The 288,358-nt window shown below is 40.5% G+C and overlaps 4 protein-coding genes across 5 annotated transcripts; 2 read left to right on the top strand and 2 right to left on the bottom strand.

Moving 5' to 3' along the window:
* Positions 1-14,828: 14,828 nt before the first annotated feature.
* LOC128743000 (protein rolling stone) lies at positions 14,829-76,289 on the top strand. Its single transcript, XM_053839500.1, has 6 exons — positions 14,829-14,915; positions 41,428-41,671; positions 42,156-42,278; positions 51,939-52,119; positions 75,980-76,144; positions 76,175-76,289. The coding sequence occupies exons 1-6, from the start codon at positions 14,829-14,831 to the stop codon at positions 76,287-76,289; spliced, it is 915 nt and encodes a 304-aa protein (XP_053695475.1).
* Positions 76,290-87,711: 11,422 nt separating this feature from the next.
* On the bottom strand, positions 87,712-90,276 carry LOC128742602 (protein adenylyltransferase Fic). The gene is made up of 3 exons (XM_053839014.1): positions 89,207-90,276; positions 88,543-89,142; positions 87,712-88,487 (listed from the first exon to the last, which is right to left on the bottom strand). Coding segments are annotated over exons 1-3 (1,512 nt in total). The 5' UTR covers positions 90,118-90,276; the 3' UTR covers positions 87,712-88,486.
* A 6,499-nt stretch (positions 90,277-96,775) lies between these two features.
* Positions 96,776-245,693, top strand: LOC128741538 (uncharacterized). Of its 2 annotated transcripts, none has more exons than XM_053837425.1 (11): positions 96,776-97,059; positions 97,484-97,601; positions 160,022-160,950; positions 222,561-222,708; positions 222,773-222,936; positions 222,991-223,190; positions 223,262-223,554; positions 223,618-223,700; positions 227,115-228,575; positions 238,586-238,800; positions 244,363-245,693. In XM_053837425.1, the coding sequence occupies exons 3-11, from the start codon at positions 160,775-160,777 to the stop codon at positions 244,482-244,484; spliced, it is 2,862 nt and encodes a 953-aa protein (XP_053693400.1). In that variant the 5' UTR covers positions 96,776-97,059; positions 97,484-97,601; positions 160,022-160,774; the 3' UTR covers positions 244,485-245,693. The 2 variants fall into 2 exon arrangements, with proteins under 2 accessions (XP_053693400.1, XP_053693399.1); XM_053837424.1 differs by having other exon boundaries at positions 97,394-97,601.
* A 2,563-nt stretch (positions 245,694-248,256) lies between these two features.
* On the bottom strand, positions 248,257-273,803 carry LOC128740324 (collagen alpha-1(XI) chain-like). The gene is given in 16 exon segments (XM_053835862.1): positions 248,257-248,622; positions 248,683-248,867; positions 248,929-249,625; positions 249,679-250,542; positions 250,603-250,926; positions 250,994-251,245; positions 251,314-251,565; positions 251,623-251,973; positions 252,032-252,363; positions 252,430-252,673; positions 252,729-253,085; positions 253,146-253,730; positions 253,788-254,338; positions 268,282-268,396; positions 273,395-273,721; positions 273,768-273,803. Coding segments are annotated over 16 exon segments (5,838 nt in total).
* Positions 273,804-288,358: the final 14,555 nt, after the last annotated feature.

Here is a 288,358-nt window from a genome sequence, read left to right as displayed (position 1 = left end):
CAGACGAGGGATTTGCGGTTGCCAAAGTGGGTGGAGTGTTCTACTGCAGTTGTTATGCTCCGCCGAGTTGGTCTATCGAGCAGTTTACGCGGATGGTAGACCGAGTATCAGTTGTGCTGACTGGTTTAAGGCCGGTGGTTGTGGCGGGCGACTTTAACGCTTGGGCGGTAGAGTGGGGAAGTCGTCGCATGAACCATAGGGGTCGGATTCTGCTTGAAGCTCTGGCAAAGCTTAACGTAGATCTGGCCAACGTCGGCAACACAAGTACCTTCAGTAGGAACGGTGCGGAGTCTATCATCGACGTGACATTCGGCAGTCCTGGTCTGATAGGAAACTGGAGGGTAGACAATGGCTACACTCACAGTGACCATCAGGCGGTCCGCTATGGTGTCGGGCAGATAACGAGGCGGCAGGCGGCGAGTAGGGCCAACACTCCAACCACCCGTGGATGGAAGACATCATACTTCGATCCCGAAGTATTTGTGGAAGCGTTCCGGAGAGAGTGCGGTGATCGCGGTATGCCCGATCCGAACGCTGATCATTTGGTAGAGGTACTGTCGCGATCGTGTGACGCTACCATGCCTAGGAAAAGTCGACCTAGGTATGGCAGGTCACCGGCTTACTGGTGAACAGATGAAATTGCGGAACTCCGCGGAGCTCGTTCGGATGAAGGCAGGGCTGAATGTCGAGTAGCACTTGTTGCTGCACGCGCAGCGCTTAAGAGCGGGATAAAAGCTAGTAAACGAGACTGCTTTGAAAGGTTATGTGCGAACCCGTGGGGTGATGCCTACAGAGTCGTAATGGCAAAGACCAAGGGTGTGATGGCGACCGCTGAGAATAGCCAGAGATGCTGGAGCGGATCATCGAGGGCCTCTTTCCGCGCCACGAGCCAAGGCCCTGGCCCCAGGCCGCTGAGTCGTCCCACGGCCGACGTTCCAGTATCTCAGACCATAGCGTAGGATGGTCGGCCTCCCAGCCGAACATCCAAAGTAACGTGGGCGACGGCGGTTTGGAGGTCGGGGAGGAAGGGACGGTTACGAACGAGGAACTCATTGATATCGCTAAATCCCTAAAGGTGAGCAAGGCACCGGGGCCAGACGGTATCCCGAATATGGCCATTAAAGCGGCTATTCTAGAGGCTCCCGAATTATTCGGGGCAGTAATGAATAGATGCCTGGAAGCTTGCCACTTCCCGGACAGATGGAAGCGACAGAACCTGGTCCTATTGCCGAAGCCGGGAAAATCTCCGGGTGTCCCCTCGTCATATAGGCCGATCTGTCTGCTCGATACTGCCGGCAAGGTGCTGGAGAGGGTTATCCTTAACAGACTCGTACAGTACACGGAGGGTATAAACGGTCTGTCAAGGAACCAATTCGGCTTCCGAAAAGGCAAATCTACGGTGGATGCCATCTTGTCTGTCACTAAGACAGCCGAGGTGGCAATCCAGCCCAAGAGGACAGGTATTCGTTATTGCGCAGTTGTCACGCTCGACGTGAGAAATGCGTTTAATAGCGCTAGCTGGGACTCCATAGCCAGCTCACTTCGGAACGTCCAAGTGCAGGTGCCGCTGTACAGAATTCTGGAAAATTATTTCCAGAATCGTGTGCTATGCTACAACACGGAGGAGGGTCAGAAATGCGTTCCAATCACCTCAGGGGTTCCGCAAGGTTTCATACTGGGCCCGGTGTTGTGGAACGTCATGTATGACGAGGTGTTGAAGCTAAAGTTCCCGGTAGGGGTGGTGATTGTCGGCTTTGCGGACGATATCACCTTGGAAGTCTACGGTGAATCTATCAGAGAGGTTGAGTTGACGGCTGCCCACTCTATAAGCATTGTTGAAGATTGGATGCGATCCAGGAAACTGGACCTAGCGCATCATAAAACGGAGGTTATCGTGGTGAACAACCGCAAGTCGGTGCAGCAAGCAAATATCAGCGTCGGGGACTGCACTATTTCGTCAACGCGGTCCTTAAAACTCCTTGGAGTCATGGTCGACGACAAGCTCAAGTTCGGGAGCCACGTCGACTATGCCTGCAAGAAGGCTTCCACAGCTATTTCGGCATTGTCTCGTATGATGTCTAATAGCTCTGCGGTATATGGCAGCAAGCGAAGGCTTTTGGCCAACGTGGACCAGTCCATACTCAGGTATGGCGGGCCGGTGTGGTCATCGGCGTTAGGTACCAAAAGCTATCTAGCCAAGCCGGAAAGCACCTATCGTCTCATGTGCTTAAGAGTGGCGAGTGCGTACCGCACAGTTTCACATGACGCAATCTGCGTCTTTGCGGGTATGATGCCTATTGGTATCATCATCGGCGAGGACGTAGAGTGCTTCAACTAACGTGGAACTAGAGGCATACGGAGTACCACAAGATCGGCCTCGATGATCACATGGCAGCGGGCATGGTCTGATTCCACAAAAGGCCGGTGGACACATAGACTTATCCCGGAATTATCCCGGAATTAACGCCTAGGTCGAGAATAGAGTTAACACGTTCCAGACAATCCGGTCCCATGCTGTATTGATGAAGAAAAACGGTGTTACGGCGACTGTATGATATTACTTTACACTTATTGCTGTTAATACGCATGCCGTTGTCACTGCACCAGACTAGCAGACGATTAATATCCTCCTGTAATGCGACACAATCGGCAGGGGCACCAATCACCCGAAAGATTTTTAAATCGTCGGCAAACGATAATTTCGATGATGACAGCAGCTCGACCAGGTCATTAATATAAATTATAAAGATGAGCGGGCCAAGCACACTGCCTTGAGGGACACCAGACGATATGTCAAATGTTCTGGAGCGCACGGAGTTTACTGTAACGAATGCTTTGCGATCGGATAAGTATGAGTATAGCCATTCGGTAAACCATGAGGGAAATCCAATGTAGTTCAGTTTTTCAATAATGAGATTGTGTGGTACAGTATCAAAAGCTTTCTCAAAATCAAAATAGATCGTACTTGCCGCTTAGCTTCTAGCTCACGGGATATCGCTGTGACGTAGCACATAAGATTTGATGTTGTCGAACGATGCTTCATAAATCCATGCTGGCTGTTAGAGATGATCGGTGCAACTGATCAGAATTTGAAAATCAAACTGATTCTCTCCTACCTTTGCTTCACTCAAGTAGCGACTTGTTTCATTTGTTGAACAAAATCTTTCAAGCAAGTTTCAATTGAAACTGGTAATTGTTCCAGCTGACGGCGCTTGAAAGTCAGGCACTTGTCAATGTTAGCTAGATAGACCACGCGTTACATTGAAGGATATATGTAAATCAATTTCAGTTCATTTGCAATCAAAGTTTCTAGCTTTTTACTAAATATTTGATAAAAAAGTACAATGAACTCTAAAAACTATCGTCACGATGTATTGAAACCTGCTTTACCGACGCAGATTGTAGCTTGTTTTGAAGCGGAGCGGTGCTACTTTAACTGACATCAATGCCTCAATTTTTCATTGATTTGTGACGATTTGCAATTGATGTTTGTTAGAGCCCTTGTTCGCAGTTCATAAATCGTACCCTTAAAAATATTTTAACTAATAAAATTGCATACAAGCAAATCAGCAATTCGATAAAAAAAATCTGTAAAAAAAACAGCAAAAATCTACTCGCCGGGTAGAGAAAGTTAACAAAACAAATGTGGAATCTTTTTATAATTTCGTTTAAAAGATAACTATGATCATTTTATCTGGAAAAATCTCGAAATTTAAATTTCTGTTTCTCGTGAAAATACGCGACTGTTATTTTATATGTATTTGTAATCATATTTTAACTCTTAAAAGGTTAAGGTTCATTTTCATTTTGGGTTTATGTGACATCCAAAGGGGGGGGGGGGGGAGGTTGGGTTTTGCGACACAATCGGAATCACTCGTCAGCAAGTAAACAAGCAATGCGGTTAGTGACATGCCTTGTTGGGGTGCATGGAAAGCTTCGAGGTAGCAAAGATATATATTTTTGGATAGAACTTAGTGTAAACTCAATTATCTGAACAATTTTAGACGAAATTAAAGCAAAATTGTAATTGTGTGGTACATATATATTGTACCGGGATGTTGAATCTAAAACTACTGTCGATAATTGTAAGCGATAGGCACCATACAATTGTCCTTGCGCTATCGAAACATCAGTATTCAATCTAGATTTGAACCCTTTTGAACATTTTTTTAGATTATTTCATTTCTATAATGAAGAATCATTCGATTTCATATTAAAATGACTTAAACTGAGCTCTTGTAAAAAAAATGCAATTCACAGAGGGATAGGAGTGTAAAATTTTTCAACTAGGAACAAACACACCCAATTTGAACGAAATCGGAGCACTTTTACAGTTGCTCCATTTCCTATCAATACATTCTTAGATTTCAGTAAAAGTTGTAGGGTAAAATAAGGTAAAACATTCCCTTACACGACATTTTCATGAAAAACTTGATTGTTGTTCGATCTTCTGACTTTTTCAATCTCCCTAACAGGCATGCCTTCTTGAAAATCTCTGGTAAAAGTATCGAATTGGCATTTTGCCTGTAGTTCAAAAACCTTGAGTAAAATGGGGCAAAACAGACTTCTAGATTATGTTGTAATAAAATAAAATTATTCATATACCTTTTTCCTAACATTCCTCTTCTTTTCTTGCCATAGAATCTCAAACTAGAGAGACTAGTTTGTTTTTTTTTTTTTTCAAAACTATCATAAAATAGGGGTGAATGGGTCAAAACAGGCTACTTCTCATCATTTCCGCGCGTTGAGACCATCACCAATCGATTTCTCGTGATTTTTACATAAGAAAAGTTACTTTTTACCTCTTAAAAACCGCGGCAACAAAAAGTTCCGTTTTTTCGGTCGATTTTGCCCACTGTGCAACGTTTGCTATTCTCAAATGTTAGATATAGAACAGTGTTTGGTCAAAATCAACCGCTGGAGAAGTGTTCTAGTATGTAAAATTATTAAGATGTGTTTAACTTTCATGTTAGTAGACATCGTTTTAAAAGTAGAGTAAGACAATTGGTTTAGATATATATTTCAGTCTGTACAGTATTAACTGAAGACGCAGTAAATAAAATAAAATAAAGAATAAAATAAATTACAGACCAGTATCCTAGCTTTGGCTGGAGATATACTAAAATTGGAATGAAATGCACGTTAAAAACAGGGTAACAGGAATGCGATTCTATTCCAATTATACCATCTCACCTCATCCTTCATCCTTAAATGGAAAAGTTCATACCCCATAGAGATTTCCAGGGAACGATGATAACACTACGGCCTTGCACTTGAAGCGTAGCGATACTTGAAAAGCACTCTGGTTCAACGTTAAACGAATAAGAACTCAAATGAATTAATTGAACAATAAAAGTTCAGTTCTTATAGCGATCATAAATTAAAATAAATGAAAAAAAATAAAGGCTAATCGTGAACTACTTTTGGCCCTGCTAGAATCAGTTGAAGTCTCTTAGAAATACGAAATATTTTTGTCAAGACAGTTGCATAAAGAAAAACTGATTGTACTGGTTGGGACTTTGGCACCGTAATACCCCGGGCATACACGACAACTTAAATAAATTCCAATTTTAAAAAAGCTGTTATTCTCTGCTAAACTAACACAAGGGAATAAGCTTTCGCACAGTCCGTTTTCATTTGCTTACGGTACACTTGCCGAGCTTCGTTTTAGATTGTATCGAGCAGACGTTTCCATTTTTCACGTTTTCTTTTTTTCGCGAAACATTGCCAATTTTCTAGGCATTCCGATGTTTGCCAGCTATCTTCCGTCTGTCTGTCTGATCCAACAACCACTTTGATTCTTTCTCTACTGCTGCGATGGTGCCAAAAGGACATGGCACGTACCCGCACAAGGTGTTGCCATGTTGCGTGACGACGACGCAGAGCTATCTTGCGACATCGAGCGAAGGCTGCAGTTTGTTTGCAATTTGGCCAGTCTTCCGGGAATTATTAAGTTTGTGCAAAAAGTGACAAGAAATAGTTAAATAGTTTCTATAAATGTAGCACTTTTGTGTACCTGTACCATTTTCAAATCTACTTCACTGTTTCAAACAATTTTTTTAATAATAATAATTCACATATTCACACTATATAATTGTCTAACTGAAAGAATATCTGAGCACCTTTTCCGCTAATAGAATAAACCATCAACACTTTTAAAGTAACTTATATAAGATATATCACTAAGAGTCATCCATGTGTAGTCCAACTTATAGACATAATCTCGTACTTCCCTGATTTAATGTGGTCGTTATCCAAAAAAAAATAAATAAAAACGACTCCTCAGACTCGTTCCTGTCAATACCCGCTACTAACACCAAGTGAAATATGGGTATTAAATCAGTCGGTCGTAATCCCATTATGGCAAAATTTGTGGTTTTCCTTCTCAGATCGTAGAATCGATGCTGCTCGCTAGAGCAAGACCGACCAGCAGCGTTTCAAAACTCTGCCATCGGTATTCGACCATGACGATATTGTCTCCGGAGCACTTACGGAAAAATAACCCACTTCCAGAGTGCAGTACGTCAGTTGCGGAAAAGGAAAAATGCAATCAAACCAATATATATAAAAAATCATCTCCGTTCCCAGCAGAAAGGTCCGAAAGATGAATGGAGCTTCGGCTACGAACAATAAATTTCATCCTTCACACAACACATGTCATAGATAATGTCCTTCCAATCGTCGAACCAACCACAGTTGCAACCGCCACAATTATTCAAAGGTCCGTCCGTGTGTACGTACCGGAGTGTCTGCAACTGATGGGAACTATGGATTACTGCCGGGTCCGAGCTACCATTTTGCATGATGCAACCGATGCAACGGATGTTGCGACGTTTCACTGGCAATATATTTCCTCGTAATTCGGTCAGTGAAGGAGGGGATGAATTCCGCTGTGGAAATGAAATGTTGTGAATGCTCCGTAGCTCAGTGCGAGTATATCTTCTAGAAAAATTGAACTATTTTTAATCAATATATTTTCGTTTTATTGCCGATAGTTTAATTTACGGGCAGTAAATTTAGTAAATTTTCCAGTCTGTAAAAATTGAATCATCCTTGTAATGTGGATCACAGCAGCGCTTTTATGACCCACTTTATGACGGTGGACGTCGGCTGACCTATTTTAAATATTTCTCCTAATTTTAGGTAGGTTACATGTTTGCGTTTGTTTTGGCTGTGAATGAACATGCATTGAGCCATGCCACGCATAACCGGTCAGCCGTCGTGCCGACCCTGCTCGAATCTAATGAAGCTTTGTATATATGCTGGCCAACGTCCAAAACTGCATTTTTATATTATCAATTTTGTTTTCAGCACAGTTACGGGTATTCAGTTTATAATACCATAACCTATGGCTTGGTATGCTCTTTTCACTTCGATTTTGCTCTATTGATTACTGCACCTCAGCCAAGAAGAATTCGAAAACCAAGGTGTGTATGGAGCCTTTGTCTAGTAAGTAATTATCTACAATATTGCTGAGGAAAGTAAAGTTTTACGCCGTTTAAGGGAATGTCGTCGTAGGCTGTCTTTTGGTTCATGAATTCCATTTTAAAAGGAGTTTTGGAAATTTAACAAAGGTCTAAATACGAACTATTAATAAGACCTTTGTTAAATTTCCAAAGTTTCGTTTAAAATGACATTTGTGGACCAAAAGATGGCCCAACCACGACGACATTTCCCTACGTTTTTCGTATTTATGCCGCACTAGGGTCGCAACGCCGTGGAAAAAAGCGAGGTAGCAGCCTTATCTACACCTATAAATAAGGATTTCTGTCTGTCTGTCCGTCTGTTTGTCTGTCTGTCTGTCTGTCTGTCTGTCTGTCTGTCCGTATGTTCCTTATAGAATCGAAAACTACTGAACCAATCGGCATGAAAATATGCATGTAGAGGTTTTTTGGGGCCAGGAAAGGTTTTAGTGATGGTTAGAAACCCCTCCCCCCATTAAGAGGGGGGCTCCCATACAAATGAAACACAAATTTCTCCATAACTCGACAACTAATCAAGCACATAGAACAAAATTTGGCATGCGGGTGTTTTCGGTGACAAGAATTTATTCTATGGTAAATTGAGACCCCTCGCCTCTTTATAAGGGGAATTATAACTCCTCTCCTCTTTAAAAGGGGGGCTTCCATACAAATTTCCTCACAACTCGAGAACTAATCACGCAAATGGAACCAAATTTGGCATGTGCAGGTTTTCGAGGGCAAGAATATTTTCTATAGTAAATTAGGACCTGTCCCCACTTTAAGAGGGGGGGCTCCTGTACCAAAGAAACACAGTTTTCCTCATAACTCGAGAAGTAATTAGGCAAATGGAACCAAATTTGGCATGTGGGTGTTTTTGGAGACAAAAATTTTTTCTATGATGAACTGGGACCCCTCCTCACTTTAGGCGGGGGGGCTCCTATACAAATGAAATACAAATTTCCTCATAACTCGAGAACTAATCAAGCAAATGGGACCAAATTTGGCATGTGGGTGTTTTTGGAGACAAAAGTTTTTTCTATGATGAATTGGGACCCCTCCCCACTTTAGGAAGGGGGGCTCCTATACAAACGAAATACAAATTTCCTTATAACTCGAGAACTAATCAAACAAATGGAACAAAATTTGGCACGTGGGTGTTTTTGAAGACAAAAATTTTTTCTATGATGAATTGGGACCCCTCCCCACTTTAGGAAGGGGGGCTCCTATACAAATGAAATGCAAATTTCCTCATAACTCGAGAATTAATTAAGCAAATGGAACCAAATTTGGCATGTGAAAGTTTTCTAGGGCAAGAATATATTCTATGGTGAATTAGAACCCCTCCCCACTTTAAGAGGGGGGGGCTCCTATTCCAACGAAATACAAATTTCCTCATAACTCGAGAACCAATCAAGCAAATGGAACCAAATTTGGCACGTGGGTGTTTTTGGAGACAAATATTTTTTCTATGATGAACTGGGACCCCTCCTCACTTTAGGAGGGGGGCTCCTATACAAATGAAATACAAATTTCCTCATAACTCGAGAACTAATCAAGCAAATGGAACCAAATTTGGCATGTGAAAGTTTTCGAGGGCAAGAATATTTTCTATGGTGAATTAGGACCACTCCCAACTTTAAGAGGGGGGGCTCCTATACAAACGAAATACAAATTTCCTCATAACTCGAGAACTAATCAAGCAAATGGAACCAAATTTGGCACGTGGGTGTTTTTGGAGACAAAATTTTTTTCTATGATGAATTGGGACCCCTACCCACTTTAGGAGGGGGGCTCCTATACAAATGAAATTCAAATTTCCTCATAACTCGAGAACTAATCAAGCAAATAGAACCAAATTTGGCATATGGAGGTTTTTGGAGGCAAAAATATTTTCTATGGTGTATTAGGACCCCTCCCAACTTTAAGAGGGAGTGCTTCTACACAAATGAAATACAAATTTCCTCATAATTCGAGAACTAATCAAACAAATGGAACAATATTTGGCATGTGGGTGTTTTTGGAGGCAACCATTTTTTCTATGATGAATTAGGACCCCTTACCTTTTTAAGAGGGGGGCTCTCATACAAACGAAATACAAATTTCCTCATAACTCTAGAACTAATCAAGCAAATGGAACCAAATTTATCATGTGGGTGTTTTTGTAGGCAAGAATATTTTCTATGGTATATTTTCTCTGGATTTCCCCGCTTTAAGAGGGGGGGGCTCCTATACAATTGAAAAACAAATTTCCTCATAACTCGAGAACTAATCAAGCAAATGGAACCAAATTTGACATGTAAGTGGTTTTGGACGCAAGATTTTTTTCTATGGTGAATTGAGGCCCCTCTCTTCTTTAGAAAGCGAGTTATGGCCCATCTCCCCTTTAAGAGGGTGGGTTTCCATACAAATGAAATGCAAATTTCCTCTTATCTCGAGAACTAATCAATCAAATGGAACCAAATTTGGCATGTGGGAGTTTTAGATGGCAGAAATTTTTTCTATGGTGAATTACGACCCCTTCCCCTTTTAAGAGGGGAGCTCCCATACAAATGAAATTCAAATTTCCTTATAACTTGAGAACTAATCAAGCAAATGAAACCAAATTTGGCATGTGGGAGATTTTGGAGTCTTGAATTTATTTTACGATAGTTAGAGACCTCTCACCCCTGTGGTAGGGGGATATGGACTCTCATACAAATAAAACAGAAATTTTTGCGAAACTCAAAAACTAATCGAACTCGAGAAATTCGAGACTCTTCCATAAAACATTAGTCAATACAAGACCACAAAAACTATCTATAGTAACACTAGGTCATTCAGGACGAGACGGTCGTAAGTGTTGCCGGCGACCCGCCGTCGGAAGCGCCGCCCACTGGGGGGCTTGCAAAACTCGAGATTGTGACAAAGATCATCCGAGATTCATGATTTATGTACAACACAGGTTAATTTGTGGCAATACGAAGTTTGTCGGGTCAGTTAGTAGCGCTATAAATACAAAAGGCATACCAAAACCTACTTCAGCAATATTGTAGATAATAGCTAATTCAACAAATGCCCCATACATCACTTTTTCAATTTCTGCTTGGCTGAGGTGCAGTAATCAAAAGAGCAAAAAAAGAGCTTGCCAAACCTGAATAACCTATGATCTACTAGTTCGATTAAAATGTGTTTTTCCACAAAACTATTGGAAATTGCAACAGAAATTAACAAGCTATATACTTTTATCAAAACTTATTTGAAAATCAATTTAAAATCTAAAGCTGACTGAAAGTCTCTGTAATAAAGAATCTGATACAATCTAATCTTACTTATTTACTTTACTTACATAATTACTCACTTACTTACTTACTTCCTCACTTACTTACTTACTTACTTACTTACTTACTCACTTACTTACTTACTTACTTACTTACTTACTTACTTACTTACTTACTTACTTACTTACTTACTTACTTACTTACTTACTTACTTACTTACTTACTTACTTACTTACTTACTTACTTACTTACTTACTTACTTACTTACTTACTTACTTACTTACTTACTTACTTACTTACTTACTTACTTACTTACTTACTTACTTACTTACTTACTTACTTACTTACTTACTTACTTACTTACTTACTTACTTACTTACTTACTTACTTACTTACTTACTTACTTACTTACTTACTTACTTACTTACTTACTTACTTACTTACTTACTTACTTACTTACTTACTTACTTACTTACTTACTTACTTACTTACTTACTTACTTACTTACTTACTTACTTACTTACTTACTTACTTACTTACTTACTTACTTACTTACTTACTTACTTACTTACTTACTTATTTACTTACTTTAACCATTTTCTGAATACTGGGTTTGCCGTAGACACGCGCGAGCACGTGGTTCATTCTTCGCCACCATACACCGTTTTCTTGCACTCCGCCAAAGATGGTTCTTAGCACCCGTCGTTCAAAAACTCCGAGTGTTCGTAGGTCCTCTTCTAGCAGTGTCCACGTGTCGTGCCCGTAAAGGTCAACCGGTCTAGTTAGCGTTTTGTACAGTGTGCACTTTGTACGGGCGCTCAGATTGTTCGACCGCAAGTGTTTGTAGAGTTAGTAGGCCCGACTTCCGCTGATAATACGCCTTTTAATCTTACGGCTGGAATTGTTGTCCTCTGTTGCCAGTGAGCCAAGGTATACGAACTCGTCGATTACCTTGTGCTCATCCCCGTCGATTACAACGGTACTGGCCAAGCGGGCCCTGTCGCACTCGGTCCCGCCCGCCAGCATGTACTTCGTTTTAGACGTATTTATCTTCAATCCAATCTTCTCTGCGTCCCGTTTTAGTCCGTGTGTACTGATCTTCCACCGCCTCAAATGTTCTGCCAACAGCATCCACGTCGTTAACAAAGCAGATAAATTGACTGGATTTTTTGAAAACCGTGCCCCACATTTCGATCGCAGCTCGTCTTATCATACCTTCAAGCACAATGTTGAATAGCAGGCAGGAAAGACCATCTCCTTGTCGAAGTCCCATGCGAGATTCGAATGGGTCCGACAATCCACCCAAGATTCTCACACAACACTGGATCCCATCGATTGTAGCCATAATATGACTAGTAAACTTACCCGGAAAGCCGTTTTCGTCCAAAATTTTCCATAGCTCGTGTCGGTTTACGCTATCATATACGGCTTTGAAATCGATGAATAGGTGATGCGTGGGGACTCGGAATTCGCGGCACTTCTGGAGGATCTGCCACAGGGTGAAGATTTGGTCCGTTGTAGACCGGCCTGGTAACTTCCCACAAAACTATTGGCTATTGGCGATAGTCGATGGAATATGACTTGGAACAGCACTTTGTAGGCGGCATTCAGAATTGTGATCGCTCGGTAGTGTTGTGGTAACCGTGTTGTGGTAACCGAAATAGGACTAATTTCAGTTGTAATTCGGTTGCATCAACTAAATGGACCTATAGCGTGCTACTTGGAAATCCAGCTAATCGCCTTTCTTGTAGATAGGGCAGATTACCCCGTCTTTTCACTCCTCCGGTAGTCGTTCCGTATCCCAAATCTTGACAATCAGTTGATGCAAATAGCCGGCCAACTTGTCCGGGCCCATTTTAATAAGTTCCGCTCCAAGGCCATCCTTTCCCAGCTGCTTTGTTGTTCTCCAGCCGCTGGATAGCCTCTTTAACTTCTCTTATCGCTGGGGGTGGTACATCTTCGTTGCTTACTACATCAATGTAGTCACTTCCTCCGCTATCAAGGTCTTCCGCCTGCACGCCATTCAGGTGTTCATCGTAGTGCTGTTTCCACCTTTCGATCACAGCACGGTCGTCAGTCAAAACACCTCCATCTTTATCTCTGCACATTCCGGCCCGCGGCACAAAGCCTTTGCGAGATTCGTTGAGGCTCTGATAGAACCTGCGTGTGTCGTGAAAGCGGTACAGCTGTTCGAGTTCTTCGCACTCCTTCTCCTCTTGGTGGCGCTTCTTCTCCATGAAGAGTTGGGTTTGCTGTCTCCGCTTCTGTTTGTATCGCTCCACATTCTGACGGGTGGCTCTACGCAACATTTGTACCCGCGCTGCGTTCTTCTCAGCCAATATCTACTGGCATTCCTCGTCAAACCATTCGTTACGTCGTATCGGTGCAACACAGCCTTCCAACAGTCCTTAAGAGGGGCTTCATCCAGCTCCACCTCTTTCGGCAGCGCGATTTCGAGAGATAACGCGTAGTTTTCGGCGACATCCGGTTGCTTCAGTCGCACTAATTATACCGTGGCGGGCGCGGGTATCGTAAGTTGTTCACAACAGGTAGTTTTTTACGTATCCTTACCATCACTAGGTAGTGATCCGAGTCGACGTTAGCACCCGAATAGGTTCTGACGTCGATAATGTCTTAAAAGTGCCGACCATCTATCAGAACGTGGTTGATTTGTGATTCTGTCTGGTTGGGTGATCTTCAGGTGTACCGATGGTAGAGGTTATGCACGAAGAAGGTACTATATATGGCCATGTTCTTGGAGGCGGCGAAGTCGACAAGTCTTAGGCCGAAGGTTGTTTTCGTTCGTTTGCGGGTGAGCGCTGAACTGTCCAATCACCGGTTTGAATTCCTCCTCCTGACCAACCTGAGCATTACAGTCCCCGATGATAATTTTGACATCATGTCTTGGGCAGCGGTCGTATTCACGCTCCAACTGCGCGTAAAATTCGTCTTTATCATCATCGGTACTTCCGAGATGAGGGCTGTGCACGTTAATTATGCTAATATTAATCTGCACATTTGAGGGTTGATCGGCCACCACCCGATTACCCGCTACTGCATCTCGCCCGTCACTATAAAAGCTGTGCCCGGCTCGTGTGTATTACCGTACCGTAGATGGTATGACCATTTCTATACGTACGTACCATCGTTCCTTTCCAGTATACCTTCTGCAGTGCTACGATGTCGAACTTTCGGCTCTCCCTTCTTTAGAAAACACGTGGGTACTTCCGAGGAAATTTAGAGACCGACAGTTTCATGTTCCTAATTTCCAATCGTTAATCCGTTTTCGTCGCCTGGGTCTTTGCCGATTGTTCCAATTAGAATTATTATTACTTACGGAATCCATTGCTTTGATTTTTTAGAGATTCAGGCTTGCAAAGCCCGCAATCAACCCCACAGTATCGCCGGAGGACCAACGTAGCTCGCAGGACTTCTTCTCCCCTGTCAGCATACGACCTTGGTTTCCACCAGGGTTGGTTAGCCGATCTCCACCGAGGTTGCTCGTATCCCGGCTGGTACCACGAGGAGGTAGTGGTAGGAGTTGCTGGTTAAGAGGCTGTGGACCACTGTGGGGTCTATTTTATGCCCAGTGCGCAAAGCACCGATGGTACGCATTATCCAGCCGTTTACGAGCCACAATCTAATCTTATATGTTCGTAAAAAAAATTATCGACTGTACTGGTCAAGTTATATTTGTATTCGTACGGGAACAGTAAAGGCATTTTAGTGAAGAACGAAAAGAATGATTTGGGTTCAACTCCCACCTGTCCAGTTAATTATTTTTCACAGTTTGCCTATCTCTCGCTAGAACATAAAAATTTTCATGAAAAAATATTTATTTTACGACGCTAGGTTCAAGACTTATGAACGCCCTCTTCCTATTTTTTCTCGATTTGTATTCAACAGGTAACAGATAACATATAATACACAATTGTATTCCGCTCATCAAGTATCAACTTTCACCAATAAATTATGCTTTGCTAGAAGCGGTTTATTTAATCAAGCACAGAACTTAGTACGCCAAGTGCTAAAACCTAATCTCAACCCACAGCCACCCCGTTGCTGATTACTGATTGCTGCTTGTGTTTGCTTTCTACTTTCCAGAATCATGCTAACCAAACTATGGCGAAGCTGCTTCCCAAGTTCGACCAACTCCCCGCATCACGTCGAGCGGCATCACTTCTACCTGTGTCAGGTGAGTAATGAATGGCTTTTCAGGAACGTTTAATGAATTCCTGCTGTTTGAATTCAAGCTTCGGGCTTAAAACAATTTACCTACCATGCTTCACAGTTCATTCTTCCGATTCATAGTTTACGAGTAGTGCTAATATATGAACAGAACTGCAACACTTTCTGTGATAACTTACTGACACAACAACATCAATAATATGTAGCTACCGGAGTAAAATTGCAACGTTTTATCATTACTGGCTGGCAGGTCACATTCGAGTTTTATAGGATTTTTTTTACGTAGCAGCACTATTGCGCAGCAAACTGTAAATTTTTCGAAATAGTTTCCGGTTTTACGATCCCCACGTTTCGCAGAGGGTATTTGGAAAACCCCGAATGGTGTTCATGTCATGAGCCATAACCTTTGATTAAGTATCAAACGGCGCTGCTACATATCTATATATGAACGTAAACAGAGACGAGAAAATACCGATGATTCATTGACATATATGGAGAGAAATTAATACTGGTAGACCAGGCACCCTGAAGTATTAAATCTTTTGAATTAGTATGCAGAATACACATTAATAACTCCTCTGAGTTCTAAAATTTTATCGAAATGGGCACATTCGTCGCGCGAGCTGATACGGAGTGTAAAAGGAAATGCTGTGTCTTCCACAAAAAAAATTACAAATTAAAATTGGAAAGTGTTTTGATTTTGTTCAAATTTTGTATACTGATTCCTTGCCACAAAATTTTATACCGGGATCGTACAATATTCTGCACAGTTAAGACATTTGTATGATTCTTCCGCTTTTCTAAGTATTCTAGATTTAAATTAACAACGTGGATAGCAGCAACGTGTAGTGCGACGGTCTATAATATCTGGTAAAAAATATGGGAATTATAATTCAACCAACAATTGAGTATATTTTTCGTTTTGTAAACTTATCCACGGTGCCCAATTCTGCGCACTTTCTTGCCCATGTTCCTAATTCTGTGCATGTTTGCTCCTAATTCTGCGCACCCAAAAAATTAAAATAAATACTCCTGCCATGCTGTTTATGTCTTTATACGCTGAAAGCACACCAAAAAATCCGACATTAGCCATTACCATAATTAAATCCATGATCCGACCTTCTTGTGCTGTCCGGGTAGCAAAGGAATATTGTTATCATTTTGATTGCTTCAGTTTAAATATTTTATTCTCGATAACGTGAAGGGCGAATTGATTCGGGTTTTCTGCATACTGAACATTGCACTTTAGACTAATACCAAAAATTTTGCATTCATGTAGAAACCACTGCCCCACTGTCTGACAGCCCCTTGAGGTTGGACATTTAAAAAAATAGAAGACATGGTTTCATGAATTGGCGCTCGTGGGTTCGGACCCCGAGACACAGCACAGGATTCCAATCAATGGAAGTTGAAGATTCTACTTGAATTTTCATGCCTCCATACCTCAGCCATTTGGGTGAGGTTGCGTATTCTTTCGCGCTTTCTTCGTAGGATACATTACTGCGCAGAATTTGGAACATGAATAAAAAATCTGTGCCTAAATCTGCGCATTATTGCATCGCATTTTTCTAAGGAAAGCAATGCATGCAATCACTCTTTTTGTCTAAAACATGACTAAAACTAATTATTCTTTCTAATTATGTTGGGTAATTTGATCATTGCAAAGAATTTCGATCATAAATCATAATTTTCTAGCAGGACAATCTTAGCGTTGCACAGTGGTTTAAAAAGCGAAAAACGCGAACCTGACGTTTTTAAGAGAAAAAACCCGATTTAATCCACCTAGTGGTGAAAGGAACCTTTGTTATACGGTCTTACTTGCTATTTGAGATAGAAACCGACACGTCTTCGGAGTATAATCCCTCTATTGGTTAACGTTGCGTAGTGCGTTGGTTTACATAAAATTTTTGAAAATTGAATACGTTTACAAAATTTGAACAAAATATTACCACTTATAAATTTTGATAGATCCCTTTTTCATGAAATTGCTGAATAAGGATAAGTAAGTTGTTAATAATTTGATTAAGTGCAAGTAAAAGTAGGTTGTAAGAGCAAATATTATTCTTTAATATATACATTGCGTAGTAAAGGTCTAGTTTATAGATTTTTGAACTATGCATAATTTCCTGTAATGCCTATTTGATTCACACCAATAAAGTTTTCTAAAATAAATTTCATCAATTTTTATTAACCTTCGGTTACTCACGCTGTTGTATTTTGTATAACACGTGTAGGTTTTTGAACGCCATATTGTTATAAAGTTACAAATCGTTGTGTAACTAACGTATATTCTTCAATAAACTTGTAATGAGCAAAATGTCATAATTATTCAATGCATTAATACTTTAAATTGTTGGGAAAATTGATCAGCATAAACTGACATCACAGAAATGAAGCAATCAGCATATGAGGTGTACCGGAATTGGCCTGGAATTTTCTCTCGTTTCTTCATATGGAAAAATGGTGTCTGTATGCATCAAAACAATCAGCAATAATGTAAAATGTTTAAAATGTATCCGTCTGTAGTCGTAGTCGAGTAATTCGGGGTCAAAATTAGGGTATTTTTTATAATCAAGGCTCTACAGTTCCTAAACAAGCAAACATAGAGGTATACTATATTCAGCAAAGTTGTGTATTTTTACTATTTGTGCAACTTTGTAATACCTACATGAAAAAGTCATACAACAATTACGAAAAGAGCTAAAATAAAAAACTGATTTCACTAATTCATATACAATAAATAATATTTTTCTAGCTTCGCTGAAGAGATAGGGGGTTACTGTCTTCAGCAAAATTTCTTGTAATAATATACTCTAAAACTTTGCAGAATACATCAATGTGTTATATTGAAACTGAAGAAAAATAATTTTTTTATTCCACTTTTAGGGGGATTAATCAAAATTTAAATTGCACCAGACGATAGAACTTTCAATTTCAAGAAATTCTTCCAAAGGTTCCATAAACCTAAAATCAAGTTTTCCCAGTCAAAACTCTAGTGCGCATGTCTTTTTGGCATTGGGCCATTGTGCGCGCGAATAACCGTATTACAAAAGTTGGCGCGAGTGTTGGAGGGTTAATATCTTTTGATCGGCAAAACCAATTCTACTGAAATTTTGCAGATATATTTGCAGCATTAAAATCTCTAATCTGATGTCAAAATAATTCAAACTAGATAAATCATCTTAGATGAAATGGTTATAAATTATTATAAATTTTAATGTGTTGTATTCAATTGCTCGTAACTTTCAAATTGAACGTCCAATCAAAAAACAAATCAATAGTGATCTATTAGGCTATGTTACCTTTCAAATGAGACTAATAGCGCCTAAGTCGGTTTAGCCATCTCTAAGAAACAGGCGATAATTATTACCTTGTCAAAACAGGTTTTTTAGGATAACTTTTAAACTACTTGTTTGTTTTCAATAAAGTTTACTCGAAAAATTTATCGTTAACAAGAGCTTTCATTCGATACCAAGATCGTTGAAATCGGTTACTTGGTTCCGGAGAAAATCGTGTCACGTAATTTTCACGTTGTTACTTATAACTTTTAAACGAAATGTCGGACTTCGAACTAATTCAATAGTGATATACTAGGCAATAATACCTTTCAAACAAAAGTAGAAGCGAACAAATCGGTTCAGCCATCTCCGAGAAACAGGCGATAGAAAAGTTGCGCCCCGCACATACATACACACATACACACACACACACACAGACATTGCTCAGTTCGTCGAACCCTGTCGATTGGTATATGTGACTCGGCCCTCCGGGCCTCGGATCAATTTCATGTTTTTCGACCAATTCCTAAACCTTTGTTATAGTATAACAAAGGTAAAACGTAAATAAAATGCTATACTATCTATAGCAAAGTTGTTGTATGTCATCAAAAGCAACTTTTGGTATGAATGAATTTTTGATTAATCCACCTAAAAAGGAGATAAAAATTTTATTTTTTCAGCGATTCGATAAAACAATATAGTTTCTTCGGCAAACTTGTAGAAAATAAAATTTGAAAAATCTTTGTCGAAGACACTTTGGCTCTATCTCTTCAAATAAACGATCTACAACATTTTCTGCATGAACAACATCCAAAAACTAAAAAATCCATTTAACTTTTTTGAAGGGATTTTGAAGGCCCACTATGTTCTAGAGACTTGTGTATATTTTCAAAACACATCGTTTTGTCATAATATCATAACAATATCTTGATGCTTCTGTTAGTTTAATTACTTTTTTAGCGAAAAATATTAATTTTTCGTGCCACAATTTCTCCGAAAGTGGCCAATGCCCAATTTTGTATTTCATTACTTTTATGAACGAACGAGAAACATGATTGTCCACAATGTAAGAAATGTGTCATCTATCTAAACGATAACTGACTGTCCAAGATAATGCCGAGATCCTTCGCTTGGTCGACACGTTGGGTTTCAATACCAACGATATTGTAGTTGAAAATCACTGCTTGACGGATTCAGGCGACAGAAATAATGGAGCATTTTTCAGGATTCACGAGCATGCAGTTCAAGTTACACCTATCCATAAAGGTATCAAGCTCTCGTTGAAGACGGATTGCATCGAACTTGGAGCGAATCCTCAAGTAAATCTTCAGATCATCGGCGTACGATAAACGAGGGCCTTCGAGAACGTGGTTTACATCATTGAAGTATAGCAGGAAGATTACCGGTCCCAAATGACTGCCTTGTGGGATTCCAGACGAGGCCGAAAACGCATTAGATTGAAAACCTTCAACCATCACAATCAGTTTACGAACTACGAGATAGGAATTAAACCAACGCAGCACACTGTAGCCTGCAGAAGTACGACCAACTCAGTCCGCGATCCGTTCCCCAGAATCTCTAGGCAAGTGACTTAAGCGCCACCTCGTTAGAGGGCCACTTGCCAAGTGAAGGCTTGCCCGGCCAGAAACTCCGCCTCAGGGCGGGTCAGTTCAACAACTAAGGGGACAAAAAGGCGGACGCATGCAACCAAAGGTGCTCACTCTACGCGTTTTCAAGAAGCCTAACCACAGAAACTCGCTATCCGAAATCCTCAATCCACACACCGACTCGTACCTTTTTCCTCACTGGCCCAACTCTGAACAACCAGATTACTGGCCAATGTAGGAAATCGGAGTGCGGGGACTGTATTACCAAGCAGTCCACTTGGAGTACCAAACACAACTCTAAAATTTACGCGATTCGTGAGACACCTTCGGAATACCTCAATTACACCAAATGACACTCCATAAAGACTTTAATTTAGGGAAACGCAAACTGGATTGAACATTTTATTCTAAATTTTTACAAACATTTAACTACACCTAGGTTTTGAGCCATTCTACTCTTTTCTATTGCGTGGGTGGAATCTGCCCTAAAGCTTCTTTCGGGTTTGGGAATTGGCTAAGGTTTCGTTTATATCACCTGCGCAGGGTTTAGAACTTTACTTACGGCGGCCGTTCACAATTTACTCCATCCAACGACGTTACCAAGCAGCAAAATGTTGCGCGATGGACATCAAGCGCATAAACTCTGGTTTGGCAGCTGCAAATTGGCGTATCACAAAATGGCGTCCTAAACGCTCAGCAGCATAAGCCGACCAGGCTGATCAGCGGGCTTTCCCCGGCGGCGTGATCCGAAATCCGGCGGCTGGAAGCGGTGCTATAACCAGCCGTTCGTGAAGTGTGCGGTAGGAGGGTGGATGTGCTTTGCTGGCGGTGTGGTCCGAAGCTTTCGCCGAGCGCTTGAATGAAATTTCAAATGGAACACAAAAAGCCGTCGAACGGCTGTTCGACGGTATTAGCCAAATTCCCTAAAAGCAAACTATTCACTTTACCTTTTGTTTCCACCACACTGGCTAGCAAAGACTCCACGCAAGAACTTCTCCTAACTGCGCTATCTATTCCCTATTAATGAAATAACACTTAGTAAATTTAACTAATCCTAAGTGTCTCACTCTAAGACACAAACCTTTTCTAACACGAAACAGCACAAGACACACACTCCGATTTCGTTCACTGATCAGTTTAAAATGAACGAAGCGAAATTGGGAAACTCCTCAGAACAAACGAGATTTGGTTGGAAAACGAATATTCTATAGCGAATTTCTGCGATCATACAAATCCGATCAAACATCTCTTTTTATCTTTAGTTGCATGCATCTAACTATTTCATCCCTAGAGTTTATTGAACTCTTCTAGAAGAAGAATCTGCCGGCGACCTTCGTGCTTAGAGATTCCATCTAGCGAATCGCGAATGAGAGGCTCTAAGAAAGAGTAAAATTGGAAAACTCGGCTAACTTGTATGCAAGGAACCAATACATACGCGTAACCAACTAACCATAATTTCTAGTATACCATGCTTTATTTGCTAACTTAACGAAGATACAGCAAAGGGCCAATCTAATCAACCTGATTGCTACAACACTTCTGCTGATACCGAGTCTTTCCAATTTGGCAATTGCAATAGCATGATTGATTTTGTCGAACGCCGCAGATGAATCAGTATAGATGACGTCCGTTTGAGCACTATCCGCTAAGCTTTCCGCAATATATGATGTGAGACACATGAGATTTGTAGTGGTTGATCTGCTGGCGATGAATCCATGTTGATCATCATTTTGGTATTGTTTGCAGTGTGACAGCAGCGGAGTCATGATTACAAGCTCGAATAACTTCGAAATGGCACATAATGATGAGATTCCTCGGTAGTTATTGATGTATTTCCGATCCCTTTTCTTATGAACAGGAAACATATGGGCAGTTTTCCATACGGACGGAAAACCCCCACTTGAGACGGACAGGCTAAACACCAGCTGAAGGGAGATAAGTAGGTCAGCGATGTGCTTTTTTAAAAACCCATACGGTATACCATCTGGACCGGCTTTAGTCGAAGATTTTAACGTTGAGGCGGCTCTAGAGATCATTGTTTCGTCGATGTTAAGAGCGTATTCGCAGTCATTAGCGCAACATTGTTGGCAGCCTGAGTAACTTGGTCGTCTGGGATCACTTCATCGCAAAACGTTCGCCCGAATTTATCAGCAAATAGATGACTGATATATTGAGGATCCGAAGCAACCTCTCCATTCAGGGTCATGGTTGAGGGAAGGCCCGATTCTTTACGCTGATCGCTAACATACTTCCAGAAAGTTTTCGGTTTCAACTTCAGATTACGCCGTCTTCAGAATACGAAGCTCGTGGGTCAACCAAGGTTTACTGTTTGGCGAATGTACTATATTAGGTACATGACAATCGATTGCGTGCCCAATTATGTGCGAAAGAGTCAATGCTGCGTTCTCGGTATCGTTTCCGTCGAGAACACCAATATAATCGATAATTGCAAAGAATTCGGCCATGCTTTGGTAATCAGCTTCCGAAAGTCGTACGAAACAGGCGGGATGATTTTCATTTGATCAGAATGATGGTCGTGGTGGGCTAGGATGAGTGGAGGGTGGTGTCTTACTAGCTTAACCAAAGGCGACGGAGCGAGCGAAATCACTGGGGCAACATCCTGTACGCTGACGAAGCAGAGATCCAGACTGCGATTGTTCTCGTTGGTCATGTGGTTGATTTGTCGCAACCGTAAAGCTGTAAAGCTCCGAGGTGTACAGTGGAGTGATCGGGATCCGGATGGAGAAAACCATTGCTGGATGGTTGCCACAGAAGTCCTGGAAGGTTGAAATCCCCGATAACAATTAGCTCGTCGATTACGGTAGCCAAATCGATTACTGATATAACCGACCGGGAGTAAACATCGATTAGAGCATCATCGCGTACTCGATCAGGCGGAATGTAAATTCCACACACAAAAAGTTTGCTGTTTGTGAGTTCGATACACACCCACACCTGCTCCATTCATCATTTTCAATCACTTTTGAGTTCAGTTTCTTGTTCATCGCAACAAGCACACCGCCGCCCGTTGACTTTCGACTGTTTCCGGGCCCACGATCACAACGGAATGCTTCAAATTCGGGACCGAACACCTGACAACAGAAAGTTCGCGGATCAACCCAGGTTTCAGTTAACACGATAATATCGTAGCATTCATCGGATGCAGCCAACTGTGTACTCAACTGTGAGTCGGCAGCTTCCAGCACAAGTTTGGTGTTCCGGAGAACATAAGGAAGCAGAAACTTTCAAAGTTTGCCAAGAAATACATGATTTGGCAAGCGATATGCTCATGTGGCAAACGGGGTGAGCCGTTCGTAACAACCGGGACTGTAATCGGGCAGATCTACAGTTACGTTAGGAGTTCATTTATATTAATAAAAAAATAAACTTTTATTCACCATCACTTAATCTAATACAGAGTTTACACGTTTTCACTACCTTGAGGTCTAACAAGAACTGACTACTGCTACCGCTAAAGTCTACTTCTGAACCTAAGCTGCTGGCACATTCTGCGTTGTCAGGATTTTCGTGTCCGAACATGCTCCAGGTGTATCCAGGTTGCATCGAAGGCTGCATTCTGCTGTGTCAGGAATCCGGGCGTGCGAAAGTTCTGGGCGAACTCCAGCACGCTGATGTCAATCGATATTGGTGCCGGATGTCTGATGTTGAGGTCGGCAATATTTGTGTTAAGCGTGGCGTGCCGGATGTCTGATGTTGAAGTCGGCAATATTCGCTGCTAAGCGTGTGTTGGCGTCTTTGTCGGCTGTTCCATGTTGAAACAGGGAAGAGCCCACGTGTTGTTGATGTTGGTGCCGCTAATGTCCATAACTTCCCCCACGTTAAATTGAACCGTCCCGGTTCAACTTACTGCGTTGAATTGGGTTGTTGAATTCGTATGAATTTCCTGATGAAACAAATTTCTTTGATGAGGTACGCGAAGAGGATGGTCGCGAATAAGGCGATTATGATAATGCCTCCAATATTCACTAGGACGTTTTTTCGGTTAGTGATTTCTAGGTGATCTATCCTGTGGCGGTTGTTGGTTTGCAAGTCCTGTAGCATCTCAATAGGCTCCATTATCACCTCTGTTTCGTTAACGGTCACAAAGTGTAGTGGGAGAATGGCGGGTTTGTTATCAAATCGAAATGTCTTGCTGTTGAAATGGGTGTTTCCAATGTTAATCGAACAGTTGTTAAATGTTATGAAAAACGTTCCAGTAAGATTCTTTGGTCCATAATCACAAGTATTGTTAAGATGTATGGGGGTGAACGCATTCTTTACCAGGATGCCTTTGTTCTCGATAACTTTAATTTCAGGAGAACTTGTGTCGCTGACGAACACACATCTACTTGGTTTACCTCGTAGAAGTTTGTGGTAACAGTCATTGCGTGTTACGTTGATCAGGTTTTCAATATTGCACAAGGAAGTGCTCTCGATTTGGTTGCATTTTTCATTTGTTAGAAATGATTCTTCCTTGCTAGTAATAGCGAATTTGCTATTAATTTTAATTAACTTTCGATTAACTGGTATTGGTTCGATGCGTAGTAATTGATAACTCCCTCTTCTCAGGCTTGGTATTTTGACTATGAAAATGATAGAGGAGTCATTATGGATTGCTGTCATTTCCAAATATTCATACGTTTGGTCGTAGCTTACGACTTCGATTTCCTGTGATTTCAAAAGGGGGGTTGCCAGTTCTAGTTCTGAAGGGTATAACAAAGCTGTTGAAATTACGTTAAGTCGGGAAAGTTGGACAGCTTCAAATATGGTGTCTAACTGGTGATGAATGGTATCCAGGTTGAAAATGATGTTGTGCATGTGCAGCATGTGTTGCCAATCGACTGACCTATCTAAATTCATGCCTGCTTGTCTAATAAACCTACTGATCTCTACTGATTGTCTGTAAGCTTCTTTTGTTAAATTGTTAATTCTTTTTTCAAAAATATCATTAATTTTTATCTGTTCATTATTTTCTGTAATCAACATATTATTGGAAATTTTCAACAAGTTAATTTGGTTATTTAGATTTACGAGATCTTCGTTGTCGAGGTTACCAGTAATTGATTTAACAACAGTTCCCAGAATATTAATACTTCTTTGCTGTCTGCGTTTTGGTGTCAAATTTTGTAAAGTAATGCTAGCTTGATTATGCTTTTGTTTAAGAATTTTGGTTATTTCCCCTAGTTGTGAATTTTGTTCTAAATCTGCAATGATAGTTTCGTATTGTCTCAAGATAGAATGAAATGGATGAAGTTTGAATTCATGAATTAATTTATGGTAACCTTGTTTTATAAAAACTCTTCCTGATTTAATGGCAAATATGCCGGGGTTATTACTTAGATCGGTTATCTCTAGATGAGATAATGGACTGGGTGTTGATATGATGATAAGGGATAAGGTAACAAGGATTGCGTTTATCATATGTGTCATGTTGTTGCTGAAATGGTAAAGAAAAAGAAACAGAAAAAATTAATATTGGTTACAGTTAAGTCTTCCTTTTGCGTTTCAGTTTAGTTTTATGAATTTTCCTTCCGTTTTCGTCGATGATGTTAGTACGCATGTTATCAACTACTGTTATTTCTCGGTATCTTTCTTGGTGTTTCAGATTATTTCTTTTCCTCTCAAAGACTTTGTCATTTGGTAGAAATTCTTCAGGTTCTTCTCTGGGCCTGTTGATTTTGTCTAGGTCTTTTATCTTCATTCTTTCGTGCCTTGTAGAAAAGTTCCTGTAGAATTCTTCTTTTTGCTTGATTCTTTCATCAAGGTTTGTGGGGACAGAGTCTTCGTTACGGAATCCGAAAAATAATTCTTTTGGGGTCAGCATGGTTTTTGAGTGTATAGAGTCGTTGTAAATAGACACTGCTAGATTTATTTTTGCTTTGTCTGATAAGTCTTTGGTTGACTCTTTGTTCGTTAGAATGTTGTGCAATTCTCTCAATGTTCTATGGACGATTTCTACGGTTCCATTTGAGGAGGATTGCCCAACACATGTGAAATGATATTCTATGTCGTGTTCTTCGAGAAATTCTTTTATAGTTGTGGATGTAAAAGAAGCTTCTTGGTCCATGACGAGAAGGGAAGGTTTACCAACATTTGCCAAATAGTGTGTTATTGCTTTTAGTATATGTATAGTGTTACGGGTTCTTATGGGAATAGCCATGGTTAGTCGCGAAAATCTATCGCAAAGCGTTAGGAAGTTATTATTATTAATGATGAAGATATCCATATGAACAATTTGCAACGGCTTCGTGGGTGTTGCTGTTAATTCATATTTTTGTTTATATGGACGTCTTTCGTACTTAGCCTTTTGACAGGATTTACAGATGTTAATGAACTTCGTGATTTTACTTTTCATGCCTGGAAAGAAATATTTTCGAGAAATATGGGCTTTTGTTTCATTGATGCCCCTATGGTTAGCATTGTGTTGTCTTTGAATGACTAGGTCTTGTTCGAGTTCGTCTGTGACGTCTTCGAGCATTTTTTCGGTCCAAAAGATTTTAAATGTTTTTGCTCTAGAAAAATAATTTTTGTATATTGTTTGTAAATTCAGAAGTGTGCGTTTATCGCAGAGCAAGCCGTTAATACAATTTGGTGAAGCGTAGTCTTTCAAAATGTTAATGAGGATAGCTGGGCTAAACACTGGCTTCCTTATTGTTACTCTATGATAATTTCCAAAGGCACTGGTGGCTTCGATATTATCCGCGTCGGAAATTTCTAAGACTATTTGATTCCTAAATTCATTCAGTGGTCTCTCTGTAGAAGGAATAAAATCACCATCATCACTATCAGCTGAGTGCTGGGTCATAGTGGAAGTATTTGAATTTATTTCAGTTTGAACTCTGGATAGAGCATCTGCGTTTCCATTTAGTGTTCCTTTCTTATACTTGATTTCGAATTCAAGTTCTTCAAGGGCTAATTTCCAGTGGAGAAGTCTCCTGTTTAAATCATTTTTTTGCCTAAGCCAGATAAGGGGTTTGTGATCAGTCCGAATCTCGAAATGTGTGCCGTAAACATAGGGTCTGAAATGTTTAGTCGCCCACACTATTGCTAATAGTTCTTTTTCGGTGGCTGAGTAGTTGCATTCTGTGTCGTTTAATGTTCTAGAGGCGTACGCTATTGGGTGTTCTTTGCCATTTTCGAATTTTTGGGATAGAACTGCGCCGAGTGCGTAGTCGCTTGCATCTGTTTCAAGAATAAATTTTTTATTAAAGTCAGGGTACTTTAAAATAGGATCCGTGGTCAATAAATGTTTACACTCGGTAAAGCACCTAATAAATTCTTCATCGTGGACAATTTTTGTATCTTTTTTCAAACATTTCGTCAGTGGTTTTGTAAATTTTGCAAAATCTCGTATAAATTTTCTGTAATAGCCTAATAGTCCTAGGAAACCTTTAATTTGTGTGGTTGTTTTAGGGATTGGCCAGTTGAGAATTTTCTCTATTTTATCCGGGTTGGGTTTAATACCATCTTGTGTTATTATATGACCTAAAAATTCACATTGTTTTTGTAAAAATTCACATTTGTCAAATTGGATTTTTAGATTGGCTTGAGCAAGTCGTTGAAGTACTTTGTTTAGGTTATCAAGGTGTTGTTGCAAAGAATTCCCAAAAATGATGATATCGTCTAAATACACTAAGCAACGGGTGCCAATAAGGTTCCCTAGAATGTTATTCATAACGCGTTGGAATGTTGCCGGTGCGTCCATTGACCAAATGGCATGCGAATAAATTCAAAGAGTCCCTTATCAGTACTAAATGCTGTCTTAGCTCTGTCTTTAGGGTGTACCTGGATCTGGTGAAATCCGGATTTTAAATCTAATGTAGTAAAGTAGATACTACGGCCAAGTTTATCTAGAATTTCTTCAATGAGAGGAATGGGGAATTTATCGTCCACCGTCTTCTCATTTAGCTTACGGTAGTCTACGACTACGCGCCATTTCTGTTTCCCGCTGGCATCGGCCTTTTTTGGCACGATCCAGATGGGCGAGGTCCAGGGTGAAATCGAGTGCTGTATTATTCCATCAGCAAGCATTTCATTGATTTGTTTTTCGACCTCTTGCTTATGAACGTGGGGATACCGATATGTTTTTGTATGGATGGGTATGTCGTCAACCGTTTTTATTTGATGTTGTATGGATGAAGTGCACGATAATTTAAAATTTTCGTCGTGTATAATATTTGAATGTTTCGAAAGTACATTAAGTAAAGCATGTTTTTCTTCTATGTTCAGGTGCGAAATTCTAATGAGTTTCGCGACATCCTGACAGCTTAGCTTTTCGTGTTCTGAAGTTTGGTTTAAATTAATTTCGACTTTTGAGAGAATTCCGTGTACTTGTGCAGGTTTTGTCCATTTGAATGTGATTTGTTCGCCATAATTCATGCTTAGAGCTTTAATAAATCCATTTTGAGATTTGTAGAGTCCGGCAGGAACTTCTGCGTCTCCTATCCTGATTGGTCTTTTTAGTAGAACGTCACAACTTTTTTCTGTTACTGGTATTTCCAAAACTGTAGCAGTGTGAGCATTAAGTTTAATTTCCGGTGATCCAAGATTTCGTATGTTCAGCTTGACCGTTTGTTTTGGTAAAACGAGTCTGTGGTTTGCAATATCCAAAATTGCTTCAAGTTCTGAAAGAGTTTCATATCCCAAAATACCATCAAAAAATGAATGGAATCTGAGAAGGTAAAAATTAGCTTTTTCGCCAGTAGCAAACAATTTAATGGCTACCTTTTCACTGCTTTTGTGACTACCCAAGCTATTTGAAATTTTAATTGTTTTGCATGGAATCCGTACGTTTTTTGGAACCAAATGTGGAGATATGAAATTTTTATTTGCACCACTGTCTATAAGGATTTTTGCCTGTTTGCCAAAAATGTTAAATGTGATAAATGGTAGGCCGTTAGTAGCATTTATTTCATAATGTCCTTGTAAGAGCCTATCTGAAAATTTGACTCTTCTTCCGCTTCTGAAGCTTCACTATCTGTTTCAATTTCTTCGTCCTTCTCGGCAGTATGGTTAAAAAGCCTATTTCGTTGATTAGATCTAAGGGATGGGTCGATATCCATGGGCGTAATTCTGTTTCTGTCCGATGATGGTCCAGGTTTTGGATTGGAATAATTTTTCTCTTGATTGAATGGTTTGTAGTTCTTTTCTTGGTTAAATGGCTTGTAAACTTTGCTATGGTGAGGTTGCTCGTGTGCAGGTTGTGTTTGAGATTTCGTTTTTTCTGCGTTTTGGAAGCGACATAAGAATGCGTATGCCGTTTCTAAATCGCTTGGCTGAGCAGTTTGGGCATACCCAAAATATGGTTTACTCAGTCCATTGATAAAAGCTGCTAGAACTTCTTGTTCTAAGAAATGATTTATTGCAACCCAGTGTTGGTTGTAAGTATCGTTTCGTTTGGCTAGAGATTTCATGTTTATCATGATCTCTTTCGTACGTTTGTAGTACGTGTGCAAGGAATCTTGCATTTTTGTTGACCATAGTTGTGTCTGGTATGTAGCAATATTGTTACGATCACCATAAACACTTTCTAGGACTGTTGCCACCTCTTCGAACGTCGAAGGGTTTCCATTAACACAGATCGTATCACGGGCTTTGCCGTCGATCTTGTTTATTATAGCCTGTTCGTAAACAGCGAGTAATTCGGCTGTTACGAGTGGCCTGAATAAATTTAAAGTTCTTCTAGCTGATGTCAGCCATGAACTTAATTGTTTCTTATTCCCACCAAAAGAGGGAATCGTTCTAATAGGATCAGGAATCCTATAGAAATCAATTCGCCGGTCCTCCACAACGGGGGCCTGCTGCTGTCGTTGCAACTGTTGCTGTTGCTGATTTTGTTGTTGTCGGAGATTTTCATTTTCCAACTGGAGAGCGCCGATTCGCTGCTCCATATTTTGAATCGAGTCAAACAGGTGTTGGAAGTTTGGCTCCATTTTTCTAGTATATTTTAATGCGTTAACTCTAGGAACGGGGTTAAATCTTTTCATAAAAAGGGAGAGGAAATAAGTTACTCACGGTTCTTTACCCTTGAAGGATGAAAATCCACCAACTTAGTTGTTTCCGGTCCGAGCACCACAAATCGCCTGCGGGTTGAGGGATGGCCGTCGTCTTCTCGATGAACACTGTAGCCGGGTTCTCGTAGTCAATGGTTTGACACTAGCACTTTGTCCGAAACAGTTTTTGATTGTGCACTATTTTCTATGCCACGGGTTGGGCCTTTTCACTAATAGATTAATTTGGCTTGCTAGTCCGAGTTTTCACTAAGTCGTAGGGTAAGCCGTACGACTGCGCCAGTTACGTTAGGAGTTCATTTATATTAATAAAAAAATAAACTTTTATTCACCATCACTTAATCTAATACAGAGTTTACACGTTTTCACTACCTTGAGGTCTAACAAGAACTGACTACTGCTACCGCTAAAGTCTACTTCTGAACCTAAGCTGCTGGCACATTCTGCGTTGTCAGGATTTTCGTGTCCGAACATGCTCCAGGTGTATCCAGGTTGCATCGAAGGCTGCATTCTGCTGTGTCAGGAATCCGGGCGTGCGAAAGTTCTGGGCGAACTCCAGCACGCTGATGTCAATCGATATTGGTGCCGGATGTCTGATGTTGAGGTCGGCAATATTTGTGTTAAGCGTGGCGTGCCGGATGTCTGATGTTGAAGTCGGCAATATTCGCTGCTAAGCGTGTGTTGGCGTCTTTGTCGGCTGTTCCATGTTGAAACAGGGAAGAGCCCACGTGTTGTTGATGTTGGTGCCGCTAATGTCCATAACTCTACCTAAAGGAAGCGTCTGCTTGAAGCAACACGAAGGCCCTACGAACTTCTGGTCGAATCTAGCTTCGTGCCACTATTCAAAGGATGTCCTGGAGTGGTACGAAGCTAACGGGGTTACTTTCGTACCCAAGGACATGTACCCCCCCCCCCCTCCCCCCCAACGCACCGGAACTAAGGTCTATCGAAAAATACTGAACTACTATGAAGCAAGCACTACGGAAGCATCCCAAAGAAGTAAAATCGAAGGAATACATGAAGAAAAAGTTGGTTTCCGTACATAAGAAGCTGCATCCAAATGTTGTACAGAACCTTATGAGTGGAGTTAAGTGTAAGGTGCGAGCACACGGTTATGGTATTGAAGTTGAATGAAATAAATATGCCAAAAGCTTACTAATGAGTTATATTTTATTGTCTACAAGTTTGAAATGGATCGGTCAATATTAATTTTCTATAGCGTTTCTTCCGTGATGCAATTTGATGTGGGACACTCTTCAACACAAACTTAAAAACTTTTTTTGAATACCAAAGCACACTCAGATATTTAGCAAATGTTAACAATCAAATTTACATGAAAAACTTGTAATGACTAAATGTATTTTTATCACAATTTGTGAATCAGTTCGGCGCGTAATAGGCTGAAAATAGGTTTTCTGGCATTTTAAATGTTTAAAGTATTTCTCTTGAAAACAACGGCGATCGTAAAAAAACTGTTTTCAAGTGCTCGGTGCTCATGAATGTGCTGTTTGATAGTGATTTGTGCCATCATTCAATCGAACGAGAAAAATTATTTGTTATCTGTCTGTACGGTTGACTGCCGACTGTCGCTGCCGCTGAACGCAAACCGGCGCTGCCGTGTGTGCAACGGTGTTTGTGCATCACCAGTCGAATGCGGTAATAACATTTATTTTATTCCGCAAATTACTGCCTCTATAGCGCTATAAATGCAACCAAATCATTTAGTTTTTATGTTTATCGTCATGAAGTTGAAAAGTAAGGCTATATTCATTCAGTAGTAAAGTGCAGAGTCCACTCAGTAGGAAAAAATTAGTATAGTATTCAATTCAAACAGAGGAAGCTCTAACTCAAAAGTCTGCCGAATTAAAAATTTGTTAAATTTATTAAAACGTACCCAATTGAACTCTTAAATTAGTGACCGTCCGGTTTTATAATGGTCAAAAGGAAAATTTTCTTATGATTATTACGTACTAAATTATAGATAAAATCCAATTAGATTAGTTTGGATGAGTCTCAAACATATTAAATAAATCATGCGAAAATACTTGCCAGTGTCTGTTCCCCTGTCGGGAGAGTCCCTTGGTGTAGATGCTTTAATTTACGTGTCTCGGACACAAAAACAAAGATGGCAGCCTCATCACGAGACTCGGTAGGAAAACCTTAGTTGGGTGAAGAATGATCTAACAAGGGTATAGGAAATATGGAGCTTTGGAAAGATAATTTCTTTGATACATTAATCTAGCAAATATCATCAAAGTTTCGCAAAAATGTAGATAAACATAAGAATGACCTAAAACTTAGTCAAAACTAATTTAAAAAACTGTAAAACGTCGTTTTACGGGATTGTTACTTGGAATGCGAAATATAAGCGAAGAACTCTGTCTACTTTTTCTATTCTAACCAGAAACCATTCATCTGAAGCCAACGTCCGATTCGTTCACAGTAGAATAACGAGCTTTGAATAGACACCATTCGTAAATTATGCATATATTCGTTTGAGACCAAATCTCTGAAGCACTACACATACTCGTAACATTACAACCAGACACACATTGATCTGCTTCCATTTGCACCACTTTTGTCAAGGGGAATAAGCTCCAGAGATTCTAACTATGCATTCGCTAAGAAGAATAATAGGTACAGGAATCCCCCGAATGTGGCGATGAGCTGTGCGCCCACCGTTTTTTCCATCAACCAATAAAGCTAATTTTAGGAGTATCGTTAAAACCACAAATCAGTTATGTTGGATAATGTACAGCCAAGAAATCGTTTTGGACGTACAGCAGTACCCTTACCCTATTCGGGGGATGCCTGTAGTTTGGTACTAACCGACAAGTATGAATTTACGTGTCAACCTTTTCCCTATGCATGGAGAAATTGAAATGAAAATCTGTCATTATGTTTCGACAACTGAAATATCACAAACCACCAATATACAGAAAAGCATTCTCAAACCGGAAATTAATTGTATCTTGTACAGATACGAATCCAACTTCGCAGATAATTATGCTAGCTGACCTTCCATATAGCTAACAGGCAATTAAATCCGTTCTTTTTGGCAAAACTTTTCGCCAATCAAACGATGTGGGCAAGTTTTCCGATGGCACATGCCATTTTAATTCACTAAATGTTGTCAATAGAACGCTCACAGCTCACACATGGGGAACTATCATCGTGCAAAGCTATCCAATATCCATATTGGTGGTCTTCGAAGAGGAAGAATTTCCATGCGAGCAAACTAAAAACCTCCGGGCATCACATATCGATCCTCGCCTAGCCACGGTGTCGCTTGCCTTGTGCAGTCCCAATGGGACATCATGCGGGTTCCGGTTCGATGTAGCATAGGAAGAACGTCAACAAGAATCGAATGTCAAATGTATTCCTAAGTTTCGCTGAGCAGCGTGTTTTTTTATTCTTTTCTACCACCCTTTCATCGGATGCTGCTGCAGCAGCGATGTTATGTATGTAACAGTGGGATGCGAATAGATAAAGGGCATGTTTTCATATTTAGGCGACATTATGCTATAAAAATTTGCAATTCAAATCCTTCGAGTACGAGCAGAACTCGGTTGAAAAATCAATTTGGGGGTGTTTCAATTCAAAACTGTAATTATAAGACGATGTGGGATTACGTCTTTCTCTAAACGAATAGCTTATCCAATCATGTGTTAGTTGGTTTAAAAAATTAATTTTTTTTAATTCATAAAAAGAATAAAATGACGTGACGTTCATTGAATTCTTCTAGTAAAAGGCATTTACTTCCTTTATAAAATCCAGCATTGTCTTTGATTCCTAACTAATTTCCTATCGAACTGTTATCAAGTTTTATGCCCCAATTATGCACTTTGGTAAGAAAACAATATGTAAAATAGAAAATCCTATTATCATAAGTAATCTTAACAAAATCTGTGCCGAAACCAAACATGATAGAGCACTGATGTTGAAAATCTGCAAGCAAAATTTGCACTTGTAACGCCACAGAAGGGCCCTCCTTGAGCTGCTTCCGGATAACCTCTTCTCTTTCGCAATATTCCTATCGCCCTCTCAAATTAGCATATTGTTTTAGAATGATGGGATACTTACCAAGCACAGCAATTACCGCTGCTAACCTACTATTATCTGTCAAGTGGCACCCTCTCTATGGGATAGAGGCAATAAAAATAAACCGAACATCAAGCGCATCGGATCTAATTATAGCGACACAAAGTGTTCAACGAATTAAGCACAGTTTAGGGTAGTGGCAAGCAAGCGCTGAACAATAGTGTGGATATGCAGTTTGAGCGATTCAAAACTAAGCGACATTGACAAATCATGATTGCAGCAAAACGAAATTGTTAATGATTGATTGCGGGAGCTGGATTGTTTTGTTATTGCACATCATGAACGAGACCCATTATTTCAATAAATAAATTTTGATGAATTTTGATCACTCAAAATCTGCTCCGAATTTAGATAACCCACAAAAAAATCCAATAAATGAAATTAAATATTTTGAATGGCATAAAATGAAGCAATTTGATGGTAATGGAGGACTGTATAGAACGCACAAGTGAGGTAGAATAGCGCATACCAATTAATTGTTTTAAAAACGCAGAAACTGTTTTATAGAATTTTGAATACTCTTTTGATTTCGGTGTAAAAATCACTAATTCATGATTTTATAGCATTCATATGCAACAATCATAAACAATCATGGTTTTCTCATAAGGTTTTGGCACTAGTCAGTATGCAAATTTTAAAATAAATATGTCTCTACCACATCTTGCTCTTGCTCTTGATCTTGCACTTAAGGGGATATAATCGACAATATTTTTGAAAAAGTCACAATTCTTTTATTTCATTGCTTGCCGGTGGAGTTCTTGAAGAGAACGGATTTCACTGCACAGTCGTACGGCATCCTTGCGACGTGGCCGGCCTACCGTAGTTTAACAAAACTTTCGCCAGGTGTACGATGGGAATATCTCCAAGTAGTGCCTGCAACTCGTGGTTCATGCGCCTACGCCACTCTCCGCTATCCGTTTGTACTCCGCCAAAAATAGTTCACAACGCCTTTCGTTCAAAGACGGCAAGTGTATGTATGCCTTCCGTGAGCACAGTTACTGTCTCAAGCCCGAAGACGACTGCTGGTCTGGTTAGCGTTTTGTACATCGTCAGCTTTGAGCGACGCATGCTGCTTGATTGAGGCGTCTTGCGGAGAAAAAAAAGTTGGCTCGATATCCAGCTTGAAAGCGTCGTTGAAACTCCTTACTTGTATTATTGTCGGCGATGACCAGATATCCCAAATATACGAACTCATCAACCACTTCCAGTTCATCGCCGTCAATAGCCACTGTCCGTGGGAGGCAAACGTTGTTTTGTCTGGAGCCCCTTCCTACCACATATTTGGTTTTCGACGAATTGATTTGTAACCCAATCTTCCTAACCTCCGTTTTTAGTCAGGTGTAGATTTCCTCCACCGTCCCAGGGTTTCTAGTGATGATGTCGAAGTCATCTGAGAAGGCCAGGAGTTGTTGGTTACTCTTGCTGAAGATCGTTCCTCTCGTTTAGATGCTCGCTCGCTGAATCACACATTCAATAGCTGAATTCAATAGCAGAATAGTTGAATGCATCTCCTTGCCGCAACCCTCTGCCTAATTAGAAAAGACTTGAGAGTGTCCCCAAAAAGCGCACGTAGCATATACCTCGCTAAAGGGTATCTTTGATCAGTCGCGTCATTTTGTCCGGAAAACCGTTCTCGTGCATTACCTGTCATAGCTGTTTGCGTTCAACTGTATCGTATGTTGCCTTAAAATCCACGAAAATATGATATGTGGGCACGTTGTACTACCGACGTTTCTGGAGGATTTGTCGGAGAATAAAAATTTGATCCGTAATAGCACGGGCCCCCATAAAGCTCGCCTGATACTGCCCTACGAATTGTCTTGCTTTTGGAGAAAGACGACGTAACAAAATCTTAGAGAGCACCTTGTAGGCGGCGTTGACACGCCTTATGTAGATGGGACCAACCACACCTTCCATCCACTCCTCCGATAGTTTCTGTTCCTGCGGGGATTCCCGGCCCGGGAGCCGATCCTTTCAGGCGGCTCTGTTATTCTTCAATTGAACGATTTCTCGCCGGATCTCTTCGAGATACCCTACTAGCACTGTTGTTACAAATCGGTTGTGACAACCGATTTATAACCAATTTAAGTCATAAATAAGTTTCTGCAACCATAAGGGCGATAAGTGTGCTACTTGGGTAGGCACGCTGTTATCGTTTGGAGGTACTCCGAGGTTAACGATCGAAGAACTGATTCTACCTGTCGACCATCTCGCGCTCGTTTGTGATTAGATTCCCTCCCTCGTCCATATAAGGTATAGGTACCTGTCAGATTTAAGTGTGTAACCCTTACGAGCTTGGTTCACCTTCTCGTGAACCTTGCGCGTGTCTCTGTTCTCCTTCTGGCGCTTTTTCCGCCTCCGAATCGTGGTCAACGCCAAATTCTCCCTCGTGGTAATACTTAGATAGATTTTTCAAGCTGTTTTTCCCCTCCCCATCGCTTGCTGGTATTCCCCGTTCAACCAACCATTTCGAGCGCTCGAGGCTCACCTGTTTAGCACCGCGGTTGAGACCTTATTGACGGCCGTGCGTATCCTACTCCATTCGTCTTCGAGGGTCGAAGCATCTAGCTCCACAGGGGAAAGCAGAGCTTCATCCAGTAAGGCGCGTAGTTCTCGGCTCTCGCGCCTTACTCGCGGGTTATCTAATTGCCGAATGTTTAACTGAGGAGGGCGACTTTTTCGCGAGGTAAAAACCGTCCATTGTTTTAAACGCACATGTACTTTTAATGATCCGAGTCGATATCCGCACCCCGTACCGAGCATATGTTGGTGATGTTCGAAAAAAAAACCAGCCATCGATGAGAATATGATCGATTTGATTCAATGTTCGTTGATCAGGTGATCTCCAGGTGGCTTTGTGGATATCTTTGCGGAAATAGAAAATACCTCTAAACACCAGGCCTCGTAAAGTAGCTGTGACGTTGGTAAGATGGTCGTTGACCGTTTTAGTTCATTTAGGATGTAGTAGATCATTTTCGTCGTCGGGTCTACCTTCGTGTGGGCAATGTAAGTTTATGATGGTGTTGTTGGAGAGACGGCCTTTTATCCTCAGCATTCACATCCTCTCGTTGATTGCTTTCCAGTGTATTACGCAATCCTGCACCCTACCCATCATTACAAAGTTCGTTGGTTGCTCCACCGCTCTGGTAAAATTGGGCTTTGCGACAACGGATCCTTTACACTTTCTCGCCTTTGCTACAGATCTCCTGCAGTGCAGCCGCACACTGGCGCCGCCCACCCTCCAATAGGAATTCTCTCCGAGTGTTGTACATGGCCTCCGCGGACGGCTGTTCTTCCTCTGCTCCAAGTTCGGTACAGTATTTGGGAAAAGCACTACCTTCTCTGCCCATCTTCCAGAGGTCATATTCTTTTTCTTCTGCTTGCGACGGTACACTGACCTACGAGTGATCACTCTTTTGTAAGTCCTTAGCAATCCCGCTATGGGGTTAGTTCTGCCGAGTGACTACACAAATCTCGAAAACTCCGGTTTGACTGCGGGTGAAAATTCCCTGACTTTGTCACTGCCGAACACTCACCCTTTGCTACTGCGGTGAACACAAAAACTGTTTTGCTACGATTGTTCACTTTAAGAAAATCACTGGTAATCCGACCTCGATGACCCTTCCTCCTCTGCCATGTGGTTGCACAATTGTGGTCGTTTCCAACCAGGTACGGGCCGACACTTCAAATCTAGATATTGCGGTGTCCGCACTTTCCTGCAGTGACGGCCACGAAAGTCCGCTTGCCTGTGGAAGCAGCTAGAGCGAGATAAAACACGCGTGAGCCACCGAAGCCCTTTTTTTCTTTGACGAGCCACGCCGAATTTCTATCTAACCTTGCGATTTTTGGAAATGGATTTTTGGACTGTTCGAAAACAGTCACTAAGCAAGCCGGCAAGTCGTAGGCTTTCGCCTACGCGGGGTGCAGCCTTTTAACCGGACCGGACCGGACCGGAACCCGGACTTCAATTTTCGTTCCGATGTCGAACACTATTTTTAACCACTCCCGGAACGGTGCGCGTGTAAATTTGAAGGATTTCTCGCGTAACTTTTCAAAAGGATCTATGTAACAATGCGAGATTCTTTTTGAGTCTGTTCTCTCACTAGCTAATCGTTGGGAAAACTTTAGTTGAAATGCATTTATGTCCCCACAATAATCGGAAGAGAGCGACACCAAAGAGAGTCTCTCAATGTTACTTAGGTTACTTATCCTTTTGAAAAGTTATGCAAGATTTGTTCGTAACTCGTTTTCAGTCACTTTTTGCGCAATCGCAAGCACGTTCGATCGCTAACATGGTAATTGCGAAGAAATACCGCATTATTCAACTGACGGTACCGTTATTTTCTGCCCTTCTTTTCAACGCGTCCGAACACTATCGTTATCCAAGCCAGAGAGAGCAAACCACGTTTTAATATGACATTTTATCGCATCTTCGCCCGAATTTTTCTTTGCGCGATAGTGGCAGCACTGTATTTTTAACCTCTCTGACAATTTATGCACTGAACGCAATAGTTTGTTTCACTTTTGTAGAAAATTAATTTTCTTCGCTACAGTAGTCATTAGAAATTTTATTGACACAGTAGATCAACTCGTATAACTTATGAAAAGTGCATACCTATTCAAAATGAAAAAATGAAACACCCATTGTTCCAATAAAGTCTGACTAAAAGTAGACCTGGTCGCCCCTCGGGCGTCACCGGCACGTCTCTTTTGGCAGGAACTGGAACCATTTGACATAACTTTATTTACATAGAGAACAACCGGTGCAAGTTTCTTCAAAATATTCCACCTCGTTGCGCAGCAGGAACTCACACGTCGTAAAAAAATCTTGCACAAACATTTCGAAAATTCAAAGTGATTGGCCACAATGCTAAAAATGCCAAAATCAACAGTACCGTCATCCGGGGATACTGGCAACACTTTTGAACTTTAACTTGGTATAACTTTCGAAGTGTACCGTTTAAATCCAAGTGTAAGTAGTCAAAACTTGTGTAGTGGTCAGTACTTTTGATTTATCATTATGAGAAAAAATATCAACTAAATGAGCCTGTAGAATGAACCGAAAATAGGGATGTTGCAAGTTACCCAGTAAACGGGGTTACTTGCAACACTTTTCCGATTTTGCGTTTCTTATGATTTTAAATTTGATTTCAAACCGCGAATGAGCATTTTAAGATATTTTGAGTATATTTCTAGTAAAACAAGTGATACTGGAGGCATGTTTTGTTTCCGAATTTTGTCTATCGCTTTTTTAAAGATATTCGGAGAAAATTCAACATGTCGGCGAACTTCAAATTGCCGTTTCAAGGCACGTGGAATTTTTCACAATTTTAATTTATCTGGAGGTGGCAGTAGACAAAATAACATCGTACAGATGCAAACATACTGTTTACATACTGTCTATTACTCTAATTATCTATTTTACAAGTGCTGCAAGCCGTGCCATATTGGAAGTAACATCACGAATTTATCGTCACTTCCCCAAGTTCAAAATATAAATAAAGATCAAAGTTGCTGTTTGTTATCTTATATGATGTACTAATTGTGTACAGGAACCAAACGATAAAAAATAATTTCATGTCAATGCACTGACGCAACTTTGCGCATCTATTTTTTCTACTCTGAAAATGAAATTACTTTCCAGTCGTACAAAAACAAGCAAATCAATTATATAATGGATTAAACTTAACTAAACAATAGGTAAACGTCCCTTCTATAAAACCCCATTGACTACAAATGGTTATGTTAACCAACAAATGCGTTAGAGCTGTCAAAAGCGCGATGCGCAAAAGTGTTGCAAGTAACCCCGGTGTTGCAAGTATCCCCGGATGACGGTATGCAATGTTCTGAAGATTTATAAGGAGAACCTAGGCAGGGATGGGACAATCACTTTGACTCAATTCACATTCATTTGGCAGTACCGTCTCAGTCATACAGAATTTGAAAAAGTTATATATGGGAAGATTAAAGACTAAGTGAACGTTCATTTAGTCATTAACGAGTTACTAGCATTATAGCGCCGTAACTACAAAAGATACAACAAAACTTCGTTCAGCAAAATTGTAGATAATAACTAATTCTACAAATGTCCCATATGAAACTTTGTCAAATCTTGCTTGGCTGAGACGGTACTGTCAAATGAATGTGAATTGAGTCAAAGTGATCGTGCCTTCCCTGAACCTAGGTGTGGAAAGGCGGTAAAGAACTTTCAAGAAAACGGGAACCAGGAACCGAGAGCGGCAGAAGAAGATAATGAGGTGCGTTAAGTCCAATTTTGCCATTTCCATCCGGGACTTGGCTGGAAGGTACGATGCTAACTATTAAATCAAGCGGAATATCCCCGGTCGAGAAAGCTATAAATCTTACGATGCCAGTAAACATCCGAATCGGCACTTGTAGCAGAATTTGGTAGCCAAGAAGCATGCGCTTGTACAAACATGTTTCAATAGATGTATTTTGAGCAAATATCAAACAACGACTTCGACAGTCAACAGTGCTAAAGAAATGCGTTAAAAGTAGAAGAAAAATACTGATTCAGTCACAGGGTGCACGCCAATAATTTTTTAACGAGCCAGTGAGGAAAATGTTCTATTTAATTCTATTGCACCAAATGTTACATTTATATTTTACAGAGACATATATTTCGATCTCTGTTATCCGTTACCCAGTAAACAATTTGGTTTGTATATTTCGGTTGCAACTGAGAGATACGAAATCATATCCGCACGAAAAAGTTATATTTCACACCACATAAGAACATATAAGTACCAAAGTGGAGGCAATATACGTGCACAAATTTTGATAATTCTATCTTGCATTCTATACAACAATTTTTGGAACACGCAACTTAATAATCCTCAATATACGATTAAGATATAACTAAATGTTACAGTCATCTATACTGCTTTACAATTCACAGCAATAAGTTGTATATGACGACACGCACGACCGCAAAACAACTTATTGTACACTTCGCCTTGACATACTCTAATCATTATGCAATTCCAATGTAAAATTGACTTGCATACGACTTAATGTGCACTTTCTATTACGATCTTGTGTTATCTGGGTATCGTTCGCGAGTCTGATAAACAACATCATATTACATGTTTTATCCAAGTAATTTATTACAGCTACACTACTACAAATATAAAATTACGATGAGAATGAAACAGTTGTTTTAAAAATTTTGAAAACGACAAAGATTATAAATGAATGCGATGCTGGAGTAAATGAATCTACCGATATATCATGCTACAGCCGACGGTTTTAATGTAATGTTCCTACTGTACCTTGGTCAAAAACAGCGAACCACAAACATGCTGCCTTTGCCATTCCAGCTCACAGTCATGAATAAATCAACCACCTGTACATTGCATTGTCCTACATGTCCCCACGAACAAGACGTTCTGTGTCACTCTTTACAACTGGTCTACATCATGCACTGCCAGCCAACATCAGCAACACCGCACTCACCGGGGAACACAAATTTTATCTTACTTCTTGTTTTGGTCTCATTACAGTGGCAAAGTAACACCCAGGTCGGAATATGCTACCTAATGTATCGGCTCATCGTGGCCATACTCTTCCTGGCCGTACTAGCTTGTTCGCTGCTGGACATTGGCCGATCGGAACCGATGCTGGAGCACCACTACGCCAAATGGTGGATCTATCTGACGCATTGGGCACTGCTGGCCTGTGCGTTTCAGGCCTGGCTGGCGGCCCTCATCGTTACCAAGGGACTGATGATCGACCGGAACGAGTTCGGTAGGTTTCTTCCGCATTGCTTTCGGGACCCGTGTCCACGATTCGCATCTGTTTATATATATAATCTTTCCTCTGACTTTCCACGGAAACGACTCTTCGCAATAGCCTCGTTCGTCGATGCCATCTGCAGCACGCCAATTGCACGGTGTTCCTAATATCTCAATAGGAACCATGTTAATTAAATTTCAGCATGCTAGTTTTATGATTCCATAAACCAAACCAGAATTGATATTGAAGACTCTCAACATGTAAAACGGTTTTACTTTAGGAAAAATAGTTTTAGACAACATCGAAAACATCAATAAATTCGCGACATTAGGGCACCCTACCAGAACTCCATTACCGATAGCGTTTAACGGTGAGAAACGGCTAAGATGGGAACTCTTGTGAACGTTTCCGTCGGATGTCGTGCTATAAATTGTGGCCATGCGGTTCCACTCACAGCAATGGTATTGTTTTCTTATTTTCTTCTTCCTCCCTCTAGAATGGAACATTCACGTGGCCCGGGAAAGCCGACTGCATGCCATCTACTGGGTGGTGTACACTATCGCCACGGTCTACTCGTTTATCGTTACCATAGTCTACTGGACGTTCGTCTACGATCCTGGTAAGTACGTCGGCGCGTAATAAACAGACCTCTCATAATGTTAAAAGCAATCTGGGGACACGTTGCTTGAACTAGCCAACATAGCTAGCTACTCGCACCGAGAACGATTTGATTCCGGTTGAGCTTCTTGTTCCACCACTGATTTTGAGCCAATTAGTATTCTGGGTTTATTGGATTCAATTTGCAATCCGTTCGAATCTCATAATTCTACAGAAACCAAATTGTATCCCATTGTCATAAAGTTCGTGAGGAAATATCGTTTGATGCCTGCGCTAGTGCCGCTGTTCGCTGATTTGCTAGTACTCAGTCAGAACGCACGAGTTCAATTATCATGTTAAACATGAATGTAAGCTCAAAAGGAAGAATCAGCCGGGATAAATCTGTTATTCTCTTTTTTCCGTTCCAGGGGCCTATTTTGTTTCAACCAGCAACAAAACAAGGCAATAGCTTAATTAGGCTTATACAAATTTGAAAAAAAGTTTATGTCCTGGTCTCAAAATATTGTTGAAGGGGGGGGCAAGAAAAAAATAATAACATTAAACCTTCAATAACCAAACAAAAGAGAAGAAACCAGCGTTTATTTTTCCATATTATTAAAATTTTATTACAAATATTTTGTACAGTACTTAAATTTTAGTTCAACCCTTTCAAACTTCAAAATTTTTCGACCCAAGCACATAAAGTAAGCATCCTGGTAGAGATGAACCAGTTTGATAATAGTGGAGTGCCACAGGATCACCTTAGAGAGCCACAAACGTATAACTTGACCCTCATTTGAATTTTGTTTTGAACCTCCGTGTCACTCGGTTAGTTACCTTGCTTTTTTAATAATCGAAATCCGTGTCACTTACTAGTTCAGAACTAGGTAACCACGACATAGTATCGTAATCTAACCATAGTGTGAAAATGGCAGTTTAGGTCCCTGCCACTTTATTACTTGGAACACTTATGCTGTGCTATCGACATGTTTTAAGAAAACAAATCTCTGAAGCTATTCACGTTTCTTGGTCAACCTTTTAGTCATGAATATCAGACCTCTCCTTTGTATATTAAAGATGCACACCGTTTAGAAAATTTCAAGTTTCGAACAGTTCAGTGACATCCTGCATGCTGCATGCATCCAATGAATGGTAAAAACTGTATCGTTGAGTTTTACGTCCCCTACCTCCAAAATTAGGGTAGTTACTTGTACATTACGGAGTAAAACGACCAATTTTGATCCCCGAAAACCCGAAAAATTGTGTTTCTATTTTTATCTTATCTAGTACTTTGAGGGAAAAAATAATCCCACTGCAATTCAAAAATCGGAATATCTCCGTCATAAGCGGTACCAAATTTCACTAAAATATTGTTTAATTGATTATTGCCTCCATCTAATTCTTTTAAAACAAGGTAAATTAAAATGGAATCAAGCCAAAAGTCTGACTGCAAGCACCCCAATTTTCGACGTCCGGAACTTAAAGATTAAGCACAATAGTTGCCTGTGACTTGCAGCAGAATCAGAAAGCTTGGTTGGTGAAAGAAAGTTGATCGAGACTAACGAGATAACTATAACTTTGCACTTATTGGATAATTTAGAGATGTAAACTCATTGAACTGTGAAAAAATCCGCTTGTCACTAAAAATGCAACATACTAATATGACACTTTATTTTTTTGCCCCTTCACATTTCGAAAATTTTCAAAGGGGGGGGTGACATAAACTTTTTTTCAAATTTGTATAAGCCTTATATGTTTTTACAAAACTTGATAAAATTTCTTTTTCTATGCATTTATGTAGCCATGAAAGACGAAAGAGAGGAAACGCTAAGAGAATCTCTCATTGTCAGTTAGGTCTATTTGAAAATTTACCCGAGAAATGATTATTTGGCAGTATTATCCTTAAAAAAATATTTGGAGTACAATTCTAAGATTAAAAATTTATTTCATAATGAAGCTCAGTGTAATAAAGCAAATTCATCTTGTATTTGATTCAGATCTTCATCGAGTAATGCCTTCAATTCTTCATCTTCACACTTTCCTGGTGTCCAAAGGCGGATTCGATTTTCCAGTAGAAGCATTGTCATCATAAAGTCAAGCATTCAATTAAAGCAGAAAATTAAAACTTCTCGTCAATGCCGCTTAGTTACCATAAAATCCAACAGTAAACAACGAGGTTTATCCATAAAACAAAGAGCGACTAAACTAAAAATGTTATGACTGATTTTTAACCACTCTGAGCGACAACGTGACAGGAATATATGGTTCTAGGTGATTGTTGAAGGACTAAAAATACACGTTTTTGCGAAAGATTGCAAATCTCTAGGATCTTTCTTTACAAAGTTATCGCTCTTGGCTCGTGAAGTTAAGGAAAAATAAAGCTTAAATAAGCGATAACTTTGTAAGGACAGGTCCTAGAGATTCGCAACCTTCTGCCAAAACATGTGTTTTAAGTCGTTCAATAATCGTCTAGAACCATATACTCTTGTAAAATGGAACCAACATACGCTAAACAAGAAAAAACTTATTTTTAAAGAACTTCCAAAGAAAATGCTGTATAACTCTGCACTCGATAGGGATAGAAATGTCATTTTTTAGTAAAACTGTTTACCTTTATACTTTCTATAACTTTGCCGAAGAAACCATGTATCTACCTAAGAATACAAAATAAATGGACGTGTATCGAGCCTTTAGTGAACGCGAAACACATGAAACGTATGTTTGCCGTTCTCCCATTAGGGTGGTTAGGGACAAGCGGAACCCATACAAGTTTATAGTACTCAACTTAAGCTTTAATATGAAGCGCTGATTTCATAAATCAGCTTGCCCCATTTTACCCCAGGAGCTCGTGAAGCAATGGAAATTTAAAGCTTGCATATGCGCTAACTCATCAAGTAAAAGTCCCAGAGATATGCGGTCTTCTGTAAAAACGTATATTTTGAGGACTTTTGAGACTTCTAGATTAAGGCGGATATTCATACAACAGTGCTGAAGACCATAAATGCAAAAATGGAAACAAAAGACCCTTTTGTTTGTGTTTTGTTTGAAAAGTTCCACTTTTCGCCCTTTTGGACTACTGTGCACCGCCCAGCCAGCACCAACTCGTATATCTTCTTCTTCATCTCCTTCTCCATCTTCTTCTTCTTCAGCAGCAGCATAGAGCCATCCCGGGCTCGTGTTGTTTCAAGCACTCGTCTCCATTCAACTCGGTCTTGGGCCACCTGTCGCCAATTTCCTAGTCGTCTCAGAAGTCGCAAATCGCTTTCGACCTGGTCGAGCCATCGTGCACGTTGGGCCCCCTATTCCTGCCCAAGTAACAATTTTTATTACACTTTTATGATAGCATTTAAGACCAAAATTGGTCATGAAAACCGCCATAAGAGTACAATAAAACTCACATTGTTGCTTGGGTGGTACCGGTGGGATTGTTGAAGAGGACTATTTTCGTCGCACTGTCGTCCGGCATCCTTACGACGTGTCCGGCCCACCGTAGCCTGCTAACTTTCGCTAGATGCACGATGGGAGTCTCCCCACGCAGTACCTGTAGCTCGTGATTCATATGCCTCCGCCACTCTCCGCTTTCAGTTTGTACTCCGCCAAATATCGTCCGCAGCACTTTCCGCTCGAACACGGCGAGGGCGCGTGTGTCCTCCGTAAGCAGCATCACAGCTTCAAGTCCATAAAGAACTACTGGTCTGATAATGGATTAGTAAATAGTAAGCGTCGTGCGGCGGCGTATGCTCCCTGATCATAGCGTTCTACGAAGGGCAAAGTAGGCCCGATTTTCCGCTTGGATGCGCCGCTGAATCTCCTTACTAGTGTTGTTGTCCGCGGTCACCAGCGATCCCAAATACACGAACTCCTCTACCACTTCTAGTTCGTCGCCGTCAACGGTTACCGTTCGTGGGAGGCGCGCGTTTGTTTCCTTTGAGCCTCTTCCTTTCATGTATTTGGTCTTCGACGCATTTATTTTTAGCCCAATTCTCCTAGACTCCGCTTTCAGTCTGGCGTAGATTGCCTCCGCCGTCGCAAAGTTCCTGGCAATGATATCGAAGTCATCTGCAAAGCCTAGAAGTTGGCTACCCTTGGTAAAAATCGTGCCTCTCGTTTCGATGCCCGCTCGTCGGATCACCCCCTCAAGAGCGATGTTGAACAGCATGCAGGATAAACCGTCAACTTGTCTCAACCCTCGCCGCGTCTCGAAAGGACTCGAGAGTGTCCCAGAGATGCATACGAAACACATCACTCGATCTAATGTAGCTCTGATCAGTCGCGTCAGTTTGTCCAGAAAACCGTGCTTGTGCATTATCTGCCATAGCTTGCCTCGATCGAGTGTATCGTATGCTGCTTTGAAATCAATAAAGATGTGATGCGTGAGCACGTTGTACTTCCAACATTTCTGCAAGATCTGTCGGATAGTAAAAATTTGGTCCGTAGTTGCGCGAGCTCCCATGAAACCCGCCTGATAATTCCCTACGAAACCTTGTGCTATCGGTGACAGTCGGCGTAACAGGATCTGGGAGAATACCTTGTAGGCGGCGTTTACCAGCGTTATACCACGATAGTTGCAGCAGTCTAGCCGATCAGCCTTTTGTAGATGGGACAAACCACTCCTTCCATCCATTCCTCCGGTAGCTTTTCCTCCTCCCAAATCCTCGAAATAACCCAGTGTAGAGCCTTTGGTAGCATTTCTCCGTCATGTTTATAAAGCTCTGCCGGTAGGCTGTCCTTCCCAGCGGCTTTATTGGTCTTCAGCAGACCGATTTCTCGTTTGACTTCTTGGAGATCAGGTGCTAGGACATTACTATCTTCTATGGGCGCTCCTAGGTTAATTTCCGTTCTGCCTCCTTCTGCGACTTCGCCATTGAGGTGTTCATCGAAGAACTGCTTCCATCTGTCGACCACCTCGCGCTCGTTTGTAATTAGATTCCCTCCCTCGTCCCTACACATATCAGGTTTCGGTGTGTAGCCCTTTCGAGTTTGGTTCACCTGCTCATTAAACTTACGCGTGTCATTAGCTCGAAATAGTTGCTCTAATTCTTCACGATCTCTGTCCTCCTTCTGGTGCTTTTTCCTCCTCAGGATCGTGGTCAACTGGTTCCTAGCTCGTCGGTATTTGGCCAGGTTCTCTCTAGTGGCAATACTTAGATAATTTTTCCAAGCAGTTTTTCCCCTACACCGCTTGTTGGCATTCCCCATCAAACGAATCATTTTGTGTACTCCGAGTCTCAATACCTAGTGCCTCTCCGATGGCCGACTTCGAGGTTTGAAGCACCTAACTCCTCGGAAGAAGGCAGTGCCTCATTCAGTACTCGCGTGTAGTTCTCGGCAGCTTGTGGGTTATCTAGCTGCCTGATGTTTAGCCGAGGAGGGCGGTATTGATGTGTCCGGTATACGGTGGACAGCTTTGAGCGCACATGTACTGCTACTAGGTAATGGTCAGAATCAATATCCGCACCCCGACGGGAGCGTACGTTCGTGATGTCAGAGAAAAACCGGCTCTCTATGAGAACGTGGTCAATTTGGTTCATTGTACGTGGGTCAGGTGATCTCCAGGTGGCTTTGTCCTTGCGCGGGAAAAAGGTGCTTCGGATCACCAGGCCTCGGGGAGCTGCGAAGTTTATACATTGTTAGCCGTTATCGTTCGTGTGAGTGAGCAGGCTATGGGGTCCTACCACCGGTCTATACATCTCTTCCCTACCGACCTGGGTGTTCATATCCCCGATGACGATCTTGATGTCCCGTGACGAGCAGTTGTCGTACGTTGCATCCAGACTCGCGTAGAACGCTCTTTTCTCATCGTCGGGTCTACCTTCGTGCAGACAGTGCACGTTAATGATGCTATAATTGAAGAAACGGCCCTTTATCCTCAATACACACATTCTCTCGTTTCGTTGATCGCCTTCCAATCTTTCACGCGATCCTGCATTCCGCCCAACACCACAAAGCTCGTTCCCAGTTTGTTGGCACTGCCACCACTCTGGTAAAACTAGGCCTTTCCGCCACGGATCTTCCATACCACCTCTCCTTTGCGACAGATTTCCTGCAGAGCTACGATGGCGAGTTTGTGGGGTTCAAGCTGTTCAATCAGCACCCGCTCGCAACCTACGAAATTTAGCGATCTGCAGTACCAAGTACCGAGTCTCCATTCGTCGTCCTTGTTCCGTCGCCTAGGTCGATGCCGAATATTCCGAATATCCGAATATTTAATTTAGGTGTGTAGCCGTACTGGGGCAACACTACCGAGTCTCGCGATGGAGCTGCCATCTTATAGTGCCGAGACTCACTATGCCTCCTTCCCGGTTAGTATAAGACCTTAGTTTCCATCGGGGTTGGTAACCCGATCTCCGCTAAGGTTGCTCGTATTCCGGCTAGTACCACGAGGAGGTCGGGATCGGAGTTGCTGGATAAGAGCCTAACGACCACTATGGGGTCTATATTCCGCATTATCAGCCGTTTACCAACCGATTTTACCAACTCGTATATCAATATCAATTATCGTAAATATTTCTTAACAAATTCGGATTCGTAAGTAAAGCCTAATAAAGCGCGCAAAACTTGATATTCTATCGTTTATAATGCTAGTAGCTGACAAACATACGATTTTCAGCACAAAGTTGTATAGCTGCATGTAGCTGATCGCGCTTATACGGATCTTATCGTATTGAAATACCTATATAAATGTATCGCTCAAAATTATTCCACAGTGCGTATATCGCCTCCAAAATGGTACGGATAAGCGGCTTTTGCGCGTTGAATACGATTTTGATGGACGTCCACGTCACCGGCCCACCATAGTCTTCCAACTTTCACCAGGTGTACGATGGGAATCTCTCCAAGTAGCGCCTGCAACTTGTGGTTCATACGCCTACGCCACTTTCCGCTATCCATTTGTACTCCGCCAAAACTAGTCCGCAACACCTTTCATTCAAATACCGCAAACACGTACATCTTACGTGATCAAAGTTACTGTCTCAAGTCCGTAGAAGACTATCAACCTAATTAACGTTTTGTACATCGGCAGCTTTGTGCAGCAGCGTATGCTCGTTGATGGAAGCGTCTTGCGGAAGGAAAAGTAGGCTCAACTTCTAATTTAATTGCGTCGTCGAATCTCCTTACTCGCATTATTGTCGGCGGCGACCAGTGATCCCAAATATATAAGCTCATCAACCACTTTCAGTTCATCGCCGCCACTGGTCACTGTCCGTTGGAGCCAAACGCTGTTTTCTCTGCAGCTTCTTCGAACCATATATTTGGTTTTCGACGCATTGATTTGTACTTCAATTCTACTAGCCTTCGTTTTTAGTTTGGCGTAGATTGCCTCCGCAGTACCAAGGCTTCCAGTAATGATGTCGAGGTCGTCTGCGAAGACTAGGAGTTCGCTAATTTTACTGAAGATTGTTCCTCTCGTTTCGTTGCCCACTCGCCGGTTCACACCTCCAACAGCGAAGTTGAATAACATACAGTACAGTCCATCCCCTTGTAACAAACTTCTGCTCCAGTATCACTCGCTCCAGTTTAGCTTTGATCAGCCGCATTAATTTGTCCGGAAAACTGCTCTCGTGATTACCTGCCGTAGCTATTCGCGCTCAACTATATCGTATGCAGCTCTAAAATCTACGAAAATATGATGCGTGGGTATTTTGCACTCTCGACCTTTTTGGAGGATTTGTCGGATGTTTGATCCGTACTAGCACGGGTCCCCATAAAGCCCGCCTGATATTGATCTACGAATTCTCTTGCTATTAAGAATGACGACGACGTAACAACATCTGAGCGCGGACCTTGTAGACGGCCTTGCTGCCGTAATACCGCGGTAATTACAGCAAATGAACCGATTGCCCTTTTTATAGATGGGACAAACCACACCTTCCATCCACTCCTCCGGTAGTTTTTTCTTCTCCCAAATCCATGAAATTATCCAGTGAAGTGCTGTTACTCTTACTAGTGGTTCTTTGCGATTTCCGTAGAGTTCTGCCGGGAGGCGGTCCTTTCAGGCGGTTTTATTATTCTTTAGTTGATCGATTTCTCGCCGGATCTCTTCTAGTCTTCTTTTGTTAGGTAGCCATTGAGATGCCCATCGATGAACTACTTCCATCTGCCGACCATCTAACGCTCGTTCGTGACCAGGTTTCTCACCTCGTTCTTATCACATATCAAAATTTGGTGTGTATCCTTTACGAGATTGGTTCACGTTCTCATATAACTTGCGCATCTCATTATCCCGGAATAGTTGTTCTAACACTTTATAATCTCCAATATCCTCCTACTGGCGCTTTTCATCCTCAGGATCGTGATCAACTCATTCCTTGTCGATACTTGACCGAATTCTCCCTCGTGGTAATGCCTAGTTAGTGTTTCCATGAGCTTGGATGCGTCCACCTTAGTATCCGGACCAGGTACTAAATGATTGCCACCTGTTTTTGTTTGTGGCAAATGATTTTACTCGTGTGCATTACATTGTTTATACAAGAGAGATATAAACAAAATCCATGCAAAGCGACTCTCGAGGTCCCGAACAAAATGGTTCATGCGTGCGGAGTCGAATCTTTCTAGCTAGAGTAAATTAACCATTAGTGAACCCTTTAGCGATTGAATGGTTTTCTTCTACCAATTATTTTAAACTGATAATGTCTAAAGGTACTTATTTAACTTTCATGCACCTTAGATTTTTCTTCACAGGATGTTAGTATTGGTCAAAACAATTAATTTGCAAAAGGTCTTAAAATATTCCCTCTCAAGTTATCATATCCGTTGTTGACCCCCTCCGATTTCATCCAAATTTTATATAATTTCTTCAATTTCCTAAAGTTTTGTACGGATTGATCAATCTCCCTTGCAGTGACGCTTCTCTATTTTTCTTAGATTTTCACGGAATTTGACTGTTTTCTGAATTTTCTGGAGGTTTGTCTTAATTGGGCGACTTGCACGTTGTTGCACTACATACCAATCCTAATCTAGGAAATGAAATCATCAGTCACACAATCAAACTTGGTCAACAATGCTATATACCTACAACTTACGTGCTCTTGGTTTATCATTTCACTTCGCTATCACTGTAACCTTGTTTGCTGATAGTCCGGTTCGATTCGAGGCGCTTGGCACGGTTGTATGTGATATTCCTAATTCGTTTCCGACTTCATTGATGGAAAAGTTTAGATGAAGTTAGACTACGTAGGGTTTGACAACTGAGAACTGAGACAACAAGAGAACTGCTGCTCTTGCTTTGACGTCATTTTGGCAACTGAATAGAAAATGGGAAAACAAAATAGAGGAACACATGCATAATGAGGGATGTTAAAGTTTCTACAACGCACAATTTAAAAAAACCCACGAAGTTTGATTCGACCAATTTTTATTCTTAATTTATATCATTTTTCTTGTTTACCTTTGACTATTTATAATATTTCGAAATTTAAAGAAATTGAATTTACTGTGTCGTGCGTTACGGCACTATAGAACGTATTAAATTACGTTTCAATTTCTTCTACTGCACCGAACACATTTCAATAATGGCAACGTCCGACAATGACATCTGCCAAGAAAGATACATCAGCAGAATGAGAGCCAATGTCACTATAAATAGCCAGTGTCATGTTCGACTGTCAATTGTTTCCAGCGTGCATCAAACACCTCGGGGCACTGCTCATAATGATACCCGCTTTCCATTTTCCATTTTCAGAAATCCACCGAGTGGACGCCGTCAACCTGATGGTGCACGTACTCAATTCAGTCATAATGCTAATCGATTTGACCATCGTAGGACATCCGATTCGGCTCAACCATGCCTATTGGACGACCGGAATTGGCGTGCTGTATGCGCTTTTCTCCGTCATCTACTATCTGGCCGGCGGCACCGACAGGTAATGTAATAACTTTTTTTTTTCATTGCTGCGAATATCGCAGGCAAAATTCGCGCGAATAGTACATGGTAGCCATTGCATTGGCGCCCGCGGATTGCCAAAAACCGTACTTACCGCCAGACCGGTATCGTATGCAAAACTGCAAATTTACCAATTAGTAAACGCTTCCTCCTGCCAACTGCCGGTGGTCAAATATTCATGACCCAAATTAATATTCGGATCCATTAAATCAGTGCTCTAGTATTGGTGCAAATATCGGAGAGGTGGGCACTTAGCTAACGGCAGCTTTGAATCGCAAATCAGGGAAAAACTTTCGATTGCTATATATCTTTCGAATTGCTCCTGAGCTTAAACTGGCTAGCAGATAAATTATATGTTCGTTCAAGTAGCTAACAGCATATAAATTTTCATTACCACGAGCATTTGCATTTAATTAAGCCGACCGACGTAGAGACTTTCAAAAATATGTTCCATTATTTTTTCGACACAATCAATATAAAATAAATTGGGCTTTTGATTATTGATTGAACTAGGTGAACATATCAATTGCTACCAGTGCACAGTGGTTTGAAAACTCGAAATCCGCGCAATTTTCAATCTATAAGAGTACAAAAAATGTCATTTTTTCTACTAAATCTATCAATCGGTCTGAGTCTCGGTCTGATTAGCAGGTACAGGCTCGTGATCTTCTGCTAAATTGTGAATTTTAATTTTTACGATATTCAAATGTCTGTAGAACATTGTTGTTATCTGAAAACTTGTCTTCGATAAATATTTTTATAATAAAATTATCTACTTTTCCGAGAAAAACATACCTCTATATCATAAAACAAAAAATAAGTTGATTGTGCGTTGCAACCTGTGGTTGAATTCCGAACTAAACCTAATGATCAGCCATTGCGTACGTTGCGACACCATACTAATAAAATCAGCACTAAAAAAGTTCACGATTTCGAGCTCTCAAACCACTATGCATCAGCGTGTGCTAACTGGATATGCAATTTAAGTTTATCAGGGCGTCAAAATGAACATTCATACATTCTACGACGTCCCATTTGGCGACAGAGAACATTCATTACCCTGCTGACCATCGTAGAACGAGTAAAACCACACCGAAAGGTATGTAGATAGACAAATGAACGAATGTTGACACAACCAAAACCACAGGAACAAACACAGAAGACTTAGCCCACAGGAAGCTATAAATGCATTCTCTCGGTCTGGTGGCACTGAAATACTTAAACAACATTATGCTATCAAAATTGCAACGTGGAAATTCTCTGTATGCATGAGTTGCGAAATATTCGACCAACGATTGTACATACAGGATACATTTCCCAAACAATAAAGCTTTGCGTCTGTTAAACTAGAAGTTCTGGCGAATGCTGCATGTGTGCGGTATGCTGAGAAGTTTACAGAATATAGTTGCATTTGAGCATCATCATTTCGAAGCATTAAATAGTCTTTATTAAGACATTAATTTTGCAGAAATGATAATCCAATCGCAAAATGTGTAACCGAAGGCTCCTTCAGGAACCAAACAACAAGTAAGGAACTGTCTTTTTCAATCGCTAAACTTCTAGTACTCAAAACGAACCCCGTTTGCGAGTTTCGATTCTGTTTGTTCGTTTGCAACTATTCTTTTTGCATAATTGATGTTTATATTGTTGCTATATGCCAGTGGCAATTTTTTCCCGCAGTTTTGTGTTGTTTCCACATTGGTCCAGACAGAATAAGCGGAACAAAGCATCACGGTCCCGCTCTACTGAATAATACATAGCTAACGTGTGAGCACAGAGTTTGAGCAAAACCAAAACCAATTGCCGGCAGGTTGGCGTTAGAATTTCAACATAGAATAAAAATTTAAATTTTCACAATTGAAAGTTTTGCTGCGCAACAACTGTAGCAGTCAAGCCAAGATCCTCGAAACTATACGATTCAACGAATTATATGTATTCCTAGCAGGGCTTCAATTAATGAAACGCAACACACTGCTTTGTTTTGTTAAGTTCATCAACATTGACTTAAAATAATTTTCTACAAAGTTCCTACTATTTTTCTCTAACGAAAATGATCGTCAAAAAAAGCAAAGCCTTGGGCTTAAACGTCTTTCTAAGACTTGACCCTTCTTTATCGACAGCCTTCACAGCCGGCTGTTGTGTAGAACAGTTACTAGTGCAAAAATCCTACTGGACTCTATCTAGCAGCACCGCCTAGCCGAGATTAGAACATACGACAACTGGCTTGTGATCTTCAAAGTTCGCTTAATTAACACGAATCTACAGCAGTTTTGTTGATTTTGTCTCCGTCAAAATGAGCACGCTGCTCAAGTTGATTTCATTTTTAGAAATCTCAAAGCTGCTTTTTGACCATCAAATTCTGCTTCGAAATCAAAATCACTTTTCGACTTAATGTGCAAGATTTATACGTACCTAATGAATCGACAGCTCACAATAAATTCGACAACTCTGCTGAATCGTACAGTTTACAATTAAATCGATTCTAGGCTACCAATTCCCTGAGCACTGCTAACTAATGACCAAGGCTCAAACTACCAGGTCTAACCAGCGTACTCGCTAGCCTACTCGCTATACCGACTTTCAAACATGTCCATGCCCTGACAAAATCTGTGTCAGGTGGAAGTTTACTTCGCCGTGGCGCCTGTCGACCCACCCGGATGCGTCCGGGATAAGTCGATGTGTCCACCGGCCCTTTGTGGAATCAGACCATGCCCGCTACCATGTGGTCATCGAGGCCGATCTTGTAGTACTCCGTATGCCACTAGTTCCACGTTGGTTGAAGCACTGTACGTCTTCGTTGATGATGATGCCAATAGGCGTTGGCGTTGATGATGATGCCAATAGATAGCATCCACTGTAGATTTGTCCTTTCGGAAGCCAAATTGATTCCTTGACAGGCCGTTTGTACTCTCAGTGTACTGTACGAGTCTGTTAAGGATAACCCTCTCCAGCACCTTACGGCTTACCGGCAGTATCGAGCAAGCAGATCGGCCTATATGACGGGGGGGACTACCGGAGGTTTTTCTGGCTTCGGCAATAGGACAAAGTTCTGAGGCTTCCATCTGTCCGGGAAGTGGCCTTCTTCCAGGCATCTGCTCATTACTGCCCCGAATAGTTCAGGAGCCTCCAAAATAGCCGCGTTAATGGCCAAATTCGGAATTCCGTCTGATCCCGGTGCCTTGCTCACCTCTAGGGATTTAGCGATCTCAATGAGTACCTCGTTCGTAGCCGTCGCTTTCTCCCCGCCCTCTAAACCGCCGTCGCCCATGTTACTTTGGATGTTCGGCATGGAGGCCGACCATCTTACGCTATGGTCTGAGATACTGGAACGTCAACCGTGGGACGACTCATCTCTGGTGATCGCTCTGCGGGCGCCATCATGCCCTTGGTCTTTGCCATTACGACTCTGTAGGCGTCACCCCATCGGTTCGCATTGGCATTAGCGCATATCCAATAACACAGCCGCCAGTTTACCGAAGTTGAAACCTCACTGACATCGGCCCCAATGGGTCCCAACAGACCACTCAGACACCTGATAGACCAGAAGTTTAAGGTCTAGGTGTCCCTCTCTCCCTGTCTGTTTACAACCACGGGTCCAACCAGAGGGGAGTTTCTGGTTTTACCCGGGACTTGGTTGTATTACCAGCTGGCACCACGAGGAGGTAGGGATAAGACTTGCTATAACTGAAAGTGGTCAGATTACACTGTTATAGCCATTCACCAGCCAGTCTATTCGACCGCATTTGCTTATGAAACCCATAGCGAGCCCAACCTGCGTTATTAATACTTCTCCAAATGCAATGGCAGGTGTCATTGTTTCCTATCAGCAGTAAACCAATGTAAACAAATTCGTCGACTATCTCATCGCCGTCGATCGTTACATTACTGTTCAAATGGCGTCAGTCGGTCTCCATTCTGACGGCCAGCATTTACTCTGTGTTGGACGTATTCATCTTTAGCCCAATCTTCCCAGCTTCACGTTTTACTCTGGTGTACTGTTCAAGTACCATCACATTTGGTCTGCCGTCAATGTCAAAATCATCGGTAAAGCAGACGAATTGACAATTCAAATCTTTCTCCCTTTGCATTAATTGCCAGTCGCAATCGTTGTTGAAAAGCGTTACAGCACGCACGATGTCCTGAGACATTTTATCCCAAATTCAAACGGTACTTGAAAGCATCTAAAGTCAACCCTTTGATGCTTACTAGTATGCCTAGCATGCAACTCCATGCATAGAAGTCGAGAAGATTTAAATCAGGCGAAATGGAGGCCACCCTTTCGAAGAAATAAAATCCGTCCTCACACCAAGCCTGTTAGCTTTCGCCTGGTGAGACGGTGCAGAATTTTTTGTTGGAAGCGATAGGGTGCATTTTTGTGCGTTTTTTGACGATGGGAAGTCAATGGCTCTTCAAAACATTATCGATGTAATAACGGGTGACAACTAAAATTTTAGAATTTTTTTCTCAAGCTGTCAAAAAAAGACAAAGATACATGAAGAAGATCTGATTTACCGAAATGAAAGATTCGTTATCCATTTTTGAACAAAAAAGTAGTTTACATTTGAAAACGGTCCGTAATCGACTGTTCAGCGAAGCTTTCGTTTGACGTCGAAACAGGAGCATTGTACGGCCGTCAGGTCAACTTTGCGAATGCATCTCTTGGTTATACCAATCAACTGTTTGCAATTCGTGGCTCTCCAGTTATTTTTGTACACCAAGGAACTCAAAACCCCGAAGAAATCCTCGATTGGGCGCACAGAGACAGATTTTACGGGTCGTGGTCTTCGGGTAAAAATGGGATTGAATGGGTATTTAGGAACGACTGTGTTTTTTGGCATAATGCGATGATGCTCTATCCGGCCAAAACACGTGTTGTCCATCTGCATGATGTTTTTGTAGAAACAAGATGTAGATGTAGAAACAAAATTTTCTCCAAACATTCGTTTGGTGCATCTTAATTGATAGCCAAACCAGAAAGCTTGTTGTTGAAAAAACGAGAAAGAGAACGATGTCCTTTTGCGTCCATAATTTTGGCTGGTCTTCCACTACCTTCCTTGCGAAAAGTTTTTGGGCATCTTAGGATATGGTAAACAGTCGAAGGCGCAACATATTCGCTTTTTAAAGGTTGTTCCGTAAACTTTTCCCCGAGATTTCTGTGGAAATTCGTAGAAGTGTACAACGCTCTCGCGGAATGCTTCTTGTTTTGACGCCATTTCTAAAAAAAACTTGGCAAGCATAAACAAAACAAAAAATACTGACAAAAAGAGAAGAGAAAGAGCTAACACATACACACTCTCATTTCTCACTGAGCTCGTTTGTGGTTTAGTATAGGGGCCTCGAAAACGTTCCAAAATTTTATTTGTCACCCGTTATTTAATGTTGATTTTAACGCCAGGATCAATGAACAGCATTTTTTGGAGATACATCCCCATGCCATCACCCTGGAAACTTTCTGGAACTTTTGAACAGCCATTTTTTTCCGAGAAATATTAGAAAGATGTGCTGCATATATCCGAGCATTTTGTTGGTTGTGGTGATCCTGTGCTAGTAACATTTTTTGCCCGATGCTAGAATGTCACAATTACCTCTTGAGCAGCTGCCGACATCGACTGCCAGATCCACTCTTGTAATCTTCTGCTATTCAGTCAAACCGTGGAAAAGGAATCAATCGAAGATCATCTTTCGAATATTCTGCTATTCAGTCAAACCGTGGAAAAGGAATCAATCGAAGATCATCTTTCGAATATTCTTCCTGGTTCACTGCAAAATTCAATATCTTACGTCCAGACTGATCTGGTTTCCACCCTATGCTTGTATTATTATTTTTTTTTACTTTTTCGGTGTAGATTCGATATTGACTTAGTACCTATGCCTTCAATTTTTTTCTATTTTTGCGCAAGTGCCTGTCAAGTTCTAACATAATCATTTATTCGTTCTTCCTATAAAAAGCAAGTTTCCAGACATTAAAAGAAAAACGATAGACAGATCTCTTACTTTAATAAAACTGTACTTAAGATATGGACAAAAGATGACTTGATAATTCTTAATAACAAACTTTGAATGGAAGGTGCGGCACGCGTCTCACTACATGTTTGATTTAAAGATTTTGTTAATACAACACTTCCACCCCTACTGTTTGTTGATGAAATCCTTGGAAAAAGTTAGGCTTATATTTACAAACATTTTTGCATTTTCAAACCTTCGGGTTATCCATTTACAAAAATCACCGGAGCGAAGCAGATTCATTTCAGCAAGAAAACTTATTTATCCATTTTATCAACATCAACATTTATCCAACCCGAACCCTATTTTCTTAGACACTGCTTTCATATCAATATTTGTTAAGCTAAGGATCAAGCATGATAACTTTGCAGCATTTCACTAATAGAAATTTGGTAATTTACTCTGAAGTAAGCCTCGATAAAAGGTGCTACCATCATGTAGACATTAAATTTAAAATATTATAAAAAAGTTTGTAAATAATTTGCAGTTGCATATTAGTAGATGTTAATAAACTTTTGGGCAACTGAAATAATTATTCAAAGAGCGATTTTTGGCTTTGCAGTCTCCTCCACTATAATTGAAAACGAGTATTGCACATTGGCCAACGTTTTGGTCATTTTCAAGGGCGTTTCCTCGTTAAAATGTCTATTGCCGACGGTGGAAAGTTGTTTTTCAACAACTACGCTTTCATTGGTCTATTTGCTTAATCACCCACTCGACACACAAGTGAACCACCTTTTAGCGCAAACTGAGAAGCACGAAAATGTTCCTCGAAATTGAAATGTGAGTGCTAATTTTGCTACTATTAATAACATCATCTGTATAAAATCTATATTTTGCGCAATATAAATTTTGCGGGTGTAGCGAATATTCAAAAATAACTATGCTATGGCAGTCAAAATCTTTACTTACTGCAGGCACTAAACATATTCATCCGATTGTGTGAATCCCTATGCTTGTATGTAGGCTGAATGATTTCATCAAAAGCAGAATTTTTCTCCTTTTTCACTAACCAACGAAACTGAAAATATTTTCGTTGCTGAGCGCAAACCGAGAAGAATTCATATCTAATCATAAAGGACCCTTCCTCAGCTCAAGCAACCCGAACGAGCACGGTTGTAAAAATTAAGTACTATCCCGCTGTCATGATGTTGAGACCACTATGAAAAGATATCCAGCTATAAGCAATGTGTGTCCCTATATTGTTTCCAGCCGCATGATTATATAGCTGTAGTAGGCAAGCTTCTGTCTGCTCCAAACTCGGGACGATCATTCCGTTATGCTTCTCCAAAATTGTTTTTGGGAGCCTATTCATATGTTGTACGACAATTACTAAATTGTGTCAAAGAACCACTGGCCATTTTATGTAATAATTTCAAGTATAAATACCATAACTACAAAGTGCTTTTGAATATAACCTCATAATTAATTATAAATTCATAGCCATACGTGATGAAGAATTAATGTTGAACCATTCTATAGATATACTGTGTGATTAATTAGTGGGGAGAAGAGAGTAAAATCATCTGTTTAGTTTGAACATTCCTTTATTGAACCACAAAAATAAATGTTGTTGTTTATGATTTTATGTCTGTTACGCATAATTAGGATCAATACTAAAAAGATTTCTTCAAAAACAAGGCCAAAAAGATGAATTTCACCATTCCAAGTTCAAGTGCTTTGCAAGCTGAAGAAGAACTTTCCCGTTCATCATTTCCGATTATTATTTTGTGATCTTAATCCAGCCTCCCCTTGCTCTACTCCACTGACTAGCGTAAGAAAACGGAGCTCGTAGCTAAACTCGAGCGGAATCTTACTCTTAAATAAATACATACATCCTTGCGGCTACAACAACTATAGATATAATGAAAGGAAAGGAAAGAGGAATCATCCCGCTACAAATAGAGTGTGCTGATAAAAAAGATCCGAAAATTTTCTCCTCTCGTTGCTTGGCATCTCATTACTAGCGGAAATGGAAGATTTGTGAAAAAAAACATAATAACTAGATTTCGAGATTGTTTGCCAGCATGATATATCTTTGCGTGGGAATCTCTAACGAGGAATGAAGCTTTTTAGCTCGGTTTTTGGCACTCCGGATCTTAAAGATTAGTTCGCATAATGGAATGACTAGGGACCGACTCTTGAAAAGCGTTTATCGTAACACCAGATCTCAAGTGGCTTTCCGATTGAAACTTTTGAGAACAAAACTTAAATAATAAAGAAAGAGACGAGAATAAATTACGTTATAAGTAGGTAAACCTTAACGTAAAGGGTGTCACGATCAAAATTTGATCAAATGCGTGAAAATTTATTAAATATGTATTAAAAATATCAAATTATTTTCTTTTTACGTTCAAATATTCAGCTAAACTTCCGATTGACCGAATTCGAAATGCCGGGCTTCCGCTATCAAATCAGGCTGAAAAGAATAACCGCCTCGTCCACGTAAAACTCGTAGAACTCGCCGCTGTAGAAGGCCAGTTTGCTTTAAACTGCAAAAGGTCTTGTGTAGGTTCCATCCCGAGTGACGGAGGTCTAATATTTTTCGATTGGGCGCAGCTCTGGGAGGGTTCTTGTCGTTGGACACAACCTGCACGTTGTTGGCAACATACTACTTCATCGCCCTTTCCATAACGACAGGATATAAAATCTGGCCAAAACATCACGGATCCGTCGTGTTGCTTCAGGAAAAGCAGCAGACGTTTTTCCAGACATCACTTGTTCACGTAAATTTTCTGGTTGACGGTCTTGGTTGCAATGAAGATATCGCATTTCAACAGTGAACTTCAACAGTTTCATATGTTTGAAAATGTTCGCGGCTTGTCCCCATCCGATTGCAGTACAAAACTCCTGCTCGAAAAGGTGTTTGAAGTCTGGATTAACGTAGGTTTCGTCGTTCAATAAGCACCTGCCGGGATGGTGTTCTTTTGGTCATTAGTAACGATTTCACTAAGTCAACATGCAAGTAACGGGTGGCAACTAAAATTTTGGAATTTTTTCGCAGCCCTTATGCTCAACAACAAACGAGCTCAGAGAGAAATGAGAGTAGGTATGTGTTAGTTCTCTCTCTCTTCTTTTTGTTAATATTTTTTGTTTTGTTTATGCTTACCCAGTTTCGCTAAAAATGGCGTCGAAACAAGAAGATTTTCAGGAGCGCGTTGTACACTTCTACGAACTGCAACAGAAATCTCGGCAAAAAGTATACGCCACAACATTTAAAAAGCAAACATGTTGCGGCTTCGACTGTTTATTATATCCTAAGATGCCCAACAACTATTCGCAAGCAAGGTAGTGAAAGACCAGCCAAAATTACGGACGTAGAAGGACATCGTTCTCTTTCTCGTTTCTTTAACAACAAGCTGTCTGGTTTGGCTATCAATTAAGATGCACCAGAAGAATGTTTGAAGAAAATTTTGATCCCGTTTCTATAATAACATCATGCAGATAGACAATACGTGTTTTGGCCGGATTGAGCATTATGCCAAAAAAAACACAATCGTTCCTGAATACCCATTCGCTCCTATTTTTACCCAAAAACCACGACCCGAAAAATCTGTCTCAGTGCAACCAATCGAAGATTTCTTCGGGATTTTGAGTTCCTTGGTGTACAAAAATAACTGGAAAGTCACGAATGGCAAACAGTTGATTGGTAGAATCAAGAGATGCATTCGAAAAGTTGACATGACGGCCGTACAACGCTCCTGTTTCGACGTCAAACGAAAGTTTCGCCGAACCGCCGATTACGGACCGTTTTTGAATGTACACTTATTTTTATTCAACAATGTATCTTTAACAATAATGTATCTTTAATTTTGGTAAATCAGATCTTCTTCATGTATCTTTGTCTTTTTTTGACAGCTTGAGAAAAAAAGTCCAAAATTTTAGTTGCCACCCGTTAGTTGGCATTTTTGTGATGAAAAAGCAAAGTTTTAACGTGTTGCTGCTGTTGCCATTGGAAGACATTTTGATAAAGCCAAATTTAAAATAAAAATAGAGCAATTATTCACGCACGCACCTATAGGATAGGGATAGTCCGGTTTATTTAATGCACAATTTAAAGAATTACGTTCAAGTTAAGTCGACCAAATTTTTATCGTAATACCCTTTAAGTCAATCTAACAATCGAACTTGTTTCATTCTATATACCTCCAACTTAGTACAAGCATGAATAATGTGTTAATATATGTTAATCATACTAATAGATGATACAATAATTAGAATTGAGATTCAGATCAGATTTTGTCAATTTTTGTACAGTAATAAATATTGCACAATACCACTAATTAAGTCTTTGACGTCAATTGTCACTAATTATATAAGTGGGTTTGACAAGGTTTTTACGATCATTAATTTTGGGAACACAGTTCGATTGAGTAGTCCTGTTGACAGTTGTAAGAATTTTGTTAAATTTAAAATATAGGTCATGCATAACAAAGATTTAGATTTGGCAATGAAAATCAATGTGACACAGCAACGTGATTATATTAATTAAAACATTCTTTGAAGCGCAACGCTTTACCTTCTGCTTTATCACATTCATTAAATATTTGTTAGAATTGTTCGCTATTATTTGCATCACCGAAAATTCGCAAATTTTAAACCAAAACTATGCAACTATGTTATGGCAATCAAGGCACGTGACATTGGCGCCATCCATGTATGAACGCCAAACTAATTATTGTATCAGACTTAAAAATATCAGTGATGGCTTATTTAAGATGTCAGTGGCCATTTCGTTCGTGGCGATATATTCAACTTGAATTGTTCCATTTCGGTATAGATTTTTAATAAAATTTTATCGGGTATTCACATGTTTTGAACGTTGTTGGACAGAAACTTGCTGCAGCTGCTTGGTACAACTTTGGTTGTCTCCTGCAATTATAACCGGAAACTTTACCTCCTCGTCAGATGATATCAATAGTTTTAATATCCAGAGCAGCTTCTGACCACTTTCCGCAAGAGATATTTTTTCAGCTTCTGTGCTTGAAAGCGCTAACCAGGACTGCTTTTGTGCAGCCAACGCAGTTGGTGCTCCACCAAGTTGAAACAGGAAACCGGTATGTTCGATTTCCTATCGTTTGAGTTTCCAGTGCAATCTGCATCCGCGAAACCAGTCCGCTAATCATCTCCGGCATCCGCATTCTAATTGTAGTTTTAGCTTGCATGTTGTGTTTAAGTACCGTAGTGTTCGTTTTGCTGTTACGTTAGAGTTCTGAATTGAGAGACTGGCGAGCTCGCGAGCTACTGAGTTGCCGTGGCCACAATCTCTCAATTCAGAACTTTAGTTACGACTATTGGACCACTCACATTTCTTTCAAGAATTAAAGCGGAAATGGCTATGTCCGGTCGAGTATTGACCGCACTAAGAATAAAACATGATTTATTGTACGAACCGCTTATTTTATGAATTCTTTTGTTGTTTTCTACCATGAAGTAGATTCGTAAAATCAATACTGAATGTTTCGTACATGTAATCGAGGATGGATTTGTACGAGTCATTGTATTCTAAAAACTGCTTCGCACATTATATTTGAGACTATTATACGAATATAACTTTCTTACGAGCTGTTAGAGAGGAAGTGTTAGATATAATACCGTGCTCTTACAGGATCAGTCATGAGTTGGCACAGTGGCATGTTTCAAATGAGAAACCAATATCTGGTCATGATATATATCCAATATCTGGCTTTAGATATGTATTTTGATCATTTGGGTGTCTCCTTGAACGCTGCAGCAATTCGCAATCCGAGATTTTCCGACAGGGAACTCTTTGAGGAGGAACTGGCGACGAAATTTCAAGGATTCGAATCGACGATTGAGTCATCGATAGATTTGGATGTCGCTGTAAATGTCACAACATCTTTAATTGCGGAAGCTTTTGAAGTAGCTCGCCCGCTAAAAACTATTACTGGAATATACGTCGTAGGGATGGCGTGCAGCCTTTCAAGCTGGCCCGGAGAGCCTATGCAAAGGCTGTGCGATCTTCACCACTCACGAGCTGGCACAGGTTCTGTAGCAACGTTTCCACTTTCGGCGAGGCAAGTCGACTTAATAAAATACTGTCAAAATCGAAAGATTATCAGGTTAATAACATTCGAAGTTTGAACGGCGAATACTGTTCGAATGACAATGAAATCCTGGAATGTCTCTTTTATAGTCACTTTCCAGGCTGTGTGGAACCTGAAGTTCGAAACGATCCAGAAATCGTTTAGGTAGCTTAGACGCATGGGCTTTCGCTCGGAGACTTGTCACAACTGAAGCGATTAAGTGGGCCGTTAACAGCTTCTCTCCATACAAATCTCCTGGAACAGATTGAATATACCCTATTCTACTGCAAAAAGGATTCAAATACTTCAAACTCTTTCTGAAAAGGATTTTTATGTGTAGTATTGCTATTGGGTACATCCCAACTCAATGGCGTGAAATAACCATTAAGTTTATTCCTAAAGGTGGACGCGCGACATACGAGCAAGCAAAAAGTTTTAGACCAATCAGTCTAACGTCTTTCTTGCTTAAATCACTTGAGTTGTTTTTTCACAAAAGGAATCTAGCTTAGGAACTTTTTTGGATAATGAAGGCGCGTTTGATAACGTATCTTTCGCTTCCATTTTGGAGGCTGCTCGTTATCATAATATGCAGTGGTTGGAGAATTCGCGAAAAAGTGATCGTTTGAATCGATGAACATCCCTCATGAACACGCACTATTCGCCTGTCTCGCCGATAATGCACGCATCAGCTTTGAATTTTATCACGAACAGAACCTCAATGTGAATATCAGAATTCGGTCAAAAATTGAATATTGAACATTGAGTGTGTTCGATTTATCGGATATAGAATGCCCGGGGACGCCGGAAAGTATTCAAAATAATATTACCACGAAAAGGGAATAGTTTAAAGTAGTGTTAGTGGCTTTACAAGCAGCAGAAAGCAGTAATTTGCACGCGTTTGCGTTACTCACGATATTTGTATATTCAGCGATGCTATGAAGCGTGAGTGTATGTTGCTCATTGTTATAAGCGAATTGAACCACTCGCGTAGCTGTTTTATCATGATAAAAACCGTTTGCCGATGCTCGGCGCATCTATTCATTTTGCGAGTTTTCCAACCTCTGATAATATGCCTTCAATAATCATAAAATAGATAGAATAAATGCTTAGTAACCGATTGCTTTTTTCGTCCTTACGGCAAGCAAGCATTTGGAAGTTTTTGTGGATGTCCACAAGGTGGCGTTCTCTCGCCTCTTTTATGGAACCTTGTGGCGGATGGCCTACTGAAGAAACTCAATGGCCTAGGCTATCCGTCCTATGGTTTTGCGGATGACTATCTCATCCTAGTAGTTGGAAAGTGCATAAGCACATTATTGGACTTAATGCAGCAGGCACTACGCGTCGTGGAAACGTGGTGCCGAGAAACTGCACTTTCGGTAAATCCGAGCAAAACATCTATCGTCTTATTTTCAAGACGTTGAAACCAATGGAGCTCGTGCTCTCCGCTTTTACGATTTGAATGTTGATATTGTGGATGAGGTGAAGTACGTGGGGTTGATTCTTAACTCCAAGCTTGACTGGTCCACAAATATTGATTTTCGAATTAAAAAAGCGTGCATGGCCTGTGGGCAATGTAGACGAGCAATTGGCAACTCTTGGGGGCTTGAACCCAATTACATACACTGGTTGTACACGGTCCTCATCAGACCAATACTGGCGTATGGTTGTCTTGTATGGTGGCAGAGAGGGGAAGTTGTGACTGTCCAGACAAAGCTAAACCATCTTCAAAGGATGTGTTTAATGGCAATGTCTGGTGCAATTACTACAACTGCTACTGCCGCCCTAGAAGTTATTTTCAATATTAAACCTCTACACTTCCACCCGAAGCAAGAGTCACTAATATGTGCTTATAGACTAGACGCGATTAGCCTTTGGCAGTCTGTGAACGGTTCCACTGGTCATACTCGATTGTGGTCTAGGAATCACTCGGAAAACCGGAAAATGAAAGAAGGTCCTGCGGGCCGAATGTCTTCATGGTAACTTTTCTCAGAGGTTCCACAGTGTTCCGCCCTAAGTTGTACATGGTGGGATACAGCATAAATTGATTCACAAAAAATAAGTGAGATTAGCTACTCATAGCTGCTCTCCCCCGAGTTACACCCCTTTAAAAATTACATGTAAAAATTAAAAAACAAGTGATAGCTGCTAAAGGGATAAAGATAGAGCACTACTGTCTTCGACGAAACTGTGCAATTTGATGTGACTAATAATTTCTTAGAACATTTGAATAGCATACGAAGCGTTATTAAAGAGCTAGATCGAAAAAACTGTTTTGAAGGGTGTCCCTAAGAGTTTGGCTCTATAACTTCTTTCATGTAAGAGATAGAATTCTTCAGTATTCAACAAAGTTTCTTGAAAATAGTTTAGCTACAACTTTTTTGTAGGTAGCAATCACTTCTGACTTAAAATAGAGAAAATATTTTTTGTATCTGATTAGGGACACCCTAATGCCCAAATATTTTTTAACCACTAGAAAGTACTTTTTTAATGAAGAAACTTTTCCGAAGCAACTATTATGCTATGTCTTAAGGTTTCGATGCTATAACTTATGTCTCACTATTTTTAGAGCCGTCCCACTTACAGAGGCGCCGAGACACTCAAAATCCGCTAAATTTTGAAACAAAACGGAGAGTACCATCATAAATAAAGATAACTCTCCGCTTTCGTTCATAATTTACCGGTTTTTGAGTGCCTCGGCGCCTCTGTAATCTATAGTCTCTGTAGTCCCACTGTGCGCCATATACAAAAATCCAGTTGGTTCAAATCAGGAGAACTGGGAGGTCATTCCTTTTTTGATATGAAATCCGTCGGATTGGCTTTGCACCACGTCTTCACAAGATTTGCAGTTTGGGCTGGAGCTCCATCCTGTTGAAAGTGGTAATCTTCTTCACCATACATTCCCCGAACGTAAGGTATCAAATTTTGTTTCAAGACCATTTCTATATAGTACTAGCACAGAGAACAGATTAACAGGCTCGAAGGAAGTAATCGATTTTTTGTGTGTAAAATCTGTCGGTAGCGCCCTCCAGAAATAGTTTGCCAAACGCATAGAAAAATATCCATGTACCTTTATCAATATTTCTTTGTGCTGGAGTTACATAGCAGCGATGGCAGCGACATCAAGATTTAGTTTGCCACTTACTGCTCGAGGGGTACTCTATTGAAGGATTGCTCGTAGATTACATGAAAACCTTTTACACACATTTTGTCAATTACCTGTTAGTCTGTTCTCTGTGGTACTAGCTGACCCGACAAACTTCGTATTGCCACAAATTAAACTGTGTTGTACATAAATCGTGAATCTCGGATGACCTTTGTCACAATCTTGAGTTTTGCAAGTTTTTGGGGAGTTCATGGGTGTTTTAATATACAAATTTTCCTCACAGTAAAGTAGAAAACAATTCCCCCCTTTGCTTAGCCTGATAATATAAAGCGGATGGTATTTAAATATTTGCCATCATTACAAACTGTTGGGTCAACTGGCAACCCTAAACAGATTCGCCAGTAGGGCTCTCCAGCGACAGTTCCGTCTGTCACTCGGTTGATGTCACTGTGACAGCGTTAGAAGTGATCATTATTATTCCATTCGACACAGTTAATGTAAGAACACCAAGGGGTCGGTCACTCGGCACAGCCGTTTTTATGTTAGGCGACTTGAAACGAACCGAACTGTGCCGGTGCTGTACCGAAAGTGCCGAACTGCAAGATTTGTTAAATTCGTTAAAATCTGATAGATCTGGCAACCGTGCGAGATGATTTTGACAACTGGCAGTGCTCCCATTTCATATGTAAAATTGAACCGGAGGTGTATAAAGCCCTATAAATGTTATTTTTATAAGGCTTTAGAGGTGTGCCGTTTAATATCTCTGTAGTGCCGGGGCACTATGTGCTGAGTGTCCGACCCCTTGAAGAACACGTTTTTTATCTGAAGTAATTATATTTTATTTGTAACCGTCAAGTACATGAGTTTTTACTCAATATTTATCACCTCGTCCACGGTTACAAAAGTGGCGACGATTTCGCGAGTGATTTCGTTAATTTCGCGAGTTTACGAATGTTTTTCGTGCGATTAACGCGATCTGAATAACCACACCGTACCGCACAATGGAACCTAACCTGCATCAGCAGCAAAATGGTCACCACCGGACACAGCAGCAGCAGCAGATTTCTCCTGGAGTGCAACAGCAACAGCCTATGCAAATGAGCCCTCCACATCAGGCTCGCACGGATGTCATCATCATGCAAATTATGCAACAACTCCAACAGCAGCAGGTCGTCACCAACCAGCTCCTCCAGCAGCATCGTGAATCTGCACAACAGCAGCAAGAACACGTGTTCCGGAATGCAATGTCAGTAATTCAAGTTAAAAAATCCGGAAGTGGTTTTGGACTCGTTGGCTGGGAATATCAGAGAGTTCCAGGACGACCCGGAAAATCAAATCACATTCGCTGCGTGGTATGCCAGATACGAAGATCTTTTTGCGAAAGATGCTGAAAGGATCGACGACGAAGCAAAAGTGAGGTTACTTCTTCGGCGGTTGGGTACAAACGAGCACTACAGGTATGTCAGCTATATTTTACCCAGTGCTCCGAAGGACCTTCCAAGATACGGTGTCGAAGTTGAAGGGACTTTTGGGCACGAAGGAGTCCACCGTCAAGAAACGTTACAGCACCCTCACCGTCAGCAAGGCAGCGACAGAGGATTATGTTTCTTTTGCCTATCGTGTCAATAAAATGTGCGTGGAGTTTGAGCTATCCAAGCTCTCAGAACAACATTTTAATGTTTAATGTTCGTGTGCGGTATGAAATCAGAGTGTGATGCGGAGGTACGCACCAGGTTGCTTACAAAAATAGAAGACAACAACGACGTCACCCTTGAAGCTCTGATGGAGGAATGCCAGAGAATGATGAACTTAAAAAGCGACACAGCGATGATCGAAAAGCCCGTCGGTCAGGTTCAAGCTATCAAAGGAAATCCGCAGCTCCGTAAGCCGTTTAGGAAGCGGCCCAGAGAACCACAGAAGCCATCTACACCAGAGGGAGAAAGGAAAACTCCAAATACTCCTTGCTGGAACTGTGGTGCGATGCACTTTTCAAAGTACTGCAGTTTCAAGAGTCACAGGTGTGCCAACTGCAACCAGTTTGGTCACAAGGAAGGATATTATTCGAGTGCAAAGCGATCCAGTAAGCCATCAAAACAACCACGTCGTTTCTCTACCAAGACCGTCACTGCATCGGTCAGCAGCGTCGAGTGCCAGCGTTGATACGTACAAATCAAAATCAATGACACCCTAGTACGTTTGCTGCTTGACACAGCATCGGATATAACCATCGTGTCCGACCGAGTGTGGAAAAGAATCGGTCAGCCAGCAGGTGTACCAGCGAGCCAAACGGCCAAGTCAACGTCGGGACAGCAGTTGGATTTACAGTGCGAGTTTGTTACCGATGTTGAAATCAACGATACGACACACAGCGGTCGAATTTTCATTTCAAGGCATCCAATAAATGTTCTTGGTATCGATCTCTTCGACAAGTTTCAGCTTTGGTCATTGCCGATGAATAAATTTTGTAATTTCGTCGGTGGTACTAGCGTCGATGTTGCTTTTCTGCAGAAGACGTACCCGAAACTATTCAGCAGCACACTGGGGCTCTGCTCCAAATCCAAAATTCATCTTTCGCTGAAAGAAGCTTGTTCGTCTGTTTTCCGCCCGAAACGGCCTGTCTCGTATGCTATGTTGCCAACGGTAGAGGAAGAGCTCAATCGTCTGGAACGTCTACAGATCATTTCGCCTGTGGAGTATTCCGAGTGGGCAGCTCCAATCGTCGTAGTGCGGAAGGCCAACGGGAACGTCCGCATTTGTGGCGACTATTCGACTGGGTTAAACGATCGTCTTCAATCACACCAGTACCCTCTTCCATTACCACAAGACATTATCTCGAAATTGTCTAATTGCACTGTATTTAGTCAGATTGACTTATCAGTACAACAGGCTACCCCCTGGAGTTAAAACTGCGCCAGGCGCTTTCCAGCAGTTGATGAATACAATGTTGGCAGGTTTTCCATGTACCGCAGGCTACATCGACGACGTCATCGTGGGTGGCAAAAACGCTGCCGAACATAAGCGCAATCTTCTAGCAGTGCTACAGTGAATCGAAGAGTTCGGATTCACAATACGTCCGGAAAAATGCACTTTCGGTCAACAGCAAATCCGGTATTTGGGTCATCTGTTAGATCGTCATGGCCTCAGGCCAGATCCAACAAAGATTAAAACAATCGAGGACATGCCACCACCGAAAGACATCACAGGAGCTCCTAGGAGCCATCAATTACTACGGAAAATTCGTTCCGAATATGCGACCCCTGAGGTTCCCGCTAGACCAGCTCCTCAAATCCATCGGCATCGGGGCAACAATCAGCCACAAGTACCCTGATGGCCATGTGAAGGTGATTCAGCATGCTTCTCGGACACTCACACCGGTGGAGCAGCGCTATTCTCAAATCGATCGGGAAGGACTGGCAATAATCTACGCAGTTTCGAAATTCCATAAATTCATTTTCGGGAGACGGTTTCGGCTTCAAACCGACCATGCGCCACTGCTGAGGATTTTCGGGTCCAAAAAGGGGATTCCGATCCACACTGCAAATCGCCTCCAGCGGTGGGCTTTATCACTCCTCTCGTACGACTTCTCGATTGATCACGTCTCGACCAATAAATTCGGCAATGCTGACGTGTTGTCGCGGCTCAACGATCAGCACACCAAACCAGATGAAGATGTCATCGTTGCCTGTACCACCTTAGAGGAAGAGTTGAGGTCAGTAGCTGTAGATAGTACTAATCAACTACCCTCAGTTTCATTATGATTGAAAAAACTACGGCACCCGTTGCTTCGGAAAGTTCACCGTTTCATTCGTGATGGCTGGCCCAAATCTAAATCCGAAATCAGCGATCCGGAGATGCTTCGGTTCTTCAACCGTCAGGAGGCCCTGTTGGTAGTTCAAGGCAGTGTGATGTTCAGCGACAGACTGGTAATACCGACCACTTTCCGCAGGCGGTGTCTCAACCAGCTACACAAGGGCCACCCTGGCATACAGCGAATGAAGGCCATCGCACGAAGCTTCGTGTACTGGCCAGGAATGGACGACGAGATCGTGAGTTTCGTCAAGGGTTGTCTGTGCGGCTGCAGCACGGTCTCCACCGAAGGCAGAACCGGAGAGATGGTATCCCACAACGGCTCCTTGGCAGCGAGTTCATGCCGATTTTGCGGGCCCCTTGGGCGGAGAATATTACCTTCTCATCATCGATGCGCACACCAAGTGGCCGGAAGTTTTGCTACAATCAACCTCATGCGCACGCTGTTCGCCAACAAGGGGATGCCTGAGCTTCTCGTGACAGACAACGGTACGCAATTCAAAAGTGCGGAATTCAGCGAGTTCTGCTGCGAAAACGGCATTCGTCATATGACAACGGCTCCTTTTCATCCACAATCGAACGGTAAAGCCGAACGATTTATGGACACCTTCAAAAGGGCAGTTAAGAAAATTCAGGAGGGAAAAGGTTCGGTCAAGCTTGCGCTAAACATTTTCCTACTGACTTACCATTCCACACCAAATCCCAACGTTCCAGGTGGGAAGTCACCAGCAGAGGCGATGTACAATCGACCGCTAAGAACATCGTTAGATCTTCTACGACCACCGTCAATTCCTGAACCGCAACTAAACCGCCAGAGTTCTTCCAAAGCACGGTCGTTCAGTCCAAAGGATTCCGTGTATGCTAAAATTTATGCCAACAATAAGTGGTCGTGGCTCCCTGGAACGGTACTAGAGAGGATCGGCACAGTAATGTACAACATCTGGATGGACAATGGGAAGCTGGTCAGATCTCATCTCAATCAGCTCAGACAACGAGATGCTCCTAGAACAACAACGAAGGCGCAGGCGAAACAACGTCTTCCACTCAGCATCTTGCTCGACGACTGGAAACTATCTATGCCAGCATTAGTAATACCCCAGGCAACCCGATTGTCAGAAACGGAAGTCCTGGAGCAATCACGGTCCACAATAGTTCCAGCATCACCCGCTACACCTGCAAGTGGGCTTTCAACATCAGCGTCTTCACCATCGACGGCCTACGAGTCTGCGGCTGATAGCTCGCCGGCAGTACAACCAGCTCGGCACTCTTCTCGAACCAGAAGACCACCGCGACGGTTCCAGCCGTACCTTCGGTACTAGGAGGGAGATGTTGGGTCAACTGGCAACCCTAAACAGATTCGCCACCAGGGCTCTCCAGCGACAGTTCCGTCTGTCACTTGGTTGATGTCACTATGACAGCGTTAGAAGTGATCATTATTATTCCATTCGACACAGTTAATGTAAAAACACGTTTTTTATCTGAAGTAATTATATTTTATTTGTAACCGTCAAGTACATGAGTTTTTACTCAATATTTATCACCTCGTCCACGGTTACAAAACAAACCCGTTGAATACCATTTTGCGGAACACCAATTCTCGGTTGACCATAACGCGGAATATAGAGTTTCGCGAAAAACTTTACGCGGGATGTACCATTTCACGGAAAATCTTTTCGTAGAAAGTGCCATTTCGCAGGGGTGACCCAACTGAAGGAAAGTAATAGACGTCAGTAGATCTAGGAAAATAAATAAACCTAGATAGAGATGATCTCTACGGGGGGCTGCCCCCCGCAGTGGCCGGCGCTTCCGACGGCAGGTCGCCGGCAACACTGGCGGCCTGTGGCTGTCTCGCGCTAAATTATCTAATGTTACTATTGATAGTTTTTGGTGGTCTTGTTATTGATTAATGTTTTATGAAAGAGTCTAAAATTTCTCGAGTTCGATTAGTTTTTGAGTAACGCAAAAATTTCTGTTTTATTTGCATGAGAGTCCTTATCCCCCTACCACAGGGTTCAGGGGTCTCAAACCATCATTGAAAAAATTCCTACCTCCAAAACCACCCACATGCCAAATTTGGTTCCATTTGCTTGATTACTTCTCGAGTTATGAGGAAATTTGTAGTTCATTTGTATGGGAGCCCCCCCCCCTCCTAAAAAGAGAGAGGGGTCCTAATTAACCATAGAAACAATTTATGCCTCCAAAAACACCCACATGCCAAATATGGTTCCATTTGATTAATTAGTTCTCGAGTTATGAGGAAATTCGTATTTCATTTGTATAGGAGCCCCCATCCTGAAGCAGGGAGAGGTTTCAATTCACCATAGAAAATATTCTTGTCTCCAAAAACACCCACATGTAAAATTTTGTTCCATTTGCTTGATTAGTTCTCGAGTTATGCAGAAATTTGTGTTTCGTTTGTATGGGAGCCCACCCTCTTAGTGGGGGGAGGGATCTCTAACCATCATGAGAACCTTTCCTGGCACCAAAAACCCTTACACGCAAATTTTCACGCCGATCGGTTCAGTAGTTTTTGATTCTATAAGGAACATAGAGCAGACAGAAATCCATTTTTATAGGCATAGATTTGTATGGGAGCCCCTCCCCCTATTAGTGGGGGGACGGGTCTTTTGCCATCGAGAGAACCTTCCCTAGCCCCAAAAACCTCTACATGCACATTTTCACGCCGATCGGTTCAGTAGTTTTCGATTCTCTAAGGAACATACGGACAGACAGACAGGCAGACAGACAGACAGAAATCCATTTTATAGGTATAGATTTTGCAATAACTTTCACACCCTTGTCAATAAATAATAAAGGCAGTTTCCCTTTCTTTGAAATGCCTCCCCATACCATGACCATTGATGAATTCTGGTATCGCGGTATATTCCGTTTGTGCTTTGGAACGTCCATAATCGAAACCGACCAAAACCGATCATTTTGAGCATGATGCGGAGTAAAGAACAAACAATTTCTCATCAGAAAAGATCACTTCGGAATCACCGTGCCGAAGGAGCAGCAGTTTGCATCTTTCCTGCCGTTTTTGTTGTGTTGCTTCCGCTAATCCATGGATTTTACGTATTTCGAATGTTCTGAAATCTCGATATGAACAGATCCATTTTCAAAATTCGACGAACAGTTTTCCTTTTGATATCCAGCTGAACTGCCATTTTTCGCGCGGACCCTTCTCAACTGCGACGAATTCGTTCTCGAACAACCTTTTTGACCTCTGCAGTTCTAACACTTCGTTTTCTTCCGGTTTTTGTTGCGATTTTCGACTGATCCCATCTCGACCAATCTTTTTGGTGTATAGTATACAAACCCCGTTTTACGCCATGATGTTTGAGGTCACGAAAAATAGTGCCGCATGTAGCACCGTTTAACAAATTATTTATTATCAACGACCGTAACTCAAACTCTGGTACGCGCACACCGAACGAGACATATTGCCCCTTTTATGACTATTTAGACTACTGTGATAATCATTTAATGCAACATACCGCATTTTGCACTGTTAATCTGACACTAAAGTGGCTTTTAGTTTAATCAACTTATGCGTTTGACTTCTTTTTCCTTCTTGCCCTTCTTTTTTACTTCATTTTCTTTGAGCGAAATCGTGAGCGAGATTCGACTGTGATAATCATGTAAATCGGGGTAGTCTAAATAGGGGCAAATGTCGCAATATTTTTGTTCGCATATATTGTCAATTGCAAGGAAAATTGTCCAATCAATAAGTGCGCAATCGCTCATAAGAATGCTATTTTAGCTTAAATCGTTTCGGTCTCTTCGGCGCACTTATTGCTGGGAAGATAACGAAAAAGTGCGCCGAAGATACCGAAACGATTTAATGCTAAATAACACTTTTATGGGCGATATCGCACTTTGGATGGTACAATTTTCCTTGCAATTGACAATATATATCCAGCTTTTTACGCGCTATAATGTAGGACGCTATAAATTGTGTTCGTAATACGCGAACAATCTTTTTGACAACTCTGCATACATCAAAACTGGGCACTCTTCTCCTGTACGGCAGTGTTGCTCTTTCTTTCGTTCATACGCAAAAGAATGAGAGCAATAGTTTTGTTTACATTTCGCACATTTTTGCTCTCCTTCTTTGGCGTAAACGAAAGAAAGAGTACGGTAGTGTTGCAAGAGAAGAGTGCCAGATTTGATGTATGCAGAGTTGTCAAAAAGATTGTTCGCATATCACGAACACAATTTATAGCGGCCACCATTATAGCGCGTAAAAAGCTGGATATGTGTCACACTGTAAACAAATTTACTTTTCTACGTATCATTCAAGTCTGCAAAAATTATCTTGTGTGTTCACATGTTTGTTTCTATAAATCACGTAAATATTATAAAAAATAAGGTGTTGATAATGTAAATTAAATGACGCTTACAAATATTCACGCTAAGGTGCGTGGTGTAGAAAGAAAATATAATTATTTCACGCAGTACGTTCTTGTGAATTTTACTGTTAAATAAGGATTAAGGAGAAATAAGGAACTGATATTTAATAATATAGTCAACTTAATTGAAGATGTTTCTGAGAAATTTAAAAGTAATTATAGTTGCAGTAGAAAGACTGGATCACACCGCTAAGTGGATTAATTCAGGGTTTTGATATTGATTTGCGATAATAACAATTATTATGCATATTATTATGCATATGCATGAAAGGAAACAAACAATGGAGCAACGTACCTAGCTACAGAAGAAAACAATAAAAGATATCATTCCGTGGAAATAATTAAAAAAAATGTTTTTCATGTTCATTCCATGGCAACAAACACATTTGCTCTGTATCCCATTACTGCAAATCCATCCCCCTGATGGTTAACTTTTCGTTTCACTCTCTCTCTCTCTCTCCCTTGCAGGCATAATGAGTCCAGCATTTACAAAATGCTCGACTGGCAGAAGCCGGGCAAATCGATTGTTATCTGCGCGCTGGGCATCTTCTTCGTTTTCGTGGTCCACTTCATCTGCTACTGTCTGTACTGCCTGCGGGTGTGGCTGTACGCGCGAGTGTGCCTCCCGGAACCGTCCGACAGTTCCGTTCTGAGCGGCAGCAGCACCCGAAAGACCAGCCGGGAGAAGGTAAGCTCGATCACACGGACGCTGTCGTCGATGGAGGAATCCCAGCGGGAGCAGTTCCTCAACCCGTCGACCGTCATCGATCTGAAGTGATTGACCGACGACGGGCAGCAACCGTGCGGGTCACGGGCAGCCTCGGCCGCAAACCGACCACCGTCAGCCGCGCCGGGTGGCTGGCATGGTCCGTAATCAGCAGCCCCATTCTAAACCATTCCAAGCACACTATAAACGAAAGGCACTGCAGCACCGGCCGACGGTTGCCTGAAGCTCAAGTAATTCACTGGATAGTCATTGTTTAAACACTAACTAGACTTCTCAAATAGCGGATTCAGGCGAATAGCAGCGTTCGCTCGATGTTTAACTGAAGATGTAGAGATTACACAAAGAATAAAAAGTGCAACAGCGTTGTTTGGTGAAATAATAAATTGTGTAAATTGGTAGTAGAATTTTACGTAGACCGTTAGCAGCAGATGAGTTCTTTGTATGCAAGTTTGAAATTTAGCAAAGACACGGGCAAGATTGTTGTCAACCGTTAGGGATGCGTGGTAATAGGAGTGACAAAGAGATAGATTTATATTTCGAGCAATATGGAAAGAGAGGCATAATATGTAGTGAAGTCAATTGAAACTTTGATTTGGGTGGTGGACAGGTGGATATGCCAGTCAAGGTCAGTGAAGCAAACAAAAAACTTTATCAGATTGTTCATAGTTCTAAAACAATGTCAAATCTCAAATGTGATTAACGCAACAAATCCGTTAACAGAAAGATTTTCAATTGAAAGCGAGGCGAGAGTAGAACGTTGTTTCTATGAAAAATAAAATACAAACTAGTGTGATTAATGATGCATTTCTAATTTCAGAACACAATAATGGCACGGAAAAACTATTTGCTCACAGCTAATACAATTCAAATCTTTAGTTAAAACATTTGCATCGTGAGGAATTATCTAAAAAAAATGAATATTTTCTTCTTATTAGTCAAATGTTGTCACTCTTGGATCATTCTAGCCGCTCTCTAGTATTTTTTTATGGCGGTAGTGTTTTCCGATAGATGAAGAGAACGGTAGAAGAAAATAATGAAACAAAGGACGAAGCAAGAAGTAAAGAGGAGAGAGCGGATACTTAGTTAGGAGAGTGTCATTGAAGCAACGCTTATTAAGTTTGTACAACGTTCCTTCCTCTTTAGCCAAGCTGAGGGTTCTGCGATTTATAAACGGAATCGAACCCAAATTTTCGCAGATCTACAAATCCTCTCTTACCTAATTTTCCGCTCTTTCCCTAACGATACTACAAGACCTTTGTTTGTGTCATTACTTGGAAAACACTACCGTAATAAAAAAATCAATGTCTGACCTCAATAGGTCAAGGCAACAAAACATAAGGTTGGCGATTTCTAGTAGTTTTATCGATAATTATTCAAACCTTAATTTATTTGATTTTATATAATGTAAAACTCGCTCTTCAAGCCTATGACCAGGCTAGTTTCGCTCCATGATATCGAATGAGAAAGCTGTATCGTAATAGCAGCGTAAAATGCAGTAAGAGCTAATTCAACAGAATGCAGTTAACTTTTGCAAAGCTTTCTTGAGCGATACAGTCGAATGAGCATAAAATCGTAATTGAATGGAGCCAACTTGCTTGTCGGTATAGTTTTCAGTAGCAAATTTGTTTTCTTATATATACAGCTCTCTGATCGCTAAATAAATAAGTAATTTCAGAAGCAATTACCATAAAAAATCTTCTTAAAACTTCGCAATTATGAAAGTTACGATATCTTGACAATAATAACACTTAGCTACGTTGCACGAGAAAAATCAAGACCGGCTACAAAATAAGATGAAAGTAATAAAATGTACCAAGGTCTCAACTGAAATGCAAAACTCCAGATGTATCGATTCAAATGTTTGGAAATCTTCCAAAGAATTCTGCACGGTTTGACCTATTTCTCCCATTTGAAGACTCGAATGCTCGTTAACATTGGGAGTTATGACCTATCCATATCTTTATGCAAAACCGGCTTTCGCATAGTTATAAAAAATATCATCCGGTTAATTTTGTTTCTTTACGTTCGTTATCAACTTACTTCAACAATTATTATCTTATACATAGCATCAGGCACTGCGCCAAAAACTTAACCTCAGATTTCAACCTGCTTAGAGTCTGAAATTAGTTGAAGCATCAAAAGAAAATGGTAGTTCCTAGCAATTTGCATTTCATTTTGCCGCATGCTGACTAAACGTAGAAACTGATTTATAAAACCCAATATTTTTGATTAATAAAATTTGAATCGTTGTTCTCTCCAGAGAAACGGACAAATAACGAGAAAGATTTGATATAGTGTCCCAAATGAATGCAAGCACTAGAATTTGCTCCTCCTATCCATATCGAGTAAACAACAAGGCAGAATAGACAAGTAGCTGTTGCAGTATAACAATGAATATCATTTCCATTTGAAGAAGCAAACAAACAGAATGTATATCTTCGCATAGCGACATTACCCATTAAAGCATAATTCTAATTCAACCCTATATAACCTGTGTAGATCAATTACCAAATTTAGCTGATATTGCGATATATTGAAAAACTCATTCAAAAAAAGCAAACTCATATTACCACTATATAGTGCATAACACAGCATGAATTGCTCTTCGATGACATTTTGTGGGCAGAAGTATTATTATTATTACAGTTTTTTGCTTTAGAAGCACAGCATTTCCAGAACAGAGAATAGTTTAACTTGCTTCTCGCGATAGTATTTAAGTTGGCATGCACATTAAAGTGAGCCCACTAGCCGTGTGTTCATTTTTATTTGCACCTAGATCATTGTATTTGCTCAGAGGTATCTTCAATTTACCGGTATTACAATCAATTAATTACATCGAGGATGACAATTTATCAACAATTCAGTAATGTTTACAACAGAAACGTAAGGCACAACATAATTTTGGTCTACTATTTAAAAAAATTATTAAAAAATATATCAACTCCCGATCTCTACGAAAATCAAACAATGTTCAAATCCTCGTCCTAAATGCCCTCAATCTAATATTGTTTCGTGCTAGTAAAGGTCACGAAAAAGTTTAAAAATATTAATATTTAAAAAATAAAAAACTATAATTACTTGTGTTCTCACTAAGCTATCTCATCTCCAACTGGATTTAAAGCTTTTAGAAATGTAAAAATTTATTGTTTCGTAGTAATAAACCACCTCTTATAACAGGACTTTTGGAAGGATTCTAAAGTTTAACTAAAATCACGAAACACTAGCAAAGAAAAAAACAACTCAATTCAATTGGCCAACCGAAACGGAATCAACCTTTACACGTGGAATGCAGAAGAAGGTTGCCAAAAGTACAATACACAAACTCGTATAAATGAAATAGTTAACTATAGAGTACCTATGAAAAAAAAAGAAAACCATTGTTTCTCACCTATAGTAAATAGTTCGCAACCTCAACTAGAGTCCAAGCACAGATTTTGAACCTAAATAACGCGACACACAATTGCTGAGTGCATTAAAGCAGTCGTGACATAATTACACTCCACAATTTTTGCGTACATTCCTGCACAGAAAACTCTATCGTTTCTCTTATCGATTGCGGTTAGTCTTAGGCTTATATCTGCACCTGAGGATAACATTCAGTGAACCAGGGTTTGTTTGGAGGCCAGAGTTGTGTTAGTTTAGCCATTTTTTTCTTTCATTCGGCAGGTATAATTACAAATCGAAACCGATGGAAAAATAAACCCGTCAACTACAAACTGTCAATAAGTTTGGTGTTAGCCAAAGCAAGCAGAAATTAAAATGGAAAGACTTTTAAGCCGATGTTTGAGATAAATGAAAATCAGTAAACGTTTGATCAGAAAAAACGCGTTTTCTTATTCATCAAAGGAAAGATATCAAATCCTCTGATGCCAATTGATGGTATCCTTCACCGAAAATAAACAACCAGGTTAACATTGATTGATGCGAACTAACAATTGAAATTTCCGAAAGAAAATTGTTCGAACTCCACCGCTGTTTACACTGGGCATCGCTGAATTAAGAAGGAGAAAGATTCGCCCTTTCTTTTTAATTCTACTCTACTTGGTGGTGGTACTTGATTCAAATAAGGAGTCCACTGAATTCCTTTTGCAACTTTATTTTCGCACGTTAGCTCCCTAAGAAATCTTTTATCTACATGAACAATATATCCGATCTAGTTTGTCATTATGACAGATCACTGAATACAACGTCAACGCTAAGCGTCTAGATCTGTTGCGTAGGCTGCCCAGCCGTAACATCCTTCCCCCATAACACTGGTCATCGAATCCAGTTTTACTACCTATCTCCGCCTCCAACACACCTTCCCTTTAATGACCTTTTGTACTCGACCACGCATCCAACCGTTGCGTCGCATCTCATCTACAGTAAGTACTAAGTTTCCTACAGCTTTACTTTAGAGTTTTAATTCGCCCAACCATTTCTACCGTTCCATCAATATTGGTAAGCACCCCGGATCCAACGCCTCTTGAAAATATCCAATTGAACTTGAATTGGGTTCCAAGCGTTTCTCGTAGCCGATGGGGGATTGATGAGCATTAAAACTGGCTGTCTCAAGGCACTGGAGGCTCCTAAGAGGAAGTGGTTCGAAATAAGAGCTCCTCCTTCCTCAAATCCTTGGGGCAGATATGTAACGGGCCTTGAACTTACGATCCCCTCGACTTCAAGCACTAGTATCTCCAACTCATCATCATACAGTTGTCGATTATTATTGTATGCGGTTTGCATTGAATGTGACTAAGTCACAACAAATAACAAACAAGTCTTGTTTGTTAAACATTTCTCGGGATTTTTCAACAGCGAACCTGCTTCTTCTTCTTCTTCAGCATAGAGCCGGGGTGGCTCGTGCTGTTTCTAGCGCTCGTCTCCATTCAACTCGGTTTTGGGCCGCTCGTCGCCAATTTCCTAGTCGTCTCAGAAGTCGCAAATCGCTTTCGACCTGGTCGAGCCATCGTGCACGTTGGGCCCCCCTGTTCCTGGTGCCGGTGGGGTTGTTGAAAAGGACTATTTTCGTCGCACTGTCATCCGGCATCCTTACGACGTGTCCGGCCCACCGTAGCCTGCTAACTTTCGCTAGATGTACGATGGGAGTCTCCCCAAGCAGTGCCTGTAGCTCGTGATTCATACGCCTCCGCCACTCTCCGCTTTCAGTTTGTACTCCGCCAAATATCGTCCGCAGCATGTTCCGCTCAAACACGGCAAGGGCGCGTATGTCCTCCGTGAGCAGCGTCACAGCTTCTAGTCCATATAGAACTACCGGTTTAGTAAGGTGATTAGATTCCCTCACTTGTCCATACATATACCAGGTTTCGATGTGTAGCCTTTCCGAGATTTACCTTCTCATAAAACTTGCGCGTGTCATTAACTCGGAATAGTTGCTCTAATTCTTCACGATCTCTGTTCTCCTTTGGTGCTTTTTCCTCCTCAGGATCGTGGTCAACTGGTTCTTAGCTCGTCAGTATTTGGCCATGTTCTCTCTAGTGGCAATACTTAGATAATTTTTCCAAGCAGTTTTCCCCCTCTACCACTTGTTAGCATTCCCCATCAAACCAATTATTTTGTATACTCCGAGGCTCAATACCTAGTGCCTCGGTAGTGGTCTCTCCGATGGCCGAGCGTATTCTGCCCCAACCATCTTCGAGGTTTGAAGCACCTAACTCCTCGGAAGAAGCCAGTGCCTCATTCAGTACTCGCGCGTAGTTCTCGGCAGCTTGTGGGTTATCTAGCTGCGTGATGTTCAGCCGAGGAGGGCGAATTTGACGTGTCCGGTGGACAGCTTTGAGCGCACATGTACTGCTACTAGGTAATGGTCAGAAACGGCCCTTTATCCTCAATACATCCATTCTTCCGTTGATCGCCTTCCAATCTATCACGCGATCCTGCATTCCGCCCAACACTACAAAGCACGTTCCCGGTTTGTTGGTAGTGCCACCACTCTGATAAAACTGGTCCTTTCCGCCACAGATCTTCCATACCTTCTCTCCTTTGCGACAGATTTCCTGCAGAGCTGCAATGCCCAGTTGGCGGGGTTCAAGCTGTTCAATCAGCACCCGCTCACAACCTGCGAAATTTAGCGATCTGCAGTTATAAGTACCGAGTCTCCATTCGTCGTCCTTGTTCCGTCGCTTGAGTCGATGCCGCATATTCCGCTCTGAATTTGCTTGAAGTTTGTAAGTGCGATTTAATTTCGGTGTGTAGCCGTACTGGGGCAACACTACCGAGTCTCGCGATGGGGCTGCCATCTTATAGTGCCGAGACTCACTATACCTCGTTCCCGGTTAGCATACGGCCTTAGTTTCCACCGGGGTTGATTGCCCGATATCCGCTAAGATTGCTCGTTTTCCGCCTGATAGCACGAGGAGGTCTGTATCGGAGTTGCTGGATAAAAGGCTAACGACCACTATTGGGTCTATATTCCGCATTATTCAGCCATTTACCCTACATGGGTACCAGCGAGGATGTTGTGGGTTCGAATTCGATTATAATCTCAGATTATAGCTTGGTTCGACCAATGCATCTTCCAGCATTGGACAAAAGGTAGGAGTCACAACGAGTACTTGTTAAGCGTAGCACCAATAACCCCCCCCCCTCATTTGTCCGTTCTTTCCCCTCCATTCCAAAAAATTTTCATTACTTTCCGTACCGTCCCTTCGTCAATTGTAGAACCACCGTTTCAAAAAATATTAATAAATATTACAATACAAGTGGAAATTTTCGCGTATGAAATGGGGAAGGCAAACAAGAAAGCGACCAATTTAGCTTTTGCCATCTCAAGCCCCTACCTCGCGCTTCACGCGACCATACCCGCTAATGTTCTATTGAGTAGCTAATCTAGGAGGTGCGATGCTGCGTGGTTCCCGGCTGCCTGATTCCAAAGCTGCAATTTTGGGCAGACGGCTGAGTCACACGGCCCGGTAAGTCTCATATGTTATTCTTATGATTTGTTTGTTTTAGCTCATCAGGCAGCGCCTACTGTCCAGTGGAAACTTTAACAGTGATAAGTTTAAATAACGGACAGGATAGCAGAAGGAAAAATTAAATTAATTATTGGATATTAGATGCACTAATGCAAGCTCATACGACGCAATTTTATTCCATTCGATGGATTGCTGGTGAGATTGTTCTATTTTTGCCCATTTATGCTCCATTTCAATTTATTTTTACGCTTATATATTTATATATTTATACTAGCTGACCCGACAAACTTCGTATTGCCACAAATTAAACTGTGTTGTTCATAAATCGTGAATCTCGGATGACCTTTGTCACAATATCGAGTTTTGCAAGTTTCTGGGGAGTTCATGGGTGTTTTAATATACAAATTTTCCTCACAGTAAAGTAGAAAACAACTCCCCCCATTGCTTAGCGTGATAAAATAAAGCGGATAGCATTTAAATATTCGCCATCATTACAAACCATTTCGCCGAATACCATTTTGCGGAGCACCAATTCTCGGTTGACCATAACGCGGAATATAGAGTTTCGCGGAATACCATTTCGTGAAAAACCTTACGCGGGATGTACCATTTCATGGAAAATCTTTTCGTAGAAAGTACCATTTCGCAGGGGTGACCCAACTGAAGGAAAGTAATAGAGGTGAGTAGATCTAGGAAAATAAATAAACCTAGATAGAGGTGATTTCTACGGGGGGCTGCCCCCCGCAGGTCTGTGGTCGTCTCGCGCTGAATTATCTAATGTTACTATTGATAATTTTTTGTGGTCTTGTTATTGATTAATGTTTTATGAAAGAGTCTAAAATTTCTCGAGTTCGATTAGTTTTTGAGTTCCGCAAAAATTTCTGTTTTATTTGTATGAGAGTCCTTATCCCCCTACTACAGGGGTAAGGGGTCTCAAACCATCATTAAAAAAAATTCCTGCCTCCAAAACCCCCCGCATGCCAAATTTGGTTCCATTTACTTGATTACTACTCGAGTTATGAGGTAATTTGTATTTCATTTGTATGGGAGCTCTCCTCCTAAAAAGAGAGAGGGGTCCTAATTCATCATAGAAAAAATTCATGCCTCCAAAAACACCCACATGTCAAATTTTGTTCCATTTGCTTTATCAGTTCTCGAGTTATGAGGAAATTTGTATTTCATTTGTATGGTAGCCCCCCCTCCTAAAAACTACAAGGTATACAGCCCTAAGGGTTGTACGAAAGGGTGACGTAGGACTATATCAGATCATTAGATCAAAGACTAATGTAAACTGTATTTCTGGCATATGTATGTTTATAAGAATCTGTGAGCGCCATTAAGAGAAAAAGTAAAATATTCAGATTCAATTCTTTATTGAATGCAATGGTGGCTTTGAAAATACGAGGACGGGGGTTTATAAGTACAACGCCTGCAACCATTGAGATATTGAGATTTCTTTTAAAAATCAAAAACAATTTCATGCTTCCAAACACCCCCACATGCCAAATTTGGTTCCTTTTGCTTGATTAATTCTCGAGTTATGAGGAAATTTGTATAAGAGCCCCCCCTTCTATAGAGGGGAGGGGTCATAATCCACCATAGAAAAAATTTTTGCCTTCTGAAACCTCCACATGCCAAATTTGGTTCCTTTTGCTTGATAAGTTCTAGAGTTATGAGGAAATTTGCATTTCATTTGTATGGGAGCCCCCCCTCTTAGAAGGGGAAGGGGTCTCAGTACACCATAGAAAAAAATCCTGCCTTATGAAACCCCCACATGCCAAAGTTGGTTCCATTTGCTTGATTAGTTCTCGAGTTTTGAGGAAATTTGTGTTTCATTTGTGTAGGAGCCCCCCCCCTCTTACGCCCTCCTTAAAATTGCTCTCTAACCTACCCATAAAATTGCTGGTCATTTTATCTATCCAACGACACATAAATTGTTCAGTTTCATTCAGTAGTTCAGTAGTTATTGGCATTTGAAATCTTTCATTCAAACGTTACACTTCTATTTTTGTTTTCACAAAGTGCTACCCAGTCCCAGTATAGTAAACAAAGACGTAGTCCTACGTCAAAAGATAAGGGGCCCTAATTCGTCATAGAAAAAATTCAAGCCTCCAAAAACACCCACATGCCAAATATGGTTCCATTTGATTAATTAGTTCTTGAGTTATGCAGAAATTTGTGTTTCATTTGTTTCTAACCATCATAAGAACCTTCCCTGGCACCAGAAACCCCTACATGCAAATTTTCACTCCGATCGGTTCAGTAGTTTTCGATTCTATAAGGAACATAGGGTAGGGACAGACAGACAGAAATACATTCTTATAGGTATAGATTACACATATTCATATCGTATATTACTGGATACATGAACACCTATGAAGATTGCGTGAGTTTTTCCGCATCCTCTTAAAGTAGGTGTTCAACTATCGTACCCGTTTCTACAATCGACATGGCCAGGTGTATGGCGTACTTACGGGTACCCCATATCAGCCACCCATGGTGTGCACGGTTGACTATGCTATGTTATGCTATCACAAAATAAGTGGAAATTTCCCTCAATATTTCTAAGATTATTGAAGTTTTTGTCAGCTGAACAGTGTTATAGAGCGACTTAAGTGAACTTTTTGTGAACTTTCTAGTTCTATTAGAAGTTGCATTGCATTTCTTTCGATGTGTAATAATCAAATACGAACTTTCCACTTTTATCGGAACTTTTTTTTTGTAGGGGCTTATCACTTTGACCACAACATTATTGATCTATTGTAATGTTGCCCGGGTGTATGCTATATTCTGCACTGCATTTCTGTGCTTTATCGTTATTGAGTAAACGATAAGCTTATATTTTTTTATGCGTGCTTATGTGTTGAGGGTTTTACCCATGCTTCGATGCATGTCCTGCTATACCAAACCTGTTTCGCCTCGTTATAGTTAGCACTGGTGAGTCCTCCTGAGGTTCAAAACCATTACCTCATTAGGTCCTCATACCAGTATACTAACCATAAGAAGCGTCTTCGGGATAATGTAGAACTCAGCATGAAGGAAGGGTGATGAGGGGCCAGAGAATAAACCCATGCTAAAGTCACTTTGACATCGAATGGCCTGATTCTACTAAGATTCGAACCCACGACCATTCGCTTGTCAAAGCAGACTCGGTAACCTTGCGGCTACAGAGCCCCCCAACTTTTTGTTACTTGGATAATTCTCCATATGAGTCCACTGTTTGATCCAAAAAGTAGCACCGAGGAATTCGTAGGTCACCGATTTTTCGATACTTGGCCTGATCCAAGACTTAAAGACCTCATCCGATACCTTTTCTTCCCACTGCATCCGTAGTCTATCACTGGCTTTGCTGAATTTCTTCCTTTAAGTTGATCTGATGGAAAAATGGAGTTTGTCGCTTACTGTCAGCCACTGCATTTCCAGCATACGGTCACTGTTTTCGAAAGGATTTAGGGAGCATCACGTGGCGTTCTGTAACTTTTCTTCGTTCAATCCGTAAAGCACCGCCATACTGTTCGGCAACCAATTCCTAAGCTGGAAGGATCCCTTTTGGTGGATAAATCGGGTTTCACTGGAAACGCACACTGCTTCTTATTCAGAAAGTCGTCCACGTTGTGGTTTTTCAAGATTACTTGCCAAGTAACATTGTTGTTGTACAATAGCTTATCAAGCACTTGTTCCACGGGAATCGGCTGCACAATAGTTTAATAAGCTATTATACAACAAAAATGTTACTTGAGACTTAACTGTTCGCGGAAAACGGTCGACAAACGCCGAAGCGGGCGAACATGTGGAACCAAATGTTGCAACACCCATCCAAAATGTCTCGAAAGTTTCCGCTGGATCATTTCTACACAAGAATCGCTAAGAATGATCCGGTTCTCGTATCGGGGGGTTCTTTGTACTGTCGGCATACAGATAACACGGCAGGTAATGACGCAAGTTGATCCGGTCCTTTAAGCAGTATGGTATTCAAGAAAATTCCATCTACTTTTGCTGCAGCATCCCCAATTACACGAAGACTAGACCATATGGTAACTTTGCTTTTATTACTTGCCAGTTCATTCACCTCTTTAATTTCCTCTGCTAACAGGTTTTGTGTTTCGATTTGGTGACGTTTTTCGAAAGCATGTTTCTCTTCCAGTAACTGAAGTTTTGGATTATCGGCGTTCGTTACTAGATGTACGTGATTTGACTACCGAGACATCTGGAAAACTAGCTACTCTTGGCCCGAGAGCGAGTTGAATGGACACGACCGCTTGAAGCTGCATTAGCCACCTCAACTCTATGCTGACGACGATGCAGAGTGTTATTTGTAACATTGTGCTCTTAAAGGGAAGCTTATTGAGCCTACCCCATACCCCTGTCAAACCAGCGGACTATCGCGCACATCTCTCACATGTTTATGGCTTGTTAGGTCAGGGTCGTACCTCGAAGCCAATTGAAAGGGCATGCTAGGTATACAATGCACAAAAATTAACCAATAATCTGACAAATAGGAAGATTTCTTTCTAAGAGCATACTTTAGAAAACGTTCGATTTAACGATGTTAGGTGGCATGCATAGTATCTTCTCAAGCCCATCCAATAATAAGATTTTTATTCGTTCCGCTTTATTTTCTTTTATAAAAGGACTTCTAAAATCACAGACGCAAAACTAATTTACAAATTACTAGTGACGCTCGATAAATAATAACGGTAAATAAACTTAACAAGGGGACACAACGCTTTCGCAAATTTTATTTCGTCCTGCAAAGACGGAGCTAATTAGATACTGGAGTAAACATGTAGTAAGTATAAAACAAACATAAAAATTAACTTTGGTTACCCTGTTAAAGCATTACCTTAACGAACTACTGAACTGTATACCTAATTTGATCTGGAATTCATATGTTGTGCGCAATAGTAATTTCAGTAATAACGTTAATCTATAGACTGGTATTTAAACAAGTAATATATTTACAGTAGCTATGCAAAATCCTAATATTTGAAAAAAATTCTACTTTTTACACATTCTTTACCTGTAAGTTAAATATTTACAATTAGAATATCGTTTTTTCAATTCACACAGACAAAATGAGGCATTAATCAATCTCTATGGCTGGTGGGAAATTTAATTAAAAAGCTAAAATCTTCTTTTGAAACATCAACAAAGCCAATTGTTTAACTACTGACTAACTTTTTCCAACTGTTGTGTTTGCATTTGGGCGTATGTTTTCTAAACTAATGAAAGGAACATCCGATTCTAGACTGCTATCAGCATCACGACTGGGTGCGGTTTCCGGCGCGATAGTAATACCACGAGGGCAATAATGAGCACCGAGGCAAGCAAATATCTGCAATACGATTTTTTTTAGTTCAGGTGAACCATCAACGGATTTCAAAACTTACCAAATAGTGCCTATCCGAATGGCATCACCCGTTACACTGGTTTCCGTAGTTGGATTAACATTTTCTTCGAACCCGTCGATTAACGGTATTCCTTTGGCCATACTCTCCTGTGCCAGCAGTGGAATAGGATTGGAAAGGTCACTTGTTGCCCACAGATACAGGTCTAGTGTCCGCTCGGTACAGTCTGCGATAAACCGCACAAATGGCCGTATATCACCGTCATTGGCAATTTGCAAGTAATCGTAATATTTATGTCGATGCTGCTTTTGAATAATAACCGGTGGATAACCGGCTCGCATTAGCAAAGTATTCATCAGCAAACGAGACGTTCGACCGTTCCCGTCACTGAACGGATGAATGTGCACCAACTTATAGTGGGCCATGGCGGCATACCTAACCGGATGCAGCAAATATGATTGCTCCGAATTTAGCCAATCTTCAAAACGATTCATCAGAATCGCCAAATCGCCTGGGCCAGGGGGGATATGTCCCCCAACATAAACCTGCGTACGACGAAATTCTCCACCTTCGATTGGATCAACATGGCCCAGAACGCGCCGATGTATCTCCAGAATATCATTCATTGTAATGAAATCATTCCTATCGCATAGACGAAATAATTACTATAAAGTCGAAATCGATTTATTGCATAACTATTACTCACTTATTGACTAACGTTGCGTTTATATACTTCATAGCAGCATCTAGTCCCAGAATCTCATTGTGCTCGTCAATGCTCTTACCGTCAACAGCCATCCTCGTCTCCACAATCGATCGAGTTTGAGCCAAACTCATTGTGTTCCCCTCAATACCTACCGAATGATAGATGTGCTGGATGTAGGCTTCCTTTTCCGCCCGCTTTAAAGCGGCATTCGTAGCGATAATCGATGAAAGCGCATTTCGTTTCTGATCCAATCGTTCAAACCGTTTCTCATCCAAATGTTCCACTATTCTCGCCGTTCTTTGTCGGTTTTCCAATGCATCAGAATATGCTGGATTTACTGTGAGCGCTTGATAGTAGTAATGATCTGCAGTAACCACATCCTGCTGGGAATGCTCTAGAAATTCACCATACTTTGTCAAAACCTCCGGATGTTTGGGCGATAATGCTAATGCATGTTCAAACAATCGGAGCGCTTTATCATCTTTTCCCATCAATTTCATTTCCGCGGCCATCTTCAGTGAACTTAGTGCTTCTTGTTCATTTGTATCGTGTTGGTCATTCCGACCAGTCGGTATAGCATCAATTTCTACAGCAGCCTTATCGGCAATCTTAACTGCGGACATATACGGTTCTATAACTGGCACTTCATCCACTAGCTGAAGAAAGCGTCCATCCGGTAGATAGCGGGGTGCAACACGAGGGGGAAGAGACCGATAGTGTGGAGCATAGTTTAGAAGAGCAAACATCAATACAGAAACGAGTGAACCGCAAACAAAAATGACAAAATAGTGAAAGCCATTTATTCGACCACGCCATTTTCTTGCATTGGCTTCTGTGCGAGCTGTAGTTGGATGAGATCGCCTCCGGATTCCCGCTAGATCGGGTGATGCCTCTTCGTATACACAACACATTTTGTAAAAATTTATGTTTTATTCACAAGACGATAAGCACATCGCGTTACACTAAGGTACAATAGTTTTTTTTCCTTCAACCCTTTTAACTAAAAGCTAACTCAGCTGATGAATAATTCGACGGATTGGATGGATCCTATTCGTGTATTTGTCTGACGAACGAAACTTTTGTTATTGACGTGGTCCACCAGGATTGTTTTGCTTTCACTACAGCGATGATGACGGCTAATGACTATCTCTTTGTTTTGATGATGATTGCACGATGCAGTATTCTTACTACAGAACGGATAAATTTTTACTCCATTCGAACAAACACGGAGAATAAAAATGTAGTTTCAACCATATTTATGGTTGTTTTACGCACAAACAAAAACTTCGTTTTGTTTCAAACTGAAATGTATGATTGAAATGAAAATATTTATTGCTATATCAATGTTAACTTCAAATTTAAAAATACTTTACATTTAATTCAAAACTGTTATTTCCTTGATTCAAACAGAATCTCGTTTTGAAACAACAATATTTTCAGGTTGTTATAAAAATATTTTATTGAGGCTTAAAGCAACAATCATTTTGTTTGAAGCAAACTGGAGCTTTTTCGCTCCGTGAAAGACAGAAACAACCCCATAAAAAGTTTGACAGATGGCATTTTACGCGTCTACCAACGAAATAGGGTGCCTAATAGGGGCATAAGACATAAGACATCAACCTGCTAATCAACCTACATAGTCGGGTTGCGTAGGTAGGTTCATTTCGTCACCCGACTTACTGGAGAATTTAATCTGTTTTCGTAGGATATCAATTAAATCGGTCAAAGAGTCGGTACAGGTTGCAAGGATTAGTTTGCCAATTAAGTACATCGATCAATCATCAAACGGGATCGGGTTTCGTCACCCGACGCCGTCACCCGATTTATTAGCAAATTTAATCTGTTATCGTAGGGTACCGATTAAATCGGTCAAAGAGTCGATTTAGGCTGCAAGGATTAGTTTGCCAATTAAGTGTACCGATCAATCATCAAACGGAATCGGTTTTGGTCACCCGACCCGTCACCCGATTTATTGGCGAATTTAATCTGTGATCGTAGGGTCTCTATTAAATCAATCAAAAAATAGAATGATTCTGTATAGACCTTTCCATTCTTATGTGTGTTGGTGCTTGAAAATGAGGCAAACAAGCATCTGCCCTTTGCCAAAATGAGGCAAATATCATGTATATACACGCGTTTTTCGTGCTTGCTGTGTGGGTGGTTGAGCTGTTAGAAAGCTCTATATAAATACCTGTATATAACTGTTGACAAATCTGAGTATCGAGAAAATGGCCCTACGGGATGATGTTCGTGGAGTTTGCGTTAATAGTTGGTAAGTTTACTATTTTCGAGTGTAATCATTTAGTCCACAATTTTAATAATGTGTTTTCATGTTTCTTAACAAGTGTTTTTTCTGCCTCAAACGAAATAGGTTGTATAAGTTCTCCAATTTCGGCTGAATAAGTATTGTAGAATTGTTTTCATAAATTTTATTCGAAGCATATTCAGCTATGGCTGAATAATAATGGCTGCTAAAATATTTAATCAGCGCATAAGTGCTTCGTGGGAGAGCTGTTTATTAAGATGACAAATCGTTTATTCAGCAAGTATAGCACAATTATTGAGAATATTGACGGGTTGTGGAGAGGTTGAAGATGCGCCTAATCTGCTTGTGACACTATTATCACAGAGATTATCACGAATCACGAAAGTTCACTATTATCACGAAAGAATTCAGGAACAATTTTTTCGGGAATTCTTGGATAAAATTTCGAATTAAAATCACCTAATACGCTAGCGTCACCACCACTATAGTTTCCCAACTAAATGATTCTTTTGATTTGCACACTGACAACCTTTGGCTCCTCTGGCACTAATATATATGGACTGTAACCGTTATGCTAGCGCCAGAAGCTAGCTGTTGTGAGTTTAGTGTAGAATTTTATGCGCCTTTAGTGACATCATCACTATAGTTTCCCAACTAATTTGACATAAGTTTTATCCAAGTGGGGACCTTTCGCTTGGATGTCTGTTCTCTGTGCTATTATGTGAAGCAGCTGTTTTACAGCGCATTCGTTGGCTGCTTAATCACTTATAGAATACAGAGGCCTTTACTACAAATTGTTCAGCGTCTACCACCTGTATTCAGAGCTAAATCAGTTGTGACCAAATCAGTCCCAAGGAACAAAACGGCAGCACCTAAACAAGAGGTGTGGAATAAGAGTTGTGTGGTAGCATTCGGTGCTGAATAAGCGAATTTGCTGAATTGTCTGCTATTTAAACGTCATATCCTATATTTTTTCTAGCTTCTAATCAACATCTATACGTTGTTATATAAGTGCGGAATAAAAGTCGAATAAACGTTATGCAAACGTATCGGCAGTACGGCTAAGAGCAGGTGTGGAATAATGGTCGCTCAAAAGCTACCATGAACATGCATGTCGAATAGACGTTGTAAAAACGTGTCAGTCAAGTGCAATTGTGGAATAAAAGTGGAATAAGAGTGGAATGCGCATTGCGCAAACGTATCAGCAGCATTACGGAGATCAAGTGTGGAATAAGTCTGGAATGAGCGTTGCGCAAACGTATCAGCAGCATTGCTGAGCAGCAAGTGCAGAATAGAAGTGGAATAACAGTAGAATAAATGTTGTACAAACGAATTTGCAGCATTGTTGGGAGCAAGTGTGGAATAAGTGTGGAATGAGCGTTGCGCAAGCGTATCAGCAGCATTGCTGAGAGCGAGTGTGGAATAAGAGTGGAATGAAAGTTGCCCAAACGCATCAGCTGCATTGCTAAGAGTAATTGTGGAATATGTGTCGAATGATCGTTGTACAAACGTATCAGTAGCACCACCAACAGCAGGTGTGGAATAAAAGGTGCTTGATGGCAAGCAATAACACCAATAACTTGAATGACACTTTATACTTTACACTTTATAATTTATGCTTTAAATTTATATTAGGTACACTTTATTTTTATTTTATTTGTTTGATACATTAAGAATAGAAAACATTTCTAGAACCACTTTTAGCCGCCGCAAATCTTTGCTGATCGTGGAAATCCTTTTATGTGTTGTTGCCTGTACGGTGTGTATCTTTTCCCTCGGCGTGTCGTTATCCCTCGTCGTACCGATAAATTTAACAAACGTATATTCAAAGACAGCTGACTGCTTGACGCTTTGCGAGTTACTCACAATGGATTTGCTCAGCGAGATGGATTCCGTCGGGCTAAAGCCGTCAGAATTGTTATGATCGGGTGGCAGAGTGACGATACCACCGCTGCTGGTAGCGCCGTAATCGTGTGACCAGCTCCTGCTGCCGGTGCGCGAAAACACCACTGCTTCTCGTGCCATCCGCTGCTCTTTTTTGTTTTTTGGATGAAAAAACTAAATCAAAGCCGATGACAAATAGATGTGCACAGACAGCGAGCGACTTAAAGCAACAATAAGCTCAGGACTATCTGCGTAAACTAATAACGGGGTGACAAAAGTACTCCTCCTCTGCGGTACTAGCACGAATCACTCCTGCTGTTAACTAATCACTGCTGCTGCTAATCACATCACTAAATGAACAATCGCTGGCCGAACATTCTGGATTTCTAGTTTCCAGTGAATTTTATTCAGTACACTCAAAATATTCTGCACATAACTAATGGTAAATTTCCATATGAAATCCCAGATGATTATCATGTGCCGCATATAAGCACAATTTGCCTAGAAATACACATAAAAATTATACGGATATAAATAGTATGTGCAATTATACACATAAAAAATATACGCATATGAATAGTATGTGCAAAAGTTTCGCGTACCCATAAATTATAACTGTTTGGCATATAAAGTTCATTGACTGGGCACATTGCAAAAATCTATGTGTGGTACACATAGAAACTATACGAAAAGTTTTCTCAGTGTAGCACCGCTCACGGTTGTCAATATTCAAAAGAAAAAAGTCCTCTGCGTAATGACTGTGTTATGTTGCTGGTGGTACAAGTGAAATGCTTTATTTTAGTACAAATAGTTTATTAAATGTTTAACATGTGCGGAATAAGTACTTCTAAAGTAATCTTGTACAGCAGATGCCAAACATGATTTAAGAAACTACTCTTCAGCGCTTAAATGTATTTTATTCTATTTTTGTTCCACGCTTGACAAACTTAACCTGGTAAATCTACATCGGCTAAAAACTCGGTGCCTGTCATATGTCAGATTATCTCAGATGTGTTCGTTGACGGCTTCCGACCGACAGGATGTAAGTTCGAATCCGGGTGAATGAAAAAAAGTATTGGTGGCAGGCTTGATGAATTTTGAGTCAACCAATGATTTCCTACTAAGTCCTCTTATTAAATTATAATATATGCATACAAAAATGGCCATGAAAATAACGAAACCCATAAAATAAAATAAAAATACTTCCTGCATATTTTTTTCTTTTTGCTTGTCTAAATGTTGAACTGCTGTGGAATAAACGTAGCTTCAGTGTCATCAGCAGAGGTTTAATAAACATATTAATACGTACTGCATAAACATTTTACTATACGTTGCATATTGTGCATTTACTTGATCGATGGATTCCGAGGGGAGTTCAGATATTGTTTCAAACGTTCCAAAGGTAAAAAATGACTAAATTGGCAACACAGTTCGTAATGTTTTATCGCCATAACTGGCAACACAGGCTCATTGCGTTTCTGTCGCAACCTTAATCGTGACTTCGTGTTAATCATACAAAAGCATTAAACAAATTGTTTTCGAATACGAACGTTATTGCTTTGTTATTACTTGTTTGGATAATGAAGGATAAACTACGCTTTATTCACTATGAAATTTCGGCAAACCGGCGTTGAAAATACAAATTCATTTCATGCTGAATTTCATTCCGTTTCTTCTGATAGAACGGTAATTCCTAGGTTTATTTACTTTGCTCGATTGGTTCCAATAATGAAACAGCGATGATGACACAATTTGACATTTTATCTGTCAAAAGCTAAAAACGACCCTTTTTACGACCGTTCAGAAACACGACTGTTTCAACCGTCGTGTCCAGTAAGGGAATGCGCGCACAATAACTGTCATGCAAACGCATCTTCCACGCCCATATTCAGCACTGTGCTGTTTAAATTCTCCAAAACCAACTGTATAAGCATTGAACAGAGGTGTTTAGACATACTTGAAAAGCAGCTATACAGCATGTGCTGAATAAAAGCTATCGGTTAAACGTTTAATAAGCAAAAATTGTTCCTTGGGGTAGCATTTTAATTCACCTTCGGTGTTTGTTGAGTCGCTCCCCTCTCACTCCTACGCAAACGAGCCACAGCTAATGTCATTTTCGTTAGTGACAAAACCGCAAATTACTTCATAACAGTATGTGGCAAGATTTGTTATGATGAGGTGGACACATTTAAAATAGTAAATATATTTATCACATATTGAATATTTATGCAGGAAGTGATTTACCCCGTGGTCTAGACAAATTTTCGAAAAATTAAGTATTCAAAGTTGTTTATTTACATGAACTCTTTACACTCATTAAATTCTGAGAGGGTCATGCCAACCTCTGATCGAGTGGCGTGAAATCCATCATAAGCGGTTGCTCGCTTGTAAGTAAGTGGTCGTTTGCATGCAAGATCTTGTGAGTCAAAAATGAAACGCCCGTGTCACGTCAGTTCGTCACTGAGCAAGTAGCCAAAATTGGACGAATTTTCAACCAAAATTTGAGATAATACACTTTAAGGGCATTTTGAGTAGTTTCTACCTAGCTTTAGAGCTAAATTCGACCTATTTACGGGTAGAATTATTTAGGTAGGTTAAAAAACAAAAAGAACAGGTTAAAAAACAAAAAGAAACAAAAGTTTTCTCATAACGTTTTTTTTTTTATTTTTAACGTGGGTTAGTTCCAACAGGACCACTGAATAAAAAACATTTTTGGGAGAATAAACAAACGTTTTCGGGTTGTCAGTGTATTGAAACTATGAAAATACCCAATGCAAACCCGTCGTCTGAAAAGTACAATCCAGAGCGAAACTAGATTCAACCTGGAGTGAAAAACAAACGTTTTAACAGCCGTTCAATTGGAAGCAAAACGAATCTAGGTTGGACCTAACCAAAAACAAAAACGGTATCAGTGTAACAAATCGCACGTGTAAAATTAACTGAAATAGAAACAATCATAATTAAGGGTGCAAATGTTATGGACAAAAAAATAATTACCAGCTTTTTTGTTTTCAAGAATAATATTATAGAGCTGTCGATATTCATTCCTGTGAGATCCGTGTTATATGAAAAGGTGTGCACATACCCGACTTCAATTCAGAATAAAGTATTTTGCGCAATATTGTGTTCATTATTGGTCCTCAGCTTCAGGGAATAATACATATAATTTTGTAAATTAACAAAAGTTGAATAAATTATGCTACTATTCAGATTTATTGCATATTTTGACTTATTTTGTAAATCATGGTCGAAGTGATTTTTCGAGCTTTGCTTGTGCAATATTAATGTTTCCATCGATGTTTCCACCTTTGAATCTCTTGTTGCAAATTATTCAAACTGTCATCACTGACGCAAAAACTTCTGACTGAAAGACACTGAAACCTGAAACTTCATTCGTCGTTCGCTTCGTTCGAGAAACGGTCAGCCAGCGTTTTTCAGTAGTGTGAGGTGGTGAACGAAGAAAAACTTTTGTTTCACGATTTTCCTCAATCACTGATAGATCTTCTTTGGTTGTGCGTGCGCGAATCCGTGATATCACTTCCAGTTGAATATTGGGAAAAATTGAGTGCTTAGTCAATATTGTTTCTACCACATCGGCCGTGAAACCTTGTGTATTGTCTATACATTGAAAATTTTAACTCAAGAGGTGACGACTGAATCGGAAAAAATTGGTCGAATTGGTCAATGCGAGAGAAAAATTCTGGTACGTTGAAGATTGACGATGCAATTTGGTAAAATTCACTTGAAATTTAACAGTTAACGGTGAAAGAATAAATACCTAGATGTTTTGAATTGAGTTGGCTCGAGAAGCCAATAAGAAAAATTTATGCAGTCCGCTACCTGGTGATGTGATCTCAAAGCGACTCAACGGTGCACTTGTTTTTGGTTTTACTCCCATCGGTGGAATGGTTATGCTATGCCATCTATTCAGTCGGGTGGCATAACAAAACCCAGATAAGAGTTTAGTGGCAAAGTGTTCCCATTTGGGGACTAGCTTATAATAGTGCTTCGTGCTTTGTGATTTATTTCTACGAAAGAATTTCCAATTGCTGCTGAAAGAACGTAGTGCGAACAGAAAGAGCGAAGCAATACTAAGTGGAATTAATATTCTGGTTCCATTCGAATAGCGGGCGCAGAACAGAGCGGAAATTAATTTAATTGTGTAGGATACATGCTTAGTAGTTCTGAACGGGACGGCACTGACTATCTGTGACTTGGACGAGCTGGACAAGAGCAATCAATTAGGTATGTAAAATAGAATTCGAGAATACCTTTAACAAGCTTTAAATACTGAACAGAAACGTGATTAGCAATTTATTTTCACATTCTAGGCAAAAGTATTTAAAATTTTGTTTTTCGGTTTATTGTTTGTGAGAACAAGGAAATTCTGACAAACCATTTCGGTCGGAAATTTTTGCACCATCCTATGTTATGCATAATGGTTCCTCATACGAAATTTTGTGTACTTTAATAAAGTTCTTTCTATCGGGCGGGAAGCGAAAAGGAGAGAACATAATTTTATCTCCAAGTTTATCGAATGGAGTATTATATGTAAGAATCTATGTGTAGATATATACTATTGAAAATGCAGTAAAAGCATTGTAAACCAGTTATTTTTGCAGTTTATAGAGTCAAAATAAAACATAAACTTTTTCAGACCCATTTATATTCAATCTAGAAATCTGAGACACATCATTCATATTTACAAATCTAAACGACGTTTAGCTATCACCTGAAATCACTCTGCTGTACGTTGGTTTGTTTTACGCTGGAATACTGCTCACCACTGCAGGGCTTTTACTTACCAGAATGGAAACACCCGAATTGAGACGGTGCAGTGGAAGTTCATTCGCTTTGTTCTCTATAAGAGAAAGCGATAAGGAAACTGTTAGTCAAAGATTGCGAGGAAACACCGACGGTGTGAAGAGGTTCTTATCAGATCTGTGGAAATCGACTTCAATTTATGTAGAACAGTAGCACACTTCGCAATTAACACGAATCAGCCCGATAATGCCTTTCAGCAATTAACAATATTTTATATTTTTCCTGTAAAAAGAATCCAAAGTGCCATTTCCACCATCTGGTAATACTATTTCAAAAGTCAAAAGACACAGTTTGATAAGAAATATCACGTTAAGTGTTTGAGCTTTATGCGTTGATGCAATAGTATCTTAAAGGTAAAAATTTCACTTGTTTTGCGGGATAATTCTGGATTGTTTTGGGATGAAAACAACACAACCTCTGGATTGTCTAACGTACTGAAATCAAGGCCATCAGGGAAGATACGGTGAAGCATCGAGCGGTTATCAGCTAAAGCAGTCGCTGCAAAGAACTCACAGAAAGTTGATGAGCAGATCAATGTGCAAAGTGTAGAAAATGTGAACGAACGAATAGGAGGTTTATTTGCGGCACGACCAGCACCAAAGGGCGAAAACTATTGGCCCTAAATGCGTCAACCGTGAGCGTTCACGAGGTGGCTGTAGCTGAGGTAGCACATCAGAGCAGTTAGAAATGCTGCAACTGCTGGAAAAAGAGTTCATCACCAGATCAAATGTCAGCAGCAGTGGTTAATCCCGGTGTGTTGGTGTTAGCATTTACGCCTCTCACACCGAGGACCCGAGTTCAAATCCCAATCCAGCAGAAGTCACAAATGACCCAAGCTGTTAAAGTGACTTTAATCAAACAAAAAAAAAAAACATTTGTCAATAGCAGCACTGGGAACGAGTTGTTGTGGAGATGAAGAATTACTTCTAAATGATCAACCTTATTAGAAAACGAATTGTGCCAAAGCTTTCATTACTTATATGTAACGACGGGGAACTTGATTACCGAAAAATTACAAATGAACGGATGTTGCAAACAAGATTTCTAGCTTTTGAACGATGAAGCAAATTGAGGCGTTGATAGCAACAGGACTGACATTGATAAATGACAGTTATGCTGTGAATTTTACAGTTTTTGAGGAGATGAAGGAGCGAAAAGGTTGATGATTTGCAAGGCAACTGGGAAAAATAGTCTAGTCATTATGCTATCCGTCGGGTTATCCTGAGCGTAGGAAGCAATTGTTGATAAATCCCAATACGGTTTTCGGGGGACACGCACGATAGCAAGTTGATAAACTTGGTGGATTGAAGTCGTAGACGCACCATCTGTTAATAAAGTTTAAGGCAGCGTATGATTTAGTCTAACAAAAACGATGGCAAATTTCAGCTAACCGTTTTTTTTGTTTATAGGAGACTAGACTACTGCGACCAGCATTTAGATTTGTTGTGTTCAGGTAACCATGGTTTCCCATCAGATTTTTTAGACTGATGCGTGTCTTTATGTGCCTTCGGCTCAGCGGTAATTGCTGTGAACAGTGGCTTCTACGGATCGCGTAGTAAGCGAAAGTTCTATCTACGCAAGACTCGCACTCTACAAGACATCAGCTCTCTCGGTGGCACTCTACAATCATCGAACCAGGCTAACCGGCAAGCTCTTAATGTTTCTGAGCATATCATTTCGCGATCAGGTCTGGGTGGAAGAACTGGAAGATGATGGGGAAGGATGAACTACGTAGGCTGACGTCGAAGTCGAAACGTCGAACGGAAACGGTTAAAATGGCGTTGTAGACCAGTGATGAGGTTACTAATGCAGTTAATTCGTCAATGCGGCACCTTCAGAATGGGGCTATTGGGCAAGGTACAAGTTCGGACATGTAGGTCAAGGCTTTCCAGTGTAGACGGAGAATTCGCTCGCGAAGTCAACAATTCGGTGACAACTATCGCTCTATTCAATGATTCTAAAGCGTTGTTCCTAACTTGGTAGTTGGTAGGAGTTATTCCACAAAAGTTTCCGAAGAGCACAACGATTGAATCTCCGTTGCACTGACTCGTTTTGGCTGACTCCATTTTGATCGAAGGGACTCCAACCTGGAGTGTAATATTGTAAATTGGAGTGGACTAATGCACAATAACTGCTGAATTGCAGTGGACTAATGCACAATAACGTGCTAACGATAAACGGAAGCTATACGAGAAGTTAAACCGTTCGCGGCTATGTGCCGCAGACCGATATGTACGGGACTCAGACGGTAATCTTCTCACGAACGAACGTGAGGTGATCAAGAGGTGGAAGCAGTATTATGACGAGCACCTTAAAAGCGATTTTGCTGAACATGAAGGTGACGATATGGCAATAGATCTTGGAGCACGTGCAGAAGATGACAGAATACCAGCCCCCGACCTCCAGGAGGTAGCAGAAGAGATCGGTCGGCTGAAGAACAATAAAGCGGCTGGGGCTGATCAGCTACCCAGCGAGCTGCTGAAATACAATGGTGACGCACTGTCTAGAGCGCTGCACTGGGTCATTGTCAAAATTTGGGAGGAGGAACTATTACAGGAGGAGTGGACGGAAGGCATCGTGTGTCCGATCTACAAAAACGACAAGTCGGATTGTCGTAATTACCGCGCAATCCTACTGTTGAACGCCGCTTACAAGGTACTCTCCCAATTTTTATGTTGTCGATTATCAACATTTGCAAAGGAGTTTGTGGGGCAATATCAAGCGGGATTCATGGATGCCCGTGCCACCACGGATCAGATTTTCGTACTTCGGCAGAAATGTCGCGAATACAACATGCCCACGCATCATTTATTCATCGAACTCAAATCAGCGGTATGACATGATCGATCGAGATCAGCTATGGCAGATTTTACACTACTACGGATTTCGGGATAAACTAACGCGATTGGTCAAGGCGACGATGGATCGAGTAATGTGTGTTGTTCCAATATCAGGGGCAGTCTCGAGTCCATTTGAATCTCGAAGAGGGTTACGGTAAGGTGATGGGCTTTCATGGTTGCTTTTTAACATCGCTTTGGAGGGTTCGATTAGAAGAGCGGGGATAGACTCGAGTGGTACAATATTCACGAAGTCCGTCCAGTTTCTTGGTTTCGCTGACGACGTTGACATCATTACACGTACCTTTGAGAGGATGACGGAAACGTACATCGAACTGAAAGCTGCAGCCAAACGGATCGGACTTGCCATTAATGTATCGAAAACAAAATACATGAAAGGAAGAAGTTCTAGAGAAGTGAATGCTGACTTACCTGCCTGGATTCATTTAGACGGTGATGAAATCGAGGTGGTAGAAGAGTTCGTGTATCTGGGCTCACTGGTTACCGCAGCCAACGACACCAGCAGAGAAATACAAAGACGCATTATGGAAGGAAATCGTGCCTACTTACGACTTACGATTCCGTAGGACGCTGCGATCGAACAAAATTCGCCACCGCACGAAGTTAACAATCTACAAGACGCTGATTAGACCGGTAGTCCTTTACGGCCATGAGGCATGGACTATTCTTGGGGAGGACCAACGCGCCCTTGGTGTTTTCGAACAGAAGGTGTTGCGCACCACCTGCGGTGGAGTGCAGATGGAAGACGGAACGTGGAGGAGGCGAACGAACCATGAATTGCATCAGCTGCTTAGGGAACCACCCATCGCTCACACCGCAAAAATCGGTCGCCTGCGATGGGCTGGGCACGTCATGAGGATGTCGGACGACAGCCCGGTTAAAAAAGTTCTTAATAACGATCCGACTGGAACGAGACGTCGGGCAAGATGGATCGATCAAGTGGAAGGCGACCTGCGGACCCTACGCAGACTACGTGATTGGCGAATTCCGGCCATGGACCGAGCGGAATGGAGACGACTTCTTCGTACAGCAGAGAAAACCACGGATTGAAGCTGATTAAGTAAGTGTGTAAGTAAGTAATGCACAATAGAGAGCTTTCAAGCAGTAAACATAAGTAAAGTTCTTGGGGATGCGAAGGTTTCTGCAGGCCTTGTCGACAATAATCGCGATATACTGCTTAAAATTATCTTTACAGTCGATCAGTACATTCAGATCCTTGACACAGCTCGCGCAACGTCATGGCATATTTGACGGCCTGCAGGCGAATGAGTTCAACTTTCTAGAAAATGTAATGGTTTCGCACTCGGAATTTAGCAGCATGCGGATGTCGACACCCTGTTTCGCAAAGTGCGATAATTCCTTCTGAAGGACAGCGGCGTTAGACAGATTCTCAACTTTTGGGTACAACTTAAGGTCGCCTACAAACACCCTACGATAAAACTGAACCTTGTCGTGGTGTAGGGCTTTTTAACTAATCAGTAAATGAACAGCGGTCACGTTTACTTCTCAATGTGGGTATATATCAAAATACTTTTGTGATTTCAAGTGGGACTCGGGGTAAAAATTTACCAAATGTGATTGTTGCGTTGTTCAGAAAGTGCTTTTATTCCGTTTAAGAATAAGGCCAGTATGGGGATCTCTGACAATAGATGAAGTTTTCTGGGATTCATCCCTATTTATAGCAACTGTCATAAATATCTCCGAAAAATGTCGGATTGATTCAGTTGGTCGGGGGCTTAGGGTTAGTAAGGGGATGTAAGCGGGATACCAGATCCGATTGGATGCCGAGGGACGACTCTGTAATGATTACGGGTAATAGCACTTCTTAGGTAGCAGATGGGAAAATTAGGTCAATTCGTGTCGCGTGTTCAAGTTTCGGCTAGGCGGTGCTGCTAGATAGAGTAGGATTTTTGCACTGGCCCCGTGGCTGTCCTGAGCTCTGATGGCTGCCCGCGGGCTCTGTCTATGGGAAGGGGTCGAGTCTTAAAGAGACGTTTAAGCCCAGAGCTTTACAGCACTTTGGTCTCGGCGGGCGAGTCTCTATATTTTGAAGCTTCTGTCGACTACCGCGAACGTCCAGCTTGTGCTGCGCTCAATTTACTTTGTATCGTGGGAATGCATTGTGAAGGGGATGAAAGATTAAATTTGCCCTGATAAGTTGATCCGAGTTGCTCCGAAATTTGTCTTATCTATTGGCTCATTTGTGGTTGTTTGTGTTGGAAAACTAAAAGCGGGCGCGCGGGAAGACCAGTGTCAGGCGGGGCTGACGAATTCTCCACTTCTTCACTATACCGCGTATTGCAACTCGAGTGGTACGAAAAGTCCAAAGCACATTTACAAATTCGATCTATTATTTTTCTTCTCATCATCATCATTATCATCATCATCGTCATCATCATCATTATCATCATCATCGTCATCATCATCATTATCATCATCATCGTCATCATCATCATTATCATCATCATCGTCATCATCATCATTATCATCATCATCGTCATCATCATCATTATATTTAAAATATGACATTCCGGCCTTTGGCAGAGAGATCTTAGAGTCAGTTCGTGGAGTCCGCGCAGGGCCGAAACGCCTCCGCCTGCGGGTATAGGGGTGACGGCTATGCTTGGGGCTCTACCTGTGTTTTAGTGGGCGCCAGTGCCTGTCTCGTCAGGTAGAACTGATGTTTGAGGTCTCCCTGACACTTTGTTGACAACACAAAAGGGCCCAGCGCAGAGTTTTATACGCTATTAAGCGACCAGTTGGATAACCCGAAAAAAAGGAAAAAAGGAACTTAAGGTCGCCTACAAACAAGAATCGTGAACCTTTAGGCAGGAAGTTGGCGTCATTGAAGTAGATAAGGAATATTAAAGAACCGAGATGGCTGCCTTGTAGGATTCTTAAATAAGCAGTGAACTATCCTGCGAGACGCCCATCGATATTTACCTTTGGGTGGCAATCGGATATGTATGAGCAGAACCAATGCAGCAATGAAACACCTATGCCAAGCTTATCCAGTTTGACAATGGTAATTCGATGGTTGAATTTATCGAAAGCTGCGGACTTAGGATTTCGTTTGTATCTTCGCTCGATATTTCTTCTTAGCTAGCTTCGAAAGCAAGAACAAGTCAGGCGCTTGTGTCTTTTGCTGATCGACAGATACTGGTTGCGGAGGGGTAGAGTCCTCCATCTCGAAAATTTCCTCAAAGCAGCTTTCGTTTCGGATTTGAGACGTCGTCGTAGCATTTTTGTTTATTTATAGTAGACTAGACCACTGTGACCAGCATTTAGATGGTATGCTCCATCCCCAATACCGTCACAGCATAGTATTTGGCCAGGGTATCTGGTGTCGAGTGAGAGCAATTCTTTTAGGAACGTGTCGAACGATAACGTAGTTCAAAATATTAGAGAAGGTCGTAGCGGCTTGTATTTGTATCTTTATTATCCAAAACTGTACAATAATTCATGCTATTTAAAACATTTTGAATAACACGTAGAGATCACATCTGTCTAGGTCTATTCGTTTTTCTAGATCTACTGACCTCTAGTTAGTTTTCCCTAGTCCTCCCATCGATTTAAGTGTTGTTGAACACAAAGCGGCGAAGCCGCTTTTCGCGGCTTTCAATCTGAATAAGCGGTGGTTCTCCGCCAAATAGTACTTTCACCGGAAATGTTTTCCGCAAAATAGTACTTTCGGCAAAAATATTTTCCGTGAAATGGTACTTTCCGCGAAAATGTTTTCCGCGAAACAGTATATTCCGCGTTATGGTCATCCGCGAATTGGTTTTCCGCGAAATACCATTCGACGAAATGTTATACAATCGCTGCAGAGTACTCTCGGAAAACTGATAAGCGGGGCGATAAACAATTTGGAGAGAACCTGAACGAGACGTGGAAGTACATCCATGATGCGATCAGTACTACAGCGCGAGAAGTGTTGGGTACTTTTGCTGCAGCCATTTCCAGGGAGTGGTTTGACGTAGTATGCCAACGAGGGACTGATGAGCAGATTTTCCTACTCGTAAAAAAGGGACTGATGAGAAGAATCGAACTAGAACTCACATATTGGTTGCAACTGTGACTCGCCAGAGAAAAGTGAACTACCGAGAGGCTAGTGCTGCCGAAAAGAGACTTCACGATCCGCGCTCGCGTTTTTGCGGAGGCGAAGAATTGTTTCGAGACATCGAAAGGCACGAAACAAGAAGCTTTTTTCAGACGATAAACGGAATCGAGAACCGGGTCATCCTACACGGAAAGAAATCTGATTCCGATACCATGAATAAAGTCATGAAATCATGAAACTTGAATTGCTGTTAAATCATGACTGAACTGCCATATCAGGCAGCTCAAAATCATGAATAATAGTTCATGATTTTGCGTTGTGTTGTACTGTAAGAAATTCGTGATATCATGATTGATATTCATGGTGTATTTTCATAAAACATAAGCTAGAAACTTGAAATCATTAGTCATTTTGCTCATTTTAGAGAATAAATTTCTATCCGTGTATTATGTGCAATGACAAGGAGGGAGCGCTTATTACCGAAATGATTGATTGGTAAAGACGCAGCTATCAACAGAAACAGGATAACGATTGAGGATGATGGACATGTTGTGGATCGACTAACGTTGGCAGAGGTTGAAAAAGCAGCTAGGCAGCTCAAAGACGACAAAGCAGTTGAAAAGGACAGCATCCCCGCCGCACTTTTGAAAGTCGGGAGTGAACGACTGTGTTGGGCATTCTATCAGGTTATGCTAAATGTACGGACTGAGGAGGAGCTATTTAGTAGGACTAGGACTAGTAGGCTAGTAGGACTTATGTGCCTTCTTTACACATCGACTTGAAAGCAGCAATTATCGAGGCATTACCCTCCTCAATTCTGCATATAAAGTTCTCTCCCTCATCCTGTTTCTCAGACTGAGGCCATTGCAGGTCACCTATGTTGGCGAATACCAGTGCGGTTTTCGACAGGAAAGCTCCACGACAGACCAAATGTTCGCCTTGCGACAAATCCTGGATAAAATCCGGGAATTAAACTTGCAAACTCATCATTTGTTTATAGACTTCCAGGCGGCGTATGATTCAGTTAAACGAAATAAGCTGTTGCGGATTACGCTTGAACAAGGTTTTCCAACAAAACTGATTAGGGTGATGCACGCTACCCTTGATGGTTCATATTTATATCTGTACTGCCTCGCGCACATTTATCCTCATATCTAGTTGGCGAATGTTAGTGTATGGCTGATAGGTAAAAAACAAACTCAATTAGTTTATTCTTAGTAAAAAAGAAATGAACACTGAGAGTGCTGTACAAATTGTACAGTCAGCTAATAATATTTACACTAAATGAGTATATAGAAAATATAGAAACGTGAAATCATCAATCTTTTTAAACAGGTAATACAAGCAATTACGCAATACGTTGCAGTTAATCACTCTGTGACTACCTACGCAATTATAGAAAAATCTCATTGCAAATGAGCTCCTCAATCAGCCTGCCACTCGTGTTCGGGCGAATGCTTTCAGAGTTAGCAGCTCAGCAAACGCAAAGCCTGTTGATTCTCATCGCATCGCTGCAATTTTTCTATCCTGCGACCATCATCTATTCAATGACCGACCGGTTGGAATACTCATTATTTATTCGCCAAACTCTGCTGGCCTGACAGAAACAACAACCACCACCGTGCACCGTCGCGTCGCGTCAGTCAGTCAAATTGCCGCGGGAGAAAAACGAAGAACACACTAAGCCATAATTCGCTTTCAATTTCGTCCCATTACTGTTACCATCTGTGACTGGAAATTACGCCCGTCTTGAAAGCCGGCCGGCAACAGTAAAAAGACCGAATTGTTCACCTTCACATACAGAGATGGCACAAACTGGAAAGAAAAATTGTTTGAACAGAAGGAGATGACAAAAAATCTTAAATTACTGAGCACAAAATCAACCCTTTTTATATCGAAACAAGTTTTGGTAGCGCATATGGTGCAGTCCTAGGCAGACATTCAGAATGCCTCCGCTCGGTTGTTCGGCGTTGCACATCTCCAAAACTAATTTTGGCGATGCGATATGGGTCGCCTTACTGGTGTCCTTCAAAATGTTGATCTTTTCGTTGAGTTTGCTTTGCGCTTTCCCGTTTTTGGGAACGAGATCGCGAATGCCACACACAAGCTCGTTTGAAGTGGTAATATTAAACCTCTGTAGAAAACTGGAACATTTGGTTTAAGCTGTCGTTCGTTGGAAACGACAAGCAGTCGACTCGACGATTAGAATGACGCGTTCGTTATATCTTCTTCAAACACGCTTTGCAACGATGGGCCGCAGATAACTGCGAGCGAGTATGCTGTATGACAACGATATGACATGTACGTACATGTATCATTCTATCGAGTCAAAGTCGATGTAAACGAGCGCGGAGAACGTTGCGAATTGCGATGATGATGGCGAGAAATTGAACCGGTCTGTTGGTGACGATAATTATAACGGATGACATCACGAACCAAACCGGTATGTACCTGCGAGAATTGGCCTTTCGTTGAGCATCATTTCGCTGTATTGCGTTCGCAGTTTGTCAGTTAGTTATCCTATCGCATCGGGGAGCAACGTATGTTCTGTAGTTCAGTCACTCATTAACAGTAACAGGGTGACCTAAACGTTCCTCTGATTGACTGTGACTTTGGTGATGTTATTTCAGCTATTTTCGTTTTCATCTGAGAAAATCCAATAAGGTTTGGTTCATTTGCTCTCACCGATCGGTTTTCGTCTTTCTGTTGAATGAAAGGATTTTATTTGTTTACAATCGATTAAACAAAGTTTTAGTTTCTGTTTTAAGTTTGTTTTATTTTTATATTATGGTCTATCTTAGTGATGATTATGCTTCATTTGTTAATTTTTGGAAAACTAACAACAAAAACACAGCCCTCTTCGAGACCAGAAGGGAACTACACCAAGTTTTGATACATTGAAATGAAGATAGAGAGAAAAAAGAGCTCGGAAAAACTATCTAAGCATATCCACGAGAGAATTTGGCCAAGTATTGACTAGCGCGAAATGAGTTGACCACGATCCTGAGGAGAAAAAAGCACCAGAAGGAGGACAGAGATCGTGCGGAGCTGGAACAACTATTCCAGGCTAACGATACGCGCAAGTTTTACGAGAAGTTGAACCAAACTCGTAAGGGCTACACACCTAAACCTGACATGTGTAGGGAGGAGGGAGGGGATCTAATCACAAATGAGCGTGAGGTGGTCGACAGGTGGAAGCAGTTCTTCGATTAGCAACTCAACGGCGATATAACAGAAGGAGACGCAACAGAAGTTAATCTAGGAGTGCCTACAAACGACAACAGTGCGTCCGCCCCAGAACTCGAAGTGATCCGGGGAGAAATCGGTCAGCTGAAGATATAATAGAGCCGCCTGAAAGCACCGACGCCCGACAGAACTCTACATAAATAGCCAAGAACCACTAACAACGGCACTTCACTGGATAATTTCAAGGATTTGGGAGTAGGAAAAACTACTGAAAGAGTGGGTGGAAGGTGTAGTCTGTCCCATCTACAAAAAGGGCGATCGGCTAGATTGCTGTAATAACCCCGGATTACGCTGGTCAACGCCGCCTACCTGGTGCTCTCCAAGATTCTTTTGCGTCATTCATCCCCAATAGGAAGAAAATTCGTAGGGCAGTATCGGGCGGGCTTTATAGGGATCCGCGTTACTACGGATCAAATTTTTACTCCGACAAATCCTTCAGAAATGTCGAGAGCACAACGTTTTCACGCATCATATTTTTGTGGATTTTAAAGCAGTATACGATACAGTTGAACGTGAACAGCTATGGCACCCAAGTAACAACGGTAGCTGAATTGCAAGAGCAATTACTGTTTACTGGCTGCTTTAATGAGATCAAAGCTGCATAAAGTAAGCACCTAAATGGGGGTTGAACAAGCGATGTTTAAACTACTTTAAGTTCTTCAAACCAGCTCTCTCTCAAAAACTGATAAACAGGCTTAATAGTGAATTTTTCTGTTAAACAATCCGCTTTTTAACAGCCATAAACATCAAACCGTTTTACGGCGGTTTAAAGGTGTTAAAGTGTTGATTAGAGATTTCCATTGGGTTCACAGTTTTCAAACTACTTTAAGGCTGCTCAAAGGTGTTTACAAACTACTATCAAGTTCTCATTCGGCTCACAGCACACATTCTGTCAGATCATAAAATTTCGCAACTCGGTTGACAGCAAAAGTTTATCAGTTATCGACTGATTTCAGGTGTAAAGATATTTTCACTGTCTATTGCAGATGCAGATGGGGCGGATCATACGGTGAGTGCTTAATGACCAGAAGATGCCGGGTTCAATTCCCGAAAAAAAACATGCATCTTTAATTAGCTTACTTATACGAATTAAAGTTATCCGAAATTAAAAATGTCGCGTTCCATTTTTTTTTAAATTTAAAAATAGATTTTTTTTGGCTGCATAACTGTTGATGAGGGATGAGGCGTTGATTAAGCGACTGGAAAAGCATATTGCAAAACTATTTCTCGTTCTAAAAATAGAATTGACAGCATTGTGCAAACTGGCGGTTTAAAAGTGCTCAAAAGCCTCTATTAAGCTTCATTGCAGCTTCGAAAGCAGCTATTAACAAGCTCGAAGCTTGATAAAATCACCAAATTTAGATGTTTAAGAGCTGATAAAAGGTTGCCACAGCCACAGGTTGAATAAAATCAGCTATAAAAGCGTTTGATCAGCCTGAAACTGTTACTTGGGCAGATAATACACGAGTACGGTTTTCTGGACAAACTGGCTGATCAAAGCTACCCTGCAGCGAGTGATGTGCTACGTGCGCATTTCGGGGGTATCCCCGTATCGTGCAGAGGGTTGCGGCAGGGGGATGGACTGTTCTGTATGTTATTCAATATCTCTATTGAAGGTGTGAAACGAGAGGAGTGATCTTCAGCAAGAGTAGCCAACTCCTAGCCTTCGTAGACGATTTCGACATCATTACTAGAAACCTTGGGAGGAAATCGAGCCTACTTTTCCCTCCGCAAGGGGCGGGCTTCGATCAAGGAGCATTAGCTGCCACACAAAAGTGAAGATGTACAAAACGCAAATCAGACCGGTAGTCCTTTTCAGACTTGAGACACCAAATATGTTTACGGAGGACATGCGTGAACGGGAAGAAAGAAGGTGTTGCGAACTATTTTTGGCGGAATACAAATGAACAGCGGAGAGTGGCGTAGGTGTATGAAGCACGAGTTGCAGGCGCTACTTGGAGAGATTCGTATCGCGAAAGTTGGGAGACTACGATGGGCCGGCCACGACGCAAGGATTCCGGACGACTGTGCAGTGAAATCCGTTCTCTTCGAGAACCCCACCGGCACCAGGAATAGAGGGGCCCAACGTGCCAGATGGCTCGCCCACGTTGAAGCCGACTTGCGTGTGTCGAGATGCGCAACGAATTGGCGATGAGTAACCCAGTAACCCCGAGTATAATGGAGAGGAATTCTTGATACGGCAAGGGCCACCCCGGTTCTCTTCTGGTAAAGTAAGTAAGTAAGTAAGTAAGTAGACTGCCTTCGCCGTCCCAATGTTTCTAGTAAGGTCGTCTCTGTCAAGGTCGTCTGCGAGTGCTAAGTGTTGGCTACTTTTGCCGAAGATCGTCTAAAAATTTGTAGTGATTGTAATATGCTGATCAAGTAAATAAATCGTGTTTGTTATCAATGTCACTTTCTGTGCAGTGGAATCTAAAGAACTTTCGAGTCTGCAGCCGTCCTCTATCATCTGGTCGTTTCTGCCCCATAGCCACAAACTCGTACTTTTCTTTGGCAAACCCAGAATCGGGAGAATCCAGATAATGACTATAGCTGGGCTAATACGTTGGGCAGGACATGTTGCTAGAATGCCGGACTACTATTCTGCAAAAATAATTTTCGTATCGACCTCGATTGGACCAAAAAATTGTTCCCTATAAGTCATGCAATTAAAATGCAGTTCTGGTGCAAAAACCGCCATTCTGTTTACTTTAACGATCTTTTTCTAATAAACTAAATTACTAGCATTTTGTCGCTTGGGTATCGCGGAGGTATCGTCAGATGTTTTTGCTTTGAAAAATGCGAAAGGAGACAGCAATGCAAATTGAACAAAAATAGGCTTAAGTTAGTTATTTCGAACCTTCTTTTATTATTTGCGTCAAATAATTTTAAATCTACATTATTTTGTCGATGCGAAAATAGAGGAAAATTAACTTACTTAACTTAACTTGTTAGAAAAAGATAGTAAAAGTAAACCGAATGGCATTTATTGCGTCAGAACTGTATTTCAATTGTACGCAGTTCTTTAAAAATACTGCATATAGGCTGTCTGTTCCGGCACCTTTCGTTCAGTCGAGATTTTCAGGGGCTTCCCGAACTTCTGCACTAGTGGTAGACTAATATTATGGAGTGGTTTCTCCTCGAAATAAATCTGGGGCTGGACGGGTGATGCTTTACCAAATACGCTATCGCAAACGTAGCGATATGAGATTGGCTGCTTCTGAACTCGAGTAAGAAGTTATTCTTGTTTTCGTTCGAATGATATTCGTTCAAAAGTTAAGCTGATCCGTATTCTTGTTTTCGTTCGAATCAATTCGAACGTTCGAACGCTCCTTCCTTTTGTTCATTCGAATATGAGAATAGTGCTTCCCGATTCGTTCGAAACAAACTATTCGTACGAATGCAAGATATGGCCGTAAACAAGAATAAAGGTGATTCCCTCGATGTTGACCGACGAAGAAACTTTGCTACCAGCTTTGCGTTTCTTAACAAAATTCCAGAAACACCAAGGGTCCCGTTTAATGGATGACTGAATCTTCTGCAAATAGTTGTCATATATAGCAGTAAGAGCCGCTCTGTTACGAAGGATCCACCATGGTTGCTTGACACTGGAAACCAACAATTTGTCTTTTTAGGTACCTGATTAGGCTTCATTTTGCTCATCTTACGCATACAGAGATAGAGCAATCTGCTTCTCACAACGACCAAGGGTTTTCGTGTATCGTTCAACCAATTGCTCTTCCTTCGAGTGATGCCTGAATTCTGTTTCACTTATAACCACTCATCTTGCACAGAATGAGAAACAACTAATCTTTTCTTCGCACACTGGAGTCAAAAGACTATTTGCCTCAAAGAGAACATCGAACAGGAAATTACATGGAGTGAAACGATATGCTCTATGACCTTGACAGCATGCATTCGGTTGTGCTTCGGCAGAAAAAGAAAAATCGATTCGTCTTCTGCGCTTTGTCAGTAAAACGCCGAGAATTGAGATTTTCTTCAAAGCACGGCAGAAGCCTGATTGGAACCAATAGAAAACTAGGAGACCAGAACAACCATATCAAAATCCTACACACTTAAATTCGAAATATCATCTCGGCAAAACGAAATTCCGAACTACATGAAAACATGTCTATTTTCCCGTGATAGGGTGTTGGATGGGCTCGTCCACGGCGGGTCTTCGTCTACTTTCCAGACATATAGACAAGAAACCAGCATTATAATCAATTTGGATGCGTATTACACTCAAACTAATCTGGATTGATATTTATGGATTTTCTCTTCGCTATCGAGGAAAAGAATATGTTAGAAAATAACTATTTATCATTATTTGTTCAAAAAATAGAAGTCCTCTTGGTTTTTCTACCAGTTTTGAGTATGACAAAGAGAATCTGCTGATCGCTCGGAGTAACTACTTGAAATTTTGAGCTGTGATTCAAACTATGCTCTTGCACACGGCTCAAAGAATGCATGCATAGATTTTTGTAAATAATTGCTATCTGTCCATGACAAACGAAAGAAATCCTGCTTATGACGAAGTGAATTTTCGTATGACGAACTCCCGCTAGAGTATGAAAAATTGTTCCAATGAGAAATGTAAGTTCCGAAAAATATTTTCGGGCTAATTGGGTATACAAATACAGACTGTCTAATTTATCTGCTGTAAAAAAACTTGAGTACTTGCGGATTAATTCCTATAAAAACTCGCAATAAATTATGGTTCGTGTTTACGTATGACGAACAGGGTCCGTAACCCTATCAGTAAAAATTTCTCGTTTACCGTAATTTTGGAAATAAATACTGAGATATCGAAAAAGAAACGTAGGGCACGGGAGGGTATTTTCAGGCCATCAAGCGATGGCATCTATTCGGCCTATGGCCTAGTTCTAGTGAAAGAAGCGGCACAGAGACCTGTGGAACAGGTGGTTTTGACGTTCTTTGAATAAAAAATAGTAGATTTTTTACAGTCTTGAGAAAATAGTTCTAACATATTAAAATTGTATGTCGGCAAAGTATTTTTTATTGGCGAAAGAAAAGGTAAATAGGCTGAATTTAGCAACCTGTTGAAAATACCCTCCCGTAACCCTATTTACCGAGATACTGCAAACTACTTTACCGAATAAATCTGTAAAACAAGAAATCCCCGAAGTCAGTATAATAGAGAGTCGAATCTTGGTTCTTTAATATATTCTATTTCCGACATTCTGGAAAACATAACTGTCAAAAATAACTCGTGCGCGGCTCGTATGTGCTCTCGTTTCAAGTGTTAAAAGTGGAAAAGATTTTAAAAATTAAAGGCGAATTTCAAAATCCCTAATTGCGACATATTTGGAGATGGTAACTTTTCGCAAATCCAAAGATATTTATAATTCAAAACACTTTCTTGCAGATTCCCGAGCTTTGTTTATTATGCCCAAACTAAAACCATGCGGAAAAACTTAATCGCACCCAAGATGAAACCGCAGCAAGAAGTAGTAATAGATAAATAGATGTGTCCTATAGGTAAATTTGAAATATTTTTTCAAGGTTTATAATAAAATTACTGTATTACTGTGTTTCACTTTATTCTTTTTCCGAAGTTCTCGATAAAAATTTAATTGATTTTCGAGAATCTCGGCTACAAAATACCGAGATTCTCGGTAAGGTTTGACAGTTGCTTTTTGGATTTTGGATTTACGAGATCTCGGTGATTTAATACTTTACCGAGATCTCAGCTGTTGGGATCTCGAAAATTTATTTTACCGTACTCGGTGATTAAATTTAAGTGTGTATTAAATTTAAGGGTGATAACAAGCTGTGAATCTGCGGATAGAATGCGGAACTTTTAATGTTGCATACAACCGAAAACCCCTTTATTTTCAATACTGGTACCGTAAAACGGGGTAATACTGATCATTGGGGGTAACATTGATCAGTTCAGGAAAGTTGGCAGAAGTTGTTTATTTCACTTATTTATGCGAATGGTCCATTTGATCAATGTAATCACGGTGACCAATGTTACCCAACGTTTTACGATATCTCTGTTATTTTTCCATATAAACGTCAGCGGCGCTTCTTTTAGCGAAGGTGGTAAATTTTGCATGAGTGCTAGTAAGTTAAATTTTGCATTGGTGTTTGTTCGACTATGTTGGCATGGCGGTCAGTGTTGCGAAACCCACACTCGTGTGGTTTAATTTTCTCACACACGCGTACTCATCCTAACGAACGCCCCGGCGTAAGCGTCCCTTTCGGACTCTCGCTCGTACTTATTTATGCACTAGCTGAGTGCCCGATCTTACTCGGGGAGCCTTTGTCTCACAGCCACTTGTACATCGGTTATTGTAACCGACATGCTCATAATGCAAAAATACAACGCTTGTTTCTCTTTCGGATGTTCCTCCCCATTTGTCAGCTCCCCCTCTTTTGTCTACCCGGCCACCTGCACACCTGTTTTCTTTACGAAAATCCCTATAAAGAAAGAAATACAAAGCCATTTTTCCTATTTGCACCTTCCGCTTTTAACAATGGCCACCCCACCCATAGGAAATGAATAGTTTTGTTATTGTACTTTTCTAAACACAGCTTTTTATTTATTTATTAGTTTAGTATTACATGCTATCCTAATAAAAAAAAGTAGAAGGTGCAACAGTGTTTCTTCCATGGATACAACAAACATGTCATTCCTTTCTCACTTCAAGACAAAACTTATTTGTAAACAATGTTGGAAAAACATGGTGTTCTCAGATGAACTCCACGCTGTTTGAATGATTGCCCCTGGGACTCAAAAAGAGTCGGCCAACAACAATTAGCACTATATTTCGAACACTTTTTATACAGGTCACTTTGATTCGGTGCATAATTACACTTGACAAATCTACAGCTGCGTATACCCCAATAGATCAAAATAATGATCGCAGTGGTCAAATCTTCCGACAAAAAAAATCTACAGCTGCGTGCATTGCAGTTTAGTGTTTTGTATTTTGATTTTTTCTGTTGCACGGATGAATTGCTACAGTCATGTGGGCGTTACTCCCCTCTTCTCGTCAGCAACCTCCGGTCATCAACTCCTCCTTTTGTCCTGTCCTTATGGGAGAACCGTCTAAACATTTCGGTCCCCCTGTTGTCAACCCCTTCAGTGCTGATTCTCTTATGTCAAGGAACATGTGTGCCAAGTTTGATGAAAAACAGTGAAGGCGTTTCGCAGTTAAGGGCTCCCCTCCTGTTATGAACCCCCCTCTTTTGTCAACCCCCCAGTGCTGATTCTCTTATATAAAGGAACATATGTGCCAAGTTTGGTGGAGATCGGTCAAGGCGTTCTGGAGTTATGGTGGAACATACAAACAAACATACAAACATACTCACGCTCACTTTTATATATATAGATTACGAGGGGTTTTTGCGAGTGTGTATTTAGCTAACAGTAGCTCTCATTCTTCGTTGCTGCCCGAGCTGCTGTTATTACCGAAGATTGAGAAGTAAAGAAAAAGTAATGCAAAACCTGTATACCAGTGCGCCTCTATGCATCACGGGCAGCTGATTGCACAGGAGTTATTCGACTCGGGAATAAGCTATGCAGGAAGACGATGTGAGGATGTGCGTGCGCGAGTATGTAGGTAGCAGAATGTCTGCATACAGCAACGGTGGCTGTTTGTTTCATGCTTGCGTATGCGGTGCAAGCGTTGAATGCTGTGTTTCTCATACTCACTCGCGTGTGAGCAGGCAACGTTGACTTCTCGCTCGATTGTCAACATTGATGGTGGCATGAATATTAGCACTAACTCACACAGATGCATCCAGAGATCATCTTGGTCGACAGGGCGAGCTACCAATAGTGTCTCCCGAATATTGGCAGAGTTGCCTGTCTTCTTGTTATAGGGGTCTTTGGTATCAACGATCTAGTCCTGAAACCCCATCAGAGTAATTACAGCAAGCCAGTTGGGTGGAACGAAAATCGACCTACTGGTGAAAGGTGAAAAAATATTTTGTGAATGTGACGTTAATAGTAAAAGAATGTAAGAATTTTGTGATTTTATTTTTTGTGCCGTATGAAAATTGTAATTCGCGAATATTGATAATATTGATTGTCAACAAATACCTATAATATATAGTATAATATAATGGTAATAAATATTTACAGGCGTCAAACGATAGCTGAAGAGTAGTAGGCAGAAACGTTACCCAATAAATTTAACAGTTTCTTTGATTCACCGAAAAATTTCATCCAAGCCTGAAGACCAACTAAGAATTGTTACATAATTTTTTGATAATGGAGCATATAATTGTACTTAAGGTAGCCGACGCCATTGTTTTGCTCACCTAACACTGAACCACTGGAAACGGCGTTGGTTTAATGGTAGTCGCTTTACAATTTTTAAACTATACATAATATGCACGATTTATATCAGACCCATGCATATTTATAAAGAAATCGCATGTTTCTGTGTTAATGATTTATGTTTACATCTCCAACTCTAAGTAACCACCGGTGCCGATTTGACTGACTTACGGGTGAATACTCAAGCACTATTTTTAGTTTACATAGTTTATCTCGTTTTGTGCATTAATGGGTGTTTTGACGTGATAAATATGTTTTTGAAAAGCTTTATACATGCAGCACGCGCCAGTATTCAACAAGAATTTTTATTCAAAACCTACAATTTATTATTCCGCCCAGAACTAGACTATCCGCTCTGCGTAGTCATTACGATAGCACCTCAAATATAAACCCCGTTTTCTAAAGATGCGAAATGCGAAAATGTTTCCACTTGTCGTAGCACTAAACTATGAACAACCAAAAGCAATTGACCTGAATTGTGCCGGCCGATTTTATGGAGCGCGAACGTTCCCACAAGAACATTTTTCCAGTCTCCGAGAATCTATTGTATCATCTAAAAGCACAAATAAGAAGTAAAAAAATCATCCGCGTGCCGAGCAGAAAAACCCGCAATTTCGTTTTATAAGCGTAACATATAGGTTCATTCCGTGCGAACTGAGTAGCGAATGCGGTGGTGGAGTGCCTGCCTGCTGGCTGCTAGAGGCAAGCAAGTCCATCTAACTGTTTTCCTCAGCCAAAACAATCGGAAAAAGCAAAACAAAGCAAAAATGTGGAGCTCCTGCACACTTGAGATTCTTCGAAGAGAAACCGATTTCGTCGAACATGATGGCAGCCGCCATTGATTAGCGGCGGCAGTGAGCAGGAAAATCAAGTGCGAAGAAAAGAAAGAAGCAAAACCGAACGACTCTCCGCCGAAAACGGCGGCCCCAAAGTGTTTGGGAAACTTTAGCACAGCGGGACAGGGCGAACGGGATGGAATTGAAAAACGGCAAATGCTCTGCTGCGGCAGCACCTGAAAGACAGACAATAACCTTTTAAATGCGAGCGAACCGATCAAGTGGGAGCTCTGCCTGCAGCCGTTGCTGTTTGGGGCGATTGCATAAACAAGATGCGCTCAGCTGTTGCTGTTGCTGCCGTCGGAGCTTTATGTTTAAGTGCCATTATTTTTGCACCTTCTGTGTGCGTTTGAAGAAAAAGAAATGCTACACAACTGCTACTCAATGCAACGCAAATGCATTTTCGGATGGTGAACAACCTTCCAAGTGATTTTGAGACTAATGGTGTTGCTATAAGTATAAGTATTATTTACAGAGTAATCTTTGGCATTAATCATCACATTGGTCACAGATTCAAGTGTGTATCCCTGAAGTGTGCTTGCTGGCTTAACTTTAGCGCATTAGAAGAAATTAATTGATCCGTGCTCCAAGGACATTTCCAATACAAATATCATAAGTTATGTTTGAATGTCTTGCCATCCCATTTTCTTCTACCATCAACATACTCAAGATCGTAAAATCGCGTAATGTAAAATCTACCTCATACTACCACGGGATTTGGGTCGTTCTGTTTGTTTAACGTTGCTAAATCTTTTTGAAAAAACAATTTTGTTACTAAGCTCACCCGACGAGTTCGTAAGGTTACCATCACTGCCCCTGCCGGTCATACTTCACGAAGCAAGTCGCATAGTCCAATTCAAGTATCAGAAACCGCGCACGTACATTTCAATCTTTAGTCACGCTTGCTCTCGGCATACATACATTGCAACCAACGTCATTCCGCCCACCCGGGCAAACATTGATAACATAGAACATTACATTGTGTCACAACTGCACAGCACATAGCAGTAATCTCCAGTTATTCACTGCGACGGTCACAGGACAAAACAAGTGCTAACTCTCGGCAAATACGCAATCAATGGATTTCATCAGTAGATTGAAAATATGGATTTTATGGTGGGCCATCAATGGCAGCACACAAAAGAAGAAAAAAAACGTTCGCGCTCTGTATTCTTTTATCTTGCTCGATTCGAATGGGTGACATCACTCGATATCGAAGGTAAAAAAGGATATATTGAGCTGCCATTCTGGGTCGATAAAAACCATTTCATTCTGGCCAAGGCTCGATGCTGGTCATGACCTGAATCGCAATCCAATGCACCACCGCACCGGGCAGAGTGCATTTCCGATAGAATGTACTTTCAATGAAATCAATTTCATGAAACTGCAGTGAGCGGATGCATACCGAGTTGACATTAGAGGGTCTCCAACTGTTATCAAAGGAACATGCTTTTTTCAGCCATTAGATCTAATATGTTTGATTATATTCGTTGTGTTGTTTACAGTTTGATGTAGTAAGTGGTAAAATGCCATTCCACAGAGCAAAGTCATAAATTGCTCGCTATAGTTATAGACAAACAAAACAAGCAAGACGAGTCGTTTCACTCGTTTCAAACATAACTCGAAAATTGAACCTAAAATGACCCACACGAATCTACAATATTTGCTCCGAAAATTAGATCAACAATTACAAACTTTAGTAGATAAAATTATATTGCTTTCAACGAATTTAACACATTTGTCCCAGTCTAGCACATTCAGATCATCCGACATTTAATCGGATAGCATACACATATTCCGATTGGAAGACCCGCAATATATCTCATACGAAAAGTTTCCGTTCGACCTTTTTTATCGCCGTGGAAACTAATCATAAAATCAATACAAACTGCAATAAAACTAAACGCTTTCACGTGGTTAGACCATTTGTAAAAAAACTACAAGGTATATAGCCCTAAGGGTTGTACGAAAGGATGACGTAGACCTATATCAGATCATTAGATCAAAGACTAATGTAAACTGCATTTCTGACATCAACGAAAACTTGTACCTGCCAGAAATCTCCTCCAACTGCAACCTGAGCGTAATTGTAAATGTCTAATAGCAAAGCGCTATATATGTCAGTTTTTTCGCAACTGCGACGTGAAAGGCTATTTGAAAAATCTAAAATTTATCTGTAATTTTTTTAACAGAGATTTGGTCCCACCATCGGTAGTGCCGGATTTACCGGGAATTTCAATAACCGCTGAGGTTATCAATTACCCTTCTAAACACGCTATCAGTCGCTCGAACATTGACTTGTCGTACTGTCATCGTTTCCCTCAAACACTTGAATAACTATTCCTCGATACTCGAGTCTATTACTTTCGATGATTACCATCCAAGATGAAAATTAATTCTCCTATCTATATCTGCTTCTGAGGGGCTCTGTAGCCGCAAGGTTACCGAGTCTGCTTTGACAAGCGAATGGTCATGGGTTCGAATCTTAGTAGAATCAGGCCATTCGATGTCAAAGTGACTTTAGCATGGGTTTATTCTCAGGCCCCTCATCGCCCTTCCTTCATGCTGAGTTCTATATTATCCCGATATGGCCTATTGACAGTGCAAAAATGAGACCCTTATAGTAAAAATGCACTGGTTTGCTACGCCAGGGATAACTATAATTGGGGACTGTGCGCTGTCATGTGGAACGAGGTGGGTAAAGTAGAGTAAAGTATTGAAAGAAGGGTACCCAATTACACACAAGCACGCATAAAAAAAAAAAATTCAATAAGCATATCGCTCACTCAATAGCGACTATAGCCAAAATAAATGCAGTGCGGGTTATACAACAAACACCCGGGCGATATCACAATAGATCTAACCATAATGGTCGCAGTGATGAGTCCATACAGGAAAAAAAAAAAATATCTGCTTCTGATTTTCGATCTATTTTGATCTCCTATTCAGGGTAGGTTAAAATTCTTTGACCCAACATGTCCAACATGTTTTGGTTAGCCTGCAAACCATTTGTAAGCATCCGGCAAAGCATCTGCATAGCAAACAGAAACGTCCATCATCATTTCCATATCCTTTACAGTACCACAGGTGTAATCGCCTTATTTTCTGGTGACTCTTGTAGGCGATATACCGACGGGCGCGAATAAATCATATCCTTTATTGCTTCGGATAGCACCATGAGAAAAATTTCATCCATCAGCCTTCGACCGTCACATAACGCCTGTACAATTTGTTTTACCAAATACACCAGTTTACAGTGGGATTCGTAAATGTTTTTGCTACTGCATTATTATTTCGCTTTAGTATCTCCAATTCATGGCTTCCGATAAAATTTAATCTGGAATTGCGAATTGCCATCAGGCATCAAGCAGATGAAAAGTGCCACTCACCTTATACCCCATCATTGTCTTACATGAACTTCTTTTGATCCTAAGTAGTCTACACTCATGCACATGTCGATCTGAATAGACTGAATTTCTCGTGATAGAACACTATCACCCTGGCAGTAACCGTATGCTCCTTAGTCCTTAGGGAGGATGATCAGAAGCAAAATCTACCTCCCGTAGTCTGCTCCAACAAGCATAACACCTTCAGCGTCCAGTATAAGACATATTTTATATGTATGGCTGGACCTTTCGATTAACAGCGGGTTTTCTTTGCTATTCCTGGTTCAGGTTTCTTTGCAGGGTCTTCACCTCTATAAATTAGCAATCATGCTGATAATGCCTTCATAAAATAGCTTTAGTCACTCGCAACTCATTCTAAAAAGGTCGCTGGATTGATGCGGCCTTAGAACCAAGTATTTTATATTGTTTTAGGGTTTATTTAAGCACTACTATTCGTTGACTAAATGCTTTTCAAGCTGCTCAAAAAGATGAAATTTTGAATTATTGTGATAATCCCCTGTTCTATCTTACGCATAAAGCTTGCATACCGAAGCACTCAAAAATTCCCTAGAATGGATCTGGGCGAATAAATGGAGAACTAGAACCATATCCAGCAGGTTGGACTTCATTTCCTTCTCTGTGTAAATTTTATAACTGAAAAACGAAAAAAAAAAATTCGTCGAGAAAAAGTCAAATACTATCGGGAAAAATCGGGAATTTTTTTCAAAGGGGTTTTGTGACCACCCGATATGTATGTTTATAAGAATCTGTGAGTGCCATTGTTTAAGTGAATGTTTAAAAGAGAAGAGCGAAATATTCAGATTCAATTCTTCATTGAATGCAATGGTGGCTTTGAAAATGTGTGGACATGGGTTTATAAGCACAACGTTCGCAACCATTGAGACATAGAGATTTCTTTTAAAAATCACTTGTGTGCATTATAAAGGTTGAAATAGTAATGAATGACCAGCCCACAGATTATTGTATTCTATTAAATATGATTATGCGTTACTTAATATGTTTCAATAATCTTACTTTAACTCGCTTATGGCCTCTTAAAAAGGGCCATTGGTTACAAATGACATTAAAACCAAAGCACGTTCATGGCAAATACCATGCTGCATCAATATCCGGACACTTAAGCAGGTCATACGTTTAATATGCTCCATAAACAATAATTTCGCAACATTCTAGTGATTACTTTGTACTGTAATCAAATATAAAGCTTAAATTTGCAATAACACGTCAATTATATAATGAAAACTCATTAAAATACATTAAAATAAGAGAAATAAACAGGCTTGTCTTGTTCATAAATCCGGACTCCTCACATCTCAGTGAATCAATATCCGGACACTTTTGAATCGTTTTCCGGACAGGCAAAACTTTCACGTATTTTGTCTAAGAAATGTATGCCTATAAGTAAACAACTTATCACTTGTAAAATGCAGTATTAATTAAATAATCATCTCTCTATACATTTTTTACTTTTAATACCACTTTGTCGTCATTAACGGTACGATTTTAGTTAAGTGCTACACTGATTCACTTACCTACCAGAGAACGAAAGTGATTAAATATTTCTACATTAAATGCCTAAAAGTATTTTGGATTTCCAAATATTTTGACGGTTCCATAGATCGAGACTCCTTTTCTTACCTCACATTCTGCCTGGTTCAACGTGTCATTTCGCATTTCCTAAGAAAAACATTAGGTAATTACCATCAATAGTCAAACCTGTCCGGATGTAAAAACGCGGTTTTGAATCCGGACTGCGTAATTATTTATAGAAATATACTTTATTTCAACACATTAATGAATGACACCGTCTCAATTAATTAAAACTAACCTTCTTTGTTGATACTAAGCCTAAGTTCCAAAAATCTTAAATCGCGAAAGCACTACTTAAGGGGGCATAGTACTTTTTACACCATATTTTTGGCCTTATTTCAAATATTTTTTTCTTGATAATGCGAAAGGCGAATCGATTCGGGTTTTTTGCCTTGTAAACATTGTATTTTGTGCTAATATTTACAATTTTGTTTACATATGGGAACCTCTTCCCCCCTCCCCTACGACTCCTTGAACATGCTCATTCGAAAAAAATATGAATTGCGGTACCATGGATTGGCGCTCGAGGGCTTATCCGAAATGTAAAATTCCAAAACGACATGAAAGTATATTCAATTATCTCGTGTTTGACCCATCCTTTTTTTGAAATTCGAACGCATAACAAAATGGCGGATATTCAAACATAAAAGTAAGAGTTTCAGTCGAAAAAATTGACTTTAAACCATTATAAAAAATACAAAAATTACAATATCAAAAAAAGGATGGGTCAAACACTAGATAATTTGATTGGCTTTGAAACAAAAAAAAAAAGAATCATGAGAATTGCTTGAGCCGTTCTTGAGATATTTATGGTACCGACTTTCAAAACCTGGTTTCGAGAAAAACGGCGTTGAAGTTTTTATTCGCTGTGTAATCGCTCCAGACATGCGCAGTACAAATAGCTGTAACTTTGTCAATTTTTGGAATTCATCCAAACGGCTTCAAACATATATGCTAAAAATGTTAATCTTTTGATATAAATCATAAAAAAAATTCGATTTTTCAAAATTGAAAAAGTACTATGCCCCCTTAATAGTAATCTGAAAAAACTCGCAGAAAAAGGACACTATTTGACACCAACGTTACGCTTGGTTTTATTTAAGTTATTTCGCGCAGCCTACTTAACCACCGATTATGTTTAAACGATCTTAGATATATTTGCAAAGTAATCCACATAGCTACACCTCATAAATTGCATTTATTATTACTTAATAAGGATAAATTAGTGAAGGTGTCCGGATATCGGTACCGTCCGGAAACGACTTCGTCGTAATCAAAAGTTCTTTTTGCAAAACAAGAAGCATCGAGCAGATTTAGAGGGCGAAAGCTGTATAATATGATGCTTACTGGGAATTTGAAGTGCCTAATAATGGCTGAGGAAAATTACATGAAATTCGCAGGATTATACGCTTTTGCGTACCAGATGTAGGTTATTGTTCACCTTGTTTTGATATACTCTAATCATTATGCAATTCCAATGTAAATGTCAATGCATACGATTTAATGTGAATTTTTTGTTACGATCTTGTGTTACTTGAGTAGCGATTGGCAATTTGCTAATTTGAGTTTATCGATTAACGTTTGGCGATTAGCGAGCTAACTTTTTCGATAAGCGCTGCCCACCACAGCTAATTAGTCTGGAGTTCCCCAAGCAATTTGGGACCACTGTTATTCTTACTGTTCTTTAACGACATTGCGTTACTGTTGGGTACTAGAGGTAGGTTACTGTACGCTGTACGCCGATGATCCGAAACTATTCGCCACGATAAGAAACATAAACGATTACCGACGCCTACACTGCCCATGGATGCATAGTCGACGTAACGACCAGTACCATGATTGGCGAGAAAACGCATTTTTATCGTGAAAAACGTTTAAAGCCACATAATCTTTGCTATAAACTTTTTCAATCTAATAATCTGTCAATTTAGTAGAGTTTATTAATCAAAACAGGACTGATGGGGTTTTATGATTCATTCCTCATTTATTGTGTTTAAAAAATGCGAACGTCAGTTTATGCGAATAAACAGACTGTTATTTGAACGATTATTCCCATAACTTGGCCTAAAGCTACAAAAACAAATAGGTTACTATTCTGATTGATTATGCAGGGAATTACGTCAACCATTAGCATTACGTGAAACCAATAGCAGAGAAGCTCAATTTTAGTAAATTTCTCGAATATTTTCGAACAAACATATGTTGTTTGAGTATTGGGCATGTGAACAACATAGTTAAGAGTGCGTAGGACCAAAAAAGAACATTTTGGTCATTGTGATTTTTACGTCAATTATGCATCCATGTGCAGTGCAGGGTTTGCTTGTTTTGTTTAAGAGCTGTTGCAAACGGAACTGCCTCATTGAGAGCGTTGCCAAATACGAAGTTATGAGTTTTCACCGTACTAAAACCGGATTCTCTTTGGTTACATTGTCGATGCTAATGAGCTACGCAGAGTGGGCCGATTTAATGGCCTTGCAGTCTTAAAGGGCACAAAAATGACGTCACAAAAATATCTCCAAGGCATCACGGCAGCTCGGATTCATATTTAAGATTGCTCGGAACTTTAAGGATGCCTACTGTCTTAAATCGTTGTATTGGCGCCTAGTTCGTCCGCTATTGAAGAATCGCAGTCTGGGTTGGTTCCCAAAACAGCTAATTTGAAACCTGTGCATTGAACATGTGCAACGGAGATTTGTCCGATTAGCATTACGACACCCTCTTTGGCGACATTATGAAGACTTGCCTCCTTACGTAGATAGATGCCGCGTAGTCGACTTAGACACATTGAAACACACACGCGAAGTGCAACAGGCGTGATTTGTGGTTAGAGTTACAAATGGCGAAATTAACGGCCCAAACTTGCTATCCAAGATTTATTTTCGTGCATTGCAATGACCATTGCGCTCGACGGGATTGGTGCTAACCCCATTCCACCGGGCTGCGTTTGGATATGTCGAACTAATTACTGAATGCTTTGGTGAACCGTCTTGTTTGCGATTTTATTTATGTAGACAGATCAGATGAAATGTCCTTAATAAATAAATAATCGATAGATAGCGGAAATTGAGAATACTGTTGTTTTGAATTTACTAAAAACTGGGTGTGTTCATGTGTGTGTTCTGGGGCAGTTGGGTAGTTGTTATGGGTAGTTGGGTATGAAATGGGGAGAATTACCTGGAAGGAGTGTCTAATATATATTTGGCTCTCTCAAGCCCCTACCCTCCTAAGCCGCCTTCTCATAGATCTAATCTAAGCCAGAAGGCAGGAACACAGGAAAAAATAAAAAAGAAATTATGAATGGAGGAACCTTCATGGAGCGGTTGAAAAAACTGCTAGAGAGGTGGTATGCACTACGCGTAGAAGACAGCTTAACAGCTGGTTTGATGTCGAATGTCAGAATGCTAGAGCTTCGGTAAGAAGAACTTACCATCCAAGAAAACACAAGTACAAGGAACACGTACTCGTCGACGCAGAGGAGCGAATCATCCACAACGTTACACAGAGTTTCTACAAAACGCGAAGTAGCAAAAATTTTGCCATGGCTGTGATGTGCAATGATAGTGCTGGCAACCTGTTTACTGCCAAACGGAGGTAGCCGCCAGGTGGAAGGAGTACTTCAAGACGCTGTTGAATGGAAAGATAAAAACGGAGATCAACAGGAACAGAATAAGAATTGTGAGTGATGGCCAAGCTATGGGGTCACCAACCAGCGAGGAAGTTAATAAGGCAATTAGTGAGTTGAAAACGGTAAGTCTACTGGGAAGAACGGTATACCGGCTAAATTTCTAAAAGCGGGGTACGAGCGGTTGAACGAAGGAATCTACCGGATCATTGTAGTGGTGGTTGCATGATCTGATTTGCCCTATTTTCAAAAAAGGCCACTGATTTGAGTGTAGAAACTATCGACGAATAATAGTGAACAATTCTGCTTATAAGTTGCTCTACCGTATCCTGTTCTGTTGACTGTGACCGTTAGTGGAGTGGTTCGTCGGCGAGTACCAAGCTGGCTTTCGTGAAGGTCGCTTCACGATGGATCGGTTATTTACCCAGCGTCAGTTACTAGACAACTGTACTTCGGTAGTACAACCTGTAGACTCATCATCTGTTTGTGGACTTTGAGGCGGCGTTCGATGCAACCAAACTAAATAAGCTGTGGCAGATAATACTAGATCACGGTTTTCCGACGAAACTAGAAACTAGATTTGTGCGACGCTGAATAGGTCAAAATCATACGTCAGTATAGCGAATGACACCTCAGCCGCTTTTCTGACGTTGCATTGACTGAAGCAAGGGGAGGAATTCTCTAACTTTCTATTCACACTACTTCGGATGGTGCAAAATGTTGCTTCTTGTTTTGCAAATAGCGCCGATATCATCGGAATCAACCGTATAGCAGAGATCTTGAGCCGCTTGAGGTCTTTACGTTGGAAGCAGCGAGATTGAGGACTACCATTAATATCACCAAAACAAAATACATGCCTGCCGGCAGGAAACATAGGAGTCCAAATGCTGATATAGTGAAGATTGTACAATATGGCAGGTTGCAGTGGGTTAGGCACGTGGCCAGAATGCCCAATGAAAGAGTAGCCGAACCTATTTTTTGCAGAGAAACAGGAAGAGGCCGTAGACTCCGGGGCACCAGATGGATGAGTGCTGCTGAGAACTAGCGCTAGTGTTTGAGGGGATTGGAGAACGGCGGCCCAGCAGCAATAGTACTGGAGAACCATAGTTCGTTCTGTGCAGGATTCATATAGGACCGTTGCCACTGAAGTAAAGTAAAGTAAAGTAAATATAGTTGCCACAGTCTTGAAATAGAATGGTGTAGTGTTGAGCCGCGAGCCGCGAATTTTGCCAAATAAATTTACACCGAAATTTGATTTTTATATTTTCCATTCCTCGAATCGTAAAATGTATACAAACCGAGTGAGGGTTATTTTCTGCTGGACTAGCATAAAGAAAGAAGCCCTCACTCGGACAGTGTCCAATAAAACCCAGATTCTAGAATCAAGAAGGCGAAGTCCAGTCACTACACTCCGATGGAGATTGGCCTTTTGATGTTTTGTTCCACCGACAGACTCCACAGCCAACCGCAAGAATACAGGACAACTGCGGGGCTAGTACTACGACCATAACACCCTCTACCAGTCGAGTTTCGAGCATATGACGCCCGGCTTGTTAGATCAGTGTGTCATACCTCGCACACAAGGGGAGCATAAGGGTTTTAATTGACCCAATAAAAAGTTACCACTTTTAGGAAGTCACATTCTTTTCAATATCGTCAGAATTTTCAAAGGGGGGTTAATGTACCCTGCTAATTAATTAAAAACCGTGTGACATAATTTGATAAAATATGAATTTTCTGGAAATAAAATGCACGGAACAAATCACATACACAAAGCCAAATTCACTGCAGTGAAGTAAGCTACCATCACTAATGTAAGATTTTCTTTTCGCATTCAAAGAGCTGGTTTACCAGCCATCATCCCGAGTTTCCGAGCTGCAATCTCGCATCAAACGCTAAAGGAAGATTTCTTTATTCCAATTTTTCCCGTCATCATCCAGCGACAGCGCACGAATTTATTATCTCCATCTGCAGCAGCGTCTTATGATGGTATGAAACGGCAGCAGCGGGGTCTCACTTGACTCGTTATGCTTTCCTTCCAGTTCACTTTCCTCCAGCCATCATTAAAACCAAATCTTCAATTTTTTCTTTACTGGTATCTTAATATGCTTCTTCTGTCGTTGTCGTTTATATTTTCGTTTCTCGGTTTTCCCATTTGTTCAATAGTGGATATATCTCGTGCTGCTTCGTATCTTGTTTTTCTTCCTCTTAATTTTGTTAAATAACAAAGTGCAAAGTTGCCGAAATCTGGTACGGGATTATCTAGATATGGCGGCCAAATGGTGTCTGCCGAATGGTGTCATAACGTTGTTCTGTAGAGCTCTGTGTGCATGTTTTTGTGATCGGTAGTTTAGCTCTAAATCTTTTCGATAATGACTATTGCAGAAGCAACGTAACAGAAATAATGATGATGGGTAGCCATCGCAGTGCATTGACACTGAACTGGTTGTGAGAAGGTAACTGGTTTCACTTTCTGTTTGGATTGAATTGATCATGCATTATTACCTATTCAATGTCATATCTATTGTGCAACGCCAAAATATTTATTGAAATAAAAATTGAATGCTTAAAATAGGTACGAGGTGGTCCTTTCCGTACTCTTTGTCCAATACAGAGATGGTAATATTCCTCACACGCATATGTGAACCTAAATATACTGTTCTATTTAGCATTCATTAGTTGCGTATGGTAAATATATTTCGTCTTTGTTGAGTGACAAGCTGAATTTGTGACATTTGTGCAGCAGACCTATTTCACTCAAATATGCAGCATGGAAAGCAGGGAAACAGTGCTTGCTATACATCGCTGGTATTTAGAATTGATTGCAAAAACTTTTTTGCTGCTTGAATATTTGTTTTAAGCAGTTAAGAGTTTGTTTGAGTATGTTCATAACATGTTTTATGTACTAAATAACGTACTCTTTATTCTAAACGAGTTCCTCCTGATGTTCCCCTCAACCTAGACATGCTTCTTTTTGGGCCACGGTTAACTAATTGTACAGTTTTCCTGTTTTTCCTGCTCATTACCAGCCGCGGTTAGGCACGAAACAGCCATTCATACGTTTTGCCTTTCTACTATATAAATATATAGTATAAAGGTATAGAAATCACTTGGAAAACCGGAAATGGAAAGAAGGTCCTGCGGGCCGAATGTTATATACCATTCGACTCAGTTTCGAAAACTGAGCATTTTCTGTGTGTGTGTATGTATGTGTGTGTGTGTGTGTGTGTGTGTGTGTGTGTGTGTGTGTGTGTGTGTGTGTGTGTGTGTGTGTGTGTGTGTGTGTGTGTGTGTGTGTGTGTGTGTGTGTGTGTGTGTGTGTGTGTGTGTGTGTATGTGACGCTTTTAATCTCACTCACTTTTCTCGGAGATGGCTGGACCGATTTTGATGTTCTTAGTGTCAAATGAAAGGTCTAGGTGTCCCATTGGTCGCTATTGAATTTCATACTGATCGGACTTTTAGTTCAAAAGTTATGTATAAAAATACGAAAAATATGGGACTTCATTATCTCATAGGTCTCTTAACCGATTTGAACAAAATTGATTGCATATGAAAGAGGAGCCTTGCAAACCCTTAACTTCCAAATTTCATGACGATTGGACTTGTAGTTTGAAAGTTACGTAAAGAAATGTGAAAAAATATTATTTAAAACATATTTATGTAACATATAAGCATTAATTTAATGAAAAACATCACACATTTTATGATTATTTGAAAATTACTGCTGAGATCTATCAAACGAAACCGAGTTATTTAAAATCGGACGCTTCATTCAAAAGTTATTTAAACTTTAACACTTAAGCACCGTATATTAAACCGTTAAAACGTGTGAAATCAAAACATATCAATTAAATGTTGATTGTATTCAATGTGTGCGATGTATGTATGTATGTATGTATGTATGTATGTATGTATGTATGTATGTATGTATGTATGTATGTATGTATGTATGTATGTATGTATGTATGTATGTATGTATGTATGTATGTATGTGTGTATGTGTGTATGTATGTATGTATGTATGTATGTATGTATGTATGTATGTATGTATGTATGTATGTATGTATGTATGTATGTATGTATGTATGTATGCATGTATGTTTGTATGTATGTATGTTTGTATGTATGTATGTATGTATGTATGCATGTATGTGTGTGTGTATGTGATGACAATTTGCAATTTTTAAATTTGCATTGTTGAAATTCAAGAGAAGTGAGAAACATACCAATTAACTGAAGTTTTTGAAGCTTCTTAGTGGAATACGACCTCTGAATTCAAGGAAAAGATAAAACTTTTACCGACTAAATTCCATTATTTAATATTTATTCGCGACAGATACGTATACGCTTTGAAATAAGACACTGATAAAGCCTGCACGTCGTAGGTGAACTACGTATCTGTTGGCTGTTGCAAATAAATATTAAATAGTGGGATTCAATCGAAAAGTTTTTTCTTTTCTTTGATTTCAGATTTCAATTGTCATTTTCTTCACTTGCTGTTACTCACAATTGTACAAGAAAAGCAAAAAGCGAAGAAAAGCAGTTTATTTAAGCATGTAGGTATAGTGGTGTACAGAATCAAAAATACTAGTGAGTTGATTTTTCCAAATAAATTTGTACAAATTCCAAACAAATTCTGCGCGTCAATAGATGCTCTTTTCAATCAATAGATACTAGAGCTTAGAAATGTTATATGAAAAATAGGAAGTAAACGTTGCACGGTAGTAACTTTGTAAGATTTGTTTTCGTTAGTGATTATTTTTCTATAAATATTATAAAACTAAATAAGGTGTTCATCAAGTAACATAAATGTCGCTTACATGTATTTACGCACCCAAGGAAAGAAAATATAATTATTCTACACAATACGTTGAAATTTACTGGCAAATAAGGATTTTGAGGAATACGGAACGGATATTTAAAAATATAGTCTAATATAACATCTATACATCTACAATTAAGTTCTTGAGGAATTAAATAATGATTATTGTGGCAGTAGAAAGGCTAGGTCACGCCGCTAGGTGGATTAATTCGGGTTTTTCATCCCTCATTTTACGGAGCGACCAGCGACATACTTTGAAGAAGTTTTTTAATTAACTAAATGGAGCACTTTTGACAAACGGCGTTTCTTTGTCATCGGCAAACCGGGCATTACGTCAGCAGACAATTGCCGTGCCATACCGTGCTCTTCAAAGTGATAGATGTTTCCATTCGTGGACGGCATGGCGTCGGAAACAGAGAGCAGATAATTTTCTTTTGATAGAGGAGATAAATGTTTATGTTAATAATTTTAATTTTGTTATCTCCAAATGACGAGTGTTCACCAACTAATTGTTGGAATTGATAACAAACCATTAGTTTTCATACCTACTAACATTACAATCCATAATTAATTTGGAAACCCCCTAGTTGACCAACCTCGCAGCTGAAAAAAGGCACAATGCTGGCCGAACAAGCACGTTTTTGGAATGGTTCACGTTCGTATGAGAGAAAATAGTCGATTTTGGAATTGTTGGTTCTGCATTTTATAACTCAGGTTAAAATCGAGTGAGCCGAAGTTTTTAGAGAGTGATATTTTCAACCAAAGACATATGACTCGGGTGAAAGCTTCGATAAAAATTTGAACTTTTAGGTTTTTGGACCAGTCTTGCCATAATTAGGTGTGGCTGCTAGTCTACATCTTAGCTAGGGGAAAGTTGAAATTAGCAGACTTGTTGTAGCGCTGGCTTTAGAACTATTTTATATGCATACTTACAGTTAGCTGCAAAGTTTCTATCCAAAAGATTTTCAAGTAATTGTAAAACTTCAATTCAAATAGAAACCAATTTGTTTTTTTTTTCAGGATATAAAATGTACGGCTCTTGCAAAGAGTATGCGATTCACGCACATGTTTATTTAGCATTTATGGGACTCTCTTGAGATTGCTCTATAGGCGGCAATTTGCCTGTAAATTGTCCAAAAATGTATGAAAATTAATATTATTTTGTTCTCCTATCCTATCCTAGCTTATCCGAATGTTTGGCTGTATTTGACAGATAGAATTTCCTTTTTGATCATTCACGCTATGAGAGCTTTGCTGGTAACACAGCAAATATTAAGTATTTTATAATCATGCTATACATATTCATGACGCACGCTTCGGGTTAGAAATAACAAAATTTGTGGATGTTTCATAACGATTATCACATCCGAGAACTATTAAAATTATTCATTTATTCATTATGTTTTGACTAATGTCTTAATATTTTTTTTCTTTTTTCAGGTGTGTACTCTCATGATAAATGGAATGTGAATGTGAATGGAAATTATCCTGAAGTTATGAGTATTTGTTTTCGAGGAATAGGTTTCCAATGAACTAAGAAAACCATTCTACATTTATCATGTACCACATGTAAACATCTTATTTAATTGCCTATCTGTGATGCTGGTATTGACAAGGCCCATTCTGACACTTGCTACTACAGGTGTTCCTTCAGAAGTTGATGTAAGCTGGTAGCTAGAGAGAGACTCGATGAAGACGATGATTTGATCGCACGAAATGACTCTGGAACTGCTCACCTGATCACAAAAAATACATTCAAATGGTTTGGTACAGGCTACTTTTAATGTTTACTTGGTTCATCCTGTAAAGCTCGTATTGCTGATAAATCACGGAATGCATTCGCGGGCAATCATAACAAGTGACCGATAAATTATAAAAATTCTACACAGGACTGAAACGCTGGCATTATTTTACTACATTAACGCAAAAATGTTCACCATAAATTCAGATTCAAGAATAAAAACCGAATGATTGGTAGCAAAGCTAAACAACACACAACGATAAAATAACGTTTGCTATACAGTACAGTACATATAAAGTGGTAGTAAAGCATAATATTTCACTTTTAGTTTGAAAAGTTGAACATTTATTAACCTGCTGTATAGATACCATTTCCATTTCAAAATGTACAACTATCTGACGTTGAAAGATAGCGTCTCAAGGCACAAGTGTATATGACAATTCATCTGTCACGTTTTTACGTCATGAGATCCACTACAGCATTATTTATTATTTGCTGGTCGTAAAGTTACAAACAATGCAAAGCTTTACCCGACAGCTTAGAGATTGCCGTAAGGTATTTGGTGACACTTCCACATCCACTTCCAGGCCAAAACCTCTTTGATCCAGCGTAGCTCTCTGCTAATTTCGTTATTGTCGCAGTGTTTACACCAGCCAGCGAGCGGTATTGATTTAATACTCATTCGCCATAATTTGCCATTTTCGGCTACCGCATGTCTACATGGGTTTCCTTTGCTGAAAAATGCTTTCTAACACGTAGTTCCTCCGTATGTCGTTCGTACGAAAGGCCACGACTGCGGCATTATGGATAAAATATTGCGTTTGTTTTGTTTGGGGACATTAAACAGCAGTGCATATCCTTTTCGGTTGTTTTATTGAAGGAATATAATCGAATATGGGTTTCTGGGGAATGTTACAGGCACAGGGCAATTCATATTCCGTACGTTAAATATCCTTTAAAGGATTTTTTCTTTTAGAAATGAGTTACGAAATGTTCTCTAAAAATTAATTTAAGGATTGTCATTTCAACGTGACACGTCACGTAACGTTCGCTTCCACTGAACCCAAGTCAAATTGACGTCTTGAAAGTAAAACGAGTTGAAAATGTGTACCATCTAAATCAGGATATATTCAAAGCTGAAGACTTGCACGAAAACAGAAATTAGAAAATTGCACCATTCAAAATTAAATAATTTTAGTAGTCTGCTGTAGTTTGGAACTAGTTGCAGACTGAGAGAAATCGATCATTTTTAAACTAGGGTGAATATCTATCTGATCACATTCTAGATAAGTTGTAAGCAAAATGTCTATTTGTCGTGAATAACATTTATAGGGTAATTTAATCATTAAAAAGTTTTTCTGTCGTTTCTTTTTTTTTCAATTGGCGGACCTGCCAGTCCTCTTGGTTTTATAAAATGAGTTTTGTTTTCATTATTGTAAAGAATAATTTGTCAACCTTCCCGCAACTTTTTTTCGCGAATTTTTATGGCATTCACAGAAAAGAATCTTATTTGAACATAAGATAATTTGAAATGCTACTCGAAGTCGAGAATGATCATAATTTCTTTATTTTTCTTAAATCAAATATTTTACGACTTTCCAGTGTTGCAACACGCCTAGTTTAAACATTTTCATGAATCGCAAACAAAATTTGTCTCAACCTGCAGCAGGCTCCCCTATAGAATGATGAAATCGATTTTTTAGGGTTTGCCGCCATATGTTTGGCAGTTGTTTAATTTTATCGAATGAATAGAAAACCACATTTATAATTCCTGATTTTTTTTGCCGGTTTTAATTCGTAATCAAGAAAAGTTCTGCCTTTGTCTTGTTTATGAAAATGCAAATTATTCTCGGCTGGGGTCAGGTTGCGAGTTGGCTTTCAAAGCCGATTTTAAATTTTCTACCTCATATTTAAAAGTCACCATCACGCCACTGTCGTTCGATGCCCGGTCGTGTCTTAATGTCACCATAATCACGAAAAAATGCTCGTCAAAATTCGATTTTCTTTCGCAACGTTCTGCATTCCACTCTTGTGCTACATTTCCGACGTAGCTACAGGATTTGTGAGCACCTGATTGCCATGTTAGGCTCGCGTGCAAGGCAACCCACTCCACATTTTGGTTAACCGTCGTCGTCGTCGTCGTCGGTAAGGGTCACGGCGATAAATTCGTTTTTGGGGCTCACGAATGCATCGGACAAGGCCAAATTTTGTTTGTTGTTGCTATCGAATAAGGGACGTGCATGGAGATCCTGAGAGGCATTTGAACGAATTTCCCTCGAAGAGGGGTGTTGTTCTACACCGAAGCAAACATCCTTGCCCATTTCCGCTCATTCTTCAGCATGTGCTCGGGCCGTCCGTCGGTCGCGTCGTTGCCATGTGTAAGTGCAGAACAGAACAGAGGAAACTTTTCCGGGTTTCCTTATTCATTCAAGCCATGGCGCCCCAAGCCTTACTGCACAGTTGCGATCAGCGCCACATACTGCTGGGGACGGCAGAGCGCATGTGCGATATTTTGATTGAAAAAAATCGCTGAGTTTGGCTTCGTACTTTGAGCTTTTATGTAATGTACCCGTCACCAGACTAGACCAACCAATTCGGTACGCGTCTGCGAGGCCGATATCCGAAGCTCAGTCTGCAAGTTCTAGCGTTCCACTGCGGTTGTGAAGTGTGCGTTTGTTATCCGCACGCTAGCAGAACTAGGTCGCCTTGTTGCGCTAAGGGAGATTATGAATGAACGCGACTGGAAGGAAACTCCTGTTAGGGAAGGACGTCGTGCGTGTGTGTGTCTTATTAAACTACGAAACAAACGGTGCGGGATTGCTTCCTTTGGTTACGTAAGCGCAAGGTGTTTTCCGCTTTAGTTGATGCATATAGAAAACAGGAAAAAGGAACTCCGAGATTAACGCCCAGGCCATCAGTCTCCTTCGCATACGTGCGCTTGAACTTATCAACTGTTCTTGTGATTTGTGTGAGGACTGCTTGGAAAGACGCTGAAGCTAATACTTCCGTGGGTTTGATTTATTGTAAACAATGTTGTGCGGCACCCTCTCTAGTCACGGTATCGCGCATTATCATAGGAAGTTATCGTAAATCGTGAGTAAGCAATTTTTCACTCCTTCACTTCTTACCTTACAGTGGAATTTAGTTGTGTACCATGTTTTCTTGCGAAATCAGAACTGTTTGCTTAGTAAAATTTTAGCCGGATATCTAGGAAAATTCCGTGAAAAATAATCCGGAATACATATCCGTTTTTCGTTGCTCTGGGTTTAGGAGTATTTCCTTGCCCATTTCCCTGATAATGCACGTTTTAATACGAGGATCATGATGTGTTACGATCAAATAGTATAGTAATAGTAATAATTAAATCAAATTTTGATTGGATGATAATTAAAATATTGCTTTCAATTTCAATTTATGACGGAGCTATAAACATAACATCACTGTCCTTGTTATGTGAGATATTTTATTGCTCGTATCTCGTACATATGTCAATAGACTAAATATTATTCAACTCAACTCAAACTCAATATTCCAAATAGGTACTAACTGCTCTAATTGTGATTGTTCGGGTACTTTTATGTGCCCATGCAATGATTGTCAATTAATTTTAAATGAAAGAATGGCTTTTGGAGACACAGTTCCATTAAAAATGATGCCATTTATTGTTTTCTATAGGCATTGCGTTGATGGTTTTACATCAGTAGAGTTTTCCTGTTAATTGAGCATTCCCCAAACAGCATGGCTTTAGCAAGAAGCCAGGGAGCGATTTAAAAAAACTCAAATTTTAATGTTTGAAATTTTAAGAGAAGCAGAAAATGTGTAAATTGGTAAATGAATATAAGCAGCTACAAGAAGCCACAGCATTTTTCTAAAATAAAATATTCTCGGAAGTAGTCCGGCGCGGTTGTCTTTTTTAGCCAATATATTTCTATATCAAACAAACGAAATGTTTCATGAAATCGAATGGGAATGACTGAAAACTTTTCTACTGCCGTAAACTTTATAAACTTCCCTTTATTCGCTTCCCACAAAGAAATACCCGTAACTGAAACATACCGTACGTTATGTGACGTCTATTGACTGCACGCAATTAGTGGTAAAGTTACTTCATGAGGAAAAACGAACATGGGATCTATACATGACCACGAGCAAATCGCGTTCGGCTTTGAACAACATCAAGGTCGGAAACAAAATGTCCGGGGTTTGGATCAATTGTTACTAGTGGGACATAGCTTAATGTGTTTTCCTTCTTCACGGTTCTCCTTTAGTGCTGCACTATTGCATGCTATGTCCACAGGGCCATATTATTGTTGTCCATTATTTACCTCGTTCCATACAACTTTTTTCGATGACTGTGGTCAGCCGTGTCAATATGCTTGATGGCGTTTAATCGACTATGTTATTAAGCGTAATTTTTCATCGAGCAAGGGCACGGGAATAGAAATATTTATTGTTGGTCTGGTGATGTTTTGAAAGTTTTTACAGGTTGCTGGATAGAGGTGAATCACATTTATCGTAGGGCAACAATTATCTTTCTATATAAAACTAAAACATGAAATCCAAAGAAGTGCATCTCTGAACTTGGTGTACAGCGTAGATACCTACTGATCCTTTCTTGATGCGATAAATTAAATTAAAATCTGGCACAACATGAATAATGTCAACACATTTAAAATAAAAACATTGTACTTTGTATATTGGAAAGTATTTTTTTATGTTAATGCCTATATTTCCTTATTTACCAAACCTGCTACCGGCTGTTGTTGCTGTACCATGTACCTTCACATGTTAAAGCTTTTCACGGAATTCGTAAATCGATCCGAATGAGCCTTCTTTAATTTAGTCTTCAGTGAGCCATTTTGAATCACAATTGATTTTAAAAAATAATGTGTGCTGAACTGAAAATCGAGCTTCCGGACACTAATATGCATCGATCTTCTGTTATTTTTTCTCGTAGTTGTAGCATCTGTGTTTATCACCGAAGTAAGGGTTATATTATTTTCGTTTCAACATTAAGAAAGAAGCAAAATTTAATCAAGTATTCTTTATATATAAGTTTATGTTTGTTATCTTTGTTGCGTCATTATTTCTTCGTCTTTCATCTTTTATGCATCGTCTGTTTTTTTAGTCTTTTGTCTTCAATTTTGCGTCTATTTTATTTATGAGTGTTGTGTCGTCTTTTGCTGTCGTCTTCTTGGCGTTTTTTGTTGTTGTCTTTTGACGAACTACGTCTTACGGCAAGTTTTGGGATAGGGTATAATTCCAAAAAATTGAAAAATTGCTGTTCATTTTCTCTATCCAACGACATATAAATTGTACAGTTTCGTTCAGTAGTTTAGTAGTTATTAGCATTTGAAATCTTTCATTCAAACGTTACATTTTTATTTTCGTTTTCACAAAGTGCTACCCAGTCCCAGTATAGTAAACAAAGACGTAGTCCTACGTCAAAAATCTTTTTCATCTGTACTTTTTCTTCCAAAAATCTATCAAAATCTGAACCGTTAAGAATGTTTGTTATATAGGTAAATTTGGTTTGTAAGCATTAAAAAATGCAAAAGTCTCAAATTATTTATTTGTTTAGTGATATTTGTACATATCTCTGTTAATCTTAGACACAGATACGTTTTGTTGTCTATTCATTCATACCCAAAAGTGCTCCTCTATTTAATTTTGAGTAAAAGCACTGAGGGAAAAGCCTGAGCTTTTGGCATTTACAAAAATCTGGAGCTATCTGTACTTAATGACTAAAATCTATAATCTGTACCAAACAAAATCGAAAAAACCTGTACTTCACTAGATAAATCTGTACATGTGGCGACACTGGTTACCTCATTTCAACAAGATTCCTTAACACCGCGATTAAGCCTAGACCATTTTGATGTCCTTGCTTGGGAAGTACGTCCAAAAGAGTGATAAAGCCTCCTCGTGCCAACAAATTTCTTACGAACGCAATTAAACCTAGCCCAATTTGTTGTCTGTGTTAGGATAGTGTGCCAGAGAAATTACAAATGTCTTTTATCCCAACATATCGCATATTCTTCACGGCGTACGGCGAGCACCCAATACTACCGGCGAGACGATTAAATCTAGGCGAATTTGTTATCTGGGTTGGAAAAGTGCGCTACAGGTGTAGTGTTTGGTCATAATATGATTCTGTAAGAACGCGTATGTTTGCCGTTCATTGGAAGTGTAATGAAAAGATGTGCTGTTGATAAAATGGGATTGAATTGGGAATCCCTTCAACGTGGGGGAACGATTGGTAATAAAAACATCCTTTAATTTCTGTAAAGTAGCAGGAAAGCAATAGATTGTATTCTTGATTTTGTTAAATTGTTTCCAAGAAAAACTCTAAAATTGAGCTTTGAACGTATACAATGTCATTACTTTGATAAATGTTACATACAACGAAGGTAGCATGTATATATGCTGCACGTAGCATGTATACATGTAGAATCGAATGTTTACATGCATGGTTACATGCTAATATCACTACAAAGAGACTTACGTAGTCCTGCGTCACCTATGCGGTCGTGTCTTGTACACAACTCTTCTGTTTTTTAACATTAGTAATTATTCGCTCTAACATCTGCCTTTCTGGCATTTTAACATCGTCTTTTTGTCTTTTTTCAGCGATTTGTTGTCGTTTTTATTGTCTTTTGAGACCTTTTCGGTTACTTGTCTTTATTTTGCTGTCTTTTTATTATTATTACTAGCGGACCCGACAAACTTCGTATTGCCACAAATTAAACTGTACATAAATCGTGAATCTCGGATGACCTTTGTCACAATCTCGAGTTTTGCAAGTTTCTGAGGAGTTCATGGGTGTTTTAATATACAAATTTTCCTCACAGTAAAGTAGGAAACAACTCCCACCATCGCTCAGCCTGATAAAATAAAGCGGATAGCATTTAAATATTCGCCATCATTAAAAACCATTTCGCCGAATACCATTTTGCGGAACACCAATTCTCGGTTGACCATAACGCGGCATATAGAGTTTCGCAGAAAACCGTTTCACGAACAACCTTACGCGGGATGTACCATTTAACGGAAAATCTTTTCGTAGAAAGTACCATTTCGCAGGGGTAACCCAACTGAAGGAAAGTAATAGAGGTCAGTAGATCTAGGAAGATAAATAAATCTACACGGAGCGAAAAAGCTCCAGTTTGTTTCAAACAAAACGATTGTTGCTTTAAGCCTCAATAAAATATTTTTATAACAACCTGAAAATATTGTTGTTTCAAAACGAGATTCTGTTTGAATCAAGAAAATAACAGTTTTGAATTAAAAGTAAAGTATTTTCAGATTTGAAGTTAACATTGATATAACAATAAATATTTTCATTTCAATCATACATTTCAGTTTGAAATAAAACGAAATTTTTGTTTGTGCGTAAAACAACCATAAATATGGTTGAAACTACATTTTTATTCTCCGTGTAGATAGAGGTGATCTCTACGGGGGGCTGCCTCCCCCGCAGTGGCCGGCGTTTCCGACGGCAGGTCGCCGGCAACACTCGCGGCCTGTGGCCGTCTCGCGCTGAATTATCTAATGTTACTATTGATAGTTTTTGGTGGCCTTGTTATTGATTAATGTTTTATGAAAGAGTCTAAAATTTCTCAAGTTCGATTAGTTTTTGAATTACGCAAAAATTTCTGTTTTATTTGTATGAGAGTCCTTATCGCTGTACCACAAGGGTGAGGGGTCTCAAACCATCATAAAAAAAATTCCTGCCTCCAAAACCTCCCACATACCAAATTTGGTACTATGAGGATATTTGTATTTCATTTGTATAGGAGCCCCCCACTATTGAAGGGGAGAGGGGTCATAATTCCCATCCTGAAAAAGGAGGGGGTCAAAATTCACCATAGAAAAAAATTGGCTATGAAAATACCCACATGCTAAAATTGGTTCCATTCGCTTGATTAGTTATGGAGTTATGAGGAAATTTGTATTTCATATGTATGGGAGCCTTAAAAGGTAAGGGGTCCTAATTCATCTTAGAAAAAATTCTTGCCTCCAAAAACGCCCACTGCCTAATTTTGTTCCATTTGATTAGTTCTCGAGTTATGAGGAAATTTGTATTTCATTTGTATGGGAGCCCTCCCCCCATCTTAAAGGGGAGAGCGGTCATAATTCCCCTCCTAAAGAGGGGAGGGGTTTCAATTCACCATAGAAAAAAATCTGGTCTCCAAAAGCACCCACATGCCAAATTTCGTTCCATTTGCTTGATTAGTTCTCGAGTTATGCAGAAGTTTGTGTTTCATTTGTATGGGAGCCCCCCCCCCCTCTTAGTTGGGGGAGGGGTATCTAACCATCATAAGAACCTTCGCTGACCCCAAAAACTTCTACATGCAAATTTTCACGCCGATTGGTTTAGTAGTTTTCGATTCTATAAGGAACATCCCGACAGACAGACAGACTGACAGAAATCCATTTTTATAGGTACAGATAAGTTACTTTACTTTTCTTTTTTGGGAAGAGTAAATGCTTCATGTGCCACATAAAAAATTAGATGGACTGAAAAATCTTGATATTAGACTAAAGATGTTGACTAAGCGAAGGTGGAAAAAACATTTTCCATTTTGTTCAGATTTCTATATAGAAATAAATCAATGACTCAGGTGTACTATGAATAAATTTCAATCCTTATTGTTTTGTTATGGATATGTTCTATTTATTTCTAAACGTTAACAGTAATTCTGTTTACTTCCAGACTTTTTACAGTTTCACTAAAATTTCTGCACTCGGCATGCAAAACTAAAAACACCCTAATATGTGTGTATTGTACGTGTGTATCATTGCGAAGCGTTCCATCCTGTTTTTTTTTTTGCTTTTCCAGTCGTAACTGGATGCCGTACCTAGCCAGCCAGCGGGCAAACATCCTTCGGTTGGCCCATATATGACTGCGTATCACACGCTTCTCCACTCGATGAGTTGTCTCCACATTGGCGAGCATATCCGGCGGCAACATATCGAATGTCTGGTGATTTATTTGTTTGCTTAGCAGCTGGCAATGGCGGCGTTAGCGTCTGCTTTCGTCAATGCCCGCTTCATCACACACTGCCGCTGCCGTAGTTTATTGCTTTTTACTGTACAGTAGCCGAAAAAGCAATCGGAAAATTCAGAAATCATGTCTCGCGGAAAGCTTCCCCAAAGGGGGAAATTCTGTTTTGGTGATTTCCTGTGGTTGACTTTTTCCGCCCGAAACCAGCCGGTGCTGGATATCGCGTGTCGCGCTGCAGTGGAAATAGTATATAATGTTGGCGTGGTTCGGTGCACCGTAATGAAATGAGGCCAAAGTAGGGAAAGAATTCGGATTTAACCGCTGAAATCTTGTTTTCAAGGTCTCGAGGGAAAACGATTACGCTTTGGCTTCTTTCCCTTGCACTCGAACACTGTATAGTGCACACATTTTGTAAACACGGATTATGTTTATTGAGTAATTTCTCAGAAAATCGCGTACCATTGTGGCACCCAATCTCAGAAGAACACCTGCTGGGGAGCTGCTGTTAAATGAAGATAAACGGAGCACAGAAGTCTCCACCTTCCTTCGACTGTTTTTGGTTTATTATCTACGTTTGAAGGTGCTAATTTGAAACGTATGATGAAAGTTAAATTTTAAACACGAATAAAACAAGTTTGTCTAATTCGATTTTGGCTGTTAATTTTGACGGTTGGTAGTGTTTTATATAAGTAATACACATATTACAACGACCCTTGAATTTTGTTTAAATCGGGTTTCGAACAAATGATGATCAACTTGTGTGGTCTGGAGGACACCGCCCCTAGAGCGTAGTGTAGACCATCTGTGGGGATTTATTCATTCGCAAAAGGTTAGGAAAAATTATTGCAGGAAGCACTTAAGTGTATGTGTTTACATGTTGATTAGAACCGTTAGAGCATAAGCGTTTTGTGTATCCGTCAGTCTTTTGCCACTCACACCAAATGAAGATAAATTATTCATTATTTGCTTCTGCCTACATTACTATCGCAGAGGTTGTAAGCTTTTTATTACTCTGCGGATCGTTACGAGTGGGCATGGTTTTGGTTGCACAGCTGTTTACGCAGTAGCGCCGAAACAAGTGCATGAAAAGTTTAGTTTTATTTACTGATTATTTTCCTATCCGTAAAGAAAAGGTATCAACATTAACATAAACTTAACATAAAGATTAAATGTAAAATTTTTTAAATAAAATAAAATAGTTTAGATCAAAAATCCTTAGTTTAAGTTAATACAAAAAACTTTACTAATTGTGTTCTTCGATGCCTCAGTAGGGTTTTAAATGTGGGCAAGGAAAACAAATTGTTATGCGTTGAAATAAGCTTGATGCTCTTTAATTTATTTAAATGCATCGTTTATGTTTGGAATATTATTTTATTTTGAAAATTTATGATGTGAATTTATAATTAGCAACGGAATCGCATAAAACGAAATTTAAAATCAGGAAAACGAAAAAAGTGAAAAATGGCAAATGTCAAGTTTTTTGACTCGGTCATTTATTCATGCCATTTTTTGTTCACAATTTTTGAAATTTTAGCTAAAGTCACTATTTTTGATCAATTCCAGACCAAAATACACTAACAGCTTTTAGGATGGAGAGGAAGGAACAGGGGAACATATTATTTTGAATTAGTTTGTGTGTCCATCAATGTCGCGACTTAGTCAAATTTATATTTTGCATGCATTAAGTTAAGTTTAACGACTTGGACCAGAGTGGACAAACGAAAAATGTGATTGAAAATGAAATAAGTAACGATCCAAAGCAATTCTAAGAAAAATAATGTGTGCATCAGTTTTTAATGCGGTACGCGAGTTCGGTATCAGGCAGTCACCAGTGATAAATCGGTATGGATGTACTTAATATGTAATAAAAATGCTATCTAATGAGGCAGTGAAACCCTTAGGCATTTTTTGAATTGACGATAACGACAATGTTACGACTATTCGGGGTTCGGTAATTGTGTGTAATAAATTCTTCTGGCTTTCAAAAATATGCGCCCATGTTTATGGTGACATTATGGAATGTACACAAATTGATGGGTTCAATGTTTATGGCGTATGTAGTGATTACTGAAGAGAGTTGATAAACAGCCAAGATTCATGAAAAATATTTTTGACACCTATATTAGGCACCACAACTTAGAGGATCGTAAGAAAAATCTGATTCAAATTTAAAAATCTGAACGGTGAAAAGTGTTAAATGAATTTTCCTTAGGAGTTTTTTCTTCAGGACTTCTCAATTTTTCAAACACTGACGACGAACTGGCTACTGATAATCAATTTCACGAATAATGGATCACGAATAAGCAAGCAGACCAAATGGAGCTCATTGAAATGGGGTGGAGCAGGATTGGGCGGTATCAACCTAACGAGTTTTGGTTATATCTAATGCAGGGTTATATGAGTTTTGATGGCACCTTGTTAAGCAGCGGCTTTCATTATTAGCACTAATATTCAACTGCTAAGATTCGATTTGATGCTCCTCTTTTTATTTTTGGATTTTTGGTAAAGTTATATAATAGTACGAAACCAAACAGTACGGAACGGCATTCCGGATTTTGGCACTGACTATCATATGACTACAGCTGTTCTGCCCATGCCCGCTTCTTTTCCTTATGCCAATCCTGCCTGGATCCGGATGATGAACTCCCGGACGAAGCAGGCCGTATTCAAACCATGCCATCAAGCGGTGCTGAACCGAAAGTAGAACGGTCAACAACCAAGCGGTCAAAAGTATGTAATAATAATTCCTTGAATAGTTAGTTCTTCGCGCAGCAATCTTAGAGCCGAATAAAACATAAACCTTTTAGCTTAACCGTTTTCTGCTATTTGAAAACGACCGCCTAACCGTCTAGGCGTTCAAGGGATTACCGCCCACGCGCAGGGTGAGCAATGAGAGCAAACCCAATACAATCTGCTCTACGAGTTTGGCTCACCAACACACTCCCTACAACGCACGTACACTAGAATGAACACTAAAAACGAGACGGGGAAAAGGCACTCAGGAGCACTCGGCGATGTGTTTGCCGGTAGAATAGGATTGAGCGAGGTTCGCATGAAGAACTCGCTTAGGGACTTTACACAGGTGGGATTGTTTCTCTCTCTCCTCGTTTTATTTTATACTAGTTTTAAGAACCTTCGCGATCGCGAAGAATTCGAAGAATTCGAACCGACAACTGAGTCGTTATGCGATTTGAATGTGATTGTAGATGTCACAACATCGGCGAAGCTTTTAATCAGCTTGCCCGCTGAAAGCTATTAATACGACTATATAAAAACCTTCCAGTAGGCGTCGAGGAACGTATGTTCAAATCTCGGCTGTGAGAGGCTGTTAGAGTCAATAGGATCGTTCGTATCACTAGTCTGCAATTGTCCTGTACTCCAACAGCGGGCTTCGAAATCTGTCGTATAAAAACGGAAGGTCAAGTTTCGAAAACGGAATGTAGCACCTAGGCTTTGCTTTGCTTCGCTACTACTAGAGGAATGTCAGGGTGGAACTCTCATCTCGCGGAACTAAAGAAACGATGTAGGAAAGCCTGGAATAGTCGTCGTAGCGATGGTGTGGAACCTTTTAAGCAAGCCCGGAAAGCTTATGCAAACGCTCTACGATCTGCTACACGCACGAGCTGACACTGGTTCTGTAGTAACGTTTCCAGTTTCGACGAGACAAGTCAGCTCAATAAAATACTGTTAAAATTGAAAGATCGTTTAGTTAATAACATTCATAATTCGAACGGCGAATACTGTACGAACCATCATTAAATCCTGGGATGTCTCCATCATAGTCACTTTCCAAACTGTGGAACCTGAAGTTCGAAACGATCCAGAACACGTTTTAGATAACTTAAACTTATTGGCTTTTACTCGGAGATTTGTCACAACTTAAGCGATTGAGTGGGCCATGAACAGCTTCTCTTCATGCAAATAGGGAAACCCAATACTACCCTACCCTATGGGAATACCCTATGCTACTTTATTCATTTTCAACTGCCGACGACGGCAAACGAAACTACAATATATGTAAACATTACTCCGAAGCTATAATTAATTTCCTTCAAGCAAGTTTTGGTTGATTTTAAAAAGTAAGCAGTTTAAAAAACTAGACTTTGAGACCTAAAATGTCAGTCAAGAGCAAGAAAATCTACTGACAGGCAAGATGAGCAATCATACAGCACTGCAATTCATGAATGAATTGTACTGAAGGGTAGAACACTGAGAAAGATAAACACTGTCAGCAGTTCAGTAGTCATGTCAATGGGCTGATAGATAAAAGAATACTAACAGGGGTAGAACTGTATGCGCAGAATGCGTTTTATATTCGCTTTCATGCACATGCAGGGCTATCAATTTTTTCGAGCACTGATTCTGAATGAATGCAGTACATCTGGTTTGGGTTCCTGGCCATTCTGGAACCGGAAATGAATGGTTTGATGAACTGGTAATATTTGGAGCAGAAAAGTCATTTTTCGGTCGAGAACTTGCTTTACCAATTGCGGCATGTTGGATAAAATAAAAGATTCGATCTTGGTTTTAATCTGAACATGAACGTTATTGGAAAACCTTGAAACATGTCGTCGAACGAAAAATTTCATTTTTATGATTAAACTAGCTGACCCGACAAACTTCGTATTGCCACAAATTAACCTGTGTTGTACATAAATCATGAATCTCGGATGATCTTTGTCACTTCTCGAGTTTTGCAAGCCCCCCAGTGGGCGGCGCCTCCGACGGCGGGTCACCGGCAACACTCGCCACCGGCTCGTCCTGAATGATCTAGTGTTACTATAGATAGTTTTTGTGGTCTTGTTATTGATTAATGTTTTATGGAAGAGTCTCGAGTTTCTCAAGTTGGATTAGTTTTTGAGTTTCGCAAAAATTTCTGTTTTATTTGTATGAGAGTCCATATCCCCCTACCACAGGGGTGAGAGGTCTCTAACTATCATAAAATAAATTCAAGACTCAAAAATCTCCTACATGCTAAATTTGGTTCCATTTGCTTGATTAGTACTCAAATTATAAGGAAATTTGTATTTCATTTGTATGGGAGCCCACCCTCTTAAAAGGGAAAGGGGTCGTAATACACCACAGAAAAAAAATTCTGCCATCTAAAACTCTCACATGCCAAATTTGGTTCCATTTGCTTGATTAGTTCTAAAGTTATGAGCAAATTTGTATTTTGTTTGAATGGGAGCCCCCCCCCCTCCTAAAAAGGTAAGAAGTCCTAATTCATCATGGGAAAAATGGTTGCCTCCAAAAACTAATTCATCATGGGAAAAATGGTTGCCTCCAAAAACACCCACATGCCAAATATGGTTCCATTTGCTTGATTAGTTCTCGAATTATGAGGAAATTTGTATTTCATTTGTGTAGAAGCCCCCCCTATTGAAGTGTGGAAGGATCCTAATTCACCGTAGAAAATATTTTTGCCTCCAAAAACCTCCACATGCCGAATTTGGTTCTATTTGCTTGATTAGTTCTCGAGTTATGGGGAAATTTGTATTTCATTTGTATTGGAGCCCCCCCTCCTAATGTGGGAAGAGGTCCTAATTCATCACAGAAAAAATTCTTGCCTCCAAAAACACCTACACGCCAAATTTGGTTCCATTTGCTGGATTAGTTCTCGAGTTATGAGGAAATTTGTATTTCGTTTGTATAGGACCCCCCCTCCTAAAGTGGGGAGGGGTCCCAATTCATCATTGAAAAAAAAATTGTCTCCAAAAACACACACATGCCAAATTTGGTTCAATTCGCTTGATTAGTTCTCGAGTTACGAGGAAATTTGTATTTCATTTGTACAGGAGCCCCCCCTCTTAGAGTGGGGAGGGGTCCTAATTCACCGTAGAAAATTTTCTTGCCCTCGAAAACCTTCACATGCCAAAGTTGGTTCCATTTGCTTGATTAGTTCTCGAGTTATGAGGAAATTTGTATGGAAGCCCCCCCTCTGAAAGGGGAGAGGAGTTACAATTCCCCTTATAAAGAGGGAGGGGTCTCAATTTACCATAGAATAAATTCTTGTCACCGAAAACACCCACATGCCAAATTTGGTTCTATTTGCTTGATTAGTTCTCGAGTTATGAGGAAATTTGTATTTCATTTGTATAGGAGCCCCCCCTCCTAAAGTGGGGAGAGGTTCTTATTCATCATAGAAAACATTCTTGCCTCCAAAAACACCTACATGCCAAATTTGGTTCCATTTGCTGGATTAGCTCTCGAGTTATAAGGAAATTTGTATTTCGTTTGTATAGGAGCCCCCCCCCTCCTAAAGTGGGGAGGGGTCCTAATTCAACATAGAAAATTTTCTTGCCCTCGAAAACCTTCACATGCCAAATTTGGTTCCATTTGCTTGATTAGTTCTCGAGTTATGAGGAAATTTGTATGGAAACCCCCCCTCTTAAAGGGGAGAGGAGTTATAATTCCCCTTATAAAGAGGGGAGGGGTCTCAAATTACCCTAGAATAAATTCTTGTCACCGAAAACACCCACCTGCCAAATTTGGTTCTATTTGCTTGGTTAGTTCTCGAGTTATGCAGAAATTTGTGTTTCATTTGTATGGGAGCCCCCCCTCTTAGTGGGGGGAGGGGTCTCTAACCATCACTAAAACCTTTCCTGGCCCCAAAAACCTCTACATGCAAATTTTCACGCCGATTGGTTCAGTAGTTTTTGATTCTATAAGGAACACAGGACAGACAGACAGACAGACAGACAGACAGACAGACAGACAGACAGACAGACAGACAGACAGACAGACAGACAGACAGACAGACAGACAGACAGACAGACAGACAGACAGACAGACAGACAGACAGACAGACAGACAGACAGACAGACAGACAGACAGACAGACAGACAGACAGACAGACAGACAGACAGACAGACAGACAGACAGACAGACAGACAGACAGACAGACAGACAGACAGACAGACAGACAGACAGACAGACAGACAGACAGACAGACAGACAGACAGACAGACAGACAGACAGACAGACAGACAGACAGACAGACAGACAGACAGACAGACAGACAGACAGACAGACAGACAGACAGACAGACAGACAGACAGACAGACAGACAGACAGACAGACAGACAGACAGACAGACAGACAGACAGACAGACAGACAGACAGACAGACAGACAGACAGACAGACAGACAGACAGACAGACAGACAGACAGACAGACAGACAGACAGACAGACAGACAGACAGACAGACAGACAGACAGACAGACAGACAGACAGACAGACAGACAGACAGACAGACAGACAGACAGACAGACAGACAGACAGACAGACAGACAGACAGACAGACAGACAGACAGACAGACAGACAGACAGACAGACAGACAGACAGACAGACAGACAGACAGACAGACAGACAGACAGACAGACAGACAGACAGACAGACAGACAGACAGACAGACAGACAGACAGACAGACAGACAGACAGACAGACAGACAGACAGACAGACAGACAGACAGACAGACAGACAGACAGACAGACAGACAGACAGACAGACAGACAGACAGACAGACAGACAGACAGACAGACAGACAGACAGACAGACAGACAGACAGACAGACAGACAGACAGACAGACAGACAGACAGACAGACAGACAGACAGACAGACAGACAGACAGACAGACAGACAGACAGACAGACAGACAGACAGACAGACAGACAGACAGACAGACAGACAGACAGACAGACAGACAGACAGACAGACAGACAGACAGACAGACAGACAGACAGACAGACAGACAGACAGACAGACAGACAGACAGACAGACAGACAGACAGACAGACAGACAGACAGACAGACAGACAGACAGACAGACAGACAGACAGACAGACAGACAGACAGACAGACAGACAGACAGACAGACAGACAGACAGACAGACAGACAGACAGACAGACAGACAGACAGACAGACAGACAGACAGACAGACAGACAGACAGACAGACAGACAGACAGACAGACAGACAGACAGACAGACAGACAGACAGACAGACAGACAGACAGACAGACAGACAGACAGACAGACAGACAGACAGACAGACAGACAGACAGACAGACAGACAGACAGACAGACAGACAGACAGACAGACAGACAGACAGACAGACAGACAGACAGACAGACAGACAGACAGACAGACAGACAGACAGACAGACAGACAGACAGACAGACAGACAGACAGACAGACAGACAGACAGACAGACAGACAGACAGACAGACAGACAGACAGACAGACAGACAGACAGACAGACAGACAGACAGACAGACAGACAGACAGACAGACAGACAGACAGACAGACAGACAGACAGACAGACAGACAGACAGACAGACAGACAGACAGACAGACAGACAGACAGACAGACAGACAGACAGACAGACAGACAGACAGACAGACAGACAGACAGACAGACAGACAGACAGACAGACAGACAGACAGACAGACAGACAGACAGACAGACAGACAGAAATCCTTCTTTATAGGTATAGATAACAAACCAAATGCAATGAAATCAACTAAAAACGTTTTCAACGATATTTATACATATTCTAAATCCGAATGCTTATTTCCTGTTACTCTAAATACAGTAACTTCCATCTTTATCAGTACGACATACCTAAATAATTCAATAAGGGGATTTCCAATACACCTTGACTTTCGGTACATCGTGAGTCATACTTTACGACACTCTGTATTATTGCAGTTATCGGTAGTACCATCTGTTTTTATCTTATCTTACCCTAAACAGCTCTAAATTATGCTTTGCTTTTGTTATTATTATGGGTGTGCGGAATGATTCAGTATAATTTGTGGAGCAGACGAAATAAAATTACAAACGCCACTTAATACTAGTACAAGCGTTTCAATGCCATTCAAAATTGTCAAATGAATTAATTTAAGTGACCATTAATTTCTTTTAACTTTATTGCTGAAGAGACAACATTAACCATCAGCGTATCGTGCCAGTAACCTTCGCAGTACAAATGTCCTTGCACCACTGCAGTTTAGCTCGCGTTGATCATCATCATGATGTGACCTATGATGAACAGGCGAACGCAGTGAGTGCGATATCACCGCCCGTCTCGAGGGACATTTCATTTTCACTTCCGACCGTCAGTATTGCCAACCTTGAATTTTCAAACAAACCGTCAGCAGCGCAGCGGAAGAACAAAGAAGCTCAATCAGGGCCTGTTCGGATGGAAACCAAGGGAATCCGATTGTTGTGCTCTCAACCATTTAAAATATGGAGAGATAATATAGCGTTTTTGAGTGCAGTTTTTTCGTGGAATTTTACCCGTCCAGAGCAGTAGTTTTGGAAGCTAGTCTATGTTAAATTTTAACAATTCATGTGGATTTTTATCGGTCCGTGGTTTCATGATTGCGAGAGCAAACTGGGAACCGTCAGCAAATCAGCAGAGCGTGACCGGAGGTCATTCTTTGCCAGATCTCCAAACACGCACATGCTGCTGCTCTTTGCGGCCAAGTTCATGCATTTCGGTAAATGAATGACCGCCGAGTACGATAAATAGTCTTATGACTAGCAAGTCACCGTGCCGTGTCGAGGAAAACAGCACCGTACGTGAAAACTGCACATTTCCGACCCTCCAAGTACAAGGTGTTACTTCGGTTGTATTCCAGCCTGCACTTGAATCGCAATCCAGCGGAAATTACAGCTACACCATACTGCCCAAACATGGGCTACCAACGGTTGGTGCGGTTTTTTTTTCGTCGAGCAAACACCATTTAACACCTCTTCCATGAATCATATTTGCTACCAAGTTTGAGCATGCTTCTGAGTGTACAGCGAACAAAGGGAGAGGCACGCTTGAAGGCAATTAAAGAAGTACGGGTAAAATTGGTGATTTCTTGCGTACGGATTGCCGTTCAATGAATCGCTTAGTGTTTTGGTTTTTTATCCTCTATAATACAGCTTTTCTCTGTACCTGCGCATTTGGTATGTGGTACATGCTTATTTCAGTTGTATCATTTGGTACTCCAATCAGTTTCACTTAATAACTGGTAAAAATTTAATAACAACTTGTCCCAGGCAGGTTATCTTTGCCCTGTAGACCTATAAGTGCGTCACTGAATCATTGACCTAATAACTGTTTCTCTTGGATATTGTATACACTTTTTTAGGAACTTGATGCGAGTTTGACGTACGGAGCGTATGAAGTTGCAAAATATTTTGACGTACGTCGATTTGTTTTCCAACAAGAACTTCAAACAAATTACTTTCCATGAGGGCTCTGTTCATGTCGAATTGGTAAATGTAATGGTGTCAATGCAGGGTGATATAGCCTGTACAATTGGGGAACAACTAGAAAACAACTTCGCAACAGCTCCGACCCTCTGCGCTTCTTCCTACATCAGTAAAAACTCCTGTCAATACTCCTAACGCAGAGGTATGGACAACTCAGATCCAACCTGCATTACGAGCAATTGCTGAACAAAAACAGCTACTGGAACTATTCCGATGGTTTGCATAAATGATGATCTTGTATGGATTTATCTCTCCGATTTCAAATCAAACGCCAATCCAAAGGCTTGAGCGTAGATGCGAATCCGAGGGTTGTAAAACTCGTTTCAAAGGTAAAAGATCCACGTTGCATTTCAATCAAAATTGGAGTTGCATCAGAATTCAAAGCTAGTGCACTTTCAAGCGTTACATGGCCTGACAACGTTGGTGAATTCGAGGACAACCGTTCAAAAAATGACCGCAGATTATCATGAACTGGACCATAACGTAAACCCTCTAAGTCACAAACCAGTCACCAGGACTACAAGTTAATGTAACTACACCGTTATCCATTGTACTCTAGCCGAATCATTGCTTTATAAATCCAGGTCGCATGGTTGCTCGTCTTCCAAGACGCACCACAGTTGCCATTGAGGAAACCCTGGAACAGCTCACCACAGTCCTGTAGCTGCAGCCCTGTTGTGGATGAAGGGGGTTTCCAACCCTCAATGAATGGCAAATATTTCCACAACCCAAATTATCAGAAAGCATTGATCACTTCTCCGCATCTAACCCTTTGTCTAATCTACTTGATGAACCAATTTCTAGCCCATCAGAAGCTGTTCAAGTAGTCTCTTATTTGATTCCCTAAGGTTATTGTACTGTTAACCCAGTTTCATCGTCATCCATCCTAATCCACCCGAATTGCAGTTTATCGTGAAGACTAGAACACACGTTTCATGGCATTATGGAAGCCCCTTCTTCCCCGCTTCAGAAGTGCAAATTCCTTCGCGCTTTTCGTCCATCATGATATTCGTCAAACTTGTCCGAGACATCCCAGTCGGTCCGGCCCTGATGTCGGGCATCGAGAAGTGGGTTTCTAGTATCCCTTCTCAGGCGAATATCATGATATACATTCGTACGGCATTGCCTGAATTGATTCCGTCTTACATGCACCAAATTAAGTTCTGTCAACCTCCAACTGTACTATCAGAGTATTGGTGGCATGAATACGTCCGTTGCCGAGTACTTTCTTGCCTGTTTAGACGAATCGTTTCACGTCATCGTTCCACCAGAAGCTTGACTCTGTGAGCGGACCTTATCTTGCCGAATATTCGGAGACTAGTACAAAGTTTTCCGAACAGGTTGAAGCGTACAAAACAATTCTAGACCCTATGATTCTAGATGTACTACTAGATATCAACTGGGATGAGATTCTAGACAATGACGATACCAATATTGGTGTTCAGACTTTCTCGAATATCCTCAACTGTACTATTGATCGACAAACGGGACCGACATAATTATTTCTATCAGCAGAGAGCCGGGGTGGCTCTTGTCGCATCAAGAACTCCTCTCCACTGCGTTTCCACACACGCAAGTCGGCTTCAAACTGGTCAAGTCATCTATGCTGCTCTATTCCTGCTATCGGTAAGGGTTTTGAAAAAAAAGACCTATTTCGTTGCACAGTCGTCCAGAATGCTTGTGACGTGGGCGGCCCACCGTAGTCTCCTAACTTTCGTCAGCTATACGATGAGAAACTCCAAATAGTACCTGCAACTCGTGGTTCATACGACTACGCTACTCTTCGCTGTCCGTTAGTACTCCGTAAGCAAAGTTACTGTCTCAAGCCCGTAGAGGACTACCGGTCTGATTGGCGTTTCGTAAATCGTCAACTTTGTGCGTCGGCGTATGCTCCTTGATCGAAGCGTCTTACCGAGGGAAAAGTAGGCTCGACTTCCAGCCTGAATGCGTCGTTTGATCACTTTACTCACATTATTGTTGGTGGTGACCAGATATCCCAAATATACAAACTCATCCACCAATTTCAATTCATCGCCCTCAATAGTCACTGCTCGTGGGAGGAATATGTTGTTTTCTCTGGAGCCTGTTCCTACCATGTATTTGGTTTTCGACGAATTGGTTTGTAACCCAACCTTCCTAGCCTACGGTTTTGATCTGGCGTAAATTGCCTCCGCCGCCTGAGGTTTCTAGTATGATGTCGAGGTCGTCTGCGGAGGCTAGGAGTTGGCTATTCTTACCTAAGATCATTACTCTCGTTTCGATGTGCATTCGCCGGATCACACCTTTAATTGCGATGTTGGATAGCATACAGGTCAGTCCGTCCCCTTCCCGCAACCCTATTGGCGATTCAAAAAGTCTTTAGAGTATCCCTGAAATGCACACGTTTCGCATAACTTGCTTCAGGGTAGCCTTGATCAATCGCGTTAGTTTGTCCGGAAAACCGTGCATTAACTGCCATAGTCGTTCACCCTTAACCGTATCGTATGCTGCCCTGAAATCCACGAAAATATGATGCGTGGGCACGTTGTACTCCCAACATTTCTGGAGGATTTGTCGGAGAGTAAAAATTTGATCCGTAGTAGCACGGGTCTCTATAAAGCCCATAATGCTGAGGTAATTACAACAATCTAACCGATCGCCCTTTTTGTAGGTGGGACAATCCACACCTTCCATCCACTCCTTCGATAGTTTCTCCTCCTCCCAAATTTATTTATTTATTTATTTATTTATTATGGATATTTAAAAAAAATTGTTATATAGTTATTACCTACTACATAATTACAAATAATTTACATAAAATATTCTAAGATTATCTCTAATTTGCTTCTTGGTCAATTCAACATTTATAATGTCACGATGATTGTTAAATGTGGCCATCATTCTATACATCGGCTCATTTCTGGTGTAATTTTGAACTCTATTTGTCAAACAAAAAGGTCTAACACTTCTTAACGACGAACGTCCATCATTCACGGTCACTTGGCTTAATAAATATGGCGAATTATACCTGCCGGCGAGTATGTCCTTTAAGAACAGAGCATCTGTTGTACGCCTTCTTCTCTCAAAGCTTTCCGTTCCAATCAATAAGCATAACGATTTATAGTTAGGCATCTCTCCGGTTCATCTTAAATTCCGCAGGGCATAGCGAATAAATTTCTTTTGGATTCGCTCAATTCGCTTTTTGTGCACTTCGTAGAATGGTTGCCATATTACACTTGCGTACTCTACACCACTTCGTACCAAGGCATTGTACAATGAGATGATAGTATGCGGATCCTTTAATTCTCCACTGAGGCGTTTGATCATGCCAAATAAAGAATTTGCTTTTGCAACAACCTTTTCAGTATGCCGGATAAAGTTAAGCTCGCTGTCCATTTCTATCCCAAGATCACATACATGGTCTCTTTTTGGTATTATTTCACCTTCCATGGAATAATCAAATAGCAATTCATTTATTTTTCGGGTATAGGACACCAGGTTACACTTCATCGTATTAACTTTTAGGCCGAACGTTTTGCAAAATCCGATGAAATGTTGTACACTATCCTGAAGAATTCGACAGTCCTTAACAGATTTCACCGGGAGAAAAACCTTCACATCATCAGCATAAATTATGATGTAAACTCCAGGGAGAAGTTCCGGGAGCTCATTCATGACTGTGACGGAAAGCAATGGCCCAAGATGACTCCCCTGAAGGACACCAGCCCAGACCGGGAATGGAGCTGACTTGCTCTTGTCAATCTTGACATATTGCAATCGATTCTTTAAATAGTCGCTTATCCACCTCAGATTTATACCGCTTATTCCATACTTTGGCAGCAATGTTGCGATCGCATCAATATTTATTACGTCAAAAGCCTTAGACATATCGGTGTAAATTGTATCTACTTGCCACCCATCCACCATCCATTGCGCAGTTCTCGAAACAAATTCCGCCAAATTAGTTACCGTTGAGCGTCCTTTAAGGAATCCGTGTTGGAAAATTGATATCTTAGGTTCAATCTTACGATACAAATGCTCATAAACCATAGATTCGAACATTTTCGGTATGGCCGAGAGAATAGCAATTCCTCTGTAATTTTCAACCAGTAATTTGGAACCTTTTTTATGAATTGGTATGATGTGCGATATCTTCCATAATTTTGAAGTTAATCAATGAAGTGCCGCTTCTACACTCAAAATATTCTGCACATAACTAATAGTAAATTTCCTTATGAAATTCCATATGATTATCATGTGCCGCATATAAACACAATCCTCCCAGAAATATACATAAAAATTAAGCGCATATGAATAGTATGTGTAATTATACACATAAAAATTATACGCAAATTTTTCGCGTGCACATAAATGATAACGGTTTGGCACATAAAGATCATTTATTGGGCACATTGCAAAAATCTATACGTGGGACACATAGAAACTATACGAAAAGTTTTCTCAGTGTAGCAGCTCTTGGCCATTTTTGTAGAGTCGGTCCTTTCTACAGAGACCACTAAATTTTGAATGAAAGCGGAGAGTTACCTTTACTTATGATGGTATTCTCCGTTTTGATTCAAGATTTAGCGGATTTTGAGTGCCTTGTCGCCTCTGTATTCTATAGTCTATGTAGTCCTTTCCGGCGGCTCTATTATTTTTCAGCTGGCCGATTTCCCGGCGCATCTCTTTAAGATCGGGAGCCGGCACGCTGTTAAGGTTTGTAAGCACTCCTAGGTTAACTTTCGTTGCGTTTCCTTCTGTTAGGCGACATCCATTTCCGTCACGCAAATATTGACCAAAATCACGTCACATTTCGTCACACATTCGTGACCCCCCTTGGAAAATACGTCACGTCACGGCTAACCTCCCCCCCTCCCCATTCACAACAAAAAATTTAAATATTCATTCCAACCATTTAAATATTCATTCCAACCGTTTTGTTATTTTGTTAAAGCTATCAAATGAATTTCAGCAAATAGAAAAAGGAAAATTTTCGAGCTTATAAGCCGGATTTTGAAGATCCCTGATGTGTCGTGTTTCATGTGACGTCACATAACTTCATACTCCCCTCCCCCCTACGTGACAAATCGTCATGATTAGGTCAACCCCCCCTCCCCCTATAAGCGTAGCGAACTTTATGGATGCCTCCTTAGAACTACTTCCACCTGTCGACCACCTCGCAACGCTTATTAAGTTTGTATAACGTTCCTCTTTGCCCAAGGGTGCCAATTATAACCAAGTAGGGTAGAAGTACCAAATATAGTTATAGCACCAATCATGGTAATACGAGAGAGCCTGTTGATCGTTTAACATGGATAACACGCTGTTTTGCATTCCAAAAGATATTTTTATGCAACAAAAAGTTCTCCTGTACCAATTTATTGATTTACTTTTAGTGTAAACTTATTTTTTATGTGAAAAAACATAGTTTGAAAATTTCGTGTCTTTGTGAGACTTGTTTCTTAGCGATTCGCTAAGCTATACGTAATCGTAATTAAGACATTTTCGATATTAAAACTATATTTTTCGAAAATAAAACCGCATGGGGGAATTAGTCACCACCTTCTTAACGTTGTGAAATAAAAAATTAATACGATTTTAGTCAAGAATGATTGCTTTTATGTATTACCATGATTGGCAAAATTTCACAACGGTGCGCCAATCATAGTAGTAGGCGATGACCGATTATCGTAGCATACGAAATCTTTTTTTCCCATCGTTGTCACTTTTGGTCATAGTGCGTTCTTTACCGGGTGTGATTGAAAACTAGTTTGCTTTATTAGCTTTTGCTGTTAATAAAATATCAGGTATGAACAAAAACTAGTCGCTTATTATCTAAATATAATTACAATATTTGATTTACATTTAACAGCAAATACCGAAAGCAAATTTCCCATAAACATTACTTCGAAGAAGATTTTTTCCGAGGTCTTCAACTCCGGGATGATGGTTTACGCAAGCTGTAAACAGTTCGGGATTCCGATGTCCACTATCGTTTACTGGAGAATTGGACATTGCAGAAAAATCCACTAACTGTCCTGTCAAAACAAAAGGAGCAGCAAATTGTGTCGACTAATTGTTGGTAAGCAGGATCAGTTTCCCGACATGCACTTCTGTCCCAAGTGTGTGAGTACCTGACATCCAAGGAGCGGATCACGCTGTTCTGGAACAATCGACCAGGTAATTCTATTTGGGACCAGCAGGGATCATGAGAGAGCACGTTGGAAAATTGTGTGAGATAAACGGTGCTCGCGTATTGCGGTCGTATTTATGATTAATTAAAATTCTCATCATGATTTTTCCGATCCCAAACGGTTCCTGAACATTATTTATACATTTTAAATGTTTTTAATTTCCAGGACGTAAGTGGATCTCTGGTTTTATGCGTCGCAAACCCGGATGTTCTATCCGCACACCAGAAACAGTAGTATTAGCAAGCGGCCGGGTAACTGAGAAGCATCTTCATGGATGGTTCCAGGTGGTAGATAACTGGCTTACTGGTTTAGAAGAAGAATTTGTAAGAAAGAATAAGAAAAAGAGGACAAGAAGCGGCAGAAAAAACGACGAGTAATGGAACGTGAAGATGCAAATCTGAAAGACTCAAAAAGTCTACAATTGAGAAGCGTGAACGTAAAAAATTTGAGCTGAAAACGAAGAAATTAATAAAAGAAAACCATAATTAAAAAATAACTTTAAATTTAGAAATAAAAATTTTGTTTTTTGTTACTATTACGAAACTCATAGTTGCTAGTTGCATCAGTTTTAGATTTTCGTACACACCCCCTTAAACCCACCCTTGTTAAACAATAACATACAATTTTTAAAATATCCCATACTCTAAACCTAGTGAATATCCCTAGTTCTAGCTAGTGCTAGATAGAGTCTAACAGCTTCTCCCAACCGAGATTCGAACACTTCAATTACATTGCAGTTAATAACTACCTCTACAACTGTTCTATACACCATTTCTTCAAATTCTGCTTGGCTGAAACACTGTTATCAAGGTGGAAAAATAGAAGGCGGCGTGCATTGATTACTTATTTAACACAATTTTGATATTTCTGCTGTTTTATTGTCATAGGAAATGCTCTTCTGGGAGATTTTTTCATGCCGCAATACCAATAGATACTTTTCTTTTCCACCTCCATAGACGCGTTATGTAACCTATGAACCGTTTCTAATTATTTTCCACAATAAAATTCTAATAAGCGTCGTTTTAATTACTCGTTTTGATCTATTTTAATTCATTAATTGATTTTGATTAATTAATTGTTTAATTACTCTTCGGTGGTCCAGTATACTACCATATTTGGTACACATATAACGAAATGCCAGAAACACTACTACGATAATTGGTACATTGCAATGCTATTTACAAACCATCTTTTTGATAGCATTCGTCAAAAAATCATCAAAACTGACGCCTGATTCCTTTTCTACTGATCACAAAGTACTGGAAAACTTTTAGGTATTATACGTTTTGAGTCATAATTAGATATTTATACGTAAATTTGTCTTAATAGATGACATATCTCCACCATATTTGGTACGTCTACCCTAGCAGTTTTAAGTAGCAAAAACTTGTCAAACGTAGGTACGTCAATAATGCGGTCATATCTATAACATAACCCTTCTTATTTCTCTTCATGTATTCTAAATTTTTCATATATTTCTTGAAAAATGTCGCACTAAAAGCCATTTTCTATGTTAGGTTTGCTGTTTGGCAAATATTTTCAAACGCGCTTCCAACGATTGTTTTGCAATTTTCCTTAAAATTCGCAATTCGCAACTGTTTGCCAATCATTACTATGTGATCAAACTGTGATGCCGCCAGGTGATGCTTTATGGCAATGGGTCAAGGTGCCATTTTTTCCTTGAGCTTCTCCGTATTTGCTCACGGTGGTAGTATATTTCAGGCACGCGTCACATGGAAATACTTTGTCAATCTTATCGCTTAAAAAGTTTAATTTGCAGTAAACAGTAAAAATTTCTTAAAAACCAAGACATTAAACGCATCAATTATCATTATCAAATTATTGTCATAGATAATTACTAATTAAGCTTCCAATTAATTCTTTTTTTCTAGGCAAAAACGTGCCCGGCAGTAAGCTGTTGTCAACAAAAAGCTAAATAATCACGACAAATTCGACAAAGTCTGTCAACACGTCGCTGCCTGCAAAAGCGCACGGTGTTTTGATTATTTATTTCGGCAGCATCTGCTCGATGACGGAAAAAGTGTGCAAAGTAGATAAACCAAAGGCCGCCGTAACCAACCGACCGCCGTCGTACGTATGAAGCAAGAAAGGAAGTAGTGATCGGAAAAGTCTACGGAAAAGGTGGCAGTGGAAGAAGAAAATGATATTATGTGGCCACCCTCGTCTGCCGTTGTTCCGTCCTCGGTGAATCAGCATTCGGAAATTTTAATGCAGATAAGAGAAGCGGTGTTATGAATCGGTTTTTATTACCATTGTTTACCTGTGTCTCGTTTGGTGATTGTGATTGGCGAGGTGAAATGATAATTACGCAACGAGGAGGTTGCTTCTCGACGCCACCGAAGAATAAGCAGTCTTCATTGAGCAGCTGCTGCTGCTTCAGTAACAGGGTTTCCTGCCAAGCTTGCGTGTGAAGTGCTTCCACGGGAAATAAGGCAATCAACGATTGCGGACAGAAGGCGACAGTGGCAACACTGGTGGAGTAAGAAGAAACTGCTGATTGGCTCTAAGTAATTGGTCTGACCTCCGAAAGCGGAGAAGCGAGGCGATCCGTCGTCGTCTGCTGGTTGGTTTTCAGTTCAATCGTGGTGGGTGGAATCTGTGCTGAAATAATTGTGCCAGAGTGAATGACACTGATAGGGCCCGGTGCCCCAGGTATGGCATTTATGATGAAGAAGAAGAAGTATAAGTTTACGGTAGAGCTCCACCTGGAAGAGCTGGTTGAGGTGCCGTTCGTCAATGCGGTACTTTTCGCGAAGATACGGCTGCTGGACGGCGGATCCTTTCAGGAACATAGTAATAGGTAAGGTTTACGGTTTATAAATGTATTATGTGTCCCTTATCGAATAAGTGACTTAAGTCAGTTATCTACTACATTAAGAGGAATTTTAGCAGATATTTTATAATTTATAAATTCTATTATTAGTGTCAGTAATTAAGATGGACAATTTTAATGAATGCAAATTGACCATTACCACCACTTTCTCTTTTCAAGCTTAATTGCTCTCTAGTTCAGTTGTCTATGGTGATAATAGAAGAAACATTATAATTTTATTGTGCTCAGTTGGGTACCGTATTTAGGTGAACTCCTTTTGTGTTTTTTTTTACAATACACAAAGGAAAAAGGCTGACCTGCTAGCCCCAACCGTAGTTATTTGAATGACAGTGCTCGACTAATAAAATTGCCATCCGACGCATATACGCCCACCCCAGGAGGTGAAGCTCATCAAATTTCCACTGGTGAACTGTCGGGTGTGTTGCTTCGGTTTTATTAGTAATAAACTCAATTAAACTTGATTGTCCAATAAATATTAAATCAATTTCGATTATTCCATGTGGCGTCTGGGAGCAAGGTTCTGCTTGTTTTTACTGCAAAAAGCGGTAGCTTCATATTTGTATATTTACGTCCTAGCACACACGAATGGTGCCATTTTGCTGCTGTTACAAGATGCACAGCGTACATTGTGCAGATCACTGCGATTTAACAAAAACCAGCACAGCAAGACTGCCAAGAAATGTACTTTCTGATTCGTTTGTCGAAAGTGAATTCAAACAAGCTAGCATTTTCTTCAACATAAGCAGCCACGATTTATATTCACCAGTTGCTCTTGTTTTTCCATATCAAACGGCAGACAGAAAATGGAATAACAAGTTCCTTGACCATGTTCGAAATTCCTGAGTCGGCTGCCAGAGGGACTGATGGCAAAAAAGATGAAATCGATAGTATTGGCACTTTCCTTACCCGTATCGTACGATCTGCTGCAGAACTGTGAGATATACCGCCTCTGATCTGGTCTGGTTAGAAAACCATAAGGCGAACTAGTTTTCCGAACAAATGGACTGAAACACGTACGCGAAGCGCTTTTGCTTTCGATGCAGTCCGTTTCGTAGTGTTCATTATACATTGGCAGCCGCGCGCATGTTCGGCGATAACTTTTGGTTCTAGTTTTGCGATTGTGTTTTACAACCTTACCGCCAACGAAAAGGAAATTCAGAGAAAACCAAGATCCATTTAAAACAAACCGACGCGTCGGTTTGTTAAAACGGCACATCGAAGAGCATCAAAAAGACCACAGTGCGCGATAAACTAGTTCGCGAGGGTAATAATTCATTTTTATAGAGCATACAGGGAAAGTGGGAAACGTCATGATCGTTACAAAACGCGATCGTTTGAAAGCGAACGTTTTCGCAAAATGAGAAATAAATCGTCGTGCATCTATCTGCGTACTCTGACAGTAGCTGCAATATAAACTGCACTAAAAATTAAAATTTTAATTGAGTTTCTAATGTGTGCAGATATATTGACATTTACGTATGCGGTGCTGGGAATGGTTTTTTATACCTCAAAAGGTGAACAGTTTAGATGGCGATGTTGGCCATCATGACATTATGCAAAGCCTTGGCTTTAAACGTTTAAGACTTTTTAAGACTTTGCCCTTTTTTATCGACAGACTTTGCAGCCGGCTGTTAGAGTACAGGGCAATCACGTGCAGCGACCCTATTGACTAGCCGAGATTTGAACATACGACGACTGACTTCTTAGACCAGCATCGTACTCCGAAGCTAACTGAAACTCTGGAAGGCTAATGATATTAACTAGCGTGGAAATAAAATGACAAATTTTGGTAGGCAAAAACAGCAAAGAATCGTCTGTAGATTTAAAATTAGTAAGTTAGACTACATGACAAATTTGTTCTCGGGTTTAGTAATCATGATTATTTTAAAATATGAGTTTATGTCTTGTCTAGAACATCGCTTATGATGTTATGTATTAAACCTTAAATCTCTTAAGTCAAGTATCGTAGAACAAACATTTTTCATCGGCAAACTGCTAGGTTTCGCAGACAAACTCGACATCATTACTAGAAACCTTGGAACGGCAGAGACAAGCTACGCTAGACTAAAAACAAAGATTGAGAGGATTGGGTTACAAATTAATGCGACACAAACCAAATATATGGTAGGAAGAGACTTCCGAGAAAATAACGTTCGTCTTCCACGGACAGTGACTATCGACGGCGATGAAAGTGGTTAATGAGCTGGTATACTTGGTATACTGGTTCAAAACGCTAATCAGACCTGTATTCCTCTACGGACTAGGGATAGCAACTTTGCTTACAGAGGACATACGTACGCGTGCCATATATGAACGAAAGGGGTTGCGGCGAATTTTTGGCGGAGTACAAATGGAAAGTGGAGAGTGGTACAGTCGTATGAACCAGGAGTTGCAGGCACTACTTGAAGAGATTCTCTTCATACACCTGACCAGTGATGGTAAAAACTCAAAATCTCAAAACTCATCAAAAATCAAAATCAACTGTGAATCATGTCAGCTTCATCCTATGCAGAAAAAAATCGCGCGTGAGTTATTCTGTTTTCATAGCAAGAAGCACAAAACTCACACATATTTCTTCCCGCTTGATCACATTCTGCTTTGCTTCAACTACTACCCGGAGCTATGCACATATACATAGAAATTCCTTGTTGAACAGCATACAGGCAGCAACAGCAACAGGCAAAAGGCATTCTCTCGTGCGATACGTAGCTGTGAGTGAGCGTGAGGGAATAAATCTCTAAATAAATCGCCTAAAAGTTAAACTAAAACGCACATTTAAATTACCTGTTTATCTAATTCTTATTAGGCTTGTTACTTTCTAGTTAAGAAAATGTCGATTCCCGCGAAACAAAAATGTAAATTCCGCCAATAAGTTTGCCATCTTAATTCATGAATGTGTGTTGTATTTTTCGCTGCTGATGTTTTCTCTGACGGTAGATTCTCTTTTGCTCTCTGGTTCGTTGTATGAAATGCCAGCTATGGAAGAATTAAGCAAAATGCTCACACCAGAATTTGGTTCATATCGCAAAGCAACAGAGACTTCGCGTATAATAGCGAGAGAAATTCATATGTGAGTTTCGCGCTTGTGATCAAGGTTGAAATTTCATGTGTTTGAAATCTCATTGAATTTTTTGCTGCTATGAATTTTTCAACACTGCACCTGGCGAAAGTCGGTAGATTACGGTGTGGACTGGCCAAGTCGCAAGAATGAGCATATGAATGTGCGACTGTGCTGTGAAAACCGGTCTCTCCCACCGACACCAAGAATAAAGGAGCCCAATGTGGTACATGGCTCAATCTGTTTTTTCTCCTGCATGAATGCCAGTACTGTCTCCAATTGCAGGCATCCCTGGCGAAGCTGACCAGTACATTTAACTATAAGAATTACCTTTTACACTGTCAAGAGTGCATTTATGGGGTCATATAGAATTCGGTATGAAGGAAGGATAATGCCCATGCTAAAGTCACTTGACATCGAATGGCCTGATCCTACTAAGATTCGAACCAACGACTACTCGCTTGTAAAAGCAGATTCAGTAACCTTGCGGCTACGGAGCTTCCTGCTCAACCTGGTTGAAGCGGATTTACGTTTGTCGAGATGCTCAACGAATTGATGACGAGTAGGTCAGGATCGAGTACAGAGGAGAGGAATTCTTGATACGACATGAATCACCCCGGCTCTATGCTGTTAGAAGTAAGAAGTAAGTGTTAGACCATACGATCTTGGACGTCAATTGAGAGGTCTATTTCGAGTAATTATCGATTCTTACTTACTTACTTATTCAGCTAAGAGCCGGCGTGGCTCTTGCCGTATCAAGAATTCCTCTCCATTGTACTCGGTCCTGGGCTACTCGTCGCCAATTCGTTGCGCGTCTCGACACACGCAAGTCGACTTCAATCTGGTCCAGCCATCTAGCACGTTGAGCCCTATGGTCTATGGGGTAGGGTTCTTGAAGAGAACGGATTTCACTACACAGTCGTCCGGCATTCTTGCGACGTGGCCGGCCCATCGCAGTCTCCCAACTTTCGCCAGGTGTACGATGGGAATCTCTCCAAGCAGTGCCTGCAGCTCGTGATTCATACGTCTCCGCCACTCTCCGCTTTCCATTTGTACTCCGCCAAAAATAATCCGCTACACCTTTCGTTCAAAGACGGCAAGTGCACGTCTTGCGTAAGCAAAGTTACTGTCTCAAGTCCGTAGAGGACTACCGGTCATATTAGCGTTTTGTACATCGTCAGCTTTGTGCGGCGGCGTATGTTCCTGGATCGAAGCGTCTTGCGGAGGGAAAAGTAGACTCGATTTCCTGCTTGAATGCGTCGTTGGATCTCCTTACTCGTATTATTGTCGGCGGTGACTAGAGATCCCAAATATACGAACTCATCAAGCACTTCCAGTTCATCACCGTCAATAGTCACTGTCCGTGGGAGGCTAACGTTACTTTCTCGGGAGCCTCTTCCTCCCATATATTTGGTTTTGGATGCATTAATTTGTAACCCTATCCTCCTAGCCTCCGTTTTTAGTCTGGCGTAGATTACCTCCGCCGTCCCACGGTTTCTAGTAATGATGTCGAGGTCGTCTGCAAAGGCTAGGAGTTGGCTACTCTTGCTGAAGACCGTTCCTCTCGTTTCGATGCCCGCTCGCCGGATCACACCTACAATAGCGATATTGAATAACATACAGGACAGTCCATCTCCTTGCCGTAACCCTCTGCGCGATTCGAAAGGAGTCGAGGGTGTCCCCGAAACGAGCACGTAGCACATCACTCGTTCCAGAGTAGCTTTGATCAGCCGCGTCAGTTTGTCCGGAAAACCGTAGTCGTGCATTATCTGCCATAGTTGTTCGCGTTCAACGGTATCGAAAGCTGCTTTGAAATCCACGAAAATATGATGCGTGGGCACGTTGTACTCTCGACATTTCTGGAGGATTTGTCGGAGAGTAAAAATTTGATCCGTAGTAGCACGGGCCCCTATAAAACCCGCCTGATACTGCCCTACGAATTCTCTTGCTATTGGGGATAGACGACGCAACAAAATCTGGGAGAGCACCTTGCAGGCGGCGTTGATCAGCGTAATGCCGCGGTAGTTACAGCAGCCTAACCGGTCGCCCTTTTTGTAGATGGGACAGACTACGCCTTCCATCCACTCCTCCGGTAGTTTCTCTTCTTCCCAAATCCTCAAAATCAGCCAGTTAAGTGCCGTTGCTAGCGGTTCTTGGCCATTTTTGTAGAGTTCTGCGGGGAGTCGGTTCTTTCCGGCGGCTCTATTATTCTTCAGCAGACCGATTTCTCGTCGGATCTCTTCGAGATCGGGAGCCGGTACGCTTTTGTCGTTTGTAAGTACTCCGAGGTTAACTTCCATTGCGTCTCCTGCTGCTATGTCGCCGTTGAGGTGCTCATCAAAGAACTGCGAATTATCGATTCACCTTTCATAAATTCCACTTTCCATTCAACAAATGCTTCATACGCAACTCTTTCAAATTCTAATTGGTTGATTGGTTAAGGTGCAATAACGGGTGACAACTAAAATTTTGGAATTTTTTCCTCAGGCTGTCAAAAAAAGACAAAGATACATGAAGAAGATCTGATCTACCGAAATTAAAGATTAGTGTACATTTGAAAACGGCCCGTAATCGGCAGTTCGGCGAAGCTTTCGTTTGACGTCGAAACAGAAGCTTTGTACCGCTGGCCGTCATGTCAACTTTACGAATGCATCTCTTGATTCTACCAATCAACTTTTTGCGATTCGTGGTCCTCCAGTTATTTTTGTACGCCAAGGAACTAAAAATCCCGAATAAATCTTCGATTGGGTGCGCTGAGATAGATTTTTCGGGTCGTGGTTTTTGGGTAAAAATGGGATCGAATGGGTATTCAGGAACGACTGTGTTTTTTTTTTGGCGTAATGCGATGATGCTCTATCCGACCAAAACACGTATTGTCCATCTGCATGAAGTTTTTGTAGAAACGAGATCAAAATTTTCTTCAAACATTCGTCTGGTGCATCTTAATTGATAGCCAAACCAGAGGGCTTGTTGTTGAAGAAACGAGAAAGAGAACGATGTCCTTCTGCGTCCGTAATTTTGGCTGGTCTTCCACTACCTTGCTTGCGAATAGTTGTTGGGCATCTTAGGATATGATGAACAGTCGAAGCCGCAACACATTCGCTTTTTAAATGTTGTACCGTATACTTTTTGCCGAGATTTCTGTGGCAGTTCGTAGAAGTGTACAACGCGCTCTCGAAATGCTTCTTGTTTCGACGTCATTTCAAGCAAAACAAGGCAAGCATAAACAAAACAAAAAATATTGAGAAAAAGAGGAGAGAGAGCTAACACATACATCCTATCATTTCTCTCTGAGCTCGTTTGTTGTGGAGTATAGGGGCCTCAAAAAAGTCCAAAATTTTAGTTGTTACCCGTTAATCAAAAAAGCAATATCGAAGCGGAAATAGCGTGCCCAGCCTGATTTTCGTGTCTCAATAAGTGCTGGAACGATTCTGACTAGATTTGGCACACTTGTGTAGTGCATGAAACACCAAACTCCATAGCCGTTCTTTTTTATGTTAGGGGAAGGGCGGTAAAGACGGACACTGCGGGAAAGACGGACACTTGTCATATTTCATAAACAATAATTTTTTGAAGCAAATCAATGATGGGAAATGTTTCTATAGATTGAATTAACACTTTTGAACTAAACTGCCGATTTTTAGCAGCGTAGCTGACAAATTTATAAGCAAAACAAAGAAAAAATGCGTATATACGCTAACCGATGTAATTTTGTGCGTGAAGAAAATAGCTGGTAAATCTTTAAAAAACAACATATTCATGCTAAACCGACGACATTGCGTTAGTTTGATCTTTCACTGAATATCCATTGGAAACCTAGTGAATTTTTGAATATTCAGTAAAAAGTTATTGAAGTTTGAAAAAATGGTATCCAAGTCGGGAAAGACGGACACCCAACGGTAGGGAAAGACGGACACACAGATTTTGAACCCATTTTGCCCAACAACGATTTAACATTGCAAATACTTACATATTATATATGTAAAAGTAACCAGAAGTCATATAGCAGTTGCAATGAGCCAACTTTTAGAAACGATTAATTCGTCACCAATTAAAATATTGAAGGGAACCATACTATTTTCTCGCTCAAAGGGGGGATCGGGAAGGGGGTTTTACCAAACCAATTCTTTCCTAAATACATGATGAAATATGTTAATTTTTCTTAATACTGATAATTCAACGACGCGTGACACCTTTTTGCGAGTGTCCGTCTTTCCCATATCAAGTGTCCGTCTTTCCCGCCCATGCACAGAAACTCTGATTTATACATGATGTTTATAATATTAAAAAAAGCATAAATTTTGGAAGAAATTTTCCAGCACACGTTGTAACTTTATTAGACAGAGACTTAAAGGTTCAGTTTATACGAAAATTGGGATCAATACAGTTATATTTGAGTAGATATTGAGTCTTTACCTTAAGGTGTCCGTCTTTACCGCCCTTCCCCTAGATCAACCACGTGTTTTTAGTCTTGACCTTGAAATGCGGTCAGGCATATAAACTTACAATACAGTTAGTGGACAGACCGTAAGTGTACTTACAGGAAAAACAGGTGCAATGATCCAGTTAATCAGACAAAATAACAGATGTGCGACAAAAACAATTTTAACGACAAGTAATTTCTACGAGACACAGATACTTGACAAAGAGCAGACAGTATTCAATTCCTGAAGAAGACTGAAAAAAACAGTTGAAACGTTGGAAAGATTACAAAATCTGTTCTACTATCAATAGACAGCCAATTAAAACGAGAATAACACATAAATTAATATTTTTTGAAACGGTGGTTCTACAATTGATGAATGTACGGTAGGAAAGTAATGACATTTTTTTTTTGAATTGTGGGGAAAGAGCGGAAAGGTGAGGGGGGGGGGGGGTAACTGGTAGCTACGCTCAACAAGAAGTCGTTGTGACTCCTACTTTTTGTTCAATGCTGGAAGGTGCATAGGTCGAACCAAGCTATAACCTGAGATTATAACCGGATTCGAACCCACAACACCCACCAGGGCGCCAGGGCTCGTTACTACTCATGTACCTTTGAACCACAGAGGCACTGAACAAAAGGAGACTGCACAACCCCCTTATTAAGATAGCGACGTATCTGGTTGGGTTATTCATAGACACAAATTGTGCCTCTTCCTCCGTCTACTGTAGAAAACACCGACCAAGAAGTTTAATCTAACCTGTTTTTACTGGCAGGACGACGATACTATGCAGGCCCTTGCGACTTACAAGGTACTGCGCATGACGCTGTTCGTCTGTCAGCGTGTCAATCGCGATTCTCTGCGCGGGTTTTCGGGGAAAGGCTCCGTTCCTATGGGGTAGACCAACCTCGTGTTTTTAGTGTTGACCTTGAAATGCGGTCAGGCATATAAATTAATATTCTTTGAAACATTGTAGCAATTTCTGCTGAAGACTAAAATACACAGTGGAAACGTTGAAACACTCAGCTAGTATACGAATAATACAACGGATAAATACTCATATCAACCACACCCAGTTATGAAAAAAGTCGAAACAGTGAAAAATGTACAAATTGATTACTGACTGAACAAGAGAGCTACCGACATAATGAAAAAGAAGAATATTTCAGATGACAGTAAATAATTTTTAAATACAATTTCAATCCAAATTACCTGTAAACAACACTCTTCTCGGAGTTCCATTGATCAAATTCATTACGTCCGTTCTTTGATGGAATATTTCAAACGTGCCAGCGTTATTCGCTGCCGGTAGCTGCTTTGGAGGAAATGAATTCCATTCAGTCACAACATGTTTGTTTTTTTGCAGAATTTATACTCTTTCATGCTTTTTTAGCGAATCGGGGGTTTCAGTAAAAAACATAAACCTTTCAAAAACCCATAATACTATTTTCTGAGTTGAACGCACCTAAATCAAACATGAGTAAATTCACATAATAACTTTTGTGATCTTGTAACTTCCGTATTGACATTTGTACGCTAGCCATTGTCAATTGTACATGAAACATGTCGATTATTTGTTTTATCTTCCAACAACCACAAACACGCCTGTTAGTTGATTGGAACCAATCAAAAAAACACATCTATTTACATTTCGTACTATCTACTTGTTTCATATAAAAGTGTTTTCCTTTAATGGAAGTGAAAGTATCTTTCTGACAAGGGGTGATCTAGTTGTATTTACGATTGCACCATTTCATGAAGCTTTTCTTTGATTTTAAAAATGGTAATGAAAGGCTCATACCTTTAAAACATGTAGAATAAAAACCATTTGTTTCTGTGACATTTTAAAAAACCCATACTGCCATCGCATGTCAGCTAAAACGGTAACAGTCTGATTATGTAACCTTATTCTGGTTCACTTCACTATGTTAGTTGCTTGATTGCAGCCGATCGCATGTTACTCTTTCGCTGGTTTGCTATGCTGCTTTTATGGTTTTCCTTTTAAATTTCACCTCTCGCAACTACACAACAAGCTATAAACTGTAGAAATAAAAGATGTAATGTGGCTCATTTTTCCACCTGACCAGGTTTGTAAATCGCACAAGAGAAAACCAATTCACTCGATCAGAAAATTGCATACACAGAAATTTTCCATCATCCAAGAAAAATAAACTCCAGGCTCCGGTAACGCTTCAACATCGTGATATGCTCTGGATAAATATCCTCTACTAGCTTCATCAACAACAAATTGATCAGGTGGGCTTGCACTTAATGACTGATGCTCCATTCGCCAATAAAATTCTCCATTTTTCCGGGCAGAAATTTGTCAAAATCAGCTGCGACGGCCGACAATGGCATCACCATTGCTGCTGCGGTCATTGCCGCTCATCCATCAAGATTAGAACACTCGGGTGGCTGTGTTTGTGCGCCGACTAGCGCAACGCCGCGTTCAAATAATAGATAATAACGCGTGTTGTCATCAGTGCAACCACTCAAGCCCGGTCACGTGTAGCCAAGCCCGACCGCGCAACGGTTCTAACTAATTGAGGTTGCACTGTGGCGGAATGTTGCTTGTTAAAGTTAGCCTGTGTGGACAGCAAACAAACACAGCGATTCTAAACTGTTTAAGCTTCGAGAACGGGCAAGTGTTTCGCGTGACACCCGCCGTCTATGCTGTAGTAATGGTTGGTGGCGATGGCGAACGGTTCACGAGTGGTATAAGCTCGACGGTTGATCCTCGACCCGTTGATAAGAATGACCAGATGAGCATTTCTGTATGTCAGTGGTTAGCTGAGTTTACAGAGGGAGCGGAATAAACGCGCAGGCAGGCTGGTGCGTGCAGATTAGAAATCACAATATTTACATTTATCTTTTGCCTCTAACTGATAGCTGTATTCCGGATTACATGAAGAAACTCGTGCCACACAAATACAAACACGCGAATTGGGTCAATTGTTATGTGTATCGTTGTTCCGTTAGCCTCAATCGAAGCGGTCATTAAAAAAAACTTTTTTTTTTAACTTAGTAAAAAATGTATTCACTTCCATCCAAATTCCGGAAAGAATAGAAAAGAAATATCCGAAGAGATATTTGAAATTTTCTTATTTTGGAATTCCAATGAAATGCCTTAAAAAATGGATGACGTTTAAAATATAAAAAGAGGTTCTTATTGTGCCTTGTAGCAGTTTTACGAGTCCTACGCAAATTCGTATTTTAATAATAATTATCCTGCACTTACTAATATTTTGATGATACCTATGTTCGGCAAACAAAAAGGGATACAGAGGTGCCGAAAAACTGATGGTTCAAATTGCTAAATAGCAAACGTATGCGGGTCACGCAGAAAATAATCACGCTAATAATTTTCGCTTAGGTGTCTAAGAAGATGGAATCTCTGCAATAATCTCTTCACGATTTTTAGGGTAAGAAAGTATACGAAGAAAGTGTTTACCCGCATTTAGTATGTATCAAATCTATCATAAAACAATAAAAAATTTATACTCCGAGTAATGGAGACCACATTTTAATCGAGATTTTAATGTAAAAAGCTATAAATGTGTGTACATACTCAACCCAATTGCAAAAGCAAGCAATAAACAATCATTTATAGTTGTTGCATCAATCACTATTTTCCAGTGACGGGATATTCCGGTAAAATGGATGTCGATAATTCTCCATTTTACGGTTTTTTGTTGAAATATTCGTAATAATTCAATATTTAACAACAATCAAGATCAAGATATCAAGAAGATATTGAAAAATAATCAAAATCATATGTTTGATATGATAATGACGAGCACATTATTTGTAGTCGTTTATAGTCAATGCTAAAGTGTTGCAGTATTATTTATATAAAAGGTATCGATAACGCAGATAAATTGGAGCAATAAGCACGATAGATGACGGTCATGTGTGGTTGGTTTTCAACATACATGTATATTGTTTACACAAGTTTTTCAGAAAAAATCTCGCTGGAACGTCTGTATATGGCTGCACTAAGTTGTAAAATATTCTAAAGTAATCAACATTGTTGAATATTTACAAATATATCAATAGAGCTTATTGAGGATGGCGTAATAAATGCCCTGTGTTAAATTGGGTCAAAGTTAATTTGTCTTCTTCAAGAAAATATACCCGTCTAATAGACATATTAGCGATAACCGGTATTCTTACAAAATCTGTATTTTAGTATATTGAGAAACTTTGTAAAACATTCAAAGCACCCAGAACCAGTAAGTGCCGAGTTAGTAAAAGGAGAATGGAAGTTTGTGAAGTCAGACTAAAGTAAGCAACCTCATATAAAACCAAAAACAAAATTTATATCACTCTAATATGCACCCTAATGAATGCATATGCACCTTATGAAAAGAATAAACTATACTTAATAAACCTCTCCAAACACCTCCTCATGCCTGCAAAATTACGCGTTTGCACGCTATGCACGATTTAGATCCTCTGTGAGATGCTACCTTCTCCGTTTTGCATCAAAATATGATAAAATTGCTATCTCCAATACTCGGAATTCCATTACTTTCATCCATTACTCCGATTTTTATTATTTTGTGATAGATTTGAAACATGTTTAATGCAAATAAAAATATTTTTCGTTCATTCTGTCCCGAAAATTCTCGAAGAGATTAAAACTCTCTTTTTTGTTTTTAAATGTGCAAAATTTTCTTAAGGCATTTGATCGAAATTCGAAAATAAAAAATTTTAGGAATCTTTTCCTAATTTTTTTTGTCCGGAATCCGGCTGCAGTACTATACGTTTTGAAACAATTTTGTTATTATGAATAAATTCTGAGGTTAGAACACATTAAGCTGAATGTTTTATTTTCATCGTCTAATAGCAAAACTATCAAAATCAACTAGCAGAAAATAAGAAAATTTTCATTTTTTCTTTACGCGGATATTTTTTTTGTCTTAAATTTCTCGGGATGCGTTAAAAAGAAACGAAAATTATTGAATGAGAAAGAGATTCCAAGATTTTATTTTCTTAAAGAGATTTAAATTTTTGGTAAAATTGGTATGAGTTTTCTTCGTTTCTAGTTTTAATATTGTGTAAGGAAATAATGTCAGAAAATTTATCATCAAACTGATTTTACGCTTTCTTTTAACTTATTAGCTATATTGACTTCTAGGCCCATTTATTATGGACTAGCTGACCCGACAAACTTCGTATTGCCACAAATTAACCTGTGTTGTACATAAATCATGAATCTCGGATGATCTTTGTCACTATCTCGAGTTTTGCAAGCCCCCCAGTGGGCGGCGCTTCCGACGGCGGGTCACCGGCAACACTCGCGACCGGCTCGTCCTGAATGATCTAGTGTTACTATAGATAGTTTTTGTGGTCTTGTTATTGATTAATGTTTTATTTAATTTAATTTATTAATCTTCGACATAAAGAACATCGCACAGACATAAAACTTATCTAACTAATTAAATATTACAGATTCTTAGCCTAAATACATGTTTTGACAACCCAAAATCGAACAAGTAATAAATATCATTAAAACGACTACAGCAAACTTCCAGCGGGTTATTCATTCCATAATTAGTCCGATGATGCAATTGTCGAAAAAACTCACTTTGGCGAATCACTCGGGAAGGCACATTGAAGCGTAGTTTGCTCAGTATATCCGCACAGTCGATGTTGCCTGCTAGGACGTCGAAGATTAACTTTCGTTGTAGGAATACTCGCCGACTTGACAACGTTTGTAGGCCGATTAGCATGCAGCGACTTTCATACGGTGGTAGATTTATCCTATCCCTCCAGCCAATATTCCGAAGAGCGTATCGAATAAATTGCCTTTGCACACGTTCGATTCGGTTGATGTGGACTACATGGTACGGTGCCCACACTTGCACTCCGTACTCTAGAACACTGCGCACGAGCGAGCAATACAGGGTCTTCAAACTGTAGATATCAGCAAAAAATTTTGTATTTCTTTTCAGGAACCCCAACATAGCGTATGCCTTAGCCGTGACAGCGGAAATGTGTTCTACGAACCTTAGTTTGCTGTCAATCAGAATTCCCAAATCCTTCACAGTCGTCTTACGTTCCAAGCTAGTTGCTGCCATGAGGTAGTCAAACACAATTGGTGCACGTAACCTGGTGAATGATATTATGCAGCATTTGTTCACGTTTGCTTCCATTCCGTTCAGACTGCACCAATCCATGAGCGTGTTGATATCCGATTGAAGTGCGCAACAATCTGTCAGCGTCGTAATTACTCGGTAGAATTTGAGGTCGTCAGCGTATAATAGTTTTGGCGACTTTAATTTCCAACATAAATCGTTAATAAATAAAACAAATAGCAATGGCCCCAGGACGCTGCCCTGAGGTACACCGGACTGAATTTGGAATGGGGTAGAGCAGACACCGCAAACCTTCACTGTTGAGCTCCGATCCGTAAGATAAGACAGGATCCATTGTGTTATCCATTCGGGTAACCCTATTCTTTTGAACTTCTCAACCGCCAGAATATGTGGAACCTTGTCAAAAGCTTTGGCGAAATCGACATACACCGCGTCGATCTGTTGTCGTTTTTCCATTTTGTCCACAAGATTCGAAACGTAACTTAGCAAGTTTGTTGTGGTCGAGCGTTTTTTCATAAAACCATGTTGATCTGTAGCAATTATGGATTTAACAGATTGGTACAGTTCATCGTGCACCATACTTTCAAACACTTTAGGTAAACAGCTAAGAATGGAAATCCCACGGTAGTTCTCCACCTCGTTAAGAGAACCAGATTTGTGAATCGGTGTGATTGAGGCAGATTTCCAAATGGTTGGAAAGTACCCCTCTGCGATCGAACGGTTAAATATGATACTGACAGGGTACGCTAGAGCACCAGCACAATTTTTTACGAAGAACGGTGGCAGCTCATCAGGACCGGGTCCTTTTGATCCATCGATGGATTGCAGCTTAAGCAGGACATCGTAGGGCGAAAAATTCATTCGAAGCATATTTACATCATACTGCGGAATACTGTCCAAGTACGCTTCAGACAAAGGTGGTGAGTTATTACTTGACACACTTTGAAAGAAAGACGAGAACATATTCACGGACTCCTGTAGCGTGGTCGCATCGATTCCCTGGTAACGCATGTTTTCCGGTATCCCTTTTGTAGATTGACGGTCTTTAACGTAGCTCCAGAACGATTTTGGGTCAGCTTTTACATTTCCTTCTATGCGACGAATGTAATCGCGAAAGCTTGAAGCGTTCAAAGAGTTGAATTGAGCCTCAATTTCACGCATTTCAATTTTTCGCGACTCACTCCGACACTTGAAGTACCGCTTTCTGGCTTTCCGAAGACGATTTCGAAGATTCCGAAGGTTAGCATTCCACCACGGCAGATTTTTGCGAAATTCACGTTTCCTTTTTGTTAACGGTACATTTGTTCGAAAGATTCGAAAGAGCTCTTCGTAGAAACGGACAACTACATCATCAATGGATCCAATAGCTAATAATTGATCCCAGTTCACTTGTTGAATTAACTCCTTCAGCCGTGCCATATCACATCGATGGAAATCAAAACTTACAATTTCTTCTTCTTTGTGATTACGCTCAACATTTAATTTTAACACAATTGGCATGTGATGACGGTCAATTTTCAGCAGTGGTATCGGTGGTTCAAAAATATCTGCACAGGGTGTACTATTTGTAAAAACCAAATCAAGCAACCTGCCATTGTCATTTACAAAGTAATTCTGCTGTTGCAGACCCGTAATTAACATAGATTCAACTAGTGCTAACTCAGGCTCGGTAGATGCATTTATCGGTAAAAAACAATTCATATCCTCGTCAAAATCCCATCTTAAGTGTGGTAGATTGTAATCACCCAGCACAATCATTTTATCGCGATCCCTGGCAAGCAAAGATAGTTGCTGAACGCAAGCCGAATGCATCTCATAAAGCACGGGATCAGAATTAGGCGGCAGATAGATGGCACAAATAATAACATTACAATCATTCATCTCAATGCGAACAGCTGTTTGCTCTAACACATTAGCATCCGAGCAGATAACAGACGTGCTTTTTAAATTGGTTTTTACGCCGATCAGTACACCACCACCACGTTGGCATTGGCTGGTAGCAGAGTTTCGATCGCATCGATAGAGTGTGTAGCTATTTGTTAGCTCCGAGTCAAGTATATCATTCTTCAGCCAAGTTTCGGTAAACACTATGATATCATAATCACACGCACCGAGAGCAAGAAACAAATCGTTTGTTTTGGTTCGTAGGCCCCTAGTGTTCTGATAGAAAACGGTCAGTGTACGTAGTGCGGGTGGATCAATTGAGTGGTTATCAGCTGCTATCGTTTCGCTCGTTTGAATTTGCTCTGCCGTGTGTTCGTCTATCAGCGCGTCGCTATTGCATGGAATCCTCGACCGGGGCGGTGCGAGTGCGAAAATTATTTCGTGTTAAAAGTCCAGTGTCAAATTCACGAAAAACAATTCCCTTCTGCCATGACGAGCTTTGAAGGGCCAATTCCTTCTGGTGGAAACCAATGCCGACTTTAAACGAGACAAAAGTGAGTTCGGAAAGATTTTTACCTTTTGGAACGAGCTTCGTAACGTCTACAGTCTCATCGGTGTTAAGATTCATCTTCACAAGGTCCGCAATTTCCTTAACTGTTGCTTCAGGAGTGAAACCGGACAAATAAAGATGAAATTTTTTCTCTCGTTGGGAAGCAGCTAGTGGAATAGTTATGTCCGCAGCAATTTCCTTCGTTCCTTCGAATTTGTTTACAACTGGAATGGCATTGTTAGGGCTTTCATCTTCCTCATGCATACGACGGCGTTTTCGTGTAGCCTGTGCAGTGAACAGCTGATTATCTGGTAATGGTGATTGTGTATCTGATGTGAAGTTGTGTTGTAATATGGCGTTTATTTTGGCTGTGTTTTGCTCAATTTCACTCCGAAGCTCACGCAATATTTTGTTATGCTCTTCATTAACAAGCTGCAGTATATCCTTAGTCGATGACATTGTTTGGCGAAAATTAACAAGCTTCGTTAGCTTAGAGCAAGCATTGCACATCCAGAAAATGTGAGATGATTTATTAATCTGGTCACGGGTGGCAGGAGTTAGATGGACGCAATTCAGATGAAACGATGAGTTGCAAAAGCCGTTGCAGGTGATTGTATTGGTATCGGCACTCAGTAGTTCGTTGGCACAAGAGCAGCAAATTTTGTTTGCCTCCATTATATATAAGCGATCACAAAATTATTTAACCGAAAACACAGATTATATCACAAATTATAGCTCAAGCGAATGTACTCCAGAATATTCCGGTGCAGCAATTGATGATGTACTCAATGAGATCAGTTAAATTAATTAAATAACGATATAACATAGAAAAAAAGGCAGGAATTAGTACGATTCAAACAAAAGGACAACTGATTTGTTTACCTTACTGATTTGCTACTGTTTTATGGAAGAGTCTCGAATTTCTCGAGTTGGATTAGTTTTTGAGTTTCGCAAAAATTTCTGTTTTATTTGTATGAGAGTCCATATCCCCCTACCACAGGGGTGAGAGGTCTCTAACTATCATAAAATAAATTCAAGACTCAAAAATCTCCTACATGCTAAATTTGGTTCCATTTGCTTGATTAGTACTCAAATTATAAGGAAATTTGTATTTCATTTGTATGGGAGCCCACCCTCTTAAAAGGGAAAGGGGTCGTAATACACCACAGAAAAAAAATTCTGCCATCTAAAACTCTCACATGCCAAATTTGGTTCCATTTGCTTGATTGGTTCTAAAGTTATGAGCAAATTTGTATTTCGTTTGAATGGGAGCCCCCCCCCTCCTAAAAAGGTAAGAAGTCCTAATTCATAATGGGAAAAATGGTTGCCTCCAAAAACACCCACATGCCAAATATGGTTCCATTTGCTTGATTAGTTCTCGAATTATGAGGAAATTTGTATTTCATTTGTATAGAAGCCCCCCCTCTTGAAGTGTGGAAGGATCCTAATTCACCGTAGAAAATATTTTTGCCTCCAAAAACCTCCACATGCCGAATTTGGTTCTATTTGCTTGATTAGTTCTCGAGTTATGGGGAAATTTGTATTTCATTTGCATGGGAGCCCCCCCCCCCCCCTCCTAATGTGGGAAGAGGTCCTAATTCATCACAGAAAAAATTCTTGCCTCCAAAAACACCTACACGCCAAATTTGGTTCCATTTGCTTGATTAGTTCTCGAGTTATGAGGAAATTTGTATGGAAGCCCCCCCTCTTAAAGGGGAGAGGAGTTATAATTCCTCTTATAAAGAGGGGAGGGGTCTCAATTCACCATAGAATAAATTCTTGTCACCAAAAAAACACCCACATGCCAAATGTTGTTCTATTTGCTTGATTAGTTCTCGATTTAGGAGGAAATTTGTATTTCATTTGTACAGGAGCCCCCCCTCTTAGAGTGGGGAGGGGTCCTAATTCACCGTAGAAAATTTTCCTGCCCTCGAAAACCTTCACATGCCAAATTTGGTTCCATTTGCTTGATTAGTTCTCGAGTTATGAGGAAATTTGTATGGAAGCCCCCCCTCTTAAAGGGGAGAGGAGTTACAATTCCCCTTATAAAGAGGGAGGGGTCTCAATTTACCATAGAATAAATTCTTGTCACCGAAAACACCCACATGCCAAATTTGGTTCTATTTGCTTGATTAGTTCTCGAGTTATGAGGAAATTTGTATTTCATTTGTATAGGAGCCCCCCCTCCTAAAGTGAGGAGAGGTTCTTATTCATCATAGAAAAAATTCTTGCCTCCAAAAACACCTACATGCCAAATTTGGTTCCATTTGCTGGATTAGCTCTCGAGTTATAAGGAAATTTGTATTTCGTTTGTATGGGAGCCCCCCCCCCCCCACTTAAAGTGGGGAGGGGTCCCAATTCATCATAGAAAAAAATTTTGTCTCCAAAAACACACACATGCCAAATTTGGTTCCATTTGCTTGATTAGTTCTCGAGTTATGAGGAAATTGGTATTTCATTTGTACAGGAGCCCCCCCTCTTAAAGTGAGGAGGGGTCCTAATTCAACATAGAAAATTTTCTTGCCCTCGAAAACTTTCACATGCCAAATTTGGTTCCATTTGCTTTATTAGTACTCGAGTTATGAGGAAATTTGTATGGAAACCCCCCCTCTTAAAGGGGAGAGGAGTTATAATTCCCCTTATAAAGAGGGGAGGGGTCTCAAATTACCCTAGAATAAATTCTTGTCACCGAAAACACCCACATGCCAAATTTGGTTCTATTTGCTTGATTAGTTCTCGAGTTATGCCGAAATTTGTGTTTCATTTGTATGGGAGCCCCCCCTCTTAGTGGGGGGAGGGGTCTCTAACCGTCACTAAAACCTTTCCTGGCCCCAAAAACCTCTACATGCAAATTTTCACGCCGATTGGTTCAGTAGTTTTTGATTCTATAAGGAACAGAGGACAGACAGACAGACAGACAGACAGACAGACAGACAGAAATCCTTCTTTATAGGTATAGATTATAGTTCTCGAGTTATGCCGAAATTTGTGTTTCATTTGTATGGGAGCCCCCCCTCTTAGTGGGGGGAGGGGTCTCTAACCGTCACTAAAACCTTTCCTGGCCCCAAAAACCTCTACATGCAAATTTTCACGCCGATTGGTTCAGTAGTTTTTGATTCTATAAGGAACAGAGGACAGACAGACAGACAGACAGACAGACAGACAGACAGACAGACAGACAGACAGAAATCCTTCTTTATAGGTATAGATTATATCAAAACGACAATGGTTGTTTGAGTATGCAGCAATTTTATGGAAAAAGTAAGATAGAATACGGGACTACTTTGGCCTATGCGGCAATTCTTGGCCTGTTGAATTTAAATTTTAATATTTTGCCATATTCATGTACTTCACAATTGAACTAGTGCTAAAATTATATGCTATATTCATCTATGTAATAGAAAAGCAATAAAAAATTCAACTTTTCGAAGTAAAATTATTGGAATTACCGTAATTGAATACTTGTATTGTATCAATGTATTAGAGTTGTTTTTTGTTCTATTCATATAAATTGTGGGAATACATTTTTGTAAATAGCTGTTTAGTTCACTTTGTATTCGTCCGAGAGTTGGTGAGAATATCAAAAAAAAAGAAATATAGAGCCGAAAGGTTGAAATCAGAATATTAATTAACTAAACCTGTAGTAATACAGTGTAGTATCGTTATTTTAGTTGGAAATACTGTTCCTGGTGCGAAACATGATGAAAAATGAAAAAAAAATTCATGGTGAATATTGATAAAATCACCATTTCGAGTGAATCACGACATAAAGATTTCGTGATTTTCTATCACGTCTGGCATTCGCTGATCTCAGCGGTATGGTGATGAAGGACTAAGTCATCGGCAAAGATAGCAAGTATTAGTCAACCCATAAACACTACACAGCATAGCTATATAGTTTGATTCATTTTAACGGGTGACAACTAAAATTTTGGAATTTTTTTTGAGGCCCCTATACTTAACAACAAACGGGCTCAGAGAGAAATGAGAGTGTGTATGTGTATGTATGTGTATGTCAATATTTTTTGTTTTGTTTATGCTTGCCTTGTTTTGCTTAAAATGACGTCAATAAAAGAAACATTTCGGGAGCGCGTTGTACACTTCTACGAATTGCCACAGAAATCCGCGGCAAAAAGTATATGGTACAACATTTAAGAAGCGAATGTTGCGGCTTATACTGTTTACCATATCCTAAGATGCCCAACCACTATTCGCAAGCAAGGTAGTGGAAGGCCAGCCAAAATTATGGACGCAGAAGAACATCGTTCTCTTACTCGTCCCTTCAAAAACAAGCACTCTGGTTTGGCAATCAATTAAGATGTTCCAAACAAATGCTTGATGAAAATGTTGATCCTGTTTCTACAAAAACATCACGCAAAAGGACAATACGTGATTTGGCCGGATAGAGCATCATCGCATAAAGCCATAAAACGCAATCGTTCCTGAATACCCATTCCCATTTGAATCCAAAAACCACGACCCGACAAATCTGTCTCAGTGCCCCCAATCGAAGATTTATTCGTGATTTTGAGTTCCTTGATGTATAAAAATAACTGGAGAGCCACGAATTGCAGACAGTTGATAGGTAGAATCAAGAGATGCACTCGCAAAGTTGACATGACGGCCGTACAACGCTCCTGTTCGGACATCAAACATAAGCTTCGCCGAACAGCCGATTACGGACCGTTTTCAAATGTACACTAATTTTTTTCAACAATGGATAATGTATCTTTAATTTCGGTAAATTAGATCTTCTTCATGTATCTTTGTCTTTTTTTGACAACTTGAGAAAAAATTCCAAAATTTTAGTTGTCACCCGTTATTTCCCACGCTGCAAACATTTATACACTGAAGTCGCTTTTTACGCGGTTTTTTTACGTGACTAATTTGATGCGAATTTCGGAATTTACGCGGTTTTTTTACGCGGTTTTTTACGCGATTTTCGCGGGGCATATCCTTCACGTAAAAAGCGACTTGAGTGTACAGTGGACTCTCGGAAAAGAAAATATATTCTTATATTTTTAAGTATCTGGAAGTTGTAATGTAAAGAAATATGTAGCAAGATCTTTATGAAATAAGTTCCTTTCAGTAAATTTAAAATAGTCGGTTATTCAAGTTTACTTTTGAGTTTTCGTAGTCTACGACAACGTTTTCACAATGTTCGCATTTATTTTTTGTTCCCTACTGTTCCTTCTCTTGCATTTAAAATTCAATCTGAGTTTGCGCTTTTCCAGTATGTTATCAAACATGCTGAAGCAACTATGTGCCCGTATTGAACTATTGCTACAACTGTCCCGTACAAGAGTTTAATTTAATCCCAGTTATGATGATACTCTGTATGAAGTTGTGAAAAGCGCCTCTATGGTTCAAAGGTACAAGTACCAGCGAAGTAGTACAAGTACATGCCCTGGCGGGTGTTGTGGTTTCGAATCCGGTTATAATCTCAGATTACAGCTTGGTTCGACTCATGCACCTTCCAGCATTGGACAAAAGGTAGGATTCAAAATGACTACTTGTCAAGCATAGCTACCAATACCCCCCCCCCCCCCCCCTTCCTTTCCGCTGTTCCCCTCCTCCACCAAAAAAATTTTCATTTCTTCCCCCTACCGTCCCTTCATCAATTGTTGAACCATCGTTTCAAAAAATATTGATCATCTCATGTCTCTCAGAGGCCATATGGCGGTCTCCAGGTCCCGGACAAGTTCCTCCGAAATCCGTTCCGTGCTTGAATCAGAAAAGAAACCCTCCCCGGACCCGGAACCGGTCATACGACCTCTGAGAGACATGAGATGATCACCAATCGCTATTTTGTCGAATGCTGATGTTGTTTGATATGCGACACGACATGCTTTACTGATGCTGAAATGTCCCGTTACGGGAATCGGTTCCGGATTTATAGTGTCCCCCCGGATCCGGATGGCGCGCACCATGGCTCATAACTGCGGCAAAGTAACTGATATGTCCACAGTCGATGATATGTTTACAAAAATCAACAGATTTCAAACAAATTTTAGATATTTGGCAACTTTATCTAAAAGAGCCATATCTCGGTCCCTAAGGAACTCCGGAATAACTCCGGGACCATATGGCATATGGCCATTATCTATAGATATTATGAAAATAGAAAATATTTTCGGCAAAATTCCCAAATATGGTGAAAAAATATTGAAAGTTAAAAAAGTTATGGCCATTCTAATGAATTTTGCGGTGCTAAAAATGATGTAGACCTTAGAGGGGTTAATATATGCCTGACCGCATTTCAAGGTCAAAAGACTAAAACACGAGTTTGGTAGATCTTTTTTCCATGATCTATAAAGGATGTGGAATGTGGAATACCGCGAAGGCAGGTAATTCCAATCACTCAACTAAAGTAGCCAATTTTTATAGGATTAGGGTAGAGGATCCATATTTCGCCAGGAGCCATGTTTCGCCAGTTTGATGAATCCAAAGCCTTTTTGTATATTTTTGGTACACTTAAAAGAAATTATCTAACGAATTGGTAAAATGTAGGAACTGTTCTAGCAAAAATCATTCATACCTTTCACTTTTTACTAAATTATCAGATAGTACTCAGAATTTGAAAACACCATCTCATAAACGGGGTATATTTTTTTACAAAATCAAAACGAGAGGCAAAAATATAATTGGGGAAAAACGTAATAAAACTGTTTCATTAATTAATTATTCTTGACTAACATGATTCTGTGCACAATATTTTAACTAATTTTATACCAATTTCACTTTGAACTTCAGATAATTTTGAAAAATTCACCAAAATTAAAGTGGCGAAATATGGTATTCATTTTTAGTCATGGATCCGTATTTCGCCACTTGATTTTTTTAAACCTTTTTCGTTGGCTGGTCTCTAATTTCGTCATTTTTTCTATAAAAATGGTGAACTAAATGGTCATTATCTATATTGAATATTGAAGCAAAACCTTGGGTTATAAACGTCTTTAAGACTTGACACTTCTTTATCGAAAGACTTCGCAGTTGGTTATTACAGTACAAGACTATAACGGGGCTAGTGCATCCTGTTGACACTAGTAGCACCGCCCAGCGTTTATTGAATATTACAGTTTTCTTAACTGTAAAAAGTATTAACAGTGGATTAAGAGTTTTAGGACTTCATCATTTGAATTTCAACGCCATTCACTTCACGAAATATATTGCTATTTCAATCACCAAAGAGACAATAGTGAAATATTGTGGAATTTTCGGCAAAACAAAGCACGTTTTCAAAATTAGACGAAAAGCTTGGTAGCGCAAGTCAGGAGTAGAATAAAGTGTAATTGACGTCGGCAACGTTTGTAACAAAAAATTTAATGATACTATACTTATCACTTAACACATTTTATACTTCTCGCAATATATAAAATGAAAGCATATTGATATTTTCATCATTAGCTAATATTTTTCGAAGGAAAATTAATACAATTTGACAGATAATATCACATCATCAATTGTCTCAAAATGCAACGAAATTTCTTTCTTTAGCTTAAAACAAATATTTTTTAATTTATGAATGGTGTTAACACAGAAGAAAACGTGTTGATTGCTTTTTAAATTAATGGATTCAATAAAATGCTATCGTTTTGCTCAGGCCAATATGATACAAATGCTATTTCACCGGAATTTCCCTTCGTATATATTGCTGATTGCAAGGAAAATTGTACCTTCTAAAGTACGCAATCGCTCATGAAAGTGCTAATTTACATCAAACCATTTCGGTATCTTCAGCGCACTTTTTCGTTACATTCCAAGCAATAAGTGAGCCGAAGAGACCGGAACGATTTAAGCTGAAATAGCACTTTTATGAGCGATTGCGCTTACTGATTGGACAATTTTCCTTGCAATTAGTAATATTGACCGGGAAATAAGATCAAGAAAATTATATTACTTTATGGGTAAATCTAACTCAATCCAAGATCCTACTAAGAAAGCAAATATCAAAATGCAAAAATATTTCTACAATTTGGACTTACTGATTGGACAATTTTCCTTGCAATTAGTAATATTGACCGGGAAATAAGATCAAGAAAATTATACTACTTTATGGGTAAATCTAACTCAATCCAAGATCCTACTAAGAAAGCAAATATCAAAATGCAAAAATATTTCTACAATTTTGGTATTTTTCACAGCATCGGTTATTGAATGACTATTTTTATCCTTTTTCAAAAACGTTTCATAAACAATTACTTAAAAACGAAGCAAAACCTATTAACGAACTGGATTTATTAAGAATATATAGAATTCAATTATCATTTTGGCATTTAAGTCTGCATAAATCAGGATTTTCTAAAGTGGCGAAATTTGGGTCTGCAGGCTGGCGAAATTTGGCCACCGGGTGGCGAAATTTGGGTTCAGCTAATACATCTAAATAATTAATATAACGAGCAAAATACGCAGTTCAGTACGAATATGAGTACTGAATCAGTAAAAGAAATGTCCGATTAGTATTGTTCACATGTTATCAAAAATATGAACCTTTAAAACCTTGATCTACTTCGTTTCAAGTAAATTTTTAGGATAAAAGTGGCGAAATATGGATCCGTCACCCTATTGAATTAAAATGCATAATTTAAAGGCATGGTTTGACCATAAGAATTTTCATCAACTATGGTTTTTGATTCATTCATCTAAAAATAACTACTAAAGTTGATCGGAGTTAGGAGCCGATCGCAATTATCTGCGTTCACGGTACAAAAAAAAACACATAGAAAATATCACGTCGAAAACCGTCATGATGATATCGAAACAGGAAACGATCCACAATGACAACAAATTATGAAAAGTTGTCTGGATTTATTTATTTCAACCAAATACTAAACATACATTAATCAACGTCAAAGCTTCCGGAATTTTTACAACACTACATATTCTATCAACAACTGTCTTTAATGCGTTGCATATGTTGACTAAATCAACAAATCAAATCGAATAAGAAAAGTCATCAATCTCTGTACTCCAAGAATTTCCCCGCCTGAAACGCAATTTGTGCTAAGGCATCATAAGACCACACACACATTTGAGCCATCAATCTCCCGGTTTGTTTGGAAATGGAAAATGAGCGAGTACAAAGAGCAGAAGAATGCTCTTAGTTTGACACTAATTTTCCCAGCTACATATTTTCAGCTTATACCAGACGCTAGATGTTCGATTTCCGCTGTCCGCGTGTGGGTGGTGGTGGTGGGGTAGGCAAGATTGCCCGTGTCCTATTTTAAAGCAGAAGACAAAGTATTTTAGCATTTATTGCATCGGTCAACTGACGCGGAACGAAACCTTTTCAACCGCATTCGTTATAGACGGCGTACATACGCACTGTTTTCTGTTTTTTTTTGCAAACCACGGAAAACTGCCCTCAATACTTGGATGTCATCGAAATGAAGTTGAACGCCGACTTGCTTCATTGTTGTTGGCAAGGTAGCCATTCAAAGCGCTCTGTTCGTCTCGGAAGTAAGAAAATTACAAAACTACGGGAAGTAGGTTTCTTTCTTGCTTTTGTTAGAGGTGTTAGTGCACCTATGTTTACGTATTAGCAACAAGTTACATAGATTCAACTGCGTTTAGCAGGTCACACGCCTCTACCCACTGTGAGATTATGTATTTGTTTGTTTTTCGCGAGTAAACAAGCGTTCAAAAATAGTTTTCTTTTATGTCTAGTTTCGCGAAGCCAGCTTCGGGATTGATGCTGTGAAAGATCTAAGATTGCCTGGCATGATTTGTAACGGCTGCGGCTGGGGCGGCCGCTGCGGCTAATTGATTTATGTCAGTGCCACGAGCTACTGACTCGTGTCGATTTTTCTTGCTATAGCGGAAAGTCGAGCTAAACTGCCGAATGGCAAGATGATTTCGATGTTGTGAAATATTTGCTAAATACACATTGTAGACTTCTTTTGGAATGGCACTGCTGTGTTGCAGTGAAAACAATAAACTGAGGCAACAAATGAGCACTCACAGCAGTCAGCTGTTGCACCTGAATTACTGTTATTATTGTTGCTAATTTTACCCCGCCGCTGCTGCTGCCGTGGCTTCTCCATAAACCGTACCGTAGATTATTGAACTCGGCATGAGAACGAGAAAAGGTCGTGCAAGGTTTGTGCAATTACGTTTGTTTCCGTCAGGCTTTTACGATTGCTTGAATCCGATTTGCAAGGCTGCTCCTTTGTATTTATATTGATGTGTGTGTGAGTGAGCGAGAGAGGAAAAATGATAAAAAAAAATCTGGAGAAACCAGAGTAATTAACTTTCAGTAGAAATCAAATCGTCATAAAGAACTCAAACAGATTTTTCATTCATATGGAATAACTTCACTAATGTTTAAATAGCACATCTTTATAAAGTACAGTAGTCCCCCGAATAAAGCGATGGGTGGTGGTGTACGCCCACGACGATTTCTTAGTTGTCCCTTAATCAATAGAGTTGATTTTTGTACACTGTTAGTACATATCTAGTATAACCTAGTCAACTACCAAAAATCAACTTCATTGGTCTATGGACAGCTGAGATGTCGCGTTGGGCGTACAGCATCATCCATTGCCTTAATCGGGGGATTCCTGTATTACAGAAGAAAATCCGGGAAGCTTTCGCGGTCGCTCTGGATGAATCGAAGTATTATTCATACTGAGAAGTATAATTAGAAAATATTTTTTGTTCTAAGTAATTTATTTTTAAGCTCGTAAAATACTAGTTAAAGCTAAAAGCATACGTATCTGTAAATTGTCTTTTTATCTCGAATTCGAATAACCAGGGCCACACTAACTCTCCTATGCGACGTCGAATTACTCCCCGTTGCCGTTCGAGCAGTTAACAAAAAAAATTAAATGAACCACATCTTCAGTTGATCAAGCTGCTACACCGTATCCAGTGCATATCGTTATGCACGACAAATGATGCAAACTTGGCACCATGCCTCGATCCCTAACCTCTCCACCCATCGATCAACTTTGCGTGTTCACCCAACAGCAGCGCTGCACCTCACTATTTTACTCTATCAAGCTTCCTTAGTAGCACTACCATGATCAAACTAACAATCATGCGAGTGTGATTTGATTAGAACGGTTCAGCGTTGTGAGTAAACTTTGCATCACATAAAATAACTTTGATTGGTTTATATACGATTTATAACAATGCAATAACTTATGACTTAGAGTCCCAACCCAATGGGAACATTACACTAGTAAATTACTGATTCAAATTTGAATAGTGTGTTATTAATCGATAGACGACAAACGCACAGTGCATTGTTGCATCTTTCTACTGTACGTATCAAGTACAGGCGCGTGAAAAAACTGGTTTATCCACTTGCAGCAATATTCAGCGTAGCAAGGCTGTTTTCAAGGCTGCCTGCTGCTGTTGGCTGATTCAGTTTATGTGTGCTTTGTATGCAGAAGAGAGCCGCCGTTGGTTGTGGTGGTGGTGGTTCTTTGGCGCTCATAAATAACCGAAGAGCTTTTCGCTGGAACGGTACGAAATTGATGAAGTTTTTCTTTAAAGGTTAGGGATATTTTTAAACTGTTGGCCGGCAAACATTTTTCGGAAAAGGTAACACAGAAATAATACTTTCGACTTTATTTATAACCTTCTGAACTAAGGTTTCTAATGAAAAATAGATACAAACTTTACTTCCGTGAGCTGTCAACAACCGGTTAATTTTTAGAGGCTGCGAACATAACTGCTTGCAGCGATTGTTCGGATCAGTTCAATCACGTTTGTAGGGAGAATTTTCAGCTGTGATACCAGTATGTTTTACAGTAGGTACATATACATTCACAGGCAGACAAACTATAGTTGCTTGGACGAGTTTATTTTGCGAGAATTCGATTCAGAATTTATCAGTGCACCAGACTTGTATACTCGAATTGAAATTAGCATTAAATTTTGTAGTGACAATTATGCGCCGACAGGAGTTTTTATTGCTGAAATATGGATTTCTGTCTGTCGGTCGGTATGCTCCTTATGGAATCGAAAACTACTGAACCGATCGGCGTGAAAATTTGCATGTAGGGGTTTTTGGGGCCGGGGAAGGTTCTTATGATAGTTATGGCATGATAATGAGTGTGCCATAGATAGTGATAGTTACAGCGGGGCAGTTCTTATGATAGTATGTAGGGACTCCCATACAAATGAAACACAAATTTCTGGATAACTAGAGTACTAATCAAGCAATTGGAACCAAATTTGGCATGTGGTTTTTTTTTTGGAGGCAAGAATTTTTTCTATGGTGAATTAAGACCCCTTCCCTCTTTAGAAAGGGAATTATGGCCTCTCTCCCTTTTAAGAGGGGGAGCTTCCATACAAATGTAATACAAATTTCCTCTTATATCGAGAACTAATCAAGCAAATGGAACCAAATATGGCGCATGTGGAACTTTTAAGGGGCAGAATTCTTTTCTATGGTGAATTATGACCCTTTTTATAAGGGGGGCTCCCATATAAATGAAATACATATTTTCTCATAACTGGAGAACTAATCAAGCAAATAGAACCAGATTTGGCATGTGGGGGATTTTGGAGACTTGAATTTATTTTATGATGGTCAGAGACCTTTCACCCCTGAGGTAGGGGAATAAGGACTCTCATACAAATAAAACAGAACTTTTTGCATAAGCAATGGGGGAGTTGTTTTCTACTTTACTGTGCGGAAAAATTGTATATTAAGCTTTGTATATTAAACTTGTATATTAAACTACCCATGCTTGCATAGTTACGTAAGTGCCAAAATGAATCATATAAGGTTGACCTCCTCAGAAACTTGCAAAGCTCGAGATTGTGACAAAAGTCATCCGAGATTCACGATTTATTTACAACACAATATAGTTTGTGGCAATACGAAGCTTGTAAGAAATAAAAATATGAAAAAAAAAATTGAATTTGTGACACTTTTACAATAAATATACCATAAATTTCATGGTATATTTATTGTAAAAGTTTCACAAATTCAACTATCGAGAGATAGTGAGAACTATCGAGCGATCACCGTTCTCAATGCCGCCTATAAGGTGCTGTCCCAAATCATTTTCCGCCGACTATCACCAACTGCGAACAGATTTGTGGGAACTTATCAAGCCGGCTTCGTCGAAGGTCGGTCTACAACGGATCAAATATTTACACTGCGGCGAATCCTCCAAAAGGGTCGTGAATACAGAGTTTCCACGCTTCGTTGGTTCGTTGACTTCAAAGCTGCATATGATACTATCGATCGGAAATCATGGACGAGAACAGCTTCCCCAGGAAGCTCATCAAACTGATTAAATCTACGATGGATGGTACACAGTGCTGTGCTGTGTGCTGTGGATTTCGGGTGGATTGTCAAGTTCATTCGAATCACACAGAGGGCTTCGTCAAGGTGATGGTCTTTCATGCCTGCTGTCCAACATAGCGCTACAAGGTGTTAGGAATCGAGCGGATATCAACACGCGGGGCGCGTTCTTCAACAAATCTAGTCAATTCGTCTGCTTTGCCGATAACATGGATATTATCGGCAGAAAATCTGTGGCGGTGGCTGAACACCAGACTAAAGGGTGAAGCAGAATAGATTGGGTTAAAGGTAAATACGTCTAAAAGCGGCCGACCGACGCCGCTTGGGTAGTAGTATATTGACCGACGGCGATGACTTTGAGGTAGTCGACAAATTTATCTACCTTGGGTCAATGGCGGATAATGTCCCCGTGCAAAGTTCATTCTGTACAAGTCGCTTATCAGCGTTATTCACTACGGGCATGGACAATGCTCGAGGAGGACCTGCGAGTGCTCGGAGTTTTCGAACGACGAGTGCTAAGAACGATCTTCGGCGGACGGTTACTATGGGCAGGACATATTGCAGGAATGTCGGACAACCACCCTGCTAAGATGGTGTTCCCTCAAATCCGGTAGGAACTAGACAACCAAAAACGCAGTTAGCAAGATGGTTAGATTAGGTGGACCGAGGATTGACGGAGAGTACTCGGTGTCCAAGGAATTTGAGAGCGGTGGCCTCAACCGAGTTGATTGGAGAAACCTTGTTCAACCGGCTTTGTCTTAAGACGGCAAGCCACCTAAGTAAATATTATAAAGTTAGAATTCAACAGCAAAATCATTTTTTTATTTGACGGTTTCTAGCTTTTTTCTTTATCTATTAGGCTTATACAAATTAGGAAAAAAGTTTATGTCCTGGTCTCGAAATATTGTTCAAGGGGGGGGGGCAAGAAAAAAATAATAACATTGAACCTTCAATAACTAAACAAACGAGAAGAAACCAGTGTTTATTTTTCCATATTAATACAAATTTAATTCAAAAATTTTGTACAGTACTTAAATTTGAGTTCAAACCGAACCAACCTTCAAATTTTTTAATTCAAGCACATATAGTAAGCATTACGGTAGAGATGAATCAGCTTGATAATAATGGAATGCTACAACATCACCTTAAAGAGCCGCACGCGTGTAACTTGACCTGCATTTGAATTTTGCTTTGAACTTGCGTGTCAATCGGTTAGTTACCTTGTATTTTAGAATAATACAAATCCGTGTCACTCACTAGTTCAGAACTCGGTAACCACGAAATAGTATCGAGATCTAATTACCTTGCAAAAATGACAAATTTAGTTCCCTACAATTTTTTTTATTTGGGACCAATGTGCTGTGCTGGTAAGTCTGTCGATAAAAGAAAGGTCTAGTTCTTAAGGACGTTTATACCCATAGCCTTGCTTTTTTTGCATGTGCTGTGCTACTGACATTTTTTGAGAAAAAAAAGCTCCTACACTATTCACGTTTGAAACCGCTTGTTTCTTGATCAAGCTCTTAGTCAAATGTTCATTTCTGCTGGTTTTCTTTGTATATTAAAGATGCAAACGCCACACTATCAGAAGCGATTGTCATTGCTGCACTTCGGATGCGGTGATGCACTTCGGATGAAGTTCACTACTGTGGTGGAAGTTGTTCTCCAAATATCAGGGGTTTTAACAGCCCTCTGTCGAACTCTGTTGATCTTTAATTAAAAATTGCCAGACATCGGCATAACAGGTGTCGCGAGTCTTTTTTTTTATGCTTCGGATGAAAGCGGTTCGGACAATGTCCTGTTATAAGACCAGTATAAATGATTAGATCTTTCTACGAAAGCTCCAGGATTTTGCGAATCATTGAAATGTTTGGAGAGATAAACCGTAACGACTGCCCAGCAATGAAAATATTATTCCAATTTAATTCCAGTTTCGCACATTTCCATAATCCATACTAAAACTCCATTTTTAAAGCAGAAGAAGATAAAGCTCAGTAAAAAAGCAATATAACTTGATATGAGTTGATTTGATGTTATGGTCGGGGCCACCATTGATCCCAATGATAATGACAACATGATTATAGTCAGAAAAATTTCGAACAATTCAGTGACATCCTTTCTGCATGCATCCAATTCATGGTAAAATATTGTATTACAAGGTAAAAATGTAAGTTTTACGGCCCTAACATCCAAAATTAGGGCAAGTTCTTGACACTACGGAATAAAACGACAAAATGGAGCCCCGAAAGCACTGAAAGGTGATATTCCGGAGTGTCTAATTTGTTGTAACCTATGACAGCAAAAAATAACCCAACTGCAATTCGAAATATCTCCGTCAAAAGCGGTACCAAATTTCACTAATATATTGTTTAGTTTGTTGATGCTTCAATCTAATTCGGTTCTTTTGAAAGAAGTTGAATTCAAATGGAATAAAATTTAAAGTAAATGAAGCCAAACGTCTGATTTCAAGCACCCCAATTTTCGGCGTCGGGATTTAAAGGTTAAGCACAATAGTCGCCTGTGACCTGTAAGGAATCAGAAAGCTTGGTTGGTGAAGGAAAGTTGATCGAGACTAACTGGATAATTACTTCAACTTTGTACATATTGGGTAATTTACAGATATAAACTCGTTGAACTGTAAAAAATCTGCTTATCACTAAAGAATGCAACATAATAATATTACACTTTATTTTTTCCCCTTCAAGTTTCGAAAATTTTTGAAGGGGGGGCGACATAAACTTTTTTTCAAATTTGTATAAGCCTTTTTTCTGAAAAATATAACCTATTTTCAGTTGGATAGTGAAAACAGAACGGATTTCCGTTGAGAAACAACCGCATCGGTGGTTGCCTTGATATGCCCAAGAACGAGCCTTTGAAATGGCGAAAAGTGGATCGCGTGCAAATCATCTCAATCTGACGACACCAACTAAAAATCATACCAATTCGAGTTATATAGCCATTAAGGGTTTGAAGTCGTATTTTAATGATTCAGTACATAACAATGCTTAAATTATTGAATATGTTATGCTAATGATTATATCCTAAATATCAATAAAACACTTGTGAACCGCTAGGGTGGCGAGAACTGATGCCCTGGCTAATACTGGTTCCGTTACCCTTTATATGTAGAAGATTGAACGTTATGTTAGTTTTTCTTTTTGAGAAATTCTAAAATAAGGGAGGGTCATTGCAGCAACGGTTTTTAAGTTTGTATAACGTTACCCAATCTGGGAACCTGCTATGGGAAACCAAGCTATAATTGAAGGCTCCTTAGTCGCAAGGTTACCGCGCCTGCTTCGACAAGCGAGTGTTCGAGCGAGTTCGAATCTGAGTAGAATCAGGCCATTCGATGTTAAGTGGCTTTAGCATGGATTTATTTTCAGGCCCTCATTACCCTTCCTTCATGCTGAATTCTATATTACTTCGATGAGGCCTCTTGACAGTGCAAAAGTCACTCTTATAGTTTATAACTTGTCAGAGGAACGCAATGAGTCCTCGCCAGGGACAGCTATAATATGGGATAGTACTGGCTGGTAGTAAGGAACGAGTGAGTAAAGTAGAGCAAGCTATCAAGGAAGGATAAACCGAATACACACAAGCAGGCATATAATTTAATAAGCATATCGCTCAATCAATAGCGATTATAGCAAAAAGAAATACAGTGCAAGATACAGCAAATACCCGCGCGATGTCATTATAGATCTACTGCTGGTAGCAGTGATGAGTCCATACAGGAAAAAAAGCTATAATGGGAGCCAATTATAACCGGATTCGAACCCAACTTCTGAAAGGCCCTGTGGATTGCAGATATTGGTGAACCCTGGTTCAAAGGTAATATTTCTACAAATACCTAAAAAGATCAAAAAGTGACCAATTCTGCGTTCTTTGTAACGCTGTTTTATTCCTTAAAGAATCGTTTTTGCACCTAATTTGTAATGAAATGCTTAGTTATATAGAAAATAGACGGTTCTATACAAAAAAGTAAACCTTTGGGCTTAAAACGTCGTTCGAAGACCCTTCTTTATCGACAAACTTCGCAGCTAGGGGCCATCCATATACCACGTGGACCGTTTAGAGGGGGGGGGGGGGTATGGAAACGTCCACGCTTGTCCACGGAAGGGGATGAGGGGGATTGCAAATGTCCACGTGGTGGACAAGTTTTTTTGATACCAAAACCAGAAATTAGAAACAGAAATATTAAATTAATTATACATAACCATTGATCAGTGATTGTTTTTGGGTTCAAATAAAGTTTTATCTTCTGATGAGGCATACGTTGACGTAAACACATGAACCGAGCATTACGGAAGGATTCGTCTTCAGAAGATTTTACGAACCGCGTTGCATCTGAAAGTTCCTGTGTTGTGTTGAAGTAGACGGAAAAGCTGAGGTGCTCTAGTTAGACAGGGATACTCTTGACGGAGAAGAATCATCAAGCAAAAGTCAAACTAAAACTGACTTTCTTGCAGTCGATAATAATTCGCTGTTGACAAGATTACTATGAATAGAACAATTCAGGTCCTAACACCTTGCATACGGATTTTAACGCTGCGAAAATTTGACAGAAAATGCACGGAAAACCCCAAATTTCCGCAGCGACTCAAAATCCGTATAGGGTAGCCTGGGGTAATATGCACCGTTTAAAGAAATCGTGGTTTTTCCCTATTAAAGCATAAAGCAAATATCATTCTTAACTACTGAGCATAATCTCATGAATATTAGTTAAAAGTTTCTGAAGCTATCATGCTGAAAACCTTAGTGAAAAAGGCGTGCAAAGTGATTTTTGTTACTGAGGCAAAAGTCTGAAAACGCAACTAGCCGGGGCAAAATGCACCCATGCATGTTTTGTATCAAATAATGGGAATATATTCATTGAATTCAATAATTGTAATACAATTCGTGTGTGCTAACTGACAATATCGTTTCTAGTTTTTACCAAACGCTGTCATTACATTTCCTAAGCGAGGGAGGGAAGATGAATTATTGGAGGTGCGATTTCTTCTGAAAATTGGTATTTTTCTGTCCACGTGGTAACTGGATGGCCCCCTAGCTATAAATGTACAGGACACTTTCGGGGCTAGTACAATGGTCCACTGACCCTATCTTATCTAGAAAGTGCCACCTAACCGAGATTAGACCCATACGACGTACCTCGAAACCAACTTGGTGGTAATGATCTATCCAAATCTTCAATCTCAAGAAAATACAGTCGCAAGTCTCAAGAAATCTGTGACATTACAACGGAGAATGTGTCAAATGCATTCAACAAATCACTATACTGAGAGTGATTACTGTACCAGCTGTGTGAGTAAATTTGGTTATCCGGTTATGGAAGGAGTCTACCCTTTTTGCGTGAACAGAGCTACCAGCTGCTTCATGGAAGGAAAAAATACAAACTAAAACGCTGTATCATCTGCTAATATGATTTATCATTAACGCAGAGCGGTTGACGTAAGTATGAATGACGTGGCAAATTCTAAGTGATGAAATTTTTCAGCACATTAGTTAAGTTTAAGAGGAGGAATAATCCGATATTGGATCTGAAGTCTGATTTGGAGTAATATGCAACATATCACAACACATTAACAAGACCAGAGAGGAAACATTTTTACCCCACTTTACGTGGAAAAATGTGTTCCAACTCAGGGAATTAGATTACACATGCCGCCCGCAAACGTGCATACGGACACATGTTGCCACGTACAGAATGTCCGAGTTTTCCTTGTTCATTATGTCTGGAATGGGCGATTACGTTGAATGCTGCTGTAAACCAGAAGAGCACCGCGAAACATAAACATTCGCGCCGGTACGCTGCTGGTGGCAGCCATCGTAGCGCCGCGCCGCCGGTACAAAAACGTGGTAACAAAATGCTCCTTATTGCTGTGGCAGTTGCTTTTCGGTTTTGAAAAGGAAGGCATGCTTGCGTAGACTTCAATCCCTTTGTAAAGGGAAAATTGATGGGTGCGTTCTGTAGACACATCACCACTAGACCGCGAAATACGATTTCGTTTACTGTTCATCGGAATGCCGACCCATTATTGGTTTTTTGGGGCGACTAATGGCCTTCCACTAATTGTGGACCGAGTGAGGCATTTTCTCACAACATGATGGGGTAATCATAATATTTACATTTGTTGTGCGGTATAACTCAGCTTGTAGGTGGCACGCTATCTCTACGATTTTTGAAGAAAATGTTAATAAGCGCTCAATACGGAATTCATTTGAAGGGATGGAGTGAAAATTGCAAATTTTGATAGCACAAGAGTTACTTTTAACATAAAATAAGCTAACCGCTTTATCATTTTGTGATCTCAACAAAGCAATATAATTGCGATTCTCATGAAGAGTTAGGTGTATCTATTATTTCAAACAACATAAAAGATTTATTCCTGACAAGATAATCAGTTAGTTTCATTCTAGATCACAAGCTTAATGGAAGGGATCGGAAACTGTTAGACCTTATTGTTGACTTTTCCTGGTTATGATGCATCCGTGAGTTTGACCCACATTCTTGTGATTCTTGTGCAGTGCAACAATGTATAAATTTGAACTTGAGTGATTTCAGTGTACCGGTTGAATTGAACACATCTCACATCGTTCCAGAGCAATCGCATTGTTACTCATAATCTTATTATTTATGCCGAATGCCTAGAGGCAATGCAATGCCTTTGTTAACTTCCGCTTCATTTGACGTAAATGCTGGCTGGCATGCTTTCATTACCTGGTGGTGCAGTTTCTCGCATAATTGTATTTAAATTAAAAATCCTCTCACTACAAAGTGAGAAACTGGTGATTAGTGTTGTTATCCAGTCAGAGATTGCTTATTTAATTCAGCGCTTAACTCTTTGGGGCACGGTGGTACTAATGTTTTCACCCTTTTTAATGCGTACTTATGCACAGCGGTATTTTGCATAAATAAAGAATTTCTGTGCTTTAAAAAAACATTCCTCGCGAGTGAGCGTTCTTTGCTGATTGTGCTTAGCACTTACATATTCAATCATTATAACTCATTATGTCATCACGAGCAAACTGTCCTACCAACCTAACCGCCCAGTTAGCTTCGAGGTACAATGCTGATCTAACAAGTTAGCCGTCGTATGTTTGAATCTCGGCTGCTTGCTGGATAGAGTCAGTAGGATCGTAATTTTCTTGTATTATAACAGCCGGCTGCGAAGTCTGTCGATAAAAAAAGCCAATGTCTAACGACAGTTTAAGCCGAAGGCTTTGCTTTGCTAACAACTTACTTCTTACTTCTAGCAGCATAGAGCCAGGATGGCTGCTAATGTGGTTCTTGAAGAGAACGGATTTCACTGCTGGTTGGTCTACCGTAGGCTCCCAACTTTCGCCAGGTGTACGATGAGAATAACTCTAAGTAGTACCTGCAGCTCGTGCAGCTCATACACGCTATTCTCCGCTTTCTATTTGTACTCTGCCAAAAACAGTTTGCAACAGCTTTCGCTCAAAAAGGTCGAGTGTACGTATATCTTTCGTAACCAAAGTTATAGTTCTAAGAACATAGAGTCCCCTACCGGTTTTGTAAATTGTCAACTTTGTGCGGCAGCGAAGCATCTTACGGAGGGAAAAGTCGACCCGACTTCCGGCTTGAATGCGTCTTTAAATCTCTTTACTCGTATTATTGTCGGCAATAACCAGTAGTCTCAAATATATGCACTTATCAGCCACTTCCATTTCATCGCCGTCAATAGTCACTGTCCGCTGGAAGTGACCGTTATTTTCTCTGGAGCTTCTTCCTACCTTATATTTGGTTTTCGACGCATTAGTTTGTAACCCAATCCTCCTAGCCTCCGCCATCTCAAGATTTCGTCGAGTTTAATAATTTACAGGGCAGTCCATTCGCTTCCCATAACCTTCTGCGCGATTCGGAGGGACTCAAGAGTGCCCCTGAAACACCCACATAGGACATCACGAGCTCCAAGGTAACTTTGATCAGCCGCGTCAGTTTCGCCGGAAAACCATACTCGTGCATTATCTGCCATATCTGTTCACGCTCGACTGTTTCGTATACTGCCTTGAAATCCACGAAAATATTACATCGGGAGTACACGATATTTCTGGAGGATTTGTCGGAGTGAAAATCTGATCCGTAGTAGCACTGACCCCCATAAAGGCTGCCCGGTACTGCTCTACAAATTCTCTTGCTATTGAGGATACACGACATAACAGCATCTGCGAGAGCACCTTGTAGGCGGCGTTGATCGGCGTAATGCTGCGGTAATTACAACAATCGAGTCGACCGGCAGTTTCTCCTCATCCCAAATCCTTGAAGTTATTCAGTGTAGTTGAAGAAATGGCCTTTTAATCTCAAAATACACATCATCTCGTTGGCCACCTTCCAGTCCATCACGCGATCCTCACTACAAAACCCGTTTCCAGCTCGTTAGTCGCTCCATCGCACTGGTAAAATTAAGCGTTGTTGGGACGGATTTTCCATTCCTTCTCGCTTTTGCAACAGAGCTTCTGCAGTGCCACAATGTCGAAATTTTGGGGTTCTAGCTGTACCAGCAGCACCTTGTTGCCATCCACAAATTCCGCGATCTGCATTTCCAGGTATCAAGCGTTCTTTTCATCGCCTTTATCCATACCGAACGTTCCGAGTCTAATTTTCGTTATTTTCTGTAGTAAAGTGGGTTTAGGGAGATTGCCTTATTAGAGCCTAGCTATCAAGTGTCTCGTGATGGAGCTGCCATCTTCACTGTTGTGGCGATACAACACATTTCTTAATTCAGTCACTCACTCTGGATCATACGCTGTCGTGAGCTGCTCCTAACCTGAAGTTCAACCGCGTCATCGTCAAGCCATCAATGGCCGCCCCTGAAGTGAGAATAGACGCCTAAGGCTGACAAGGCGTTCGCATGAGAGCTTCCTTCCCTGTCGGTATACGACCTTAGTTTCTGCAAGGGTTGGTTACCCGTTCTTCACTTGCTCGTACTCCGGCTGGTACCACGGAGGTAGGGATAGGGAGTTGATGGATAACAGACTAAGGACCATTATGGTTGGGGCCTATTTTATACCTGCAGGTGCGCGAGGCACCGAAGTTAGGAATTATCAAGCCGTTTACCAGGGACGGTCTACATTAATGATCTTCGCTCGTAGATTTTGGTTAGATGTTCCCTTTCTTTGTTTGGGTTGCTTTGCGCGATCCAACGTCAATATACCTGGGTAATCTTCATCCATAGTATTTACAGTTGATTTTGGACATTTGAGTGTACAGAACTTTTTTAAGTCACACGCGTACTTAACTATCGGTGTTTTCACCGTTTTTCTCCTCATATTTTACACTACTTAATATAGCTTTCTAGAGCCAGTAAGTGCGAAGATTGTCTATAATTTGCTCTTGGACAAGAGCTTTCATTGCGCACCTCGAGCCAGTACTACTCTTATAACTAACCCTGACAACACGCTTCATTGTTGATAAATGCAGAACTAAAGGAGGGATGTGTGCTATGCTTGAAGCAACACTTCTCGCTTTGGCTGAACTGTTTCCGAGCTTACTGTGATATTTTATAGAAATTTATCAGGGCCCACGGTCCGATGTCGTCACCGTCATTCCTTCCTATTTTGTTGACTTGATAAACTTAAAATGAAAACAAGGTAATTCTAATTGTCTAAAGGTCTAATTGAAAAGTCATCATTTGTAATTGAACACACAATATAGGATATAAGTAACTACTTTCGTGTACATCAAAATACAAACAATCCCTCCCGTAAAAAAACACACTAATATGTACAATTAAATTCATTCCGCTCGAAGCTATAAAAAGCCCCTAGCACTTCCTACTCCTTGCTTATATAGAATTGAACACGATTCTAATTATACACATGTCTATCTTTTTTTTCTTTCAGGTAAGCCAATTTGTAAACTCTAAGGAAAGTTAATGAAGCGGAATAGCCAATCAATCTACTATCAGATTCCCGTGAATCGTTTGTGCGAATGTGAGTATGAATCCAATCTCAGTAGAGATAGCCATCGCAAGCCAGGTAGCAATACTCTCCACCCCGATGCATGTTCAAGTTCAAGGTAAAACATCATCCGCCGGCGGTGGCGGTGGCGATTGAATGCAAAAGCGTTGCTTCTATGTAGCATGGCCGGTCCCGTAGGTACGATTGTATGAGTTTTTTACGCTTGACTTTGACTTGCGTATCGCGCGTTTATTTTGGTTCCGGTTGTTAGCAAGCCCTCCCTCAGTGTGCGATCAACGTATGCAAAATTATTCAAGAACGCTGAATAACCTTAAATAGCGGTGTTTTCGATTGCCGTCACCCGGGCGGCGGATGCACGGCAAACCGAATCCGAGCTGCAGTTACACCGTCACCACCCACCTCGTTGCGAATTCGATGTTTGCAAGATTGGAAAAAAATATTAAGCTATAAAAAATGGATTATGTCAGCTTATTGAGGAAAAAAGCGTACGTACAACTATATTATGGAATGTATCAATTTCTTGATCGAGCAAATGAAATATGGCATCACATTTCCAACTACACTATAGTGTAGAGTTTCTGTTCATTAAGAGGTTATATTAAGGGTGACGAGGTTGGTGCTCATCTGTAGTATACTGAACTTGCGTTTGGCAGACACAAATGCCACGCAGACAGAGGCTGGCACAACATGCAAGGACGCTGAGAACGTTGTTCACTTGAGCACGAGATGCAAATTGTCTCTTTCAATGTCCGCTTGCCCGGGTGTGATGTCATTGATGGAATTGCATCAGCGTTTATTTTGATGACGAATGAGTAAATATACGACTTTAGGTCGCTGCTGGCCTTTTGTAGAAAATCCTTTCTAGTGTCATTCAAGTTTATATAGGAATCTGCGTCGCAGTCGGTGTATTGCTTGTTTGTTGGGAGAAATCTATTAAATGTATCTTTTGTACGTCTTGTAGCAATTGAGACTTTTATGTCAATTTCGAAGCTGTTCAGTTTTTATTGTGCACTTTAATGTTTCGTTCAGTTCTTGTTTAATAATTTGACATTATTATTAGGACCAATTATATTTCAATTCTATAGCTCGTATAAGATTCGGCTCCCCGTATCCGAACTTTCAGGTACTAGACACACATAGTATTTGCCAATTCAAATGTAACTTCTATCTAATCGTCTAAGAGTCTTAGTCAGGTTTTTATGTAGAATTTGCTCATTAATTGCAGTTAAAGCATGGTAATTAAAACACCAGAAGCTCTATCATTTAGAAGTATATTTACATACTTTAGTGGCGATGGTCCGTTATCGATCCTGCGCTGAACGAATTATGGTCGTCCAGTACTGCCGGCACTGAGCTGTAGTTCTCCAATCCCCTCGAATATCAGTTGAATATGCATCGTCTTCGACAGCGCACATCCATCAGGTCCATGCGGGGTCTGTCCCGAAGTTTATGCCCTCTTCTTCTTTATCAGCATATTTGTATACTTAATACAGCTCCTGGTTCATACGCCTACGTCACACTCCGTTTCCCATTTGGCCACCAATTATCGCAGAATTTTACACTCAAAAATGGCAAGCACTCGTTGATCAGTTTCCTTTAGCGTCCATGATTTATGTCCGTAAAGAGCCACCACTGGGTGGCAGTTTTGTACGAATTTGTAAATTTCACCTGACTACATAATCTGTGCAAAGCACGATTGTCTGCTCCAATTTGTCATTTTAGTTCAAGGCTTACATAGTTGTCACGTGTCACGAGCGCACCAAGGTGTATGAATTCCTTAAGGGGGGACCCTACTCTGAAAAGTCGGAAAAATTGAATTTTATTTTTTTGCATTTTCGAGACGCTTATACCTTCAAAAATATCATGCCAAAAGGATTTTTCAATATCTGATCTCGTTGAAAACTTACGGCAAATATTGTGGAGTCACCTCAAGGGAAGTCCATTGCTGTAAGAAACTTTGAACGCATTTTCCCCGAAACCATGTTTAGCTGGCGGTACGTGTATCTCAGAATCTAGTGGACTGATTTTGCTGAATTTTTTTTTAGTGTGTAAAAATGAATTATCTAAACTGTTACGTAGCCGTTTTTTGATATCTTCATTTTTCAATTTTTTATGAGCTTTTAATTGGCGATTTTTGATTAAAAAACCCCTTTCTTTTGGAAAAATTGCCGATATTTTGGTAATTTTTCGAATTTTCAAAAACCGCTGTGTAACAATTTGGGTATTGACCTAAAGCTTCAAAATCATCCTTGAAATACGTTCTACCGTACTCCGTTGGTTTCCGGCACGTACAGCCTGCAAGGAACTATTTTCTAGAGGGCATTCACGCGCTCACATGCCACCAGCATAATAATCACTATTCTGGTATCCAAGAAATACAAAATATATCTTTAAATATACCTTAATCAATAACCAAAACACCCCAACACTTAACTGTAATTCTAGCATCTGAAAATTTTTTACGAAAATCTATTATTTTTCGGGCTTCCAGAGTAGGGTCCCCCCTTAAGTAAGTCTTAATCTCGCAGCTTCTCATTTAAAAAGCCTCTTCCACTGCTCTACAGTTGTTTCCGAAGATATCGACGTGATTTGCAAAACCAAAAAGCTTGTGACATTTATTGAGGATAATCCCGTTCCTTTTCATGTTTGCTCTTCGTAATGCACTTTGCAAAGCAATGTTGAATAGCAGGTTAGAGAGTGCATCCCCCTGTTTCAGGCCATTCAACGTCACGATGACACCTTAGGTTTTATTCGCTATTCAGACGCATTAGTTTGACCCGTCACGCATATCAGCTTAACTAACTATTTTTGATCGAAAACCATTTTCCAGCATTATCTGCGATGGCTCATTTCGTTTGATTGAATCATACACCGCCTTAAAGGCCACAAACATATGATACGTTCGCAAGTTGTACTCCCGGAACGTATCGTCTAACTGACGCAGGGTAAACATCTAATCTGTAGAATGCGACCTTCTCGAAAGCCAGCTTGGCACTCACCGACGAAGGACTCCAATAACGGTCTGTACGAGCCACATGCCCTGGCGGTTGTTGTGGGTTCAAATCCGGTTATAATCTCAGATTGTAGCTTGGTTCGACCCATGCACCTTCCAGCATTGGACAAAAGGTAGGAGTCACAAAGACAACTTGTTAAGCATAGCTACCTATTACCCTCCCCCCTTCCTTTCCACTATTTCCCCTCCATTCCCAAAAAATCCTTCTTCATTACTTTCCCTTACTGCCCCTTCATCCATTGTAGAACCATGGTTTAAAAAAAATATTAATTCTTATCTAGTTCCTTTCTGATCTCCGTGTTTACCCAGATGCTACCCTACCGCCGTTTTGTAAGTAAGCAGGTTTGCTTGAAATTAAATAAAAAAGAATACCTTTCCAATTAAATTATACTATTTATATTTATTCGTGACAGATACGATACTACTTGTAGGCTTAATCAGTATCTATTTCGTCGTAGGCGAAATACGTATCTGTCACGAATAAATATAAATAGTAGAGGAAAGTTTACTTTCCAAGACGGTCCAAAAACTTCAGAGTAAGCAGGTTACCAGCACTATCATTGCACACCTCATGCATTGAAAAATTCCTCAACATACCGTTTTGTAGAAAATCCGTGGGTCATTGCGGATGAAACGCTTGCTCTGCGTCGGCGACCACGTGCTTCTCGTGCTTGCGTCGTTTTAGATGGCGGGTTCTTTGCGTATGAGCATACGACTTCTGGCCTGGTTCTTCTCAGCTTGGGGAGCTGACTGACTGGGGGTCAGTCACCCTTTAGCATTAGGCCACAAACCACTTGTTACGCAGTCTTCCCAGCGTCATGCCTACCGCCTCTCTCACAATTGTTTCTTCCCTTACTTCCTGCTGTTCTGCGATTCGTTGATCAAGCTTTCTGGCGTATTCTGGTCGCTGCCACGCCATCTGCTGTCTACCGCTTGATGTTGAAACGCAGCGTCCTCTCAGTGCGAGCCTGCGCCGTGTTCGACAACCTTTCGCGAATTTTACACACGACAAGTTAGTGGTCACTTGGTCAGAATCGATATTTGGTCTCCAAAAATTGTCAAGATATGATCTACCTGAGAGCTAGAGCCTTGGATGCCTCAAGGTGTGTTTTCAAATATTCTTACGTGGAAAGTACGTACTACAGATGGCCATTCCTTTAGCCGTGGTGAAATTTATGAGCATTAGATCGTTATTATTGGTCGACTGATAAACACTATGTCTTCCAATGGTAGGACTGAAGAATTCCTTCCTCCCGATCTGCGCATTTGCGTCTCCCATGATGATTTTCCCGTCATGTTTTGGGCACTCTCCATAGGTCCTCTCGGGCCTGTCGTAGAGCTCGTCCTTAACATCATCGGATGTATCATTTGTCAGTGCGTAGACGTTAATTAGGCTGTAGCTGAAGGATTTACCCTTAATCTCAGGGACCTCCAACAGATGACTCATTGCTTTTGCTTTCCCAACACAATAAAACTGTTTCGGAACGGGAGCAAGTATCTGATGCGAAGAATGATTAATTGGATGTACTGAAAAATTTGATGAGGCTCGTATCCATGCTCTTTTCATTGGCACCCGGATGTTTTTCTCACTAAACTACTGCCAATTCTACCATTCCTCGTATACGCACCACATACACTTCTTATGCGACGATATTATTTTTGTGCGACTGCTTTTTCATTTCTACCGCCGAGAAGATAGACTGTTATGTACTCGGTCAGTGCGATAGAAATAAGCAGTGCGTTGCCGACAGTCGCGGCGGCAAGTCTCATGATTAAAACCACCGGGTGTGTTTTTTTATTACTTGTCCTACGCAGTCGCATAGGACGCATATCGTCGCATAGGAAGTGTGCGATGCGTATACGGGGAATGATAGATTTTGGAAAATAAAACAAAATTGGGTATTAAACTACCTAATATAACTGGCGGCAGTAGTTTAGTAATGTCGTTTTCGTGGTGGTGTAGCTACACCGTTTGGTGCTACACTTTTCGCTGCATAAACGAACGCTCGCGGTGCAGCAGCAGTGATGTGGAGTGGGTTTTGGTTTTGGTATTTTCATATCTGCACCAGCTACACTCTCTTTTTTCTGGTGCAAAGTACATTCCTTAAGACATAAGTAAAACATTCGGGTACCAACTGAAAGAGCATGGGTGCGAGCCCCACCTGACTTTGCACAACCTGATGTATTTTTGGTCTATTTCGAGTTCATCCAATTAATCATTCTTCGCATCAAAACATTCCTCCCTTTTCAAAATAGTTTACGTCATGACCGCGTACAGTCATATATAAGTAAATAAAAGAGAAAAAACTACAAAACTACATGTTCTGCATTTCTACTGCCTCTATAGTAGATGTGATACTTGAAAGAAGTGCCTGTAACAGAGCCTGCACGGAATTTCTTTATCCGGAATGTGGTCACCGAACTTTCTGAATAGCGGCGATCTCCATTTCGAGGCGATATAGCTCTTGAGCAAGTTAGCCAGCTCATGCCGGTTCATGGAGAGTTGACATGGATATTCCAGGTTCGGAGTTCCAATCTTTATCCAAGATTGATCCATTTCGTATTTCCATTTTCGTTGTTCGTGGTATATGAGAATTTCAGTGTACTACCCTACCGGGGTCGCGATTCCCACATTCCGCTGATGGATCCCGCTGTCATCTTAGGTATAGCTTGCGAGATACAGCAATCCACGTTCAGTCACTCGCTCTGAAACAGACGCTAGTTGAGCCGCCCCTCACATGGGAAACAGGCCCGAATTCCCGAACAGATGCATTTTGGTTTTATTTTAGAATTAAGCTTCAATGAAAGCTAAATGAGACAGTTCGTTGCGAAACACAATATCGCTTACTAAAGAGTGTACCTTATGCGTATTTGTCATGTTTGTATAACTGCGTTCGTTTCTCCGCACTGATAATAATCAAAATGTAAGCTTGTCATTTTAATGCAATCCAGTACTGTTCCATCTCGTCCGTACATAAGTCATTATCGCTGTGTTGCAAGTAAGTGTAAGTTCCGTGTCGAAAGAATGAAGCGTAATAACACGTACGAAGATTGTTCCGTAATGGTTAGTTTATATATGTTACCGTCGTCTGTGTTTGAGAAGTTGAGAAATTGTGGAGAAAACGTATAGAGAATGTATACCTTCTCACTTACCAATTTTACTATTTAGCCAATTATATATAAATTTTTCTTCCGTGATTCTTCCATGCGAATCACTTTATACAAAAATTTCTGATCGATTGATACCGAAATCTATTACTCCATCAAAAAATTAATGAATTATATTAAAAAACCAAAATAAATAAAATGCCCCTAAAAATTATTTAATACATTTTGTCATTCGCTTGTAAACAGTAGTTTTTGTTACGGGTAAAACTGCTGTTTTATCACAAATTACCAGTGCATTGACTTGCTCAGCACCTGCATAATTAATCACAAGCACAGTAACACACATTCGATGCTGTTCACCGATGTTGTTTGCAGCAACCTCGTCACGTAAAAGTGTTTTTTAGTCTTTCTCCACCGTTTAACAGTCCGCTAGCGCTTTGAATGGGTGGTTGGCTCTGCAGATGATGTCACTATCACTCTTCACATTAAACATTAATGAACCCCAGCACGGCCTGCAAACAGCCAGCGGGAATTATTCAGTACTTTCAATCACGCACATAAGAGCCCAAAACGAATTGGATGAAACAGACCCAAACTAAATACACCCGCTTCCCATTTCGCATATATTTTCGGGTAATTGGTGCAGCTGCAGCGCGTGATGGCATGTGTCATAATGGCAAATCGATGACATGAAGTGAATTCACATACAACGCACGGCCAGTAACCGTTTTAAAGTCCTCGCTTGAGCTCGGCAGTTGCGGTGATGATTTATTCCTGGCAGACCATTAATTGCGGGCAATCAGCTTCGAGTAACTCCGCTATAGTGTTGACGGATATGCCGTAATGGAAAAATAAATCTAAAACTGTTCCACGAATGTGTTTTTACGGTCGATGCCATTTCTTCGTAACTAGGTAGTTACCGCTAGTGACTATTATCGTGCAACAGAAATAGTTTCGGAAATTGCTTGGAATATAAAGTGCGTATGCTAATCTTTAGGGGCGTGAGCGAGTTGAAATCCAAGCTTCCGTAAATCTTTTCTTGAATTAGCAATTTTGGAACAAAGATAAAACACGGCGTGTGTTCCCATAAGATGGAGCTGAATTCTGTATTTTGATTTGCTATTACTTTCCGAAACCAAAACGTAATTTAAGCCTTAACTAAATTACAATAAATGAATTATCTTTGCCTTTCACGCTGAATTGCGATGTATCTGTGATCTAAATCTGGATTTATGTACGTATGATATCATACTGCTTTTCGGTAGATGTACAACTCACGATAAAGTGATGCAGTATCAGACTACCAAGCATGATAAGTAGTAATATCATTAATTTTCACAGCTGCTATGTTGCTTGAGGAGATTTTTATCATCCATGATGATACAAAACGCCTTGTCTTAGATATTTTTGTTAACAGATAATCGTTATAGGAATGTAAAAGAAAACTTGATCTCACTATTCATGATGTTGATACTTCACAATGTTTCGTTTACTTCTTAATTTTACAGACGCATAATTATGTAGCCCAAACTATTGAGTTTAATAGGTCAACCGAGAACATTTTATTGCTCTGTCCCTGGTTTTCTCACCATTTGATGGTAGGTAAACTCCAAACGTAGGATTGTACTACTTAGATGTGCAACCTTCTCACCGTCGAACCGGTTAAGTCACCGAGTCACAAAATAGAGCCCATACGAATCAATTCAATGCCATTCGGGAGCGCCAAATAATCAAAACAAGTTTCTTCGAACCAGTTTCCTTATGCTCTACCTTTCACATAGTGTTCAGCGTTCGAGGCGCATGTTGGTAGTGGAATTATAACGGCGCTATGCTGGCTGTTGGGTCATATCTTCCGTAGGTCGCCGTAGCACGTTGAACTTCGCAAGACATTGAACTCCCCTGCGCTCAGGTTGGGCAAGTATAGGTACATGGATAGCATATGTTTCCTTCTAATGCTGAGTGCGGTAGATCTCAACCATTCAATGCACAATAATGCGCCCAGGTGGCAGCGTTCGAACGTAGCGACTAAACATCGCAATATGACAGCGATTATTTACATTAGATGTTAGTTATTGTTTTGCGTGCCTACCGAATCGTATGGTGGAGTAAGTTCAGCTGCGAAAAAGTTTGTTCTCGTTGATATGTAATACTGCCCTGTCCATAGTCCCTTTTCATTAGCAGGTAGCAGCAACTGTAAAATTTTCAATTGTCTATTTTCGTATAATTCCGAACTGTTTTCTGATTAGAACATGAATTTTGGTATTTCTCTGAAGAATGCACAATTAACTTGGCTCCATTTTTTTGTCAAATGAAATTTTTTTTGTAGAAATACTGCTTACGAATAATTTTAAAATATTTTCCTTTTGTCTAAAGGAAGTCAGTTTTTGTAACACGACCATAAACAGCTTAATCGGTTTTACTGGTAGTTTTTCAAATTTATTTACTGTTTTATGGATACTGTGTCATACACTGTGCACTTCTCGATAGTACCGCGTATCAGTATATAGTTCAACACAACGAAATTCTACGGTAGAACTACAACGTGCAGCGAAGCCCGTCTGCTGCGAGACAAAATAATTGATAAAAAAATACCTACAACACTATACGGTATATTATATACGACGATAAGCACAAATCGTTTGGTGTGGAGGCAGACGAACGATGGCAACCCCGAAGCAGTGGCGATAATCCAATCGACACAACGAATCGTCACGTGATGCGGCAATTAAATTGTATGCATGCTGGTCGGCCATTACAGACGGCGATGGATGTAGTCCGGTTTGTACGCTCTGTTTGGTGTCCGGCAGGCAGGCGGATTCCGGCTAGCAGCATTTGTTTTGATGTCGGTCGCTTTTATTGATATTGCACTACTGAGAAGTTTTCGTTGCATTGATAGCATAAAACCTTTTTTCTGTTTTCGAAAAATTCTACGAAAACAAATAAATTTTTATTCACTAATACCGTTTGTTCCTACAAATATAACGGACACCATGATCGCTGCTTTTGAGAACTTTGACTTGGTATAACTTTCGAAGTGTACCATTTAGGTCCAAGTGTAAGTAGCCAAAATTTGTATAGTGGTTTAAAAAAAGAGCAACTAAATAAATCTGTAGAAAGAACCGAAAATTCGGGGGTTGCAAGTTATTCTGTACAAGGGGTTACTTGCAATACTTCTCTAATTTTGTTTTTCTAACGAATATAAATTTGATTAATTTACTTTTATGAAAACTTCAACGGTTTGGTGTATTCTAGAAAAAGATTGATTGACTACACACGGGTAGAAATTTAATCTAAAAAATGAGCTCAAAAATCACTCATGATTTCAGGTTTCTAGCTTATGTTTTATGAAAATACACCAAGAATAATAATCAAGATATCAAGATTTTTTTTGCAGTATAACACAACACAAGATCATGAACTAATATTCATGATTTTTAGCTGCCTGATATGGCAGCTCAGTCATGATTTCACAGCAACTCAAACTTTATGATTTCATGATTTTACTCATGATATCGAAATCGGATTTCTTTCCATGCACTCATATCTTAGCGATAGGGACTACGCAAGACACTCGGATCCAGTACATTGTGAGTGTTTACAAAATATTCGGAGTTCCTCTAGGTAGCAACTTTTCTCATTGTAATTTGATGTTACGATTCTGCTGGAACTCGGATGCAAGATAGTTTACATCGATGACTTTTCTTGTGTAAAAAATCACGAGAATTCAATTAGTAATATTCTCAATACGCGGAAATGATAAGAATAAGAAATGAACGAAAGGTGTTGTGGACTATTTTTGGCGGAGTACAAACGGAAAGCGGAGAGTGGTGGAGGCGTATGGATCCCGAGCTACAGGCACTGCTTGAAGAGATTCCCATCGTACACCTGGCGAAAGTTGGGTGACTACGTTGGGCCGGCCACGTCGCAAGGAAGCCGGACGACTGTGCAGTGAAATCCGCTCTCTTAAAGAACCCCACCGGCACCAGGAATAGAGGGGCCCTACGTGCTAGATGGCTCGACCAGGTTGAAGCCGACTTGCGTGTGTCGAGACGCGCAACGAATTGGCGACGAGTAGCCCAGGACCGAGTACAATGGAGAGGAATTCTTGATACGGCAAGGGCCACCCCGGCTCTCGGGTGCTAAAATAAGTAAGGAAGTTATAAAAAGTCGATCGTTTTGTAACATAGACCCCTATTCCTTGATTGTTGTGGAAGTATCATTTTCAAACTTTCGCAAATTTAAGATTCTATGCTAAGAAAAGTAGAAGATTGTTAGGAAAAAGGAATATGGAAAATTTTTATTTCAATACAATATCATCTACGGGTCTGATTTGTTCCATTTTACTCAAGAGTTCTGTGCTAAAGTTAAAATGCCATTTAATACTTTTACCAGAGATTTACCAAGAAGACATGTTAGTTCGTTCTTCGGGTTTAATACGTCCGTGGATCAAACAACTTAAATTTTCATATTTTTGTAATCACGGAAAACCTTGCGCTCCAGTCAATTATTCTCTGAAAAACTGATTGAAATACCTTTCATTTGGAACCAAAATCGTTGAAGTCGGTTAGTGGTTCAAAAGTTATGAATTTTTCAAACAAGAAAGGTCGGAAAGCATGACGATTTTCGTGACTATGTGAAATCAGAAAGGGGCACCATAAGACACATGCCAGCATTACGGGACACCATGCCGATCACGCAATCCTATTTAACCAAATCCCTAGCATACAACTGGAAAGTAAAGTCCCTTTAGTGCCTTTAGTTTAGTAGTAAAAATGGTTGCATAATTATGTTCCGTAACGCTGGAATTGGATCGAGTGATGTGTTTCGTACGCATCTCTGGGACACTCTCGAGTCCCTTCGAGACGCGGCGAGGGTTGAGACAAGGTGACGGTTTATCCTGCATGCTGTTCAACATCACTCTTGAGGGGGTAATCCGACGAGCGGGCATCGAAACGAGAGGCACGATTTTTACCAAGAATAGCCAACTTCTAGGCTTTGCAGATGACTTTGATATCATTGTCAAGAACTTTGCGACGGCGGAAGCAATCTACGCCAGACTGAGAGCGGAGTCTAGGAGAATTGGGCTAAAAATAAATGTGTCGAAGACCAAATACATGAATGGAAGAGGCTCAAAGGAAACAAACGCGCGCCTCCCACGAGCGGTAACCGTTGACGGCGACGAACTAGAAGTGGTAGAGGAGTTCGTGTATTTGGGATCGCTGGTGACCGCGGACAACAACATTAGTAAGGAGATCCAGCGGCGCATCCAAGCGGGAAATCGGGCCTACTTTGCCCTTCGTAAAACGCTACGATCAGGAAGCATACGCCGCCGGACGAAGCTAACAATGTACAAAACCCTTATTAGTCCGGTAGTTCTTTATGGACTTGAAGCCGTGACGCTGCTTACGGAGGACATACGCGCCCTTGCCGTATTCGAGCGGAAAATGCTGCGGACCAAATATCGGAGTACAAACTGAAAGCGGAGAGTGGCGGAGGTGTATGAATCACGAGCTACAGGCACTCCTTGGGGAGACTCCCATCGTACATCTAGCGAAAGTTAGCAGGCTACGGTGGGCCGGACACGTCGTAAGGATGCCGGACGACAGTGCGACGAAAATAGTCCTCTTCAACAACCCCACCGGCACCAGGAACAGGGGGGCCCAGCGTGGACGATGGCTCGACCAGGTCGAAAGCGATTTGCGACTTCTGAGACGACTAGGAAATTGGCGACGAGTGACCCAAGACCGAGTTGAATGTAGACGAGTGCTTGAAACAGCACGAGTCACCCCGGCTCTATACTGCTGAAGAAGAAGAAGAAACGCTGGAATGTGTCATAAGCGCAAAACAAAAATATGTCCCCTTTTTCCTGGGATTTCAAAACAAGTTGTAGCGTATCACTTGGCAAAACACACCCTTTTACGGGGGCATTTGAGTGAATAATTGATCGTCGTTGATCTACTGAGCTATTTAACCTGAAGAACAGACAGGCCTTCATGAAAATCACTAGTGAACTGCTTTTTTGCACTGGTTTTTGCTGTACCTAGCACAAAATTCTTGAATGATTGGTAGCTCGTTGTGACTCCTACCTTTTGTCCAATGCTGGAAGGTGCATGGGTCGAACCAAGATATAATCTAAGATTATAACCGGATTTGAACCCACAACACAACAAATGATGAAAATTAGAATGGCTTTATTTACTACGACGGGAATTAGAAATAAACCCTATATGGCATAAGCATCCCAGTTGACCTCGAGGTACGACGCTGGTGTAACAAGCCAGTCGTTTTACATTTGAAAAGGCTTATAGGGTCAATGAGATCGTACCATTAGTCCCGACTGTCCTGCACTTTAACATCTGGCTGTGTTGCGGCACAAAGCCGCAATATGACCGCGTTGACCTTCACATCTAGCAGAACAACAATAGCGCTTTGTCTCATTGTTGTTCTGGCTAGATATAGTAACAATAAGCTGTCGAAATATGTATAAATAGGATAATAAAAGTTAGTCTTGAGTTCAGTCCGTTCGCAGCCACCGCCGCTGGCGGTGGTGTGCAAAGCGCAACACTTTCGTCACATATTGCATGGTGAATATCACAGTCCCGTTGGTAACCGGCCCCCCTTACGACGATCACGGAACATTGGTGCCGTGACCAGGATTTGTCCTGGCACTGACAACGATTTACCAACGGGACATCAGTTTTATCGATCGTGTTATCGGTCCACAGTAACTCGTGATATTTACGGTAGTGAAATAGTGACCGGAACAGTAACAGTTTACTAACGGGACATCAAATCCATCGACCGTGTTGCTGCATTGCTACAAGAGTGTATTACATTTGGCATCCACGTAGTGGGACGATGCCGCTGAACCTTGCTGTGCTCGTCGTACCAGACGAATTACGGCATATCGATAGTCGAAATAGGATTTCATTCACTACGCTTCAGCTAGGCCGGTGTGGGTGACTTCGCAGCCGCTTAGCAACAAATCCCCGAGCGGAGCTATGCCGGTGTGGGCGAATCACAGCCGCTTAGTAAAATACATTCAGCTTCTGAATCCCCGGTTTTGGATTCAGCCAGTAGTAGGAGGGCTGTACAGCACCCGAAGCTTGCAGCATCCGAGGGTGTATTCTTATCAGCAAGTGCTCAGTTGCGGATAGAAATTTCATCTGGGTCGTTCGCCAGAAGGAAGCTAACTCGCTGGCATTCTGTCGTTCATCCATTTCGTTTCATCGGTACATCGTAATGAGAATTCATGTGTGATAATCCGGCCACCAAGTGCCAATTTGTGTGGACACCAGATCCAGTTGTAACCTTCGGCCACTCTGCGCCAACTTGTGAGGACGCCAAGTCCAATCGTTATAATCCGGCCACTCAGCGCCAATTTGTGAGGACGCCAGGTCCAGTTGTAATAATCCGGCCACGCAGCGCCATTTTGTGAGGACGCCAGGTCCAGTTGTGATAATCCGGCCATCCAGCGCCAATTCGTTTTTGATGATCCAGCCACTCGGCTCCATGTTGGAGGACACCAAGTCCAGATACGTTATTCCGGCCACTCCGTGCCATTCTGTAGGGACACACGGTCCAGTTACGTTATTCCGGCCGCTCTGCGCCAGTTCAAGTGATAGTCAGTCTACAAGATTTCAACTACAACTCACCAGTTAAATTTTTTGCTTTACTGCTAAGACCTAGAATCATTCCCGTTTTGTATATCGCAGTGTAAAACCTTCGGTTTTGGTGCGGGAGTATGTTGCGGCACAAAGCCGCAATATGACCGCGTTGACCTTCACATCTAGCAGAACAACAATAGCGCTTTGTCTCATTGTTGTTCTGGCTAGATATAGTAACAATAAGCTGTCGAAATATGTATAAATAGGATAATAAAAGTTAGTCTTGAGTTCAGTCCGTTCGCAGCCACCGCCGCTGGCGGTGGTGTGCAAAGCGCAACACTTTCGTCACATATTGCATGGTGAATATCACAGTCCCGTTGGTAACCGGCCCCCCTTACGACGATCACGGAACAGGCTGCGAAGTCTGTTAAATAAAAACAGAAGGTCAAGTCTCGTAAATGGAGTATAGCATCTAGGCTTTGTTTTGCTTTTCATATATGGCATAACATGAGTTAGAAACAGACGCTGATGCAACCTGCAACTCGGAAGCAAAATGTATATTTATCAGAAGAATTATATGTAGAAGAATTAAAAAATCTTCCTTTCTAACGTATATCTTCCCTTTTCCGTGAGATTGCATATTTACTACCTGTAGCTGGCTAAAATATCACCGTCACCCAAGACACCTGGCATAAATTAAATGCTCGTCAGCTTCAACTTCACGTCATCACTTGAAAATTATATTTCCATTAATCTAGATTATGTCTGCTCAGTGCTCAGTGCCGTGTGCCAGTCTCTCATCTAATCTACTATGCTATCTATGTTCATGTATCGAATAAGCCGGATAACAGCAGAGGCGAAAGTAACGCAAATTCCAGAGCCAGAGTGGTGCGATAAGAGTGGATCCCACCTAATCCCTTGAATTAAGCGCCGTGAATTAGCCTACATGCTGTCGGTACTTTTGCAAAGTTATCCTTTCGCAGCATTTCAGCCAAATTTGCTTTGTATGTCTTATTGGAACAATAATAAATGCTGTATGTTCTGTAACATGATTTCATTAAATCTTGTGCTTGTTTTTTTATTTGTGCACCTATTTGTGTTATCAATCGATTTGAGCTTTAAAACTTCTAAACACCAATTTCATTTACAATTGACCATTAATTTGAATTGACCATTAATCGTTTTAAGGAACAATTTCAGTATTAAAAACCTATACACTCATGCAACCCAATAGAATCCACGGTCAGTGTTGCACCTTCAAACAGCTCATGACGAGAACTCACACCCAAAACTTGTTATCTCACTGGCTGTATGTGGTTCCCATTCAGTGAAACTGGTTCCCTGCCCATAAACAGTCGTGCCAGTGCCTACAATCTAAAACCAGCCTTAACCTTTAATTTGCCGAGGTTTGCGCTGATAACGAACCTCTTATCACCTGTTTATCTACGCCCGTTAACAGTTTGAGGTCGCAATTTTGTGTTTGCGATATCGGTAACGTTGACATTAGTTCGACTGACTTTATCATGTTTCGAAATCTCTATTCCAGTGCCATTGCAGTTATTCGCTTTCAGTTTCCTGTTTACGGTTCGTTCGAAAAACAACTTAGTAATGAAGCGAACCTCCATTCTCGCACACCGAGATGAGGGCGACAGAATGTCACAATGATTTAATAATTGCTTGTGTTATTTTAGTTCCATAAAACTAATGCATAACGCCGGTTGCACAGCTTTCCGCGAAAAATCTTAGAACGATTCTACCTTCATTTGCTAAATTGGAGTATTCTGGATAAGAACGCCAAACAAAAGCGATCATTAATGGAACTAGATGTGTCAATCTTCATTTTTACTCATATAGGAGTGAAAATTATGTCTTCGACTCTTTCTGTTCGCGGGTGGGTACTAAACTATCACACTGTTTGTATAAGCACAAGTGTTGATGATCGATGATGGGGCTATAAAATTTTAAATGTATTCGAGACCCCTCGTCTCGTCTAAGGTGCTCCCATCAATCGTGGGGAGGACCAATCGCCACCAAATTTCGGATTTTTACTTTCCGACCTAAAACAAATAATCTGACAAAATTTGGTTCAAATTCGTGAAAGTCGATTACACGGATCTCGGACACTTCGTATGGAATGTCTCAAATACATCATTGTTATTATTGTTTATTAATCAACAGGCTCGATTTAGCCCCAATGATTGTCAGGTTTACATATGAATAGTCAAACGACTAAAATCGCATAGTCATCGACGAAATCGACACTGAACTAACTCAGTTCTCTCAGCGCTGTTGTTGTAGTGAGAACTCCAGACAGACGAACAGTTCCAGAACTCTTCAACTACCCATGTAACAATGTGAGTTTTATTAAATTCTTATAGAGGTTTTCATGACCAATTTTGGTCATAAAAATTATCACTAGGGTGTAAAAAACCCAAATTGTTGCCTGGGTAATATAACACCCAAGTCTTTGATATGCAATAGCTCATAACCAAAACAGGTAGGGTATTTTGCCTATCATTGAACGATTCCAATGATTGAACAGCGTCCAATAAAACGCTAATTCTAGAATACATATACGCTCAAACCCTATCAAAGTGCACGAATTATTCGCTTTGATCAGTTGTGGATAATTTCTTGTAACAATAGCGTTACATAAGGCAAGATTTAATAACAAAAATTCAAGTTGAACATTGTCATATACAATATGGGCTATAACCCTGAATTTTGTTAGCATTTCAGATAAGAAACATGTCTCACTAATTAACGTTTAAAATAATTATATTGCCATATCATGCTGTACACAGCTAATGATATTCATCTATACAATATTTGTCAACATTTTCAAGCAAAATAGAAAATTATTTATAGTTTTTGAAGTATTAAAATTTGACTGTTCAATCATTGGACAATACAGAAACGATGGTCCTAAGCTTGTACAAGAGCTGACATAGCATGAAAAAACCGCTTTACTTCTCATTATGCATGTGTATTTGACAGTTTTCATGTTTATGTCACTGTTTACAAATGGTTTTCATTTGTACGCAAAAATCTTCGGCTGAAAATTTATGTGATAGCACTAATTGTTTGTTTTATATACATGCTTTGTTTTTGTTGTTTTAATACAACAATTCCACGAAAAATAGTCCTATTGCGAATTAAAGCTACTCCAGATTTGTTTAAACCATGTGTACTTGAACCTTATCTGAAAAATTTTATTATCGTGTATTTGATTTGGCCTACTCCTGAATTAGGGATTAGGGTAATCACACAATCATTTTCAGATTATTATCTTGCTAACAAATTTGTTTCGAGTAACCAGGAGAAAAACAAACATAGTTTCCCTTGTAAAAGACAGATCTTGCCATTAGGCCACAGGAAATATAAGTATGCTTCGAGGGAACCGTAAAGAGAGAAAAATTTAGAGGAAAGCAACAGAAATGAAGGATAAGAGCATCGTAGATTAGAAGGGGAAATTAACATCACTTAAGAAATATATTGTAATTAGTAACATGTTAACTAATTGCTGATTATTGTTAATGAATATCGGCACCAACTTTTCAAAAGGGCCAATCTGCAAAATGTAAACAAACCGAGTGAGGGTTATTTTCTGCTGGACTAGGATAGGTAAAGAAACCCTCACTCGGTTTGTTTACATTTTGCAGACTGGCCCTTTTGAGTAGTTGGTGCCGATATATATTAAAATGTATTCATTCTTAATAGTAAGCTATCAAATTAACTTTAAGGTCGGTGCTATATATTGCATGTCCAACCATTGGGCAATAAGTGTCCAACTATAGGACAATACGGTTTCAGAAGTGTTCAACGATTGGGCATTCAAGCGTTGTCAGAAAATCGCATATTTTTCCACGAAAAGCTTATTTATTTCGTGAAAATGGCCATGTAATGTGAACATATTTTGTGTCTGATTCAGATTTTCATGTTTCTGTCTATTTGTAATTATTTGTCTAGAAAATATCGTTAAAACTAAAAACACAGTGGCTTAGCTGTGCGATCATTGGCAAATTACCCTACGAATCTTTCTTTCGGCAAAATGTGATTTCTGAGCACTTCTCAAGGTTCACTATCGTGCAGTTCACGTCGCACCAAGCGGCGAAGGCTTCGAATTGATTTTGAAGAAAAAGACCGTCGTCAGTCGAACAGATCCGGAAGTACCTTTTAAGGTCATCTGCGTACAAGAGTCGTAGTAGGCCCTTGTTGACCAAGTTAACGTCGTTGAAATAGAGCAGAAAAATCAGAGAGCCTAGGTGGCCTAGGAGGAATACCTAACGAAGCTAGAAGACTTAGATAATATTATATAACAATAACACTTAGATATTGCTTACAGCCAGAAAGTAGAGGTTTCATGACTACTAGCTCAAATAGATTCGATATGACGCCTTGATAGTTGTTTACATCTCATTTGATTTCTTTTTTCTGGACAGGGAACATAATCACAAATTTCCAACAGGATGGAAAAATCCCATTGGAGATGGACATTTGAAATAAACGGAGCAACCGAGGGCTACTTGTCTCTTCAGGAATAGGTACGAGTGTAAAATTGAAGGACGATGTATTGAGCCTGCTTCACGGCCTTCGAAATCATCTCGAAATTGCTCCTTTACATAGTTCCATAGACATAATTCGAGTGATGCTTCAGTTTTCATTGAATGTTAAATTGATATCGCGAAAAGCATTGAATATTGACTCGCCTGGACAGATTATTTATCCTCGCATAAGGAGTTTTGGAGGTCTGCTCAGCAGCTTCAAGTGTCAGGATCAAGTATATTTCCCCAATAAATTGTCCAGTACATCCCGTGCTGAATATCATTGATGCTTTGTTGATCAGCTTTACATAAATTATTGAATACAACAGCTGAAAATTCATCTAAATCCCGAAGAAAATTATTTTTAATACAGACGATCAGCGGATGATGATGTTGAACTCACTTGTTTAACGGACATGGAGCCGCTGAGATGAAGGGGCCTTTTTCTGTGAGCTCTCGAAGCAAAGACCCAAGGAAAGGTTGTACTCGTTGACAAGATGGTTAACTTGATGTAGCATTGCTGCGCTATAGTTACCAAGAAGATTCATTACATCAGCATGCAAAACCACTACGAGTTTCCATGGAATATCTGGCAGATTAAACTCACCCGAAATTACATATATTGTTCCATTAAATAAAACGCAAATAGCGTAAACCGTTTTTAAAGATGTATTTTTACATCACACCAAATGTTTAAAATAAGCCTACATGTATGCAACACACGCTGCGATATTTTATATTGTGAAATAACACGTACCTAATTTTATATAATTTGCGATGTTCCATTTATGTGCGTGTCAATAGTCGTAAATTTGCAAGATTTCATCAATCAAGCGACGAAGCATCCCTGAGTAAACTGACACAGTGAGTGTCAATTAGATCGTGGTCGCAAACCATGATCAGGTGCGATGAATAAAGATTATAGAAAAAGTGACTGTCCAAATCTGCTCTACGTCGTTCCCGTCGTTATACTCCATGGTTCTGGTTTTCAATCCACCACGGACAGCTCGCGACGATTTCGTCGGATCATGGTTTGTATCATACAAGCACGTTCGGTCTGCAGGTACTGCAAACCACGCAGACACCACAAAAAGGTAGCAAACGAGATGTGAACAACTACAGAGCGATCACATCGCTCAGTGTAGCTACAAATGAGCTGGTAATCATGGAACCACTACTGTCTCACTGCAAGCAATATCTAAGTGCCGATTCACATGGCTTCATTTCCCAGCGCTCTACCACCACTAACCTGCTGTGTCATCATACATAACGGAAAATATGTACCACCGTGCTCAAACAGACGTCTTATACAAAGACTTGTCGGCTGTTTTTGATAAGATAAACCATGACATCGCAATTGCAAAATTGCATAGACTGGGCGTTAGTGATAACCTTTTGCGCTGGTTTCGCTCATATCTGACTAATCGATAGTTGGTGGTTTCCATTGGAGATTATAGGTCCGATAGCTATCTAGCCTCTTCCGGTATTCCTCAAGGAAGCCATCTAGAACCTTTGATCTTTCTGCTTTACTTCAACGATGTTATATTGGCTATCGAATGCGGATGACCTTAAAATGTTCTTCCAGATCCGTTCGACTGGCGAATGTCACTTTCTCCAAAATCAGTTCGAGGCCTTTGCCACTTGGTGCGATGTAAACCGCATGTTAGTGAACCTGGAGAAGTGTTCAATAATCACATTCTCCAGGAAAAAAAGACCCGATCCTGTTTTATTATGAGCTCAATGGCACACCAACGGGGGGCTCGGTAGCTGCAATGTTACCGAGTTTGCTTTGACAAGTGGTCGTGGGTTCGAATACTAGTAGAATCAAGCCATTCGATGTCAAGTGACTTTACCATTGGTTTATTCTCAGCCCCCCCCCCTCATTTACCCTTCCTTCATGCTGAATTCTAAATTTACCCTCTGAAGTGTACTGGTCAGAGGAACGAATGAGTCCTTGCCAGGGACGGCTATAATATGGGATAGTACTGGCAGCGAGGAATAAGTGGGTGAAGTAGATCAAGCTTTGAAGGAAGGGTAAACTCCAATACACACAAGCACGCATAAAAAATTAATAAGCATATCGCTCATTCAATAACGATTATAGCAAAAAGAAATTCATCTATAGATAGAAGAAATTCAGTGTAGGTCATACAGCAAACACCCGGGCGATATCACAATAGATCAACTATACTGGTCGCAGTGATGAGTCCATACAGGAAAAAATGACACACCAATCGAACGTGTTTCGCATATTAAAGACCTGGGAGTTATCTTGGATCCGCAGTTAACGTACAAAGAGCATATCTTGTACATTGTCGCTAAAGCATCAAGGTCTTTAGGCTTCATTTCTAGGATTGCAAAAAAAAAATCTCTGATATATATGCGGTCCATCCTGGAATACTGTTGGCCCGTTTGGGATCCTAACTACAACCACAGTACAGAGAGAATTGAATCAGGTCAGCGCCAATTTCTTCGATTCGCTTTGCGAAGGTTGCCATGGACAGATTCGTTCCGTCTACCCAGTTATGAAAGCAGCTGCCAACTGATTGATTTAAAACCCCTCTGTGTTTGTAGAGCTGCCTTTAGAGCTTTGTTTATTGCGGACTGCCTGCAGGGTAGAATAGACAGCTCTGCGCTTGTGGAGCAGATTAACATAAATGCAATGCTAAGACTATCAGTTCGTCGCACTAATTACTCCAGGAATGGCGCTATCGGTGGCCTGCAGCGGGTTTTTAATCAAGTGTTACTCACTTGACTGTATTTTTATGTAACCATCGACAATCATTGGGGCTATTTGGAGCTCGTTGATTTAATAATATTAAACAACTAATAAACAAACACAATAAAAATAGACCTAAAATAGTTTCTTACGACTATATTTCAAATTTAAAAGCGTTTTATTAAGACTAAAATGCACTCCGATATATAGTAAATGTTATCAAACCAATTGGTATGAAAATCTTGTCTCAAATAAATGTAGTTTCAACGTAATTCATGAATATTGTTCAGGCTAATAGGCCGAAAATACCCACACGTACCCTGCATAATCATTTTTATCTTGGTTTTGCAAAGTTTCTTTTCAGTGTTTCTCTTTTCTCTTTTTTTTTAAACACTTAATTAGGGTACGGGAGGGTATATTCAGCAGGTTTCTAAATTCAGCCTATTTGCCTTTTCTTTCGCCAATAAATATACTTTGCCGACATACAATTTGAATATGTTATAACTATTTTCTCACGACTGCAAGTAATATACTATTTTTAATTAAACGAACGTCAAAACCACCTGTTCTTCCACTAGAACTAGGCCATAGGCCGAAAAAATAGATACCATCGCTTAATGGGCTGAAAATACCCTCCCGTACCCTACCTAAAGTAGTTTTAGAAATATGATTTTTGAAACAAATCTCATTTCTGACTATTCCCTTTTGTAACTGATGAGATTATTTCACAAATCTTGTATAATATTACCTCGCACCTCTGGATAGTTTGAGCACATAAGAATTTGAAGAATGCATTCTGAGAAATTTGTTATGCGCCAGATATGAATCCTTAGATACTTGTTCCTTAGATACTGGTATGATAGTCAGCAAAAATAAGATATGTGTGTATCATCCAATTCATTTGTCATCCTATACTATACATACGGTTAACAAGTCCTCATGAGGCACTTGTCCGCCTGTCGCCGGATTGCGTATCTAATTTCGTCGGTAGCCGCGATAGCAGTGGCTGTTTGCAACAGTAGCCGCTGCCGCCACACTTTAACCGAACGGTTGTGTTGCAACTGCACCCTCTTTCTAGTGAAGTCATGCAGCGGCGGCGGCGGCGGCGGCAGTGTGAATGTGTTGTGAAAAAGCGCGCAATTTCTTCCATCCACACTTGAGCCATAGTGCAACCTGAACCGATGGTTTCTAATAGCACGTGCTTTTCCGTACAAGTGCATCCAAAACCGCCGGGTTTCGCCGCTGCTGCATTGGCTTTCACTTTTACTGTTCCCTTATATTGCGCACAGCGATAAATACCCGTTTAACCAGCTACCTAATGAAACTAATGCAACTTTCCTTTTCCGTTTGCATTTTTCCCAACCAGGGAGGAGGTACGGAATCACACCGTAAAATGGGGCCAAAAGTTTGAGTTCCCCTGCAAGATGACATCGAACGCGTCGACCGGGGTGCTGGATCCCTGCACGGTGCGGATATCGGTGCGAAAGGAGATTAAAGGCGGTAGAAGTTACCAGGTAAGTCAAATGATGTCATTTGCATTGAAAAAAATTCTTACAGGATTTTACTGTACAATTGCAGAAATTAGGTTTTATAGATTTGAATTTAGCAGAATTCGCTGGTTCTGGACTGACGTCCAGAAAATGCCTTCTAGAGGGCTACGATACGCGACATCGACAGGATAACTCCATGTTGAACGTATCGATACGGATGCACATGATTCAGGGTGATATTTTGTTTAAAGTGTAAGTAAGCCACCATTACGTTGCCATTATGTGTTATATCAATTTGATTTACAGTCCTTCGCCAAGTCCGAAATCAAAAACGATACCCCAGGACAATCTGGTTCTTGGTCTGCCACCCACGACCGTTGGAGTACCTCCCGCGGTTGTAGCACCGGTGGCTGCCAATCGCGTCCCTACCAAAGACGATTCATCGATAGCTTCCGGCTCGTCTGGATTCGATTCACTGACAAAGAAAAAAACGCCTCTGTTAGCAGGTAACTGGCGCTTCGATTATGTATCATTTTAAAAACATGCTTCTAATGGCTCGCATGCTCGTTTCTCGTAGACTATCAACAATCTTTCGAATTAGATCCGCAGTCTTTCCTGGTGACGGACTCCGGCATATCTGAATCTTCCGAACCGCCATCGTCTATGCTGGACTCAACCGCCTCCCAGGCGACACTCCCATCCCTGCCAATGCATCTAGGACTAAGTTCTAGCAATACACAGCAATGTCCAGTAAGCAGTGGATCTGGAGGCACAACCTGTCCGACGGTGGCCCCCACTGCAGCGACAGCAACGGCGGTGCCCGGCAGCATCGAATTGGGTCATTCCCGTAACTCGAGTAATACTAGTCAAGTATGTTTTGTAAATTTATCAACCATTTCCTAGCAATCAATTATGTTCTGTCTTGTTTTTTAGATGTCCAAAGGATCCGGTTACAGCAGTTTCTCGCACAGCCAACACTCGCGGCAAAGCTCCGAAGGAGACTCTGGACATCAAAGGTAAGTTTTTGTTTTTTCGACTTTTTCGCTCTCCGAATCGATTATCTTATAACTTTTCTATCTTACTTAGACACTGTGTAAATTGACATTCCGTTTTTCTTTTGGTTAAATTTTTCGACTCTTACGTAATTCTACTGAAAACCTCACCACTACAACATTTTGCTCCCGCAAGATTTTCTTTCTGTTTTGAGTTTTACCCTGTTTGAAAGATTTTAAAGCTTCGCTAGCTTGTATAGAGTTGAAACAAACAAACAAAACCCTGGAGGTAGTTTTGAACGGTTCCGCGCCTTAATATTGCTTCCTTTAACTGCCTTTTCTATTTGATATGGTTGTTGCTGGTTTTTTGATTCGCGTGGCTTCTACATAGCTCAAAAGAGTAACTTATTCTCTAAAATTGGTGCATACACTGTTTAATCATGTGCTGAATGAGTGCTAAACAAAAAACAACGCAAGCAACCAAGCAAAATGCGTATCGAGAATGGTTTGCTGTTGTTTATTAGGCTGTTTATTCATTTGTAATTTGTTCAATACACGGATGAGTCTTAGGAAAATTGTGAAAAATAAAGTAATTTTTAATCTATAACTGTTTCCAACTGTTAATTATTGGTAGTCTGTGAACCGTATCATGTTTGGAAATTTACTTCTGTATAATGAATTTAATCTGGTCAAAAATTGTCAGAATACTTTTTATCATTTCGAATTTTAAAATATCTTTTCTTGAATTTATTACGTCTTTATGGACGAAATTACCCATGAACTTAGAGACTTGTCGGTTTGAAATCGACACATTTCGAAACGTTTGTAAATTTAGATTTAATAACAATTAGACAGGAAAAAGCCAGACTTGTTTGAAATTTCTAAAAAAAATTGGGATGTACGTAAAGTTGCCCAATGTAGAACTTAATGAAGTAGGTAGCTTGTTTTTAATGAAGAAATTATATTATAGTAAATTGGGTCGCGTAAAATTTAGAAAACATTTTCGTTATAACACATAAAATTAAGGAAATATCTAACTCGTCAACTGTTGGTTTTCAGTTTATGTTAAAAACTGATGTTCCTTTCTTAAAGTCGTTTTGAGCTTCTATATATTTCGCTCAGATGTATCAAATTTTCGGAAAACTTTAATTTACTGTTTTCATACTAGATTTTTTAGTAAGTACTGTAAATCCAAAATTTCAAATCCTTATCAAGTTAAAAAATCTTTCGCAGTAATTTTATTTTGTTACCATTAGAAAAGCGGAAACTCCCTTCGTTTTGTTGCAACTGTATTCTACGTCTGAATTTCGTCTCCGAACCTGAATGACATCTTTCTAAAACATCTAATGACACTTTAGTTCAACATGTACTCTTTAAAATATGTGTGTATGTGCGTACTCTCCTTCTCCACTAATGAATTAACAATGTTCTAATAAATCATTCATCCCGGCAAAAATCTAACTCTCTCACTGTGACCACACCGCAATAATCACAAATTGTGAATAAATATCAGATTCAAGCTAATTTTCACGGGATTGATAAATCGGGCTCATATCTACTAACACATCTAATTAATTTACCATTCTATTAGACCACAACAAAATTTATGAAATCTTATCTATGATCATCTCTCGCGTCGTTTAGAACGAAAAACATAATTTTCCTTCTTCTGTTCGCTGCTTTCTTCATACTTCTTATTGGATGGGCGAACGTAGACGTAGTTTCAGTCTATTGTTTCCAAGGTTTCGAATCGGCATGTCCTGCTCGACTTGAAAATCTCTATCGGCATTTCAATCACGCTCTATTGACGTCACTGAAGATAAATCCTCGGTCTATTATTGCATTCACTCGAACATTAGTGCAAGGATCTTCCGTTCGCCCATAATTTGTGACCTACAGGACCGTCGTCGCATGGAACGCATACTGCTGGTTGTTTTATCTGCTTTTCCATCAGTTCGTAGTAGTTAGATTGACTCTGGCACCGTACCACGACAGAATCGGTGCCAGTAATGCTGGAAACAGCAACAACAACGAGGACCAGAATGACGACGACTGCCAATAAAAACCGTGGAATGTCTATGCAGCAAACGACAGGACTCATTTTTCCGCTTGAACACAGACGTATACAGCTTGCGTAACAGGATGTAGAACATCGCTAGAGCTGAGATGCTAACATCAGTCGAAGCAGTGTGTTTCACAATTATTCGGAACTGGCACTGCTTCTGTTTATTCGGAACGAATAACGAAGGACGAAGAAGAGCTGTCACATTTATATGCTAATTTCATTCAACTATTATTATCATATTTACTTACATTTGGTTATTTTCAAACGTGAAAGTGAATAACCTAGCTTGTTTGCCGTTTTTTATTAACTGACTTTCGAAAGAATTTCATGAACATCAACCCACCTAATAAATAAGTTACCCAATTGTTTTATCCTTTCGAGGTAAAGTATTCCTCTTACGGGCTGATAAACTTAGGCATTACTATTCGCACAATTGTGTCAGCTGTTAGTAGGAGTAACCGTATGTCATGACATATGAAGTCAGTGTATCATGTGCCAACACGATTCAATGCTGTATCATGATGATGGCATTACACCGCTCTAGCGTCATGTAGTTTCCTCATTCACAAATGATAAGATGACAGCATTCTCAGCATATGTCGGCTGCCGTGGGCGCAGCGGCAGCGAACGTCAGAGAATATGTGATGCGAGATGGAATCAACCGTACACCCTATTAGTGCCGGATAGCATTCACTCAGCCTGGCATTATCAAAGAAATACCATCGAAGTGGAAAATCTAATATGTACGCTTTTTAGAAGCGTCCTGAGCTTTTGCCGAATAACTGCCTAAGCGAAAACTGTTGCATATTCAGATATAACTTAGACACGATAGGTTCATTCACGTACGTCCTTACTGAAGTTGAACCACAAACCATATATATGTGGGCTTTATGGGCGTTTTAGCATATGCAGCAACCGGCCTGGTTACATAGCATATAAATGACTTAAAATGATGTGTTGATTTTGAATTCAAAATACTCAAATTGCTTGTATTAATATGCGAAAAGTTATTCAATCGTTCGTAATTGTATTTTTTCTTCATCAGATTATGTGAACAATCTTTTAAGTTTTAAGGTACAGCAATAATTTCGCTCATCTTCGTTTATCGACCTACGGACTCTCGACAATACCATACAACCGAAACAGAACGAAATGATATCACTCGTCACACGGTTCGACATCTACAGGACGAACACAGAAATACTTCCGATATGTTTCGGGTGTTTCACAACTGAATATCCTAACGTAACCATTTTCCAAATTTGCTTCTTCTCTAAAATTTTATTTCTTTTTCGTTTCACTGTATCACTTAGTTTGCAAATATTTCTGTTTTTTTTTTCTTTTTCATATTTGATTTCTTCCTGCGCCCCAAGGTTGCGTTCGTCATTGCAAACCAAACAAAGCCAAGATGATCCGAAAAAACTTCACTATCCTTCTGTAGTTAATGGTAACCGTTTTGTTAATGCTAATAAAAAATTCATCACCAGTGTCGCCGGTCCGCGAGAGACCGGAATGACTGTCAACGGCGGGAGCAGATCGGGCGGAAGCAGCAACGAAGGAACGCCTACCAAGGTTATGACGGCCCATCGATTGCTCACCAAGCTAAGAATACCGCAAAGCCCGAACTCCGATTCGGGGGATGAGATATTCGTTACACCGGATGCCACAGTGATTTCGGACGAGGCCGGTTCAAATGAGGATCGAACCGATTCCGGAGTCGATGAGTTCGGAACGCCCACGCAGGAGATACCCTTGTCGAAATTAATGAAAATAAAGAGCATGAATAATCTTTCCGCCACGAAAAGTAATATCTTTTTCCCTGAGATTGAAATAGAGCAGCGCGGTGGACTGGTGGAAGGTGACCGATATGTGGGAACACCAAATCAGCAAAATCTAAGTAGGATGAAGTCTTTAGGAAACCTTTCGGCTTATGAAAGAGAATTCGGAGCAACTCCGGTCGATTTACTCAAGTTAAAGAAAGACTTCGAATTGAGAAGGTTTAGCTTCGCAAAAATGAAATCACTTTCCGATTTAAACGACGATAGCGAAGACGTGTTAGTTCAACGGCGAAAGCAAGTCTCGAAAGAAACTGAGCCGCCTACCCCTTCACCAATCGAAGAAAAGAAAACAACTTTCCAAAGAAATGGAATAGATTTATGCAACCGATTCCAACCGTTCCAAATAAGGAACTCCTTTCACAGTGGCATCTACCGGAAGAAAGCGGGAATCGGCTATACGCGTTACATAGGGATCGAGGATGATTCGCCTTCTCCGCTAACCAAAATGAACTCGATACCCACTCTCAGCGCCACGGATCGTGTTAATCCCAATCCATTCCTAACGCCGAACATAAGCCGAAAACGGTTCTCTTCCTCGAGCAACAGTCCCGATGAAAACGATCAATCGCCGGTAGAAATGCGTCATCCCCCCGTCGACACCGTTGACTCGGGTGCCAATCTGTTGCGTGCTCCTTTCGAACGCAATTTCCGTAAAAGCTCACCTACCGAAGATTTCCGAACCTCCCAAACGATGGCACCGTTCCGGCAATCGGATAGTAACTTCTACAACATCATTCGCAATTATCCAATCGGCAAATCATCCTCTGCGAACCTGGAATGGTTGAAGCATCGTTCATCGTACAATAATTTTCCGCTAAGCGTTAAACCGGTTACCACGACGATAATACCGAAGGATGGATCGGCAGGACCACCACCTTTGCCGGTGCCGGTTATGCCGTCTCAAACAGCGACAACGGCAACAGTGACGTTGGCCAACAGAACCGCACCTAATTCGCCATCTTCTGCGAATCACTACAATCCTCGTGTCTATCATAGGTAATGCTTTCAACAACGAACGAAAATCCATTCGCAAGAAATAAATCCCTTTTTAGATTTCCTACATTGCTCCTCTTCCCCCAAAAAGGCAACACTGCTTGTTGGTGCAGAAAATTCACCCCAAATGAACTCGTAATGTGGCTCAATTCGTTTGAAGTTTTACACTTTGAACCATCTCGATAAAATATTGCTTCTCTCGACGAGAAGGAAAATAAATTTCAATTTTGGGGAGAATTATCGCAATAAATTGATTTTTCCTTCGACTGTTGGCGTTGCCTTTTGTCGATTCGCTGCATTTAGTCTGTTCTTTTTACATCTTCCTGCAACATCATTCAAAACGTTTACGATAGACTTAAAGTTCTAACACAACACGTTCAAAAAGGTTTGAGGTTTAAAGGTTACTTTCCTTGCTGCGCACGCTACGTTCCTTTGCCGTTCCATGCATATTTGTTCTGTTGTATCCGATTTGCGTGGAGTGCCAGTTTACTGGTCAAATCAAATTCATTTGTTATGTACTTGCTTATTCTACAGTGTTTCCGTTCTATGTGTGCTTTTCGCTTACTGTGTTACTTTTATTAAGCATTTAATTCAATTTTTCGATAATATACTCTCGATGTTCGGTGTTTTGATCACTTCTCTAATACTAGAAAAAACAAGTTAAAGTAATCCGGATTGACAAAAATTGTATTTCATTATTTAGAACGCCTTCAAGCAGAAACTGTGTATTACTATTACGGTTACTTTTATTGATAAATATCATTTTAACGTATTTGCGGATTGCGGTGTGAATAACAACTACAAATGTGTATTATAATACAAAATTTTAAAGGGTGAACAGTAATCTACAGTTTTTAATAAAATTTAAATAACTCATGATAGCATTTGTTGCAGAAATACAATTTACTTACATGACGACCAGGACAGTAATGTACACATCTTACTTTAGCAGTGTGGCACGCTTCGAAATTGCCAATCTAGAGTTAAAGAAAACTGAAACTATTTAACATTTCTAATCCAATCATGAATTTTTTATGAGTTTTGGTGGTTTGCAGAAAAATAAAGCCCACCGTGTTGCAAGTCGTGCAATAACCACAAATGGCCGAATTTTGTCAGCGTTTGACACTTTATGGCGTCCAGGGCTTCGGAACTCCGAACACAATTACACTTGCTTGCTCTCTTTGATATTTCTCGCAGGATAGACTTCATACATAAAAAAGTCAGAATGTCAAGCGATATGTAGTTCTGAGCTTATCTAATCTAATATAATCTCAGACTAACGCAGCTAATTCTTGGTTAGCATCCTGGAAAATGACAATTACATGAATCTACGCAATATGAGCCACAGAGAGAATTCCAGGAAATCAATTGAAACCAAATAATATCTGCTTATCCCAAGTAACAATCCAATAGCAAATTGGTCTTATTCATTTCTTATAGTAGTTTTATCAGAGCATTTCAAAGTCTGTTAGGTTTTATAATGTTTCTCCTCAAGTGAATATTATCTTATTTGACTAACATTTCTGAAGTATGACTGAAGGTGACTTGAAGAATCACCCATAAAACTTAATTATCAATAAGTGTAATTCACCTTATAAGGGGTTTTAAAGGATACTTCATTTTTGCTTAAAAACAACGCTCCTTAAAACTTAACAATAGTTTTGACAAAAACTTATGACATTCTTCTGCAAGATTCGTTTATCTTAACAATACTGCCATAAAACTCTCTTAAAATCGTATATTCTTGAAAGAGAAATTATACTCTTGAATAAGAACATTCTGACGTAACCAACTAATCTGTCAAAATGGGCGTCTGAACCTGGAGAAAATTGAAGAATACAGATCTTTTAAACGAAAATTAAGCGAAAGTCTGTGTAATATTTTGAAAACTCTTTCATATGAACAATCAGCGAAGTCACAAAACAATAAAGATCTCAGGACTAGCTGAACTGGGGAAGGACAGTGCCGGTAATGATGCATTTGCCGGGGCGGGTTTCCTCTAGAGCTTTTCGTATTTTTTTAAACTAAATATAGAGTTCATAAGTCAGATGTCTTTGTACGGAAAATGTTTGAAGGCACTGAAGCAGTTGAAGCATAATTTTTAAAAACAGTACCAATACCAATTGTAAATTAAACGCTTGGAACTGTCGTGCAGTCCAAACAGCACAAACAGCACAAACAACACGTTACTTCGATACTTCGTTGATGTTTTCTTTGTTTATACTAGAATGGTTATCTTGCAAAAACTTGGTGCCCTCAAGTAATTCAAACAATTCTTATCCAAGCGCAACTTGTCTTCTTTAAGAATACAATAAGTATTGATGGACTTATCGCGCTCTTGGAAAATTTTTCTTTGTCTTGTGTAAGAAATGTTAGTCTAATAAGCGCTTTCGGGTTGATTTGGATAAAACCATTGAAAAAATGGCGAACAGGGCTATTTTGATTCTTTTGAAATTGTAGTCAATTGCATATGGGCGCTTATAAATATGGTATTATGCAATACTATTAGTGCTCTTATCTTTTTAAATAAATGTTTAGACATATAAAAGCCTTTTTGCCACAATTAGTTAAAAATTTGGTAGCTATCAACTTCTTCATGAAATCATTAATTTTTTTTATTAATTTAATTTTTCAATAATCTAGCAAAAATAACTAGCGCGTTTAAATTTTCTAACTTTCATGTCACAAAACATCGACAAACCGAGCGTGGCATGAAAAATTTCTCATTTATGAGCAACAAAGCAGCTGCTTTTAACACCATTTTTATTTTCAATTTTCATTTATACCCATTTCGAAATAGCAATATCTGTGTATGCTTATAGCTTATAGCTCTTGTTCAATTTAAAACATTTAAGGCTGTGAAAAGTGTATGATGTCTTGCAACTGTTCTTTGAAGAGACAACCATAAAAACATCAACACTTGTGGCGGTTTTCTTTTTGTTTCAAGCGCCTCTTGGAAGTCATTATAAATAGATATCGATAAGAATTACAAGTTTTAAAAGGATCTTTGGAAATTTTCTTGACAACCTTCTTTAGTGTGGGCCTCCTTCGCCTTATAAGGGTTTTATGGCTGTTTTATCGCAGTTTTGTAGAATTACAAGTTTTGAGATCGGTTTTAAGCAGCAAATGCTGGAAACCTCTTTAAGTGCACCTTAAATTGAAATTGTTACTTGGGATGTTTAATTCCATGAAATTTTGCGGAAAGAAGAAAGCGTGTACCTCCCGTACCAATCATTTACTATATTATATATTTGGTGGTTTTCGTTAGATTCAGTTTTTTATTCGATCGCAGATTACTTCATGATTCCAAATTTTCGGTAATTGTTTCCTTTTCAAAATTTTGGACGGTCAAACAATGCAATCGGATTCCTACCTTTTCAGTTAAATGGATGGACGCATCCTCTTCGACTTCTGCACAGAAGAAGTCTCTTTCTTTACCTTTTTAATTTTCTATCTGCTTTTACCTTTCCATCGCTACAACGCTACAATCAAAGTGCCTCCATTCTTTCCTTTACTCGGTGCTTCCTATGAAATGACGGTGACTGTGAATTATAAAGCAATATAGATGATTGCAATATTAAGTTATATCTTAACCATATATTTAGAAGTATTAAGTTGAGTATTCTAAAAACCACGCAAGATATAATTACAAATGGTTGTCAAAATTTTCGCACATATATTGGCTTCACTTTGGTACTTATATGTTCTTATATCGTGTGAAATATTGCAATCGAGATATACAAACAAAATTGTTTACTGGGTGTAGCCCGTGATTCATACGCCTCCGCCACTCTCCGCCTTCAATTTGCACTTCGCCAATCTTCGTACGCAGTACCTTCCGCTCGAACACGGCAAGGGCACGTGTGTCCTCCGTGAGTAACGCCATAAAGAAATCAAATTCATAAAAAACTGCTGGTTTAATAAGGTCCAATTCGTCGCCGTCAACGGTTACCGTCCGAGGGAGACACGCGCTCATTAGCTTTAAACCTTTTTCTTCAACGCGCTCTTAGACTCCGCTTTCAGTCTGACGTAGATTGCTTCCATTGTCGCAAAGTTCCTGGCCTTTGAAATCAAAGTCATCTGCAAAACATAGGAGTTGGCTACTCTTTAATCGTGTCTCTCGTTTCGATATTCACTCGTAGGATCACCCCCTCAAGAGCGATGTTGCACAGCATGCAGGATAAGCCGTCACCTTGTCGCCGCGTCTCGATGGAACTCGAGAATGTCCTCGAGATGTGCATGAAACACATCACTCGATCCGATATAGCTCTGGTCAATTGTATCAGTTTATCCACAAAACCGGATTCGTGCATTATCTGTCATAGTTGGTCTCGATCAACTGTATCGTATGCTGCTTTGAAATCAATAAAAATGTGATGCGTGAGCACTTTGTACTCTCGACATTTCTGCAAGATCTGTCGGATGCCCCTATGAAACCTGGTTAATCCTCAGAAACCATGTGCTATCGGTGAGAGCCGGCGTAACAGGATCTGGGAGAGGCAGTGTTTTCCAGCGTTATGCACCGACAGTTGCAGCAGTCGAGCCGATCACTCTTTTTGTAGATGGAACAAACCACTTCTTCCATCCATTCCTCCGGTAGCTACTCCTCCCAAATCTTGGAAAACTGTTGCCAGCGTTTCTCGGCCATGTTTATAAAGCTCCTTACGGTCGGTCCTTACTAGTGGCTTTGTTGGTCTTCAGTAACCCGATTTCTCGTTTGATTTCTTGGAGATCAGGTGCTGGGACATTACTATCTTCTATGGGCCCTCCTAGGATAACTTCCTTTTCGCCTCCTTCTGCAACTTCTCCATTGAGGTGTTCATCGAAAAACTGCTTCCAGCGCTCGGCCACCTTGCGCTCATTTGTGGTTAGACACCCTCCCTTGTCCCTATACCTGTCAGGTTTCGGTGTGCAATATCGCAACTACAAAGCTATTGATATTGGTTTTTACGCCAGAAAAATAAGGAGGAAAATATTTTTGGGGCATGTACATTGTTTTTATTTTCCGGTTTTCAAATTTCAATGGCAACATGTTCTGGAGGGGGCCTGGTCTCGCAGGCACCCCCTCTAGCTACGCCTATGATCTATTCTCCTCCTCCGGGCTTGCGATAAAATGCTTATTTTGTTATGCTTTGTTGAAAGGCAGAAGAAGAAGTTAGTTCGTTTATGTGCTCTAAATACTTAAAAATTTCTTCGAGGTTATAGGATCACAACATTCAGTTGGGTATATTTTTATGTTCACTTTTTCAACCAGTAGCGCGAATCTTGTTCGTTAATTAACATGTTGCTCTGTGTTATTGGTTGAACGCTGAAAGCTTCGCCGATCTATGTCGCTATTTCAAGACTAATCACTGAAACTGCGGTGCAGCTACACCTTGATTTCAAACTTGTCGGACAATATATTAAAATAAATGCAAGCTTTGTCTATCACAATTAGGTAGTAATTGGAAAACCACAAATTAGACGGTCTTGAACCACGAACCCAGATTTGAAATAGGGCGAATTGTGTTCCATCATTTAGAATATTTAAAGGATGGAATTCATATATCGTTGTATATATATCGAATTGCAGCATATACTTTGACCTTATAATGTGCAAATTTGGTATCTTTATACGAAATCTATAGAAAGGTCCTTAGTCCTTAAGGGGAGGGACTGTTATTCAGTTTCAATACCATAACCGTATGCTCGCACCCTACGGTCAACTCCACTCAGAAAGTTTTGTACAACATCCGGCTGCAGCTTCTTCTGTACGGAAACCCACTTTTTCTTCATGTCTTTCTCAGATTTGACCTCCTTGATATGCTTCCATAGTGCCTGCTTCATAATAGGCCAGTATTTTTCAATGAACTTTAGTTCCGGTGCGTTAGGGGGGTTCATGTCCTTGGGTACGAAAGTAAACCCGTTGGCTTCGTACCACTCCAGGACATCCTTTGAATAGTGGCACGAAGCTAGATCCGGCCAGATTGAGATTTGAGATGAGAGATTTGAGAATTTTCGCAAAATAAATTCGCCGCGTAGCTTTCCGGGTGACGCCATTTTTTCTAATTTGCGAAACGCTGACCGCAATAAAAATACAGTGTAAACAATACACTCTAATCTACTTCTACAAAATTTTTAAGAGACCATTTACAGGTGCATACATTCGTAGTCCTATGCCAAGCCTGCGTTTGTGCCCTGACCCAAGTAACATTTTTGTTGTATAATAGCTTATTAAACTATTATACAGCTAATTCCCGTGGAACAAGTGCTTGATGGGGTATTATACAACAACAATGTTACTTAGGGAGACACAGACCTCTCTACTTTCTATATCGGAGTCTTTCTCCGTAGAAAGAAGTAGAAAGGTAGAAAGAAGTAATGAAACAATGGTGTTTTATAGTATCCCTAGGGTGGGACTAGACGTAAAGAGAAAGTAATGGGAAATATGATAAGGGAAGGAGAAGGAGGGGAGATCATTGAAACAGAAGTTACTAGGCTTTACTTCGACGGTTTACTTCATAACCTAGCGATTCGGTAGTGCTCAGATAGAAAAAGAAACTGGTGTGTGTGTGTGTGTGTGTGTGTGTGTGTGTGTGAGTGTGTGTGAGTGTGTGTGTGTGTGTGTGAGAGAGAGAGAGAGAGAGAGAGAGAGAGAGACACTGCATAATAGTTTCAAGCCAGTTACTTAAAGTTGGCTAGTGCTACAAGTCATGCAAAAATTATCGAAATGCGAAATCATCGCCAATCATTAGAAGATGTGTAATTGTGGCCTGATGGTTTAACTCTTAGTGAAACTACAAACTCGAAGAAACTGATAATAATGATGTACAGAGTCCAGACATTTCGCATATTCAAACTTCATCTGACAAATGTATATACAATACAGTAAATTATAAATCTGCGCAGCAAACTGCTAAACATTTTAAAATTATCAAGCATTGTCGAATTGTACCCGCATTCGTAGTTCTAGGTGAACCACTCGTTCGTTCCCCTAGGTACAGACCTCCATACTCCATACATACTCCATAGTGAACAGAGCAATAGAGGATTTTTAAAAATTGCCAATTCGGTGGGAACATTAACTCAGATGAAATAGAAATAATTGTGCATTTTTTAAGTATGGAAATCAGGTATTTCTTGCTAATTACAATTTAAAACTGAAAAGAGCTATCATTTCATAAATTAATTTTCGTTTTTGTGGATAGTAATGCTCCCAACTTACTTCCAATTATCTAAAATTGAGTTGGAAGTATGAATAATCCCTAAAGTCAGACTAGAAGATTCAAAACCGGAACATTGCAGCTTGCTGACAAAAATACAATTCGCTCACAGTGAAGAAGCACTGCATATAATGACATTATCATTTGAAAACTTTTGTCTATAGATATAGAAAATTCTATATAGGAAAACTGGAACAGCTTCAAGCATTATTCACCAAACTTTCATTGAAACTATGTTGATTATATATGTTATAATATGCACAACTGCACGGTTGACTTTTCGTAAAGTTTGTTTAGGTTCAACACATTCTCCAGTCAACAGTAAATTTCCATTTTGAGTGTGTGCTTCAATGTTAGTTTAATAAATAGTTTATCATAAACTTCGACTATACAAAACAAAACAACATACCAGCAGCGCTGTTGCTTTGCCATCTAGGGCTCCCCAATAATCATCTCATCCGGTATCCTATCACAGTTTCATTGCCGTGGTGTATCGGAAGCTGAACGAATTGTTACAGGATGCGATTGGTAGAGACTGAAATAAAGCTTACACCGCACCTCTCATCCTGCTGAAGCGAAAATAAAGGAGAAAACTTTTGCTTCCACGGTCGACTCACAACGATTCACGCGAGTCCCAGGACTGTATTGATACAACAGTAATAGGACGTGTGGATAACAATAAGGATATTTAATCAGTTACTGTCGATTTGTTGATGTTAGCATAGCACAGTGTGCTTTCAAACCATAGATGTATGTGCCGTTATTGTGTCACTCAAAAAAAAGTTGTTTCCCACAGAAATGTGAGAAATCGGCTTCCATTGTGAAGTTCGTGGCGTTGCTCTTTTGTGTTTGTGACTGCTCACCAAATAAACTGGCATCTATTTGCTTTAGCCATTTTCTTCGCGCCTTAACACGTGCATATGTAGTAGAACGATAGCGCTAGTATCCTCCAGACTAAATTGAATTTACCACATCGAATCGAGTTGAGCTAAATATGTGATTATTTTCTTTCTTTTCCCATTTTCTACATTTAGATTCCGATCACTAGTACGAGTGATTCTGAAACTAGTCATTAAAAGACAAACGAATCAATCGACAAGCATTAACAATAGCAATAGTACAACCAAATTGATGTAAGGACTGAGTGTATAACGTAGAAACCGTGTGTTGCGCAAAACAATCAGTCACGCAAGCCAAAACCATCCTCAAAATCAAACTCATTCGCATTCGTATTGCAAATGCAGCGTGTAGTTTTCGATTTTCGTCATTTTTTTTTATTACTTGATAACATTTTGCGACACTCACCTATATAGTTTCAGTATTATTAACAGATAATTGGTCATACTCATCATTGTTATTATTATTATTTTTTGAGACACTGTAAATATGTGCAGTATCACTATCTTCTGACGACAATTTATTTCGTATTTGAACATTACGAGACTTTTATTCTGTTTTATACTTTTGTCACCACACTTTGACATTTACTTTCCCTTGCAGGTTATGTTTGGCATTGCTTTAAATTCAAAACTCGTTTTAGTTTTTCCGACTAAATAATAAACTTTTTTTAACAACGGGTTTTTGACAGTCGACAATGTCAAACAAACTGCAGGTTTGAAAATCTACAAACGATCTATTTGTAAAAGCACATTAAAGAAACAAATCAAGTGATGCAATTATGCATTTCATGCATTTTTACGCAAAAGTTTTTGTCTACCATTGAGAGAAAATGATTTAGTGATTCAAACCAAACAATATCCCTGTTTATATTTAAGTTCGACGTCCTTTACGACATTGAACGATGATATCGTAACTTCAACACTTCAACACAACCGTGTCTTTCGTTTTCTTTTTCTGCTGATAATGTTAATTTCCCATGTTATGTTATTTACTACGTAATGTATACTACGAAAAGCAACTAGTTTATACTCACGATGTCCACGCGCTAGTAAATGCAGCTCATCGCTAACGCCGAAATCACGCCCATTTCTATAAATCTATGTTATCCTTCCGCCTTCTCTAGGAATATTTGCGGTTTGCATCGCCGCCTGCTGGATGGTAGTACCCGTCAATTAACCTCACTAACACTCACTGCACCGCTGATTGGCTCAGCAGCGACTCCGGCTGGTGGATCGTCTCTACCGTCGACCGCCTGTATCAGTCCCCAGTCGACGACAGTGACGACTACTGTCCTAGATCATGATGCAGGCCGAGCGGCTGACTGCCAGTGTTCTCCGATCTGTGATCACGCTTCCGGTGTCGGAACTAACAACATCGACCTGCCGAGCAATAGCTCGGCTAGTATCAGCATTACTACTAGCACTACTACTACTACTACTACCACTGCTAATACCGGCATCGTCGGCGGTGGCGGGAGCTCATCCATACATGGCCTTACTGCGCCTTCGTCATTAGCTTTAAGACGACCCAGTGCTAACATGTTGGTCCCACTACTCTTTTTCTGTGCCTATCTATCTCTTTATATACCTTCGTGTCCAGTCTTGCTCTGCCCTGTACCCTTCACACAAAAAAAACAGTAACATGTTCTTTCGAATTCCTGTAACACCGGCATGTTCCATCCTTGTAGATAGTTGCATGTTAGTAGTTATAATATAAGGAACAACTGTACAATAGCACCACCCTTCACTAGTCACCATCTTTTTCATGTATTTGTTGAAATGATAGCGAAAATAGTTTTTGTCCTAGTTTCCCTTGAATATCACCCAGCTTTCAATGATGATACTAATATCGTTTTGTTTCTTTCACGATTTTGTTTTTACCAACAACTCGATACCGCCGTTTCCGGAACAGAAACCCCAGTTCTAGTTCTATTCCAATGAGCGAAACGGGTTCGCTGGATCGTATGAAATCGGCGGCCGAGCGACGAAAGAAAGGTGCCCTGGATGGCGACAGCGTGACGGTGCCAACCGTTTCCGGTCGAGTGGAAGGGACGCGCGTCAACACCGGACTGATCATTGACGAACTGCTGAAAAACACCAAGCTGGACCATCTGGAGGAGTCCGAAAGTAAGTACGATTCCAAATAAGATATATTCATATTCTAGCAGCATATAACCGGGGTGACTCTTGTCGTAAGCTTGGATGCGTCGTTGAATCTCCGCACTCGTATTATTGTCGACTATGTCCAGTGGTGGCGTGACGATTCCTCAACTAAGACTAAGTACGTGGTTTTAATTCAGGTTAGAAGCGGCTCACAACAGCGTCTGATCCAGAGCGGCTGAATTAAAAAATGGTTTATCTCTATACTGCACCTAAGATAGTCCCATCACGAGACTCGGTAACGTGGCCCTAATAAGGCAATCTACTCAAACCAAATTAACTACGAAAAATCAAGAAAATTAGTTTCGGAACATTCGACATGGATAAAGGCGCCGAAATAAGGACATTCTGACAGATTGCTGAATTTCGTGAGCGGCGACAAGGTGCTGCTCGATCAGTTAGTATCCCGGAAGGTCGGTATCGTGGCACCGCAGAAGATCTGTCACAAAGGCGAGAAAGTGTGGAGGATCTGTGGAGGCAAGGCCCAATTTTATCAGAGCGGCGGAGCGACCAACGAGCTTGGTACGGGTTTTGTAGTTACGGGCAGAATGTAGGATCGCGTGATGGACTGGAAGGCGATCAACGAACTGTTTCTTCAACTACACCATAAACGTGCATTGTCCACACGAAGGTAGACCCGACGACGAGAAGGAATTTTTTTATGCGCAGCTGGAGGCAACATACGATACCTGTTTGCTACGGGAAGAAGACACTAGTTACATCCATAAAAAGGGCGGTCGACTCGATTGCTGTAATTACTGCGGCATTATGTTGATCAACGCCGCCATCTCCGCTAGCAAGAGAATCAGGCGGGCTTTATGGGAGCCTGTGCTACTATGGATAAAATTTACTATCAAATAATATAAAATATAAAATAAAATAAAATACTCTTCGACAAATCCTCCAGAAATGTCGGGAGTACGACGCGACGTGCCCACGCATCATATTTTCGTGGATTTCAGGACAGCATACGATACAGTTGAGCGCAAACAACTATGGCAGATATTGATACGGGAACGCGTTTCCGGACAAACTGACGCGGTTGTTCCAAGGAAGAGACTACAGAGAAACCACTCCACGGACTGTGACTGTTGACGGCGATGAACTGGAGCTGGATGTTTAGACCATATATCTGGTTGCAAATAAGATGCCTCAGTTTATAATACGAGCAACTAACGACTTTTTCCACGAAATATACGATATACAAAATGTCTTACTTACTTACTTAGGTGGCTTGCCGTCCTAAGACAAAGCCTGTTGAACAAAATTTCTCCATGTAACTCGGTTGAGGGCTACCGCTCTCCAATTCCTCGGACACCGAGTACTCTCCGGCAGATCTCGCTCCACCTGGTCTAACCATCTTGCTCGCTGCGCTCCCGGTCGTCTTGTTCCTACCGGATTTGAGGCGAACACCATCTTTGCAGGGTAGTTGTCCGGCATTCTTGCAACATGCCCTGCCCATCGCATCCGTCCAGCTTTAGCTACCTTCTGGATACTGGGTTCGCCATAGAGCTGTGCGAGTTCATGGTTCATCCTCCGCCTCCATGCTCCGTTCTCCTGTACGCCGCCGAAGATCGTTCTTAGCACTCGTCGTTCGAAAACTCTGAGCACTCGCAGGTCCTCCTCGAGCATTGTCCATGTTTCATGCCCGTAGAGAACAACCGGTCTAATAAGCGTCTTGTACAGGGTGCACTTTGTACGGGGACTTAGTCTGCTCGACCGCAATTGCTTGTGGAGCCCATAGTAAGCACGACTTCCGCTGATAATATGCCTCCGAATCTCACGGCTGGTATCAGCCGTTACCAGTGAGCCAAGGTAGACAAATTCATCGACTACCTCAAACTCATCGCCGTCGATCAATATACTACTGCCCAAGCGGTGTCGTTCGGCCTCGGTTCCGCTGGCCAGCATGTACTTTGTTTTAGACGTATTTACCTTTAACCCAGTCTTTTCTGCTTCGCGCTTTAGTCTGGTGTACTGTTCAGCCACCGCCACAGATGTTCTGCCGATAATATCCATGTCATCGGCAAAGCAGACGAATTGACTAGATTTGTTGAATATCGTGCCCCGCGTGGTGATATCCGCTCGGTTCATAACACCTTGTAGCGCTATGTTGAACAGCAGGCATGAAAGACCATCACCTTGACGAAGCCCTCTGTGTGATTCGAATGAACTTGACAATCCACCCGAAATCCGAACACAGCACTGTGTACCATCCATCGTAGATTTAATCAATTTGATGAGCTTCCTGGGGAAGCTGTTCTCGTCCATGATTTTCCATAGCGCTTTCCGGTCGATGGTATCATATGCGGCTTTGAAGTCAACGAATAAATGATGCGTGGGAGCTCTGTATTCACGGCCCTTTTGGAGGATTTGCCGCAGTGTAAATATTTGATCCGTTGTAGACCGACCTTCGACGAAGCCGGCTTGATAAGTTCCCACAAATCTATTCGCAATTGGTGATAGACGGCGGAAAATGATTTGGGACAGCACTTTATAAGCGGCATTGAGAACGGTGATCGCTCGATAGTTCTCACAGTCCAACTTGTCGCCCTTCTTGTAGATCGGGCAGATAACCCCATCTTTCCACTCCTCCGGTAGCTGTTCCGTATCCTAAATTCTAACAATTAGTCGGTGCAGACAAACGGCCAGCTTTTCTGGTCCCATTTTAATAAGCTCCGCTCCGATGCCATCTTTTCCAGCTGACTTGTTGTTCTTTAGCTGCATGATGGCCTCCTTAACTTCGCCTATCGTTGGGGCTGGCACCTCTTCCCCGTTTGCTGCACCGTCGAAATCGCTTTCCCCGCCGCCATGGTTTTCCGCCTGGGCGCCATTCAGGTGTTCGTCGAAGTGCTGCTTCCACCTATCCGTCACCTCACGATCGTCCGTCAGAATACTGCCAGTCTTATCCCGACACATTTCGGCTCGCGGCACAAAGCCTTTGCGGGATCCGTTCAGTTTCTGGTAGAACTTCCGCGTTTCCTGAGAACGATTCAGCCGCTCCAACTCTGCATATTCCTGCTCTTCCAGGGTGCGCTTTTTCTCCCGAAAGATTTGGTTTCGCTGCATCTTCTTTTGTTTGTGTCTTTCCACGTTCTGACGTGTGGCACTGCGCATCTTGGCCGCCCGCGCAGCGTTCTCCTCGTCCATCACCCTCCTACATTCATCGTCAAACAAATCGTTCCGCTGATTCCGGGCCACATGCCCGATGGAGCTCTCCGCTACACTGCTGATGGCTGTTTTGATAGTGTTCCAACAGTCCTCGAGAGGGGCTTCGTCCAGCTCGTCCTCTTCCGGCAGCGCAGCTTCGAGTGAATGCGCGTAGTTTGCGGCGACGTCTGGCTGCTTCAGCCGCGCGAGATCTAACCGAGGCTGGCGTCGGTACCGAATGTTGTTCACAACGGAGAGTCTTGGGCGCATGTTAACCATCACTAGATAGTGGTCCGAGTCAACGTTAGCGCTTCGATCGGATCTGACGTCGATAATGTCTGAGAAGTGCCGACTGTCGATCAAAACGTGGTCGATCTGTGATTCTGTCTGATTTGGCGACCTCCAGGTGTACTTATGGTGGATTCTGTGCTGGAAAAAGGTACTACCTACGGCCATATTCTTGGAGGCGGCAAAGTCGATAAGTCTTAGGCCCATTTCATTGGTTCGCTGGTGTGCACTGAACCTTCCAATCACCGGTTTGTATTCCTCCTCCTGGCCGACCTGAACATTGAAATCCCCGATGACGATCTTGATATCATGTTTTGGGCAGCGGTCGTATTCACTCTCCAACTGCGCGTAGAATTCATCCTTGTCGTCATCGGTACTTCTGAGGTGAGGGCTGTGCACGTTGATAATGCTTATGTTGAAGAATCGGCCCTTGATTCTTAATCTGCACATTCGAGGATTGATTGGCCACCACCCAATCACCCGTTTCCGCATCTCGCCCATCACTATGAAAGCTGTACCCAGCTCGTGTGTGTTGCCGCAGCTCTGGTAGATGGTATGTCCATCTCTGAACGTACGTACCGTTGAGCTCTTCCAGTACACCTCCTGCAGCGCTACGACGTCGAACTTGCGGCTCTTCAATACGTCGGAGAGCACTCGAGTGCTCCCTTGGAAGTTGAGAGATCGGCAGTTCCACGTCCCGAGTTTCCAATCCATAGTCCTTTTTCGTCGCGTGGGTCTATTCCGATTGTTCCAGTAAGAATATATTTGTTCTTCGTTCCATGCTTTAGTATTTTTCGTGGTGACGGCTTGCAAAGCCTGCTACACCAACCCCCTGTTTCGCCGGAGGGCCAACGAAGCTCAAAAGAGCCCTCCTTTCCTGTCAGCATACGACCTTGGCTTCCACCGGGGTTGGTTACCCGATCTCCACCAAAGTTGCTCGTATCCCGGCTGGTACCACGAGGCGGTAGGAATAGGAATTGCTGAATAAGAGTCTATGAACCACTGTAGGGTCTGTTTTATGCCTACACGTGCACTAGGCACCGACGGTACGCATTATTCAGCCATTTACCAGCCCCAAAATGTCTTACTTACTTAATCAGGTACAGGCCCCAGTGGCCTACGCTCTACACAGAATTCGTCTCCATTTAATTCGGTCCACAGCTGTTTGTCGCCAGGCTTGTAGTCTGCGTAAGATACATACGTCGATTTATCTGGTCGACACACCTGTTGTGCTCGTTCCTGTCACGATATTGTTAAAAACAATTTACATTTGACTGTCGCTCGACAAGACGGCCAAAACACGATCTCGGAAGCTGCACACGACGATGCTGATGAAATTTGATTCCGTGGTGATGGACTAAGAAATCTACGGTAGACTTCAAACGGTTTCCTGAGCAGTAGTTTAGCATGGCAACCGGAAGGGGCAAGGGACATATTTTTTTATAACTTTAGTTTTTTTACAATCGACGGAGGAAATGGATGGAAAAAGTAATGCAGCAAGACTGCTGATAGTATATCAGAGAAAACAAGTCGTCAAGGGAAAAGACCGGAAAATTAGATAACGGAAGCTGTGGGATGCGTGGATCAAACCAAGCTATAATGGGAGCCAATATAACCGGACTCGAATCCAACTTTTCCCCAGACCCTGACATTTTTATGAAACTGCCGAAGTACCGTACCTACGGTACGCTAAGAAATGTCTGGTTTAGTGAAATCTATAACTGTGGGTTTAAAAGTATTGTAACCATCCGGATCGTCAACCAGGAAATATACGTAAACGACGGTCTGGAAAAACGTCTGCTGTCTTTTACGGAAGCAACACGATTCTTCCGTACTGTTTTGGCCGGATACTCGAAACTCGGATGTACGAAACCCGTTACTCAATTCATCAAAGCCTTGATCAATCGCGTATGTTTCTTCGTATCTCAGTGTTAGTGCAGCTGATCTCGAACGTTGTATCATTAGCTGATTCAAAATCAACGAAATACACGATCTTTACAATATTGTATGAATTAGTATTATAAATCCAACCTCAATGGTGCTCAATTTGAATTATAAATCAATTAACCACATCCTTCTCTTTCGTTACAGCCCCCGCCGGTCTTGCCCTGTACATTAGTAGTGACGGAACCACAACGCTCGGCAGTCACGAGGTCAAATCACGGATGCCGGCCGGAGTATTCAAACAGGTAGTGATGGAAAACCCAAGATAGTAGCAACAGTAGTAGTGAGCCGGCCAGCGTGTTTGTTGCTACCCTGTGCTTTTTCCAACTTGCATTCGACACGCACACACCGACACTGATTTATCAGTTTGTTGCAATATCGTCCCCTTCCGCACCACTACTCTTGGCGGGTCAGCTTCTCTGTCGTGTTGTGCGTATAACCCATGCTTCCCAGCTGTAATTCTTAGTGAACGTTATCAGATATACCAACAAAAAACAAATAAGCAAAATATGAATAAAATAGCTGGAGATTTAGTCTACCGATTCGCTATCTTGGGCTATTGGTTTTTGTTGCGGGCATAGGCTGTCGTGGTTTTCTATAATTTATCGGTTTAAACATAGAACGAGACGGTATGGGGGCAAAACAGAATATGCGATCTTTAAAACCTAGGCATTATTTATTTACCTTTTTTGTTTCCTTAAGAGATGCTGAAAGTGTATTCGAAGCGAAAGTATTTAGCAACACATTGCTAAACAATAATACAAGCTGTGAAGATATAGTAAGCTAAGTAATACACCTTTTAAGTGAGTCATCTGTGAATAGTTATCAGAGAAGGATGAAAATGTTTCATCGAAGGTTTTCTTTTCGAGATTTTGTGTTTTATATTATATTTTATTTTCCAATTTTAATGAATTAGTTATTTTTGCCAATTGCTAAAGCTGATAAAGCTTGTACAAGGTTCTGTCAAACTATCGAAAGGAAATGTTCTGTCAGTGTTGATTGTGTACATAAAATGTATTTAATAAAGCTAATTTTAAACCAGTTTAGTTAAGGCAAACTAATTGTTGTGATTTTTAAAAACTAGATATGAAACGAGAAGATCATATCACAAAACAATAATTAGAAAAGCAGAGGTATAAAATTACGGTACATTCGCAAAGTTTGATGAATCATGACATGGTTTTACCACAAGCGTAGTCTATTTTTAAAGTGTGAAGGAATGATAGAGCGCTAAAATTTCGTCATTTTTCAGAAGAAAATAGAAAATACGTAAATTCGATAATGGGAAAAAATCAAAATTTGAAATACAGTTAGAACACACATAATGCAGTAAACTCGTTTGAGTAGACATATTCGTGACATACGTTCACACCCGTTAGAATCAGTGAAGTGAAGCTAATAAAACAAAATTACATGTATCACAGCTAATAAACACAAACAATAAACCTAGAAACATGAGGCTCAATTCAAAACCAGTTCAAAACAAGTCGCTTGTTTTACTTCTTCGAAGTGTCCTTGCGAGCTGATGAATTTCATATTATGGCACGCTAAATATTTTTATGGCTGACTGAAGAAATTGGTAGGACTGTTGTGAAACTATTTGAAATGATGATTGAATATGTTGAGTAAAACTTCACGAAGCAGGTAAATAGCAATGAATTTCGAACAATTTAGTATTGATTTAAGGCAAAGCAGTTAGTTACGACTGTAGTCAAAAGACACATATACCAATTAATAACGCATTACAAAATTAGGTAGCTGAAAAAATGAGTTAAAAAATGTTAACAGTTAATTCTACTATCTCATCAAAAATAATCTAAATATTGGTATCGAAAAAGATTGCGCATAGTAATCCAAGAACGTATTTACAAATAATTAGACGAGAAAGTAGAATTAAACGGTAACAGTTCTTTTCTTATCTTTTCTGGTATTTGAAATTCCATCGCTTAAAAATCCAATTGATAAAATTAGGTACCTTAATTAGGTATTAATTGCTTTGAAAATTGTACGTTTTACTTTAACATAATATGAGTATAATTATGATATAGGTACAGAGATTCCTTGAATTGTTATTTCGAGGCATCTTTATTGTAGAATTGCCTCCTGAAATACCCTGGATGTTGGCATAAACTTGAGTATTGCAACGGCAATCAGGTCCCAGGGCTTTACACAATTGAAAGTTACAAACTATAGTTGCCAATTGTGATGAAGTGAATCAAAAGTATTTTGGTATCAAAATGACGCAACGTTTAATGTAGCAAAATGTTTAAATATTCGAGTTAGGTACTTAAATTATAATCACAGATTATAATTCTTGATTCAGGAATTTTGGGAAGCATCATCACCAGGATACCACCTTTTGGGGGTGGGCACCGCTATTCAGCCAACTGGTAACATTTTAGCTAGCAAGTAGCGCGTTCACTAAGTTTTAAATGGGCTAGCGCTTCTATTAGCTTTAGATAAATATAAGTACCTACTACTAAATAAACTACCAGCCACTAATTTTTGGAAATAATTTTTGAAAATAGTACAACTAGCCATGAACGAACTATATTTACTCGCGTCGCGAACAGATGTGACCAATTTTATCAATTTGCAAGAAATCGCACACTTATTTTTGTTATTATTTTCAAAAATTAGCGGCTAGTAGTTTATTTAGTGGCAATTCAACTTTTCGGAAGCAAAAAACACATTAAAAACCTAGCGAACGCACTACTCGCTGGCTAAAAGGTAGTGCGGTTAGCTGATTAGCGGTGCCCACCTCAGCACATTCGGTTTGGTTCTCTCGAATCAGGAACTTTAATCTATCATTGGCAGTTATCAAAACAGTTTTTTTGTTTTTCTTTCAGTTCTTTTAATAAACGTTCAGTTATTTTCAATAAACGATAAAGTTTGGAAGAAGTGATACAACGAAAAGTAGCCTCCCAAAGCCAAGTGGAATGGACTAATTGAAACAGCATGAGCTATTCCAGCTTTACGCTGAGCGACAGCAGCGAGAGGAAAAGTAACAGAAGATCTATTTTAAGTGGTAAATACAATTCATCATAGCAATATAATATAATAGTAAACATTATGCATATTTCACTAGGAAACCCCCAGCTTAATACGCACGGAATTACGGTAGCTCATGGTACAGGCAAATAATTCATAATATTACAATAAAACAGTAAAAGTTTTGGGTTAGGAAGACTGGGTTAACAGATTAATGTGCATCTGTGTATCTGTAAGCCCACGCATGATTTTTCATAGATTGCAGTACGGCAAACGAGACAGTCGAGCGCGAATAGCTATGGCAGATAATGCACAATGTATTCTGTTTTTTGTTACGAACCTTGAACGTACGTAATTCTGCTCGAGTTTTGCCCTTCACGATAGTTTTGCTCAGGTTCAGTTTTTTAGCCACGTCTCGAATGGAGGAGTTTGGTTTCCGGCCCTTAACACTATACGGACGATACGGACAGTCAGTTGTTTTTCGAACCGTTTTATGACAAGAGAAACCGTAGAATTCAACGGAATTTTTTAACGAAATTTCATGGTCAGGGTCAATATCCTCCGTAGCTCCGTGTACCTAATAGTAAAAGCGGTTTTTTCCTTATTGGGTACATTCTTTTACTACCTATAGTAAATACAAAGAAAATATATATTGAATTGCTTTATTTTCAAACAATTTATGAAATCAGGTCTCTGGCAGTGGTTGTGTGTGAACATAATCTCGAAGCTAATGTTTATTATTACAACTAAGACGATGTCATTTATAGGTAGATTCCTCTCCTGACTTAAGATGTTATCAGTCCATTGTAGTTTCACTTTAACTTAAAATTAGCGTAGTTCCCCTTTTCTAATCCTAGTTTTTCTTGCTTGTGTGTGTTTTTATAGTAACTACATAACTTAAAATAAATAATATTACGTTCTTTCTATTAATACCTTTACACTATACATACATAGGAATTATTTCCGAATGCGTCGAAACTCTAACCGTATACCGTAAAGTCGTTTATTCCGTTTTCGTAATAGCTATGCTCGTTAACCATATTTCGTTGTTCACTTAAAGCACACGGGTCCCACTTGGAACCCAAAAGCCTGCTGAGGTTCGCCGTAGTCAACCGGATAGAAATCTATAATCGGCAAATACTGCAACTTTTGAGTGCGAATTTCGAAGACCGTTTCACTCTTGCTCTTTCCCGTTTTACATCCATCCACCAATATATTCGGGCGCAGTTTGGTGTTCTCGAAGCCAATGTCGATTTCATTATCACCCATGAACCGTATTGCATTGTCGTGATTGTCTTCTTCCGTGCTATACCAAGCAACACTATTCATGCAGGTGTACGTGAAATTCTGATATGCGCCCTGGGAAAGCAACCGCAGGAATGTCATCTGTACAATTCCGACCGTTTCATATGATATCTAAAAAAAAATGGATACAGTCAGCCTCAATCCAAAATCGTTAAAAAATATCATTCATACCCTGAATCCTCCCCTAAGGTTTGAATACCAATCGGTCTTGTCGTTCTCCTTTCGCCAGGGAATATTCGGCATCTGAGAACTGTGCAGATCGGAGAAGACGCATGTTTCTCCTTCCGCTGTCATATTGCAGAACACATAAACCGCGTCGTCCGCCATTCCCAGATTCGGATCGATCCAGTACCAACCTGTTCGGTAAGTGTATAAGTCAGGAAGAAAGGGTTCCGTCTCTCTGATTTATCTACTTACCATCCTTAAACTGCGGATGACCGTAGTGTAAATCCCGGCAAGTTCTACCTGGATTTTCTCGAGTTCCAACAGGCTTCCTCATTCGATCCAACTCCTGCCGCATTGAGTATATTGAGCTGTACATATCCAAGAATTTCGGACCTAAATCGTCTTTGACCTTTTTCTTCTTTTTTTTCTTCTTGGGTTCAATTTTAAGAAGTTCCTCATCAAAGTCATCTTCTTCATCTGGAATTTCATCGACTTCTCGTTTCATTCGATCTTCACCTTTTGTCATAGAAAGTTCTCCCATTCTGAATAGCAGCTCGGGTGGAATCAATGGTGCTTCGGCTGGAGGCCCCGGTGGTCCAGGGGGACCTGGAGGGCCAGGTTCTCCCCTTAATCCTGCTACTCCTTCGGATCCTTTCGGTCCCAATCCACCCTCAACACCTGGAGGACCTTGTGGGCCATCGTTACCTTTTAAACCAATTAGGCCCAGGGGACCCAGTGGTCCTTTTGGACCTTCTAGCCCAGGATTGCCTTTTGTTCCTTTATCGCCCTTTTCTCCAGAGTCTCCCTTTAATCCCACCATACCCAGTTCTCCACGGTGGCCTTTTGGACCTCTTTTGCCACGATCACCTTTCTGTCCTCGGGCGCCTGTTTCACCTGTTTGACCGGCAGGGCCGGTTTCTCCTGATTTTCCAATAGGGCCTATTTCACCCTGAAATATTTATGTTGTTTAACTCAATTTTTGTACTAATAAAATAAACTTACTGAAGGCCCAGGTGAACCTCTCAATCCTGGTAATCCCTGTGCTCCAGGCATACCTTGAGGACCAGGTAAACCAACATTTCCTATCGGTCCTGGTAACCCTCGGTCTCCCTTTTCACCAGGTAAACCTGTAGTTCCTTGCAAACCAGCTGCTCCCTCAGGTCCCATCTTACCGGGAGGTCCAACCTCACCAGGTGGCCCTGGTGGGCCAGCTTCCCCTGTTAGACCAGGTTCGCCTTGTTTTCCATCATCACCATCTTTGCCGGTTTCACCTTTGGGACCGACAACACCGGGCTCGCCAGGATTACCAGGGAAACCTGGAGCGCCAACTGTTCCTTTGGGTCCTTCTGGTCCAGCGGGTCCTCGTTTTCCCGGTGGACCTGGAGCACCGCTTTTACCTTCCTCTCCTTTCGGACCGACAGCTCCTTTCTCACCCTCTTTTCCTTCGGGACCAAGTAAACCAGGTGGTCCCTGTGGTCCAGGCTCTCCAGCAAGTCCTGCATTTACGAGTATTAAAACTAGCGTATGTTATAATTTCAATTATTATATACCTTGAGCTCCAGGAGCACCAAGAGCTCCCGGGGCTCCTTCTGCTCCTCGGGTTCCTCTTCTGCCGGGTTCGCCAGGTGGTCCCACAGGGCCAGCCGGTCCGACTGGGCCGTCATCACCGCGCCCTCCTTTTATTCCTGGAGGACCAGGCATTCCTTGTGGGCCTGCTGGTCCTGGCGAGCCTGGTAGCCCTGTTGGGCCGTCCTCTCCTTTACTACCAGCACGACCCATTTCTCCAGGCGGTCCTTTCTCTCCAGGAGGCCCAACAGCGCCAGGCTCTCCGCGACTTCCTTGAATACCCGGTGAACCAACCGGTCCCTGTGTTTCAATAAATTCATGAAGTTCGTCTTTTTAGACTGTATAGCCACATTGACTTACCGCTTCTCCTTGTGCACCCTTGAAACCTTTTTCTCCGGGTGGACCTATGTCACCTTTATCTCCGTCTTCGCCAGGGGGACCTTGAGGTCCTGGTGGACCAGTCAAACCACGCTGGCCGGGGAGGCCATCACGGCCAATAGGTCCCATTAGTCCCATTTCACCTCGTTCGCCCTTCAACCCAACGGCTCCAGCAGGACCAGGAGGACCTCGACGACCTTCGGGTCCCGGAGGACCTTCTTTTCCTGGCTCCCCTGGTTGACCTTTATCGCCGACCGGCCCTTGAAGACCTGGTACACCAATTTCACCTTTCAACCCGGGAAGGCCCTGCAAAAATTGATAAATTATTATGTTCAAGGGTACATTCTAATACGCCACCCAATGTAATTCTTACAGGCATTCCCATCATTCCTCGCTCTCCGGGAAATCCTGGCAAACCTTGTCCGCCTGGAGGTCCATTTTTACCAGGGGGCCCGGGTGGTCCCACTTGTCCTTCTTTGCCAGTGTCGCCAGGAACTCCTGGTTCTCCAGGCATGCCAGGCAAACCCGGTATACCAGGCTCACCTACGGGTCCTGGCTCTCCGTTCGGTCCTTGAGGTCCAATAACGCCGGGAGCTCCGGGTGGCCCAGAATTTCCATTTTCACCCTGTTGGAATAGGAATGTACGTAAATCAACCCACAAAGCTACTTTGCTTTAATGCTTTATAGCATTACCGCTGGTCCACGCTCTCCAGGTGTTCCTTGTGGTCCGTCTTTTCCATTGATACCGGGAGGACCGGGTAGTCCAATGTATCCTCGGGGTCCTTCTAGTCCTTGAGTACCCATTTCGCCTTGTGCTCCCGGGGCCCCAGGTTGGCCGGTGTCTCCCTTTGGTCCAGGTATTCCATCAGCTCCTCTGCGCCCGCGAGGCCCTCGAAAACCTCTAGGACCCACTTCACCTCGTTCACCTTGCAATCCAGGGTTTCCCTGAATAATAAAGTTGCTTAAATATTGTTTGGTTGATGCGTTCTATTTGTTCCTTACTCGTTCTCCTTTATCGCCTGCCAAGCCAATAATACCCACTGTACCCTTGTCTCCTTTATCACCAGGTGGACCGGCGTAGCCAGGGAACCCTTGAACACCCTGTTTGCCTTTGTCACCAGACAAACCCATCATTCCTGGCTCCCCACGAGGTCCTTCAAATCCCTTTGGACCTTCTGGCCCTTCAATTCCGCTAGCACCTTGCTGTCCAGCTGCACCTCTTTCCCCGGGCGGTCCCATATCACCTTTTTCTCCGTCATGACCCCTTTCACCTTTGTCTCCTTTATCGCCGGGTGATCCTCTATCTCCATCATCTCCCTTAGGACCCCTATTACCGGGAAAGCCAATGGAGCCCTAATCAATCAGAAAGTGTTAAATTCATCCTCTAAAGCAAAATATTTGATTCTGTTACCTGAACGCCCTGAGGACCAATATCTCCTTTAGGTCCTACAATGCCTGGATTACCTTCGCGTCCAGGGGATCCATCTGCACCTGGTAATCCCGGGAGGCCCGGTTTGCCATGAGGACCTTGAATTCCGGGTGGTCCCATATTCCCCTGCGGCCCGGGAGCTCCTACCGGTCCAATAGGACCTGCCTGGCCTGGGGCGCCAGGTTGACCTTGAGGCCCAGGATTTCCCTTTACTCCTGGCAAACCTTCCGTTCCCGGTAACCCAGGGTTTCCAGTTGGGCCAGGAAATCCTCGTGGTCCCGTAAAACCACGTGGACCTAATTCTCCCGGCAATCCTATTTGATAAAACGAAAACTTGTTATGTAACGTAAGTAAAATGAATGTATTGTTAATATTTATACCTGGTAGTCCAGGTGGACCGTCCTCGCCTTGAATGCCGTCATGTCCCTGAGAACCTTTTTCTCCCACATTACCAATCCTGCCTCGGTCGCCCTTTTCTCCGGGGAATCCCGGAAGTCCGACGCTACCTGGTTCTCCCTTCAATCCTTGCAAGCCGACTGATCCACGTTCACCGTCTCTTCCGGCCCTACCTCTTCTTCCCTCGCGTCCTGCCAATCCCATTGGACCACGCAACCCTCGAGGTCCCTAAAATTATTGACCTGTTTCAATCCTCCTGCATATTTTACTTTTTTCCACTTACCGGCTCGCCGATTTCACCAATCTCTCCCTTCATACCTTCCGGCCCAGGTGGTCCCACGGTTCCTGGAACGCCTGTCAAACCCATAGGACCGTCTGCTCCACGCATAGCCATCATATGCTGTGAAAGCATTTGACGAAACGCTTCAGCTTGAGTATCTGGTCCCTTTTCATTAGTGGTTTGACTCAAAGGAACCATAAATACATGCCCGGGAGGACCTGAAGGACCGTTTTGTCCCGGCAAACCATCTCGGCCTGGTTCGCCCCTAGGACCGGGTTCCCCAGGTGGACCTCTCGGACCAACAATTGTACGTATTACAATTCCAGTGCGGTTGGATGATGGAAAGGAAATTGAGGTGTCCTATAATTGAGGGAGATTTTGACTATTTTAAATAACAAGTTCATTGTGATGTCTTAATACTTCATATACTGCATCAGTTTCGGGCTGAACTTCATCGGGCGGTTTTTCTCCTTTGGATTGACCACTATTCACAGCGGAGGAATCATATTCTGGATCAGGGAGCGGCAGAATAGGTCGTCTTCCATACTGATCGTATCCATCAACTGTTCTATTGATCGTGCTTTGAACTCTATTGACAGTACTTCCCTGGGTGCTTGAACTTTCATGTAGGTGCCCAACTGGTTTGGCTTCGCCCTCCAGTTCTAAATTATTGTAATAGTCTTCATCACCGCCAATGATGTCTAGTCCATCAACATCCCCAGTTAAATCTGTAAACTCTCGATGGGCACCATGTTGTTGGTTACTGGAAGAAGCAGCTGTAGCAAAACTTTGTATTTGGTTTCTTGCAGCGTCAAAACTGTACTGGAATGACCCTGATGTCGTACTATTGGTTCTAGATGCAATCTGACTAGTATTGTTTTGCGCACCAAATGACGTGGACCCCACTTCAAACCCAGTCCAACCGATGCAATTTGGAGCGTACTTAGTACATAGTTGATACGCTTCATCGGGTGTGCTTGAAAGCATAAATAGTTGAATGTCACCCTGAAAGAGTAAATGATTTTATGCAAACATGAATAACTAATAATAGCAAACACTTACTGTAAAAAACCCGTCGTCCTCGTTGAGCTGCATGCCAGTTAATATCAGACCATCGTTCGCTATGTTAGACTTCGTACCGCGACTTAGCGACCGTGTAATCTGCGTGTCACAGTCCAATATTAATGTAACGGAATCACCCTTAACACTGACGCCCAATCGATGCCACCGTTCATCATCTATACTAGCTCCGAAGCTGATCAAACTTTCCTCTTCTGGCATGCCGTTAGTATCCTGATAGTACAGTGCAACCTCCATTCCAACCATCAACATGAGAACCTCTTCGGAATCGGACGAATACACCGTAAACAGAGGCACTCGGACCAGATTCGGTGAAGCTCTCAGAACGACCAGCATGGAAAAATTTGTGGGAAATTCATCGGGAAAAATCTGCGCCGTACCCATGCTTAGCACTGTGTTCTGATTTAGGTTGTAGGCTGCCGCCGGGTACGTCTGGTACTCGTTGCGGGTCTCATTGCACATGCCAGCAACCGGCGTTACCCCGGATGGCAGTTTCGGTATGCCGAACTCTTCAATCAGATCCACCAATCCATCTGAAATAGAAACGATACATGGAATTTACCGATTGCGTCAAAATACGTTTTAATAAATTTTTGGTTTTTTTTTAAATTTATAGAATTTAACATAATATTAACATAATATTTTGAATGATCTGATTTCATTCCTGCTCTAGCTTCCTGCTTAAATAAATACTCTTCATGGTTTATAGGTTAAAAGAAAACCTGGACCGAAAACCCGTCTGTCAAATTTACATAATAATTGAAGAAGCACTCATCTCAAAAACTGACAAGAATTGATCTTCAGTCCAACGTCTATCTCTCGTAAATCCGGTGTACGTGATACACCTTAAGGTTTTTGTTTACGCAACTTTTGCGCAACTAGGAAAGACAGCAGATGTTTTTCCAGACACCCTTCCACGGAAATTTCCTGGTTGACGTTCCGGTTGTAGTGAATTCCATTCTTAGCTGTCTGCCAAAGGCCCTTGAAAGCATGGTACATGATTCGCTCTACCAATCTGTCAAGTCCATAATATCTGCAGAACAACACGGCTTCATGAAAAACCGTTCGACCACTACAAACTTGCTAAGCTATGTATCGACTATTGTGGATAAAATCGAAAAACGGCAACAAATCGATGCTGTGTATGGTGATTTTGCCAAGGCGTTTGACAAGGTTCCACACACTCTGGCGGTTAAGAAGTTTAGGAGAATGGGACTACCCGAGTGGCTGACAGAATTGATTCTGTCCTATCTGACGGGGCGTAGCTCAACGGTGAGAGTTGGCGGGGAGCGCTCTACTCCGTTCCAGATTCAGTCTGGAGTTCCTCAAGGCAATGTCTTGGGACCTTTGCTGTTCGTTCTTTTCATCAACGATCTTTGCGGAAAAGTGAAATCGCCGAGACTGTTATACGCTGATGACCTCAAATTTTACCGTGTAATCACAACACTAACAGACTGCTGTACGGTCCAAATGGACATTAACGCGCTCATTGAATGATGTAGATTGAACGGGATGAAAGCTAACGTCAACAAATGTTTGCATAATCTCATTCACGAGGGTACGTGCGCCGATTGTTTTTGATTACATTATGGAGACAACAAGCTTAGGCAAACAGTCTGTACGGGTCGACGTGAAGTAGTAGATGTGAAATAATGCTGTACATAGTGTACGGGTACCATGCTTCCCATGTGTAAGAAGTAAGATCTGATCTGTAGAGTGGACAGAGGACGTTCCAACGAGTGCTTAGATAAGTAGTTGTTTCTCTGTTTGTTTTTTAGGCTGGACTGATGTGTGGCGATGTCTTTCTTGTGTGCTGTCCGTTTTAAACCTTACACAGTCGCAGACTTAGCTGGCCCATCGGGAGGCTGACTCGGTTAATAATACAGTGTACAATTTTATACAATTGAATGTACTTTTAAAATATAGTTTATTAATTAGTATATGACTGCGATACATAAACAAGTGCCACTATAATAGATATTCCATATATATATATATATATATATATATATATATATATATATATATATATATATATATATATATATATATATATATATATATATATATATATATATATTGTATATTCATATTACTCATTATTTAATACATTTACATATACATTCTTAAAAGGGAGGGAAGGGAGCATCAGGGTATCGAATGAATCAAAGACTGGATGAGGGATGTGGTAACCAGCCCAAGTCATATAAGGTCGGAGAGGATTTTGACGCGCCCTTCTAGCACACAAATCATCACGCAAGATAAGTTTGCACGGCGAAGTTATGTATCTAGAAACCGAAGGTCTATGCTGGAAGGAGTGTCTTATATTCCCGTGGAATCATATAAGCGACATTGCTTATAGATCCACCCAACCCCTTTTGGTCCTTAACGAACAGCATTGACATGAAAGTTACTGGGTAGATAAATTCGATACTGCAGTAATTCTACTTGCATACAATGGGAAACCCTTGAGGTGATGGTGGCTATCCCCATACATACATACATACATACATTATGGAGACAACAAGCTTAGGCGTTGTGAAGGACTTGAGGATTCTCATCGACAGCAAACTGAAATTTGTGGAACATATCTATGCCGTTACGGCTAAGGCATATGCAATGTTAGGTTTTCTGAGAAGGAACATCAATTTCTTTGTAGATGTTTATAGCTTCAGAATACTTTACTGCTCGCTCGTACGCAGTGTTCTCGAATATGGAGTGCAAGTTTGGGCACCATATCACGCTGTTCACGTCAGCAGACTCGAACGAGTACAAAAGCAGTTCATCCGATACGCTTTGCAGAATCTTAATTGGAGAGACCGAACAAACCTGCCACCATATGTAAACCGGTGCATGCTGATCAACCTACCGACGCTGGAAAGTAGACGAATTCTCCTCCAACGTATGATAATATTCGACGTGTTAGCAGATCACATTGAATGTCCAGCTATTCTTGAGAAACTACGATTCAACGCACCGTCACGAGTGAAGCGCCAATCTGAGCTCTTTCGACGATCGACTCACCGCACGGCCTACGGAAATAACAACCCGCTGGAAGTTTGTTGTAGTCGTTTCAAAGAAGTTTATTATTTGCTTGATTTTGGGATGTCAAAAAATGTGTTTAGATTAAGGATTAGCGGTTATTAGTACTAACAAATAAAAAATAAAATAAAAATTGTTGCTTTACAAACCACAAGTAACGATAACCTCCCAAACCAGATATTGCTTAGAGAACTTCACCAATTTGATATGCTTGAAAATTTCTACCGCCTCTCAACTTTCTGATGCCGTATAAAACTCCTGCTCACGAAGCTGTTTAAGTTTGGCTTGACGTAGGTTTCGTCAGGGATGTGTCCAAAAAGTTGAATCTATCCAAGTCCTACCAAGGGAGAGACAGCATACGTACAAAGTGCAGAAGGCTCCAAATCGTGACGAACGGAAAAATGCGATGGGAAAGTCACGGGCCCGGAAACAGTACACCCAGCTGCTGACGAAGCTTAATTGTCTCATCATGGAAGATGACATTTACGTCAAGGCGGACTTCCAGCAGCTTCCAGGACTACTGTTCTTCACCGTCTAGCACAAGTTTGATGTTCCGAAGGAACTAAGGAAGCAGAAATTTTCAAAGTTTGCCAATAAATACATGATTTGGTAAGCGATCTGCTCATGTGGCAAACGGAGTGCGCCGTTTGTGACTACCGGGACTGTAAACGGGCAGATCTACATTAAGGAGTGTCTACAGAATCGTCTGCTTCCTCTGTTGATGCAACATGAGGACCCTACGATCTTCTGGCCGGATCTAGCTTCGAGCCACTATTCAAAAGTTGTCCTGGAATGGTACGAAGCCAACGGGGTTACTTTCGTACCCAATAACATGAACCACCCCCATTGCACAGGAACTAAGGCTCATCGAAATATACTGGACTATTATGAAGCAGGCACTATGGAAGCATCCCAAGGAGATCAAATCTGAGGAAGTCATGAAGAAAAAGTGGGTTCTGTAAACAAGAATGTTTACGAAATTAGCGCGCATGTATTTGTGTAGGATGACACGACAAATGTCCTGCAAAAATTTCTGCTCTGCTGGTCATGTAAGTTTTTCCGGCTGCAGAATAACGACAATTTGCTGCATGAGTTATTTTTAAACGATTACTTGAAATTTTTTCTTCGTCGCACGAAAAAAAGAGGGAAATTTGACTACCAGGAATTCTTTAATGAAAAAAAGCATTCAAATAGATCTCAGCCTACTTTTATTGATCGCGCATAATAGCCAACAAACTAAAATATTACGGAATAGCTAATTTTACACTGTATCATAAAAAACATTGATATATTTAATAATTTATATTGGATAAAACGGGAATAGACAATTACGACGAAGCAGCAACAGACCTTATACGCGCTCAAAACACTTTATTTCTCGTTACTACAAAGCATTCTTGAGTACGCTCCTTCAATTTGGTGCATGTATCAGCTAACATATCTCGCGTAACTTTTCAAAAGAACCTAAGTAACAATGAGAGATTCTCTTTGTGCTTCTTCTCTTTCGGTTGCCACGGCGATGCAAATGCACTTTAAAACATCGACCTTGCATAAATCGGTTGCTGGTGTCACTAGCTAACTACCTAATCGTCAAGAAAACTTTTGTTGAAATGCATTAAGGGGGGACCCTAGTCTGGACAGTCGCAAAAATCGAATTTTATTTTTTTGCATTTTCGAGACGCTTACAACTTCAGAAATGTCATGCCAAAAGGATTTTCTAATATCTGATCCCGTTGAAAACTTACAGCAAATATTGAGGAGTCACCTCAAGGGAAGTCCATTGCGTTACGTAGCCGATTTTTGATTTCTCAATTTTTCAATTTTTTATCAGCTTTTAATTGGCGATTTTTGATGAAAAAACACTTTTCTTTTGGAAAAGTAGCCGCCATTTTGGTAATTTTTCGAATTTTCAAAAACCGCTACGTAACAATTTAGGTATTAATCTAAAGCTTCAAAATCATCCTCGTAATCCGTTCTGCGATACTCCGTTGGTTCCCGGAACGTACCGCCAGCAAGGAACTATTTTCTAGAGGGCATTCACGCGCCCACCTACCACCAGCATAATACCGTGGACCCCCGTTCGTTTGACCGTTTTTACTCTGAACACTTTTTAATTTGAACCCCGTTGGTTTGCACGACGTGCAAATTAAAAATGGTTCAAATGTCATTCTCAATATGACATCATTTGCTTATGCAGATAATGCATAAACACGATTTGTTTGTACTAATCTAACATGCTTAATCTGTTTCACTTTGCGTTTTCCCAACGATTATGGTAGAAATCTGGTCGGATAATGAAATATTCGCTGCTTGCAACTGCCAACTGATTCAAACCACAAAAACAATAACAAAGAGTATGGCAACCAGTTCACACAGGCTCCAGCATATTTAGGGTTACCAGTTGTTCAAATTAAAAACTAACCCCGTTAGTTTGCATGAGGAATCGTTCAAACGAACGGGGGTCCACTGTAATCACTATTCTGGTATCCAAAAATAACCAATAACCAAAATACCCCAACACTTAACTATAATTCTAGCATCTGAGAAAAATTTACGAAAATCTATAATTTTTCGGTCTTTCAGAGAAGGAGTCCCCCTTAATGTCGTCGTAATAATCGAAAGAGAGGAAGACCAAAGAGAGTCTCTCAATGTTACTTAGGTCCTTTTGAAAAGTTACGCGAGATATGTTCTCTCAATAGACCGAGTATAGAAAGTTTTTGCGATTCGCTTTACGCAATCTTCCGTAGAACGATCCAAATAATCTTCCTAACTATTTAGACTGGTGCCAGTAGATCAAGCTGGAAGCTGGAACCTCTGTCAGTTAGCTGTAGTTATGAGCAGCGAATGTTTGTCTTCGACATAATTAAAGGAACCACCGATTGTTCTGCAATACTGGAGTAGGTTTCTTTTAACGTACCCCAGCGACGTCTCCGGTGTACGTCAATGCTGGTCATTCCTCACCATCGAACTTACTTTGGCCATTATAACCTGTGTTCGATTCTTGCCTCCGCGAAGATTACTTCGACTGTCAGTTGACGAGAACAGTCTTCTAGAATAGAATAAGATCAAACTGTGTTCAGTCTGTACGATATTAATCGAAGGCGGTGCAACAATAAACTAAAATTAACTTAAATTTAGGATATGCTTGGATTACCAACTTCAGCGCCTCGTTCGGTATCCCGTCAGGACTAGGAGCTTTCTTCGTGTTTAAGCCCCTGGCAACCGCAATGAACTCGTCATTCGTGACCGGAATGAGGATGTCATTTGTTTGAACGTGCACATACTCTCGTTAGGATGTTGATCAGCTCATTAGAGTTAAGTTCGAGCGATTGCTCTCTGTGCTGAGTGCTTCCACGAATAGGTCTTTATCGAAGGCATTCACCTTCCACGTCCGACCGGTCAACCTTAGCCGTCGCGACGATGGTTTCCGTCGATCAATCTTGACCGTATAGCTTGATGGTCACTATACGCGTGCTCTTCGCACACTCTCCAGCCCATGTTGGCTAACAACGTTGGGCCGCAGAAAGTAATATCGATGATCGCTTGTTGTACCCCTCTGCAGAAGGTACAAAAGAAGCCATCGTTTGCTAGATTTACGTCCAGCTTAGACAAAGTCTACAGTAAGCTTTGCCTCCTAAAATGCTTATTATCTCACTCAACCGGTTTGGAGCCCCTGAGCTCCTAGGTAAGCTTATTTAGTATCCGGTCGTACTACTCTGGTGTCCTCCTAGACGAAGCGCAATAGCTGCAGATATAGACGCCATTGCACAGTGGGGCGACTCCATACAAATGCTGGCCAAGCAAAAAATCTCTTTAAATCAAGGATAATATGTGGTTCTTAAGTAATTTGGGGGTGCTGAGCCCGAATTTCAGGTTTATTTTGCATTAGAACGTATATTTTTTGTGTTAGGGAGAATTTTCAACTATTTTTCAAGTATTTTTAAGTTTAATAACGTATAAGAAATGAGGGTCATTTGGAAAACTATTGCAGATGGATTTTTATAGGATAAAACATTATATAAAACAATACAAAGCAAGTATGAGCTTTAATAATCAACACAAAATCCATATAAAGTTAATATTAATCAAAAATCAAAACTTTTCCCCTTATTAGTTTTCTTAATCTTCTTTATCTCCATCTTCTTTTTCTTCTTCTTCTTCTCCTTCTGCAGAATCACTCGCTTCACGTTTCGTCTTCAATAGTAATATAGCGTTCTCGGAAAGATTTTTCCAATTACATTTTTCCGTTTCGAAGAAGCTATAAGCTTTATCCGGAGAAATAAGAAGACGAATAATTCTATCACGATTTGTATTTTCACACTCATTTTTCCATGTAAAATATTTTCTTGTATTTTTATCACTATTTTTAGCTCAAAGCAATAACCTTATTTTCGTGAGGGTCAATACCGGTGTAATGGCTAGCATTCACGCCTCTCGCACCAAGAACCGTGGTTCAATTCCCAACCCCGCAGAAGTCACGAATGACCCGAGTTGTTAAAGTGACTATAATTAAACAAAGAAAAACTTATTTTTGTGCTTCTCCTGTCATTCGTTCTATCAGCAATATAGTTGTCTAGATTCATTTCTGACCGCGAATTCAAATTCTTTGCATTGCAGTGGACGTAGTCTACGAGGACTATACCCTGACATAAAGGTTTTTGGTATACAAACAATAAGTTTCGAATTTTTCTGAAATAATGTGTTCAAGAACGTGCTATAAGGAAATTTCTCAACCTTTTAATTAATTTCATATCTATACCCGTGATTTCAGAACTAATACCAGGGTTGGTATAAGATCTTCAAGCTGTATTTCCTTCATTACTATGACTGTATCCTCCTGATTTCCTCCAACCTCTAAAATCTAGTCAATATGCAATATGAACCATACATTCGAAGCAGGTTATCCAACCATGTAAAGGAGATATCCCATAATTAAGATATCCTACGTTTACTTTGAGTGTTTGTATTTTATCTATATTGTTGAATTCTGATATAATAGCCTTACAAGCGCAACATCTGTGCTCTGCGCTACTGTGCGCTAAATGAGTCTATATACATTTGAAAGCTCATATTTTACGCTAACTTTTACCGGTAGTGTCAATAGTGGCGAACCTTGGCTTCAAAACTTTTAAGCGCGTTTTACGCGAAAATATGGCACTTTTTCAGTGAAAATTAAAATTGTGGCATACTATGATAAAATTACTGCAAACTCAATTAATGGGCTTTATTCAGAACTATTTTTTGAAGAACTTTTCCTTAGACACTGTTGAAATTCGAGCTACCATTAGACCTCTAGCGTGTTTTGAAATATTGGGTCATTTTTCAAAAAAACACTAAAACATGCTGGGATAGCATACTTTCAAGATTCATAGAAAATTCAAATTTTGTCATATTGATCTAAAATTTTGGATTTGAATACTTCAATAGTATAGAATCACAGGAAAAATACAACGGAGAGTCGAAATGAACTTTCATTTTTTGGCTGCCGGCCAGTGATTCCCCACTGTGCATTGATTACAGCAATCCCGTATCCTTCTTGGTCATTCGATACCACCTCTTAAATGGGGTGCCTGTCCATTACCGTTAACGCTACAAATCGACCCTTGTCCGTCGCTCAGTTAACGTTGCCACGAGGGACACGGTAGGGGTCTGCGATAATGGCAATATAGCATTTCGTCTCGGCGTCTCAACCGCTTAGTTGGTCTCGAGGTACGATGCTGGTCTAATAAGTCGTCGTATGTTAGAATCTCGGCTAGGCTGTGCTGCTACATAGAGTCAGCAGGATTGTTGCACTAGCCCCGTAACTGTCCTATATTCTAATAGCCGGCTGTGAAGTCTGTCGATAAAGAAGGGTCAAGTTATTAAGGACGTTTATACCCATGGCTTTGCTTTGTTTAGACCATTATTGCATTTCGCACAATATTTATTTATTTATTTGTTTGTACATCAACAGGACTTGTGGCCCAAATGATAATTTAACCTAAAAACTACGCGCTATTGAAAAAAAGCGATTTTCAGCACGTTACGACTGACGTCAAATTCGAAGCTGGAGTAAAAGCGGTTAAAGTGGCGTTAGAGACCGGTAATCGTGCTGAAGCTGCTGTAGTTAGTCCGTCGATTCGGCACGTGTAAAAAGTGGCTATTGCGCAATGTACGACTCCGGACGTGAATATCAAGGTTTTGCAATATATACGGGCAATCCACCTGTGAGGTCAATAAATCGGAGACAATTGTTGCTCTATTTACATCGCGACGAACATGAAAGGGGTCTAGGTCGATGAGCCTACAGCGTTGTTCGTAGCTTGGCAGCTGGAAAGGGTTATTCCACGGAAATCTCCGAAGAGCAAAACGAATGAATCTCCGCTGCACTGACTCGATTCGGCCAACTCAATTTTGATAGTATGGGCTCCAAACTGGGGCACAGTATTCAAGGTTGGAGCGGACTAATGCACAATAAAGAGCTTTCAAGCAGTAAACATCGTTGAAGTTCTTGCCGATGCGCATAATGAAGCCAAGGTTTCTGCAGGCTTTGTCCACGATGTACGCGATGTGCTGTTTGAATGTAAGTTTAGAGTCGAGCAGTATCCCCAGATCCTTGACGCTGTTTTCACGACGTATTGCGTATTTGACAGCTTGTAGTCAAAAGCGAACGGGCTCAGCTTTCTGGAAAATGTGATGACTTCACACTTGTTGGGGTTAAGCAGCATTCGGTTGTCGACACACCATTTGTCAAAGGTCGATAGTTCCTCCTGAAGGAGCGGCGTCGGATAGATTTTCGACTTTTGAGTATAACTTAAGGTCGTCAGCAAACAAGAATCGCGGACCTTTAAGCAGGTAGTTGACGTCATTGAAGTAGATAAGGAATGTTAAAGAACCAAAATGGCTGCCTTGTGGTATTCCAGAATGAGCAGTGAACGATCCAGAGAGACTGCCCTCAATGTTCACCTTTAAGTGGCGATCGGATAAGTATGAACGGAACCAACGCAGCAACGGACCACCTATGCCAAGTTTAGCCAGTTTAGCAATAGCGATTTGGTGGTTCAATTTGTCGAAAGCTGCGGAAAGATCAGTGTAAATGACATCTGTTTGCGACCGAGCATCGAAACTATTTACAGCAGTCCCCCGAATAACGCGGTTTCGAATAAGGACGTTTCCATTAAGGACGGTCTCGAGTGATTCCATTAACGCGGTCGAACGTCCTTATTGGAGTCTATGTAGCATATGGGAATTGACCTAATTGGTTCCAACATGGAATAACTCGTGATCCTGGCCTAATAGACGGCTGGTGTCTTGGACAAAGTTATTCAGTACATCAACGGGTTTTCATCGGATTATAGTATTGTGGAATTGTCTCACAACGTGGCGCTAGCGTATATGTAATCTTCTTAAGCAGGCTGTATCACGCGCTGCTGACTATATAGCAAGTTGCGGTCTTCGAGAAGGTTATTCATATGATTGCGACCTTCAAGAAGGGATGGAAAATATTGCAGAATTGCCTCACTACGTGGCGCTGGCATATATGTAATCTTCTTAAGCAGGCTGCATCTTGCGCTGCTGATTGTCTGGAAAGTTGCGATCTTCGGGAAGGTTATTCATATGACTGCCAGCTTAAAGATGGTATGAAAAATATTGCAGAATTGCTTCACTACGTGGCGCTAGTGTATATGTAACATTCTTATCCCTCTAACGGGCAACATCGTAAAAAAGATGCGATCGAGCAATTGATTACTTTATCATGAAAACACATTCAAAAGAAGCTCGAGTGTTGGCTTTCATGGGAAAATATTTATCTGGAGGACCGCTAGGTATGAAATAGTCCAATTACTCGTTTTAGTTTTTCATGCCTAACGCTCTACCCAAATATTTTTTCAGTTCAAATATATCACAAAATTGAAAAAAAAGCTTGCGAAGTACTCATAGGAAAAATTTGAGATAGAACATTTTGTTCTAGATGTCCTTTTTCTTCAAACGTAAAAACGGGAATATTTGCACCATAACTTTTTCGGAATTTTTCGGAATTCTTATTTTGGAAAGATAATAACTTCTGAACGCATGGTCAGAATGTTGTGATATTAGTATCAACATGTCAGGAAATCTGTTCTGAACATATTTCTCATTTTGCCAATTCAAGACAAATTTCGTATGTGGCTCTGGCGCTCTAAAAGCGAAGGTCGACTACAGACGGTCTTACCCGTTAGAGAGTTAACCAGGCTATCTTTTGCCCTGCAGGCTATCTAAAAAGTTGCGGTCTTCGGGAAGGTTATTCATATGACTGAGGCCTTCAAGAAGGGATGGAAAATATTACAGATTTGCCTCACTACGTGGCGCTAGCGCTAGCATATATGTAATCTTCTTAAGCAGGCTGTATCACGCGCTGTTGACTGTATACCAAGTTGCGGTCTTCGAGAAGGTTATTCAAATGACGCTGGGATTTTTCTGGCCATTTAGAAAGTAGCATTTACGGATAGATGGTAGACTAACCCGTTGGATTATTTTTGCGAGGACTGTGGGGGATATACGAGTTTCTTCTAAAAAAAGCATGCTGAACATAATAGCATAAACATAAGGGTCAGCATTGATTTGCAATTGTGAAGCCCCACCTCCGGACACGCCGGCGTTCGTGGTTACCGTTAAACCACTAGTATCAAACTGGTTCATCTCTAGCAAGATGCTTTCCAGAATGAGTCGAAAATTTTTGGTTTGTTAGGTTTCAACAAAACTTTAAGTACTGTACAAAATTTTGTATTTAATTTTTAATATATGGAAAAATAAACACTGGTTTTTTTCTTTTTTGTTTAATTATTGAAGGTCTGATGTTATTATCTTTTTCTAGCCCCCCTCTTCAAAAAAAATTCCAGTCCAGGACACCCAAGTAGCACACTTTTGTCACTTCTGGTTGCTGCAACCTATTTATGACTGAAATCAGTCATTATTCGGTTACCACAACTAGTTTATAACAACTGTGCTAGTAGGGCATAAACTTTTTTACAAATTTGTATAATCTTTATTAAACTTATTATTAGAATGTGAATTGGTTGCATGGTTTTAACAGATATTTTGTATTCACTCCAGCGCAATATAAAGCCTTCACAAGAAGATTACATATACACTAGCGCCACGTAGTGAGACAATTCTGCAATAACTTTTTCGAAGACCGCAACTTGCTAGATATCCAGCAGCGCGAGATACAGCCTGCCTAAGCGGATTAAATGTACACTAGCGCCACGTAGTGAGACAATTCTGCAATATTTTCCATACCATCTTTAAGGTGGCAGTCATATGAGTAACCTTCCCGAAGACCACAACTTTCCAGACAGTCAACAGCGCAAAATACAGCCTATACAAGAATATTACATATATGCTAGCGCCACGTAGTGAGATAATTCTGCAATATTTTAAATCCCTTCTTGATGGTCGCAGTCATATGAATAGCCTTCTCGAAGACCGCAACTTGCTAGATAGTCAGCAGCGTGAGATACAGCCTGCATAAGAGGATTACGTATATGCTAGCGCCACGTAGTGAGGCAATTCTGCACTTTTTTCCATTTCTTGAAGATCTCAGTCATATGGATAACCTTCTCGAAGACCGCAGCTTGCTATATAGTCAGCAGCGCGAGATACAGCCTCCATAAGAAGATTGCATATATGCTAGCGCCACATAGTGAGGTAATTCTGCAATATTTTCCATCCCTGCTTGAAGGTCGCAGTCATATGAATAACCTTCCCGAAGACCGCAACTTGCTAGATAGTCAGCAGCGTGAGATACAGCCTGCATAAGAGGATTACATATACACTAGCGCCACGTAGTGAGTCAGTTCTGCGCTTTTTTCCACGCCATCTTGAAGGTGGCAGTCATTTGAGCAACCTTCCCGAAGGCCGCAACTTTCTAGATAGCCTGCAGCGCGAGATACAGCCTATACAAAAATATTACATATACGCTAGCGCCACGTAGTGAGACAATTCCGCAATACTATAATCTACTGAAAACCCGTTGATGTACTGAACAACTTTGTCGAAGACACCAACCGTCTATACGGTCAGGATCACGAGTTATTCCATGTTGGAACCAATTAAGTCAATTCCCATATGCTACATAGACTCCATTAACACGGTTTCCATTAACGCGGTCCCTATTAGTGTCCTTATTGGGGGGATTACTGTATCACGTAGGATGTGAGAGTCAAGAGATTGGTAGTCGTGGAGCGCTTGGGCATAAATCCATGTTGGTTATCAGAGAGGTACGGTTTGAAAAATGTAAATACTGGTTCAAACAGGGCGAGCTCAAACAGTTTCGAAATTGAGTTTAGAGCAGAAATTCCTCGATAGTTATCTGCGTTTTTCCTATTTCCCTTTTTATGCCCAGGGAACATGTAGGCCGATTTCCATGCTGAGGGAAAGACACCTGAGTTAACGGATTTCAGCTTATCCGTTATTCAGATGGCTCATTGGAGCAGCGATAGCGTGGATGCATTTTTTCAGGAACACTGGTGGTATACCGTCCGGACTACGTCTGATTCTGATGTCGCTTGCTTAGTTGGTTGACTTTGACCACATTTGGAAGTTATTTGAGTTCATTTCATGAAAGGCAAATAAGTTTTTCATACTGTGTAATACGCTTTTGCCATGATTTTAGGGGATAATAGGGCAAAATGAATATCTTCCCAGGGTCTGCACAAGATGGGACTATCACCAATCGATTTCTTGGATTTTTTTTACAAAGTATTAGGTATCTTATAAGATTCAAAACCAGCGGCTTCTAATTATTGGGATTACGAGCTTTTTTACCCATTGTGCGTTGGTAGTAATTTGGTACTGCTAGTTTAATAAACAATAAGCAATACAAGTTGTGTTTCACAACTGGGGGCAATCGCCTACTTTGCGCTAAGTCATAATTTACATTGTTTTTTTATACTGTTCGAATCCTGGAATTTTGATTAGAATGGATTCGAGGTGTAAACTATTGAAGAAGAAATGACGCCTTCAAGTAGAAATAACCATCACCAGGACTTGATAGAAAAGTGATCAACCATAGTCTGATATTCAAAACAAACGAACATAAAACTGCCGTTCTACCCATATATCCGTAAAATCTGTTCTGGAAATGCTCATCTAGTTTTTTTTTCTTTAAATTACCGAAAACATGTTGATAATTACGTAACAAATAGATTCTACTTTATTAGGATGTAATATATATCAAACTACAAACTTTGAACCAAATGATTGTCAGGATCCTACGGGTAATTTAAGCAGGAAAAACTAATCAGCAAGTTTCAGAATTTAAGAACAGAAAATAAGTATAAATAAGTATAAGTATTTGACAACATTTACAACAATAATGAGGCGTATCCATTAGTAAAACATAATGGAAGCACACGGTATTTCACAAGCAATAATCAGACAAACCTGTGTTGCGCACATGCAACACTATGCTTACCTTTGCTCGGGGCACCCTGACATCCGCCGAGTATGCCAACGGTTATCACCAGAAATAATAAACTAAGACTAAGTTGTTCCACCGGCAAACTCGGTTTCGATAGAAATTTTCTTTGCTGCCGATGTATCAATCGTAATTTAAACATTTTCACTAACTGCATACAAATTTTTGAAAGCCGTAGCTTTTTGCTCGATCTGCTGTTGTTGTAGATTTAGATTTGTTTTTCACATCATGCGATTTCTCCTCCCGCGTCGAATGATATCACTGTAACAACCAAAAAAATAATTGTAGAACTTGACTTTTCTAGTCTTGCCTCTTATCAAGCACGGTAACAGCTAAATCATGTCACTGGGGCACTTTTGAAACATTTTTTCCCCGTTTTGCTTTCTTCAAGCCGTTTTAGGGGCACTAAACTGATGCGTGACGTCGTTGTTTCATTTCCATTTGGTCACAAACTTTTTCGCTCTTATCTCTAATGCTGCGCTTGTTAATTTCAATCCGGCTGGACCGGTTATTTTTCTAAGCAATATATGCTATCGCAAGAATTTCACCAATGCATGCGCAGCTTGCCAGTCCGCGGGCAGAAATTTGGTTTTGATAACACATGAACTTTCTGGAGGAAGTTAACGATTAGAAAATTGCTTCTAAATTGAAATATATTTACAATAAATTAGTAATATCACATATTAACTTTAAAAATACGCCATTAAACTGATAACTACAAGCTACTTTTTAGATTTTTAGTATAATTTGATAAATAATTCACTAGACTTGCAAATTTTTAATTCACCAATTCAATATTAGGATTAAGCTAAGTCCCACTATATGTTTCAGGTTTATTTCACTATCGTTGTTCAATTTTCTAACCAGTCAAGTTTATTTGCAGCTATAACAATTGTGGAGCACTACATTCAACAATTTTCACTGATTCTTCATTTAACTGAACTTACTTTTCACGTTGTTCTGTACATTTACGAGGTTAGCTCTCGGAAAGCCAATCACAGACTGGCTTACACTAAGCACATGTGCACAAATTTCAAGACTTTTTAAATGTTCCGCCAGTCCTGCTGGCGCGAGAATTGAGCGACTCGGCAAGTGGGCGCACGCAGATTCTAGCACACTGAGCAAACATGAGTAAGGCAATGGTCAATTGCACGAAGAATTGTAATTTTTTCTTAATACCGAAAACCACTCTGTTAAGTGCATTATTTGTGTAAAAATTCAGTTCTTCAACGCATTGATCCAATTTATAATTACTCATATTCATAAAAGTGATAGTTCAAAAGTTGCTTCAACAGAACATTGGTCTACTGTGAAAAAAAAATCGACAATGTAACGCAAATCGAAAACCACATTTCTCTCCTACTGGCTTGATGAGTGAGAAATTGATTCTACTGTGACGAACCTAGCTGAAGAATTCTAATACGTTTTGCATTGCTCAGTTAGTGGAAGCTGGTAAAAGACACGATGGAAAAGCTATTCAAAAAGATTCCGCAATGCCTGAAGTGCAGGCACAATGAAACAACGATCTGTAATGTGTGCAAACTGTCGCGATCTTTTGCCACATTTCGATTAATGGATCTTAATTGACATCACAGATGGTACACCCGGGACTGCTTGTACCATGTATGGTGTCATGCAGTTTGAAATGATGTGTGCTAGAGATAAGCGGTCAGAGCTAGAAAATGTTGTAGCAAAATAACGCAGCGAGACATAATCTTCTTTACCTGTTGATCATTTGATAGTCCGACAGACTCAACCAGAATATTATAATATCAGCAATATCCTAAAGTAAATATAGACACAAAAATGTTTTGTAGAACGGGTTTGGAATAAATTTTTTTGACACTACCTACATGTGAATTGGATACTCGCGGGTTATAGTTGGACAGTTACACATCTATATAAAATAAAATTCAATTCTGTTCAAGAACTGATTTCTTATTAATACCACCACAGCCACAATAAGGACTCGTGGAAATAATTTTAAATATTGCTATTCATAGAATATTTCAAATTATTTTCTTGTCTGTAGTAACATTTGGATAATATTCGACATTTACTGCAAATACTTTTCGACCAGGCCAACTATAAAGTATTGCCGCGAAGACGATTATACGAAATGAATCTTGTGTGAATAAATTATTCAATTTTTGCGAAAATATGATTCTAAAAGCTCTTCACGATGATACTGGAAATAGATTGCGTGGTGATGGCAGACGTTTTTTAAGGCAGTCGAAACGGCGAAAGCTGGCAGACGTTTTCATGCATACGAAATTGTCGAAGAAATGCCTGACTTGGACGGCCATCTGTACCTCTGGTTTGAAAAGCAATATTTTCTTTGGAACCGAGGCCGGTAGGACCGGCAATAAGAAAGTTTATATGAACGAGTGGCTGGAAAAATATCTATGGGCCTTCCTAAAGCAACACGAATGTTCCATGCTGTTTTGGCCGGATTTCACATCCTGCCTTTACGGAACAATGGTCATCCTGCCAACAACGTGTAGGTGGTGTACAAAGAGAAGAACCCTCCCAACACTGCGGAGCTCCACCGAAATGAGAATTATTCAACGTTTAAGTTGAAAATTCGGAATTTGGTGTTAAGAGTGATCTAGTTTGAGCACCAGATGTTTCGCAGATCTGCAAAGGCACCCTGCCCTTCGTAATCCGAGTGGCTACCACTGGTACCACTGTCTGGCGTCGTCTAGCTATCCTCTAGCTTCCACCTGCTCAACCTGTTATAGTGTTGTCCCACTACTGTGAAGTTGGTGGGATTGTCACTGTTCACTACCGTGGATTAATTTTTGCTACATTGACTGTGAGACCTGTTGCCTGTGAGCTCTCGGCGAGGTCATCTAACTTGCTCTGCATATCGATTCGGGATTGTGCAAGCAAGACAATGTCGTCGGCTAGGTCGCAGTCATTTAGCTGCCCCATCGTTAGACGATTCCAAGTCAATACTCGATTTGATCTACTGTCACTCGCTCCAACTAATATCTCATCCATAACGATGTGAAACAGAAGCAGTGATAAAATGCAGTCCTGTTTCACACAAGCAGTAACCCTTATAAAGTCAGACCTGACGCCATTGGGCCATTGGACCTTGCACGAGAACGCTTCGCATTGAACCTCGAAGAGATGGACTAGCTTACCTGGAAATCCTTTACAGCTAAGTGCAACCCAGATGTTTTCGTGGGTTATCACTTTTCCGAACTCAACGAACACCAGTAGGAGAGTGTCCAGCAATTTATTGATCCACTCCAATATAATGCGGAACTTTGTGATATAGTCTACACATGATCGGCTACCACGGAACGCAGCTTACTGCCGCCGGAGAGTAGCGTAGATCATCTCCTGGATCCAGTTGAGGATTAGCTCACAAAGTACTTTCAGAGTTGTGGTTTCCCGTATATTGCTGAATAGCTGAGGCATCATCTGGGCTGGCAAGGAGGGGTCAGCTTTGAGCATCTCGGTTGAAATGTAGTCTACCTCTGACGCTCTATTGGATTTCATACTTTTGATTGCTACTTGAATTTCATACAGTGATGATGCCTTCAGGGTTGGGTTGGTGTCATACGCTGCTGGCAACTCGGAAGAGTTGTTCAAAATGTTCAGTCTTTGGCTTAAATTGTTATGTACGGTCAGTCAGTAACTAACCGGCTCTGTAGTTTAGCGGCAGCTTAGTATTCATCCTGGCATCACTAAGGCGACGAGAAATATCGTACAACAAACGGATATTACCATTGGCGGCGGTGGTTTCTTCTTCTTCGACTAGGAAGTTAGTGCAGGCTCTCTCGTCCCAACTACAAGCTGGTTTAATACCCCGCTGTAGTTCGACATATTATTGACGGACAGCTGTCTTAGTCGCTCTGGTATGCGCTCGCTCAATGCAGGTTTTCGCCTTTTCCCGGTCGTCGATTATCCTCCAAGTCTCATCCAATATATACTCCCTCCGTCTGCTGCGCACTTTGCCGAGGGCAGAGCCGGCGTTACACCGTCATGCCAGAAGGGTATTGGATTGAAAGGCCACTGTGATACTTTTAATGATCGTCTTTTCGGGCAGTCGTCGATTGCTGTACACAGTTTACGAACTGCTTATACCCATTGATGAAGTTGAGCTAGACAGTTGTACCGATTTGGTACTACATGGTTATTTGGTTATTTTAATCAATGATTTTTTTGGGATTTGGTGTATGGAGTAAGAAAGAAACTTTCGCAGAAGTTATGCCTAGATAAAACAAGAACCTCGCAATTGCAGAGCAGATGCGCTGAGCTTTCAAGGTCAGAGTTACAAAATCGGAAGGTGTCTGTGTTATCCGATATTTTTTAAATGATAAAGAGCGGGACTGTGTCCAGTTAGGAGTCCCCTGATTGTATTTAGCTCACTGTTTAACTGTTTAGGGTTGTACTCAGATGTTTTGGCAGAACCCTTAAGTCGTATATTTAACAAATCTTTTGAATAAAGAAAATTTCCGGCGATTTGGAAGCAATCTTACATGTTCCCAGTATTCAAAAGCGGTGACCGGCAAAATATTAGAAATTATCGTGGCATAACTAGCCTCTCCGCATTGTGTAAGGTTTTTGAAATAATTGTAAGCGCTGTTGTTCTTGCTCATACAAAAAGCTACATTTTCTTCGATCAGCATGGATTTATGCCAGGACGATCCGTTTGCACTAATCTTTTGCATTTTACGTCGACGTGCATCTCGCATATGGAACAGAAATCTCAAATCGACGTATCTTACACGGATCTGAAGGCTGCGTTTGACCGCATAGATCATCGAATACTTTTACGGAAACTCTCCCGGCTCGGTGCATCGGAACATTTCGTCGAATGGTTAAGTTCCTACTTGAGCGATCGAACGCTACGTGTACAGCTTAACTCATGTTTTACCTCCGCATTCGTCAACAAATCGGGTGTACCTCAGGGCAGTAACATGGGCCCTTTGCTCTTCTCGTTGTACTTCAACGACGTAACCTTACTTGTGGGCGATGGATGTAAATTAATGTACGCGGACGATTTAAAATTATATCTCGCCATTCGGTCCATCGAAGACTGCTGTAATTTGCAAAAGCTGCTGAATATTTTCGTTAACTGGTGTCGTAAGCTTACCTGCTCATCGTAAGCATGGCAAAGTGTCAGGTCATGACATTCCACCGAACTGTCAGCCCAATATTGTTCGAGTACAACATTGATGGTCATATACTCAAGAGAGCTGATAAGGTCAACGACCTGGGCGTTGTTCTTGACTCTAAACTCAGTTTTAACGTTAATCGCTCGACTTTCATTTCCAAAGCAACCCGGCAGCTCGGTTGTATATCCAAAATCGGACGGGATTTTAAGGATCCATACTGTTTGAAAGCCCTGTATTGCTCTCTGGTTAGACCGCAACTGGAAAATGCATGCCTGGTTTGGTCTCCTTATCAACTCGCCTGGACCCTGAGAGTTGAACGAGTGCAGAAGAGATTCATTCGCTTAGTACTACGTGATCTTCTTTGGCGTGATCCTGTGAACCTTCCATCGTATCCTGATCGGTGTCGCCTCATCGGTCTTGATACTTTAGAACGACGCAGGAAAGTCCAGCAGGCTGTATTTGTCGCTAAAGAGCTCAACGGAGAAATCGATTCTCCGAACATTCTTTTGATGCTTGGCTTTCGTGCTCCTCAACGTTCTCTCCGTTCCGCGGGATTACTGCAACCTCAGGCGCACCGTACTGTATTTGGATTCAACGAACCTATCGCTGCCTGTATCCGTGCGTTTTCCTTGGTGGAACACTTGTTTGAATTCGGTGAATCTTCAAAAGCATTTTATAATAAGGTAGTTAGTAGAATTTTATAAATGACTGCAATTTGCTATATCTAGCTAATATTCAGTTATTATTATTATTATTTGACCATGAAAATGTTTATTTGATATGTGAAATGTAATGTGTTATTTGTAGTTTGAATTTGTACATAGTTAGAAGATGACGGGGTTTTTATGCCTACAAGAGGATGGCCTCTATTTGGCTTTCCCCCGTCCAAACCAATCTTCCAAGGAGATCTAACAGGTCGGATGGATATAAGCCAATAAATAAATAAATAAATCATGAATGACAATTCTCAAGCTGGCACAAAAACATCACAAGCATCTGGCACAAGCATTTTTTTGATATAAATAATACATACAGTACTGGACAAAATAAAGTACGCACTTACCACATCTTGAAACTTTCATGCTTTTCTCATTATTTATAGTAGATAACTATTCACAGTGATCGAACAAAAATTAGTTTTATAGATATACTTTCAGAAGATGTTTTATACAGAGGCTTTATACTCCAGAGGTTTGTCGATATATTTTTGAGCAAACTTAAGACGTTTGATCCTATACAAATTAATATTACTTAAAAACAAATATTGAATATGAAATAAACAAACCTGTTAACATTTCGGATAAATGGCCTTCGTTGAACAAATTCATTTTTAAATCGCATTTCCTTCAGTCTTCTACGAACAGTTCGTTCGGAAATATTTAAATTCGTATTTTCTCGGATTACACGGCTGGTAGAGAACGGATCTTTAGCCATTTCTCGACGAATCAGGCGATCATCACTGGTTGTAGTCCTCCGCTTTCTTCTTTCAGTCCAGTCTTTCACGCTTCCAAGTGCCTCATATTTTTTCAATGTTTTTCGTACTCCTGTCTCACTAATTTCATACCTTCGAGCAATTACTCTATTCGAGAAACCTTTCTTACGATTTTTAACGATAAGTTTACGGATATCTTCACAAATTTGCTTTTTTGCCATCGTACCAGATAAAAACGCGCACCAGTAATGAAAAATCAATCACAAACAATTTGTTTTGACACTTCGCTGCAGTGTGATGGTGAGCAAACTATTCGTATGCAGTCTTATTATGACCAACTAAAAATTGACTTTTTCTAGAACTATACAATAGCTTGATCAAAATAGCTAATGTTTATATTTAACGATACATAAATCGTTTAAAGCATTGAAAATGCTACAATTTGTCCAAATATACCGAGTTCATATGTTTGACAATAAAATAGATACCGCGTGTTATATAGTATGAGAGCGGGTGCGTACTTTTATTGTCCAGTACTGTAGATATAACTTATTCACTACAAACAATGCTCCTTACAGGCAACAGTATGTTTTACATGATTTTCCTTTTTTTTATCTGCGCTTTATAGGTATGCCTTTAGCTATCCGCCTACTTTCTGCCATCTCTCCGAGATATGTCCCAAAGTAAAACTAGCTGGAAAAATGTTGATAAGCTCGAACATTATAATGCTGTCTATTTTCTGTAAGAAAACGGGTAGAATACCTTTCGGATCTTGAGATTACATTGGTTCAAAAGAGCTAAGTACCAATTTCATCGAAGCCTCTGTGTTATCGACGTGCAAGCAGAGCCGAGTCGTTTGGCACATATTATAACGACACATACACTGAGGTCTAATTTCATCGATTTTTTCTTAACACTTTACACTCTACACTTAAATAAAAGTGGAAAGAAAACATTACAATTCATGCAAATATTTCTAAACAGCTAATTGTGTTGTATAAAGCCAGGGATTGTCCATTTGAATTTTTAACTTTTTTCGCTAGCCATTACGAAGCGCGAGGCCCCCTCTGAAGCGCGAGGCAACGTTCCACCGCACGGGTTTGCCGGCCTATATGGTTCTGGCAGAGGGTTGTGATAAAGGCGTTGTTGACATTTCGACCAGCTGGTAACTCCAAGGCCCGAAATTCAACTTACCTAACACCTCAGGATTGTCCAATCGGCGGTCGTCGTAACAACGGCCGACTTTCACCTCTCGTCGGACACGCGCAATATGCAATGATATATCAGGGATTACAAAGGGAAGGTCGGATGTAATATTGGTGCCGCGCTTGCTGCATTAATCAAGAAGTCTCCGCGTTGTTTGAGCAAATCAACGCGTTGAAGTCGCTCTTCCACCTACAGGTCAGCAGCATCGGTTAGCGCATAGCACTGGGTTGCAGTAAGGTTTCTATCCCGTCTTCTAAATCTCGCCATATTTATCGTGACGTTTGTCGGTTCCCACGTCACCAGGGCCATATGTACCTTTATGCTTAGTAGGAATCCAATTCCTCTCTCTTACTACTTACTTTTACCAGCCGAGAGCCGGGGTGGCTATTACCGTATCAAGAATTCCTCTTCACTGTACTCAGTCCTGGGCTGCCAATTCGTCAATTCGTTACGCGTCTCGCAACACGCAAGTCGGCTTCAACCTAGTCGAGCCATCTAGCACGTTGGGCCCCTTTATTCCTGGTGCCGGTGGGATTTTCGAAGAGAACGGATTTCCCTGAATCTCTCCAAGTAGCGCCTGCAACTCGTGGGTCATACGCCTACGCCACTCTCTGCTATTCGTTTGCATTCCGCCAAAAATAGTCCGCAATTCCTTTCGTTCAAATAGGGCAAGAGCACGTATGTCTTCCGTAAGCAAAGTTACTATCTCTCCGTCTTCGACTACCGATCTGATTAACGTTTTGTACATCGTCAGCTTTGTGCGGCGGCGTATGCTCCTTGATCGAAGCGTCTTGCGGAGGGGAAAGTAGCCTCGACTTCCAGCTTGAATGCTGTGAGATACACATATGTGAGGTGCATACCGCACTCTGTATTTTAGCATTCCTTCCCTCCTTACGATGTGAGTATCGGCAACGCTGTCAGGCGACGTTGTCATGTCATAGTGTGCGATTATTATTGGCAGCCTTGCTTATGCATCTTCCTCTTTCTCAGCAGACTCTTGGACAGGTAAGACGTACTTTGTGCGCGCAGTAGTTTTCCGTGCCGAGTGATTCTACAGAGTAATATGAAATGGCGTCTGGTATAAAACGCTCATGCAGTTGGGCATTTTACAAATGCGTCGTTGAATTTCCTTACTAGTATTATTGTCGGCGGTGACCAAAAATCCCAATTATACGAACTCATCAACCACTTCCAGTTTATCGCCGTCATTAGCCACTGTCCGTGGAAGGCAAACATTGTTTTCTCTTGAGCCTCTTCCTACCATATAATTTGTATTCGACGCATAGATTTGTAACCCAATCCTCCTAGTCTCCGTTTTTAGTATGGCGTAGATTGCCTTCGTCGTCCCAAGGTTTGTAGTAATGATGCCGAGGTCGTCTGCGAAGGCTAGGAGTTGGCTATTCTAGCTGAAGATCGTTTCTCTCGTTTCGATGCCCAATCCCCGCATCACGTCTTCAATAGCGATATTGATAACCTGCAGGACAATCCATCCCTTTGCCGTAACCCTCTGCGTGATTCGAAAGGACTCTAGAGTGCCCCCGAAACACTCATGTCGTAGCATATCACCCGCTCCGTTTTGATCAGCCGCCAACTCCTCTCTCTCTCTGTCTCTCGAGTAGCATTTCCACAATGTCTTGTATGCATCGGTCAATGGTCAACGGTTCTCGCTCAGCTCCAGGATTTCAAGTTTCAGGCGGTTAGCTTCCCTCGCAAGTGTCCGTGTCCGTTTTTTCATCCAAAAGGTCGTTGCCAATGATCCAGATAAATTTCTTCTTTCATTTTTTGCAACTTGATAAGTTTTCGGGTATAGTAGGTCATTGTTGGCCTAAGGTCCCTATACCGCATCTTAGAGTGGGAGGGAGCCCCTGTTCCACATTTTCTGCCTGCTTACGACAATCAAGAAGTGTACCCCAGCCGGCACCCCGTGGAAATGGGGATAGGAGTTACTGGACAGAAGTGGTAGATTTGCGTATGTTTACTCTTTGCCAGCCAACTGCTGATAACGCAGTGCTTGGAAATCTCATATTTAATGTATGCAACCCGCCTGAATAGTTGCAACATACTGCTCTTTCTGAACTTTCTGCTCATATAGATATGAACTCAGCATTGCCAACCTGAAAACAACGATTCGAGCGAATCACTTTCATGTTCATGTTCGTTTTACTGTTTACATTCATTCATTCTTCTAGATAATAGGGAATCAAATGAGAATCATTCATACTTTTTGAACTGCCGACAACGGCAAACGAAATTACAATGGACGTAAACATTGCTCTGAGTCCGAAGTTTTAATTAATTTCCTTCGGCCAGGTTTTAGTCGATTTTAAAAAGCAAATAGCAAATAGTAAATCTTTGAAATCTAAAATATCAGTCAAAAGCACGAAAATTGACTGACAGGCTAATCGAGCAATCATTCAGCTCTGCAATTCTTGAATGAATTGTTTTGAAAGGTAGAAAACAAAGATTGAGAAATACTGTCAGCAGCTTAATTGTATGTCCGTTGGCTGCCAGATAAAAGAAAACTACCAAGGGTAAAACTGTAAGCGCTGAATGTGTTTTTGATTCGCCTTCATGCAGAGCTGTCAATTTTTATAACGAAAAGCCTGGTAATTCGGATTACACGGGCAACTGAACGGTTTAATTCTGCATGAAACGATTGCTGGCGTTATTTGCCGGCTTTGGGATGTATTTATGTCGTCGTGGTAAACGCAAGACAGGAGACACGAAGAGAATCTCTCATTTGCCCATAGGCGCTTTTCACATGTAGCGAAACCAACTTTTCACATGTTGCCAACAGTCCCTACTAGCATAGTTGTTGCAAGCCAGTTGTGGCAACCGATTTACGACTAATTTTAGTCGTAAATAAGTTTCTGCATCCATAAGTGCGAAAAATGAGCTGCTTGGGGTGGTTCCTATGTCTTCATTGAGACATCTAGGCGAGAGACATCTATCAGTAAGACCCTTTATTCAAAAAATTTTCGAATTTTTTTGGGTGATGGCTACCAACGAACTTTTCAATCCTTTTGAATGCTATATCCTTTTAGTTGTCTGAATGAAAACGTTTCAGTCGTTTGGTTATAAGCCAAATTAATTGGTTGTACGACAAATAGTCGGTGTTAAGGCTTGTTCGCGACCAAATTTGGACACCCCTAAACACACACAGCTTCGGAAATACATTAACAATGAGTGAAATATTTTGCAGAATGGTTGACGTATGTCTGTTCTTTCTGAAAATATAACACTTGTTTATATTACAAGCGCTCAGCGTAAAATGGCGCCGAAAGAAGAACAGGTGCGAAAAGCAATTGTGTGCGGTTGCAATGATAATCCGGACCTCTCGGTTAGAAAACTTGCCAAAAAGCATGGATTTCCTCCAAGCACTGTTCACAGTGTTTTAAAATCGTTTGATACTCGCTTGACAATAGCTAGGAAGAAGGGAAGTGGAACAAAAACGGATCTGAGGAACCACCACAAGGATGCGAAGGTAAAACAAACATTACCGAGGAGACCAGATCTTTCTGTACGTACCATTGCTCGTAAAATAAAAATGTCGCCAACATTCCTGCACACTTCTAAGCAACGACAAGGCATAAAGTTTTTCAAGGTGGGGACCATGCTAAACCGTAATAATAAGCAAAATACGATGGCCAAAGCACGCGCTCGTAAGCTTTACCGCGAATATTTAACGAAGTTTCCATGCGTTATAATGGACGATGAAACGTATGTCCTAGAAGACTTTAAACAGCTTCCTGGTATGTCTTTTTACACTGCCATGAAACGGAATGGCGTTGCAGAGCATTTTAGGATCAAGAAGCAAACCAAGTTTCCCAAAAAATATTTAATATGGCAGGCCAAATGCAGCTGTGCCCAAGCAAGCAAAAGTTACATCACTACGGGAACGGTTAACAAGAAAATATACCGTGAAGAATGCCTGCAGAAACGATTGTTACCGTTCCTACACAGCCATGATGTACCCTCGCTGTTTTGGCCTGATTTGGCATCCTGTCAATACGCCAAAGATGTTTTGGAATGATATGATGCTAATGGAGTCCATATTGTACCGAAGGAGGCGAATCCACCTAACTGTCCAGAGTTACGCCCTATCGAGCGGTATTGGGCTTTGGTGAAGAGAGAGTTGCCCAGCACAAACAACAAGCAACAACTGTAGATAAATTTCGAAATCTTGGACAAACGCAGCTAAATTGGTTGCCAACAAGTCTGCACTGACCCTCATGGCAAGGGTAAACTCCAAAGTTCGCCAATTTTTCATGCAGACTAAATAAGTAATGTTAATTTGTTTGATAATTATTAACGATACACACATAAATGATATAAAATTGTTTCATGGATTAAACTTCTAGCAAATTTGTTATATTGAGGTGTCCAGATTTTGTCGCGAACAAGCCTTAAGTCAGACCGAACCAAGTGACAAAAATATGATTTCGATAAAAACGAAGTCAAAGTTTGCTACTCTGTGTAGTTTAAAGCTATCAATCGTTCGAAATCAGACCATATCTCTGACTGTCTGCAACATTTATGTAATTTCACCCTTTGCCAGCCATTTATGTAATCTGATTGGAGTAAAATGTAGCTTAGGAAATGCTTAATCGTTTGCTGTCATTAACTTATTTTTTTAAATTTTGCGACTTGGTCCGGTCTGATTTCACACCGACCAAATGTGAAAGTGTCTTTTTGTCTCACTGTTCGCGAATAGGTGGAAAGAGTGAGACAACGAAGATACATATTTGAATTCAATTTAGACCATATTCTTTGGTTATAAAGAATAATTCAGGGGTCGTACTGTTTATTGTGTGTATAAAGGATACATTATTGTTGGGTATGATTGAAAATTTCGACTATTTTCACATAGAGTAGGGCGAGGCATAAGTGCGATGTTTGAAGTTCATCAAGGTCATCAATTTTCGCGAGATATAAAGAAGGACAACAACAAAATATATTTTATAGTGATGCAGCTACTCAATGTCTTTACATTCAACTATAAATCATCTGAAACAATAGTGTTATTGAAAATAAATTCTTCATTCTTCTGATCCGCGGGGCAAAAGTGCGAAGCTCGAATCCACGAAATTAGCACAGCAGTAGCTATCAAAGCCATATTATGTTTGTTTGTTTGTTTGTGCGGTATGTTTCGGTAAGGAATATTTTCAATTTACACATTTCCTATTTTGCGCTGGTGTATTGCAGCCTCCGACAGATCGAAACTTTTCCAAACGTTTGTTTTTTGTTTCATCAGCGGAAAAACATTGTTTTCCTTCGACCAACATCACACACAGTTTTCTGCAGATCTTCCATTTTTAGTATCTGTAATATAGTGCCAAAAGCTGTATATAATTAGCTATACATTTTTACCTCGTCCGTGAATCGCAATTTTGCCCCGTTAGGCGTTTGACGGGGTTTGATTAAATTATGGTAAAGCGAAATATATTTTGTAAATTCTTCTCACCGCAATTCCAAGAGAGATATCTGAGTGATGTAAAACGTTGCTACAATTTGTCAACAAGTAATATCCTCCTGATATCGTATTTGCCGTACAACGAAATATTACATCAAAACAGTTCTAAAATAACATTTACACATAACTCAGCAACTATGCTTCGTAAACAACAAATGTTTATGATAGATGTAAGCTGTCAAAGTACTCACTCATCCATGCCAATGTAGTCAATTTACTCGGAATCCGCACTGATAAATCATTGAATCGCACTTTTACCGTCATCGCACTTTTACCCCTCCTTACTCTATGTAGTTGTGAATTCATATGATGGATCCTGGTCAATTCACACTTCAGAATTAATTTACAATCAATTCATATGGATTGATTTACAATTTATTATAAAAAAAATTAAAAAATTCGCATGGTATGAGCATTGTCTTTGTGTCTTACTGTTTGCAATAGGAATGTTTCATCAAAAATAATGAAATAGTGGTGTTAGCAAGCAATACGACTATCATATTTTTTAAAAATTTTATCTCTCACTGTTCATGCTGCTTCACTGTTGGCTACTCTCCCCTATATGAATACTAGGAAATCACTTTTCTTTTAATCACGTCTAATATACAAAAGAATTGAAACAAAAAGCTTTTTCAAAAGAGCTGTTGAACATAAATAATCATTTTCGCAAATTTTCTTAATTTTCATTTATAACTTTATGTTTAGATTAGTTTTTTTACAGAACATAAATATGCAAATATACCTAGTAAGATTGCTTCGTTTATCTTTGCCTAAGTTAAAATAGAACTTTTCTGAAATGAAATAGATTTGCAAAGGTGTGAGATTTGAAACGTGGTTCGTTAGTTACTAGCACTTGAACGTTACCTGCAAATGTAAAATAGCGAAACTAATCAAAGGTACAATTATTTCCATTCTATTATGATTCCATAGGAGCCCCCAGATTGAGTTTCCCACAAAGCACAAAGCTCATCTAGCGTTCAAGAGTGATGCTCTGCTCGCCTTTTTACCGGTGCATTTTATTTTCCACTTTTCCAGCGCACAACCCCTGAAGGAGGTAATGAGTTCAAAATTGAACGTAAATATATTGTCATACGTCCATTCTCCATTGTCATCTGCGAAGGAGCTGCGATAATGGGTTTTACCATTTGCATATATGTAGAGCACTGAAATGATGACAAAAATACAAAGCATCCATTTTCGCTTTCCAATTTCATTCATCCGGTTGCCGGTTCGGCAGTGGCGGGCGGAAAAATAGAGACCCAAAAAGCGACACCGATGACAAAATCACACGCAATGAATATTCAAAATGTTGTACACAATTGTTGTCTGCAGCAAAGCGAAAATGGCATCCCACTAATGGAAATGTCATCTGGGCGCGATGCTGAGTGCCTTTTGCTGTCTATAGGCGAGGGTATGATTGTTGGCCCGAATTGATAAAAAATGATTTCCACAGATCGCCCACTTCATGAAGATGTGCCAAATGTTGTTTATCACTTTCCGATCGGAAGTGGCTCCATTGTGGCATTCTTTTCAGCCTACAGAAGCTGCGATGAATAATGATGTTCGGTTACGATGGAATTTTGTCACCAATCCAATCAGGTGAAGCACATATATGTAAAGCGGTAGTAAACCGACAGTAAGCAGAATGGATCGGTTCGATCGCGCAGTATAATCCATATGGAACGTTCACCCAATAAATCTAGTAATCAAAATAGTTTAACCAGAGAAAACCTCTTATTTGGTCTTTGGTTATCAGTACTATAGTCTATCGTCCTTTATACTACTGAACTGAAATGACGGTCCGTTTAGAAAAAAAATTATTAAACAGATTGAAGATACGAATATTGACATAATAATAATAATCGCATAATAAATTTAGATGCAAACCTCTAAAATGTGAAGAACATGTCATCTATAGTGAAGAATACGCTGACTAAGGTAAATAATTTACGTAAAAGTTATTGTTTATAATTCTTCAAAATAAAGAATGTTACAATCTTTCGATCCCTAAGTGTTAAACATTATTTGGTATACACTCAATTCAATAAATCACATTATCAACGAGAATACATTTGCTATGTGTTTACTCGCCCTCTTCAATTTTGCTCTAAAATGGGGATACATTCATGGATGCAAACGCATTCCATAGCGGTAGATTTGCACTCTCGATTCTGCCAAAGCAATGAAAAAAGAATCGCAAAAAAGCGAGGTGCATATTTTAATTTAGGTGAGCCAACCCAGGCCAACAACCAGATCCATCCGAAGTAGGTATATGTATGTATATTAAGAGAAAAGCATAAAATCGCTAAGTGGTGAGATTTTCATTCCGTGACCGCGCAAAACGCACGCCTAGCAGTGTGAAAGCTTTCCGCGGTCACAAGAGAATGCTGAAATCTGAGATGACATCTCTTTCAGCAGTATATCGTTTACCATTCTTGTCACAAAAACTCTCATAATCACTAATAAATGTGTGTGCAGTGTGATACCTATCTATTGTTAACCTGTTTACTATCCTGCAATAAAAATAAGTAATCAATGCATGAAGAAAAATCTAAATTGTGATTTCAAAACCTGAATCAGAAATGTCAGATTCAAGATCTCTCAAAGTAGGATTATTTAATCAACCATTAAGGATATTAACTGCATTTGATTTAACGTTATTCTGTGCGTTAGAGGTAGATATTTCATGAGCATAACAAGGGCGGTAGAAAGAGTATTTTTTCTCCCAAAGACTAAGTGGTGTGGCTTTCGCTAATGGCGCACGGACTTATACGTGATACGCGTGTCTGTGACACCATGATGCTTGTATCCCGATCAGTAGAAAATGTCGGTTTCGCGACATTTTTAAAGTTAACATTGTAAAAATAAATACAAATAAAGTCAAATGGTGTGAAATTACTTCAGCCATAAAAGTGAAAGTGTTCAAATTATTTTTTTACAGATTTTCGACGCATAAATCATTAATTTAACTTTTAAGTTTAATTTATTTTTCGAAGAGTAAATGCTTCATGTGAAAAATGAAATATTGGATGAACTAAAATATCTTGATCTTAGACTAAAAATGTTAACTTAGCGATGGGGAGAGTCAAACTCACATCCGTTTGGTGGAGGGAGTTAGTTTAACCCATTTCCTCATTTCATTCGATTCTAGAGAAGGCCCGGTTTAAGATATCAACTTGAATCCTGAGAAACAAAGAAAGATTGGAAAAAAATCTAATCGACCTGTTTTTGCTCAAAGGTCAGATGTTACATGTAACATAATTACAGCTGTGACAAAACAACAGGTTTTGCTATTTTTCAGACAGTTAAGGAAAAATGCTCATAAAACTCGATTTTACCTCTATTAACGCCTGACCTATCAATCAGTGTTAATAAGAATCGGTTACTTGCCAAAAGAACTTTGTTTCATAATTTTGATTATTTTTATAATTTTAAGATAGGTTTGAAGCTTTGCGTTGCGAAAACCCAACGCTAGGAAGTAACGATATTCAAAATTTGCAAAGGGGGGAAGCCGTTGTGATAAGAGCGTAATAAAATTGTTAAAGTACCTTTGCCTCTGAAATATCTGGAGGAATTGAGTGATGGCAACGACAGTTTCATGGACCCAAATTTAATGTTACAACCTTTCCGGAACGTGTTGGTAGGCATTTAATCATCTGCGATGACATGCATTTAGCATTCAAACTGCATACTATGCGTCTAGTGCAAAGATGGTCTTCAACCCAAATGTTTCGATATCTATCATAAAACATAATGTGTAATACTCTTAGTCGTTTATTTAATCTTTATTAATACTCAAAATCCTAAAAAAAATCCCAACTTTGATTTAACGGTAAAAAAGTATGAACAATATTATATGCATAATATTGAAGGTATGCAAAAACGGTATACCCTTAACGCCCAGCGTTGCGTTTTCGCAACGTAGCGTTACGGGACACAGGGTCAAAATTAAAAATACATGTCAGCGGCTTTTTCTAAGTTGACCTAAAAGAGAATTTTCCTGAAAGTTTCAACTTTCTATCCCTGCTGGGAAAAGTGTGGGGCTTAATGGGTTAACCAATTACCCTACTAGGCCGTCTGATATTTTGTAGTCTAGCATTAAAATAAAGCAACAATACAAGAAACGAGATCGCTTATGATGCAAGTTGTTTTCCAACGGGATGTCATTCTTATCCTCTCCAATATATTTTATGCGTAACTAACATCTCTGGCACTGGCACACGGAAAATGGTCAGTTTACCTTGAAAACGCGGCATTGGGATTGGAACACAGTTGAAATATTGACTGTGTCTATTTTGGCAGTTAAAATTTTTAGGTCATTTCTTACAGGGTTTTAAGTCAGTTTTGAAGGAATAAATTAATGATATGAACAACCGTCTTAAGGCTTCCAAACAGGATAAGTTTTGTAAACTTACTACGAGTGGACTGGTTATATGGACGTATGCTTTTACTATATCAAGAAATTTGTAATGTTGAATTAGTCTATAATTATTGCCATGATGTTAGTTCGGTGGTCGTCGATGCTGCAAAAAGTATTTCTACATGGTCCTGACAAAAACAGTAGGTTGCAAATTGTGCTAATAATTCTTTATTCATCCCACAGAAACTGCGAATGCCAATTGAAAACCCCAGAAATCCTGTTTTGTAAAAAGTTTTCAATCTCGGTTGCTTTGTAGTAGAGAGCTGTGCATATATTCTTCGAAATGTTCTAATGCAACATTGATTACGTCAAAGTTCTTCTTGTTCCACGGACGCTTAAATCCGCTCGCTACTTTCTTTTTAATATGCATGAAATCAAAAATATCATGAAAAGATTGCAATGAATAGAGCTGTAGGCCCCCTCCAGCTATGCGATGCCATTAAGTATCCCGTTGAAATGCCAAGACCATAATCTAGCGTGTTTGCCCCTCAGACGTGCGTTCCTTCACTGCACCAAAAGATTATGATCCTCCATCCTTTACGGCTTTATGAGCTCGAAAGGAAGCTGCTTTGAAGCAGTCAAATTTCAAGAGTTAGGGTATTTTTCAAACAGCTTGATCAAGAATTACCTGTGTGTTGTGACTTCGCCTTCTATAACCGACAAGTCCATAACGAATTTACAATTTTTAATAAGGTAACGTATTTCGGTTTTCTAAAAACATAGTATTCAAGTTAATTATTTTACCGTAAACATTAAGTCCAGGTAATATTAGTTAAAATGTTTGAATCACAAAGCATCACTTGTCGCGCAAAATGTAGACTAAAAGTATGAAGGTCTGGGCCTAGGGGAACGAACAAGGACTAGGAATGCGGGCACTATTCGGCAATGTTTAACAATTTGAAAATTTAAAATACACTGAATTAAAATAAATGCCCTAAAACAATAATATACATTTGTCAAATGAGGTTAAGTTTAAGTATCATAAATGTCTGTACTCTGTATATAATTTTTATCACTTTCTTAGAGTTTGTAGTTCCACTAAGAGTTAAACCATCAGGCCTCAATGGCACATATTTTAATGATTGGCGATGATTTCGTCAACTTTGAGTAACTGGCTTGACACTGGTATGCAGTTGACGAAGTTAGTTAGCTTACTTAAGGAACTTGCTTACAACTACAGGTAAACCTAAAAAATAAATAACTATTCTGGGTTATCACTTACAACACTGATTCGCATTCGTAAATTTTCACGAAATTTGACATGTACAATGGGGTGATTTTGCACTTTGGCGTACTTCCGAAGCACAGATATCAAATTGGTATAGTTTTAATCGTCGTAAAGAATCTTCGACCTGTGGGACGGGAGGTTTTGTATTTTCTTAACCACAATAAAAATATAATTGTCGTACGTCGCTGCCTGTGAAGCAAGGTAATTATGAAGAAAATGTATAGGGGAATTTGATCTTGAAACTTTTCGTTAATAGTCACTATTTGGTGATTGAAAATGAAAATTGTAATAAAAACCACTTAAATGTACCAACATTTATATGATGTAGTAATCTGTTATGACTCGATTAGTTACTTACTTTACTTTAGTGGCAACGGTCCGTTACCGATCCTGCGCCGAACGAATTATGGTCCTCCAGTACCGTCGGTCCTGGGCTGCCGTTCTCCAATCCTCACGAACACCAGCTGAACGTGCATCGTCTTCGACAGCACGGGTGCGGGGTCTGCCTCGGAGTCTACGGCCTGGTTCTCTGCTGAAAATAGTTTTGGCTACTCTTTCATCGGGCATTCTGGCCACGTGTCCAGCCCACCGCAGCCTGCCACATTGCACCAGCTTCACTATATCAGCATATTTGTATACTTGGTACAGCTCGTGATTCATGCGTCTGCGCCACACTCCATTTTCCATTTTGCCACCAAGTATAAATCGCAGAATTTTACGCTCAAAAACCCCAAGCACTCGCCGATCAGCTTCCTTTAGCGTCCATGATTCGTGTCCGTAAAGGGCCACCGGGAGGATTAGTGTTCTGTAGAGCGCCAGTTTTGTGCGAATTTGCAAACTACGGGACTTCAGCTGGCTACGTAATCCGTAGAAAGCCCGATTCGTGGCTGCAACTCGTCGTTTCACTTCGCGGCTTACATCGTTGTCACATGTTACGAGTGTACTAAGGTATATAAATTCCTCCACTACTTCATATCGTTCCCTATCTAACTCCACCTCGGCGCCAACACCACTTGGGCTCCCACGTTCCCTACCAGCAACCATGTACTTCGTTTTGGCGGTATTAATGGTAAGTCCCAATCTCGCAGCTTCCCTTTTAAAGGGCCTGAAGGCCTCTTCCACTGCTCTACGGTTGATTCCGATGATATCGACGTCATCCGCAAAGCCAAGATGCTTGTGAGAT

The sequence above is a fragment of the Sabethes cyaneus genome, chromosome 3 (assembly GCF_943734655.1).
Source record: "Sabethes cyaneus chromosome 3, idSabCyanKW18_F2, whole genome shotgun sequence".
Lineage (NCBI taxonomy): Eukaryota > Metazoa > Arthropoda > Insecta > Diptera > Culicidae > Sabethes > Sabethes cyaneus.
Note: the sequence above shows the minus strand (reverse complement) of the source record. Positions and strands in the feature narration are given on the sequence as shown.

Excerpts from the sequence above, each read along its gene's own strand:
- LOC128743000 (XM_053839500.1), top strand. The coding sequence starts at position 14,829 with ATGCTAACCAAACTATGGCGAAGCTGCTTCCCAAGTTCGACCAACTCC. Across the intron at positions 52,120-75,979 it reads CTGGCCGGCGGCACCGACAG|GCATAATGAGTCCAGCATTT; the intron begins GTAATGTAATAA and ends TCTCCCTTGCAG. Across the intron at positions 76,145-76,174 it reads CGAGTGTGCCTCCCGGAACC|CACCCGAAAGACCAGCCGGG; the intron begins GTCCGACAGTTC and ends GAGCGGCAGCAG.
- LOC128741538 (XM_053837425.1), top strand. The coding sequence starts at position 160,775 with ATGACACTGATAGGGCCCGGTGCCCCAGGTATGGCATTTATGATGAAG. Across the intron at positions 222,709-222,772 it reads AAGGCGGTAGAAGTTACCAG|AAATTAGGTTTTATAGATTT; the intron begins GTAAGTCAAATG and ends GTACAATTGCAG. Across the intron at positions 222,937-222,990 it reads GGTGATATTTTGTTTAAAGT|TCCTTCGCCAAGTCCGAAAT; the intron begins GTAAGTAAGCCA and ends TTTGATTTACAG.
- LOC128742602 (XM_053839014.1), bottom strand. The coding sequence starts at position 90,117 with ATGTGTTGTGTATACGAAGAGGCATCACCCGATCTAGCGGGAATCCGG. Across the intron at positions 89,143-89,206 it reads AACGCAACGTTAGTCAATAA|GAATGATTTCATTACAATGA; the intron begins GTGAGTAATAGT and ends TCTATGCGATAG.